This window comes from Micromys minutus, assembly GCF_963924665.1.
Source record: "Micromys minutus genome assembly, chromosome: 30".
NCBI classification, from domain to species: Eukaryota; Metazoa; Chordata; class Mammalia; order Rodentia; family Muridae; genus Micromys; species Micromys minutus.
In genome coordinates this window covers 14512051-14800408 of record NC_137965.1, presented here as the reverse complement: position 1 = coordinate 14800408, position 288358 = coordinate 14512051, and the positions used below count along the sequence as shown (strand labels likewise).

Sequence of the window (288358 nt, the reverse complement as noted above, 5' to 3'; positions counted from 1 at the left end):
AACTCAGAGCCATTGTTTAAAAAAACAAGTTTAAATTATAGTCTTTTCTTTTAACTAGGGAAAACAACTGCCATCCAAATTTAAGTTATATCCTTATGTTAATTTTTTGTTCTTTGTGTTTTACAGTCCACTTTTTACCCCCCTTCACACACACCCTATGACAGTTCCTAATCCCATTCCTTCTCCCTCGCTCCAAGAAGATGTCCCCATGCACTCACACCCATCCCAGCAGACTTCCCACTCCCTGGATCCTGAAGTCTCTTGAGGTTAGGTGCATCTTCTCTCACTGAGGCCAGGGCAGGCAATCCTCTGCTGTCTATGTGTCTCGGGGGCGGGGGTCTCATATCAGGTATATGCTGCCTGATTGGTGTCTCAGTGTCTGAGATCTCGAGGGTCCAGGTTAGTTGTGACTGCTGGTCTTCCTGTAGGGTTGCCCTCCTCCTCAGCTTCTTTCAGCTTTTCCCTAATTCAGCTACAGAGGTCCCTGGCTTTTGTACACTGGTTGGGTGTGTCTGCATCTGACTTGTTGGGCCTTTGGGGGGGGGGGGTTAGTCATGCTAGGCTCCTGTTTGCAAGCACACCATCAGTAACACTGTCAGTGTCAGACCTTGGGGCCTCCCCTTGAGCTGGATCCCCAATTTGGACTGTCACTGAACCTCCTTTCCCTCAGTCTCTTCTCCATTTTTGTCCCTGAAGTTCTTTCAGACAGGAACAATTCTGAGTCAGAGTTTTTGACTGAGGGATGGCAACCCCATCCCGCCACTTGATGCCCTGTCTTTTCTGCTGGAGGTGGGCTCTACAAGTTCCCTCTCCCTTCCGTAGGACATGTCATCTAAGGTCCCTCCCTTTGTGTCCTGAGAGTCTTTCACCTCCCAGGTCTTTGGTAAGCCTCCCCCTTCTTCCTGAGATTGCCTGTTTCAATTCTTTCTGCTGGCCTTCAGGGCTTCAGTCCTGTTCTTCCCCCCACCCCAGTACCTGGTCATGTTACTCTTCCCCCCACCCCGTCCCCTTTCCCACCTAGGTCTCTTCCTCCCTCTGCCCCCAAAATTTATGTTTTCTCAAGGTGGTGGTAGTGCACACCTTTAATTCCAGCCCTCTAGAGGCCTGGGCAGGTGGATCTCTGAGAGTTCAAAGCCAACCTGATCTGCACAGCAAGCTCCAGGACAGCCAGGGCTACACAAAGAGAAATACTGTCTTGGAAAACAAAGACCTAAGGAAAAAAGCTAACACAAAGATACTGTTTTTCTTTATATGATGTAAGATTATGCTCATTTTGTAACTTCATATCTTGTATTGGGGTGCATCAGGAAATATGCTTACATTCCATAAAAGGTCAATGGCTAATATATTCGAATATGTATAGCGCATCAAATTACTATACAGAAGGATATATGAGTGTTCTAAGCTTGAATACTTAATGACATGGTCTTGCCTGCAAATCAGGTTGTCCTAGATATAAACTGGTTGTGATGAACCCCCACTAGGGGAAGGCAAGCCCAGAAGCTCACAAACCTGCTGCTCTTATAAGGAATAGGTCACCTGACACAGAGGCACCCAGGAGGAGCACAATGTAAAGACAAAATGGAGACCAGACTGATCCTACCACAAGTTAAGAACTGTATTTTGATTTAGAAGCTCATCCTATTTGTATAAAGAGACCTTTGTTGCTTTGGTTTGGGTTTTCTGTGTTTGGTTTTTTTTCTGAGATGGGCTTTCTCTGTGTATCCCTGGCTGTCCTAGAACTTGTTCTGTAGACAAGGCTGGTCAAAAACTCAGAGATCCACCTGCCTCTGCCTCCCACGTGCTGGTCTCAAAGGTGTGCGCTACCATGCCCAGCTAGTAGGGAGAGGTCTTGTTTTGTTTTTCTACATATGGTTGTCTGGTGTTCCTAACATCATTTATTAAAGAAGTTACCTTCTCTTCGTAAAGAAAGAGGTTTCTTACCTTTGTGCGCCTTTGTCAAAACTCAGGTAGATGTAGGAGTTTCTTCTTGGCTCCTCTCCTCTGCTCCACTGTGCTATCTGTAATGATGACTCTGCAACATATTTTTAAATTGTAAACAATGATACCAACTGCCTTGTTCTTTCTGCCCAGGCCTGCTTTGGCCCGTCTGAGATATTTTGCACTTCCTTATAAACTTTACAGTTGATATTCACATTCTGTGGAAGAAAGTCACTGTGGTTCTGATGTGAATTGTGTTGAGTCTGTAGATTGAATTTCCTTCTATAGTCATTTCCACAATATTAATTCTGCTGATTTGTGAGCATTGAAGGTCTTCCCATTTTCTGTAGTCTTTCTTCCATCTCTTTATTGTTTGAGAAAGCTTCCACCTCAGTGGTTAAATTTATTCATAAGTCTTTTACATTTTCTAAAGGCTATCGTGAGAATGTTTCTTGTTGTTTTAGTGTCAGTCTGAACAAATTTGTTACTGGAATATAGAAAAACTCCTCATTTTTATGCATTGATTTTACTTCCAGCTACATTGCAGAAAGTGTCTATGAGATCTAAAGGAAGCTTCTGAGACTCTGAAGTACAAACTCATAGTATCTGCAGGTGGTATCAATTTTATTTCTCCCTTTCATCTTTAAATTGTTGTATTTTCTTGTCCCTTTCTTCAGCTAAAACTTCAAGTGCTACACAGAATAAAAGTGAGGAGTGTTAAACCACACTCTTATTCCTGACTTGAGATGAAATACGTTCAACTTTTCCCCTCACTTGATATGAGATTAGCTGTAGATTTTGCTCTATGTAGCTTTTATACACTAAGAATCCTTCCTTGTGTTTCTAGTGCCTGTGGGGCTTTTATCATGAAGATATATTGACGTTTACAAAGGACCTTTTCTACAGATAATGGAAGACCATATGACTTCTGTCGCTGATTCTATTCATATGCTGCATTAGACTTATTGATCTGCATATACTGCAGCCTTGGGAGCCTAAAAGGAAACCAACTTAATTGTGTGATGTATTCTTTCACAAGGTTGTCAAATTCAATTTGCAAGTCATTTATTGATAATTGTCAATAGTCATCACGAAAATGTGGATTCAAGGTTCTATTTCAATGTTGTGTTCCTAGCACTTTTGGTATCAGGTTCTCAGCAGCACCATAAAATGAATTTGAAAGCATTCCTTTGCTTTCTCGGTTAGGGAATATATGTTATTTTTAAGAGGCTTGATGGTTGCTGTAATGAAATACTCTTACCAAAATCAACTTAGGGGAAGGGGATATTTTAGATTTCAGTTCCAGGTTGCATTCCACCATTGCAGAAAAGAGAGACAAGAACCTAAGGCTGAGTCACATGACACCCATAATCAAGAGCAGAGACAAGCACATGTATGCATGATGCCTACATGCTTGTTTCTAGAGTTTCCTTATCCTATATAGTCCAGAACTACCTGCCTAGGGGATGGTGTCACCCAAAATGGGCTGGATTCTCCTCCATCAGTTAACAATCAAGACAATCCCTCACAGACAAATCTGAAAAAGATGATTACTCAGTTGAAACTCTTGACCCAGATGATTCTAAGTCATGGCATGTTAATATTTAAAACTGGCCAGTACAGTAGTGTTCAGCATTGCATTTGTCCATTCTGTGTTTTTTCTTTGTTGGGAGACTCTTCAGCCATGGTACTTGACATAGCTCTGTTCAAGCTATTTACATTCTTTTGAGGATACATCAATTTCCAAGAAAAAAAACATGCTTTGGTTGCTATTCATTAATATGGGGAACAAATGAAGAAATGGATAAAGATTGAGCTTAAACATGGAACAGGGCATAAATGATGCAAAATTTGAATAACTAGTGGCCTATGAAATTGAAGAGAGATTATGCATGTGTTAGATGACAGTAAGGGGTAGGGACATAAGTCATCTAGAAATATATATATATATATATATATATATATATATATATATGAAGATATATATATAAAGTATATATTTATTAAAATATTTTGGGGGCTGAGGGAGTTTCTCAGAGAGTAGAGTGCTTGATGTGCAAGTATGAGGATCCACATCCAAATTCTCTGCACCTATGTAAAACGCAGCATGGCTAAGCAAGTATGAACGCTCCATGCTGGAGCACAGAGGCAGGATTTTGCATGCTCCACTGGCCATGCAGTTTAACTAGGCTCTGGGTTCTCTGACCACTACCAGTGACACTTGTAAAAGTGTCACAAGTCTGAAAGGCAAGTGTACACTTATAACAAGGTCTCATCCAGTGACGATGATTGCCAATGACATGAAACAGCTTGATGAACTAGTGTGCCACCATGCCTCCTTAGGGAGCCCCCAGGAAAAAGTGCCTCTCTGGGTTCCTGTCAACAGGTTGGTTGATGTAAACTGAGCAGTAGCAAAAGTATCTCTATGTATGGGATGCCTAAGGTGGTGAATCCAAGACCACCTCCATCCCTACTAGCCATCCTTTTAGATCATTAAAAATAAACATGGAAGGACTTAGAAAGAGCCAGTTTCTATCCACCGCCTCATCTTTTTGCTTAGGCCACCAAGCTATCCAACCTTTGGACATCCCAACATGATGATGTCATTTCATCTACAAGTTCATGCTTGTGGAGCACTCATTCTAATCTAATTACCCCCAAAATACAAAAAATAAAATTTACATCACTCATCAAAAAACAAAAACAAAAGAACAACAACAAAAAAAAATATAAACCCCTGCAACACATGGCTGCAATTACAGATAATTTCACGATATTTTACGTTTCTGGTTTCATGGTGGACTAATTTATAGCTATATGCAGCTTCATGTGGCCAAGGTATTAAAGGCTGCACATGACAGAATTTCAATAAAGACAACATTTACCAAACTCCAGAAATTCCAAACTCCTACTTTACCTCATTCCTGCAATGCTACCATTGGCTACACTTTCAGCACATCTGTGTCTACTTTTGGTCTTTTGAAACATTGCGTTATTGGTGTGAAGATCATTTAACTATATATAAATACTGATGCTAAAATATCCATTTTTAAAAAGGATCATTGCTGACCTACACCTTAAAATTAGATTTCTCAGTCCTTCTTAGAAAGAGGAACAAAAATATTCATAGGAGGAAATATGGAGACAAAGTTTGGAGCAGAGACTGAAGGAAAGGCCATCCAGAGACTGCCCCACCTGGGGATCCATTCCATGTACAACCACCAAAACCAGACAATATTGCTGATGCCAAGAAGAACATACTGACAGGAGCCCAATATAGCTGTCTTCTGAGAGGCTCTTCTAGAGCATGACAAACACAGTGGCAGATGCTCACAGCCAACCATTGAACTGAGAACAAGGTCCATAATGGAGGAGTTAGAGAAAGGAATAAAGGAGCTAAGGGGGTTTGCAATCCCATAAGAACAACAATACCAACCAACCAGAGTTCTGCAACCCCATAAGAACAGCAATACCAACCAACCAGAGCTCCCAGAGACTAAACCACTATCCAAAGTGTACACATGGATGGAACAATGGCTCCAGCTGCACAGGTAGCAGAGGATGGCCTTTTTGGGCATCAATGGGAGGAGAAGCCCTTGGTCCTGCCAAGGCTCAATGCCCCAGTGTAAGGGAATGTCAGGGTGAGGAGGCAGGAGGGGTGAGTGAATGGGTGAACACCCTCATAGAAGCAGGGGGAAGGGGGATGGGTAGGGGGGATGGAGGGGAATTCTGGAAAAGGGATAACATTTGAAATGTAAATAAAGTATATCTAATAAAATCAGTAAAAAAAAAAACAAACAAATTAGATTTCTTTTTTTTTTTTTTAGGAGGAATTAGTAACTTTATTTTTTTGACTTAACTTCTGTGAAGTCGGCCTCCCAATATACCCAGGTCGTTCTTTCCTAGGTCTCTTGCCCTGTTTGCTCTTGACTGCATAAGCATTTGCTTGCTGACATACCTTACCTTACACTATTCTACTATCTTTCTGGATAAAAACCTAAGGTCATTTCCCCCCACTGGAGACAGGAGGTTTTATTGATGCTGATGGGGGTAGGGAAGGCCCCCAGGAGCACGGGGCCTGAGTCAGTCAGCAGGTGCATAAAGGCTAGGGCACATTTTTCCTCTCAGGATTCTGTGGCTCCTCCCTTGGGGGAGGGAGAGAACATCTTGGAGAGCCTACTCCACATCGGGCAGCGACAACTTTGTGAAAAGCTGGATGAACTGCCCAGTAACAGGAAATAGTAGTCAGGAGGAGAGAACTGAGTTGGCCTCGTAGGAAGGTCAGCCTGGCTTAGGTGAACTCATGGAATACTTGGTATTCCCAAGTAGAGTGGGGTGGGGCCCAAAATCCCTTCCTTGTGTACCTCCTTAAGGAATAAAAGCCATTCAGGGAGTTCCCAGGCAAGGGGTGCCACAATTAGTCCTTAATGCACAGCTGGGGGCAGACAAGGCGCCAAAGCACAATTGGTGCTGGGACAAGGGACAGCCTCCAAGCCGAGTACCAGGGTCACAAGAGGATGCAAACTGCCCACACTTTATCAGTGTTTGGTTGAGCACCGCCCAGATAGCCTCAGCAAACACCTCCTTGACACCATCTTGTTGCAGTGCTGAGGACTCAGGGTAGCACACAGCATGAATCTGATTGGCTAGTACCTGTTGTGACGTGATGGGCGCTTGACCCTGCTCCTTGAGGCACCTTGGGGTATCAGGCTGGGCTCTCCGGTTCTTCTTGGTGTCCACCAGGAGGATAGGCATGGCAGAGAAGTGGTGACCACCTCTAGGTGCGAAGGTCTATTATACCTTAGATCCCTTGACAGCTTCGATGAGATTCTTATCCCCTAAACGAGTCCATTTGTGCATTTGACCAAGTGAGTCTTTTGCTTGTTCTCTGAAGAGCATCGTTCTCCCCTCTTGAGTGCGTCATTGTCCTTCCTTCTCTAAGTAATAGTTAGTGGGATGGCTAGCAATTTGGGTATTTTCTTCTGCTGTATATTCCTTTGTCCAATCCCATTTCCCAGTCTCTTGCAGGCCCATAACTGGGATAGGCCCCTGCGTAGCCACTTCTCCAGCCAGTTGATCTCCCTGGATATTGCCCCAGCTCATCAGGGCATCCAAGAGATCCAAGATTTCTTTTCCCTCTGATGGGAGCGGTCCTCTCTCAATATATAGCCCTGTAGATGTGGACCGTGGCAAAGGCATACCTGCTATCCGTGTAGATGTTAAGTGTCTTGCCAGGCCCAAGTTCCAAGTCTTTGGTGAGGGCAATTAGCTCTACTTTCTGTGTGATGTACTGGGGAATAGAGGTTCAGCCCAGATGACATTTGTGCCATCTACCATGGCAGCACTGTCTCATCTCTGACCTCATGGAGAAAACTGCTTCTGTCTATAAACCAGGTAGCCTCTGCTCCCAACAGGGGTCAGTCGGAGAGGTCTTTCCTCCTACAGGTTGGCTTGCTATAATGTATCCTCCAAACCTCCAGTGGGCCCTTTTCAGCACGTCATTGAACAAGTACCAGGATACTTGAAACGTCCTGGAATTGACTCATCCCGTACATTGTGGAGTATTTTAAGTGCTAGGATCACGTATGTGATCCTGGTATGGGCAGTCATCACTGACTTTTGTTCTTTTTTCTATAAGGTATCTCGGAATGCTGGGATATTTTTGTCAAGCAACAATTTCACAATGTAATCAGAACTCACTCTGGACTTCTGGCTCCCTTGAATCTGCCTGCCTCTGAGTTGGGACTACAGGCGTGCATCGACATCACCTGCCCTGTGCCGCCATCTTTTTAGATCCCACAAATTAGATTTCTTTATTCTAGAAAAACATAAAGGCTGTGACATGTTTTGTGTTGTTTTATTAGGCATTTCCTGTGGCTATAACAGTTAGGGAGGTGAATGGGCATATATGTTCATCTTTCTGTGCTTTAGATAGATGATAAAGATAATAAATGGAAACAAACAGATCAATGATAGAGATGACTGATAGATATAGTAGACAGAAAGACAGATGGACAGATGGACAGGCAGACAGACAGAAAGCATATCTTAAGTCAAGTGACCTGTTCACACACATTCTTCCTCTGCCCACCCTTAGCCTTTCCATGTAGTTTTCAAGATTTATAATCTGACTCCTTACCAGGTTTAGAAAAACGTTCCTTCAAGCTTTGGCACTTCCATAATCCATTACTACATGAAAAGACACCTTCTTGCCCTCAAATAAATTTCTAGGACTAAAATGAGTGAACCAAAGGAAAAGAATATTTTAGAGAATTAAAGGCAAAATACAATATGCAAGTGGCTCCAAACTGAAAGAAGCCGTTCTTTTTCAATCCAGTACTTAAAAACATCTCGTTCCTCATTGCTGTGGCCCTTAACTTCAGTAAACTTCATATTCAACCTGCTCCTTCTCGTTTCTGTGTTTGTCTTGATCTTTGATTGTTTCTGCACTGATCAGTTCAATTATATTCAGTCTTTCTCAACAATTTGCTGAGTCATTAAACTCTATGACTTTCACAACTTCACAAATATCTGCCAGGTGTGTCACTCACTACTAATTCTACTATTCATTTCATTCACTTTAATCTTTACACTCTAAAACTGGAGAAAGGGAGGGTCATTCATAATGCTCACTTCACTTCCCAGGTGGCTCTGTGGCAAGCATGAAGAAGCCTGGTGACTACAGGAGCACGCAACTGGTTATTAAAATTTTATCTTACTGCTTGGTACACCTTGCCTTGGTTATTTCATAGTTTGATTCAAGTGTGTGTGTGTGTGTGTGTGTGTGTGTGTGTGTGTGTGTGCCATGTTACTGAAGTGTCCACAGAGGCCAGTAAAGGGCATCAGATCTCCTGTAGTTGACGTTATAGGCAGTTGTGAGGCACCAATGTAGATGCTAAAACCAAATCCGTGACCCTGTGCAACAGCAGCACACACTCTGAACCACAGCCATCTTCCCAGGCCCAAGGTAGATATCTTTTAATACTGTTCCATATAACGACTTTCTTCTCAAATGGGACGTGCAGATGTTTCCACAGCACGGATTGAACCTGTGTTTGGTCTGCTCCGCAATTCTTTGCTGTGCATGAATGTTGCTTCTTTTGTTTTCTTCAATACATGGAATTTCAAAAGTTTCCTTTTCTTTGGAAGACACACATTCTTACTCCACAAGTGCTAACCTTTAAAGGTATTGTTTGTTTGTTTGTTTTGTTTGGGATTTTTTTATTTTGGGGTTTTTGTTTTCGTTTTTGGCTTTTCTGATATACTTGATAATTTTGTTAAATATAAGCTGAGGTTTTACACAGGAGATGCTGTCATGGGATTCCACCATTATGTATTTAAATGTTTTCATTTTCATGTTTTGTACCGATAACTTGGTCTGTATTTTATTTTTATGCTCCTCTATCATGATTTGCTGACCATGATAACACATTTGATCCACATTTTTTGTCATCTCAGCCTAATGCTCTGTTTATGATTTCCCTTCACCTTTGTTAATTCACACCATTGAGAGACTTTTCAAAGGTGATAGCACGTGGGTAGCATCTAAGGCACCAGCTTCATCAATAATGTGCTTTTATATCCTTTCATAATCAAAGGACAAATTGGCTGCCTGTATTTTCAGATCACCTATGCCTCACAAAGCACAGTGCACATCTTTGTTTTTTAGGATTACATAAGATTCTTTAGTCAAGGTCTCCTTTCCCCTCCAGGCTAGTTGAAAGAAGTTGTTCATTTGATTATTTTTTTTCTTTCTGTTTCAGACTCAGAATATGTCACAGTGAGATCCTGGACCCGTTGCCCTTACACCTTTCAATTAGCACATGCAAAGAGCTTTCACTGGTTATGGTGATGACTGTAGTCGGATTTTATACTCAGCAATAAAATATGTCCTGATGGCTGACTTGCTCCCCATATTCTCGTTCTGATGCTGACCAATCCTGGGTGCGAAACTCTGCGGTTTCACTTTTAGACACCCTCCTATGCAGCTCATCTCAGAAAGCTTTCTTTAACACGTTCTTTGGTTTCATAACATTTGCCTGTGTTTCTTTAGGGTTTTCTGATTCTCACCGCTATTATTGTTTTTCCTTACATTCTATAAGGTTTTTGAAACACCCTCATGATAATGTCTTTTGTTTCTGTTCTCCTCTTTCTTTTGAATGATGCTCCACCCCCCTTTTCCTGGACCAGTGGCTTTCCACATGGGTTTCGTTTCTCTTTTTGTCCTTGAATAAAGCAGAATGTACGGGAATAAAACACTCCCTAGGTGGGTCCATTCAGTGGCTTTCCCATCATGCTGTTGGTCTTGTGAGTGATTCTCACACTAACCAAGGAGTGAATTATTGTGAAAAAATGACAGGTGCCCAGTGATAAGATGGTTAGTAATCTCAACTTGACAAAAACCTGAAATCAATCTGGGAAGAACGTGAGCATTCCTGTGGAGGATGGTCATGATCACATTAGTTGGATGGAGAAGACATATCTTAGTTGTGGGTGGGACCATTTCTGAGGCCAGAGGATTCTGGTGAGTGGTGAGTATAAAGTGAAGAAAGATGTTAGTAACAGTCATCACTCTGGTCCTAATGGGACAAATACGATTTGACTAGTTGCCTCAGGCTTCTACCACGTTGGCTTCCTGACCACGATGGAGTAAACCTTTGAACTGTGAGCATAACTAACCTTAGTTGCTTTTGTCAAGATATTATAGCACATCAACAGGAAAAGGAACTGTGACAAGTGGTAAATCTGTCTGGTTCAGTGTTGTGCCAGGCATCTCTCTGCTGTTCAATATCCCCGGGGTGAAGAACTCCATCCCCAGAACCCGTGGCTGCCAGAGCTCTTCCCCTATCGAATCTCTCCTTTACTGTACATCTGACACCGTGTTTTGTTCACTCTTACACCGCTATCTGAGTCTTCATATTTTTATATTATCTCGGGTGTTGAGAAATGGAAGTGTTCTGCTCCAAGCTGGATAATGGGTAGTTTAAAACTTACATTTAATTCCCAAGCTCTCCTATCTAATAACATTCTTGATGTGGAATAATTAACTCCTAACTGTTCTGGCTGCTTGTCGCATTATACTTTTTCTAGTCTATTGGTGTTGGCTAGATTGTAATCAACAAGAGTCATGTGTTGGAATTCAAATGTAGTTGGTATCTAGAGCCATAGTTTTAATTAAGTTAGGATGCTAAGCACAGAGTTTTGCTGTAGCACTTTACACCCCATGTATATAATTCTTGTTCTTATCTATTTCCCTTCCATTCTACCCTCCTCTGACCTCTTCTTCCCTACTCCTTTCTTCTTGTTACATGTATTTATTTTCTGGAGGCAGGGGACTACATGTGTGTCACAGTGGATGTATGGAGGTCTATGGTAATCAGTTCTCTCCTATCATGAGGAATTCAGGAATCGGTCTCCTAATGTAGACCTAGTGAAAGAACACTTCACCTGCTGATCTGTTTCCTGGACCTTCCCCCTTTAGTATGAGAGAATGTTGCACAGAGACCATGGTCACAGGAGTTGGAAACAAACTGTTAGACTCTGAGTCCTCATCTGAACCTTCCAGATAAACTTGAGTTGTCGTACCTACAGCTTCCTTATCTACAGAATGCCTGCATATGCCGAAGAATAAATAACGCATAAAACAATTTAATATGAGATTTATAGGCAGGAAGTGTTGAACATGTGATTTCCTGGTATTGTTGCTGCCAATAGGTCCAGGTATCTGGTTCCAAGGACAGTCTCTTTTTTTTCTTTAAAAGCTCAGCCAAAGCAAGCTTTCCTTCTCCATATTGTCCAAAGCAGCCATTAGCTGACCTAGACCTTTAGAGTCATCTTCAGGAAACTGGTGTTAATCTCTCTTTGCAAACTTTGAAAGCCACATAATTTGTAAATAAGTATTGAGGAGTATAGCACCTTTCAGTGGTAGCTTTCAAAAGCTAGCCAAAATTTCCCACTGTCTGATTAGTATACTTGCCTCTTTAACAACAATAGTTATATCTTTATTGATCCAATATTAACTTGCTCAACTATAATAGGCAATCAAAAATATTTCTCTCCTGTAGATCTCTAGACTTACTCTGATGTCCTCTCCCTCCACCTATATCTTAGGAAAGACTGGTGTCTATTCAATTGTTGCATTATATCTTAATCTCTCCATAAGTGGGAGGAAAAAGAAACAAATTTTGTATTTTCCCCCAAAAGATAGTCAGATTTCTCATAATGAACAAGATAAGCTGGACAAGTATTTGTGGAATCAATAAATGATGATTAAATAAATTAATGAAAAAGTTGGCTCTCGGGGAAAGATTTTTGAGTCCTTAATTCAAATATGCCTTGAGTGTAAAAACATGAAATGCCTAGGCAGTTTGTTCAACAATTCTATATTTCTTCTTTTTCTTAGATTGTTATTTTTAATTGTACCTATAGGGGATATGTATTTGCATTTGTGAATTCAGGTAGCCATGGAGACCAGAAGATGGTATTGTCTCCCATAGACCGGAAGTTACAAGTAGGTGCTAGGAAATGAATTTAAGTCCTCAGCAAGAACAAAAATACACTCAATCCCTGATATGCCTGTCCAGTATCTAATAATTCTATATTTATAAAAAACTATTTTTGTTTGCACTCAAGTCCTTTCTTAATTTTTGTCAGAAATCTTTGGTCCCGTTTTTATTTGAGTTCTTTTATTGCTAAGTCCTATCTCTTTCATCCTCGCCTTGTGAACTGAAATGGTATCCTTAATTTTGTTCTCCGTTCTTGAGTATATGACTCCCATGAGACATGCTGGAACTTCAAAATAATCAGACAGTCAGGAAATGAGTCAAAGTAGGTCTTAAACATTTCCAATGGAGAATTATTTCTTTCAGATTTTTCTCAATTATTTATTTCTTTCAGTGGAGATAAAAACCCATAATGCAAACAAAAGCAAATTTGACTTTGCATCATGGGAAATGCCACAATTCACTGTAGGGTCTACACAGATCATACTCTGTCTTCTAGAAAATGACCAGCAATTCATCTGACATAGAAACGGATGCCTCTATTATGTAAGATTAAGATGTAGCTCTATGTTCTTGGTGAATGACATTAAAAAGTAGCTTCATGCATATTTCACAGCATTATAAATATAGCAACTTAATTTCCTTTTTTCCCTCTTAGAAGAGAGTTTATAGGATCTTTCCAAAGAGATGTCAAAAAGTCATTGCTAATTTTTGTATGGAGTCTGATCAAGCCTGAGCGAGTCTAATCAAGAATAAAGATATCCCTCCCCCACCTTCCCTCTCTCTCTCTCTCTCTCTCTCTCTCTCTCTCTCTCTCTCTCTCTCCCTCCCTCCCTCCCTCTTTCCCTCCCTCCCTCCCTCAGTCAATCAGAGAAAGTGTTTGGTTTGCAGATTGCTAATATCACAGAACAGAATATGGATGACAGCAAAGGAGAGAGTCTGTCTATCCAGGAAGATGTCAGACAGATGATAGACACAGAGCAGCCAGTGAAAAAGGCAGAGAAATTAATGAGGTACAATTCAAAACATTGTTCAGAATCCATGCCTTACATGCATTTATGCCCCCATGCCCATGGCAACCTAGGAGTTTCTGTATCAACTCATGATGAACTGATCAAATAAAACTAATGAAATTGTTCCAGACATACGGAGAAAGGCCTTGCTCTTCCAGCTAGAGGCTTCGGGCAAATTCAGCTCATTTTTGTACATTTTCAAGTAAAAGTTAAGAGATGTCCCAGAGCTGTGATCCTGGGCAACTCAAATTTACAACCTTCATGACCTTCTAAAATGTTTCTGATGGCTGGCCTCCATTCAAAATTCATACTATAAGTACTATTCTCTAGTAATGACTATACCTTAGTAAATTATCCATATCAGAGTTCATTTTTATCAATTAAATGAACACGGTATGAGATGTATACCTCATCTCTTTGTTATTGTTATCTACATATGTCCACATAGCATCCCCATGTCCAAGGTTCAAAATTCCTTCTGCACTGAATGTTGTGCAATAGAAAGTCCTGTAGATCCTTCTGCTTTCTGCCAGCGCCATGAGCTGACCCTGACCCCTCTGGGAGAGAGCTGGTCCCCAGAAGTGCTGACACACCTGAGAACACAGGGAAGACCACCACTGCTGCTCTGAGGATCCTGCCCAGAGACCTCAGGACACAGGAACTGAGAAGCAATCTGTGTCAGGATCCTTCTGGCTTCCACCTGTGCCTGGAGCTGACCCGGTGCCAGAGCACTCTGTACCCAGACCTTTCTGGGAGAAAGCCAGTCTCACGGGAGCACTGACACACCTGTGAGCACAGGGAAGACCACCACTGCTGCTCTGAGGGACCCGCCCAGAGCTTTCAGAAAACAAGAATTGAGAAGCTAGACTCCAGAGAATCAAATAGCCATATTAAAAAATGGGGAACAGAGCTAAACAAAGAGTTCTCAACTGAGGAATACTGAATGGCTGAGAAGCACCTAAAGAAATGTTCAATATCTTTAGTCATCGGGGAAGTGTAAGTCAAAGCAGCCCTGAGATTTCAGCTCACACCAGTCAAAATGGCTAAGATCAAAAACTCAGGTGACAGCAGATGCTAGTGAGGATATGGAGAAAGAACATTCATCCATTGCAAGCTGGTACAACCACTTTGAAAATCAGTCTGGAGGTTCCTCAGAAAATTTGACATAGTACTAACTGAGGACCCAGCTATACCACTCCTAGGTATTCACCCTAAAGATGCTCCAACATACATCAAGGACAAATGCCCCACTATGATCATAACAGCCTTATTTATAAAAGCCAGAAGCTGAAAAGAACCCAGTTGTTCTTCAACAGAGGAATGGATACAGAATCTGTGGTACATATACACAATGTAGTACTACTCAGCTATTAAAAATGACTACATGAAATTCTTAGGCAGATGAATCCATCTAGAAAATATAATCCTGAGTGAGGTAACTCAATCACAAAAACTCACATATGGTATACACTCATTAATAAGTGGATGTTAGCCCAAAAACTAGAATACCCAAGATACAATTCACAGACCACATGAAGCTCAAGAAGAATTAGCAAAGTGTAAATGCTTCAGTCCTTCTTAGAAAAATACTCTCAGGAGGAAATATGGAGACAAAGTTTGGAGCAGAGACTGAAGCAAAGGCCATCTAGAGTCTGTCCCACCTGGGGATCCAACCCATAAACAGACACCAAACACAGACAATATTGCTCAGGCCAATAAGTGCATTCTGACAGGAGTCTGATACAGCTGTCTTCTGAGAGGCTCTGCCAGAGCATGACAAAAACAGAGGTGGGTGCTCACAGCCAACCACTGGACTGCGAATGGGGTCCTTAATGGAGGAGTTAGAGAAACAAGTGAAGGAGTTAAAGGGGTTTGTAACCCCATGAGAACAACAATACCAACCAACCAGAGCTCCCAGAGACTAAACCACTATCCAAAGAGTACACATGGATAGACCCATGGCTCTAGCTGCATATGTAGCAGAGGATGGCCTTGTTGGGCATCAATGGGAGGAGAAGCCCTTGGTCCTGCCAAGGCTTGATGCTCCAGTGTAGGGGAATGTCAGGGCCAGGAGGCAAGAGGTGGTAGGTGGCTGGGTAAACATCCTCATTGAAGCAGTGTGATGGGGTATGGAATAAGGGGGATGGAGAGGAATCTGAGAAATGGGATAACATTTAAAATGTAAATAAAATATATCCAATAAAACAAAACAAAAAAACATTCTAACAATAAAATCCTACAAATGAAGTCGTAAATAAATAGTCAAAAATCTCAAAAAAAAAAAAAATAGTCCTCCAGATGAACAAGGGGCCAAGATATGAAAATGGTAATAATCTCAGAATTTGACAAAGAGAGTGCTTCAAAATAAGGGCTCATCATTATCTTAATATTAGACAACCCTGCTTTATGACACTCAAAACAAATGTGCATCTTCTTCTTGAATTAGAAATGACCCATGTATCCCTGTAATCAGTATGTCATTGATAAAGTCATAGGTGGCCTTAGTAAGCATATGGTACTTTTAAAGGAGTTATTTCCATGAACTTATTATCATATAGTGCCTGGATGGTGGTGTAAGAATATCCTGGGCTATGTCCGAAGAGATGATTATGTGGTTAAGAGCACCGGATGCTCTTCCAAAGGATCTGAGTTTGATTTCTAGCACCCACATCAGACAGCTCACATCCACAGGTAAGTCCAGTTCCAGAGAGGTCCAGTGCAAGGCACCAACATCCATAACGGTGCACACACATATACTCAGACATAAACACGTAAAATAAATAAGCCTTTTTCAACAACATTGAGTGAGCCTATGTTGAATTCCTTCATGGACTTTCATAAAGGCCTTGAATAAGACACATAACTTAACCCATCCAAATGAGAACTGGTACTCAGATTGCCTATTTAGATAACAGATCATCACAGGCTAATGGAAACAAACAAACAAAAAAAAAGGAGTTTAATAGAAATCTGCTCATGCATGAGGCCTAGTGAGTCGGCTCAGAAATCTGGACTAGTAAGAGGCATCACAGATGCAGGGAGTAATTCCAAGTCTCCACCAGTGCTATTGATCTGGAGATATATAACTGGCCCTGCACTCTGCCTGCCTTGGGGCTTTCTGAAAATAAATATGGTAGCTAATATTTTTGTGATGCATACCTCAAACTGCTGCTTTAATTTCTCAGAGATAATAATTTCACCACTCCAAACACGGATATTTATTTTAATCAGCTAATGACTCCACTCAACTTGATCAGGCTAATGAGATAAAAACTATAATTGGCTTAGATTTCATGTATATATGCATATTATACATGTGTATATGTGTATGTATATATATATATATATATGTAGTTACATATGTATATATACACACACACATACACACACACACGTATGCACGTGCACACATGTTAGGAAACCCAGGAACAGTAATGTCAAGTCATGTTATGGAAACATTGCTGAGCATCAGGTTAGGTGCAAACCCACTGTTTACTAAGTAGTATGACTTCTGTAGCAATTAACACACCAACTACATCCATCAATCAAGTCATATAAAAATGCAAGCTATTCCTTGCAGCTTCAGGGAATAGATGTAGCTGACCATCAGATATTTCTAAATTATTTATATTTCAGAAATGCATTCCTACATTGTGAATAGCCAGAATGTCTCTTTTGAGCAAGAAGATGCATTGGAATCTAAAGATTCAAATTCTAGCGATAATTTGGAAACAGCGGGAAAATTTTTAAAAAGCCTTAGAGAATTCTTCCCATCCATTTTATATCACAGCATTCAGAAAGAAGTAATGTTCTTACAGCAAAATAGAGAATCCTGCCAGGAATTGTCATTTTCCAGGGAATCAGTTCCTCGTTCGGGCCAACCATGTAAACCATTTGAAGCAAAGCAGCGTGAATGCTAAGCACCATCTAAGCTTTCCATGCTGAGCATTGCCCTTAGCGAATTCACTTGAGCGTCAATAACTAATGTGTGAGATGATTTGTTTCAAGTACTCTCTCTCTCTCTCCTCTTTAACAGAACCACCAAACGATAAGTGAACTCTTCAAGCCTCCTACTTACTTCACACGTGTGCATTTTCAGACTGTTCGAAGTAACACTTTCCAACCATGGTATACAACAGGCTTCAACTGCCCCCAGGGGATGTGTGCAAAGAAGAACTGGATCAAGACTGTACATTAGGACAATGTTTTGCATAGATGGGGTTTGCTATCTTCCTCCCATCAGACATCTTTACATTCCTAGAGGGGAGTAAGGAAATGTTGATTTACTTAAGTCTGGCTTTTTTTGTTGTTGCCTCTCTTGCCTCTGAATCCCATTGTACTGACTGCTCTAGACTGTCTTCATCACTGGATTTTGCTATATAGCCAGAGGACCTTGTTTGTATCCAAAAAAAATATCAACATTTGAGTCACAAGGGCAATGATAGCAAATCATCAACAATCTACTTGTTTGTTTGGCTTCCTGTGCTCCCGGAGCTGGGGGATGAATGGCTTGGAAGAATCTAAACTCATTGGGATTTGGATACAGGTCTCCACACAGCATTCTGTTAAGAATAATGTCCGTTAATAAATGTTTTGGGAATTTGTGTAACAGGAAGGCCTTTCCTATGACTGAAGAAAGTGGAAGCCAGGAAAATTAAGCCAGGAGATAAAATTAAGGTCAAGAGAATAAACTGCTTTTAGGGACATTACTGCATGCCAAAATTAAGTTATTCTGCTAATGCATAAAGACAAGAAGAGATTTGATGGTTTAGAAATAGCTTTATTCCATTCGTTTGAATATCTTAGGTAAAATGTTTAATCTCTTTCAAAAGTTTCTCTTCATGTGAAAGAAAAACTGATGTAAATAACTCTTTTCTAATCCTGCACGTTTTTTTTAATACTCAGAGGGAGAGGAGATAGATCGATAATGAAGCAAGCTCTGTCCTGTGAGCCCTAAACCACTTAAACATTCAAACCAAAAAGCGCATGTGGACATGTGGGCCTATGCAAAAAGTCCTGCTTTATTAGAACCTCAAATTCTGATTGAATTACAGTGAGATACAGCTTTCTCAAGTGAGAAAGAAGTATTAATAATGTACCACAAAACAGCCTCTGGGCAGCAGCACACGTTAGCAAAGGCAAGTTCTCGTTCCATTCTCTGAAGCACTGGTGGACATTTTCACACATCTCGGCATCCTCCAGAGCATCACACCATCAGCTCCTCAAGAGATCATGGGCAGAGTCTCGCCGCTGCTGTCCTAGATGACTCGCTAGTGGGAAGCCTGCACGGATGTCATTATTAGTCATTGCTACACCTTTTCTTTTATCTTTAATAGTGAACTTCAGTGACACTACAGTGGGTTTTTTTAAGAGAAGGATCATAGGAGGACAATTGTACTAATAGTAACAGAACCATCCTCAGATCTTTGCATCTCATCAAAATCTCTGACTTCTACTCCAGGTTTACCAATATTGATCAGAAAGTCGACTACTGCATCTACAGTCACTTGCTCTATCTCCGTCCATTTGCTAGGGGTCTTCTTAGTTCTGCAGGGTCCTTTGTGCCTAGATATCTTCATCTTTACCTTGAGGACAGATGACTCCTCCTGAAAAAAATCCTCTGTTCTGAGGTAGGCATAGCTTCTCCCCACCAACACGTAGACAGTTTCCCACAAAGAAGTAGTACATGGGCCCAAACCATTCTGTGTAGTTCTTTGGCACATAAATATGACCTGAGTGACTCACAACCAAAGGAACTACATGGTGTCTACTGTGTTCATGTAGACCTTATACATCTGTACCCAAGCAAACATGGGGATTCCAGTTGTTTGGGGGATGGTTATGTTTTCCCCCAGTTTTTTTTTTCCCACACAAGAAGTCACCAATCTACACAAACAAGCTTATCAGAAAAACATAAAAATGTATGTGAGAGATGGAAGGTGGGAAGAAACGAGGGGCAACTAGACAAGAGGAAGACCCTTGAGACACGATGGATGAGTCCGTCTATGTATCACAGAAGGAAAGGGAAACATGGCCTGATAAGGTTCATTAGAAAGAAGTAAAGGAAGAAAATAAAGGTCCAGTGATAGACACAAAGTACAATCCAGCTCAAAGGGAGGCCCCAAAGCCTGACACTATTATTATTTTGTGAGCCATGCAATGGACCTTTCATGACGGCCATCCAAAAGACTCAACAACCAGCTGAAAGAGTCAGATGCAGATATTTGCACCCAACCAATAAAAAGAAGCTGATGACCCCTGTGGCTAAATTATGGAAAAGCTGGAAGAAGCTGAGGAGGAGGGTGACCCTGTAGAAGGACTCCCAGTCTCAATTTAACCTGGACCCCTGAGATCTCTCAGATACTGGATCACCAACCAGGCAGCATACATCAGGTGACATGAGTCCCTCAATACATGTGTATCAGAGGACTGCAGGGTGTGGGTTCAGTCAGAGAAGGTGCACCTAGCCCTCAGTAGACTGGAGGCCCCAGGGAGTTTATAGGTCTGGTGGGGAGGGTTGGGGTGAGATGGGGACATATGTGGAAAGGGGAGGGCAGAGAAAGGGTATGAGATGTGGAACAGTAAGAGAGTGAACCAGGAGGGGAATAAAACCTGGAGTGTAGAATAAATAAATAAATAAATTAAATAAATAAATAAATAAATAAAGTTTCCTTTCAAATCTATGCTTAATAAATGTCAGCCATTGAATGAACTAGCTGTATACATTTTCATCTTTCAACTAGGCCACCATGTTAAATTACTACAGTCCTACCAACATATATTTCTTGTTTTCACCTCAAATTATTATTCATCCATCTTAGGACTCAATAGTTTAAACACCAAGACCAAATATTTGCACCTGAGCTCAGAAGGCCAGCAACTGTCTTAATCTAGTCTAAGACCCTAGCGTCATCATGGATGCTAAGTTTCTTTCCTAGACCTGGATCACAGTCTGCATGGAGACCTTCCTACTTCACAAGAGGCCCACCATTGTGCACTATGTTTTTCACTTTTAAAGGAGTGAGTGTCCCGTTTGGTCATTAGAATTGAGAGATTGTAGCAAATCGGTTTACCTTTGTTTTTCAATCTGGACAGAGCTGAGTTTTACAAACACACAACAGCCAACCTGCCCAGAAGTAAAACAATGCACATGGAAAAACTATTCCAACCTCCCCAAAATTCTTGGTTAGTAGATGAATGGATGCTGTCAGTTCTTGGTAAATGGATAAGTATTGTCATGGCTCAGCGATACTCTGTGCTTCTGATCCGAAAACAGGGACAATGAGATGTGAAGCTATTCTTCTTGTGAAACCAGCTGCTCAGATAGGAATACTACTTGAAAAATGTCAAATATTATTTTATTATTGTGACTAAGTAACTTTCAGATGGCTGAACCAGGATGAAAGCTGACTTTCTTCCTTCCTTCCTTCCTTCCTTTCTTTTCTTTCCCCCTCTCTGCTGCTCTACAAAGAAATTCAACCTTTTCAAAAATCCAGAATGTCTTCTTTAATCTGTAACACAGATCATCTACTAAAAACATTAAATTATAACCCAAATATCTGCACATCAGAGACATAGCCTACAATAATGATAGTAAGCTTCAGAAGAAAGAGAAAGGAAGAAACATTAAAAGATTGGTGCTCTTTGCCATACAAGCGTTCTAGTATGAAGCTGTTTGATTCAAAGCTATGATCTAAACTCTGAGGCACAGGGCTAACACAGCCTTGAAGTCTATGCAAGAGCTACTGAAGGCAGATTAATGCAGTTTTCGAGCTTACTCAGTCCCAGAGAGTGTGTTTACACATTTTATATTCTGATTTAAACATGAACAGATACCAAGAAAAATGTCTTTGGTTTGGTAGCAACAGTTTCATTGATTTTAATTGATAGTAATAAGGTTAATAAAAGAATTTTATTTCAGTTTAAATGAAAATGGTTAATTGCCTTCCAAGTTGTTTGTTTGTTTGATTTTTGGATTTTTTTGGTCTTGGATTCTAGCATAAGCATCCATCCCAACAATGGATGACATGTTTATTACTCATGCTTCTTATATTCTAGCTTTATCATTTATAGAGAAGAATCAGGTTTTATGATCATTACTACATGAAGTCATTAAGTTATTCTCACAAAAAAAAAAAAAACCCAAAACCTTATGATAAGATGCAGTGCTATTTTTTTTTATTGATGATGCTTTGCCAGTCAAACCTGCAATTCTGTAAGAATACCATTGTGAGGCCACTACACAAGGGTGAACATGTAATGAGACCACGACCCTTTGCCTCAGAATATGGTACTTGTGACTCATTGTCAGGAAGCCATGGTCTTTCAGTTTCAATAATGGTAATGACTTTGTCCTGAGTCATCCACAGTTTTGTCCAGATGTTTCTATGACTCAGCACTTAATTTTTACCAAGAACATTCTAGCGAAACAAACATGTAGCATGAGATATTTAGATTAATTTATAAATGTTTATATAAACATAAGTTATCAAATGGTGATAGCTTCCAAATCATGAGCTATAAACGTATAGATTCACTCTACGAAATGACTAAGGCTCTTGATAGTTTTCAGCACTAATGACTAAAGGCTTCCTCTACAGGACTTTTAGCAGGCAAAGCAGGGACTACCAGTTACCAGAAGCCTAAAGAGACAGTTCTATTATAACAGTCACAGGGGTCATTCTACTGCTACTTCTAACTCATTTCCTGTCATAAATATTTTCTTCTCTTCATTCTATAAGACACAGAATAGAAGAATATGGCTGTATGCATAGCAATGCTATAGGTGGTCAGACTAGAGCATTCTGGTCACTCTTGGCTACATGGTGCCTTTCCGAGGCAGCTTGTTCAGAGCTTGGGTAATGGTGGTGAATATAATTCCTCCAAGTTCATAGTGTTATAATCGATAAAGCTAGAAGATAGTACACTGTTCTAATATTAGTTTAGAAATGATCATTCCTGGCTGCATTAACATTGTATGTCCCTCGAGCTTTTGTATGGAAGGCTGCTTCCAGGCAGGTGATGCTGCGTTCTCAAAGTAGTGGATGCTTTGGAGGCATGAACTAAAACCCTTAAATGTTAGGCAAAATAAACATTCCTTCTTTGAGTTGGTCCTCCCGGAATTTTGGTCACAAACACACAATAGCAGTTCATACAGAAAGTCATTAATACCTTTACAAATACAAACCTGAGGATCAAAATGTCGCCTGAGAACAAAGATAGCCTCTGGGCCTTTCACACGATGTTCAAAGAGTATAAACTAAGACAAATGCAATCACTTTGAAAGACTGGGGCTTAAAACAGACAGAATTTCCAGCACTGGGTGTTTACTGGAATCTCAATTATTGGGACATATAATTCTTGGGATTATTATAGTCCAAACAGTGATGCTCATTTGTAAAACAATAATAGTGGTGAAATTTCAGCCTTAGCCTGTCTACAGAGTTTGCAATTAACTGACAAGATTCATAGGAACTCCTGAAGGAAAAAGACAGGCCTGAAAACCTAGTCCATATAAAGAAAATGACTACATGCTGCCATGTTGCTTTTCAAGATGGCAGTTGGAATGTGTTTGTGTTTATTTGATGTTTATTAACATCTGGCCTTGAGAGTTGTAGAAGGAATCTTTATAAAATGTAGGGTTTCCCTCTTTCTGCTCCTACATTGCTTATATTTGATTGATAGAGATTATATAAAATATAAATCCTTGAGTTGCTTGGCATACCTCATGTTATAATAATAGTGGCTTTGAGGTTTCAGGTTTACCTGGTTATTGAACATAAGACCTTAGAACTAAGAAGCTTAATTCCCAAGAGAATCCTGAGTCCTGAGTTCAATTCCCAACAACCTCGTGATGGCTCACAACCATGGGATCTGATGCCGTCTTCTGCTGTGTCTCAAGACTGTTTACTTGAATAAATATAAGATTATTTTTTTTAAAAAATGGTAGCACAGACAAGACATGCCGGGGTTGGAAAATTTGAGTCACATGGAATAGAATAACCACAGCATGTTCGAGGTGGTGTCATGGTGGTCACTGTCAGGGCAATCCTGTCAGTCGGAATAGGGTGTGCTGTTAAGGGTTGCATTGAACTGCTGTTCAAAGTTTAATATGGCATAAAAATTTGAATAAGGCCAGCCAACTTATTCATAGTCACAGGAAATTTCAAATTACAGCTAAAATCATCTTAACAGTTTTCTGCGTTATAATTCTAGCAGAGTTATCTATTTAATTATCTGCTTTGATTATGCAGATAATTTGAAATTGCCCCAACCTCTGTTCTATTTAAAAACTTTTTTCCATTTTTTGAGATAATATAATTCCATCATTTCTTCCTTCCCACTCTCCTCCCCTCTATCCAAGCCCTACTGTATAGTCCTCCTTGGAATTCATAGCTTCTTTGGTTTCATCTTTTATTAATTGCTAAGAACTCCCCAGTGTTTTGCACATTTATGATTTTATTATTCTAACCTTCAGCTTTCAAGTTATGAGAACAGATCTCAAGGGATATCAGTTCTCACAATTTCTTCCATCCTCAGACTCCTTTGAAGGGAATGGAACATGTGAATGCTTTGGACATAAATTTAGAGATGCATTCAAGTTTCAGAAAGAAACCACTTCAACCACTCACATGGAAATTCATATAGAAACCACAAATACAGTTTTGAGGTGTTTGTCATAGGGCAGTATCACATGAAAAGGGGAATCGGATTTGCGGACATTCAACTTCATCTGGACCAGCACTGATTTTAATCTCTGCCTTTCTGTTCATGCTTTTATTGTGATAATATATAGCATATTTCCCATTTTAATCATTTTAAAATGCTTTACTGACTGGCAAAACCAAGAGCTTGGGAAGAGGAAAGTAAAGAAAGAGCTATCGTAATTAAAATGCAATCTCAAAAATAAACCAAACAAACCAAAAAACTTTGGTGTGGGGAGAGGGGAGGAGGCGGCATTTGCTCAAACCATAATAAGGTAGAGCTCAGATCCTCTGCTCTAAAAACTAGTAGTTAAAAAAAATAAAGACAATAACAATAAAAAAGAAATTTGTCCTTACATTCTCTTCACATTTAAATTTTATATCCCTTTATATCTTAATATTATAGCTGTACCTTGGCCCTTTAGTGTAGTTATTTTTGCTTTTCTCTGTTATAATCTTCATACTAAAAATCTATGAGTATTTTGTCTGTTTTACATTAAAGCCTTCTGAGTTTGTGTGTACTCCTTCTCCTAACACAAATTTGTACATTGCCATACTTTCTTCTCCCTAAAGGTTTTTGTTTTTTTGTTTTTTTTTTTTTTTTTGATTGTTTGATTGGTTGGTTGGTTTTGTTTTGTTTTGTTTTTTCAGAGCAAAGGACCAAACCCAGGACCAAACTTCAGACCTTGTTAAGGCAAGCACGCTACCACTGAGCTAAATCCCCAACCCCTGACTCACAGTTCTACGTTGTATTGGTTATACCATGTTACACAGTAGTCAATACCATCTCTTCCCAGAAATCTGTTGTCCCCAGCTTGCCTCCTTAAACATGACTTCATGTTCAAGACCTCACTGTTAGACTGAGGACCCACTCCTTTTAGACCCAACTGTGTTAAGAGCCAGCAATCTAGCCACACTTCCCTGAGCCTGATCTGTACCCTTCTGAGGTACAATAGAATGAGTTAACAAATACTTCTCCATCTGTGTGGCTACAAGCCAGCGTGGCCTGATACCCATGCCAAACTGGTCTTTCTTAGCTGGTATCTCCATGTCATTCATCCCTCATGGTGAGGTCCCTTCCTATCTTAGACCACTCATGCCATTGAGAAACTTCTAACCTTGAAGAATTCCCTTTGTTCTCAGACTCTTCCTTCCTAGGCTTGGGAAACCTCCTTGGTGGGATCTGGAATTTGGTTCCCACTGTAGTGGCTGGTGTTCGTGAAGATCCTGTCTACGTGACTTATATGTCCACACCTGTTTGTTAGAACTAGCTCACAAGTGTGCCGTAGTTCAAACTCCTGCTCCTTCCTCCCCACACCTGTCTTTCATATCCTGTTGTTTGTGTCTGTGTGACAGGATTTCTTAAGTTCGATCACAAGATCATTAACCATTTATCTGCCTCGTTACTTGGTGTTATATCAGAATTCTATCCCTTTCCATAGACAAATATCCGTTATCTGCAACCCCTCTTTTCTCATCCACTCACTCATCTTGCTTCTGTGTTTTAGATACAACACTAAGTACTGCTGCAGTGAACAATCTCAAACAAATACCAAGTTGAGTCCATCTTCTTCTCATAACTAATGACCACAAGTGCAATTACTGGTTCTGTTGTAACTCTGTGGTGAGCTCTGTGAGGCGTCCCCACATTTTGCACAGGAGTACCATGTCCCATCCTTCACAGGAGTCCCAATTTCTCTACATCCTCAGCACATGTGTGTGTTTTTTTTTTTTCTTCATCTGTTTCTTTGTCATAGCTTCCCCAGAACACACATAAGAAGGAGCCCCATGGTTTGATTTTTACCTCCCCGACCACAATACTAATCCCAGTCCATTTGTAAAGTCTATGTTCCATGAGGCATGTTTCTCAACATTCATTTTCCTATCAAATCAAGTGGATTCCTTTATATTCTTGCGTTAATATTTCAAATGTGTTTTTTTTTTCATTCTATTTTTAAAGTCTCTGTCTAGTTAAAACATGTTTCTCAGCGTTCATTTCTGGTATTTTATTAAGTAAAACGGAACACTCTATATCCCTGCATCAGTATCTTAAGTGTGCTTCACAGGCAAGACCAGCCTTGTTGACATTTCCCAGGGTATTCTAAAGCCACATCTTGACATAAACATATGGCTGTGACCTGTAATAGAGGGCAGGCATGTGCTGGCCACATAATAGACAATATCAGAGAACAGGTAATGTTAGGACCATGTCAAAGTTCCTTAGAAACTATTATTCACTTGTTTTAGAAATATATAACGTGTTTACACTTCTCTGAGAGATATTTTAGATGATTCTATTAAGACTTTCCTCTCATATTCACATTTTCACTAAAAGATATATTACTTCATCTTTAAAATGTAGGATTTTTTTTAAATTTTAAAGCAGCATAAGGATGTTCTATGGTCATTATTGATTGTCCATTTGACAACCTGGCAATCACCTAGGAGACAGTTGCTTGGCACAGCAGTGAGAGATTAGTTTATTTATTCGTTTTACATCCCAGTCACAGCCCCCACTCCAACTTCTCCTTGGCCCTCTCAGTTTCCTCCTCCTATAACCCCCCCCTTGGATGCCACCCCACCCTGGGACATCAAGTCACAGCTGAGCTGAGTTCATCCTCTCCCACTAAGGCCAAACCAAGCAGTCCAGCTAATGGAAAGGAATGTAATGGCAGGCAACAGAGTCAGAGACAGCCCCTACCCGACTTGTTATGTATCCCTCACGAAGACCAAGCTGCACATCTGCTACATATGTGAAGAGAGCCTAGGTCCTTCCCAAGCATGCCCTTTGGTCAGTGACTCAGTCTCTGTGAACCCCCATGGACCCAGGTTAGTTGGCTCTGTAGGTCTTCTTGTGGTGTCCTTGACCCCTCCGGCTCTCTCAATCCTATCCCCCCCCTTCCCCATGACTCTCCCACCCAAGATATGTCCTGCCTACAAGATGCACAGGGATAAAGATGAAGCAGTGATTGAGGGGAAAAGACAACTAATGACTGTCCCAACTTGAAACCCATCCTATGCAAGAGAGCCAGTCCCTGACACCATTAATGGTTCTCTACTATGCTCGCAGACAGGAGTCTAGCATAACTGTCTCCTGAGAAGCTTCATCCACAGTTGATGGAAACAGATACAGAGACCCTCAGCCAAACATCCGTGAGATTATCTTGATTGAATTAATTGAGTTTGGAAGACATATGGTGAAGAAGGGGGCTTTGTTTTAGGCTGGGGTTCATCTAAAGGGAGATGTAGGCTGAGCAGAGGCTTCCTGACTCTGGATGCAGTATGACTGATCCACTGCCTCAGGCTCCTGCATCCGTGACTTCCCCTCCATCCCTTAAGTTGCTTTTGTCAGAGGACTTTGTCACAGCAATGATGAAGCTAACCATATAGATGTTATCTGCCCATAAACCTGTAAGGCCCAAATAAAAGTATTTTTCTAGCAGCTGGAGCAATGGCTCAGCACTTAGGAACACCTGCTGCTCTTCTAGAAGACTGGATCCTACGTGACAGCTTACCAACCTCTGGAACTTCAGTTCTGGGGAATCTGATGACTTTCCCAGACTCTGAAGGCACCAGGAACACAGACACACTCACAAGCAAAACACCCACACAACTTTAAATAATAACTCAAAAATTATTTTTTGGCCTTTGTCAAAGATTATTTAAAACATATTTTTCTGTCTTCAAGCTTCTCTGTGGAGATTTTTTATTGTTATTTTTCTTATGCTCAAAGTATAAAAATTAGATGTTATTATGCATGGCAACATAAGAATTCATGATCATTCTTTAAACATAGGCACTATGACTTTTAATATATGATATGTAGATCACCAGGTGATTAATGTATAATTTACGCACCCAATAATTAAACTCTGTACTCAGAGTGGAGACATGTGGGTGACCTGTTTTTAATATAGTAGTAATATAAAACTCCCTGAAAAAATTTTGGTTTTTATAAATTACTTGCCATTAAAGTATACAGTCACTTGGCATTTAATAATGTGCGCATTTGTGTGCACCTAGAGAGTAAAATGGACTGCAGAGAACATACCTAAATCATTTGTGTGATCCAATGGCCTCACGGCATTGGTTTCTCATTTTGTGACAATGTCCCATTAAAATTTCTATAAATAAGGCCCAATGGCTATGCCCCTGGTTTTAAAGTCAACGCCATTAAGGCTGAGGACTGCCAGCTTATCACTGAGGATTTCCCCTTATCTGTTCCCAGCATCCACACACACTCAGTAGCACAGGCAAAGGGGTTGCTGGGAAACCTGACATGATCCTTATCAGGGATGGGAGGCAGAGACAGGTACCCTGTTTCCAGCTTTAAATAGATAAGAATCCTGCAAAATGTAGACACAGAGTCTGCTTTCCCAAGCATTCCTCCCAAACAGATTTGTGTAGTGCTGGGCTGGGGCAAGGGAGGACAATTCTGTAACAGTCCTAACTTTGGGAAACAGGGAGCAGAGATTCTTTATTCTTAAGAGAATGATAAAAAAAACATGGAAGCTCCTTACTAAGTTAAAACCATATAGTGCAGGAATATGTAAGAATACCCTTCTGTAGTTGTCAAGAATGATTACCAACATTTACTTCTGCTTTTATAAAATAGAAATAGATAGAACTTCACCCAAAGACAGAACATAGACAGAAATAAGTGGCCAAATACTCTGGACTAAACTACTCAACATGCATCTTATTTTTTTCTTTTTGGGCTTTTATTGGATGTTCTCTGCATTTACATTTTAAATGGTATCCCCTCTACTCCTAATACCATTCCCCCTCCCCCTCCACTTGTTTCCATGAAGGTGCTCCCTCTCCCAACCATCCTCTCCACCTCAGTGCTTTGGCATTCATTCCCCTGCACTGGGAAAATGCGCCTTCACTGGACCAAAGGCCTCTTCTCCCATTGATGGCAGACAATGCTGTCTTCTGCTACATATGCACCTGGGGCCATGGGTCCTCTCCATGAGTGCTCAATGGTTGGTGTTTTAGACCCTGAGAGTTGTGGAGGGTTTGGTTGGCTGATAATGTTCTTCCCATGAGGTTGCAAACCCTTTCAGCTCCTTCAGTTCTTTCTCTAGCACCTTCATTGGGGTCCCCATGTTCAGTCTGATGGTTAGCTGCAAGCATCCTCAGCTGTATCTGAATGACTCTGGCAAAGCCTCCAAGGAGGAATCCATATCTGGTTTCTGCCAGTAAGGAATTCTTAGCATCAGCAATAATGATGGGATTTGGTGGCTGCATATGGGGAGGATCCTCAGGTGAGGAAGTCTCTGAATAATCTTTACTTCAATCCATGCTCCTCTAATTAAACTTGTATTTCCTCCCATGAGTGTTTTTTTTTTTTTTTTTTTTTTTTTTTCTACCTTCTAAGAAGAACTGGGGCATCCACATTCTGGCCTTCCTTCTTCTTGAGCTTCATAAGGTCTGTGAATTGTTTCTTGGGTATTCAGAGCTTTGAGGTCTAGTATCCCCTTATCAGTGTGTGTATACCATATGTGTTTTTTGTTCCTGGGTTACCTCAGTCAGGATGATTGCTTCTAGTTCCATTCATTTGCCTAGGAACTTCATAAAGGCATTTTTTCTAATAGCTAAGTAGTATTTCATTGTGTAAATGTACCACAATTTCTGTATCCGTTCCTCTGTTGAAGGACATCTGGGTTCTTTCCAGCTTCTGGCTATTATAAATAAGGCTGCTATGAACATGATGGAGCATGTGCCCTTGTTAGATGCTGGAGCAAATTTTGGGTATATGCCCAGGAGTGAAATAGGTGGGTCTTCAAGTAGTACTATGGCCAATTTTCTGAGGAACCGCCAGACTTATTTAAAGAGTGGTTGTACCAGCTTGCAGTCCCACCAACAGTGGAGGAGTGTTCCTCTTTCTCCACATCCTCACCAGCATCTGCTGTCAACCTTAGTTTTTGATCTTAGCCATTCTGACTTGTGTGAGGTAGAATCTCAGGGCTGTTTTGACTTGCATTTCCTTGATAACAAGAATGTTGAGCATTTCTTTAGGTGCTTCTCGGCCATTCTGTATGCCTCAGTTGAGAATTCTTTGCTTAGCTCTGTTCCCACCCCCCTTTTAATAGGATTATTTGATTCTCTAGACTCTAACTTCTTGAGTTCTTTGTATATATTGGATACTACTAGCCTGCTATCAGATGTAAGACTAGTAAAGATCCTTTCCCAATCTGTTGGATGCCGTTTTGTCTTCTTCAGTGTCCTTAGCCTTAAAAAAACTTAGCAATTTTACGATGTCCTATTTGTTGATTCTTGATCTTGGGTCATAAGCCATTCGTGTTCTGTTCAGGAAAATTTCCCCTGTGCCTATGTGTTCTAAGCTTTTTCCCACTTTCTCTTTTAATAGTTTTAGTGTATCTGGTTTTATGTGGGGGGTCTTTGATTCACTTGCACATAGGCTTTGAAAAGGGGATAAGAATAGATAGATTTGCATTCTTCTACATGCTGACGGTCAGTTGAACCAGCACCATTTTTTGAAGATGTTTTCTCCATTGAATGTTTTTCCGCTCCTTTGTCAGATTAAGTGACCATAGGTATGTGGGTTCATATATGGGTCTTCAATTCCATTCTATTGATCAATCTGCTTATTTCTGTACCAATAATATTCATTCAGTTTTTAATCACAATTGATCTGTAATACAGCTTGAGGTTAGGGATGGTGACTCCCTCTGAAGCTCTTTTATTGTTGAGAATGGTTTTCACTACCATGGGTTTTTTGTTATTCCAAATTAATTTGCAAATTGCTCTTTCTAACTCTATGAAGAATTGAGTTGGAATTTTGATGGGGATTGCATTGAATTTGTAGATTGCTTTTACAAAATTGCCATTTTTACTATGTTGATCCTTCAATCCATGAGCATGGGAGATCTTTTCATGTTCTGAGATCTTCTTCAATTTCCTTCTTAAGAGACTAAGTTCTTGTTATACTGATCTTTTACTTGCTTGGATAGAGTCACTACAAGGTATTTTATATTGTTTCTGAGTATTGTGAAGGGTGTCATTTCCCTAATTTCTTTCTCAGCCTATTTATTCTTTGAGTAGAGGAAGGCTACTGATTTGTTTCAGTTAATTTTATATCCAGACACTTTGCTGAAGTTTTTTATCAGATATAGGAATTCTCTGATGGAATTTTTGGGGTGCTGTGAGGTGCTGAGAAGAAGGTATATCCTTTTGTTTCAGGATGAAATATTCTATAGGTGTCTGTTAAATCCATTTGGTTCATAATTTCTGTTAGTTTCATTGTGTCTCTGTTCAGTTTCTGTTTCCATGATATCTCCATTGATGAAAGTGGGGTACTGAAATCTCCCACTGTTATTGTGTGTGTTGCAATATATGCTTTGAGCTTTAGTACAGTTTCTTTTATGAATGTGGGTACCCTTGTATTTGGAGTGTAGAAGTTCAGTATTGACAGTTCATCTTGATAGACTTTTCCTTTGATGAATGTGAAGTATCCTTCCTTATCTTTTTGATAACTTTTAGTTGAAAATCTATTTTATTCGATATTAGAAGGGCTACTCCAGGTTGTTTCTTGAGACAATTTGCTTGGAAAGTTTTTTTTCCAGCTGTTTACTCTGAGATCATGTCTGCCTTTGTCACTGGGATGAGTTCCCTGTATACAGCAAAAAGCTGGATTCTGTTTACGTATCCAGTCTATGTCTTTTTATTGGGGAATTGAGTCCATTGATGTTAAGAGATATTAAGGAATAGTAGTTGTTGTTTCCTGATATTTTTGTTGTTAGAGGTAGAATTATGTTTGTGTGCTTTTTCTTTTGGGTTTGTTGCAAGGAGATTATTTTCTTGCTAGGGTGCGGTTTCCCTCCTTGTGTTGGATTTTTCCATCTATTATCCTTTGTAGGGCTTGATTTGTAGACTGATATTATGTAAATTTGCTTTTGTCCTGAAATATCTTGGTTTCTCTGTCTATGGTAATTGAGAGTTTTGTTGCATATAGTAAACTGGGCTGTCATTTGTGTTCTCTTAGGGTCTGTATGACATCTGTCCAGATCTTCTGGTTTTCATAGTCTGCTGAAAAATCTGGTATAACTCTGATTGGTCTGTCTTTATATGTTACTTGTCATTTTTCCCTGACTGCTTTTAGTATACTTTGTTTTGAATGTTTGTTCTTTTGACTATTATGTGATTGGAGGAATTTATCTTCTGGTCCAATCTACTTGAAGTTCTGTAGTTTTCATGTATGTTCATAGTCAACTCTTTCTTTAGGTTGGGCAAGTTTTCTTCTATGATTTTTGTTGAAAATATTTATTGGGCCTTTTAGTTCAGAGTCTTCACTCTCTTCTATACCTACTATCCTTTGGTTTGATCTTCTTATTGTATCCTGGATTTCCTGAATGTTTGGGGTTAGGAGCTTTTTTATTTTTGCATTTTTTTTCCTGACTGTTGTGTCAATGTTTTCTATGGTATCTTCTGTCCCTGAGATTCTCTCTTCCATCTTTTGTATTCTGTTGGTAATGCTTGTATCTATGACTCCTGATCTCTTTCCTAGGTTTCCTATCTCCAGGGTTGTCTCCTTTTGTGATTTCTTTACTGTTTCCATTTCCATTTTCAATTCCTTCACCTGTTTGTTTGTGTTTTCCTGTAGTTCTTTAAGTGATTTTTGTGTTTCCTCTAAAAAGGCTTCCACTTTTTTACATGTGTTCTCCTGTAATTCTTTAAGGGAGTTATTCATGCGCTTCTTGGGGACCTCCACCATCATCATGAAATATGATCTTAAGTCCAAATCTTGTTTTTCTGGTGTGCTGGGATATCCACTATTTGCTGTGGTAGGAAAACTGGGTTCTGATAATCCAGGATGTCTTGGTTTCCATTTCTTGGGTTTTTGCATTTGCCTCTTGCCATCTTGTTTGCTGTGATGCTAGGTGATCCTGTCGTCTCTGTCTGCAGTTTGTCTCTCCAGTGGGTCTGTGGGCCCGTGACCAAAGAATGGAGATTGCTCCTGGTTGTTCAGCAATCTGTGCACAGGCCTATAGTCCTATTGGTGGGTGAACAGGCTCTGGCTTTGGGATGGAACTGTCTATTCCCAGGCTGCACTAAGTTACCTGTGCCCAGAGAGTTCTTGGTGTCCTCTGCCCCATGGGCTCAGGAGGAAGAGCACTCCTCTGGCTCCTCTGGTTGCTCAGCAATCTGTGGGCTCCCTCATAATGCATCTTGAAAGTGTTGTAAATATCAGGATGTCATGACAGCGTGTATACTCTTATTCAAACAACAGTAAAACTAATAAATACAGAAAACAAAATTGACACTTAGAATGGCCTCTGACATTGGCTCCTGTAAGACATGTGTCACATGTAATTGTAAAGGACTTAACCTACAAAGTGGGATGAATGAACATACATTTGCCTTTTCATGATGTTTCCAGAATATACCATTTTATAGAGAGAGCTATATGGAGCTCCCCAACCCACCCACAGAGAAGGTCTAGTCACGCAGGGAGACCTATCTGCAACTTTTTTGTTTTAAAAATGAATTGCTCTTGATCTTTCTTCTCTTACTCTTCTCTTGCTCTTCTCTCGCCCTCTTGCTCTTATCCCCTTTGTCCCTCCTCTCCCTATCCCTTTCCCCCTCTCTCTTTCCATGTGCTCACGGCTGGCCACTACTTCTCTATTCCTCTTCTCCTCTTCTCCCTCTCTGTCTCTACTACTCCCTTAACTCCTCTCTCCACACCCTGAATAAACTCTATTCTATACACAAAGAAAGAAAAAGGAAAAAGTAAATAAATTGACCTGCAGTTCAACCCCAGGAAACAAAGTCAGGCAATGCACACCTGAGTCTTTCACTACTTTCTTGCCTCTAAGTTGCATTTCAGTGACCCCAGGGGTTCTGCTCTTAGCTAACTGTGGGGGTTCTAGAGGAATCTGAGATAACAAAGACAAACTCACAGATGCACACTAAAAGTCTATCAGAAAATAGTGAAATAAAGGCAGAGCCCACTATGAAATATGTGTGCAAAGATCTGTCAAAAACAAAGAATAGACTATTTAGCCATAGTACACTATGTAAATTTTCTTATTTAAAAAAATATATATCAAATCAAAAATCAAAGGTTTGAAGCATCTGCTTCATACACAGTCTGCCATCTCATCTTGTTAAATTACATGAATGCTGCTAACAGAACTATATTCACATGATTTGGTTGCTTTATGTTTGGAACAGGTATAGAAATGACTACAGTAAACATATCTTGTAACATGTGGAGGAATGACTACATACCTTTTACTATATCCTACTTTCTGTTATGTCTCAAATATATGGCTAGAAGGAACACTGAAAGATTGGTTTTCATCTCCCCTCTCTGCTTTCGGAGAAAAGAAAAGGAAAGCATCCCCAATTTACTATAGAAATAAAAACTTGGAAGAAACTTCTCACATGAACAGGAATATTGAAATACTTCCCAGGAATCTATTCCTTAGTAGACTCATGGAGAATACATTGGATTTATCTGTGTGATCAGTTTTCCCACACAGTGATTAAACATAGTTCCAAATTTCAAAAGCCTTTATTTACCAGCTATTTATGATAACATTGTCCAGGCTCTTATACCTCCTGTCAGCAATAAAAGCTTTCCAAATTCCACAGTGCCCAGTTAAACTACAGCTGACAGCTTTGCATCCAATAGGTTCAAGTCAGGATCCTAAACTGGGCTCAGTTCAGGCCAGGTATTGGTGTAATTTATGCTAAGCAGTTCATATAAGGTGTTAGATAAATTATGTGGTGAAACCACCCATCCCAAGTTATAAGTATAGAAAATCCACCAATCACGTGTTTACCTCACAGATTGGAAGCATAGTGAAAATTCATCTTTCCTCTTCCACAATACTTCAGCCCCAATTAAGATAACTTGGCCTGTGTGTGTGCTCTATGCCTAAAGCTCTAGCTTCTTCATAGCATGGGAACTTTGAAGTTACTGAATGTCTCACAGGGATGCTCTCAGCTCTGAGAAAAAAAAAAGCATTCCTTCATAGAGCTTCAGAATTGACTACCCATCACCTCTGCCATAACTACAGTGGTCAATCACATTTATAAACCAGTCCAGAGTCAAATGGAAAGTAATTACAATACTTGCCTAATGAAGACTCTGCTGCCATACTCAGCCATGAGAGTTGATGGACCAAAACTGTGTTTATATTATATATGCCTAGATCGCTCTAAAAAATCCCATGAGAACATTTAATTTTGAAACCAAATCAGAAGCTGTGGGGAAAGCTAGACTTTGTTCAGCAGGCATCCTTGTAGTTTGGAGAGGGAGCTCTTGCTGTGTCCTTATTTCACACAACTTCTAGATTATCAAGTGACCTGAGACAAATGTAACCAAGTAGAGATAATTTGATCTACCTTGGTAGACAGGTAGATCAAGCTTTGTAACCAAGTGGAAAGGGCATACTTTGAAGGCTTAGACAAGTCCTGAGTGCATTGTAGTGTGAGAAGACGCTTCACATGGTCAAGATTCCTCTGTGCATGCTTATCACCCCTCAAAGGACACTTGGGATCACTCAGAATTATTCTTGAGAAAGACTCTCTCCTCCCCCAAAAAAACAACTTCTTAGCTTATTGACTACATCTTGGTACTAGTACTAGTCAGAACAGACTTGTATGTGTAGAATGATCCTGAGCGAAAGTAGAAAAAGGAACTCCTCCTCCTGGGAGGACCTTGAATTGCCTATTCATTCCTGGATGTCTACAGTAAATATTTCTGTTAAGCTGCATAAGATTGCTGATACATGAGTAGAGACTGGTGTGTGTGTGGGGGGGGAGGTAAATCTGTAACTTTGGCCATAGTCTAGGTCCTTCCTAGTACATCAGGCCCAAGTGAAAATAATAATTCGGAAATCTAGTTAGGGAAGGTAATCAAAGCTGCAAACTTCTTACAAAAAAAAAAAAAAATGTCATGCCAGTCACTTGTAGGAAAGGTATTGTCTAAAAGCAAAAGAAGCACTGAATTAACTGGTAAGCCAAAAATGATTACGTTTCAAATATGACTATATGAGTTGCTATACAGATGAAAGCTATGTAGGCCCATATTTTTTAATTATACTACCGTAAATCTGTTACATATAATACTAACACACTGAGGCTCTGTGACTCTACCTGGAATTTCATTTATTGGAAGATAAATTGGAGATGACTATTGGCAAGAGAAATGATATAGTACCATTAAACCTGTGCACCAATTCATGCAATATAAATCCCAGCCCCCTTAGCTTGAGTTGAACATCCCAAAGCACCTTGGCTGAAATAGAATTCCCATATGACTCCAACCCTTGAAAACACTATCATTCTATATAAAACCAGTTGATATTCACGGTTGATTTATAAAATATAATAATAATAAATAAGAAATAAAACTTAACATTTTAATCTGGTGACAATTTTGCTTCAATAAATGTACAAGTGTTCATCCTGCAAAAACCAATTTGTAGTCATAATTGATTAAAAACTCTTGGCCAGAAGGAAATGAAACTTCCTTCACCTGATAACAGAGCTTACTAGTCACAGAAGCAAAATTAGTCATAGAACACATTAAAATATGGGTATATCTCTGCACTCTTTATAATATAATAAAAAAGAAAAGATTGTGATAAGGTATAAATATAAAATAAAACATAAAATCCATTATTGTCAAGCGATATTGTTAACCTGACCAAGTATTGGTCATTGAATGGTACTCGAAAGTTCTTCTAAACCAGATAAGGTTGAAAGAAGCACGTGCAGCTAGGAGAGACTGGCTAGGTCTGGAATCCTTCCTGGTAGACACAGAAGCCAGAAATTATTAAACTCGGTTATTCTACAGAGAAAGCCATCATGCCTTGCGAGTCCCAAAATAGCCCAACAAATCTCATTTCATTGTGTTCCTCATCTAACAACAGGAACAATGAAATGCTTTATAACACCTTAGGAAATTATTACATGGAAATCCTGAATAAAACCTTAATGACATTAAGACAAACAATGAGAATTCATGAGAAAAACAAGGTCATGGATCAGATAAAAACTGCAAAACAATACTTAAGTGTCAGAGATTAATTTTAGTTTCCATTAAAAGGACTAAGCAAGAAATGAAAACCTTTCAAACAAACCAATCGATATCTGTAAAAAAAAATGTAGAAAACAATATTTCATTTTTTTAAAGTGTAAATTAGAAAAGTAGAAGATCCAGGAGAGACTGTGAAATTCACAGGAAGGAAACTGGAGTAGGAAAGAAGAAAATCAACAGAAGAAACACGAAGCGAAAGTAGGAATTGAGAATTCTCTTTGGTGGACCAAATAGTAACTTCCAAAGATGTCTCCAACCTAATCCCTAAAACATGTGAAAATGTTGTCTTGCACAGGGACCTTCCGGATGTGAGTTCAAGAGGTGCTTCATGAGGGCACAATAGATGCAGAGGTCAAAGCTGTTGTAGTGAACTTTTATTTGATGGCTTATCTCTTTATCTGCTCCCACCCCGAGGTCTCACTTTGAGGACACTACTCTAGTATAGGGCTGAGCACACGGACTCCATCACTCAGTCCATAAGCTACGCTTTCCACACTATTCCTTTCCCAGGTGGTTCACTTCACCCAACCTGCTGTTTCTGTCCCAGGTGGATACGACCGCCCCTGTGTGTTCCTTTCTACTACCACCCAGCACAAACATTACTCCAAAGCCCAATAGCTTTTTGAGGTAGGTTTATATATTAAATTCTCAATCCACAAACCCTTCACACAATATGATTATATCTAATGGACAAAGATACAAAGTGTCCGTCTATATAAAAAGACCTATAGAATCCCTTAAAATATTCATATCTACCTAATGCATTAAGTCTACCTGGATCCAGCCTATCCTTCTCTAGCTCCATCTTGATTCCCCCCCACCTCTGCTCCTCTTCTGTTTTCCTACCTTTTTTTCCGCCTACCTCTCCACTGTCCAATCATGTATCACCGTAACATCAATCCACAAAAGCTATGAGCAAAACTATGGAATTTAGTCAGTCTCAAGATGCTGGAGGCAGGTCCAGGTAAAGGACGAAGGCCAGTGCGGATGTCTATCATATCCTAGCCACTCCCTGTATTCCTTTCTCCCTACTTCCTATCTGCCAGCAAGGAAAGAACAGTCTCTATATATTGCTGTCATCACAGTATTGGGGCAAAAGGACCACAGGGTAAACAATCTGAAACCATGATGCAAAACCAATATTTCTTACTTAAGCTGTTTGTAAGAAAGATGGCTCAGTGTCTAAGAGTACTGGCCTTCCAGAGGAGCCATTTGCTCGTAGCCATCTGGAATCCCAGTTCTAGAGGCTTTTCTGGCTTCTGCATCTATCTGGTATACAGGCAAATGAGTGGAGGCAAAACACATATACACATTTTTTAACGGAAAGACTACCCTAAAAGTTGTTCAAGCCTCTTATCACAATAATAAAGCTCAAGTCATACACATTAGACGCAAAATGGAACACTGTTTTAAAAGATTTTTGTTGCAGTAAATATTAAAAAATTAAAAATGACTTATCTCTTTATAGGCCTTGTGGTCTCACTCCGTGGGCCTGCTTCGAGCTGTACACACCTCTGTTGCTTGGTCTGAGATACCACCACCATCTCACTCTGGCCACATTCTCCCTTCCCAAGCAGTTTTACTCTACCTGTTAATGCCTCTGTCTCAGGATGTTTCTTTACCCCAAATCTCAACACAAACACCACTCTAATGACCAACAGCTTTTCATACAGGTTTATGTATTCAATTCTCAATCCATACACCCTCTACATAACAAGGTTACATCAAATAGACAAAGATACAAATTGTTCTTCTATATGAGATATTAGACCTATAAAATCCTTAAATGTTTATAGCTATTTAATGCCAATTAAGCCCACTTGGATCTAGTTCATCCTTCTGGATCTCCATCTTGGAATTTTCCACTCTCCTCATCCTCCCCCTCCTATCACCTCTGACCCCTTCTCTCTCCACCTCCCTTACCCCACCAGTCACTGGCTCTCCTTTATTTTACTAATTAAAATGTGAAGGTTCAAATGAAGTCACCTCATGAGTATGAGACTAGGCAGCCCTTCTTGGGGAAGTGGAATTAACATTAAAATATGAACAGCTTCATGACAACCTACAGATTTTAATGAGAGAAAAACTTGAGGTAAAATGCTACATTGAACCTGCAAGGAGGCCTCAAAGGGCCAGTATATTCATCTAGAAAGGTAATGCCTAATTTCCAATGGAGACCTCGGGATTATGAAAATGCCAGGATCTTGTAATTTCCGCCAATGAAAGGAAAAAAGAACAGAGAGAACCAGGGCAATAGAAAGGACACGTGGACTGTCTTGACAGATCTGGACGGACAGAGCTTCCAAAAGCTGTTGGCGCCCAGGTGATTCCATCAAGAGTCCCAAGTGTTGAATAAGGTACTGCCGGCGTTAGTGCTTGTCCTGTAGTGTTTTGGTTTGGTTTGGTTTTGATTCAGTCTTTTCTTGCCATCATTCCATTAGCCACTCCGTTATTTGTATTGCAAGTAATTTCTTTTTTGTATTAATAAGGCTAACAATTAAGAGATTACCTGGGGATTAGAATCTGTAACTTTTGAACAATGTTTGGACAGTGGAAATCTATGGTTAGGGATACTTAAAGATAAGCTAAATGCATTTTTCCTTATGTGGTGTAAAAAAAAGATTTTAAAAGGGTTTTTCTTCTTCTTCACTAACCAACTTTTGTCACTCTGTTGAAATTTAAATATAATATTATGGATGTATTTCTAGATCAACAAATCCATGTCATTGATGAGTGACCTCTCTTGATAAGTGAGGTATCTGAGTTATTGTATCTTGTAAAATTTAAAGCAGATACTATGACTCTCCCCAAATTTTCTTCCTTCCCAAGATTGATTCTCCTGTTCTAGGTCATTTACACATGGGTGAATTTTACTACAAGGCTCATTAGTGCTATGGTTTGAATTTGTGATTTCCCCCATGAGTTCTTGCTTTGAACATTTACTTCCCAGCTTGGGGTGTGGGACAGCTGAAAAAGACTGTATACTCTTTAAAAGGACAGTTGGGAAGGACTGTAGACCCTTTAAGAAGTAGGACTTGGGACAGTTGGGAAGAACTGTAGATCCTTTAGGAGGTGAGACTTGGGACAGCTGGGAAGGACTGTAGAACCTTTAGGAGGCAGGACTTGGCAGGAGTATGTAGGGCCTTGGAGATAGAATTATTTTCCTTCACTCCTGGTGCCTCCTTTCTTGCCTCTCTGCCAAGGTGTAAGGACATACCACTAAGGATGCAGCTGTTCTGCCTCTGTGCCTTCCCACCACGATGAACTGCATCCTGTGAGACCCGGGCTTGACACATAAGATAAGAATGGACACAATTTACAGATCATGCCATTACATCTTGCTAAATACTCTCTTGACTGTAGTGTTTGGTAGAGAGTGAGTCCTCGAATTTTTTTATTTAAAATAATGTCACCTAAAAAATATGCATTTTTTAAAACTTGCATTTCAGTCATTATGGCTGTCATTTTTTTTTTCACCTCTTAATACACCAAGTAGAGAGTTTAAGGGAGAGTAGCCTGGTAGAAGTGGCTTTCCTTACATTGTTCCCTATCTTAGAAAGAAAATATTTATTATTTCCCTATTAAATATACACTGTAAGTTGTTAAGAGGGTGACTTTTTTATTGAATGTATTTATTTATTCACTTTACATCTCAATACCAGCCCCTCTTCTCCTCACATAGATATTTCCCTCACTTCTTTCTCCCTTCTCCTTTGAATCTAGGTATCAACCCCTCCCACCTTCCCACACCCTACCCTCCCAGGTACATCAAGTCACTGCAAGGCCAAGATACAGCCTTTCCCACTGAGACAGGATAAGGCAGCCTAGTTAGGAGAAGGAGATCCATAGGCAGGCAACAGATTCAGGGACAGCCCCCATTCTTGTTGATGCAGGACCTGCATGAACACCAAACTGCTCCTCTGCTACATCTGTCCAGTGCCCTAGGTCCAGCCTGGGTATGCTCTTTGGTAGTTCAGTCTCTGGGAGCCCCTAAATGTCCAGGTTAGTTGACTGTGTTGATCTTCCTGTGGAGTCCCTGTCTTTAAGATAGTGTCTTTATCAGCTGATAGTGATCTTAATACTTTCTTCTTAAGGTGTTTATGGTGATAAATTTTTGTTGAATACATTTCCTAATCCTATTTCTATACCAGTAATGAGGATGCGTGAGAATCAGATTTCCAATGCTCACAGGGTATCCTGGGACAAACTTGGTTTTATGAAGCATGCCTTCGGAGTATTTATTAACTGGTTAAATTCCTTCCTTTCCAAGGAAGTTTTGTCTGAACTTAAATTATCAGTATTAGCCCATCATTTCTTTCTCTCTGTTTTTTTAATTTAAATGAGGATAGCTTTCAGGGCCTATAAGTAATGTCATTGTAACTTTGTAAAATGAGCTAACAAGTTTGGAATTAAGTCTTTTCTTAAATGTTTGTGAATTCTGATAATTATGTTTCTTTTCGTTTGTTATTTTTTCATTAAAGATTTGGCAGAATGTTAACAGTATTGATCACTTTTAAATGTGGTTTTGCTTTGATGGGTTTTTGTACTATTTTGTGTCTTGTAGATTTTTCTCTGAACTTTATTAGGCCTTTTACTTCTGAAATTTGGCACTTTTTATTCTTTCTAGCTTTTTCTTTAAATAAATTGGCTTATTTTTCTGACTTTTTTTGTATTATTTTTATTTTATAACTTCTTCCTCAAGCTGATGATTCGTCTGCATCAGAACTACTGAGTTTACAGAGGAAAGTAAGGAAGACAGCAGAGCGTGAAGAATGCTTGCAGCTGAGGACACTCCCAACATCTGGAGCCTTGTGTATAGGGGGCAGAGGTGAAAAGCACAGCTGGAGTGACGAGATTCAGACAAGATTATTGAAAAAAAAATCACAATATCTTTAAATGGAACAAGAAAAAAATATGTAGCAGGGAACTTACGGAGTCAAACACAAGTCACTCGACATAAAAATAGAAGAAATAAAGGATGCCAAATAGAAAATTTAAGAATTTCTGGTTGTGCGATGACTTCATGAAATTCTTAGGCAAATGGATAGAACTAGAAAATGTCCTGAATGAGGTGACCAATCACAAAAAATCACACATGGTATGCCCTCACTGATAAGTGGATATTATCCCAAAAGCTTGAAATATCCAAGATTTAATCCACAGATCACATGAAGCTCAAAAAAAGAAGACCAAAGTAAGGATGTTTAGTGCTTCTTAGAAGGGGGAACAAAAATATTCACAGGAGGAAATATGAAAACAAAGTTTGGAGCATAGAACGAAAGAAAGGCCATCCAGAGACTGCCCCACCATAGATAGGCACCAAACTCAGACAATATTGCTGAGGCTAAGAAGTGCATGCTGACAGGAGCCTGATATTGCTGTCTCCTGAGAGGCTCTGCCAGAGCCTGACAAATACAGAGGTAGATGCTTGCAGACAACCATTGTACTGAGAATTGGGTCCCTAATTGGAGGAGTTAGAGAAAGGACTGGAAGAGCTGAAGGGGTCTGCAGCCCCATAAGTACAACAATATCAACCAACCAGAGCTCCCAGAGACTAAACCACCATACAAAGACTACACATGGACAGACTCATGGCTCCAGCTGATATGTAGCAGAGTTTGGCCTTGTTGGGCATCAATGGGAGGAGAAGTTATTGGTCCTGCCAAGGCTTGGTGCTCCAGTGTATGTCAGGGAAATGTCAGGGCAGGGAGGCAGGAAGGAGTGGGTGGGTTGGTGGGTGGGGGAGCACCCTTATCGAAGCAGGGGGTGGGGAGTTAAGTAAGGGGTTTCTAGAGATGAAACAGAGAAAGGGGATAACATTTTAAATGTAAAATAAAAAATATCCGAAAAATGAATTTTGGTTTTGTTTCACATATATAAAATTAGATTGCTGGTACAGTTTGAACAGAAGGAGGAAGAATTTTTTTTTTAATGAATGGTACCAAAAGTCCCACTGTGGTGTGTTTGTTTTGGTAAACTGCAATCCAGAGATCTAACACATTTAACAAAATTCAATAACATAAATCCAAAAAACCACCTACATGACCACATGGTGATTCATCGGATATGACCCAAAAACCAAAGAGAATATAAGAAAGTAGCAAGAGGAACAAGGAAAACCTAACTCCACTCCATCCAGATAATAATAAGGAAAATGTCATTCTTGACTTCCTGGCTTGAGTTAAGTGTGTCTTAAGACAATAATAGGCTGTTAGGAGTGGAATTTTTTTAACATCAATTGTTTATTGCAGGGAGGATCATCTGAAAAATATGAAGATGAGATGGGATGCCTTCACATACATAAAATCGATAAGTTGCTGGAATGCTATGCTGTAAGAAATAGGTCCTAAAGTTCCAATGTTTCTTCCATTTCTCAGAATGGAAAAAAAAAATGTTGTTGGAAGATTGTCTGGAACAGTAGTAAATATGCCAATGAATAGGAAAGCCGGTGTCTCTTACTTTTCTGCTTTATTGAAAGGACATCTGGCTATTTAAATCTAAAAGAAAAGTCTGAATCATGGGGCTTATGACACATCTGATATAAATGGCTGCAAGTGAGGTGTAGGCCAAAAGGAAGCTATTCCAACTGTCTCCAAGTATAGATGAGGTCATAGGTAAGATCCATTTGCGATAAGCTGAAATCAATTGAGACTTTGCATTGCCATTCCTTAAAAATGCTCTGGGGGAAAATTAAAATATGTATAAGCTAAAAACCAACAGAGAAAAAAAAAAGCACCGGAGTAGAAAAGGCTAAATATCTTCCAGTATTTTTAAAAGTTGGAACAAAAATAGCAAAAATTATTAGAGTCGGAGCTCTTGTTTTGGAAACTTAAGGTCCAAAACAGTAATCTGCATGCTTGCTTTCTGGTGTTTTGACTTGCCTCTAATTCCATGGGTACTACTCAGGTGTTACAATGTGGAATGCCTCCCCTACGCCCACTCCTGGGTAATTCACTCAGTCTCCACCACAAACGAGTTGAAAGATGAGCTCTAAGAGGGGCCTTTAGGTTTTGAAAGCTTTGTCCTTGTGGGTGACAGGTTCCACTGTGAAGGGGGATCTCGGGAGAGGACTTGCTGCTTGTCTACCATGGGAACACATAACATTCCCTGTCTTCTGCCTCATAAAAGCATCAAAAGAATCCCAGACACTAGATGTGGTGACTACACCTTAATCCTAATACTCAGTGGTTGGGAGGCAGAAGCAGGTAAATTTCTGTGACTTAGAAGGCAGCCTGGTCTACTCAGTGACCTCCAGACAGTGCGGTCCTTGTGTTCCAGGACCCCTTACATGAAAGCCATGTTACAATATCATCACTCACTTAACCTCACCTCAATGTACAGCCATTGTATTATCTCCCGCCCTATCAGGGAAATGACTACTACCTGAGATTCTGGGGAAGAAAGCGGGACTGTGTTTACATAACTTTTATTACGGCAGGTTATTACGCTTATCCTATCGTTAGCCATTATTATAAAATTTCCTTGCCTGATTTAAAGATTAAGCTTTATTGTAGTTATGACTACATCATAAAAGAGCACAGCACACATCAGTTTCAGGATTCCTTGTGGTCTCGGGCCTCCACGGTGAGCCTTGCGATGTGCCGCTGGTGGCCAAAGGTGCACACTGTATTTGTCTTAAGCTAGTCGCAGAATCACGAAAATGCAAAGGAAGCCACCCTGGGACTGTAATGAAAGCACGGAAGAATAAAGACCCAGAGATGGTCACAAAATAGCAAGAGTGAGCAAGAGGTAAGGAAAAAAAGCATGAAGCGGCCTAAGAGCTACTCAAGAACAAAACTTTATTCGGAAACACAAGAAACACCTTCAGTTTCCTGACCAAATACAGCAGTACAGAAATGCCTGCTTGAGAACAGCAGTGAGGAGAGCAGAGGACCTTTCAGAGGACCTGAGCTCAGTTTGCAGCAGCTATGTTGGGTGGCTCTCAAGTATCAGTGTTTCCAGCTCTGATGCCCTCTTCTGGCACACACACACACACACACACACACACATACACACACAGAAATAATAAAAAATAATACTTTAAAATGTGTTCATTAGAATCAGGGGTTATTTACAAGATGATTTGTCCCTGCAATATTCTTCTAAGTCTTAAAGCTATATATATACATATATATATATATATATATATATATATATATATATATATATATATATATATATATATATATATATATATATATATATATGAAATTTTAATTAGGAGTTGAATAGACACATAAGTAATGTTCATACAATAGAATACTAAGAATCATGGAGAGGATAGATGGAGAAGAGCAGAATGGCTTGCTATAACTCTTTATCCTTTAAAACATCTAGACTGTGTGACCATCTGATGATTGTATGCCCAGCATGCACTGCAGATCTAGGATGGAACTTATCTATATATGAGCCAATTTTCTGGAGTCCCAACTAGAGTGACAGGCCACTTAGCAAGGAGATCCCAGTTCCAAGAGTTTATAGGGAAGAGCCTTGGTGGCAGGAACTGTTGTAAGAGAAGCTTCTAAAAGCTCTGTGGCAAAAACAGGTTTTCAAGTATCAGGGACCATTATGGCAAGAGACCTCACCCTGCCTTCTGAAGACCCCATGATTGTTCATGGTTCACCAGTACCTTTTCCCTGCTACTCCCATGCAAATGCCAGACTCTGGTCTCTGTCTCTAAGCACAAACAGCCAGAAAAGAGCTGTGGCCAAGACGGGTTTAGTAGAGATATTTGTCCTTTCCTTTATATCTCTCCTCTCTGCTTACCTCTAACCCAGTAGGAGCTGAATCTCAGCTAGGTGAGGAGGGGCCAGGGAGCAACAGATCTGTGTCTAGTCTTTATTCCAAGTTCCTTGAGCCAGACGCTTGCCCTGCAATTAGGAAAAACAGGCGTTTCAAAAAAAAATGATAAATTAGAATTATAAACTACACTAACATTTAATAACAGAAAGCGACGTGATAATTTTTGAAATATTCCAAAGTTATCATCAAGGAAAGAGGGGGAGGGGTGGTTTGACCCGAGATGTTTTCAAACTGTAATTGGAAAAAAGTAAAGGATGACAATTTAGATTCACAAAATAGTACATACTTATTTTGTGAGGCATGTATGGTCATATAATCCTATCTAAGCAAGGAAGGGAATGCTCATGTTCAAAGACCATAGAGAGCATAGCTCTCCATAACAAGTGCTTGAGCTCAGGTTTGCTCATCTAAAAAATGAAACATTCCTTCTAAAGTGCTGTGAGTTTGTTTAAACTTTAAAGAAAGATGATAAAGCGGGACCTTTTCACAGGGCTGATGGAGGAGCAAGACAAATAAACGCAGAGCATCCGCTCTGACCTGTGAACTTTAATGACTCAGGTTCCTGAAGCTCAAAGGGAGAAGCTGGAGAGATGGCTGGGTCAATAAAGTGATTACCGTGTGTGTGTGTGTGTGTGTGTGTGTGTGTGTGTGTGTGAGAGAGAGAGAGAGAGAGAGAGAGAGAGAGAGAGAGAGAGAGAGATCCCCAGCGCTCACATAAAAGCTGAGTGTAATGTCAGATACCTGTAGAAGATAGATTAAATCCTAATGGTTCGTTATCCAGCTAGCCTAGCCTACACAGTTAGCTACACAGCTCCATTCCAGTGAGAGATCCCCATCTCAAAACAACAATAACAACAACAAAATCAACCCCATCCCCAAAAACTCAAAAAACAAAAGACAATAACAATAAAAACCAAACAGGAAAAAGGTAGACAGCTCGTGAAGAATGGCACCTGAGGTTGTTTTCTGTCCTCCAAAAACATGCCCATATATGTCTACCCTTCACACATCCACAATTGGGTGTGTGTGGCACACTTGCACACGAGAGAGAGAGAGAGAGAGAGAGAGAGAGAGAGAGAGAGTGCACACCCACACACACAAGCACACACTGTCAAGGAGGAAGGAACATTGCTAACTGGGGGGTAGGGACCAACCCCCACTTCAACCTCAGGCTGTAAAACACACTATAACCTTCCTATAGCTGTAAATAGTGTTTGCTTTCTAAAAGTACAGTAAGCATTAGTTGCATTTGGCATGGTTCACTAAGGATGAGCATCTAGCCATACTCTAGGAGATTATATAGGACGCTTATTCTTTAGTCCTGAACAGGTAGGCGACCCCACACCTTTCAGCAAAAGATGGTGCATCGATGCAGGTTTAGATGAATGGGACCTCGAATGAGTGAATTTAGCTGCTCAGTAGTAAACACATGGGAACAATCATAAAGCTTGGGGGAAGAGTGGCAGGGGATGATACAGATTTGGGCCAGGATGGCGAGATATTGTCATCATAGAAGTCCCACCATAGGCAACAGATAGAAATTTTGATGGGCTGGCCATGTTTGTCTCAACAGATTTGCCACCATATAAAGCGGATGGCAGCAGACAGGTAGACAGTTGGCATCAAGGACTATGGAACCAGATGGCAAGTACAGGCAAACCACACACAGCAGGACCTCATTGCACTGAAGGACTTTAGGGAGAGAGGGGCACCCCTGCCCTAGACTACACAAGCAGACATCCAGAAGCACAAAGCCCAAGATCTACAGGGGATCTAGAGTCAGGATGAAAGGCAAGTGTGGCCCAACTTGCTAGGTTGACTCATGTCAAGGTGACAAGACAGTCACAGCCCACCTCTCCATATCCATTCACACCACCTACAACTCTTCCAGCTCATTATGCAAAAGGGACCCGGAGGGGGTTGTTAAATGCTGTGTGTGATCATTTATTGCCCTCAGCTGTAAGATTCAGCAAGCACTAGCCCAGAAAGGAAGACTCATGATTATCAAAGGAAAGCCTCGGTCATGACATTAAATCCAATGAAGTCTCCTTGGTCACTTGAATTCTTTCCTGTCTGATGGACTACCTGTAAATGCACACAGCATCTGATTCATATTGATTTTATTTTGTCATAGCACATAGGCAATACCTAAATTTACCTGGCTTCAAGATTATTTTTCTGTGATTATTTTTTCATTCCCTATAATGTCATGCAGATGCTGCCTAAGAGTGCTCAAGTGAGTAGGAGAGAGGATGAACGAGTGAATGAAACTTGAATAGGCAATCACTCCATATCCGGTAAATTCTACCACTATTCACACATAAAGATTTCGGCGAGACTCTGTATTTTCATATGCCACTCCAACATATTTCACACTGTGAGATGAGTCCACAGGAAAATCGGGACTCCAGGAAGTCTTTAACAAGACTTGTCTTGTATCGACATGAGTCTACATTCCTTGTTTGCATCTCAAGTGTATTTCAAAAACCAGCCACAGGAACCTTTCTCCATGTTGAACATCCTTAGCAAGCTTCTCACACACATGCACTCAAAGACTGGCTTTACAAACGTGCTCTACCATGAGTCAAAACTTAATAGATACTGTCCCCCTCAACCCCCCTCCAAAGAAAATCAAAACATTTTTTCCCTATCTTGACTTCCTTCCGGTCCTGGAGGGAGATCTGATAAGAGAGAAGGTCATTCCACAAACCCAGTAACTCAGGTGGGAACTTTTTCGAGTCTCCAGACACCCTTCATCATTAGCTTCTGTGAGTTGCTCATCTTTCAAGAATCTGACTGTACTAACTGAAAGTTACCAAAACTTATAAATGAGGTAAAGACATTTAAAACAGAAAAGATGCTTCATCACTGTGGGGGAAGCAAAGGTTTGGCTCAAGGGACAGTGTAGTGAACCAAACAGAACCAAGCAGAATGGGAAGGTGAAGATCCTATCAACTGAGTATTTTTTCTGAAGCTACTCCAGGTGTCTCTGTTGGAAACAAAAGGTCTTAAGAGCAATGTATGCTTAGGCCACATGGTGTTAATATTGATATCAGCTAAAATAAGGCTGAAATTGGACACCCAGGGAGTTGTAAGTCAGCACAAAATGGCTGTCAGTAGATATCCAAGTAGCCCCAAGTAACTAGTGATAGAAACTGCTCTATAACTATTTTTCGGCGGACACCTACTTTTATGTGCATTCTATAAAATCTTGATCTTGGGGTCCGAGGTACTAGAGCCTGCCTGTGTGTGTCATTCTGTAATTCTGTGTGTCTACCCGGCTCTCCATGAGTCCTGTATGTTGATCTGAGTGTTCCATCCTTTGATTCTTTCGGTCTCCAAATATACCTCTTAGCAAATATCTACTACTGTCTTGACATCATGAGCCATGTAGATCATCTTTCACAGGCTGGGCAGAGGAAACAGTGTACTCTACTTACGTATGTCAAGAAACGACAGACTTGGGTGAGAAGCAATTAGAATCCAAGAAGAACCATCGGTAAACACAAAACTCAGTCTTCTCTATTTGTGATCTCTTCAGTCATTCACTGATTCATCAGTAGATATTCACCAAGTTCATGTTATGTGCTTCATCTTCTTCTGGACCCCATAGATGGGATGGTGAAAGTAAAGTTTTGAAAGACTTCATTCTGGTATAGGGTTGGAGGGTAGATACTAAACATCTTATTTGGATACTGAAAAAACAATATTATCTTAATAAAATAAACCAAGGCAAGGGGCTCCTTCTAAATAGAAAAGAACTGCTTGCCTCATTGGGACAGTTTATAAGATACTTGTATCAGGCCATTAGAAGGAGCAGATGCCTCCATGGTGTTAAACAACCTGATATGTAAGGAACTGCACGCATGGGATTCCTAGGGAGGAAAAGCAATAGGACCGTCAGCTCTGCACAGCCAGAACACTCAGAGCTATGGTTCATAAGAGCAAGATCTTGGAAGATATTGAACAGAACCTTCAATGGGGGATGGATCCTGGACTGAATTTAAAACGCAAGGAAAACTACGGAAGGATTTTAAGCAAGCTTGATCTGTATGCTTCTGGAAGATCATTAAGCTGCTATTTGGAGTGCCTGGGGGAGAAAAACAAGGAATCCAAACAGGAGGCTTTGAGTTGTCCAGGTGAGAGATGATCGTGGGCGGGACAGAGGCTACATCATCGGAGAGGGAGCGTGGTGTGTACCAATTGCACGTATATTTTTAAGGTAGAGGAAATATGACTTGCTAATTAACTGGATGAGGATGAAAAGCAAGAAGGCGAAGCTAGGATGACTTCTACATTTTTGGATCGGATAACTGGGTTGAACAGTCCAAAGAGGAACAGGTTTGGAGGGGGTGGATTTCCTCTGCTCAGCTTGAGACGCCTGGTAAACGAGGTAATAATAGTAGCTACCTTGTGGGGTTGTCTCGAAGAGAAAATAGGAAACACATGAGAAGAATTTAGGCCAGTGTCAAGCAAGAAGTAACTGCTCAATAAAAATGAACAAGGAGAGCTGTTGAAGTAAAGGTGGCCATTCAAGAATTATTAATGGCTGTAATTCTTCACTTAACATGGATCAGCAAAAGCTCATTAGAGATTAAGAAGAAAGATTCAGGTATTCGAGGGAGATAGTTGCAAAGTCCAATAATATAGAACACCTGTCTTTTTTGATCCCTGCGTTGAAACCCTAACTCCCAAAGTAATTATAGTGAGGGATGTTGGCTTCGAAAGTGGGCAGAACGAGTGGATGGAGCTTGGTGTGTGGATGTAGTAGTCTTTATAAGTTCACACCAGAGGGCTGGAGAAATGGCTCAGCGGTTAAGAGCACTGGCTGCTCTTCCAGAGGTCCTGAGTTCAATTCCCAGCAACCACATGGTGGCTCACAACCATCTGTAATGGGATCTGATGCCATCTTCTGGCGTGTCTGAAGACAGCAACAATGTATTCACATACATAAAATCTTAAAGAAAATAAAAACTCACACCAGAGGCTGTCTTGCGTGCTTCTAGCATGTGAGGGGAAAGCAGATCTATGTGTGTGAACTCCAGAACTCCACCCCTCATAAAACACCGAATCGGACTGAATCCTGACCTTAGACCTTCCGGTATTATGACAAGTTAGTTTCTGTTGTCTAAGTCACCCGTTCTGTGGTATTTTGTTAGAGCGGCCGTAATGGACTAAGATAAACTAAGAAAAACTCTCATAGTCTTCCAACAACAACAAAAATGAATTACCCTTCAAATAAAGCTGCCAAGAATAAGTGAGCCAAGCACTCAGGTGCCACGGCAATGGTAAATCGCTAGAAATTTTTCCAAATCTCAATCTCCATTTCTGTATTTATTTCTCATTTCGGACCAGTAGTTTGTAGACAAACTCCAGGAAGTGCACTTTCAGGGTATTAGTATCCAAAGCAGAAGGTGTGGCTGAATAATAAAGACCCTGAGTTATATTAATTGAGGGGGGAGGGCACTCAGTGGGCGGGGAAACCAACAGTATTTGCATACACGAGGAGCCCTGGCAGGAGAGTCATACACAACCACAAGCAGTCAGTTCTAATTAGCTCTAAGGGAAAGAGCCTAATCATTCCGGCGGGAACTCGCTCCTCCTTCCCCACAGATGTGAAATCTAAAGAGAACGGTAGATATCCGCTTTCCTCGCTCCCCCTCAGAAACACTTCAGCCTAATCACAGGAGGTATAATCTAGAGTTTAGAATGCATTAAGTATCCGAGGCTCCTTCACCACCAAGCTGAGCTCTGCTGGCTGGCGAGCAGAAAGATTGGCAATTCCTGTGACTGCCAAGTGATCCTGTGAGGATGCTTTAGGCCCCAGGTTTCCAAACCAGGGTAAGAGTTCTTGACTCCCGCCCTGCTTAGGGTTTCTCTCACTGAAAACCAGTGGCCTAGAGAGTACACATACCTACGAGCGCCTGAAGGAATTCGTGGATATTTCTGGGTAAGCCGTCGATAAAGTAAAAAGACTCCAACTTAATTAACTTTACATTCTCTTGAATCCCCCCCCCCCCCCAGGCAAGAGGGTTGAGGTTAGCCTGAGGCTAAGGGAGCCTGTGTGCCTGACTTACAAGCATGGTCCCAGGACTAAGTGAATACCACCTGGGCTGTGGGTAAAAGTGAATTGGGGGGGGGAGGGGGATGGGAGGTGGTTCCTCCCCAGAAAGTGTGTCCTCTCTAAGAAGCCCCCCGACGCCCCCACCCCCACCGCAGAACCTCCCCCATTGATGTCACCAGAGCCGCCTGGGTACAGAGACATCGACACTGTGAGCTCGGTAGCTGGGCGGGCACGCCGGGAAGGGTTGCGACGGTGACTCACGCATCCGAGCGCCCGCGGGAGGGGAGGACGCCTCACCTCCGGCTGCCCGGGGCGAGGGGCTGCGCCTGTCTGAAGGACGCATGCGCTGCGAGCTTCTCCGCTCCCTCCCCGCCCACCCCAGCCTCCTCCCTCTCGGCTCTATCCTGGCCTCGCTCCCTCTCTCCGTCGCCGGGTGCTGAAGTTGGGCGGATGGCAAGGAGCCCGCTCCGCTAGAGGACGGAACAGCCCAGCCTCGAGCACACTCGGACCCGGACCTCGGGACACTCGCCCACATCCCAGGCCACCCGGTAAGGAGAAGAATCCCTTATACTCTGAATCCCGGAGAGGATAAGGAATAACATAAAAATATCTGCTTTGCACTGATGGGTGGGCTTGATTTTTTTTTCCTCTTCTTTTGCTCACCCACCCCCACCCCACGGCAAGGAAGGTGGCGAGAGGGAGGTAGGAAAGAGGGGGCGGAGGGGACGCCCGCCGCCCGTGCCTTGGCTGGGGAGGCAGTGGGGCGCGCGGGTCTCGGTGGGCAGCACCGCCCCGCGGCTCCGTGAAGTTGAATCCCTCGTGGTCCGCTTCAGGGCTCGGTCCACTCGCGTCCCCGGGCTCTGTAGAGAGACTGGACAGCTCTCCTGCCGGGTCACGGCTTCGGGTGTCGCTGCTCCCGGAGGGAGAAATCTCAACACCTTCGGGGACCTGGAGGTGAGAAAGCGCTGCGGTGGCGGATGGGGGAACGCTCGGGGTTTCGGGGTCCCCAGGCTTTTTTGTAGCTGTTTGGTTAGTAGAGAATGAGAATCGCTGGTGAGATTAATCGAGACGGTCTCGGCCGCGGACCACCTCGGAAGGTCTTATTTCTCCCCTTATCGTTTGGTGCCTTTAGGGGAAATGAGCGATTCAGGTGCAAGCAATGGCTTTACAAATACCTTGAGCAGCTGCTGTGCGTGTGTGGTGTGTGTGTGTGTGCGCGCGCGTGTATGTGCGTGTGTGTGTGTGTGTGTGTGTGTGTGTGTGTGTGTGTGTGGTGTGGTGTGTGCAGAAGGTGAGAGTCTCTTTTGTTCCTCCCCCACCCCCTTTAGTCCAGAGAAAGCGAGTTCTGGTGTGCACGGCACCCGCTCGGTTTTACAGCAACCAAGAGGGTGAGGACCGGGAACGCCTACCAACCCCCAGGCGCTGCCCCGCTTGGGTGTGCATCGCAGACTTCCTTGCTGTGTAAGCTGCCTCTCCTGATTAAGGATGGATTACAGCTTCTAGCTGTCTCCTCGCTAGCCTGCCTCCTCTCTTTTTTTCTCCGGCTGCCGCAGAGGCTGGGCGCAGACACTTCCCTGTTGTTTCCTCTTCTTCCTACCTCTGTGTCTTGGTGAAAAATGTCGGAGGACCTGAGGATGGCGGAAGGACAGAGCAGAGGGTGGGGAACCTGCTCCTGGTCAGAGGGAGGCTGCTTGCTGTGCATCTCAGGCAGTCCCCTGCCACTCACTCAAAAAAGATTGAGCAGGGGTCACCTGGTCTAAAAGACACCAACGCAAGACCACCCAGTGTCCTCTTTCTCCACTAAGGTCTTAGAATCCTCGCTCACTTGGGAGATGCTGGTCACCCAGGAACCCTGGCTCTGGCTCTGGCTCTGGGCATAGTGTTTCCAATACTCCCTACAGAGCCTTCAGTAAATCCATCCTTCTAAGTCTTGTGTGAAGAACTTTGCAAGCTTTTAGCTGTCACTTTCCCATCTCTTCGGGGGAGGAGGGTGTTACAGCTGGATTCTATCCCATCATGGGTTGGCTATCACAGATTAAGAGAACCCTTCGTTGATAAACACTTCTGAGACTGGATTCTATCTGCATTTCCGGCGCTCAGGCACACTGTTTTTCCAGAGTGTGGAACCTCTCTGAAACCCACTTAATTGACAAAATGAGAAATAAATTTTACTCCTACAGCGAAGACGGTGTTTCCTTCATAGGTTCCGAGCTGCTAGATGAAGTATGTATTGAAGAATTTGCAAACTACAAAGCCCTTAAGTTCCTCTTATGCATTTTGGAAGTCTCGTCGTTGTAAAAACAGTTACGTTCGCACAGAACGTGCATTATAACACCGATACCTAAACACAGGGTAATTAAAGTCATAATTCATCAAGTTTGACCTCTTAAGTTACTATTATGAAGCTGTGTCTTCTGTTAGCATGAACTAATCGAGTAATTAGCCCACTCATGACAACATAAATTTATTTACTGGTTTATAATTTTAAGGTCTGTATTGAGGGCTCATGGCTCAGGTTCATTGACAATTTTTGGAGCTAAGAAAACAAGTGTTTATAGTTACAGAAAAGGATTAATGTCCTATTTCGTTAAGTGAGAGGCCTCTCCTTGATGGTACCAACAGAACCCAGATCACCAGTAGGTAACCAGCCATCTTTCCCCCTTGAAATTGTCTCCGAAGGATAAAGAAATCCACTCGCTTTAAAACCAAGCAGTGTGAGGTGTTCTTTTTGCCCATCTCCAGTATGTTTTTGTTGCGATACCTCAAATTCTCCTTGGACTAGTTCCTACTTTGGGGTCTGTGCTCATTTCTACAGCAAATATTCCCTTCTTGGTTTAAGTTCAAAATGTTAATCACCTAAATCCATCTTCATTCCCAAGGACTTCTTACACTTCATAATTAATAAGCCTCATTAGAATTTCCTACCCCAGAGCTAGACCCTTTGAAAGCAAAAAGGTCTGTTCTTATTTATTTGGCCTTATTATACAGCTAAATACAGGCCCTAATTGGTGAGTATTCCACTGACTTGCCCAGTGAAGAGAGTCAGGAAGAACTGAGGTGTGAATTTTCTACTGTGAATATAGAGAGTCCCACATTAGAAGTTCATTTGCTGAACTGCAAGGACTTCCCTGGAGATGAGGTCACCCACAGAGAAGGGCAGAGCTAGGAGGGATGGGAAGCCATTTCTGCAGGAGATTCTGATACCCTAGTTCTGTCCATAGAGCAATGGAGATATTTCACTCTTCAGAAGAAAATGTGAGGACCAGTGACTATGTCTTCTGATAAGTATGGAGAGCTTAAAACAAATACACCACCTCCTCTGATGGAACATTTCCTGTAAGACTGATGGATACACTGTTCATACTTCCTGTATCCCCCTGGCCTCAAAATAATCCTCTATAGACACTTTAGTAACTTAAAAAAAAAAATCCACCTAGATTATTACACTTGTCACAGTGCCAGCACAGTGGGAATTTCTAAATGAACGTTGCAAAACTAACATGGCTCAGAAAAGTCTTCTGACCTGCTCAGTTGAAACTGTACAGTGGGCTCCAAATCCTGTTTCAAAACCCAAGGTGAGGGGATGGAGATGCAAGACATCTTTTGAAAGCGAAGGTACATGGATTCAGATCCCTAGCGCCCACATATGAACAAGGCATGTTCTGAATGCCTGTAACCTCAACACTAGGCTTCAAGGAGAGAACCAGGAAGATCCCAGGAACTTGCTGCCAGTCAACCTGGCAGAAACTGCTCACATCATGTTTAGTGAGAGACCCTCTCTCAAAAAGTTAAGGTACAAACAGAAAATGCTCTTGTGCACATGAGCATGTATAATATACACACATACAATGCACTTTACCAAGTACACTCACTGAAATTATGCCCATGGTCCTGTATCTTGGAGGAAGTTTTAGAATTGTGAACACATTTTTCTTTCTTTTTTTTTTTTCAAAGATTTATTTATTTTATGCACATGACTACACTGTAGCTGTCAGACACACCAGAAGAGGGCACCAGATCCCATTACAGATGGTTGTGAGCCACCACGTGGTTGGTGGGAATTGAACTCTGGACTCTGGAAGGGCAGTCAGTGCTCTTAACTGCTGAGCCATTTCTCCAGCCCCGAATGCATTCTCCTAATATATGATACTTAGAGTGTTGGCTTGCTTCTGGGTGATGATTTCATATTTATTTTACACACCCCCCCAGAGCACAGTATCTTATATGAAATGAGGACACATGTAGAATACAATAAACACAAATGTTTTTGTCAAGACCGATTTGCAATTTGGTTGATGTACTAATTCTGCCTTTTAGTGACCTCGCTATTAATCTGCCCTGCCTCAGTTTCCCTCAGTGCAAAGATCCTGGGCTAGCTTTAAGTACAGATGGAATACACTGTAGAGAAGATAATTTTTACTGCCAATTCATAATATGCATAGGGATAGCATCATCCGAATAATTAATGTGTATTGAACAGTGTCATTTTTGCTCGTTACAAAGCTCCTGTTACTTTGTTACCACGTCTATATTTCAGTGTGTTCTAGTGACTGCATTGTAACTCATTGTATACATGACTTAATTTATTAGCCATTGTTTCATTTGTGAACTTTTATGTTCTTTCTAATGTTTTCCTATTTGAACAAATGCATGCCTTTGTTCTTATTTTTATGTATGCCTTTTTCCCTTAGGTTTACTATACACACTACATAATTCTCATCAAGATATGGGGTTCTTCTCCAAAAAATTATTGCTAAGATGGTAGGTGAATTTAATATTTTTTTTAATTTTACTCATTTTACTAAGGAAGATAATTACTTTATGACATGCTTGTAACCATCTTTTGCAACTGTGACTTGTTTCTATCATTAACCCCCAGGTGTATGTAATTTTATTCAAATGCATTTTTGCCCCTTGAGTGATAATATTGCTCTTTTTTTTACAAAAAAAAAAAAAAAAAAAAAAAAAGGAAACCCAAACAAGGAAAGGAAAAGCTCAGTGGCAAAGACTATGAGTGACAAAGATTAGAGAAATTATCATGGTTAAATCTGAAGGAGCCTAGCCTGGTCATCTGGAAAGCCTGGCCCTCAGAGCTCAAGTCCTGGTGTCTGGCCTTGCTTTCAGCCTACGTGGTTGTCTTTAGAAGCCCCGTTCACTAAGCGGTTGTCTAGCGTCCACTTCATTCTGAATGGTTCGAAAGAGTTCCCTGGCTTTAGCAGCTTGGTCTACCAATCGATGATGTCATTGAGAGAACATTCCAGTTTTACTGGAATTAAAAAGAAGATAGAGACAATAGTGATCCTCGGAGGAGACTAAGTCAAATTTTCATCAAAATACAATCAAGTCAGCTTAGTGTTGCATCCTAGTCCCAAATTTTGGCTACATATAAAATTTCAATATCTCAAGAGGCAAATGTCTGACCTATTATCTAAATGATTTTTTTTTCTTATATCCAGAGAGTGTCTATTAGGTGTGGGGTTTTTTGGATTTTTTTTTTTAATGTAAGCTAACACCTTGACCAAAAGCAATCTAAGTAAGAGTGTTCCTTTGGCTTGTAGTTCCAGAAGGGTAGATGTGCAACTTCAGGAGCAAAGCCACTAAAACATTGTTGCAACTGCATGGTGGAATGAGTGAGTAGATTCCAGAGGTGAAGTGAATTACAAAGTGTCAAGGTTCTCTCCAGGGAAATACGTCTTCCTACAAAGCCCTCCTAGAGGTCTGACAGACTCCCAGCTAGAGACCAAGTGTTCATCTAGAGACCAAGTGCTCCAATACACAATCAGTAGGGAATAGGTCTCATTCAAACCACCATAGTGTGTCTCAGGAATCAATGGTAGGCTTGTTTTTATTTTTTTTAATCTATGAATGTTCATATATTTTTTAAAGTTTCATTTGAGTACACTGTAGGTGTCTTCATGCACAGCAGAAGAGGGTGTCAGATCTCAGTACAGATGGTTGTGAGCCACCATGTGGTTGCTGGGAATTGAACTCAAGATCTCTGAAAGAACAGTCAGTGTTCTTACTGCTGAGCCATCTCTCCAGCCCGAATGCTTGTATTAATATGTATGTGAGAGAGGGGAGATATTTAGAGAACATACCACAATATGTGTATAGAGGTCAAAGGTTAACTTTGAAGTCAATTTCGACATCCATCCTAACATGGTCTCCAAACTTGAACAGCTGAGGCACCTCACCTGAACAAAGTCATGGCCATCTGAGCTGGAAGTGTTGCCTTTTAAAGTTTTATGACTTTTCATGATTTTAGTTCTCAAAGTTTATTGCAGACCTTGGACAATCTATGGCGTTCTCTAGATACTAAATAAACTACCAAATGTAGAATTTTATAATTATAACGTATTTCTGCTTACCCAATGTTGTCAAACCACAGCAATTCAGGAGTGAGCCTGGACTTTCTAATGATGGGTGGGAAGTCTTCATTCGCAAAGTAATAGGATATAAGATTCTGTTTCCAATAGAACTAGATCTGTATTGTTACTTATGTAGATGTGCAGAGTTTTCATAAAAATTATACAAGTATCTAAAGTTGTAAGAAAAAAAAAGAATTTAAACCAAAAAAAGACACAAGTAACTTGAAATAGAAATTCTACCAAAAGTATTGACATCCAAAATTTCCTTGACTTTCTCTAAAATTTGCATGTGACATTTTCTTTTAAATCCCTTTATCAATAAATATAATTTTATTATAGACAATGAGTGTGGTTAACAAAGCAAATATTTACTTCCTTCTATTAGACCAAAGCTTTTTTTTTAATAGTGCTTTTGATTGGCCATTGAAATACACAGGTTGTAAGTCAAGAGCTGTGGCATCATCATAAAACAGCACCACCCAGGGGGACATTATGGCATCAGTGAAGGGGCAGGGTACGTGTTTATTCTTTGTCTGCACTTGGCTCTGGTCTTCTTAGCCACTGAATCTTCGCCTGAACCACACTTTATCAGATCATTCTGTCTTGACAAAAGAATGGGCTAGTTTTTTGATATATGATAAAAAGTCTTGCTAGGCATGATGGTGCACATGCCTTTAATCCCAGCATCGAGAAACAAAAAGAAAGGAACCTCTGTGAGGTTAAGGCCAGCCTGGTCTACATAGTGAGTACTAGGCCACCAGAGGTACATGGTGAGACCCTCCCTATTTAATTATTGAATCACATTTAGTCCAATATATATCTACTTCTTACCTCCATTTCCCCCAACTCGCCTTTTTTCCTTTTTTTAATTGAAAATACTTTTGTACAATATATCCCCATCTCCCTATCGCTTTAGAGAGAACCAACATGCAAAGAAATAAGAAATAGAATTTTTTAAAAGGGCATGAAACACACACACATGTCATGAAAACAAGAAACCAGACACTATAATATATATGTAAAAAACCAGTAAGATTGATATATGTGTGTGTATATATATATATGTGCATGTATGTATGTATACATATACACACATGTACATATATATGTACACACATATGTATATGTACATACATATATATGTGTATGTATACATACACATATGTACATATATATGTACACACATGTATATATACATACATATATGTATGTGTGTGTGTGTGTATGTATACATCATTGAGCCCATTCTATGTTTCTGTGTTGGCCATCTACTGCAGGCCATAGCAACCAGCTTATATTTTAATTAGGTTAGCCAAAACTAATGTCTGGCCTTTCACATTTCATTTAAATAACAGGTGTAGCCAGCACATGGGAAACTGTCCCCGACAGGGATCTGAAAAGCAGAGAACGTAACTTGTGTGCAGACCCCAGGATTTCGTTGCAGATAACTGGGAGTTTGACCTTAAGCTCTTTGAGCCCTCTTGTCACCACCATCAACAACACTGGAAGTAGCCATTTTCAAAAATGCTGAGAGGGCAAACTAGAGGATGTCAAATCCCTGATAGATTGTCAGTCAGTCTGCAAACATTACATATTGCACGACAGTTAAATAAGTAAAATACACAGGACACTGCAGACATGTTACACGTATATAAAAAAAAAATCTTACTATCTTAGAAGTTCTTACCTTAACCAGCAGATCCCTATCCATTCTGAAGCTTGTCTCCTTGTCAATGTCTCATTTTTAATTTCTCTGACTAGTTCCCCTAACCATAGTGAGATTTCAATGAGTGCTCTGTTAGGCTCCATGGTATGAGTTTTAGATGCAAAGATGAACTAAATATGACCCCCTTTGCCTAGGAAATTCACAGATTTCTTTAAATCTGGGACTCATATTTTAAGTTTCCAAGTGATCCCTCAAAATCACGTGGGAATAATAGGGGATGGATTTCCTTGGGCTTTGGGGGAGGGGTGACTTAAATTAGTTGCTGTCAAAATTTAGAAGCCACTACCTATAAAGGGCAAGGGGGCTGCTAAAAACAGACTCAAAGATAAGAGGAAAGGCAGGAAGTGGCTTTCCTGGTGCCTGGCCAGTCACTGAGCGATAACCACCACTAGGACTGAGCAGTGAAAGGTATCAGGCGTAAGCCTCTAGTGAGCTTACAAACAGGGACAATCAGTTCCTGCTGAGTCTTGTCCTATGCTCCTCTTCTACTTAAAAGTGACTGTCCATGGGTGATGTCCTCAAGGGCTAGTACCCTAGTATACCAGGAGCCTGTGGCCCATGTACTATGCAGGGTCTGTGTCTTCTATGCAGTGGGATGGTCTTCATTCTCTTGATGCTACTCCAGTTCCATCTTTAATAATCAACTGCCTTTAAAAATAAAAATGGAGCCGAGGCCCGAAAATCAGGATGCTTCCCTTTGAAATTAGTCAGCTTGTGTGTGTGTGTGTGTGTGTGTGTGTGTGTGTGTGTGTGTGTGTGTGTGTGTCAGTGTCTCACTTAGCGCAGGCTGACCTTGAACATACTAAGTAACAGGATAACCTTGACCTATTGATGATCCCTCCCCCATGTGCCTGCAGGGTAGAATTACAGGTATTTGCCATGATACTCAGCCAGAGAAAGGAACACTCTGATTTGAAGTTTGGACCTATTTCTTTCTGAAATCACTGCTCGGCGTGACTGTACCTCTCCATTTTACCTGTAACGTCTGAGTTGTGTCTAGCCAAGATTGGTAGGGCAAATGCAAAGGAAAAACCTGGTAGTCCTCATAAAGGCCCTAAGGCACGAATCAGTACATAGTAACTTGTATCGCTTATAAACTGGCACAGTTTATTGCAGGGACCCTCTGTGAATCGGTGCTTAAGACCGGAAGTTACGGGGCTGAAGACGATTGAGAGATGTAACATTCGCGCTTTCCTACCCACTGTTTCGTGAAGTTTGCCATTTGCCTCCTCTGACCCTTGACAGTATTGTTGGTCACAGTACCAAGCAGAGTACATCTGTGTGTGGGAAGGGTGTGCTTGTGGATGTGTTGTGTGCATTGTATATGACATGGAGGTGTGTGTGTGTTGTATGGATTCTGTGTGTGAGTTGTTCGTGTGTACGAGTGCATTGGGCGAGTGGTGTGTGTTGTTATGTCTTGAGTGTGAGTTGCTTATATGTGTGAGGTGTGTATGCGTGTATACATATGTCAACAGTATGTTCACCATTGGCGTGTGCATGTGAAAGCCAGAGGATTTCCTCCTCAATCAATGTCCTTACCATGTTCTCCAGTACCTTTTCCCCAAGCTGGACCTCATAGTTCTAAGGAGACTGGGTGGCCAGGGAACCCCAGGACCTGCTTGTTTCTGCCTTCCCAGCACTGGGGTTATGGGGATGCATTGCTAACCCCAGATTTGTCCCTTTTATATGGTACTGGGGATCAGAACTCAGATCCTCAAATGTGTACAGCAAGCATTGTACCCAGCGAACCATCTCCTCTGCCTCTTACCTCTTATGTAGAGGATCTCTAAATATAGAAACTGCAGAAGAAGGAACATAAATCCTTGTTAAATTTTTCTAACCTATCAGGAAAATATTGACGTTTACTGTTATTGTATATCGTTTGAGTATTTATTTATGGTTGCTATTGTGTATGTGAAAGTGGGGGGACCACTTTCTGGAGTGAAGTCTCCCCTTTGTCATGGACTTCAGAGCTTGAACCCAGATTATCAGGTTTATGAGGTACGTACTTATTTGGTCACCCACTCTGCCATCTTACAGACCCTAATTTGTGTTATTTGGGGGACTGTAAGATAAGGTTTTATCAGAATTTAAATGTATCAATGCTTCAGCCTATCTAAATGCAAATGTTTCCAGTCTATCGGGGCAAAAGAAAAGAACAAAAACTAAAATTGAACACAAAACGCCATTTTGTTATCCAGTGTCCGACTATAAACTGCCCATTTGTCCCATCTGTGTGAAGTTATAAGTAACTAGTGTTGGCGATTTTATTCCCTCTATGGCACTCAAGTGGCCCCAATTTTTACTGATAAAGAAGTTGTTTAGACGAAATTATCCTCAGTAAAGCCAGTGTCCAATGGTTTGCCTATATTCATAAAAAAAATGAGTGACTTAATTGAAAAGTATACTTACATAAGTATGTAATACAGAAAGCCATGAGATGGGAAATCCTTTATAGATTGGAATTAACTCCGAAGTGTAATACCTGGAGTAGATGATTCATGTGTCAGTACGTGAATGTACGTGTATCTTTATTCATGGATGAAAAGACAACCACTGTGACGCTTGTGTGATCATAGCTCAGAGTTTGGGGAACAAAAAGGTGTGTCCCTGGGAAATATATAGATGGTGCGGAGGAGGTAACAAAGACTCAAGTAGAAAGAAGCAAGGCTACACTCAGAAAACAGGACTCTGGGCTAAAGCTCACTGTATTTTAAAACACTGTTCCCTACGTTATTATATAACTGATACGTTATGTAACCGCTGCCGGTTTTGAGAAATCATGCAACTCAGTCTTAAGAAGGTAATTTTCCTCCATTAATTCAGTAATTTTCGTTGACTAAACATCTGAGTGAGGCAAAATAAAGATTGTCATGAGGTAGAATCCCATTAAATAAATGTCAGTTCCAGGAAGGGGAAAAACAAAATCATGAAGCACTTCTTGCCCTGAACAGTTACTGGATGGTTACTTGCCCATCAGGTTACTGGAAACAGTTGACGGGATTTTTATAAGTGATATCCAAAGTTCTGTCACATTTATTAAAATACCTTTGCCAAGTGTGTTTTTTTTTTTTCTCACATGCAACTGTTTGTGTATCTGACATGTGTAAGATCAGTCCTGGTTTTATGATGCAGACTTGCCCGTCTGTATATTTAGATAATAGCGATAAATTAATGTGCAAGCTAAGCTCTTTCTTTATTGAATAACAGGACCAGTCAGTGAATTAGTGTCCGGAGTCTTTATTGAAACTCTAGGACTGTGACAAGTGTGCATGGAGAAGCCTCTGCACTCATTACCCCTAGGATTATTTTAAAAAGAATGTGTAGTTACGGCGTGATAGGATTTCAGAAAGGGGTCACTCAAGGAAGCTGCTGATTGTAGCTAGAGTCAACTTTGGTACTTGGTGTACTAGCCTCTGACCACTTAGCCCCAAAAGAATTCCAGTTTGCTTAGATTTCAGGGGGGAAAAGAGAGGTCATATGCCTGAGAGTTGAACTCTCAGGATACAATCTTAAAAGCAGACGCCATGGAAAGAGAGAGAAGTCTAGCCTGAGTTTCCCAGGGTTTGCAACCCACCTTCCTTCACTTGTCTCTTTACCAGTTTCACCTCTGCTGTGTCCTTCCTCCTCATTCTTAATTAATGTGCTGTGTAATTGGATCCCTGGTCTACATCTGGGAATATGAAAATTAAATAATACATAGATGAGTCTCGAGGAGCCCGAGGAGTTGAAAAGACACATATGTGTCTTTTATTGTTGTAAAATAGCCTAAGAGAGAAATGAGATTCCATGTAAATTCAAGAACTGAGATCGTGTGAGAGAATTAAACCAGAATCTAAGGGTGGAGGGATTTCCATGGAGAGTCTGACTTTTTTTTTTAAGAGTCTCAATATCAAAATTACTCCAAATGTAACAATATCACGCTCTAAGAGTCCTATGCAATAATTCTGATAATGGGGCTGACAGCACAACACACCATATAAGCTTAAAATACTGTTTGCTTAGAGCATGTTCAAGGCAGGTGAGATTTCAGTCCTGAGCAAAAGCTCGTCTTTGCTATTCAGGTTTCAGATGAGACTTTTCAAAGAGAGAGGAGGGCGGGAAAGGGGGGAGGAAGGGAGAGACTAGAAAAACTTAGAAATATTTTGTGAATCAATATTCAAAAGCCTACGACACACAGGGAATTTCAGGATGGTGGAGGAAGTGGCCCTACACTGCCTGTGGCCCTTCCTGGGTAGGAAGTTTTGTTTCCTTGGTAAACAAGTCCTGTTTGTTGAAGGTGGGATCTTGGGTTGCAGGGAGGATTTGGGACGCACGCCAGCAGGCAGGTCTGTGTGCTGGGCAGGAGAAGGGCCATAACTTCCTGCAGGTGGGAGTCAGCAAGGCCTGATCCCCAGAGAGCAGGCACAGTGAGAAGACATTTGGAGCCATGGAGTTCTCCTCAACAGAGGCACAGAGGATGTAACGGGAGCCTTAAAGCTAATGTGGAGGATCTAAGCTATCTGGGGAAAAAAAGATATCATCTGTTCTTGCAAGGACAAAGGGATGAAGCACGAAGAATAATGTCTATCAGAATTCTTCCAGGTGATTAGCACACTGTAACCTCAGGAGTACTGAGCATGACCTTGACACCAGGTCGGAAGGAAATAATTTGTATGGGATGGGATTGGAGGAACTTGTGCTTTCTGAGACTGGCATAGAGTGGTTCCCCTGGCAGATGGATGTGTTTCGCCGCCTGGAGGAAAGCCATGGGAAATCATTAGACTCTATCAAAATCACCTCGATGTATAACGGAAGCAATAAAATTTCAGGATAGATTGGATCAGAGGTAATATATGCAGTGGCCTAGAATACAGTTGCCACTGGGCTGTCTTCATTTTTAATCATGACTCTTGGGATTAACAGTGAGGCCAGAGGGCACACAGCATTTAGAGATTTAGCTGTCCTACCGGGAGTACCTTTGCCATGAGCACAGCCTGCTAGTGAGGTGAGCTGCCTCGAAAGGGAATGTGGTGAGTGCATGAGCTGCCCATGCTTGAGATCTGGAGGCCCACACTTGCAGAGATGTAGTGGAGGAGATGTACGGAGTGGGAACGGAGTGAGAAAAAAATAAAAAGGAAAGTCAGCCGGATTGCCACTAGGGACAGTGGAAGAGAGGATTTATTGTAGGTACGTGGGAGAGCAGAGGCAGAGACGGACCTCTGGGACAGTCTAGAGAAGACATAACCAGACTGATTTGGGCCATGTAGAGAAGGGGAAGGGAGAGGTGAGAGAGGAGAACCCTGTGAGCAGTTGGAGTCCCAAGGGTACCAAAACCAGCATGTAACCAAAATGGTTAGATTATGTAAGGATGAGCAGCCCAGCCTCAAGGGGCAGTAGGAAGTGGGGCATGTCAACCAGGAGGACTCCATATCAGGCACCGAGGGACCCAAGGAGAACCTGGTGACTAGGTTCACTTTGATATGTTAAATAGGCCATTTGTCCTGGGTGTGAAACCTAACAGGAACCACACCAGTGACTTCTCTACTTCTGGGGTTCAAAGGACTCCCAGCAATGAAGAATTGGATCTTTCTAACACAAAGACTAGAGCTAAAGATAAGAAAATTTTAAATCCCTTACATATTCAGAGAGAGAAAGCTTACAATGGAAACCTGAGTCTTATCTGAGTTGAATGGAGGTGTGGAAAAAGGGGGGGACCACAAGAGGATGCATCCATACACAAATGTTTTATATACATACATTTGTGCATGATAAGGAGCAAAGAAAGGATGGATAAAGATGCTGGCATGTGCTCGGCCCAAGGAAGAAGAGAGGATTTTAACCAAATATGCATACATATATAGAGACATCCAAATAAATATCTCTGTAAATATTGTGAAAAGAGTTTAAAAGCGAGACAGTTTTGCCAGGAAGAGCAGGTAACTTATGCAGAATAATTTTCAATAGCATCAAAACCAAGGTGAACTGTCAGCTTTTTGCTATGAGGGTGCTACTTGCTCTGATGTTGAAATCCAGTGTCTTGAAAGATTTATACACTATCGTTTTGGAAATACTCAAGCAGCTTAAATTGAAACTTTTTTCATTTCGGAGCAATAAAAATGAAGCAGAGCCAAGATAATGAAGGATGCAGAAAGATTATCAGGGCAGTCGGGGAAGAGACCACAAAACTTAGATAAGACTGGTTATAAGAAGAGCCCTGGGTGTTAACTAAGGCTTCTGGGTAACTAGTTACATTGTGTATAGCTGACTGGTCAAGGAAAGAAGTTAGTTTACAAATGAAAGCCTTCTTTCCTGGCATTCAGATCTGTAAGAGTGTATATCATACGTTTTTAGACATGGACAGTGATCTGGGAAATAAAGTGCCTGAAATTCCACCTTTGCTAGAACTGCCGCTTCTCCTTGAAGCTTTTGGATGTCGTGAGGAGGATGAAGTCCTTCTTAGATTCCAGGATCACAGTAGCGACTCCCCTGGGCAAGGACTAGTTAGGCTTCCAGACACTCCGTGGTGATAAAGGGAGATAAATGAGCATTGGGGTAATTCCAGGGCTTCCTCTGGGGAAAGGAAGAGAAATCAGAATCTTGCAACCTTTCTATCTGAACTCAGACTCTGCCTGAGGCGATCTTTCACTTTCCTGTTTGTTTTCCTTCCCTAACACCAGCATTTCTGGTTTGTTTGTTTTCAGGGCATCTGCTGTCCTGTTGATTATGTGTTCTCAATCTCTCTCCGCCTATACCATAGAATGTAAACTAGTACCAGACACACAATAGGTGCTTTGTGTGCTGGGAGAATGGAGGCTTACGTGTAGGAGATAATTCGGCTGTGTGTTGATGTGATGAGGTAGAGGTGGGACTGGAACAGAGGGTCCCCGATGTGTCCTTGAGAGGAAGATGATGATGTAGTAGTTATGCTTCAGTTCTTTCACGAGAACACCGGGGAAGAGTTACTGTGTCTACACTCCTCAGAGAATGTTTATTAACGGGAATGGGAGAATCGTGAATATTAATTGGCAGTATTGATACAGGATAGGAGCTAAGTGAAAAGAGTATAAGAGCCTTCATTTGTAGCCATGCCACTTACTTTACTGCCTAAAAGTATATCATGTTACCCTTTTATGTACATGCATGGGCATGGAGTTAGATGGAAGTCAGAGATCAACTTCTAGTGTTATGGAGGAGGAGGAGGGGTGGGCAGCACCTTGTTCTCTTGAGATAACAACTCTCACTTGGCTTTGGGGGTCACTAAGTAGGTTAGGCTGGGTGACCAAGAAGCATCTGTAATGAACCTGTCTATACCTTTACAACACTAGGGTTACAAACAGGCACCACCATGCCATGTGTATAATGAACCTATCTATACCTTTACAACACTAGGGTTACAAACAGGCACCACCATGCCATGTGTATATCTGTGTGTGTGTGTGTGTGTGTGTGTGTGTGTACGTGTTGAACATACTTAGATCCTCATGGCTAAAGAACAAGCATTTTACTGGCTAAGATGTCTCCGCCAGATCTCTATTAAAGTTGTGAAAACTATCTTCCAAAACTTGCCTAAGAGGTAAGTTAAGTTGTTGACAAACAGAAGCAGCAATTGAGTGGGAAAAAGAAATGCCTTAGAATTAAAGTGGAAGAGGAATCAGGAGCAGACAATGCAGAGAGAGACCAGGAGGTGAGGCAGAAAACACTGCGCTTGCAGGAACTAGAAGAGAGGACCAACTAGTGGAGAAGGAGCGGATGGAGATGTAATGCAGAGCGCAGAAAACTTTCTAACATTTATCAGAGAGCTTAGAGAGCCCCGGACCGAGAGAAGCAAAATTTTCAATGGTGAAACATCAGAAAAAACAAAACAAAAAAGCATCAAGGGATGTCCTGGAACTTGAGGTTTAGCCATTCCTGAGAAACTGAGATATTTTATCTCAAAAATAAAACATATGCTAGGAGAGAGTATACGGTACTTACGGGGCTTGTTGGTGTTGCTCTGTTGGCTTAGACTTAGTACTAAGAAGCAATTCTGATGATCTTGGCACCACATGGGGCTTTGGCTCCAGACTCCATGGTGCAAGTTTGCAAAGTGGAGATAATGGGATGTCCCCAAGGCTGAGGACAGGCAAGCGACATCAGAATCACAGAACATGGTAAGTTCAGAAGCCACCTTGAAACCATCTAAACCTGCAGAAATGATGCGTTTGTCCTTCATCTTCCTGTCTCTAATAATTTAACTAATAGCCAGAAGAAAGATGCTATGGGGCAGATACTACAAACGGACGCTTGACTGGTAGCTTTATTGGAGGCGTCTGAGTCTCACCCCTTGCAGTCTTCAGATCAGGAAAAGGCAGAACATTACGAATAGAGTGTTGCTTATGTGCTGATCAAGTCTGGATCCTAATGTTAGCTGCATCAGTAAAGTCATTAAAACCAAGGTTGCTTGCTTTTTATAAAACGCCAAGACTGTCCTCATTAGGATCTGTTAAATTGCTCCACAAGAAGATCAGCAAGCTAATGAGCTTCACAATCCAAGAAAAAGTAAGCTGCTATTTCCGCAGGGAAACAATGTACTCTTCAAAATGGAAATGAAGTTAGCAGGCAAAAAAAAAAAAAAAAAAAAAAAAAAAAAGCACGCACTGGGTAAAGACTTTTGAAGTCAATTTTGAAATAAGGTAACTTTCCCTACATACTCATTCCCCTACACAGGGAGTTGGTAGGGAGACAGGATATCAAGAAGAAGATCCGATTTTTTTTTTTAAATATTGAAATTTTAAAAAACCACATTGGAACACAGGGACATGTCTTTCCAACATGAAGCAGAAGCTAAATTCACCTTCTGCCATAGCCTTAGTTCATTGTTGGTGCTCTGTTTCTTCTCCCTTTTAGAGACATAGACTTGAAGGAGAGGAAGGCACTTGGGAAAGAAAACATAAGGACAAGCGGTTCATGCTGGAATTTTGTGTACAATTCATCCTTATTGACTTTCTCTTGTAACAGATTCTCACTGAACACATATTATGTGTCAGACCTTGTTCTGGGAGATTCCAATTTGCTAAGAAACAAACAAAAAAAAAAAAAAAAAAAAGACAAAACAAAAATACTTGGCTCTAATCAAACTTCCATACTTCTATTTTGAATCTGTTCTGAGACCAGAATCTGCCGTCATTCATGCAACAGGGATACTGAACTGACATTTCAAGCTAAGGCATGAGATGGAATGAAGGGGAAGGAAAAGAACACTGGCTAGAGGGGGTTGGGATTTGATGACAGGGACCTAAAGATTGACATAGCTGGGTGTCCGTCTATTACAACCCAATAGAAGATCTTCCTCTCCCTTCCTCCTTCCCCCTTCCCCCCTCTCTCCCTCTTCCCATTCAAGAAGATCATGGCTGGTAGCATCTGACATTCTGGGCACAAGGGGGAGAAGTGAATTCATTTACTCTCAGACTAGAAAGCTGACTTCCCTCCAGGAATTCCCCAGGAATGAGCTTCGCGTTTTATCTCCATTGCCTAACTGTTCTTGCACTTGCCTGCCAAACCTGGTTCCAAGTGCTCTAGGCTTGGAGGAGCATTCCAGAAAATTTGCAGCATAATTAACTAAAACAGAAATTCTGTAATGCATCAGAAAATGAAAAGCATATTCAACAGAAGTAAGGAACGGAACCATATAATATATGCATTATACTCTTGTAATGCATCTCTAGGCAAGAGGCTACGGATTCAATTTTATATTGTCTGAACTTGCAGGCTGTGTAAAGCCCTGAGCCATGGTGGGACGGGATGAAGGAAGAGGCCGTTTAATGCATCAGGAACATGGTGTTTCAGGAACATGGTGTTTTCTTTTTTGGAGAATGGTTACATGTAGTTTTCAAAATCCTTTGTAACTGACATGCACTCAAGTTTCCAGCCACCAGGAAAGCTTGTTTTACTAAAATAATAATGATAATGGTAATAATTAATGCAATAATAATAATAATAATAATAATAATAATAATAATAATAATTCAGAGCAATCAGAACTCACTTTTACTTATTTTTCTTCCTTTCTGGTTCATAAGGTCATATATGGAAAAGCAGGATTGCTTTATTTTGAAAAGTAACACCAGGGCAAGACATGATGGGTTACTGGGCGCTGCTAGAGATTTGATTGTTGTCAAGGGAAATAGAGGGAACGGATCTGAACAGAGTTCAGGAAAATGTGTAGCAATAGCTAATGCGCTGGTTGGTCTTCTGTTTGTTTGGAAATGATTGGAGTGGAGAAGATTCCGCAAGCACTCCACCACTGCCTGACAGTTGTTAGAGGCTGAACAGAGCACGCGACAGCTTTCTTAGAGCCGAGACTTTAAAAGGCTGATCCTTCCAAAATGTCACATGTAATTTGGATAGAATTTAAACTTGATGATCGTAACACCTGTCATAACTAATAATAATAATAATAATAATAATAATAATAATAATAATAATAATAATATGGACTTTTAAAATGTTTTATTTACTCTTTCATAATTTCATGACATATTTTGTTCAAATTTATCCCTGTCTCATCTCCTCCTAAATTTACCCTGTATTTATGCATGTAGTGCATGTGTACATGCGTACTGTACTCAGAGGTCAGAAAAGCATTTCACATATTGTAACTGGAATTTTGGGTGCTTGTGATTCATCATTGTTGGTGCTGGGAACCAAACTTAGGTCCTCCAATAAGAGTGAGGCTTTTATTTGTTGAGTCATCTCTCCAGCCCTATGTAAGAATACTTTACCTATATATACCTATTTGGACAACCTCACGATACATATGACCATTATATACCATGTTCAATAACACTGTCTCTGAATGCAACTTGGTATAACCATAATCCTGTGCATACTCCTCCACAAATGGACACTCGGTAGAGAAGTTTATGATTTCATAGATAAGTTATAAGCTCACTGAGAAAGAGGACTAAGTCTTTTTTGTTGAGGTGGGGGTAGACTTTTCCTTACCATGTTCAACGTTTTTATTAGCTTGCTGAGAAGGTTCTAGCCACTCTCTAAAGCAGATCTTGCTTCATTACTCAATAACAAAACAGAAGAAACGACATCTATCTTCCAGGTCCAAAAGGCCAAATTGGACTGGTGACATAGACCTAGGTAGGATTTCAGGACAGATTTATTGATGCTGTGGTGGCTACATTTTATGAGGATGCTTGGTTTAGGATTCCCATTCAGCCCTGAGTAAATGCTAATCCTAACCTTGGTTTCTGAAGCCCTTAATGGTCAATCTTCAAACCCCTCACTCTTAGCCACAAGTACTCAGCATCTTTAACACTCCTCTTATCTGCCCCTCTACACCATCTCTCCTCTGTTCTCCAATAGGGCCAGGACATCTGCAGCTCATCCTCTTCCCCACACCTATGGTGTTCTTCTGTAGATACCTATGTGGCTCACTTTGTCTCCCTTTGTTCTTGCTCAAACATCACATTTTGAGGGCTACGTTCCTCTATTTAAAGTCTCTACCCCACCCCAGACACCCATGTGCTTTGTGTCCACTCAGATTAGAAGTTCTATGTGCTTTTGTTTTCTCTTGCTCACTACTGTATCCCAGGTACCAAAACAGTCACTCAATAAATATTTATTGACCAAATCAATGAATCCCTTAGACATGAATACCGGGGCCTTCTTATGTATCCAAATAAGACCATGCTCTTTGAATTATCTTTATGGCCATGATCCAATAGCAGATCTGATGGTTAATGTCTGACCTTAGGCAAACAGGTTCTGCATTCAGTGTCATTTATCCTGGGCTTCATCCCTAGCTCTGTGACTTTCTAGTTACATGACCTTGGTGAGTCATCTAGTCATTGTTACAGCAGTTTTCCCCAGTTTTGCAAAGCAGGACAAAGACACCTATTGAATGGCTCAGAGTCTGACAAACACATCAACAGCTCAGAGGCTCTGTACGCATGTTACTGGGGTGCTTTGATCTGCAAGCTGTGTGAAGCACTAGGCAGCCTAGCATCATGGAGTTGGGTGTCAGTGTAAAACAGATAAAAGATCTGAGACGTGTTCATCATATAGCCAACTTTATTTTGAGAAAGGCTCCTCCTTTATAAACCAAGGGACATTTAAACACAGAATCCATTATGATATCAAATGAGGTAAGAAACCATGACTCAACACTTTCTGTTTTGTTTTATTTTATTTTATTTTGAAACAGGGTTTCTTTGTGTCAGCCATGGTTATCGTAGAACTCTATAGACCAGGCTGGCCTCAACTCACGGAGCTCTACCTGCCTCTGCCTTCTGGGTGCTGGCCTTTTTAACTTACACATTTTTAAGTACCCTTTGCCATTTCAAAAGTATGCATTTGATCATTGGTGCTTTCTTTGGCTCTGTAGTATGTGGCATCTACTTTAGAGATGTGTGGAGCAGGGTAGTAATTACAGTTCAGAATCTTTTGGGTCAGACTGACAATGGCAAGACATTTGTCTTTATTTCTCTATTGGGAAAAATTGGCTTCTAATGGATAAAGTGGTGAATTCTGTCTTACAGCATTTAATAGCTCCAATCTTTGTAGTTTTTGTTTTTTTGTTTTTTTTTTTTTAACCACTGGTCTGTCTGGTTTTTAAAGAAAGGGTAAAGTTTGAAAGCGTCGGCAACAAAATGATTTGATGAATTAATTTCCTCTTAATTAAAAGGGACTTGGCCATTCTGACCCCACTACCTGTGTTTTTACTTCTCCTCTGCCTTATATCCTCCCTGGTTTGGGGGCTGGCTGTGGAGAAGAATAGAAGAATATCCTGGCAACCCAGCAATTGCACTTTAGCATAATATGGTTGCTAGGAGAAAAGGACAGCACAGCACATGGGCAGATGTGTGGCTCTGCTGTCCTGGAGGAGGGCAGTGGGTTGTAGCAGAAGGCATGAGCTCAGAGCAGCTGTCCTGCCTTCTGCCAAAGCTCCTGGACATCCAGCTATCTTATCAGACCCTCGGTCAATAGGTGTCAATATCTTACAGCCTCTTTTAAACAAACTACCAAGACAGAGGAATCAAAAAGACTGGTTACTAGAGTTCATAATGATAATGGGGATACGTCAGATTGGTAATTCCTTAAGCAAGCATTTATCACACAAAAGCTACTGGCCTTCTAATAAGAGGTCATTACTCAAAATTTGTCCTTCTGTGTCTTGAGACTGGTTATAAAGTTCCTGGTTTTCACTTCATAAAACTGGCAAAGAATAACCAGAGTGCCAGAGGGATATTTGGAAGGAAGTCTAAACACATTTACCCTGTTCTTTGCTCCACAAAATAGAGAAATTCTGAGATGGTTGTATCACATTTCCATAATGATTTCTAATAATACAATCTCATTGTTCCTTGTTTTAGTCATTCAGCGGTTGTGGCTGACAGTCTATGACATGTCAACCCCTGTGTATCAGGGAAGGGCCTAAAAATAAGTATTTTTAGGAAAACAAAAAAACAAGACACAGTTACAGTGAAAACAGACTGCTTCGTGTTTACATTGTGGTTTTACCCTATATCAAGAGGGCACACAAAGCTCTGGAGTTTGCAAATCCTAGCATTTGGAAGAAAATAATACTTTGGGAAAATGTTTTAGCAACTATTCACTTAGGCCAGCTGCCATGCGCATGAGCAATACGAACAGACCGTCTTCATCCATGACATCTGGGGTTTGATGTGGGCTCCAGGAGCATTCATGAAATGTGTTGGAAGCTTCTAATAAAGCCCGGGGTCTCTTTCCTATCTGTTTTTAGTATGTACTGGACATGTTCTGACCATGGATGTGACTGGAGTGTATGTCTCTTGCATCCCACATGCTCAGGGGTCATGCAGTTACAAGTCAAAAATCTCTAAGATTTGGCTCCTCTCAGTTCTTTTTTCTCTGAAAACCTGATTGGCCAGATTGGCGTATGGGAGGCTCTTCTAACTTAGGAGACCCATCTGTTTGCAATTACCTTTCCCTTTCATCTCAACATTAAGATAAGGATGTTACCTTTCCTATGACTGCACGTGTATGCAAGCTAACAATGGAAGCAGGGTCTGAAAAGATGTGGCCAAAACTCTGTGTAAAACTTAACATGTAAGCCCCAAGGATTAAAGATGGGAGAGAAGAAAAGTCCCAAAGAGTCTGATTTTAGTCTGCTCCTTTGCAGCCTGATCTCATCTCAGAATGGGGTGACACTGGGCCAGTCTAACTTTGTCTTTTTGTCTGTGTACATGTGCAGTTCTCTTGACATTCGTGAAATGTTAGTTCTGTCCACCTGAGTCCTACTGTGATGTGGAAAGGTTGAGGTTAAGGAAACAGAATAAAGTGTGACTCATTTTATATCCTCAGACTGTCCCATTAGCCCCTCTTCCAGTGTGACCTGGAGCTAGGCTCTTTTTGTTGTTGTTCTTTTTTAAAGATTTATTGTCACATTTTTTCAACACAACACAGTTGAGGAGGCTTTTAACCTCTAAGGTATTAAAAGCATTATATTAAAGACATTAATAAAAGTATACCCACTTAAGTTGTTAGAAAACTATTTGCAGACATGTTTTTGAAGGGGGAAATGGGCTACTAATTATTGAAAACATGTAATCAGCCGAACACTGACATTCCATTAGGTCTGTGCATGTTCTGAACTATCCCAGTAAGCTTTCAGAATTAAACGTAGACGTTTCTTGAGAAATAACCTTAACTTTTAAAGTGCTCACCCACCTGCTAAGGTACAGACACTCTCCTGGTCACAAGTGCCAGCCCTAAAAGAACTGAGGCTGCTGATGCACAGTAGGACAGCTAGTCAATCGAGCAAAAAAAAAAAAAAGTGTGAGGTTAACACACTGTACTGATAAAGTGCAAAAAAAAAAAAAAAACAGTTTACTAAAAATGTTAAGTCCTTTTTGACAATGAGAAAAATTCTACAGACACTGGAGAGAGACTTGTCCACTAACCTGGCGAGAGGAAATATCACATATGCCACTGTTAAACCTCTACTTAAGAGCAACATGGCTGACATGCCTTAAAATACATCCATGTACTTTTGAAAGAAGTTTGGAGCTTCAAAAAGTTTGGACCAGTCTACCTTATTGAGACCTTGTTTAAACTCCTCAACCATGACCATCCATGTTGAAACAGACACATTCTACATGGGGTTCTGTGGTGGGTATGCTGGTGTACATGGGGTTCTGTGGTGGGTATGCTGGTGTACATGGGGTTCTGTGGTGGGTATGCTGGTGTACATGGGGTTCTGTGGTGGGTATGCTGGTGTGATTACAGGCACATGATGGTAACTATCACTGGGGTTTACCCTTGGGTCCCACACAGGCAAATTAAGATTGTGTCCTTCAAGCTGTTTCAATAACACTGGACTTGGCCATTCCCATTTAGAAAATACCAAGAATGATTTATGTACAAGGGTGGATGCTATTGCATTTGGATAAAACTGGCAGGTTCTTGCAACTAGCATAGCCCAGGAAACACCACCGAGGAAACCTAAGATATTGGAATAGGTGTTGTGCCGTTTGGCCCACAGTTTGATGGCTCTCAGAGTTACCCTGAAGTTGTCAGTGTTTGCTACTAGGTGTAAAATCTCATCCATTACCCTGCAACCATTTAGGTTTCTTCCGGAAGGATCTGCGGTGCTAATCTTGCAAACAAAATATCAATCTCTATTCTGTCAAAGCAGAGTTTGATAACTGGAGCAAATGCTTCTTCAGTGGCTCTGAAGTCTTTCACTTTTGTAATTTCAATTTATCATAGCATGAGGTAAAGTCACTTCGATTAACGTGTCTTGGTGCAACAGACAACACACCAATATCAGCACTCTTAAGACTTATTAAGAAGCTACGTAATAAGGCTTATCACTTTCTATTACAGAAAAAAAAAAAGAGCAAAATGCCTTCAAATCTAAAGAAAGACACCCCTTTGGGTAACATGAGTGCTTGATAATGAATTTTCTATCTTCTTACCAAAGGCTACTGCAAATTCACAGGAAGTTGCCACTCATAGCAAATACAGGAAGCAGCTTAGGGTAAGCCTGCACCCTGTTCCATTTTAGGAAGTAACTATTCTTGACAATACATTTTGCCACACTCTGCATGGCTTCAGCAATTGGCCCGAAGGGGACCAGGAAGGAAGGAATAAAGGACAGGCACTCTACAGAAAAGTTGGGACCAGGTAGGTTGTGCCCATTCTCATGAAGAGCAGCCCAGAAACTCAGCACAGTTAGTTCATACATCTGAATTGAGGGCTAACAGTATACAGAACAAAGAAGCAAGTTTAGCTGAGCTTGGTAGGAGGTCTCTTTAGGGGAACACTCTCTGGCTGGTGTGACCATCCAGAGGCGGAGGAAGAGGAAGTTGTGGTTGATAAGCTTCTCCATACACTGTCAATATTAACATTCCAACCAGAGGAAGGTTTTCCCATCCTTCTGAGCCTCACCCAGGGCAAACAAGCTTTGCCACTCCAGTGAGTTTGTGCCCTGCCTTTGTATGCCCATATCAACAATACAGTTTACCCAGAACTTCAGCCATTCCTTATACATCCACTTGAGGCTTCTTCTGCTCCCAAAAACTTTTAAATTATTAGTATGCAGTATGGTCACTAACAGACTATGTAGTTGAATGGACTCCTATTTTGAAATGCAATGCAGGAGGTTTGAAAGGAGCTTCTGAACTGGACATGGTGGCCTATGGCTGGAATCTTAGCACTCAGGAGATCAGTGGCTCAAAGCCACCATTGGGTACATAGCAAATTCAAAGCCAGCTTAGACTATCCAGGGAAGCCTTTTATCAGTGAAAACCAAAGCACATTTAATTGTATTGCCTAGATTGTTGGGAATTTGCTTAAAATTTCTGAAACTTGGATTTTATTTATAAAGTAGAAAGACTATTCACCTGAAAGAGTCATAACCAATCAGTTGAGTTCAAGTAGAACTTGCAAAGACATCGAGTATCTGTTAGGATTCTATTGTGATTCTTTTCCTTTGGGTGTGCGAGCTCCAGTTCCAGTTCTAATATTGAAGATTATTCAAGTATTGAAATAATTATGTTAGAGTAGTATTATATATGTGATAAATATATTGTAATTGCCCCTTAGACAGATAGACACACACACACTCTTGCACACACTCACATCCACACAAAAATACACACAAATGTGCATGTGCACACATGTACACATACATGCACATACACATGCACGCATGAACACACATGCACACAAAATACACAGAAATAGGCATGTGCACACATACATGCACACACGCATGTACACAGTTCTTATTATATGCAAAGGTACTCATCACATACAAAGCCCTTTGGATACCAGCAGGAGGGGAACTTGATACAGGCAGAATGTGGGCTTCCTGTGAAGTGCATACAACATTTTTTCTTCCCTTTTTCTCCCTGAATAAATGCTAGCTGGTAGTCTGCCTCAGTAATTCTTATTTAAGCATGATAAAGTAGAAAAATTATTCAAACTGAACCAAAGTTATACTTTCTTAAACTTCATCTTGACGCGGGCCTGTTTAAAAGGGAGTCTAAATCTCTCCTGTTAAATCTTTAAACAAGAATTAGAGGTAGACAGTGCACGCAGATGTAAATTAAAAAGCAAATACTGAAAAAAGAAATCTAGCTGGCTGTAGGGATAATCTCCACTTGTGAGGTGGAGACAGAAGAATCTGGAATTCAAGATCACTCTGACTACATACAGAAATAAGGCCAGCCTGAGACACAAAGCACCCTGCCTCAAAACACGAAAAAAGAAGCTCGATTAATTAACTAATTTAACAGAGAGGGAGAAAGGGTCACCTTTCCCTAAACTCCATCTTTGCTGAAAGGAAAAGGCAAACCAGCAAAGCTCTGCTTCTGTTTAAAGTATGTTCGTGGTAACGGGGGATGGGGGTGTCAAACTGTACTTCTAATTGTCATGTGTATGTGTGTGCAATGGTGTGTTCACAATCATTCTGCAATCCTGTTTCACTAGCGTGATCACATCATATATCAGTCGAGTCAGGCTCACGAGCTGTGTGGTGGATATGGTAATTCCACGCAAGTCCTACTAAGTGCGGGTTCCTATGGATCCTGATGTGTTTGTTTCTAACTTTCTTTTGGTTCGAGACATCTCCTCAGACGTATTCTTCAAGTATGTGGTCCTAGATAGAAATGTCATGATTGATCATGTTGATTTCAAGCTGAAGTTTAATCTTTGAAGGGCATAGAAGTAGCATGTTTGTAATGGGGTGGAGAGGTTGGTTTCAAAGTCCCTTCCTTGGAAGGCCATCTAATACTGGGACTTGTTTTTATCTCTTCTTTCTTGAAGCTGAGTTGTCAACTGGGCATCAAGCAGGACTAGATCTTGTCGACTTTGAGTACTTGATGGTTTCTGCTACCTCTTAGTTTCATAACTCACTGGGGGAACCAAACAGGATCAAAGCTTGACTAAGGTCAGGGAAGCTGATCATCACATGGGGATAGAAGAACGAAACATCACTATATAGAAGATTACCATTTTCTATGAAAGCAGAGCACATCGCATGTTACAATGTTATAACATCCTGGGAGCAATAAATATATTTGATAGGTATCTGGTGTTAAGAATAGGTGTGTTAAATATGGAGATACAATGTTGGAAAGAATTTAGTGAAATGTATAGATGTAACATTTCCTGATATGTCATGGAAACCAATCATCATGAAATTAAATAAGTCAAAATATGTAAATGATTCCTTTTGATTTTATCTTCATAAATACTTGTTTTCTTTCTTTATAAAAAAAATCTATATGTTCTAAAGGCACAAATAGATTCCCAGCAGCCACATGGAGGCCCACAGCTGACTCTAACTCAGTTCCGGGGAATTGGATGCCCTTGTCATGTCTCTGTGTGTGCTAGGCATATGCCCGGCGCACAGACATTTAAGCCGGCAAAACACCCAAACATGTAAAATGAAACTTAAAAACAAAACATGGATAATTCTCCATGTATTAAAGAAAAAGTCACAAATAGTAACTGGCAAGTTCCCTGCTTTTTGCAGGCTTTTAAAAGAACAAATTAACCCAGGTGCCTGTTACATTACATTTCAAAATGCCTTCAGATGCAACCAAGTAAGACACTGAGTTAAAGAAGACACATCGGTGCCAGAGAGCAGTTCACCCTTCATCACTCACTGTGTGGTATTTAGAGGAGGCCCTGGTACAAAGACAGAAGAGGTGCACTCCATTTTGGCCATGTTTTTCAGATATGCTATCCATGACATTTCTGAAATCAATTGAAAAAAAAAAGTTCATTTATCTGAAGTAAATTAAAAAAAAAAAAAGTTCAGTTCCTCATCATGAATCATCCAATCTGCAGAAATGACCTTCTTAAGTCATCAAGCTTGACATATTAAAATTTTGTAATTAAAGGCATTTCTTATGAAAATGTTTCTAAACTTCAGAAGTCGGTGCAGACATCTGTTTATTTAGCAATGGCCATTCATATATCTGTGACATAGAAGAAATCAGAAAAATAGCTTCGGCTTGATACAGCTCCTGTTACATAAAAGAAGAAAGGGAAAATGACAGGCGTGTGTGTGTGTGTGTGTGTGTGTGTATGTGTGTACATTTCTTCGCACAAAGCTGTGGCTCCATGAAGACTATTATCTGTGTTTTCCCTTGCATTTCTTGCACACTAATCATTCTAATACAAAGAGTGCATCTAGCAAGCATTAGCTGGGTAGCTGGAACAGTATTACCTGGGTGGCTGTGACAGACCCTTATAAAGAACCAGTGTTCGAGAGACCTGTGGCTGTTACATTCAAATGTCAAGAACCAAAGCAGTTTGGGTTCTAGGTTTGGGGAGGAGTTCTTTTTTTGTTTGGGGGGGATTGTTTGTTTGTTTTGAGCTTGGTGTTTATGTGTAAAGATATGAATATTTATTTTAGATTCCAAAATGATCAAGTGTTTTCTTCTATGAGGACTTATACAGCTTTTAAAAGAGGGCAAATATGAGCAAAATGTATATAATTAGATTTTTTTTCCTGATCCAACAATAAAATTTGGGAAATGGTACTCTGATCCAGATTGAGATCTTTCCTCTTGAATAATTTGTTTCAGAGGATTGCCTGGAGTGGTTTTAGAAATGTAACTCTGTGGGAGGCCTCCCTTTTTCTGAATGTCTTCTGAGAAGAAAAGGAGAATCTGATAAAGAAGGGGAGGGGAGGTTAGAGGGAGGGATTGTAAGGAGAGGAAAGAGAAGAAGCTGTGATCGGGATAGAAAATAAATACATTAATTAATTAACTAATTAATTTAAAAGAAATTGAATTCTATATCTGTGGAGTGCACTGTGTGCAATATTCAGCTGAGCTACAGATTAAATTACTATATGGCTTTATCTCCCTAGAGTCATCATACCTAGCATTAAATTTCAAAGTCATTCTTTTAATTGCGACATTTCCCCGAACACAAAGTAAAAATATTTAACGTCGTAAGTAAGTACAACTTTATATTTGCAATGTCTTTCCTGCCTCTTAGCCACTGTGCATTCATCTGCTGGGTCTGTGTTTTCTTTTATAAACACACAGCATGGGGCAGCCAAAATCTACCTGGTGGACCCCACTTAACAGCTCTCTTCACCACCAGAGAATCTCATTATGGTTTCTCCCTGTTTTTCTGAGTATCTAAATCACGTGCTAACAGTAATAAATAAGAACTAAATTTTTACAAATGGCATCTGCTCATAAAATATAAGCCATTTAAATTTCTATTTTCTCCATGTTGCTTTTAAAATTATGACTAAGGAATTTCTGCACATCAATTTCTTAAGTTAAATTATTTTTATTAGATATTTTTTATTTACATTTCAAATGTTATTCCCTTTCCCAGTTTCCCCATCCTCTACTACATATGCAGCTAGAGCCATGGGTTCATCCATTTGTACTCTTTGGATAGTGGTTTAGTCCCTGGGAGCGCTGGTTGTTGGTTTTGTTGTTCTTATGGGGTTGCAAACCCTTCGACTCCTTCAATTCTTTCTCTAACTCCTTCATTAGGGACCCCATTCTCAGTTCAGGTAAGGCCATGACTTCTGTTCCAGGGAACCTTCCAGGAGCCTTTAGAACACAGGAATCAAGAAGCAGTCTGGGACAGGATCCTTACAGTTTCTGTCTGTGCCCTTACCTGACCCTGTGCCCCAGCTCTTACAGATTACGTTCTTATTACTCTCTTAAATTCTTCTGGATACACCTGACACTCTGCCTTGTTAATATTGTCATCTCTAGAGGTAAATGGTAGTTTATCTATGACGCATCTGTTAGCCCCCAAATTGTATTTATCTGCAAATCTACTGGCTATAAAATGATTTAATTTTTTTCTAATACTATTTATTTATTTAAGTACACTGTCGCTGTCTTCAGACACACCAGAAGAGGGCATCAGATCTCATGACAGATGGTTGTGAGCCACCATGTGGTTGCTGGGATTTGAACTCAGGACCTCTGGAAGAACAACAGCCAGTAACTCTTAACTGCTGAGCCATCTCTCCAGCCCAATTTAAAAAATGTTTAACAGAAGTGAAAATATTTGTAGAGCTTTCTTTAGTAATAAAACCTGATGTGAAATTTGCAGAAGACACAAAACTCTATGCTTACAGTAGCTGTCCATAACCAGGTAGGGAAGGGGGAAATGAGGGTTATCTTCTAGTAAGACGGTCACCCTTCCCAGAGCTGCTCAGTGCTCTGGGTGTTTTCAACATTTGATTTTCAAAACTCATAAGGAAAAATTTTGGGAAAGCAGGTGTGGAAAAGCAAAAAAATAATAATAATAAAACTTGCAAATCATTAATTCAGGGAAAGTACTTTTCTTCAAGTATTATATATGTGTGTGTGTATCTATATATCTATATATATATATATCTATATCTATATATCTATCTATATAGATATATAGATATATAGATATAGATATAGATATAGATATATCTATAGATGATGACACCCAGTGTGCACAATTGTCCTTAGAGAGTACACTTTCATTCATTGCACCTGATGGCTTTGGACCTCAGAGCAATTCATTATGGTATTGCCCTTGAATCATAGATAAAGAAATGAAGGCTTGGTAAATTGAAAGGTATACACAGTTGACCCATGATTTACTGTTTGGTCAGCGTAAAGCTGTGGTCCAGATTTGCTGGTTCTTTAGACTAAGCATCTTTCTATTAGATCTATTTGAGTCTCCAGAAAGCTGTAATCTAGAATCTACCATGTTTTTAATCCCGTCAACATTCGAAGCAAGAGCATGTTGAGCAGGTGCCATCCTGGGAACCCATTTCTTTCCATTGTCTACGTGAATTATGTGGCTGACCTTTAATTACCTTTCTCACATGGGTTCCAGGATCCTCACCACACATCTCTTTGTCTCTTGCCCATCTTTGGCTAGAGATGAAGAGTGCACAGAATTAAGTGTGAGTCTCTTGCCTGGTAGTTAAGGAACTCATAGGCTATAAAGTGAACTTTACTAGCAAAAGGGAGGTATGAATAAAACTGGTGCATGCTGCATTGACTTAGGAAAAGGCTGGCCATCCCTGGAACCATGGAGCTGTGCCTTGAGTACAGTGGATTTCAGAGCTAGAGAATGAATCAGGTAACTCCAGTAGCCTATAGCAGTTTGCTTGCCTGTGAAGAGAATGACATATGATGAAAATACCAACAGATATCTAACACTCAGATCTGGAACCAAAGACGACATTAGATGTGTTAATCTTTTAGTAACAGATCTAAGATTAATTACTGTTGACAATATTTCTTGAGTAACCTCTTAATGTTTTTTTGGATTCTTCAAGTTACTGGTAGACTTTGTCAGAGTGTCTGACATAGCACAGGGAGAGTAGAAATTCAGTACTCTGGGCCCAGAGTCCGTCCTGTGTCTCCTTTTGTGGGTCTTCAAGTGAAGGCAAGTCCTGACTGGAGACTGACTGAAAGCATGACTGAGCTGTGACACCTGTGACACTTGTCTCTTGAGGGACTCCCCAGGGATGCACAGATATTAAAGTATGGATTATATGGGTCAGCAGACACAATTTGCATAAGTCCCAGACATTCATTACCTATGTCAAATGTGTGATTTGTGAGCAGTGTCTTGACTCTGGTATTTCCTAGTCTCACTTGACTTGATAGTTTAAAGTCAGCAAGAACTGTTTTAATTGTCCTAAGGAAATGGTACCTTAGTCTTCACGGCTACAATAGACTCACACAATAGTGAGAACCAACTCTTGCAAGTTGCCCTTTGACCTCTACATATTACATACATACACACACACACACACACTACAATGTGTATTAAAAATGAGTACCCACAGCAAATGGGCACATAACCTAATAAAACTTTTACTGTTTATCTAGATTTGAAAAAATATTATTTCCATATTTTAAATAGAAAAAAAATACATAAGCAATATTTTGAAATTTTCTATTTTTATTTTTGTTTCCTTTATGAAAAATAATTTTTCACACAATATATCCTGATGATGGCTTCCTTTCCCTCTACTCCTCCCAGTTTCTCCCCTTTCCCCTCCCATCTAAATCTACCTCCTTTCCATCTCCCATTAGAAACCATCTTTTCTAAGGAATAATAATATATGTAATATAAAATAATGTAATATGATTTTAAAAAACCTAACACATTGAAACCAGCCACACAAGCAGAAGGAAAAACAATCCAAGAGAAAGCACAAGAAACAAGAGACCCATTTATTCATCAACTCAGGAATCCTTAGAATGAAAACAATAATATATTCCAGAGGAACCTGTAGATTAAAAAAAAAGAGAGAAGGAAAAATATAAATTAAATTAAAACGTTAAAAATAATAATATAAAATTAAAAGCAAAAGAAAAGACCTGATTTGATGTTGTAAGACAAGGAACTCCGAACAAGGTCCTTGAGGTTTTTTTTGTCTGTTGACCATCGACTCTTAGGCATGGAGTCAACCTTCGAGAGTGGTTTGTTTCCTCCGTAATACTCCCTTGGAGGAAACTTGATTTTTATTCTCAAGTGTTTATGGATTGGAGATTGCTTCTGGGTTAAGGATGTGTGCATGTGTTTATTTCCCCTTCCGGCTTTAGGTCCCCATCTACTGCAGGCCTTGTGCGTACTGCCTCAGTCCCTGTGAATCCATATGTGTTTGTCAATGGTGATTTAGAAGATCTTGTTTCTTTGGTGTCCTCTGTCCCCTCTGGCTCTTACACCATTTCCAACTCCTCTTACAGGGGATTCCCTGAGTCCCCGTGGAAGGAGTTTGGTTGAGACATCCACACAAAATGAGTGTTGCAAACTCTTGTTTGGCTGTGAGCGTCTGTATGTATTCACATCGGCTGCAGGTAGAAGCCTCTCTGATGATATTGAGCAAGGATGGGTGATGGACAGATTGATGATGGGTGGATATATATACATACATACATACACATATATATGGGCAGAGAGACAAACACTAAGACTTGTTCTTGCATGATGGGATGTTTTTCATCATTGTGAATATTTGTGATTTTAAAGTTTTTTCTTTATCTTTTTTTATATTTAATACTATTTTTTTCCTTTTTTTATTGGAACCTTTCTTCACTTATATTTCAAATGCCATCCCCTTCCCCGTTTCCCCTCCAGAATTCCCTATCCCATCCCCCCCCCCCGTCTCCTTGAGAATGCTCACCCATCCACCCATCCACCCATCCACCCATCCACTCCCTCCTACCTCCCAGCCCTAGCATTCACCTACACTGGCATCCAGCCTTCATAGGATCAAGGGCCTCTACTTCCATTGATGCCCAATAAATCCATCCTCTGCTACATATGATACTAGAGCTATGGATTCCTCCATGTGTGCTCTTTGGTTGGTTATTTAGTCCCTGGGAGCTCTGGGGGGTCTGGTTGGTTGATGTTGTTGCTCTTCCTGTGGGGTTGAAAACCCCCTCAACTCCTTCAGTTCTTTCCCTAAGTCCCGTTGGGGACCCTGTTCTCAGTCCAATGGTTGACTGTGAGCATCCGTCTCTGTTTTTGTCAGGCTCTGGCAGAGCCTCTCAGGAGACAGTTTTTTTCAGGTTCCTGCTAGCACACACTTCTTGTCATCTGCAATATTGTCTCGGTTTGGCGACTGTATATGGGGGGAGGGGATCCCCAGGTGGGGCAGTCTCTGGATGACCTTTCTTTCAGTCTCTGCTCCATACTTTAGCTTTTGTAACATACACACTTAAAAAATTTTTTTTGTTAGTGAGAGAAATGGACTTTATTCAAATTTCTAATGTAATGAACTATTTTATTCGACCAGATTACAAAACAGCATAATGTGGACAGCCATTGTCTGTTTCCTAATGAATGTTAAGGAATATTGGCTCTAGCATCTTTCCTAGTTTGAATAAGAACAAGCCATAATGAGAGGTCCTGGGTGAACATCAAGTAAGACTAGAAGGTGACATTTTTAGCATGTGTTCCTTTGCATAAGTGTGGAGAATATACCCATTGTACAGTGATGTTTTTAGTCAGTTTGTCAAGCTATGACATGACTAAAACTGGGCAAGCATTCTGTTCAGATCTACCTCTTCTGGGTTAAAAAGTGTTTCCTATTATCAAAATTTTCCTCAGATAATAAATTTTCATAGCTTGAATTTCAGTTTATATCCATAGATCTACATATACTTTATTATTTATAAGCTTATATAAATATATAATTACATATAAACTGTATATAAAAGTTTTTCATGGGGCTGGAAAGATTGCTCAATGGTTAAAATGTGTGTTGTTCAAACATGAGTACCAGATATAAGATCCCCAGCACACACACAACTCTAGCCTCAGAAAGTAGAAGAAATGGGACAACCCCCCCACAGTTCAGCTGGCTAGCAAAACTATCCATATTGGCCATCTTGGAGTTTCATTGAGGAAACTGTCCCTGATGTATAAGATGAAAAAGGAATGGAGATAATTTTTAACATCAATCTTGGGACTCCACATACATGTGTGCACACATGACATACCCAGACACACATTAGTGTGCCCATACACATGCAAACATGCATGCACACACATGCACACAATACACATAAAAATGAAATAGGTAGGTAGGTAGATAGATGATAGACAGACAGACAGACAGATAGATAGAATGATCTCAGAACCAAATTATGTTACCTAACATGAATGGAACCCATTAGTAGCTATGGCTTCCTTTACATGCCATAAGTATACTGTGCACCATGGTGATGGTGTTATCACATCTCCTACAGGTCTTACAAAACAAAGTATGTACTTTTTCTTCAGCATGACTATCTGTAGACTGGCTTATGGATGAGAAATGAGATCAGTGACCAGCAATGCTCTGTATCACCCTAAGGTCTGAAAGCAATTTCTCTCACGTGTAGTATTGGCCTTCAGATAGACTGTTAGCTGTTGACTACATATTTAAAACATGGTACCCAAATTTATCATTTGTTCTCCAAACCAACTCAGTGCTGAGTACAATGAGTCACCCCACCCTGACATCCTGTATTTTTTATATTGTCATTTCTCCTAACTAAGAAAAACACAGCAGGGTTATAATGGTTCATATGATGATGAAATCCCTAAAATTATTCTTTAAACAATTGTTTTAGCAGTAACCAGAGGAATAATTGAAGCCTATGCACTTGCACACCAAGTGTGAAGACCTGAGTTCAGATCACCAGAGCTCATAGAAATCCAGAAACAATAGTGAACATATCTGTAACCTCCATGCTCCTTAGCCATGATCAAATATTGAGACAGGAGACTTCCTGGAAGCTTGTGAGCCAGTCAGCTTGTTGTATGCCACAGGGAGCAGTAGACATGCTGGATCACACAAGATAGAACACAAGGGCCAGCACCTGAGGTTGTCCTGTGACTTCCACATGCATACCATGATAAGTTTATCCACATCCACATGGACACACACACACACACACACACACACACACACACACACACAAAGAGAGAGTTTCTGACTCTGTCTCCTCTCTGTATTTCTGTCTTTCTGTGTCCATGTAGTATGTATGTATGTACGTATCTGTCTGTCTGTCTGTCTGTCTATCTAGCTATCTATCTATCCATCTATCTGTCTACCTACCTACTTCTCTATCTCTCTCAGTCTATCCTATATAATCTATCTATCTATCTATCTATCTATCTATCTATCTATCTATCTATCTATCTATCTGTCTGTCTATTTATCTATCTATCTATTTATCTATCTATCTATCTATCTATCTGTCTGTCTATTTATCTATCTATCTATCTATCTATCTATCTATCTATCTATCTGTCTATGTATCTATTTATCTATCTATCTATCTATCTATCTATCTATCTATCTATCTATCTATCTATCTATCTATCCCACTCCTGAATAAGGGGCTATAGATGCTTAGTAAAGTGTTCACCAGAAAGCATGGTATCCTGAGTTTAATTCCCAGTACCATATAAAGAGCCAGCACAGCAGCATGCTTCTGTAATGCCAGGAATAACATCATCTTGCCAAGATGAGGATAGACTCCGTAGCCTCGATTAGTCAAGCAAGCCTAGTCTATTTTGTAATTCCCTACTTTGCCTTGTTAGAATTAGGTTTTTGCTGTTTATATTTAATGCATGGTATAGAAGTTCTGGTCATTCAGCTCCAAGGTTGAAAGCATAGACTAGCAATTGCTGATTCCCTTTTAATTTGTCTCTTTCGGGCCTCCTTCATTAATATGGATCAAAAGTTAATGGACTGTGTCCATTAAATTACTACTAATGACCTTATTTTCATAAAACAACCCACCATTATGCCAGTTTTTCCTTTTGTATGCTTTTCTATGGGAAATGAACCATCACTTACAAAATAAATAAAAACTAGAAAATGTTTCTTTCAGAGATCATAGACATTGCTCTGCCTTAGCGTTTTTCATAGAAGGAAAATTTTGAGTGTGTGATGCAAGTATAATTATTTTCATAAATCTGCTTCCTAAAATGTAGTAAAGAAAGGTTTCTTTAACCTCATTACACGATTCAGATTCATGTTTACTTTGAGATGTACATTTATGCAGGCGGAGACAGAAAGTAGAATTTGGGGAGAAGATTACAGAATGAAATAAAAAGAACCATGGAATCTTCCTTGAGTACCAGACTATAAACAAACAAAAAAAAAAAAAATGAAAGTCACAATTCAAGGAGAGAGAGGGAGGGAGAGAGGAAGAGAGGGAGGGAGAGGGAGGGAGAACAGTAAACCAATTGTTTGCAAAGATTTACAGTAGGTGGGAAACAACTCAAACTCTAAATAGCTACAATTGGAGAAAATAAATTATTACCTACAGCATTGATCATCTACTGGGACTGAATAGCCTTGGATGATGGCTTCTCTGGACCCATACTAGTAAATCTGAGAAATGGGTCTCAGATCTCTGTTAAGTAGCTTAGTAACAAACCAGAACAAACTCCAACCCCCACCAAAATTAGGCTCCAACCATCAATACTGGTGTAAAATTATTTAGATGTGTTAAAAAAAACCCATCAAAGTATGATTTGTATCCTAGAAAATATTGGTCTGTAAAATTGTTTTCAATATACATGTGTGTAATAAATTAATCTGGTGACTGTCCTTTTTACCCTTAATAACCACACAGAGAAACCAAGATTTATTTCAAACTGAACCTCAAAGGCTGGGTGGTTAAATATTAATCCTCTATGCTAATCTAGCTACTTCCAAGCCCATAATACTTGTTTATTATTACTGATCTGGCTTTTTGGGTTTCAGATGGTTTTTTTCTCATAGTGTCTTCTTGAAGCCTTTTCTCTTCATGACTGATCTGAAACAAACTCTGTATCTCTCTCTGTCTCTGTCTCTCTCCTTTTGTCTCTCTGCATCTCTCTGTCTCTGTGTCTCTCTATATCTGTGTCTCTCTCCCTTCCTCCTTCCCTCCCTGTCTCTCTTTCTCTGTCTCTCTTTGTCTCTCTATGTCTCTCTGTCTCTGTCTCTGTCTCTCTCTCTCTCTCTCTCATTACCCTGGTTGGTAGAAGTTTCAGCCACATTTTCTCTTTTGTCCAACCATTGGGTGATCAGCATTTATTGACAAAGCAAATAATAAATGGTTAAGAATTGTTTACACAAACTTGAGACAGAAGATTCTAGACCTAAGTATTGCAATGTCCAGATTGAAACAAGATACTAAGGCAGAGAGTTCAACAACTCGAATAAAGATTAGATGTATTAAGAGATGTTCTCTGTGAAATAAATAACTGCAAACAGCCTGAAGAAGTGGATTAATACTGGACACATAGTCTTCAGAATTAATATTGTTGGGTGAAAAGACAGTAGAGAGTTTATAAAAACTGCACAGAGATCTGCCTGCCTCTGCCTCCCAAGTGCTGGAACTAAAAGCATATTCCACCATGCCCAGTGGCACTGGGTTTGTACTTGTATTTATTTTGTAGGTTTTACTGGGTTTTTTTTGAACATGAGAAACAGGGCTCAAAAATAAAATGAATATGAGCAGTTCTATTCTAGTCTGAGAGCTAGGGTTCTGGTTGTTCCCATTGCTTCTGTGTGTGTGTGTGTGTGTGTGTGTGTGTGTGTGTGTGTGTTTATAACAGTCAGCCAGCATCCATGTGTGTGTATTTGTATGTCTGTGGTACATATTTTCCCTGTTCATTTTCTCACATATACATGCCCTCAAAGACAGGAATATACACTGAAGGACATGTGGCTTGCCCTTTGCCTGTCACTGTGTGTGCTATGAATTATTGCACACCAGCCCAGAGTGAGTTTCCTCATTTCCCTCTTCTTTTGGGGTGCACAGTTCCCCACTGTGTCAACGTGCAGTGCCCTCTGGGAATGTTTTTAGGCTCTGTTTACCATCCTTTCAAAAGACTAACCAGCTACTAATGAGCAAATGCACCAGGAGCCTGAGGACAACATTGCTTGTCACTCTCAGCATCACACACACACACACACACACACACACACACACACACACACAGAGTCATACATACATACATAAACAAACACACAGGTACATACAAACACACATACATACATGCACACACAGTCATACATACATAAACAGACACACACATACATATATATGTACACACATACATACATACATACATACACACATACACACATTTGTATAAATGTATAAGCAAAAAGACGCTCCCCCCCCACACACACATACTTCTTTTCTTTGAGACAGGATCTCACTATGCAGTAGCCCTGACTGCACTGTAATTCCCAATGTGAGCCAGGCTGGCCTTGAATTCAAAGAGATCCTGCCTGCTGCCATCTCCCGAGTGCTTGGCTTGAAGATGATCACTAGCATCTGGCCATGACAAACATTATTTTAACTGTCCCTTTATATCAGAGGCAATGTTTTTGGGTTATAGTGAGCATTCTAACTTTGTGGAGTTGCCAGGAGTACAGACTGACAGTTAAATAAATCCCCACACAGAAGGCAAAATGATTTGGCTAACACTACCCACAGAACATATACCAGAGTTTGTTCTACCAAACCTCATACTGATGGACATCTGGGCTACTTCCAGTCCTTCCTCTCAGTGAACACGTTGTGTGACTGAACTGAGCTGTTTCATGCTTATGGGGTTGAATGCTCACAGTATTCCCACCCCAGAGGTGGGATTGGCTGTATCAAAAACTCTATGCCCACCGCCTTATCCCCTGTGCAGGGATTGAACAGCTTTGCCATCTCCCCTACAGTTATGAAATACAGTCTTTCTACCAGCTTTCCTAAGAGTGTGTTGTCAGGATCTTGATTCTTACGTCTGGTGTTAAAAATAAGCTGCTTCGGTGAGCTCTCGTGAGCGCTTATTTTATATACAGGGTCAGTTTTCATTTCTTTTTTCTAAATTACATTTTATTTTAATGCAGGGCAGGTGCACATGCTGAGGTGGGTATGGGGTGGTTGGAAGACAACTTCCAGATGTTGCTTCTCTCTTTCCACTGGTAGAACCCAGGGAAACAATTTGGGTTGTGAAGCTTGGTAGCAAGCCCAATATTTACTGAACCATCTCACCAGTGTGACTCAATTTCCTTTTGCTTAATTACTTATTTATCTTTATGTATATGTGTGAGTGTTTTGCCCCCATAAATGTACTTGTACTACATGTACGTGCCTAGTGCCCACAGAAACCAAAAGAGCATCGGGACTGAAGGCATAGAAGGTTGTAAGCCACCATGTGTGTCCTGGAATTGAATCCCTGTCCTCTGGAAGAGCAGACATTGTGCCCAGAACACCCCACCCCCTTTTTGAGATAGTGACTTTCCATGTAGCCTTGGATTGTTTAGGACTTGCTATGTAGACCAGACTGGCCATTACAGAGTGATGCCTGTGTCTGCTCCCCAAGTGCTGGGCTAAAAGGTTTGGACCATCATGCCCCGCCTGGGGCACAGTTTTAAGTCACAATGAATTTTGTAAATAGTTACACTTTCCTTCTCATGTTACTTCAAAATATACCTTCTCGTACACATTTTTACTTTCAAAAATTCTCCCTCAGTCAACCTGTGACAAAAAAAATGGAATTTTGGCTAATAGTAAGTGAAATTATCTTTGAGTCATCTGTCTAAATTTATTTATGTAAGTAATGTGTGACACATGAAATTCTATGAACTCCTTTTTTTTTTCTTCCTTTTACACCTCATTTTGCAAATTTGGCCAGTTGAAAGAATTGGTCCAGTTTTGTTCTTTGTTCTGCTTAGCAACAGGGAAGGGCAGATTGATGATTTCATGTGGAACTACACTAAGTATGACATATGATAGTCTCTGTCTCTCTGTCTCTCTCCTCTCTCTTCTTGTCCTTTTCTGTCCTCCCCTTCCCTTTTCTCCCCTCCCCTCTTCTCCTCTCCTCTCTATTCTCTTTCCCTTTCTATCCTCTCCCCCTTCCCTCTCATCCTATTCTCCCCTCTCCCCTCTTTCTCCCAGGATCTCCCTGTCTGCCCCCCCATCTCTCTCCGTATGTATACAATATGTGATTGCACGCATGTTTCTGTGGGTGACCATGGGTGCACTCACACGGAGGTCAGTATACAATCTAGAGTGGCAGCCCTCACTTCCCACCTTGTTTAAAACAGGGCCTGACTTGTTGGCATGTGTGTACTAGAGGCTAGTAGGTCCACAGGCTTCCGGGGATTCTCCCATCTCACTTTGGAAATACTGGAATTGCAGGCACTATCATATCCAACCTTTTGTGAGTTTGGGAGATTCAAATTCAGGTCATCAAAATTTTGCAGCAAGTGTTTTGCCCACGGAGCCACCTCCTCAGCCCCACCAAACTTCTCTCCTTTAGATTAATTCAGAAGAGCCTCTCTTTCATTTTCCATCCTTGGGGGTCCCAGTCAGGTGGCAATCTACCCAACCACCCATCAGCCAATAAGCAGTCTTGCTTTGTTGTTAATTATGAATTGATGACCAATAAAAAAATGCATTCCCCAGTATTATCAAGCTTTTCGTGTTGAGAATAATGATTCCTCACAAAATCTATTGACTAAAGGGATGTGGAAGTTTCTAATAAACAGTGCCTTGCTTATAGTTTCTGCACACCTGGCATTGATGACAGCAATCTTCTTCCTGCCAATTAGAGGATGACAGGAAGGTATCTTTTCATCTGCTTCAGGGCTCCCTGTGTCTGGCGTTCGTCCTGTTTTAACAGGGTGACTTCCAGTGAAGAAGCTGTTGAAGACGGGGAGTCTTCTGAATGATGTATTTTATGTGTCTCATTAAGAACAAGGGAGGCAGAGCCAACTATATGCAGGCAATCCATTATTAAGGGACATAGACTGGTGTCGAATTGATTTTTGCCTGTCATCAAAACTCAAAAGCTGCCCTGGGATCCGCTTCACTGTGTCTGACTTTTGGCAGAGCTGATTATGGGTAAATGAACAAGCAGGCCAGGAGTAAACCGTTAGGAAATAAGCCACAGTTTGGGAAGTTTGGGAAATGTCACTCCTCTGAGAAGATGTAGCTTGGTTGACTGTAGAGGGTTTGTGTGATATTCGCAAAGCCCTGGGTTTTATCCATTCAGCCACATAAACCAAGCATTTGTGCCTGTAAATCCAACACTTGGGAAGTGAAGGCAAGAGACTCAGGAGTTCAGGGTCATCCTAGATACAAAATAAGTTTAAGACCAAGCCAGGCTGTATATAAGACAAGACCAAGCCTAATCTTAAAACGTTTTTTTTTTCTAATGCTGGGGGAAAAAAACAAAACAAAACAAAACAAAACTCTTGATTTACATTTCACGAGTGATATGTAACACAACCTATTGAACCTAATCAAGCCCCTTCCTAGCACACACCCTAGGGAAGATCTGGGATTTATTTTCCTCTTATTTTCGGTCCATGTATCACACTTGTTGAGTGCCCTGTTTTTGTTTCTGTTGCCGTGGTAAAATACTCTGAGGAAGGCAAGTTTTAAGGGAGAGAGCATTTGTTTGAATTATAATTCCAGACTCCAGGCTATCAGTGGTAAGTCAGGGTAGGGACTTTAAGCAGCTAGTCACATCCACAGTCAGAAGCAGAATGTGACCTTGGCTCAGCTCACCGTCTCTGCTTTTACACAGTCCAAGACAGGAAAATAGGCAACTGTGGCACCCACGGTGTGGTTAGCCTTCCCTCGTCCATTAATGTGATCAAGACAGCGAACCCCCCCCCGACGACACCCCACCAGATATGCTCAATGGCCATCGCAATGTACACAGTCTGGCTTTGAGCCTCTCACCCAGGTGATTCTATCTAGACTGGGTCAAGTTGACAACTAGAACTGACCATGAGAGTTGAGTGATGGTCAGGAACTTTCCATCACAAGTCCTTGAGTACGAAAGCATCCTCGTGACTCAATCTCCACATACTGGATCCACAGGAATATTCCCTTTCTGTTCCCCTCGGTCCAGGTAGCCTGGTCCGGAAGAGCTTCCTCAGTAGGCTGAGCCAGGAGTGAGTATAGTCAGTGGACCAAAGGCAGGTCACTGGGAAGACTGGAGTTTTATTGTCTGTAATGCTCAATCCCTGGGACAGGCCACTGTTCCCGATCCAAGGCCACTTTGAAATAGAGGCCTCTCTACCCCGGCCACTCTGACCCTCTCTCCTGTCACTCCTCATCTATCCTGTGCCTTGTGACTTTGAATGGTTGATTTTGGACCTATTAACCTAGTTCCTCTGTGGTACACCTTACCTTGGGGATTCCTGGATTATTTGCTACACCTATTTTTAAAACAAACTATTTTTAAAATTTGATGGTATCATCAATTACCTTGGGCAGTTTTGACTGCCAGAACCTGTGAGTTTTTCAGGGTAACTTGGTGGTTGCAAAGGCACCACAGTGCCATCTGAAGCTAAGGGAAGAAAAGCAGTGGGAACTCGGAGGGCTGTCTGGAATGAAGCAAGTCCTCTTACTTGTATCTTCTGGCTGGGTTGATGAGAGAGACCGAGAGAGAGGGTTTAGCAGAACAAGCCAGCAGCACAGGAATAGGTTATAATTTCCCCCTTGGTCCAGGGAGATGGCTTCAGTGGGAGAGTGTGTACCACTGAGTCCGACAACTTATGTTCAATGCCTGAAACATCGAGGAAGGAGAGAGTCAGTGCCTGTTTTCCATCTTCTGTCCACCTGGGCACTATGGACTGCATGTATGCCCCCACACCAGAAAAAAAAGAAAGGGGGGGAGAGAAAGAGAGAGAAAGAAAGAAAGAAAGAAAAAAAGAAAGAAAGAAAGAAAGAAAGAAAGAAAGAAAAAGAAAGGAAGGAAGGAAGGAAGGAAGAAAAAGAAAGGAAGGAAGGAAGGAAGGAAGGAAAAGAAAAATAGAGAAAGAACCTTTTTTTTAGGATAATTCTAGTGACTACATTTGCATTGTTCTCTGAAATACTGCAGAATCCCTATAGAGAAGCATTTGTGGAGAAAAGATGCTCCTTCATTGTGAACCCCTGTAGATGATTATTAACATGGAAAAGAACATGCTATCTTCAGGCCTGATGGAAGCTGTGTGAAAGAAACATCTGTGGGTCTTCACTGGGTTACAATCTTGGCAAATATATTTATTTTAAATTTCGATCAAACGCTTCATAACTCGTGTGAAATAGAAACCCAGCACTTCATGTTTATTTTTGAGATGGGCTTTTAACAGGTACATCATCAATGAACTTCCCAAATGAGTTACCCAGTTGGCTCCAAGCCATAGTTAGTGGTAAGGTACTGAAGCCTAGCCCACTGAAGAATCGGCAGCACAGAGGGCCACAGCCAACAAGCCTTTCAGGGCATCTGAAATGTGCCCGTTACCTAGAAAGACATTTGCAACAGGGATCCTATTTCTGTTATTTTTAAATTAATATGTGTGTTATTTTTAAACTCTATTTATTTATTTTTATATATGAGTACACTGTCACTGTCTTTAGACACACCAGAAGAGGGCATCAGATCCCATTACAGATGGTTGTGAGCCACCATGCATGTGGTTACTGGGAATTGAACTCGGGACCTTTGGGAGAGCAGGTAGTGCTCTTAACCACTGAGCCATCTCTCCAGCACTTTTGTTATGTTTTTGCCATAGTCACTTCTTCAGCCCTCTGTGAGTTTTCTTCTAGAAGTCGATCCACTCAGAAAGAAGGATCATAGATTCTGGAGACAGTTTTAATGCCAACCTTAGTATTAGCAGAAGCGCCAGTGTCTGGGTGACCTATCTGGTTTCCTGTTGATAAGATAGCAATGTGTGCTTCACGGGGTGGCTCTGGAGAGGACATAAGAATGCATGAAGAAAGTCCGAAGTTAGTGAGAGTGGTCTCTGCACCCCAGCTTTGTTTAGTTACTTGACCTGCTTTCTAGCCGCCTTGTGGCAATGCAACTGTGGCAGTTCATAAGGTCAACTCTTGCTGAGGCCTGTGCTGATTTTACGGTCTGCAGGTGAGCCTAACATTTTAATGGCTGTGAGTTCCATGGATTAAGCCCGGCATGATGCTATGGAATAAGCCATTGCAAGGAGCCTTCTTATCAGTGTGCGAACAGTTTATACATTTCCTATGCTTTACACATACTTCTGTCTCTCTGTGAGAAATCACCGACATTAATGGATCTTCCCGTGGTGGGTGGGCGCTGCCTTCAATGCTGCAGGTATAAATAATTTCAAGTGTTCTCCTCCTCCAATCACAGAGAAAGTACAATCAGAAAGTACGAACGCTTAAAGAAGAATTTGCATACGTTTGAAGCTCGCCAAGGGCCTTGTGCTGTGCAAATTACTGCTGAGTTTTATCTCATCCTTACAAGAATCCCACGGATTGGGTTAATAATAATAATCCCATTATTTTGATTTTTATAATTTGCTTGACCTAGGACTCGGCATGGTTTCCAAAACATCTAGCAGACAACGAGAGAGTATAACGGTGCTCAGTTAATGTGGTAGCTCTGGTTCACAGTCAGATGCTGAGACACAGCTACGCTCTGTTATCTGTTCTCACTGGCAAACGTTTGTTAATGATCTCCAACGGTGGTTCTCAGCCAATGGGCCATGACCCCTTTGGAGGGGGGTCAAGCCACCCTTGCACGGGGATCACACATCAGATATCCTGCCTATCAGATATCTACATTACAAATCTTAGCAGTAGCAAAATTACAGTTATGAAGTGGGAACCAAAATAGTTGTATGGTTGGGGTATGGGGGGGTCACCACAATGTGAGGAACTGTATTAAAGAGTCACAGCATTAGGAATGTAGAGGACCACTGCCCTACAACAACAACAGAAATATACTGCAATAATACAGATCTACATTAGAAACTTCACAGACATTTGGTGGAGGAAATTTATGCCTATTACGTATCATTTGAAAGCTAATCAGGGATTGAATTTTCATGTTTCTTTGCAATGTAGTATTAACTGTCGGGGTGGTCAGTGGAAGTTTTGTCACATGTCTGGTTGCTGGAAATACAAACAACCTCCATAACTCTGACCCTGCACAAGCAGCCCTGTGACAGTGACTCTCTAACCCCGACATTAGAGAAGTGTCAAGGTGTCTGGATGAGGTGTTCATGTCGGTAACTTGAGGAGTTAGTGATACCAAAGCATTTGCTACCCAACGGTTGTATAGGAATTGTTTGGTTTCACAACAGCCCTGGAGCATCTAGGGCGTTCACAGTAGCTGCTCTGCCTGAAAACGTCTCAAAGGCCCACTTCTCCTAGCTCTCCCGGTATTATGCTTTGTTGCAAGCCAGACCCACAGTGACCAATGCCCCCTTGCATGACCTCAGACCAGAGCTCTCCCATGGTCGCGTGAAACTAGAGAAGCCTCATAGTTCCTCACCACGCAGGAGAAGGAGTGGGGATGCTGTCAGGCCTCCGGGTGGACCCTTTCCTCGTTCACTGGGCAGCCCAGTCTCTGACAGCCACTGTCCTCTGCTCCTGGGATGAATGAAAATGTTTGGCAATGTGCGTGGAAAAAAAAACTCTGCTTGAATGAGTTCAGTCACTTGGGTACTTCCTCGAAGTCGGTGTGTTTATTTGACAAAATGTGATTGAACTGGTATGAACTTTAGAACCCGCCAGGGCCAGGATGCTGAAAAGGTGTCATTGCTAAAATCACAGTCTTCTAATTAAATCTACAGTAGGGTACATCCTGAAGGGAAAGATGCATAAATCCTTCAGGGCTAATTTTACTTAGAGTGTGGAACCCAGGCTTCTGAAAAGCCAACTCATTATTCGATCTTTTTACAGACCCTCTTTAGATCTCTGTTAGTTTAGATAGACACTATTTAGTTTTGCTAAGACTTGGTCCCATGGGTCCTTCCTATGCTGAATGTTTCTGAGAGCAAGCCAGAGCAGAGCTGGTCTTCAATATGCAAGGTGCTGTGGACAGGAGAGAGCATCAAAGGATGCTGTGTTGCCATGGAAGCACAGACCAGGTGACTCACATTCAGTTTACATCAAACAGGGCACCCAGAGGACCCAGCCAGTGTGCTCCGTTCTCCATGGATAGTTCCCCATAGTAATAATGTTCTGCCCTCCACATGTTAAGCATTGGTGTGCTTCGTCTCCATAGCAACCTCTCTGTTTGAATAACGACCATTAAGAACCCACACGAGATGTTACTGTTGGAGAAAATGGTTCTGCCACATGTCTTCATTTGCAGAGGTTTTCTTTTCCTCCTTAATTTTTGTTTTTATATCTGAAGTTCGCTTTCCTCTGCTCCTTTCAACCTAGCTCATATTCTTTATGGGGAGGGAAACAAAGAGCGCACCCGCTCTGACTGCCATTCGCTGAAATGCCCGTGTCATATGAGTGAGTGTTCCTTTGGTACTTTCCTAAGTAAGCATATTATGGCTCTATATTAGACACGGCTTTTTCTTTTTACAGTGGGGCCATGCTAATAGTCTCATTACCATCCAGTGTCTATAACTAAAGCAGCTCTTGCTGTATTTTCCCCATAATGTAATGCTGCTGTTCCAAAATAAAAACAAATCCTGAACGAGACCGGTAAAAATCAGAATGTGTGCTACGGTGTACATGTGCCAGCCTGCCTGCCTGTTTGCTCTCTGCACACACACACACACACACACACACACACAAACACACACACATACACAAACACACACACACACATACACAAACACACACACAAACACACACACACAAACACACACACACATACACACACAAACACATACACACACACATAAACACACACACACATACATACACAAACAAACACACACACACATATGTGTGTGTATATATGTATATATATCCATAGCTCCCAAACTGAGATCACAGGAGTGATACACCATGCCTGGCATTGTATGTGGGTCTTTGCAGTACAACACAGGTCTCCATGCTTGAATGACAAGCATTCTATCAACTGAGCAATTTTCCCAGCCGTAACAATCATACTTTTAAAAACTGTACTGTGGTGAGATCTGGTAGCACACACCTTTAATCCCGGTGCCCTGGAGGCAGGTAGATCTCTGTTAGTGGTCTACATAATGAGTTTCAGGCCAGCTCGGGCTGGTCAGTGAAGCCTTATCTCTAAAACCAAAATAAGCCAAGCAATCCAGAAATGCTATTTTATCTAGCTGGTCTTCCTGGTGTTCCTAAATGTCTCAGCAATGGGATCATCTTTGCCTTATCTGTGTAAATCTGACCTCTCTGAGGATGCCTGCCTGGCTAGAAAGAAACTTCTCTCTCTCTTGCTTTATTCCTTCAACATACAGTCCAACAACCAAGCTCACCAGCTCAGTGTAGTCACAGAGAAAGTAAGAGTGTCGAACAGCTGATGTTAAAACATACGTGCCCGAATGGACTCATCAGGTTGTGTATATGTAGGTGTGTGTATTTATAATTTACATATATTTATAGATATATTATTTACATATAATTATACCTATATATTAATGCAAATACAGATATATGGGACAGTAGCAATAAGAGAGAAGGCCTTGAATCTGAAGGGTGTGGGAAAGGGAGGAGCTGGAGGAAGGGAATGGAGTGAAATGATGTAATTATATTTTAATTTGAAAAAAAAAACTTGTATGTGAAAATTAAATACCAAATTATACTACCTTACAATATACAGATATTAACAGTCACTTAAAATCATTAAAAAATGTGGAATCATTTGGAGAGTTGTTTTCTCAGTCAGCTCCTTTTGCCTCTGAGAAAAGCATTGGGTGCAGGTGACAAAGTCTCAGCACTCAGTGGGACTGAGTGGGGCTCTTGATTCTTCTCTCATGGGCCACAGGAGCACTGAGTGACAATTCTGCTTCTTTCATGAATGCTGAGGACAAATCCAGGTCCTTCTGTAGAAACCCTTTACAAACCAAGCTGCCCCCACCCCGTGCTGATATTTTTAATACCTTCATGAAAATATTGGTTTGGGGGCCAGCAATTTAGCTCAGCAGGTGAAGTCATTTGCTGCCAAACCTGACAACTTGAATTCAATCCCTAGAAGCACATACTGGAAAGAACCAACTTCTTCAAGCTGTCATCTGACCTTCCCATGCACACTGTGTAGTGAGTGCACACAGACATGCACAGTAAATAAATAAAGAGAATTAAAAATATGTAAATAGATAGATAGAAAGAAAGACAGACAGATTGATTGATTTTGAAAACAACACTAAAATATAGACCCTCCTCATTTGGGTACAGCTATTTTATATTACATATTTTATATGTATAATATATTATATGATATTATACTAAATATTATGTTATATATGTGGTTATATTATAAATTATATTATGAAATATATATTGTATATGTACATATATGTATGTGTTTTATATAACATATTCTTTATATGTGATTATATAAGATTATAATGTACATGATTATATAAATATATATAATAAATATCTAATATATTGTGGTATATATGTCATGAAATAGGAAGTAGTATCTAGCATCTAACTTGGTCAGTTAGAAAGACATGCTGACCTAGCTAAAGACTGAGGATTTGCTTTTCTCCAAGGAGACTGGGGGCCATCACAACTAAAACTAAATATCTTTATGTGGTGAGCCGCTTCCCTTGTCTATTGCATTGCTAAAGAGAGGCTCACAGATTCTGCTTGTTTAGTAAGTATCTTTCGGGAGCCGGACACTGAGTCAGTAAGGGCATAATTGAGCAGAACACCCCCCATACATGGTAAGATGACCATGGTGATCAAGATACACATTGTTGGATAACGAGCTACTTGTGGGCACTGTGAGTCACTCGGGACTTGGTTCATCTGCATGCAATAAAAATTACAGCATGGAAGTTGCAAGGGGAAGAGCCAGCTCCTTAGTCTTACTTCTTCACTGAGTAAGCTTTTGTATAGATCCCTTGAGACAGGAAAATCCTAACCAATGCACGTAAAATGCCAATCACAGAGGAACTGAAATAAATGATCTTAAGAGAGAAGATACTGATGAAAATCTTTGCCATTTGTAGCCTGGATACACTAACATCCAGCTTGTTGGCACATGAGGAGAACTCACTTCTGTATTCCCTTGATAGAGCTGACACTTACTGGCTTCCTACTGTAAATGCAAGATTTGGCACAAGTCTTTAATGCATCCGGTTTTTTAAATCCCCACAGTGATGCTGATATGTTGTTAGTTTCTATCAGCCAGTAAGGAAACTGCCATGAAAGATGGTTAAATAACTACCCAAAGGTCTTCCCATAAATGATAGACACAAGGCTTAGACCAAAGCAATATGAACAGGGAGCTTATTCACACTCCACACTTCAGTGTGGCGCTGAACCTTGCTAGACCTAATGCATCCTCTGATACCCAGAGGCTCTTATGCTTCTAGTCCTGCCTCTAACAGCTCTGGGGACATAGGCAATGTTTACCCAGACTCACTTTTTAATATGGGTTCTGAGAATATGAACGTAAGTGTTTGTGCTTCTGTAGCAAGTTCTCTTACCTGCTGACCGTCTTTCTTGCCCAAGAACTAACTTTGATGTACTGAGTCAGTTCTTCCCCAAGTCTTCCTAATTTTCCAAGATATCATAACCTCCTAACCATTAAAGATTTAAGGCTTTCTCTTCCTTCTGAAATAAGGAAACCCAAAACTCATTGTTGTGATATTTATTTGTTTTTTTAGATTAATACACCCAGTTTTTAAAAGTTTTCAGATAAAATAAAAGTATTGCCTCACACATTCATACACACACATACACACACACACACACACACACACACAGAGAGAGAGAGAGAGAGAGAGAGAGAGAGAGAGAGAGAGAGAGAGAGAGAGAGAGAGATCTAAGACCCATAACTGAAGTTCACACTTACTCTTTATGGGGGATATTTGGGGGCAAGGTGAGGGACAAAGTCAAATTCAATGGGTTAGAGATCTGCATATGAGATCTTCAAGTCTCTGCCTCAGAGAAATATACCCTTAAGAAAGGAATAAATCTTCAGTACCTACTGGATCAACATGTATTGTACACCTACTATAGAGAGAGAACACTGTGTGATTCCAGGAAACACACACTCATAGGGACACCCATATTCACATACACAAATTCACACCCACACTTACACACTCAGATCCACACTCATACACGGTCACACACACTAACACATACACACTAACACATTCACAATACTCACATACATACTCATGAACACTCACAGAAACACACAGAAATTCACACACTCATATACATACACTCACATACACATACACTCACAGACATGTACACACTCACACCACACATACACACTCACACATATTGACACATTCACACATACTTACACACATATTCATACACTCAGATACACACATCTCTGTGTCTGTCTGTCTCTCTCTCTCTCTCTCTCTCTCTCTCACACACACACACACACACACACACACACACACACACACACAAGCATACACATCTTCCTCTCACAAGTTTTACAATCTTATTGGAAAAAAATAACTGAACAGAAAGTTGAGGAATACAATTTGCTGTTAATGATTGACAATGTGAACCACAGACCTTGCTATAAACAGGTTTTCTGCCTTCCTCTCAACCAGTGTGAGCATATAGCCCATGAGCCGAGAGAGAGTCTAATTGTCCCTGTGATTTTCAGAGTTAACCTCTTTCAAATATTGCTCAGCTGTGGCTCGAAGGTTCTAGAAGGCATGGCTCTAGACTCAGCCCCAGTTAAGCCAGTCTCAGCATCTTCTGGTGCTTGTGGCCCCCGCAGAGCAAATCCACATTCTCTCCTTGATGTCATCATTTCAAAATTTGGATTATGTTTTTTTGTCAAGTGCCATGATCCTCGACCTATGGGTCTCTTCCCCAGGGACAAAGTTCTATCTCCAAAAAAACCATTTATATCCCAATTCCTAACTGTAGTAAAATTACAACTAAGATGTAGCAATAACTCCCTCTCTCTTCTTCTCCTCTTCTCTCTTCTCTTTCTCCTTCTCCACCCCACCCCCATGGCGACTCCCCTGCCCTCGGTCCTCAAGGCCAGTGAACTCAATGGAGAGCAGCTTCCCAATTAACCTGCCTTTAATAAATAAAGATAATAAAAATAACAAAGAAGTGGCAACAAGAATAACTTTATAGTTGGAGGTCATCACAACATAAGGAAGTGTACTAAAAGGTGCAGCGTTAGGAAGGTTGAGGACCATTGCTCTAGAGTATGCTTGTCTTTCTTATAAAATTAGAATTCCAAAAAGAAAATTGTGTCTTCAAAATTCTCCTTTTAGTTTTCTGAACACATTTCAGTTGTTGTTGTTGTCGTCGTTTTGGTTTGGTTTGGTTTGGTTTTAGTTTTTTCTTTTTCTTTTGTTTTTTTTGTTTGTTGGTTTTGTTTTTTTTGTTTTTTGTTTTTTTTTTTTTTTTTTTTTTTTTTTTTTTTTTTTTTTTTTTTTTTTTTTTGTGGTGGTGACAAGAATTGGATGTAACATTTATTCATCCCAGAGCAAACAGACCTCAGCTTTTCTTAGAAAATATTCTTCTGGTAATGGAATGTCAGTTCCCATTAACTATTTTATTCAGAAAAACACGCAGGGTTGATAATAGTCCTGCAAATACCTACACATTGTCGTGTGCTGCTGTGAAGATGTGGGTTTTCCACCCTAGCTGTTTAAGCTGCTTTGGGACCCAAAATCATTTTCTTTAAAATTTATCCCTTTAAGATATTATCTTGTTTCATATTGCTCTATCTTCAACCTATAAAATGGTTTTGATCACTGCGTCTGATCCAAAGGAAACCCGAAAGAGGGGATAAATAGAGGAATGAAATTATGCAGAGCTGGAAACAAGATCAGACTTCCACTTGCCTCTCTCGAAAGACACATGTATTACATAACAGAATCAACCCTCGCTGGTCACTGTATCTAATGTCTGGGTATTCCTTATCAACTCCTTTGTGTGGCCTCTGAGGATGGAATGGTGATGCTGGAGCCATTGGTACCCATAGCATCTCAGCCTTCCCAGCATCTTATTATAAAGACTGAATGAAGCATTTCTGAATGTGGCTGGCGGGGGAGAAGCATTTGAGGCTGCAAACGGGACACTTCGCTAGCTCTGCTCTGGTCTCTCCAGATCCTGGGCTGTTCTAGGAGAGCTTAATGTGAATTCCGAGCTTGGGGCAGCTACCATGATACTTTTAAAGGGAGGGGGCAGCTTCCTCTGTTTTTTTTTTTTTTTAACCCCACCCCAAGACTCAAGGAGAAGGATGAAAAGAGGCAGCTTCCACATTCAGAAGTATTCTCGAGAATTATTCAACGCAACGCTCTCGTGCTTCATTTATGACATTAAATTTTGGTTTCCTTTAAAACTGAGATTGACGAGGGCTAGAAGATTAGATCTGTGTCCTGCTTCTGTGTGTGCTGATAAATCCCACCCTGTCCCCTCCAGCACCGGTGTCCTGAAGGACATGAGCACATCCTGCAAGTTAGCCACAATTGCAAGGGAGGTTGACTCTGTTTCTCAGTCCACTTATCTATCCAATTGCAGAATTATCCTAATTGCAGGGGCTGGAGCAGTTGGATCCAGTTGGATCACTCTATAGTTAAGAGAGCACTGAGTGCCCTTCCAGAGGATTGACCTGGTGGCTCGCAACCATCTGCAGTTCCAGTTCTGGGCATCGCCATCTGATGCCCTCTTCTGGTCTCTGCAGGCATCAAGAATACATGTGGTGCAGCCAAAAAATCCATATACTTAAGATAAACGCATTTTTATAATATCATAGTATTATGTTGATAAGCACTCCTCTGTGTTACTTCCAGAAGTGCCTGGCTTATGAATCCTCTTTTGGTTTTTGGTTTTGTTTTCTGTTTGGTTGGGGTTTTTCCCCCATTAATGTATTCATTTTACATCTCAATCAAAACTGACCCTTTCCTCTCAGTCCCCCCCATATACATACCTCCTTTCCCCATCTCCTCTGAGAAGTGCCCCCCCATACCATCCCACCTGACACATCTCTCTAATGTGCAGGACTAAGCACGTTCTCTCCCAGGGAGGCCAAGCAAGGCCGCCCAGTTAGGAGAACGGGATCCACAGACAGGCAATAGAGACAGCCCATCTCCAGTTGTTGGGGGCCCTGCATGAAGACCAACCTGCACATCTCCTGTCCTCTGAGGGGCTCCACACAGCTGCTGACTGAAGCAGATGCAGATAACCACAGTCACTAAATGGAGCTCAGGGAGTCTTGAGGAAGAATTTCGGGAAGGGTTGAGGGACCCAGAAGGGAAACAGACTCCACAAGAAGACCAACAGTGTCAACTAACCTAAACCCTTCGGGACTCCCAGAGACTGAACCACCATCCAAAGAACATACATGAGCTCACATAGGCCCCAGCACATGTGTAGCAGATATTCATTCATTTTAATGCCTTTTGAATCCTTTGTTAAGTTCTGAGAGCGGCATATTCTTATCTAATATTTTTTAATCAAACACACACACTGAATTTATAAAATAATTTAATGACAATTAATATTTAAAAGACATTTTTGATGCTGTTGTCTGAGAAAATAACTAGTCGGAGTATAAACCCTGTGTTTTTGTAGACATCTATAGTTTTCCATCAAATACTTCTATACATTTTAGATATAGTACTTTTTAAAAGTTTGCTGTCTTAATTATGTCTTTCAAATCATATTCTGATGGTTGGTCCTAATGTCTTAGAAATAAACAGGTTCTGCAAGATTCTTGAGCTGTCTTTGATAAAGCATCACGTCAATCTTTTGAAATTTCTCTCTAGAAAAATTTGAGGTGCTTCCTTTCCCCCCTCGTACTCACCCTTTCTACACACTTGAATCATCTGTCTGGGAAATGGATAATAAATGTTGGGTATAAAAGACCTCACGGCCCTTTCCTTGTTGCTAATAGAACTATGTATGAAAGTCATCAGCTTAACAAACATTTATGTCTTCTTCTTATGTGCCATACATTAGAGAAATTATGTGCCACAATTAAGAGAAAGGCAGAAAAAAAAAAAAAAACCTTTCTGTCCTCGGGGAATTTACTCTAGTTGGTAAAAGGATGTGTAAAACTTGCAGTGATCCACTGGTGATGTGCAATGAGAAACAGTACTAGGGGAAAATGACAGTCCATTACTGAAGCAGAGTGAGTTGTAACTGTAAAAGAAAACAGGGATGGGATGTTTCATGGAGAATGTGGCTTTAGAGTCAAGATATGCTAGTGTTGAGCCCCAAGGATGGAACCAGTGCAAACAAAGGCTTGAATACGCACTGGGCACCAGACACTGCTAAGGAGTATCAGGGAAGATTCTGTGATTGGCTCGTGTGATGAGAGAGCCCTGCTGCATTCACAGAAATTGCAGAGGCAAAAACCATTCATGAGCAGGAGAAGCTGCCTGGAGACTTTTGAGCAGGGTTAGACAGATGACTCTGTGGAGATGATTGGGCTCTGTTTAAACCAGATGCTGTGTTAAGGGTAGATGAGGAGGACAGGGAAGGAGCTGGGGGTGGAGCCACAGGAAGTGCAAAGGGTGGTGGTTAATGGGTCTCATACTTGCAAACCTACTGATGTGGAATTTGGATAGAATAGAGGGGTTGGGGGGGTGGAAAGTATTGGCTTATTGCAAATCAACCCATTGTTATCTCCTTGTACAAAGCTCTCAAGTCCAAGAGGATCAAAAACCTCCATATAAAACTAGGTACACCGAAACTAATAGAAGAGAAAGTGGGGAAGAGCTTAGAACACATAGGCACAGGGGGAAAGTTTCTAAACAGAACACCAATGGCTCATGCTCTAATATCAAGAATCGACAAGTGGGACCTCATAAAATTGCAAAGCTTCTGTAAGGCAAAGGACAGTGTCATTAAGAAAAAATGGCAACCAACAGATTGGGAAAAGATCTTTACCAACCTTACATCAGATAGAGGGCTAATATACATTATATATAATGAACTCAAGAAGTTAGACTCCAGAGAATCAAATAATCTTATTAAAAATGCAGTACAAAGCAAAACAAATATTCTCAACTGATGTTCAACATCCTTGGTCATCAGAAAAATGCAGATCAAAACAACCCTGAGATTCCACCTCACACCACCAGTCAGAATGGCTAAGATCAAAAACTCAGGTGACAGCAGATGCTGGTGAGGATGTGGAAAAAGAAGAACACTTCTCCATTGATGATGGGATTACAAGCTAGTACAACCATTCTGGAAGAAATAAAGTTTGGGGTAAAGATAATTGCCAGACTAGAACACATGTTATATTTGAGGTGTCACACTGAGAAAGCCATGTGGTAATGCCAAATAGTCTGTGTTGCAGATCCTAGATTCTGAAAGAGGAAAAACAGTTTCAATTGGGTACCATATTTTGAGGAATTTTTAAAAATAGAAACCTACTAGATTTACTTTTTAAGGAATCAATGACTCCAGTGGGGGAAAAAGAATAACAGAATAGTTTTAAGGATAGGTTGCTGTGACAATCCTCATGGTGTCCTGGAAGAGACACGTGATAGAGAAGGACAATGGGTAAGGGCTGTGACCAGGAAAGCAAGCAAGAACAGGACTTCTAAGAACCCTTGGTGTTTGTCTTCCTCACTGTGGGCTACTGTAACAAATGTCCATTGCCTGGGTGGTTTATAAACCAGGGAGGTGTGTTTATGGTGGTTTCATTGGCTGGGAATCTGAGTCTTGGGTCCAGCATGGCTAGGTCCTGCTGAACTGTTGACTTCTCCCGGTAGCCTCACATGGAAGAAGGCAGGAATGTGTCCTGGGGTTCCTTATATGAAGATAGCAATTTCACCCCCATCATCTTCACCTGCCTTACTCAATTACCTCCAAAAGCCTTACCATAGCAGTACAGATAGGAGTTCCATTTATGGAGTTGAGGATTAGTCCACTCTAATGCTGGATGTGACCAATAGGCCTGCTGTGTCTTAACTTATTCCGTTGCATTATTACAAAATACCTGGAGCTCAGCAATATATAAAGAAAAGCATGCTTTGAGCCTTGCTATTCTAGAGTCTAGGGAATTAGAAGTTAGGGCCCAACATCTGCTTAGTTTCTGATGCAGGCCACATGCTAATTCAAGACAGGGCAGAGAACAGATAGCAAGCAGGCATATGTGAAGGAGTGAACTCAGGGGAAAGCTGAGCCTGGAGAGATGGCTCAATGGTAAAGAGCACTGACTGCTCTTCCAAAGGTCCTGAGTTCAGTTCCCAGCAACCTCATGGTGACTTACAACCATCTGTAATGGGATCTGATGCCCTCTTCTGGTATGTCTGAAAATAGCTACAGTGTGCTCATATAAATAAAATAAATCTTAAAAAAAAAAACAAAAAACAAAAAAAAGCCAACCCCCCCCCCCAAAAAAAAGCTCTCTTGTGGCTTTCTCTTAGCTAGAGTCTCATTGGAAATTCATTAACACTTTCACAAGAATGAAACCACCATGAGACAATTACTTGTGGGGGTTTTCACTACTGCTACTTATCTCATTGAGGTGCTAAGCTTCAGTATGAGTTTCACTGAGATAACCTGACGTGCAATTCACCACAGCTTGGTAAACAAGGGAAAAATGACTCCTGGATTAAAAAAAAAATTTACTTGTGTAAATTGGGATGTCTATAAACTCAGTTTCAAGGAAAGGACAATGTCCCCCTTTTTTGATTGATGTAGTCTTAAATTTAATTCTGATTCTTTCTAAACAGAGAAACTTGGGGGCTTCTCACAGCTAGTCCTTGAGTCTGATGTTATATTTTCCCAGTTTCAATGTTTAACTGTCAGCATGTCTTGGCTCCTTCCCTCTAACTTTGTTGACTTCTGACTAGAGTTCAGCCAGAGAGTAACACACTGAGTGAATCTGTCAGAAATAATCCCCACTCCTGGAGTTGTGGTTAGCTGAATATAAAATTGCGGAGTGTCATACTCTCAGCATATGGAAAATACTTTTTTTCCTCCCTGTTACCATGTTTGTGAACAGCTTACTGTCGATCAAAATCATATTTCTGTGCTATTAACTCCTTAGCTTTGTAAATCTGTGTTTTACTATAATATGTGTTGAGTGTGGGCTTAGTTTTATTTTGTTCTTCCTGCTCAACATGCGCTGTGTTCTTTCACTTTGAATCTTTGTTTTGCTTTCTTCTGAGAAGTTCCTTGCCAGTTCCTCTTAAAATATCACTTCCACAACAATCCATTACTTCTTTCCCTAGGCTAAAAATATTTTTTTGAGTGTGTGTTGGGGCCTCTCTGTTTCCCCCCTACTTGTGCCCGTTTTCTAACACCTTAATCTTCTGCTTTTATCTTTTACTGAATTCTCTACATATGCCTTGTCACTATGACTTAATTCTTGTAGATTTTTTTAAAATATCGATTTAGATTTACTTTATTTCATATACATGAGTGTTTAGACTGCTTGTCAGGATGTGTACCATCTGTGTGCAGTTCCTGCAGTGGCCAGAAGAGGGCACCAGATATCTCCCAGAACTGGAGCCCTAGGCTGCTTGTGAGTCCCCTGCAGGTACTGAGAATTGATCTGAGGCCTCTCCAAGAGGTCCTAACCACTGAGTATGCTTTGGGTTTTCCATTTCTGATTCATTATGTCTACTGTTGTTCCCCTTCACTTGCTTTCAAGGCTTTTCACGCCTTAATATTTTCTGTCTTCCTTCAGCCAGTTGGGCTCTGAAGCAGCTGACATGAGAAAACGGCAGCAGTCCCAAAATGAAGGAACACAGGCTGTGTCTCAAGCGCCTGGAAACCAAAGGCCCAACAACACCTGCTGCTTCTGCTGGTGCTGCTGCTGCAGCTGCTCCTGGTAGGTCGCTACTCCATCCAATATGAGCTTGTGTGCCAAACCTCCATCCCACGGAAAGTTCTCGACCTATCCAATTTGCCCGCGGTGTATGTAGGAACGCTGTAGACCGTCAGTGATGTAAAATACACATCTTCCAAAGCAAGGTTAACTCCCTCAGAACCTCCATCTAAAATGGTAGTAAGTTAAAGGATAGAAAATTGCTTTGCATCCTGTTTTCTTCTGTGTTTGCTTCTCATGGCTATGGGTTTTTAAAAAAAGTAATAATATTATAATTATAGGATTATAATGTCATGATGGTTCAAGAGTTTAGAGTATTAGGGAAATGTGTATTACTATTGCACATAGTATTAAGTGTGGTGCGGATTTTGTTTGTTTTGATTTTTTCATCACATGCATCCTCGCAGGGACTGGTCATTCGATTGCATGGTTGGGGCACGGTGAGTCAGAGTGGAGGCTTAGCCCTCTTGCCAACAAAAGCATGGGGTGAAGAGGGAGGGAGGGACTCTGACCACCAACTTAAAAGGTCAAACACTGTGCTTGGAAGGAAGATCAAGGCAGCCAACTAAAATCTCCGGAGTTAGAGCCAGTGGGTCTGACTTTTGCTGCAGGTGAACACGGGCAGGCTGTGAGATGTCTGCTTGTTCTTGTGCTTCCTCAGTAACTCGTGAGGAAGAAGCTGGTCGTTAAGGTCCTGCCTTGTGCTAAGTCTCTGTGATGCTCTTTCCAGGCCCAGATTCCCACAGTATACTTCATGAGACAATCGGTTGATTCAAAATCGGAAGAGTCTCATGAGTACTGGGAATTTCCATCCAGCCCTAAGTTTGGGGGGGGGGTCTTTCAGGCCCCAATTTTATCAGAAGAAGTTCTAGCATAGCAGTGGCTACTGGGTTTCTCGGGGCTATTTCAGAATCTGACAAAAGACCCAAGTGGCTGAGTCATACTCTGCTTGGCTCCCACTGTTTTCCCGGATCCCTTGAGTTGGTCCTTTGATATGGTCCAGCCTTACTGTTGCCAGGGTAGAGAATAGAGAATTTCGTCGTATCGTGCTGTTGGTTTCCCTCGATGTAAAAGTTGCAGCTCAGAAACTTAAAGGCTCAGAAAAACCTCCAGATCTCAGAGAGGCTGAGAACGGTTATTTCTATAAGTATAAAGCTTGCTCTCTGAAGGAGGAGTCTCTGCTAGGGAGAGTCACACCTGGTTAATTCGAAATTTCAACTTGAGATGGACGAAGGGAAACTCTAGATGAGGTTGCGGGTCTCTGACATGGTGTGTATGTTTTCTTTCTCATGTGCAGTACAGAGATTGTTAAGTATGAGTCTTAACCAATGAAGGACTTGGTGAAACAGGATGGGATCTTAAGTCAGACTGCCAGAGACCATACTGTGTCCTTATCTGCTACTGACTGCGTGACCAATAGCAAATTAGTTCATCTTTCTGGTCCTCACAGTCCTTATCTGTCAAATAACTAATGTGAGCCCATACCTCATAAAGCTATCCAAATTAAATGGAATGCCACGTGCGGCGCGCTGAGGGGAGCCTATGACACGGGGTGGGAATTCGATGTGCTCTAGCTCCCCAGGCAATGGAAGCTGGCAAACGGGGATAATAAACTATGTTCAGAGAGTGTAGTGCAAAATTTAAAAACCAGCATGTGGGGCCAGCAAGATAGCTCGGCAGGCAGAGGGACTTGCCACGTAAGTCTGGTGACCTGAGCTTGATCCCGGGAACCAACATGGGGAAAAGAGCAAAGCAGGCCACGGAGAATTGACACTCCTGCCCCAGCACACTCGCACGCCTGCACACGCACACATGTGTACTCATGTCTTCGTACATGTGTGCATGCACACATACACATCATATACAACAATCAGGAAGGCTGACAAGCAACATGTAGATACAACATGGAAAATTTTCCTAGGAAATAAAACTAGCCTGAATTCTGTATAAACGTTGGAGAAACAGTTGCAGAGTGGGAAGTTGGTCTGCCTCATGTTCATTTTGCCCCTGAGATTAATTATTATCTTATTTACCTGGTAACCTTAGTATTTTCTCCCTTTTTTTAAAACTTATTTTTATGCGTATAGGTATTTTGCCTGCATGTATGTTTATGCATCATGTGCCTCACTAGTGCCCAGAAAGACCAGAAGATGGAGTCAGATCTCCAAGAACAGGGGTTACGGATGGTTGCGAGCTGTCCTGTGGGTGCTAGAAATCAAACCCAACTCATCTGGAAGAGCAGCCAGTGCTCTCCACCACCAGGTCACCTCTCCAGCTCCCCAGCTCTTTGCTACTTTCAGAACTAAAACACCATACGATAGTCTTGAGGATGAGTTTTGCTCTGTTCGATGTCGAATAAGCACAGACACTTGCTGTTTTAACAACAGGGATATATTCTGGAAATCATAACGAGGGCCATTTCTTCCTTTAGATAGCTCCATATGCTAGACCTAAACACACCTAGATGGTGCAGGCCATTGCCTCCTCCATGTGGCTCCTTGAGGACTCGGTAGGCAAGAGATGAATGCTGCCAGGTAGCTCCTGGTATTGTTTTTATGAGCGATATTATTTTTATTTTTATCTAATTATGTGAGTGTTTTGTCTGTGTGTGTCTGTGTACCATACGATTGCAGTACCTGCAGAAGCCATAAGAGGGCACCAGATCCCCTTAAACTAGAGTTATAGATGGTTATGTGGATGCTGGGAAATAAACGTGGATCCCTCCAAAGGACATCCAGTGCTCTTGACTGCTGAGCCACCTCTCTCCCCAGCCCCATGACATTATATGTATTAGTGTTTGACTATTATATAATTAATTATATTTATTAGTAGAGTATTAGTACTCTACTAATAAGAAGTACAATTTAGTAAATACAAAAATGATAACTACATAGTTATTCCTTAGGAAGTGCGCACTATAAATAGTTCCATGTGTTGTGTGTGCTCATGTGACCTACAGGACAGGTGGTTGTCTGCACCAACTATCATCAGAGATGAGTGGGTAATATGAAGTGATTATGAGGTACAATGGTTGTGATGTCACTAAGAAAGGGATCTTTAAGCTCCATTATAATCATGGACCATTGTTACCCATGGTCTTTCCTAACCAAGTAATTTATTATCTAACTATTCACCACGAGATTTGGTTCCATTGCCACATTGACATCTATGTGACCAAATGCATTAACTAATCAATCAAACACTTGAACTCATTCATAAGTATCAAATTGCCACAAAACACAGGCTAAGGATCAAGAGCAAAGTAGCTTTGAGAAGCTGCATCAGCCTTCGACACCTTTTGAGGGAACAATATTTTTTGGACACCCCCAGAGACATGATACTTTGCCTGTGTGCTCTGTTAGCTAGTCTGAAATCAGTGCCTGGTTGTTAAGAACTGCATTTGTCAGCAATGGATCATAACCGTGTAAGCCTAGGCCTTAAGATTATATTTACAAGCCATGTAAGACACATGGCAGGTAGCTTCCCTTTTCATGTAAAATTTTTGTCATTTACATTTGTTGTACATAGTGGCAGATGCCATGAAGACCTTTTTGTACAGATGCACCTTGTACCTTGACGATATTCACCCGTCACCGTCTCTTCTTCAGCTTTTTCTCAGCTCTTTTCACACCCATTATCATTTTCATCCCTCTGGATATAAGTGGTTCGGTTTTTCAGAGCGTGCGGAAATCCAATCTCCTTGCGTGATGGAGTTTAATTGTAAAATTTGTTTGCGTGGTTGCAGATGAAAATATTGTTTCTTTACACATAAAGTTTTTTTTTTTTAGAATTTTATTATCTTTGCACTTTGGATTTTGGAAGGAACATTGTAAGGGCTCTTTTTTTAGAGTGAGAACATTAAAAAGAAAAAAAGAAAAAAGAAAAAAGAAATGTTCTTCAAAATTCCCAGGCTGGGTCAAAGGGGCAGAACAGAAAGCACCATGAAAAAAAAAAAAAAAAAAAAGAAGTGATTTGGAGCCTGAAAAACATTAGGAATTAAAACCTGAAACAACTGTCACCATGGATGGGGACTGTTGTCAAGTAGCTTGTTCTGCTTCCTTTTAAGGAAATAGAGGGCTGAAAATATAAATGTCTATGCCTAGGAATAAGCGTTAGCACTTTACCGTGGCTTCACAATGCAGACTTTTGAAATAACGTAGCATTTCTTTCAAGTTTTCATGCCTCAGCACACTTTGCTGACGGCCTGTCTCTCGGTTTTTAACTCACCCCCTCCTTGTGAAACTGTCAGCATTGCACTGTAGAAATTGATGCAGGGTGGAAACCTGCTGGGTGTCACTACAGCTTCCTCCAAACCCGGAGCATGGCATACTTTGTAATGACCACGAAGAACTGTCTCCTTTTGAAAGAGCTGCCTTCTTCCTTAATGAAGTTTCTTTCTTTTGTGCCCTCTGGTCTCCTTTTCAAGAAGGAATGGCAAGAAAATGAAGTTTATATCCTTTAACATGGGCCACAAATGCCCTAAGTACAGTGAACAAAATCTGCAAATGAACTGAGCCTTTTCTGCAAGGAAAAAAAAAAAGTAGTGGCAGGAACTCAAGTAAAGGAGGGAACTGGAGGCAGGAGCTGAAACCAGAGACCATGGAGGGATGCTGCTTACTGGCTTGCTCCTCATGGTCTACTTACTCAACCTGCTTTCTTATAGAACCCAGGACCACCAGCCCAGGAGTGACACCTCTCACAGTGAGCTGGACCCTCCCACATCAGTCACCAATCAAAAAGCAAAAAAAAAAAAATTGTACTGCAGGCTTGCTAACAGGCCAATGTGATGGGGAGATTTTCTCAATCAAGGTATCCTGTCTCAAGATGACACTAGCTTGTACCAAATGACATAAGACAAGGTTAGGTCATGGCTTGGGGAATATGCGAGTGAGGGTCTCTTGACCAAAGCCCTCCTGAGCTCCCATTTTCAGTTTCCATTTTCCATTGAACTTCTCTTCCTGTAGTTTGTATAGTGCGAGAGTTAGTACATCTCCCTCCCTCCCTCCCTCCCTCCCTCCCTCCCTCCCTCCCTCCCTCCCTCCCTCTCTCTCTCTCTCTCTCTCTCTCTCTCTCTCTCCTTCCTGCCTGTACTGGAGGGAACACCCACCAGATGGCCCCCATCTATACAGAAGTTGTTTCGACTGGCATGCCTTCCCTGCCGCAATGAATTAATGTCCTCTGAGGCTGAGGGTCAAAATAAAGCTCTCCTCTTTACTTTCCTTCCGTCGGGTGTTTGGCTGTAGCAACAGGACCAGTAACTGACATACTTAGACAGAAACTTTGGTTTAAGCCAGGGTTGGTGGCGCATGCTTTTAATCCCAGCACTCGGGAGGCAGAAACAGGCGGACCTTAGAGTCTGAGTACAGCCTAAACTACAGAGTAAGTTCTAGGACAGCCAGGGCTACGCAGGGAAACCCTGTCTCGAAAAAGTCCAAAAGGCGAAACGAAACAAAAACATAAAAAAGAAACCTTTTGTTTGAAACAAAACTACCTTTACTAAAAAAAGGATGATGGTGATGATGATGATGGAGATAGGTTAGTTTCATAGGTCCAAAAACACACCTGCTGTAAAAGTGACATTAGATAGCAGACCTCTTAATATCCAGTGCATTGACTAGTCCCCCCTCAGCATGGTACTTACAAACTTGGTATTCCCCTTTGATGTGAGCCACTGGTAAACACGGTTTTTCCCAGCCTAATGCCCAATCTTGAATGCTACTTGGGGTGTTGCTCACTGGATTTGGCCAGTGGCACTAGATTCTTTGCAGAAAAGACTGGTCACAGAATAAATTTAGTAAATTAACTAGTCCTTTGAAACTAAACTCGTCTTTCATTTAGACGCATTCGTTCCCAGAATTCCCAGACCGTGGGATAAATCTCGCTAAGTAAATGTTGGGACCTTCATAAGCTTTTTGGTTGTCCCGCCCTCCTTTTCAAACAAGGACCGTAGCCTCTAATTCAAAACAGTGCAAAAAGAATGTCCTATTTTATCCTCGGATGCTGTCACGCTCGAGCTCCCTGCCAACAGAAACACTAAGATGCATGCTTCCAAAGCCAAAGGATATTTTTTGAAAAAGAAAACAAAAACCCAAGCCTGTGCCATGGTGAAGAAACCACTCCCTGGAAATACCGAGTTCACAATTTGCAAGCTGAATCTCCTCATCAGAGATAATAGTGAATAAGCAAAGTGTCTCCTGTGTACCCACTGCCCGCAGAAAGCTGACTCATCTTGCATGGAGTAAGCCACTCCTAAGCGTTGATTTGGTCTGCACAAAACATCTAAAGCACCCACAGCAGGATGATCATGAACATAGCTGAGATGTGGAATTTCATCCCACAAGATATAAGGAAATTTCCTGAATAGCTCCTATCAGTTATGTGAACTTTACACAAACAAGAGTCTGGTTACCATTTGCCTGAGAATTTCATGAAGTCATTATTTTTCATGGCTGAGTAGTATTCCATTATATAAATGTACCCCATTCTCTGTATCCATTTCTCTGTTGAAGGACATCTGGATTCTTTCCAGCTTCTGGCTATTATGACTAAGGCTGCTATGAATATAGTGGAGCAGGTGTCCTTGTTATATTTCAGAGCATCTTTTGGGTATCTATGCCCAGGAGTGGTATAGTTGAGTCCTCAGGTAGTACTATGTCCAATTTTCTGAGGAACCGCCAGACTGATTTTCATCCTGAGTGAGGTAACCCAGTCACAAAAGAACACACATGGTTTGCACTCCCTGATAAGTGAATATTAGCCCAAAACCTCAAATTACCCAAGATATAATTCACAGACCATATGAATATCAAGAAGAAGAGAAACCAAAATGTGGATGCTTCAGTCCTTCTTAGAAGGGGGAACAAAATACTCATAGAAGGAAATACAAAGACTGGAGCAGAGACTGAAAGAAAGGCTACCCAGAGACTGCCCCACCTGGGGATCCATCCCATATGCAGCCACCAAACCCAGTCACTATTGCTGATGCCAAGAGGTGCTTGCTGACAGGAGTCTGATACTGCTGTCTCCTGAGAGGCTCTGCCGGATCCTTATGGATACAAATTAAGATGCTTACAGCTAACCATCACACTGAGCATGGGGACCCAAATGGAGAAGTTAGAGAAAGAACTGAAGGAGCTGAAGGGGTTTGCAACCTCATGGGAAGAACAACAATATCAACTAACCAGACGCCCCTCCAGAGCTCCCAGGGAATAAACCACCAACCAAAGAGTACACATGGTGGGGGGGCATGGCTCCTATGTAGCAGAGGATGGCATTATCTGGCATTAATAGGAGGAGAAGCCCTTGGTCCTGTGAAAACTCATTTCTTAGTGTAGGAGAATGCCTGTACTCCCTTTTTTTTTAACAACTTTATTTTACAAAACAAAGATAAATGTACAGATTTTAAACATTTTTGCTTAAAATTATACATTTTTGTCAGTACTTTTTTTCCGATTTTAACATAGTTTTTACATAAAACTATATGAATATATTTTATAGTCAGTACTTGATTTTTTTCAAGGTTTGATAGTATGCCTTGAAAACTTAATAGTTACAAAGAGCATAAAGTACATGTAAAACAAAATGTAACATGGAAATAGTTAAAGTTTTCTTGTTTTGTAAATTTTTTTTTGTTTTGTTTTGTTTTCTTTATTTCTTGGACTTCATACAGTCTGTGAGTTGTTTCTGGAGGAGTGCAAGCCTCTGGGGTTAGCATCCCACTATCAGTGACTGCATATTATGTCTGTTCTTTTGTGACTGGGTTATCTCACTCAGGATGATATTCTCTAGATGCAGCCATTTTCTTAAGAGTTTGGTTAAGTCATTGTTTCTGGTGGCTGAGTAGTATTCCATTGTGTATATGTACCACAATTTTTGTATCCATTCATCTTCTGAAGGACATCTGGGTTTCTTCCAGCTTCTGGCTATTATAAATAGAGCCGCTATGAACATTGTGGTGCATATATCTTTGTTGTGTATTAAAGTGTCTCTGGGGTATATGCCCAGAAGTGGAATAGCTGGGTCTTCAGGTAGTACTATATCCAATTTTCTGAGGTATCGCCAGACAGATTTCCAGAGTGGTTGTATTAGCTTGCAACCCCACCAACAGTGGAGAAGTGTTCCTCTTTCTCTGCAGCCTCGCCAGCATCTGCTGTCATCTGAGTTTTGGATCTTGGCCAATCTGACTGGTGTGAGGTGGAATCTCAGGGTTGTTTTGATTTGCATTTCCCTGATGGCTAAGGATGTCGAGCACTTCCTCAGATGTTTCGCGGCCATTCAGTGTTCCTCAACTGAAAACGTTTTGTTTAGCTCTGTACCCCATTTTTTAATAGGGTTATTTGATTCTCTGGTGTCTAGCTTTTTGAGTTCCTTGTACACCTTGGATATTAGGCCTCTATCTGATGTGGTGTTGGTAAAGATCTTTTCCCATTCTGTTGGTTGCCGTTTTGTTTTCTTGACGATGTCCTTAGCCTTACAGAAACTTTGCAATCTCATTAAGTCCCATTTGTTAATCTTTGACCTTAGAGCTTGAGTCATTGGTGTTTTGTTCAGGAAATTTTCTCCTGTGCCCATGTGTTCTAAGGTTTTCCCTACTTTCTCATCTAATAGTTTCAGTGTATCTGGTTTAATGTGGAGATCTTTGATCCACTTACACTTGAGCTTTGTACAAGGAGATAAGAAAGGGTCTATTTTCATTCTTTTGCATGCTGAGTGCCAGTTGGACCAGCACCATTTGTTGAATAGGCTGTCCTTTTTCCATTGAATGTTTACTGCTCCTTTGTCAAAAATCAGGTGACCATATACATGAGGGCTCATTTCTGGATCTTCTATTCTATTCCATTGATCCACATGCCTATTTCTGTACCAGTACCATGCAGTTTTCAGCACAATTGCCTTGTAATATAGCTTGACATCAGGGATAGTGATTCCTGCAGATGTTTTTTTGTTGTTGAGGATGGATTTTGCTATTCTAGGTCTTTTGTTATTCCATATGAAATTGCACATTGATCTTTCCAATTTCATGAAGAACTGGGTTGGAATTCTGATGGGGATTGCGTTGAATCTGTAGATTGCTTTTGGTAGGATGGCCATTTTTAAGATGTTGATCTTTCCAATCCATGAGCATGGGAGATCTTTCCATTTTCTGAGATCCTCCTCAATTTCTTTCTTTAGAGGTTTGAAGTTCTTGTCAGCCTGTACTCCCTAATAGGCATTCACAGAGCATTGGCTCCTAGGTAATTCTTCGATGATGTCAAGTTCATAGTCAATATTAATTAGCACATACATATTTGTATTTATATAGGACATATGGATATCCGTGTCGTGGATGGCAGCATCTGTTGCTAAGTAGAAACCAAATACCCACCATTAATGGATTGTTTTTTAATAAAACCATAATATTATATATATATATTACATAAAATATGGAAGCTTTCCAATTATGCATTCTATAGATTGTAGTTGGTAGTACAATGGTAGCCCCATGTATTTCACCATGAGCAGAAGCTACCCTGTCACCCTTGAAGATGTGTACCACGTTTTTATGTGGGTGCTAGTACTTGATCGCAGGTGCTCAAGGTTTTACAGCAAGGTTGTGTGCAAGGGATTTACTGGCCATGGTAAGACTTACCCATTGTAGCTGCCAGTGTTCTCCTGAGTATGATGCTGGTTGATCTAACCTATACCATTCCTACATTCTTTGAAACTATAATTTTATTTCTTAGGTTCTTACGAACAACTAGAATCTTCTAGAAGGGTGTACCACACAGCCAGAAAAACCCTCCGAGCCTCAAGAATTCCATAGACTGCTCCCAAGTTTCTCTACAGCTTAACAATGTCATTGTGAATCAGGCATGTCCCCAAAACGTGTCCCCCACTTCCAGTCCACAGAAAACCACATACACACTAACTGGGAAGTCCCAGTCTAGGCATGAATGAGGAGTGAGTCAATGCCCCTACTATCAAGCTGTACGTCAGCTACTGCCAGTGCGGTAATGTTCCCACCCTGCTGATCATGGCAGGAACACCATCTAAACCACAAGCCCAGCTACAGTCTAATGGGTACATTTAAAGAGGAGGGCGATTACTCACACTCCATTTCCAAGGCAGCCTCTGTTCACTGAACCGGTGTTGATTTGTTCTGCTCAACCCAAGGTACTTGTTTTTCTACAGAAGCCTTCACTGACTTCCTTACAAATCACAAAGAAAAGGACAGTGGGTTGAGGGAGAAGCTCGGGACAGCTTTGTAACCACTCTGAGACAGAAGAGCCCAGTGGTTGGCTTTTATCTTGTGGTATCTTCTCTAGTTTTGTCCTGGTAATTTTCTTCATTCTGAGGAACAACAAAGATTTCCCCGTCCTGCAAAACAAGAAATGTCGATCCTCTAGCTGAATATCAGCTTAAATAGATCTAGGTTTTAACTATGTGGTTTCTTGATCAATAGGGTTAGAAATTCCAAAGCTGTTAAGCTTGTCAATGAACCTAAAATACCTGTTTTAGGGTTGGGAATAAGACTTAATATTATATCAAAAGGACATTTTTGAAACCTATATTTAAAAGCATGTGTATGCATGGGAATCAAGAACAAAGAGAGATTGAGTCAGGATAGAAAAAAAAAATTTGTTTTCCACGTATTAAAGGGAAGTAAATGGATTTTTGCATGTTTTGTTTTTGTTTTTCAAGACAGGGTCTCACTGTGTAACTTTGGCTGTCCTCAAACTCATAGAGATCCATCTGCCTCTCCTTCCAAGAGCTGGAATTAAAGGCATATGCTACTGTGCCTGGCACAAAGTAAATCTTTCTGCCCAAGCTAAGCTGAAAATGAAGTAATGTAGAAAATTTACTCTCATAATGGCTCTTTCAAAACACTGTAGATAAATGGATGAATGGGTGGGTGGATGGATGGGTGGGTGGATGGATGGATGGATGGATGGATGGGTGGGTGGATGCATGGATGGGTGGGTGGATGGATGGATGGATGGATAGATGGATGGATGGATGGATGGATGGATGGATGGATGGATGGATGGATGGATGAGTGGATGGATGGATGGATGGATGAGTGGATGAATGGATGGGTGGGTGGATGGATGGATGGATGGATGGATGGATGGATGGGTGGGTGAATGGATGGGTGGATGGATGGGTGGATGAGTGGATAAATGGATGGGTGGATGCATGGATGGGTAGGTGGATGGATGGGTGGGTGGGTGGATGGATGGGTGGATGGATGGATGGATGGATAGATGGGTGGATGGGTGGATGGGTGGATGGATGGGTGGATGGATGGATGGATGGATGATGGATGGATGGATGGATGGATGGATGGATGGATGATAGATAGATCTTTCTCTAAGTATATGTGACCATTTTCCATACTCATACTGGTGCTGTTAATAAGATTTTGCCAGCATTGATTTGTTTGGGGTTTTTTGTTTGTTTGTTTGTTTGTTTTATTCTTCTTGATGATGTTTGTTTTTGAGACAAGGTTTCTCTATGTGGCCCTGGCTGTCCTGGAACTCACTCTGAGACCAGGCTGGCCTTGAATTCAGATTTGTGCCTGTCTCTGCCTCCCAAGTTGAGTGCTGAAATTAAAGGTGTGCACAAACACACGGGGAAACTCCAGCATTTTTTAAGACTTTATTTTCCAAAATCAAGTGACTGGGGGCCAGAGAATATTCACTCTCAAAACCCAAAGAGGGAAATCACCCCAGGTTTGTACACAGCTCAGAATGAAAATCCACCCTCCCATTCCATCTTGGTTAACTGGATGACTATCATCTAACTACCTGAAAAGACAGAATAACCAAAATGTCTTACATGTAAGAAAATTTTATTTTTCCAAAGAAGGGTGATTACACTCAGAGTTTTCAGCCTTTCTACTGACTTAACTTTGTATTTCTAAGGTAACACAGCCATCTAGTGGAGAGAACGTAAGTAGCAGATTCTCTTGCTGTCGGGATTTAAAGATGAAACAAAAACAAGCTGAATGTGTTCTCATTTCATTTACCTAACATATGATTATAAAACCCAAGACTTTGTGATGTGGTGTCATGTGATTGGTTGATTCTCTTGAAACCTGGTCTACATAGCCCGGACTGACCTTGAACAAAGTTGCTTAGGTTAGGTTGACCTTCAACCTCTGATTTTCTAGCTTCCACCTCCCCAGTGTTGAGACTACACATGTGCTCCACCACACCTGGTCTGAGCAGACCTGGGAATTGAATGCCAAGCCTCGTGTATGCTAGGTACACATTCCCCCAGCTGAGCTACATCCTCAGTTCCAGCAGTATGTTGTTTTGTTTTCTTTAGCATTTCATTAAACACGCTAGACGTATACATTTTTGTTGCCTGACATTTCCATTCACAAAGTTCACAAGCCATTTGGTCCACTGATGCCATTCAAAACTAGGTCAGATTACAAAAATCTGGAAGTGGTGGTATCTGCCTCCTAGGTTTGAAACTGACTTATTCTGTGTCGGAAAGGTGTTCCTCCCATTGCTTTAGGATCATCCCCCTTTTGTGAATGACGAAAAAGATATAAAGCATCTCAGACAGCTTTTGTAGCAAGAGGTGGTGGTCATGCTGCAGAGCAAAGTTTGCACGAGGCCAGAAGATAGAGGAGGTCAGACCCAGCCTGCTGCAGTTGTGGGCACCACACAGGTCAACCTGAGTTTCTGTGTCTTTGCGAATGAATTGGTGTTGATTAGCTATTCAGTCCCTATTGCCCGAGGAGGAGGTACCTTTGTGGAGTCCGTTGAAGTAGATTAAGTCTGCACTTTACTGATTTCCTCACATGCGTGTTGCATAAGTGTATGTGATCATCTGCTATTCCCGCATCACCATGGCTACTGCAAAGGTTTCGGGCTGTTTACCATTCTCTTCCTGCATCGTTTCTAAACACTGTTTTCTTGCAACGACCGGCCATCTTCCAAGTAGACCGTGTACTATCTCTGATAATGAGTGAGAAAATCTGTCATTGGCTGCAGGTGTTTCTCCCCCATTACAGCCCACTGTGTCCTTTACAAACAGTCCACCATCCATAGCCAGAACCCACTGTTCTTAGTCTCTGAAATGGACGAAACTTGTTTCCCTCCTGTTCAAAGTCACTAGGCTCTGATGCATCTCCACACTTGCCCTGGTAAATCTAGCCTGAGTTGTTGAGGTTTCTCCTCCCTAAAGTATTTAGACTTCGATCAAGGTTCCCAGAATGAGCATTGTGGATATGTCTCATTGTCTTGGTGTCTTAGGTTGGAAGATAGAAATGCTCATTTAAAAATGTTACCTACCCACCTTTAGTGCCAACCCTCTGGAAGCAGAAGCAGTTCAAGACTACAGAGGGAGTTCCTGAGAAATCTTACAAAGGATTTTTTTGAGAAGTCTGGTCTAAGAAAGAAAGAAAGAAAGAGAGAAAGAGAGAAAGAGAAAGAGAGAAAGAGAGAAAGAGAAAGAGAGAAAGAAAGAAAGAGAGAGAAAGAGAGAGAGAAAGAGAGAGAAAAGAGAGAGAGAGAAAGAGAGAAAGAGAAAGAGATGGAGAAAGAGAGAGAAAAGAGAAAGAGAAAGAGAGAGAGAAAGAGAGAGAGAGAAAGAAAAAAGAAAGAAAGAAAAGAGAGAGAGAAAGAAAGAAAGAAAGAGAAAAGAAAAGTTACCTAGTTACCAAGATAGACGATGGAAAAACACAAAACAAGATCATACCTAGGGAAGGAGCAGTTGACTCTGGCTTACAAGATACAGTCTTCGTGGCAGGAGACTCAGGATATCAGGATCATGAAGCAGCTGGTCATATCACATCCATAGTCAAGAAACAGCAATGAATGTGTCTTAGTGTTCACCTCGATTTCCCCATTTTATACAGTCTACAGCTCCCTGCCCCAAAGGAGTCCCACCTACAATCAAGACAGGTCTCCCTCTCCCGACTAATTTAACCAATATAACCCCACAGGCAAGCCCAGGGAACCAGCTCCCTGCTGGCTCTAGGTCCTGTCAAATTAACAGTGAACTCTTAACTCTATGTTGGGCACCTTCAGTTCCGGCCTTTCAAACACACGGATCGATTGACAGGTTGAGAGGAATAGGAGTCATAATTTATAACCATCAAAGACAGCTCCAAGCCTCCAAGCCTAGGGATCCTTGGAACAGGGCCAAGAGAAAGTTACTGCGGTTGGGTCAGGATCGGGTCAGGCAGGCAGACCAGCAGCAATTCCTTGTTCATTTTCTCTACCTCGATCTCTAGATATTTTTATTTTTGGTGCCTCCTCCTCCTCTTTGCCCCCTCCTCTTCTTTTTCTCTTCTCTTCTCCCCTCCCCTCCCCTCCTCTCCCCTTCCCTCCTCTCCTCCCTTTCCTCTCAATCTCCCCCCTTCTCTGTGTGTGTCAGAGACACACATATGTGCATCCAGATTTCCACAATAGAGAACATACATGCACAAACACTAGAAGCCCGAGATTGATGTCACATGTTTAATTTTCCAACTTATTCTCTGAGACGGAACCTCCCAATCAAGCCCAGGAGCTCAGGCATTTGGCTGGATGTTCTAGCCAGCTGCCTCTGGGAATCCTTGTCCTATTTTCTGAGGCTACTGTTGTTAAAAGATGGGGTCCCAGGTTTTGGCACCAATGTTAGGAAAAGGATGAAGAGAGTTGGGGGTGGGGGGGGGGGGATATGGCCCATGGAGGTGCAGTGAGGCCTGAAGGCGAGGGAGATGCCTCTGGGTAATCCATGTTGGGAATCTCTTCCCCCTAAGGGACCAGCCACGTGACGATATAGTACAGAATAGAGTTTATTTGGGTCATGGGGGGAGTTAAGAGGATAGTAGAGGCAGAGAGAGAGAGAGAAGAGGCTGGCCATGAGTATGTGGAGAGGGAGGGGGAAAGATAAGGGGAAGAGGAGGGATAAGGGAGGTAAACAAGGAAGCAAGAGAGAGAGCAAGAGAGAGGAGGAGGAGGCAAGCAGCCCCTTTTATAGTGTCAAGTCACTGGGGTGGAGCATACCTGGCTATTGCCAGGTAACTGAGGGGTGGGGTATACCTGGCTGTTGCTAGGTAACTAAGGGGTGGGGCTTACAGAATCCCAACAGCTACCACTGCTTAAGTTCAAGGTTTTTATTGGAGGATAAGACTGTGCTCACTATTAAATTAAGGACGACACCCGTGGTGAACAGTTAAGAATTTCCTGAATGGCTGTCATAACTAGTTTTAGTCCAAATGTGTGCCCGTATTTTACCATCTGTAGAAATGAGAGACGTAAACACAATCCAATATTTTATACTAATCGCTCTAATATGGTAGCATTTGCAATGTTTGTAAACATCACAGGAACAGACATGGGAGCCAGGATTTATGCTCAGAATTGTATGAATCATGCTTGCGGACTCCAGATTTGTTGCTCTGCAGCGGAGGCGCAGAGGGAAGGGATTTCTAAGATAGGTTGCCTGAGATGAGCGGTAGCCCCGGTTTGGGGCGGTACATTCTCTGGGACGCTGGGTGGAAATGAGCGTCTTCCTACTGAAGTAAGATCTTTTGTAAAAGCCTCCAAAGGTGCATATTTGATTAAGGTCAGTAGCATATCTCATCCAAACACCCCTTCAAAGTCTAATATGGTAGCATTTGCAAAAATATTGCAAATGCTACCATATTAGAACAATTAGTATAAAATTAATACCTTCACTCAAAGCCACCAAGAGAAGCCGACAGCTCGTCGATGACACACGTGGTACCTAAATCACAGGTGTAGACCACTGTGGTTTCCTAGGCTACCTCAGATTCCAAGCACCGTCACAATACCTCCATCCTTAGACTAAATCAAGCCTGGCTCCTCCTGGGTCTCTCTCCTCCGGCTACGTGGCATTAAAGCTCTGCTTCTCTAGTCCTGCCTCTGGCATGGTGGCCTTTCTGGGCTCTCCTTGGAGTGTTGGCAGTGTTGGTGCCTCTTGGCAGCCAGCTAGATGTTGGTTCTGCTTTTTAGTCTTTGGATTGTGACCCTTACATTCCCCAGGGACTCTATACCAGCAAGCTTGCCGCTGCGTTCCAGAGTGGGAGGAGGAAACTATTCTACTTCATTATTAAGTTTGTTTTTTTTTCCTTTGAGGTCTATGGTGCTTCCAACGAAAGGGTCTTTCCCAACATAGATTAATCTTTTTTCTGCAGTGGGTATACTTTTCTCCAGTTAATTCTCCTGCCATGTTAAACTCAAAGGCAGCATCGCCAATAGAAACCTGAAGTCTTTGGGTTCTTTCTTCCCTAATAGTCTCTCCATCTTTACCTCCCGCAGCCTGACAGTTCCAGAATATGTTCATGAGACCCTGTCCCTCAGATTCTCTGGCTAGACTTTTCAGATTGAGGTGGACTCATCATGGGTACCTCCCCTAATCCAAAGGCTTCCTTTCGATCACGGTCATAATTAGTGGTATATGATAACTGTGCCTAACAGTCAGCTCTCGGTAGAAATGCAGGTTACAGAGTTCCAACTCCAGCCGTACCACATAAGCTGGCACCCTGTTTACAATCGACCTGCCAGACCACTCCGAACTTTACTTTCCTCATCTGTAAAATGGGGACAATAATGCCAATGCAAAGAGAAGGAAAGCCCTGGAAGATAGCTTCCACTGAATGAATGAACCAATGACAGGCATGTCACTGTGCCTTCTTCTGCTTCTGATGGATTCTCACGAGGCCCCGTCATCTTAGATTCAATACCAGTTTACTAACTGAGGAGCTTGAGTTTCTACTGAGGAAGGACCACTGAGTCCTCCTCCTACCTTCTTTCTTGACAGGCTTTTTCTCTCCCTGGGTGATGCAGATATAGGGCAGACTAGACCAGATTAAAGATGGATGAAGGCAGGGTTATTAGGAAGCAGGTCTCTCAGATGGAGGTCAGTGAAGTAAAGTAGGGAGTTTTATAGAGTGTAGACAAGGAGTAAGGATGTGCTAGCTAGGAGCTGGGATTGTGTCCATAACATGGGCAGGCACTCTTGGGTGAATTTCCTGAAATGTGGAAATGAGGAATGATGATGCGTTAGCCTGGAGTTTTTTTCAAGCCAACTGGATGAGAAGCTTTCTCTGTGCAGGTGGGGCTAGGGGAAGGAGATCAGACAGGGTTTCCCAGCTCGTGCAGGGCAAACAGAAATTCCAGCCTAAGATCTGAATATCTCTTCTGGTGACCCCATTATCTAGGACTCTGGTTTCTACCCCCAAGGCACCATTAAGATGAAGGATACGTTTCCTGCTATCCTGGGTTAGTAGAACACACGGGGCTTCCCTAGCTCCCAACATCTCACTCTGTGTCACGGTGCCTTCCCCTACTGTCTTCATTCCTGTTGCTGGGACAGAATACGCTGACAAATGCAACTTGAGGGAGAAAGGGCTTGCTTTTGCTCACAGTTCAAGATACAGTTCATTATAGTTGGGAAGTCAAGTCAGCGGGACCTTGATGAAACCATCTCACCACACCCAAAGTAAGAAAACAAGTGGGCTTAGGGGCGTGAATGCAAACATTTTTACATTGTCAAGGACCTATGGCTGAAGACCCACCCCACCCACAATCAAATTAGTTTCTTCACATCAATTATCATAATAAAGATCCCCCACTGGAGAGACGACGGCTCAGTGGTTAAAGCACTGACTGCTCTTCCAGAGGTCCTGAGTTCAAATCCCAGCAAGCACATGGTGGCTCACAACCATCTATAATGATATCTGATGCCCTCTTCAGGTGTGTCCGTAGACAACCACAGTGTACTTGTATATAAAAAAATAAATAAATGAATTTATTAAAAAATAAAAGATCCCCCCCCATGCTTGGCCAGAGTCCTGTCTCCCAGATGGTTCTAGATCCTGTATAGGTGACAGTGGGCAGCAAACCATGCAGATGCTTGGTCTCCAGAGACTGGAGGAAGGATGATAGGACAAAAATGTGGCTTAAAGGCAAGACTGGTACAACGGCATTTAAATCTGTGTTGACTTCTGATGTATTCCAGCTTCTTGGCTATTAATAGGGAAAAGGTAAATTAAAAGAACTAAGTAAAATTCAAAGTGATTCTTCACTTTTTTAAAAAGGTAACACAGTAACATGTCAAATCTCAAAGCATGTCCAACCCTGAGGCTATAAAGGCACAACTGTGTAAAATAATTTAAGTAATGTAATCACGGAGTCAGAGTGGATAGCCATGTCTGTGTGAGGATTCTGGTTCATTTCATGATTTTTAAAAGTTGGTATAGACTTACCAACCCTCATACTCTACCGCCATTTAGAAGTGTTATTTCTCCCTCTGTGTCTTTTGAATAATCCCACTTGGTTGGCAGTGAAGTCTCCTGAGATGCTTTCTTCTGCGAAAGCGATGCTTTTCTTTGGCTGTTTGCAATTCCCTTGACAAAGTATGTTACCTTTACAGCCTCACTGTCAGGAACGAGGAAAGAGGGGACTCTTCCGGGAGACCCCCGCACACCACCAAAATGGAGAGCATCCAGGTCCTGGAGGAATGGTGAGTGTCTCGGTGGGGAGAGCCATTTCTGTTTAAATGCCACATATGTCCACCCAGGGCCCACGCAGCATCTCCGTGTGGTCCCCCACAAATGGTTTTGTGAAATGAAAGGCAACTCAACCTGGATGGTCTTTTCTGTGGTTGCCATGACTTTTCCCTGGGTTTCCAAGCTGGTACATTGTCTAGACTGATCTTTCTCTGTTGATAAATAAGATTCTTCCATGAACAATGACAGAAGAGCCCCAATTTTACTTTTGTTGGCTGAAAATACTTCTCGTGTGACCAAGCCTGCTCAGTCAACAGGCTCTCCAGAGGCGGGAGCGAGGATTGAAAAGAAAGACACAATTAGACAATACTCCAGCACGACCCACATGAGCCCCAGCCAGTTCCGAGGCTGAACGGCAGGTTTAATTTCTCCTAGTGTGTTCTTATACCATTTTATTTACATCCAAGTAGTAATGATGTCAGCTCTGGGTTAAGGGAACAAGCCAGACAGTGAACACAAATAGTCAGGGACAAGCAGGGCCAGAAACAGAGATCACTGTGTCTAAGGGCTGGTGAGGATGACCAGAATTATCTGAGCCTACTTCCCTGTCCTAGGCCAAAGTCATACTCTTGCCAGAAGCCCACTTCTTTGTTCTAGTCTAAAATCAGATTCCTGCCTGAGCCTACTTCCCTGTCCTAGTCCAAAGTCAAATTCCTGCCAAGCGACCCCAGAAGCTCTCCACACTTGTGCGTTGATGTTTTTTGGGGGTAGGCAGGTCTGTGTACCAAGTCCATGTTCAGTGGCCAGGGAAGCCTGCATGGGTCTTGAATTCCTTGGAACTAAAGTTATGCTGCAGCTGTTCACAGCCGTCCGGGAACTGAGCCCAAGTGCTCTTAACTGTTGGGCTGCTCCTCCAGCCTCACTGGAAATATTTTTTTAATTTGTCTTCATTTTATAAGAGAAGAATCTGAAAACCACACACACACACACACACACACACACACACACACACACACACGACCCAAATACACACACATACACACGTGTGTGCCCATGCACGCATGTGTACATGTGCAAGTACCCATTCACATGTAAACATGCACACCCATGCACAGATACACACGCTCTAGATGACCAGAATCAGCCAGTAAAGACACCCAGATAGCCAGCTTCTGGTTTTGTAACCATCAGGACAGACTTCATCTAAGTCTTTCTAAAATGAGAAGTTGAAAAGCAATTTTTAGAGGATAAAACTTAATTATGAGTTGGTGGCTCACGTAATTATAAATGCCTCCTTTTTTCCTTTTTTAAAAAGAAATGTTAATATCTGAATCTGAGTTTCATTGTGATGTTACAAATTTGTACATCTAATTTTTTATTGTGAGATAGAAAGTGTGTGTGTGTGTGTGTGTATGTGTGTGTGCATGTGTGTGTATGCACATGTGTGTGGGAATGCTGTTCGTTGTGTGTGCAGTGGATCTTAGAGATGAACATCAAGTGTCCATCTCTGTCATTCTACCATTTTTTTAAAGCAGAGTCTCTCACTGAGCCTGAGACACAAGGTTTTTGCTAAACGTATGGGCTTGTGAATCTTTTGCATCTGCCTTCTCTGTTCCCCTTTCCCCCAAGCACTGGGGCATATCATCTTACCTGGGCTTTTACAGGGGTGCCAGAGATTCAAACTCAGGTTCTCGTGCATAGAAAGCACCTCACCCACTGAACTGTCTCCCCAACCCCGGGTTTAATATTGTAAATTAACAAAGAGGTTCAGACATCACAGAACAGCTGTAAATCTATTTGAAATCCTCAGTCAAGCATTAAGAAAAATAAAACACAGTGCCCCTCCTAATCAAATATATATTTGAGTCAAAAGCCAAGATTCTGCTAAAAGATGTGTGTTAAGAAAAATAAAAATCTCCAAGATCTGTGCACCTCCTTCATTGGTGTGAGGACAAATGAATCGGTGGTCTTGGCAATAAAGTGGTGATCTTTACTATGTGTGGTTGTCCAGAAAAATCCTTCCTGCTGTTCTAAAAGTCCTCTGCCTTTCAAGGAATGCTTGGAGCATTGGGGGATATTTGGTGCTAAGTGCACAGTGTATCTTTGTTTTAGGAGTGGCTGCTGGAGATGAAAAATAACCTCTTGGGATTCGACAATGCAAAAGAGGTAGAGAGAAAAGGGATTCACAGTATTCCCGCCCATTTACAAGAAATTGCTAAAAGAAACATCACCACTTGCAGGATTCATTTGGAGTGTCTGGCACCCCGTGGGCATGTGGTACATACGTCCTTACAGTTCTAACCCTCAGCTTTCTTATTTGCCTCTGACACACCCATGGGATCATTTGTCAAGGTTCAGGAATGGTGGTTTCTCAAATCATCAAGCCAGGCGGAAGAGCAAAACCCCGACCAGTAGAGGGCAGCACACGACTATAAATTTCAAACCATCAGCCGCTTCCTCTGCTGGCGTGTACAGTGTACAGGTGGATGCTGCTCCTAATGGCTTCATTCTGTCTCTGCAGCCAAAACCCGACTGCAGATGAAGTCTTGTCCTGGTCTCAAAATTTCGACAAGATGATGAAGGCTCCTGCAGGAAGAAACCTGTTCCGAGAGTTCCTCCGAACAGAATACAGCGAAGAGAACCTACTCTTCTGGCTAGCCTGTGAAGACTTAAAGAAAGAGCAGAACAAAAAGGTGGTTGAAGAGAAGGCCAGGATGATATATGAAGATTACATTTCTATACTGTCGCCGAAAGAGGTAAGGCTCCAGGGGCACTTCCCTTCAGAGTCCCCCTGGCCATGTTAAAGGACAGGTCTCGCCTCTGTGCTTTGGTCGTTTTTCTCTAACTAAATGGTGTGTAACGGGTACTTCCTTTCCATAATTAATTCCGTGAAGAAATAAGTCAATTGCTATGTTTTAAAGTGAGTGACGCATTGTAGAACAAGATGCGCAAACGATGTGCTTTGTGTGATGGTGTTGGGGCGGCGTGCGCGTGCACGCACGCGCGCGCGCGCACGCACATGCGCACATATGACTATTGATCCTTGTGCATTAAGAATCATGCTCAATTCACCTTCTACCTTATTCATGGGGACAAGGTCTTGCAATCAAACCTAGAGCCCTCCCAGCCTGCTTGCTCTGGGGATTTCCTGTCTCTTTGGTTGGTGCGTCAGTGTATGAAAGATCTCGGGGTCCAGGTCAGTTGAGACTTCTGCTCTTCCCATGGGGTCGCCTTCCTCCTCAGCTTCTTCCAGCTTTTCCCCAATTCAACCACAGGGGTCCCTGGCTATCTGCATCTGACTCAGCTGCTTCACAGAGGTCAGCCATGTTTAGGCTCCTGTCTGCAAGCACGCCATAACATCAGAAACAGGGTCAGGCCCAGGGGACTCCTCTAAAGCTGAGTCCCAATATGAGCCTGTCACTGGACCTCCTTTTCCTCAGGCTCTTCTCCATTTTTTTGTTCCCGCAGTTCCTTCAGATAGGAACAACTCTGAGTCAGAGTTTTTGACTGTGGGATGACAACCCATCCACTGTCCCTCGACTGGAGATGGGCTCTACAAGTTCCCTCTCCCTGTTGTTGGGCATTTCATCTAAGGTCCCTCCCTTTGAGTCCTGAGAGTCTCTTACCTCCCAGGTCTCTAGTACATTCTAGAGGGCCCCCCCCCACACACCTCCTACCTCTCAAGGCTGCCTGTTTCCATTCTTTCTGTTGGCTCTTAGAGCTTCAGTCCTCTCCCTCCAATACCTAATCTTGTTCCCCCATTCTATTCCCTGTCCTCTCTTCCACAAAAGTTCCCCCCCCATACATGATCTTATTTCCCCCTCCATTCTTTGTCCTCTCTCCCACCCAGCCCCACTCCGACCCCCTAACCCCCTCAAATATTGCTTTCTTCTCCCTCTCTTTCTGTCAGTTTCTGGAAATGGAATCCAAACTCTAGGCCCCATGCTTACAAAGTAATTGCTTTAACTGCTAAGCCATTCCCACACTGCACCCCCACCAAGCTCTGCTTAATCTGGACCTTTGGAAACCCAGCACGGGATTTTGTGGTTTACCCAACCATTGGTATAAATGCTAGTTTGAAAAAACGAGTCTCTGGGTAGCGACTCAAAACAAACAAGCAAACAAAATAAAACCCCAAGGCATCCACGTTGACTCAGGCTGGGATTTCCACCCGCATCCCTACCCCCATCCCCACTGAAAGTCTTCCTCTCTACCTTTCTTTACCACTAACTCTTAGTAGAGATGGAGAATAGAAATTATTTTACCTCCTGTACACTTTCTAAGAAGCGTTTTCCTCGGTTCTCTGTAGGAATTTGTAGCCATCCTATTAAATTTGCTCTTGGGGAGTGTTCCCATGAAGGGGTTAGAATAATGTGCTGACCCAGCTCCCTGGATCCTAGGTACCAGATGTACATACCAATCTCCAGAAAACATGGTGGCTTCAGGAAGGATTTCCCTTCTCCTCACTTCCCTGGCTTACCTCTTCTGTCTGTGATGCTCACTTGCATATTTTAATGTCTAGACCTGGTATTTTCTTCCCCCAGAGTTTAGTCTCTTGAGCATTACGCGACTGAAGAACAGGACTGTGGACATCAGTGTTTGGCGAAGCTCTCCTCCATGGAATTCCATCCTCTCTACCTCTGCTCCTTCTTTGAGACATGTAAAACACAGATTCTTTCCCACTCCCTACATTGTGAATGCGACCAGCTGTTTCACTTCTAATGAATACCTCCTAAGTCACCTCCATTTTTAATATTGAAATGCCTTCCAGTATTCCAGAACCCTCCAGCAGTATTTCCTCTGCAAACTGATAAACCTTCTGGCCAAGTTGTTTCTCTGTTGCTATGATAAAACACCAAGCAAAAGCAACCAGTGGGAGGAAAGGGTAAATATTTCATTTCCCAAAAAACCAATGAAAAGCCATTATTGTTGCACAGTACTGAGTGCTGGACTATCTACCCTTTACTTTGGTATTTTGTTAGTGTTAATTTAAATATATATATATATTTGTAGTTAGGTTTCGAGTCATGTAATTATCAAAGTGAATTAATTAGTCCTAAGATAACTTAACAAGACAATAATTTGCAAACATTTCGCTTGCACCTATGCCTGGAGGCCAGAAGAGGGCGCCAGATCTCATTATAGATGGTTATGAGCTACCATGGGGTTTCTGGGAATTAAACTCTGGAAGAGCAGCCACTGCTCTTAACCTCTTCAGCCCCACAAAATACGTTTCGTTTTGTTTTTAACTGGTTATTTCATTTATTTACATTTCAAATATTGTCTGCCTTCCAGGTTTCCTGTCTGCAAACCCCCTACCCCTATCCCATCCCCTGCTTCTTTGAAGGTGCTCCCCCACCCACCCACTCACTACTGCCTCACCCCATAGCATTCCCCTGCACAGGGGCATCGAGCCTCCATAGGACCAAGGGCTTCCCCTCCCATTGAGGGATAAGACACTCCCCTGCTACATATGCAGCTGGAGCCATGGGTCCCTCCATGTGTGCTCTTTGGTTGGTGGTTTAGTCCCTCAGAGCACTAGGGGGGAGGGGGCTCTGATTGGTTGATATTGTTGTTCTTCCTGTGGGGTTGCAAGCCCTTTCAGCTCCTTCAGTCTTTCTTCTAACTCCTCCATTGGGGTCCCTGAGCTCAGTCCCATAGTTGGCTGTGAGCATCCGTATCTGTATTGGTCAGGCTCTAGCAGAGCCTCTCAGGGGGCAGTTAAACCACGTTCCTGTCAACAAGAGCTTCTTGGCATCAGCAATAGTGTCTGGGTTCAGTGTCTGCAGATGGGATGGATCCCCAGGTAGGGCACTCTCTGGATGGCCTTTCCTTCAGTCTCTGCTCCACTCTTTGTCCCTGCATTTCCTTTTGACAGGAGCAATTCTGGGTTAATATTTTTGAGATGGGTGGGTGACCCCATCCCTCAATCAGAGGCTTTGCCTAACATCTGAATGTCTCTACATGTTCTCTCTCTCCTTTGTGGAGTGTTTCAGCTAAAGTCATCCCTGTTGGGTCCTGGCAACCTCTTGCTTTCCTGGCATCTGGGACTTTCTAGTGGCTACTCCCAGTTCCCCATCCCCCACTGCTACGCAACTCCTTTCAAATTCCTGACCCTCTGTACTTTTCTCCATCTCCTCCCATACATGATCCTGCCCTTTTTCCCTCCCTCTCCTCTCTCCCTCCCAGGACCCTCGCTCCCTCTACCTCCCACGATTGGTTTGTTCTCTCTTCTAAGAAGGACTGAAGCATCCATACTTTGGTCTTCCTTCTTCTTGAGCTTCCTGTGGTCTGTGAGTTGTATCATGGGTATTCTGAACTTTGCTCCTAATATCCGCTTATCAGTGAGTACATACCATGTGTGTTCTTTTGTGACTGGGTTACCTCACTCAGGATATTTTCTAGTTCCATCCATTTGCCTGTGAATTTCAGGAAGTCATTGTTTTTAATAGATGAGGAGTACTCCATTGTGTAAATGTACCATATTTTCTGTATCCATTCCTCTGTTGAAGAATATCAGGGTTGTTTCCAGCTTCTGGCTATTATAAATAAGGCTGCTATGAACATAAGGGAGTATGTGTCCTTGTTATATGTTGGAGCATCTTTGGGATATATGCCCAGAAGTGGTTTAGCTGGGTCCTCAGGTAGTACTATGTCCAATTTTCTGAGGAACAGCCAGACTGATCTCCAAAGTGGTTGTACTAGCTTGCAATCCCACTAGCAATGAAGGAGTGTTCGTCTTTCTCTACATCCTCGAAAGCATCTGCTGTCGCCTGAGTTTTTAATCATAGCTATTCTGACTAGTGTAAGGTGGAATCTCAGGATAGTTTTGATTTGCATTTCCTTGATGGCTAAGGATATTGAACATTTCTTTAGGTGTTTCTCATTCATTCGATACTCCTCAGTTGAGAATTCTTTGTTTAGCTCTGTCCCCCATTTTTAAATTTTTTAAGAGGGTTATTTGGTTCTCTAGAGTCTAACTTCTTAAGTTCTTTGTATATATTAGATATTAACCCTCTATCGAATGTAGAATTGGTAAAGATCTTTTACCAATCAGTAGGTTGCCATTTTGCTCTTTGCCTTTCAGAAGCTTTTAATTTTATGAGATCACATTTATCTATAGTTGATCTTAGAGGCTGGGCCATTGGTGTTCTATTCAGGAAATTTTTCCCTATGTTCAAGGCTTTTTCCTCCTTTCTCTTCTATTAAATTCAGAGTATCTGGTTTTATGTGGAGGTCTTCGATCCACTTGGACTTGAGCTTTGTACAAGGAGATAAGAATGGATCAATTTAAATTCTTCTTCATGCTAATTTACATTTCAACCAGCACCATTTGTTGAATTTGCTGTCTTTTTTCCACTGGATGGTTTGGGCTTCTTTGTCAAAGATCAAGTGACCATAGGAATAGGGGTTTAATTCTGGGTCTGATAGAATTCTCCACTAAAACTGTCTGGTCCTGGGATTTTGTTTGTTTGGAGGATTTTAATGACTACTTCTACTTCTTTAGGGGTTTTAGGACTGTTTAGATAGTTTATCTGATCCTAATTTAGCTTTGGTACCTGGTATCTGTCTAGAAAAACCATCCATTTCATTTAGATATTCCAGTTTTGTTGAGTATAGGCTTTTGTAATAGGGTCTGATGATTTTTTTTTTAATTTCCTCAGTTTCTGTTGTTATGTCTCCCCTTTCATTTCTGATTTGTTTTCTTAGTTTGGATACTGTCTCTGTGCCCTCTAGTTAGTTTGGCTAAGGGTTTTTTTTTTTTTTTTTTTTTTTTTTCTATCTTGCTCATTTTCTCAAAGAACCAGCTCCTCAATTTTTGGATTCTTTGTATAGCTCTCTTTGTTTCTACTTGGTTGATTTCAGCCCTGAGTTTATTTCCTGCCTTCTACTCCTCTTGGGTGTATTTACTTCTTTTTGTTCTAGAGCTTTCAGATGTGCTGTTAAGATGCAAGTGTATGCTCTCTTCAATTTCTTTATGGAGGCACTCAGAGCTATGAGTTTTCTTCTTAACACTACTTTCATTGTGTCCCATAAGTTTGGATATATTGTGCCTTTATTTTCATTAAATTCTAAGAAGTCTTGAATTTCTTTATTTTTGTAGAGATTTATTTATTTATTATATATAACTACACTGTAGCTGTCTTCAAACACACCAGTAGAGTGCATCAGATCTCATTACAGATGGTTGTGAGCCACTATGTGGTTGCTGGGATTTGAACTCAGGACCTCTGGAAGAGCAGTAGGTGCTCTCAACCACTGAGCCATCTCTCCAGCCCTCTTTCTTTATTTTTACCCCTGACCAAGTTATCATTTAGTAGAGAGTTGTTCTGTTTCCATGATTATTTCAATCTTCTTGTATCTGTTGAGGCCTGTTTTGTGACTGATTATATGGTCAGTTTTGAAGAAGGTACTATGAGGTGCTGAGAAGAAAGTATATTCTTTTGTTTTAGGGTGAAGGGTTCTATAGATGTCTGTTAAATCCATTTGGTTCATAATCTCTACTAGTTTCATTGTGTCTCTGTTTAGTTTCTGTTTCCATGATCTGTCCATTGATGTGAGTGGGGTGTTGACGTCTCTCACTATTATTGTGTGTGGTACAATATATGCTTCGAGCCTTATTCATGTTTATTTTACAATGTGGATGCCCTTGTATTTGGGATATAGATGTTTAGAATTGAGAGTTTATCTTGGTAGACCTTTCCTTTGACAAGTATGAAGTGTCCTTACCAATCTTTTGTGATAACCTTTGGTTGAAAGTCAATTTTATTCAGTAGTAGAATAGTCCGCCAGCTTGTTTCTTGGAAAATTTTTTTTCCAGCCTTTTACTCTGAGGTAATATCTGTTTTTGTCACTGAAGTGTGTGTTTCTGTATGCAGCAAAATGCTGGGGACTGTTTATGTAACAAGTCTGTTAGTTTGTGTCTTTTTATTGGGGAATTGAGTCCATTGGTGTTAAGAGATATTAAGGACCAATTATTGTTGCTTTCTGTTATTTTTTCTGTTAGAGGTGGAATTATGTTTGTATTGTTGTCTTCTTTTGGGTTTGATGTAAGAATATTAATTTCCTGCTTTTCCTTGGGAGTTTTTTCCCTTTTTGTGTTGGAGTTTTCCATCTATTATCCTTTGTAAAGCTGGATTTGTGGAAAGATATTATGTTAATTTGGTTTTGTCATGGGATATCTTTATGTCTCTATTTATGATAATTGAGAATTTTGCTGGGTATAGTAGCTTGGGCTGGCATTTGTGTTCTCTTAGAGTCTGTGTGATATCTGTCCAGGATCTTCTGGCTTTTAGAGTCTCTGTTGAGAAGTCTGGTGTAATTCTGGTAGGTCTGCCTTTTCCCTTAGTACTTTTAATATTCTTTTTTGTTTTGTGCATTTAGTGTTTTGACTATTATGTGACAGGAGGAATTTCTTTTCTGGTCCAATCTATTTGGCATTTTGTAGGCTTCTTGTATGTTTATGGACATCTCTTTCTTTAAGTTAGGAAAGTTTTCTTCTACAATTTTGTTGAAGATATTTACTGACTCTTTGAGTTGGGCATCTTCACTGTATTTATTCTATAACTATTATTCTTAGGTTTGGTCCTTTCATTGTGTTCTGAACTTCTTGGATGTTTTAGGTTAGGAGCTTTTTGCATTTTCTTTGACCTTTGTGTCAATGTTTTCTATGGTATCTTCTGCCCCTGAGAGTCTCTCTTCTATCTCTTGTATTCTGTTGGTCATTCTTGCATCTATGACTCCTGATCTTGTTCCTAGGTTTTCTATCTTCAGGGTTGTCTTCTTTTGTGATTTTTTAAAAAAAAAACTTTCTTTTTCCATTTTTAGATCTTAGATGATTTTGTTCAATTCCTGTTTGGTTGTGTTTTTCTGTATTTCTTTAAGTTATTTATGTGTTTCCTCCTTAAGGGCTTCTACCTGTTTACCTGTATTCTCCTGTATTTCTTTAAGGGTGTTATTTATGTCCTTCTTAAAGTCTTTCATCATCATCATCATGAGATGTGATTGTAAATCAAAATCTTGCTTTTCCGGGATGTTGGGGTATCCAGGGCTGGCTGTGGTGAGAGAACAGGGTTCTGATGATGCCAAGTAGCATTGTTTTCTGTTCCTTATGTTCTTGTGCTTGCCTCTCACCATCTGGTTATCTCTGGTGTTCGCTGGACTTGCTGACTCTGACGGGAGCTTGTCCCTCCTGTGAGCCTGTGAGCCTGGGTTTATCAGCACTCCTGGGGGGGTTAAGCTTTCTCTGGGCAGGATTGGGGTGTGTAAGGCTGTAACACAGGGTTAACCCCCACCCCATCCCACCCCACCCCCTGCGTGCAGTCAACACTTGGGGTAATTATCTTGTCTCCTGTATTTTATCCCTCTCCTCTTGCTGTGCTAGGGATGGAAGCCTCCTACATTTGTAGTGTTTGTTTTTGTTTTTTTTTTTTTCTGATGTGGTCTTTCAGGACAGGACAGAGCTTTCATTCTAAGGACGGGTTTAGTGCTATTTATTTGTCCCTACTTTCCTTTTTAACATGTCCCAAGGGAATGGTCCAGTAATAGAAAGATGAGTTGGGTTACTGAATTTCTATCCTATGCACTCTGAAAGTTCTAATGCATTGATAATTTTAGCAAACATTCTGAGTCCCCAAGATTCTGAAAGACCTCCGAAGGGAGACCCTCACTCAAATCTCAGGAGAGGCGCGCACCCAGCGAGGCACCGAGACCAGACTTGCTGCAATCGCATGAGGAAATTTATTGAAAGTGAAAGAGTGAGATCTTAGGCCAGCATGCTGGGGTCGAGACTCATACACCACGCAGGGGTAGAGGAGTTCGACCCCGGCCTGAACTTGTAACGGGCTTATAAAGGCAAAAATCACAAAGGAGGGGGAGGACGGGGGAATGAGGAAATTCAAAAGGGGAAGAATCATACATTTTTTATCAGTATACCCCCAGGCACACCTAGGGCGTTGGAACATTCCACAGAGGTCATCGGGACCTTCTGTGGTATTTGGGAACTCAAATCTCAAGAAAGTGGGATTTCCTGGGAGCGATTTCCTGCAGAGGAAATCCCTAGGGCAAGGAATCAGTGTCCTTTGACAACCTTTTACTCTTCAATTCCTTTATTAAATATTACGCATCGTGACCCTGGTTTTTGTTTCATATGTATAGAAATCTTTTACAGATGTCTCCTAGATGTGTCCACTCAGATAGGAAGGAAGCTACTGAGTACCACATGTCCTGTGTGCTGGTTTGGGTTGGAGAGCTTTTTTCTGCCTTCAGATCTGTACCCCATTGCCAGCAGAGCCAACCTAACAGCAGCAGGAAGTGGGGGTGGGGATTCACACTCTGATTCCCACCCCCAGTTGTTTAAGTCAGCCTTAGAAGCCAGAGGAGGAATCACTAAGTATTATTTAGCCTTTGAAAGGACCATCTCTGGTGCTATGGGTGTGAAACTTAATCTCCGAAGTCTCTCTGAAATGTCAGGATTACTTAACCAAGGTCTTTTGTTTGGAAAACCCGCATGAATGTATCTGCTTCTGTTCCTTTTAGGTCAGCCTTGATTCTCGGGTTAGAGAGGTGATCAACAAGAATCTGCTGGAGCCCAGCCCTCACATGTATGAAGAAGCCCAGCTTCAGATCTACACCCTAATGCACAGAGATTCGTTCCCAAGATTCTTGAACTCGCAGATCTATAAAGCTTTTGTCGAAAGCACTGCCAGCTCTACTTCCGAATCTTAATTTTCATTTGAAAGGCCAAAAAAAAAAAAAAATATATATATATATATATATATATATATATATATATATATATATATATATATATATATATATATATATATATCATTTCAGAGGGCTTGGATGGGAAATAAAAGTAATTAATTAAATAACATCAGAAATTGAGTTCCTGAAAAACTACAGGTTGGCTGCTGGGGAAGGACAACCGGGAAAGTCTTTTGTCTCCATTTTTATCAAGGTTATCCATGATTCTGTTTGGGGGGGAAAAAGCCTATATAAGACAATGAGTTGCCAAATTAAGTTTGTTTGACTCAACACTTGCTCTCCTTGCAAGTAAACTGTGTTCCTAGTCCTCTGAACAATCCCTAGTGCATCTCTAGAGGCCGCATGTGCAAAGTAAAACCGCTTCTTCTGCCCGTCACTTGTACAATTAAATCAGTAGCATACCTTGTATCCGTATTTAAGGACTTTTGTGCAATATGGTCTCTTAGAAACAATTGCCAACAAATTGGCTGTGGTTTGCATTTTTTAAAGCATAATCTGATTACACAAAGGCTATTTTAAACATGTAACCGTGATATTTAACCATGCTACATATTGTGTTTAGTACACGGACTCTGAAGCCAATTTTTCTGTACATGTTAAAAAAAAAATGTAGCTGTCGAGGATCTTATTGTGTGAGAGCCCTCTGGTTGTTCACTGCCCAAACTCTGGCATTTTTGTTACAGAAGAGTTTACTATATTAGAAAGAGAAGAAAGAAAGAAAGAGAGAGAGAGAGGGAGGGGGAGAGAGAGAGAGGGAGGGAGAGAGAAAGAGAGAAAGAGAGAGAGAGAGAGAGAGGGAGGGAGGGAGGGAGGGAGGGAGGGAGGGAGGAAGGAAAGAAAGAAGGAAGGAAGGAAGGAAGGAAGAGAGAAAAGAAAACAAAAATAATTAACAATGACAATGATAGAAAAAATTTTAAAAAGCACAAACCAGTCTTCAGATATCCTGTGTTGTTGAAAATCCCAAGAGTGATACTGTTTTTAAGTCTAAAAGAAAAAAAGAGTCTAGGTATATATCAAATGTCCAGTACTGTAATTAATTTATCATAGAATGGCTCTTCAGTTCTAAAAGAGTTGTGGAAGCCTGTGAATGTCAGCAAGTAAACAACAATAGTGGTAATCAGTTTGGGAATCTGAAGGAAGAGAGGTGTAAAGGGAGGCCTGCCTGTGGCACTGGGGAAGGCACCTTGAGGAATTGCATCTGGCTCAAGGAGTGTTCACCTTGAATGTATAATCCAGTGAAAAGCTTAAGTTTTTCTTAAGCAACATTTTACAAGGGATTATAAAGAAGAAAAAAACCTCCCTTGTCAGACCTTAACTGTCTGCACGTAGTCTCTCAAGAAAGACATTTTAACGTTGTTAAAAACAAACTATTAGCCCTCATCCACAATTAAAAGGCAGTACAGTGCTCAAACCTTTTAGCTGCCAATATTATTTTTTTTATAATTACCTTAACTCTTTACATGAAATAATCACCTGACCGTGGCGAGTATTTCTGACCTTCAAAACAGTATCGTCTTGTGCACAAAACCAAAATTACAATCAATGTCATATTTCTACCAAGGTCTAACCTTTCAATATCAAAATCCCCCGGAGACTATTTTTTTAATCTTAAACTCAATGAACATATGTTGAGAAACCTTAAAAAACTGAAAGATTTAAAAAGATTTATATCCACTGAGAATACTGACCTTATATTAAGGATGATATTAAAATTATAGGTTTTATTTGTCATTTTTAACTACCTCTCATTTTTTAATTTATTAAACATATTTTTTTAAAATGCGAGCTTGGAGTTTTCCTTTTCACTTTATTTTACTGCAAACATTGGTATCATGTTTCTTTTTCCATAAATTTAAAACATTTCAGGACTTTTTTTTAAGTGAATATGGTTTTCTAATTTATATAGAATTCAGGAGCTATGATTAAAAGGGCTATTAAATATTCCCTATGCAAATATTTTAACTGTTGCAGTGTTTGACAAGATGGGGTTTAAAAAAAAAAACAGTTTGCAGAGTGGAAAACAAAGTGTTGTGTTTACACTGGCGCTGCTGACTTACCCTACGCTCAGCACTTTTAAATACATTATTTGTGAAAACATAGTTAAAATGCAAGATAGAAGTTATTTATAATAGTCATCTTTTAACAAATGCCTGTGGACTTTTTTTTTCCTCTGAAAGTGTTGGTATGTTTAAGATGTGCTTTGCTCGTGACACTTAGATACTTACTATACGAATAGTTTCAGTAATCTGTTGAGAAAAAAGATAGCTAAGGAGATGTTTACCAAAAAAAAAAAAAAAAAAAAAAAAAGAAAAAAAAAAAAAGTCCTATTTTTTTTTCTAAAGAGTCAAGAAAACATAAAAGCATCATAGCTTCTATTGTGAAGTCCCATCGTCCTAAGTGACTTACTTCCTTTCTTGGTTTGTGTTTATTATACTAATACGATATGTACACATAAAGAGTATCCAATCATGCTCATTTCTGTATTTGAGGTAAAATGAATTGGTGCACATGACCAGGAGATATGTAATATATTACGATACCCTGCATGCATAATTGTTTTCGATGTAGAATTTGTTATATCCCTGTTGCTGTGGATGCCAGTGACTTGCTGTCACGGGGGATCTTTACAATATGCTCTGGACTATTAGGCGAGTTGTCTGCTTGACAGTGCATTTACTATTTTACCAAATGTACGAGGTAAGGGCCTTCGAAAAGTCCTTATCTCTAACATGGGCATTTGCCCTGTTCGGTTTCAAAGTTGCTGTGATTTGGAACCTGGTTATTAAGTTTCACTGAGGAGGTTCTGGAGTGGATTTGCACAATCAGTGTCGTTAGCCGTGCTGTGTGGGCAGCTCCGTGCTAAATTCATATTTCAGGGAGATGGCTTCTTATTTCACTTCAGAATGTTTCAAGTTTTGAAGAGTGTGTCTGCGGACTTATGACGATGCCAGTTTTTAAAGTATGCTGTGATTTCTTCTGTTTAAGTCACGGAGCTATAATAAACAAACAAATGCCCTCAACTGGTGTCTTCTGGCACGGTTTCAAGAGCACAATGCTTGCTTTATTCAAATTTGATTTAATTCCTAGATAGTAAATCACTCCCTGGGGAGATCCTAGCACTTTAAATGAAGCACTTTGCATTGATGGTTGCCATGGTAACTTTGTATAGTGTCAGAATCTGCTAATGCACACACAAGAGATTAATGCACATTCTATAGTGCCTATGTATAGGTACATCTATTGTGGAAAGGAGATTGTGTAGGTGATTATATAGAGGTGACTCAAAACCAGATGTCTTCATAGGTAGATCTTACACATAGACATGCTAGCACTGGAGGGGTGACTCTTCTCTTTCTGGCTTATTATGATGTCATCCTAAATTAGCACAGATGCTCTGACATAATGACAAGGCACATATGAATATAAAAAAAAAAAAAACCCAAGATTTTGATACCGAAGTTATAAACATAAAGGTCAAAATTATAAGATGGCCTTTAAAATGTTCTTACAATATTTATATATGACCAGTCCTAACAATGTGTCGCTGTGCCTAGAACATTTGTTAGTGTCCTTCAATGTCTCCTAGCATAGAGAATGTGCCATATTTATTTGGTAGCCAAGTGTCAAAGGACTAGAGAAATGGATAAAGGCTTACCTGTTGAAAACAAATACACATCTCTCCCCATTGTGCTAACTTAAAATAATACTTAAATCTTAATTTAAGTTTGTTCCTTTTATCTTTCTAGAAATGTTTTAATAGTCTCAGAAAAAGTTACATGTATTGTGGAAACTACACTTGCAACAAATAAAAAATTTCAGGTGCTTTGGTGAAGGTTTTTAAATGGAAGGAATGGAAAGAAAACATAGAAAAACAGGCTTTTAGAAAAACCATCAATTTGTTTTTAAACAGAAGATATAAGTAGAACCCGACATAACATGAATTTTTTTAAGAACTTCAGCTTTATATATTGACTTTTTTTGAAATAGGAAATACGATCAGAAGATTGGGTTACCTGTCTATGTAGATTGGCAGTTAATGACCAATCTCCAAAGTATCTATTTTTAAACCTCTTTGAGTACTCTTTTCTGTTTTTAAATTTCTGATCGACATAACATGCTGTCCTTTGAAAGGAACATACCATCTATAATAATGTTGGTAATTGTTAACTTGCCACAATTGCAAATATTTACCACTGAAACCTATCAAGCCTTCCTTCAGAACATATCTGTAAGATTATAATATTGTTGCAATATCAGAACACACACAGTACACGGAGGAACACTGGCTTTGATTTCTGTGTATGTTTAAAAAAAAACAAAACACTTTACACTTACAGAAATATCCCCAAGCAGCCATCAGGGACATGTTTTCTTTCCCACTGGTTGAAGAGAACATGCCAGAACATCATTCTATTGAAAACAGAGCGATAGAGTTTTGCCTTAGTTGGGTAAAATGGGGTTGGGGACTCATTTGATTCTCATGACAAAAGCTCCAAGTTGGGAAAAAGCAGTCATCTAAAGCACTCATGATGACAACCACAGGTAATATTTTAATGTCGTGCATGTGACCTGAAATTCAGTTCCCTCCTCATGTCTTACATCGGGTGTTTTCTGTTGCAACTTTTCTCATTGACTCGTACCCTTACCATAGCATCTCAGCTTTTAAAACAGCAATGTGTGTGTTTTAAACCGATGATTAAACAAACTGTCTAAGGTTTGGGCACATTTCCGTTTGAAATGGCAGAGCTGACCTCGAGTTGTATTTGTATCCAGAGATGGTAGGGAAAGTCATGTAGCCTCTCTGAACCTGTTTCTTCGTCTGAAGATGAAGAACAATTATTACAGGGTGTCCATAGGAACAATAATGTTACATATAATTTATCAAGAGTTCTTCAGCCCAGTAATAATCACATTTTTAGAAAGGTCTGTAGTCAGTGACATTTTAGAGCACTTTCTCCCCGTGCTTTCTTGAAATGTTTAGGTTAGCACACAGAGGGTCTCATCATGACATTCTCATACCCATGTATTATTATATCTTGTTCTTATTTGTTTCTCGCTGCCTTTCCCTGGGCCCTCTACTTTCTTTGCTTATTTTTTAAAATATACTTGAAATTTTTAAATATGCACAGGTGTGTGCACAAATACCCCCCACACACACGGACACATATACACACAGACACATGAACAAGCACACATACAGATACACACAGCACACACACTCCACACGCACATGCACAGACACACACAAACCACACACAGTGACACACAGACATACACACTCAAAGATGGAGACCTAGGAAATAAAATTGTCATCCCCACGGGTCGGAATAATATGGAATCAGGTTAGTTACCAATATGCCAAGTATGCCAGTGGGTGACAGAGCTAAAAGCAATTTCATAAAGCAGGACTGAAAAGTCATCCCTTCACTATTAGTGTGACTTTGTCGGTTCTTTCATGACATTCTGAATAGAAGCATTAATCTAAGTGGCTAAGTGTTCATTAACAGTTTCGCCAAACTTCAGAATATTTTTAGCTTTATGGAAAAATTACAAAGGCAGTACAAAGTGCCCTTGTGTGTTCTCTGTGTCTGGGAAGCAATTATTCCCAATTAATAACTAATGTTGACCCATCCAGACCACCGTCCTGACAAACTAAGGTTGAACCATCGAGCCTGTACAGGGCTCCATCATCCTGACCTGTTTCCTCTTGTCTTCTCTCTGCCCTTCCCATCCTAAAACCACTTCTTGTTGTTACCTCTCTTTGTATTCCCCTCAGCTGTGACTCTCTCTAAATGTTCTTGTGTTTTTCAGAATCTTGACACTTTTGAGTGGAAATGACACCCTATCGTGTAGAGTTTCACTCTGCAGGGTTTTGGTTTCTGGAAGGAATGTTATTCTGTTCTTTCTATCATAAAGATTCGATTTTTATTTTTATGTCTGAGTGTTTTGTCTGCATGTGTGTGTGTGTGTGTGTGTGTGTGTGTGTGAGTGAGAGAGACCACAAGTGTGCAACATCTAAGGCCAGAAGAGTCCACCACAATTGGAGCTACAGATGGTCTAAAGCCTCCATATGGGTTCTGGGAATTGAATTAGGGGCTTCAGTAAGAGCTGCAAGTGCTCTAAACCTTTGAGCCACCTGTCCAGCCCTGAATAGCCAACCTCATTACATGATATCTCAAAGGCACATGCCACCAGGGTAAGTACTCTTGCTTGGGGGCTCCTTGCTGTTGCTGTCACCCTGTCACCGGTTTAAAGCATTGCCTGTTGGAACAGTCTCTCTGCTGCCAAGTGATAAGGATGCAGGAAGGGCATATTAGAGGGAAATAAACCTTGCATTTACACTGAGCAAGTAAAACAACCAAAAAGCCAACTCTGGCCGACTCCTTAGCATGAATACTGGGCTCCATTAAAGGATTACTAACAGGTACCATAAAGACAGTGCAATTGACTTGGAAGTGAAATGAGTCCAAATCAGTGTTAGTTTGGATATCTACTTAATAAAAGGGCAACTGTTGCCTCTTCCCTGAACCACCCTGTGTACTCATCTAAATCCTGCACACGTGCTGGGTTTGAAGATTTTAGTCTCGTGAATTGTAGCCAGAGGGGTTATTTATTACTCGCGCTTAATGCCTTCCTATATACCATCCGCTGAGCAAACATATACAATGCTGAAGTGTGGAGGGCTTGATGTTGTTCTTTAAGCTTTAACCTGTTTGTCATAGTGTTTCTTGTGTGTGCTTCTTAAAGTTTGCAAACTAGTAAAAAGTATTTTAATGAACTCGATTCTGTGAAACTCACCATTTTGAACATGTACAATCTCTTCCTTCCACGCTCACTCGATTTAGGGTTCTATTTCCATATTTTGTATTTCACCAATATATTTATTAGGGGACCACAAAGTGTTTCTGAGTACATGAATACAAGAGTAGCCCTTCTTGGGTATTTTATAACACCAAAAACTTGTGGGTCCTCGTAGTTGAATAGAAAATCCTCATTCTTTTTCTTGAAGATGACGTTTTTCTGGTTTTTTTTTTATTCCATTGAACCAATCTTGTCATTGACCTATGTACAATAACAGACTTCCTGAACCTACTACAGTTTTTACCATGTACTGGATTTGAGCATGACAATACTGTAAAGAAAACTCAGAAGTCTCTAGGCATATCTGGGTTCTCAAAGGAAATCAAATAATAGGTGTTTTCATTTAACTATATTGTGGCAATTTATGGGTGTTATTGTAAAATGCACATGCATTACACTGATTTTCTTAACAAGTTTTGAATTAATAAAGAAATTCTCCCATGTATCCTTAGACAAGTTATTGTTTGCTTATTGGTATAATGCTGTCTGAGTATAATGCCTTGTGGGTGGAGTCTTCACAATGTTATGTAACATGAGATTACCTTTTTATAAGAAATAAAGTATATTCTTGAAGTGACTGATGTCTTAACAGTGCAGTGGAGGGATTTTTCACACTAAAATCAAAATACTTCACCATTCATTTCTATGGCAGGAAAAAATAACTTCAGAATGGAGTGTAGGGTTAGGAATAATGCTTTCTGGTAGAGATAGAAAACACAGGACAATAGTTTTCTCTACTCAGGTCAGCATCAAAACAAAAGGAGTGTCAAGCTCCGTCTTACAGCTAAACAGTTACATAGTGTCACCTGAGTGCACCCAGGGAAGGGACATTTGAGGTACTGGGATCGCTTGCTATTACTTGAAGAGCCGTTTCATGCTAGTCCCCTTGTATGTGATGCTAAGATTGCTTAGACATGATGCAAAATTCATTTTTATATAGAATCTTGTAATTAATAGTTTTGATTAGTGTTGACGGTAACAGTACCAGTTCTTTACCATTTGATTCTAAAAAGAGAATAGTTTGATCAGCAATGAACCACCATGGTCCAAAAACCAGCTAGTAAGCCGGTAGAATTTGCAAGTCGTCTAAGTAATCTAAGCTTCAATTCCTGCATCCCCAAGAGTGCCTTGTCTGTATTTATTCACGTCCTGTTATTTATTCTCCGGTTATTTATTTAGGTCTTTTGAAACTGCAAATGCATCAATTAGTAGTTAGGAGGATGGATGGTTACTAGAGGTAAGCCTTTGATTCCTCCCTCCCTCCTCCCCTCCCTCCCTCCTTCCCTCCCTCCCTCCTTCCCTCCCTCCCTCCCTCCCCCCTCTCACTTAATTGCAGGGCTGGAGACTGAGCCTTGAGCAAAACTAAGCAAGTACTCCCCGTGAGTTACAACTTCAGAGCAGAATAAAGGGAAGTTTTTAAATGCTTCGTCGTGTTGTAGTTTGTTGGTTTTAACTTGGATTTTTAGAAGGAGGGAGCAAGAGCAAGAGAGTGAGAGAGCAATGGAGAATTGGATTGAGTGGATCAGAATGTGAGTCAGAAAACGGAGAAAGCTAGTGGATGGTGTGGTTGGTGACACAGAAAAACAGATTTCATAGCATCACTGGGAGATTTAGTAGCTTATGCCTACTCTTGAAAGGAGCCTCACTATGCTAGATGACCACCCTAAAACTAACCTTTAGAGACTGTGACCTCTGTGCCTGCTGGTCGCTTGACTATCCTGGGAATCAAACTTTCACTTTCAGACTGCAGATACCTGCTGTTCACTTCCAGCCCTGCATGCTGAGGCACTGGCTTTGGGGAGCAGTCAAGCTCAGCCTAAGGTCGGAGTCAAAAGTTTAGGAATAGGCTTGCAGGCGGGGCCAAAGCCTCTGAGTTCAGGCTGTAGGCGGAGCCAGAAGGTGGAGCTCCACCCTTAGAGACGAGGTCGAGAAAGTGCTTCCTCAAGAAGCACGACCGAGGAGGCGGGCTTGAGACGGCAAAGCTCCTCCCTAGAGGCGGGGCTGAGGAGGTGGAGCCGCGGTTTTGGAACTTCCATTGGGAGCGGGGCCGAGGAGGCGGAGCTGAGGCCTTGGAGCTCTTTCCTAGAGGCCCGTCTGAGAAGGTGGAGTTCTGTCTCAGGGCGGGGCCGAGGCATCGGAGGCCGCCTCAAGATCCTGCCTCGGCAGCGGAGTTCACCCACTAGAAGCGCGATCCAGGCGTTGGAGGCCCCCTTCGTGGAGGCGGAGCTGAGGCGGTAAAGCTACGCCCCCCGGAGGCGGGGCTAAGGTCCCAGAACCCTCCCATTTGAAGGTGGAGCTTGAGGATCAGGAGCCCCTCCTCCAGAATGGGGCGGAGACTTCGGCGCTCGTGTTGGAGGCGGGGCAAACGTTTCATGACCGCTCCGCCCGCTTACCTTTTGACTTTTGGAACCCTTGACGGGTTCCCACGCCTTGCCGGAAGTTCTCGCAACACTTCCGGCAGAGCTTTTAAATTCCGGCTTTTGAGCCCTGGTTCCCATTCCTTCCAAGGGTCTTCTCCGTGAGGTTTCGGCTACAGTGGGCGGCCCGGCCAGGATGCGGAGCGGGTTTCTGAGCGGTGCCCGGCGCCTGTGGGCGCGCCGCGCCTTTAGCCGCGCGCCGCCGCCCTCCGAAGAGCTCCTCGCCCGCGGCGGGCCCCTGCGAGCCTTTCTGGAGCGCCGCGTGGGCTCGGAGGCCGGCGGTCCGGTTGCCGGTGGCCCCCAGCTGGCCGCGGCGGCCCGTCTGCTGAGCGAGAAGGAGCGGGAACTGCAGGACACCGAATCCTTATTGCACGGTAAGCCACCCACTCCAGTGGGTTCTGAAGCCATCTTCGTTCCAGACCTGTCACTAGGGTTCTGATAGTCATCCCTCGGGCTCTCTAGAGCTCTGCCGGTCAGGCCTCAGAAGTTACTGAGGTTCTCGGTTTCCTCCCCTCCCCTCCTGGCAGTTCAAATGTGCAGGGAAGATTTACTAGTTCCAGCAGAGGAACCGAAGCCCGCTGCAGTGTGAGGAACGATGCACTGTATAGTTAGAATCCCGAGACCAGGAAATTCGAGTTTCCCTTGAGATTCCATCGGAGGCCGGTGTCTGCGTTCCTGACGCCTCCAGAGTCCCAGTGAAACACACTTGGGAACTCGAGGCTTGATTCAGAGACCCTGTCTTGAAGAAGAAAGTGGGAAGAGGAATTGAGGTTGGTTAAAGTAAGGACTTTTAATTTCAATATAAAAAGTAGTGCTAAAAAGCAGAAAGTTGCATTAAAATGGATCGGTAAAGGCAAGAAAGAGGTGGTGTAAGAGAAGGGACTAGAAGGCAGAAGTGACCAACATGGATGAAGGTACCGCTTGAGAAGTACTGTATGGTGGAAGTGTGGAATAGATACGGGGGATGGTAACAGAAGAGAAGCATTGTGTTGGTTTGGGTTTCTGTTGCTGTGAACACCATGACCACAGCAACTCCTAGAATGGAAAACATTTCATTGGAGCTGGCTTACAGGTCAGAGGTTCAGTCCAGTATCGTCATGGTGAGAAGCATGGCAGCATGCATCAGACATGGTGCTGGAGAAGGAGCTGAGTTCTGCATCCTGATCTGCAAACAGCAGGAGGAGACTGTGTGTCACACTGGATATAGCTTGAGCATAGGAGACCTCAAAGTCCACTACCTCCAACAAGGCCACACCTCCCAAAAGTGCCACTCACTATGGGCCAAGCATTGACACGGTGATTCAGTGGGAGTCATTACTACTCAAACCACCACAAACATGAAACCAGAAAGATGAAGGATTAACATTGTTTCTACAGACCTCACATTTTGGGGAAAGAAGTGGCATTATCTAGGACAAGTTCACTGTTGACAATAAGTATGGAGAATGAGTCAGGAGGCAGCTGCTTACCATCCACAGGAGAGACAATGGTAGACTGGTACAGAGCAAGACACTAAGAAACAAGATTTGATGGATTAGATCATTTAAAAAAAATAGTAGGGCAGAATTATAATGGGCAGGGGCAGCTTCTGTTATCAGAATGAGTTCTATTTTTAGTTTAAGATGGGGATACAAAAGTTGAGTTTCCTTGAGGTAAGAAGAGCTTTGCGGTTGAGTGCATACTGAGGAAGTAAAGTAAACCTAGAAGGATTCTGGCACAGAGTTCTGTACTGGCCCAGGAGAGCTGCAGTGGAGGAGAAAGCGCTCTTGCCTGCATCAGAGGGGCCAGAGGAGGTACTACCAGACGGAACCTTGCAGAGTTCAGGAACGTAGAGTGCTGTACATCTGGGGCAGGGGGAGAAGAAAACCATAAGTTCCAGAAAGAACTGGCAGACCCGTGAGATTGGGAGTGAATTACATAAATGAACCTGTAAAAACCAGTTGCAAGAAACAGGAGTGTGCCAATATCTGATTTAGAAAGGCTACACTCACCTTTTTTGGTTTATACTGGAAGATGACTTTAAATTTGGAAATTTTACCAATGAAAATTTTAATTAAAAGTCTGATTACTGTAATCTGGAAATCTAAACATAAAATTCTAGTTGTTGAGTTAGCATTTTATTTCCCAGCGGTTGGGGTGGAGAACTGAGGTTGACAACAGCCATCACCTAAAGAATTGGAGAAAACAGAAGTGTCTGGGGGTGGTGCAGCCATTGAACCTCGAGTTATAAAATGTTGCTCCGAGGGGGGTCCTGTGTGCCTTGTCCCACCTCCCATTGACATAAGGTCTTAACAGATAAGCACACACACTTCAAATATGTGTACATTTGATGTTTCAGAGCAAAGACAGCATGTTATCCCCTTCTTTCATAGGCTGCCAATGTCCACAGAACAGAGAAACAGATGAGAAAGTATATCTTTAAGTCAAAAAGTGAAAACTCAAAATAACCATGAAACCAGAGATGAAAGGAATGTTTATATAAACGTTGGGCAGACTCCAGTGAATGTTTTCGGTTGGATACTTTTTCCTAAGGAAACATTCACTAAGACTGGCTTTTGACTCTAGGTTTCAACTTTGCTTAACCGTTCAAAACTTCTGTGCCCCTGCCTGGGCATCCTAACTAGTTAAATGCATCCATTTGGTCGTGTAAAACCTAACGTGGTAAACTAAGTCTATTTACTGGGGCAGGAGAAACAGCACAACATGAAGAACACTCTTCCCAAGGACCCAGGTTTTATGCCCAACATCCATGTAGCAGCTCACAGCTGTCTGTAACTGCAGTCATAGATGATCCAGCACCCGATTCTCACCTCTGTAGGCACAACATACATGTAATACACATACATGCATGCAAGCAAATACCCATATATATCAGATAAAACCAGTAAACATTTTTGAAATTTAATTTTATGCATATGAGTATTTTGCTTGCATGTATGCATGTGTACAACATGCATGCCTGGTGCTGTTGCCCGAAAGTCGGAGGGGGTCAGAACCCCTGCAAAGGGAATTACGTGGTTGTGAGCCAACATGGGAGTGCTGGCAACTGGACCTAGGTTCTCTGCAAGAGTATCAAGTGATCTTAATTCCTGAGTCATTCTCCGGCCCTTAATTGTCTGTCCATTAGAGTCTATTATTATGGAGTTTCTGGAGGTAAAAATGTAGAGAGCTTTAGTCTTAATTTTATACTAGAACTTTTTAAATTTAACTTTCATCATCAGGAAAAACATTTTTATAGCTACATACTTATAAACACTATTATATCTATTTTAATTAGTGGCAACTATGAAAAGAACAAGAAACATATTTTCCTTTTTTCCTTCATCTGTAGTAACTATAAACATACAAACTGAAAATCTATTAGCAATTTAACAGCAATTAAGAAAAATGTGGGGCTGGAGAGATGGCTCAGCGGTTAAGAGCACTGACTGCTCTTCCAGAGGTCCTGAGTTCAAATCCCAGCAACCACATGGTGGCTCACAACCATCTGTAATGGGATCTGATGCCCTCTTCTGCTGTGTCTTAAAACAGCTACATTATACTCATATAAATTTAAAAATGTAACTGCTGCTCTTTTTCGTAGATGAGAATGAAGATTTAAAGAAACTTGCAGCCAGTGAAATAGCTTTGTGTCAGAAAGAAATAACTGAGCTGAAGCATCAGGTATGTTGTGTGTGCATGAAGAAGAAAGCACGTACGCCATTGCTCTTTCCGTTACTACAAGCTTAGCAGAGAGTCCGGGAAAGGCGCCTTTTACTACTTACGTACAACTTTTTTGTTGCTCTTGGTTTTTCTTTGTATGTATTTGTCTGCAAGTGTGTCTGAACCACAACCATGCCTGGTACCTTTAGAGCACCCTGAGAATGGATTACAGGGTGGAGTAAGTTATCTGATGTGGGTGCAGGGGAATGAACCCAGGTCCTCTGGAAACTTGGCCATTGTTCTCATATTTCTGGTTGTGAGCCTAGCGTTTAAAGGCTGAGCCATCTCTCCAGCTCTTGGCCATTGTTCTTACTCTAGACTTTTTTCTTTTTTTTTTAAGCTCTTGTCTGTTTTTCTTGTATGTTTGCTCCATGAAGGAATTACCACCATTAAAGAGGATTTTTTTAAAAGATTTTATTTATTTATTATTTATGAGTACACTATAGCTGTTTTCAGGCACACCAGAAGAGGGCATCAGATCCCATTACAGATGTTTGTGAGCCACCATGTGGTTGCTGGGATTTGAACTCAGAACCTCTGGAAGAGCAGTCAGTGCTCTTAACGGCTGAGCCATCTCTCCAGCCCATTAAAGAGGATTTTAAAGCAGAAAAAGACATTCTTCTTATCATCCAAATTTCTCAGGCTACAAGAGTTACTTGTACAAGAGTACTGTACAAGTCTCACTGGTAAATTCCTGTATCAGCTCTTACCACAAAAGCAAAAAGCTATAGAAAACTCTGCTTTTGCTTTTTTTTCCCCCCACTGTGGATAGAATAGACAATGGGTGGGCAAGATTGTGGACTGACGACAAAGTGAACTTCCTGGGATGAGAACTGACCTTATCTTAGCACTGATAGCATGCCAGTCTTCAATTTCCAAAATTGATAGCTTCCTCTTCCACATCAGTGATCCTAACTAGCAAACGTAGGACAAGCACCTTTGTTCCTTCCGTATTGGGCCTTGTATTTCAGGACATGTGGTGTGATGTCCTGCTCCCAGACAGTTCATTCCTAGCTACCCGATCAAGGAGTTGACAGAGTTCAGCCCTTAGCACCACATAAGATCTGGTGTGGGGCTATACGCCCGTGTTCCCAGCCCTGAGGGGGTAGAAACCGGAGCCTGAAAACACAAAAGTAAGGATTCCCAGAAGAAATACAAACAGAACTATCAACAGTAGATGTATTTTATAACACTTACAATGTAACTGGAACATTAATACCTTACCGGAAATTATGCACTATACATTTTTAGTTAGCAAGATGTTCAAACTGTATCATAGAGCAATATTAAATTATTTGTTTAGAGAAACTTAGGTTCCATATATAAATTCGGTAATCCATAGCTTTGGATAATCGTCTTGAGTTGTTAATTACAGAAAGGTGCCGCACTGTCTTTTGTTTGCAGATCATCTCACTTCTGGTTCCTTCAGAAGAAATGGATGGGAGTGACCTGATCCTGGAGGTGACTGCGGGTGTGGGTGGTCAGGAAGCCATGCTTTTCACTTCTGAGATGTTTGACATGTACCAGCAGTATGCTGCATTTAAAAGATGGCATTTTGAAACACTGGAATATTTCCCAAGTGAACTAGGTCAGTGTCTTAGTTAGGTGTCTATCACTGTGAGAAAACACTGTGACCAAAAGCAGGCTGGGGAAGAAAGGGTTTGCTTCATCTTCCGGTTTGTGGTACCTTGAAGAGAAGTCAGGGCAGGAACTCCAGGCTGGAACCTGAAGGCAGGAAGTGGAACCCAGGCCTGGAGGAATGCTGCTCATTGGCTTCCTCCCTCTGCTGGCTTACCTGCTCTCTTATGCACCCTAAGACCATTTTCCCAGGGGTAGTATCACTCTCTGCCTCAGTCAAGTGGCCCTCCCACATCAGTCATCAATCAAGAAGTTGCTTCCAGACAGATCAGGATTGTGTAGTCATTTGTCAGTTGAAGTTGCTCCTTAGATGATTCTAACTAGCACTGTCAGTAGGTGAATTGATTAGTTTTCGTAGAGCATAGATTTACTTCTAGTATGTCCTGGGGACAGGGTTGGCAAGGTGATGACCAAACGCATTTGTAAGGACTAAGTAGTGATGTGCTCATTATTCACCTACTGATTTTAAATGAAACCACAAGTTTGACATTTCCCATAAGGTATGGTGGGACGCTGGTCCATGATAAACACTCCCAGCTTTGAGAAGTAGTTTTAAGATATTCTGGGCTGACATTTTAATCTTAGCACCCAGGGGGCTAAGTGAGACTAAATAATTACATAGTAACGTGCTGGAGAGACACTTGCCGCTCTTGCAGAGGACTTGAGACCAGTTCCCAGCACCACATAGTGGCTCCCAACTACCCATAAATCCATTTCCAATGGATCTGATGTTGTCTTCTGTTTCCATATGCACCTGGTACCCATGTGTTACACATACATACATACATGTGCACTGTTAAAACATTCAGACCTAAAATTAAATACACAGATTGTTTAAAAAGTAAACAATTAAGTATTAAAACAGGTATCAAACTTTAAAGTGTTTTAATGTGCTTGCAGTCTCTACTGACAGTTCTGTTGTAGCCTTTTTAACGTCATGAGACCATGGGTGGTGGTCAGTTGTTTCTGCATGGCAGGAATGATGAAAGTCATTTAATTCTGTTTTCAAGGTGGCCTTAGGCACGCGTCGGCCAGCATTGGAGGTCCAGAGGCCTACAGACACATGAAATTCGAAGGAGGCGTGCACCGAGTACAGAGAGTGCCAAAGACAGAGAAGCAAGGCCGCATCCACACCAGCACCATGACGGTGGCAGTCCTGCCCCAGCCTACTGAGGTAAAGCATAGTGACGGAGCTGGCACTGCCCTTTCCCAGCAACTGTGGACCTTACCGTTTGCTCTTCCTTCCATATTTCGAGTTACTCTTGAAAATTTAATTCAAGAAATGTAATTTTACAACAGACGGTAAGAATGAAAATGTTTTTAGATTGTAGATTTACTCTGGATGTTTTCTCCACCCATGAAAAGGACACTGTAAGCCTCCCTGGGGAGTCAGGCAATATAAACTGTTGGGTGTACGCTGGTCGTCCGCCTCACTTTGCATTGTAGGATGGGTTCTCCAGATCATTCAGCACGGATGCTACTTTATGGGACAGAGGTATTAGAAGGCCCTGCGTGTATACCTAGCCTCACAAAGCAAGACCTCAGTATCTAAGAAAACAACCTGTTGTATTGATTTCTCTCCCGCTAAAAGTGACTAATTCACTTAAAAGGTGAAGTATGAGTGATCTGAGGGTTTCCTTTACTAACGTTAAGAGAAAGTACTGTTTAGGTGCATGGTAAGGTTGATGGGTTAAATTTCTGTGGGAAGCCTGAGTGAGTACCTGTGAGAAGAAATGAGTAAGAGAAGACGTGCAGGAGGGTTGATGTCAGCCCTTGCTAGCTCCTGAGACACAGAGCATGCTCTAGCTTTTGTAGCAACTCTGAGACGGGTTATCTTACTGCAGGATGATTGACACGCCAGAGAGCAGTCTCTAGCTCATGGAACAGACATTTTAAACACGGTGCTTCTCATGGTTTCTCCTGGGACAGCGCATCACGCTGTTGGATTCCAGTGTTTGTGGAATGCATAACCTGGCTTCATGGTCTTGGCCTCCAAATTACGGTTATAATATTCTTAAAACAATATTGTAGTAACCTCTCCAACCCAAATAAGCTCATTCAATGAAAACACAACTCAGTTAATATGAATACAAGCTTCAGGCAGATCTACACTACTCTATTCCCCAGCTATGAGACCTCTTGAGGTTTCTCCAGGTCACAAGTTTCAGCTCCATCTTTCTTCCACCTCTCCCCACTCCCCAACCCTGTTGCCCCACCTTCTCTTCCCCTGCCCAATCACTGACTTTATTTTACAGATTAAAATGGGAAGAAGGTTCTAATGAAGTCACCTGAGTAGTGCCCTTCTTGGAGAAGTGGAATTAGCATCAAAATACAAATAGCCACAAGCAATCCACTACATTAAATCCCTTCCCAAAACAGTTTCATATTCACCCACTGCTATTATTTTTTGTTTCCTTTGCTAAAATCTTTAAATTCTACATTTTCATTTATTTTTTTTAAATCTCATGTATGTGTGTGCATCTTTGTGCATGTGAGCTACAAAGGCCAGAAGAGGGTCAGGCTGCCCTGGAGCTGAAGGTAAAGGAGGCTGGGAGTCACCTGCTGTGCTGACCTCACTTGCTCTTCACCATTGAAGCATCTGTCCAGCCCCCAAATTCCTGTTTTAACAGTACCTGGTGTTGTTGTGTGGCAGGAAGCTCCACTTTTGAGGATGAGGAAGTGTTAGTGCTGTTCTGCATTCATTTAAAAGAAAAGGCAAACCGTTTAAAATAATATTCTCCATCCGGTCTATTCTTAAACCTTTTAAATTTTATGTCAATTCTATGTATGGCATGTGTTTATAATGTGTAGGTCTTACCTGAAGATAATTGGTACGTGTAAATTGTTTCTTAAAGTTCCAACTTTTTTTTTTGTATGTATAGATTAAACTGGTGATTAATCCTAAAGATCTGAGAATTGATACGAAGAGAGCGAGTGGAGCTGGAGGCCAGCACGTAAACACCACAGACAGTGCGGTCCGGATCGTGCATCTTCCTACAGGTACGTAGTGTCTCAACATGAGGCTTTGAGTCAAGAGCAGTTTCCCCCACTACACTGAAACAGACCTCCAGATACCAAAGTACACCATTAAGGACTCTTAACTAACCCCTTGGTTCTGTAGCTGATGCCGCTTAGGACAATTACAAAGACAGGAAGAAGGAGGGGCTAAGCAAAGGACTCTCCACGTTAGTCGCTACGAAGAGAACAGAGTCCTGCCAATTGAGTTATGGCATATATACTTGTTAGATTTTGCTCTTTTCAGAAACCTCAGTGACAGAATTATCAAATTATTTATGAGAAAATGTAGCTGGAGGACTAAGACCCGAAGGCAGTGAAAGCACTGGTCTTCCTACAGTGAAGCATGATACGTGGACGGTTCTAGATACAATTTCAGAAGCATCTTTCCATCGAGACTCTAAGGTCCATTGGAATTTGAAACGAGATTGGGCAGAGTGACCACCTCACTAAGTAGACCTGTGTGTAAGTAGAGCACTGGAGTGGCTTATGGGTGACAAGGAACATTAGTTCATGCAGGACAGCTCTCCTGGACTGCCACAGACTGACGTCTTAGATAACCAGGAGTAATGAAGAAAATTGGGCATGTGGGAGTTTATCCTTTAAATACAGAAAACTGCTAAATACTGTGGTGATAAATGGGACGTCTAAGTAAAAACAGGTTAAAAAAGGAAATCTTCAACTATATTCTGTTTCCTCTAATAATAGGATTCGTAGCTTCCATACACGTTCGTTTCTGAGTCTTTAAAAAAATTATGATAGCTGAGGCTAGGAGAAGTCTGTATTAAAAATATTTAAAGTCTCAAGGTGTGGTGGTGCTCACATTTAATCCCAGCACTGGAGAGGCAGAGGCAGGTAGATCTCTGAGAGTTCAAGGCCAGCCTGGTCTATAAAGCAAGTTCCAGGATTGCCGGGGCAGTTACACAATAAAACTCTGTCTCAAAAATAAAAAACAAACAAACAAATATAGGTCTTCTGTTCAATTCTTGTTTTTATTGCCTCATAAAAAAAGAAAAAGGATGAGAAAGAAAAGGAATAGTCCTTGATAAGAATTTTGAATTAAAACTCTTTAATTTTCTTAACATTATTCAGGTATTATTTCTGAATGCCAGCAAGAGAGATCTCAGCTGAAGAACAGGGAGCTGGCTATGAAAAAGTTACGTGCAAGGTTGTACAGCATGCACCTAGAGGAAGAAACTACTAAAAGATACAACGCTCGGAAGATCCAGGTAAGATGGATTTTACAGATGGTGTAGTTTTTGTTATTACTGTTTTTGTACTTATTATAAGGGCAGTACCTATGTGCACTTTATCCTGTTTTCTGTAGTCAGAGGCATTTTTCTCAGATTTGTGAAAGTGTACCAAATCCCTCCTCAGGTTTTAAAACTTTGCACTTCTGGAAGTAAGAGTACTGGAAGATTAAGCCCATTGTTTGGTGTTTGATTTTATGTCATACACAGTCCTTCCAAGATTTCTTTAGTATGTGTACCCATCACCTTATCTCCACAACAGGATCACATTAATTCCCAGAGGTACCATATGCATAAAGGCATATATAAATATGCTGATTCTACTATTTAAATATCACCCACTTGCCAGACTGTGTCATTATGTAATCTCTGTACTGTACCCCCATGTTATTTGGGGAGTCAGGGGTTTATACTTGGTTCTTGCATTGCTGTATGTTTAAGTTGTCCTGGATCTAACTGCATCTTTTATACCCTCCCCCAATTTTTTTTTTTAAAGGTTGGAACTAAAGGAAGATCAGAGAAAATAAGAACATACAACTTTCCACAGAACAGAGTCACGGATCACAGAATAAACAAATCACTACATGACCTTGACAGCTTCATGCAAGGAGACTGTCTTCTGGACGACCTGATACAGTCACTGAAGGACTATTCGGATTACGAATCTCTAGTAGAAATGATTTCCAGAAAAGACTAAGCTTCTTTGTAAAGATATGTATTTTTTAATATAGACTAGGAAAATGCTAGTGCAAATCTATTGCGTGCAAATACTTAACCAGTATTCTCTTGAGGAATATAAGTAAAAGTTTCTTGGACAGTTCTCTATTAAAAAAATTAGACAAAGGAAGACAGTTATTTCTATGCAAAATATTTAATCAGAAATTCCAAATTTAAAGCAGATATGTTCATGTTAATATGAGAGAAGGAAACAGAAGCTGATAGTGGATTTAACAAGAAGCAATACAGTCAAGCACACTAGGACTGATAGGACTGAGTACAGCCTACACAGAATTCCTAGAGAAAGGAAGCACTTATGAGATGCTCCGTCCCAATAATGGAGTCAGGCGTGTTGTAAAGCCCTCTCAATGGTGGAAATGGTCCTCGGTTACCCTACAGCTGCTAGTTTTGGCCTTGCAAACAGAACCTCAAGCCCATGGGGCCTGGTAAGCCAAAAGCCTGCTGTCAAAGTGTGAGCTTTACTGAATAGTAAGCCTTGGTGGGTTCTATATCAGTTCCCCAGAGAAGCAGAACTAATAGGATGTGTCTACACAAATTCACTAAGGCTGGGCCACATAGAGTACCATGTGTCCAAGATCTACAGTGTGAAGCAGCTGGGTGGAGGCCAAGAAGAGTTGATGGTTCACTTTACTTGGTAGTTTGCTGCGGAAATCTCTTTTGGTTGGAGGAGGCTGGGTGTTCTCAGGCCTTTAGACCACTTGGGCAAAACATGTTAGCATGACTGATATTTCACTGATTTAAGTGTCAGCAAAACCTCTAAACCTTGAAGAGACCCAAAATAATGTGTTGCCAAATATTAGGGTTCTCTAGAGTCACAAAACTTATGGAATGAATCACTCTCCCCCCTGCCTCTACACACACACACATAATAAAGAGAGTTCATTGGAATAACTGAACATTCTACTGTTTAGCTAATCCAACAATGTGAATGGAAAGTCCAAGAATCTAGTAGTTGCTCAGTGCAACAAGGCTGGGTGCGTCGGCTGGTCTTTGGGTCTTTGGTATACTTGGGAATCTGAAGATGCTCCAATGCCAATGAAGGAATGGATGTGATAGCAAGGCCGGGACAAGCAGCAAAGAACAAAACCTTCCTTCATCCATTGTCCTTACATAGGCCTCCAGCAGAACATGTGGCCCCAGATTCGAGGTGTCTTCCCAACTCAAAATCTGGATCAAAGGCATGTTGTCTTCTTGCCTCAAGAACCAGATGACAGGTGTGACCATTTCTGTCAAGTTGACAACTGGTCATCACAGTCACAATAAAGGCTAGCCAAGTCTACAAAATTAACCATTATGGTGACCAACAACTAGAGGCTGTGCCATGGAAGAGGAGGAATGAAACTTATCTTGCTTACAGAGTTTCTCTACCACCTACTACATATAAGGTTCACACGCTACTAGCAAAGAATTGTGTAGACTTCAGTAGTTTGAATGTGTTCCCTCTAAAATCCAGATGATGGTAATGTGATCATATTACGTATATAGAAGCAAAACTAAGGCTCTAAGTCCCTTCTGAATGGGGCTGATGTCTGTAAACTGTCAAACACCCAGAATCACTGCCCAGTTCCAATACTGTTTTCATACATTCAGTGTCTGAAATAAGGAAACCTTGGCATTTTACTCTCACACATATCATGACACTTAGGTACAATTCCACTTACGTATATTTCAGTGTGTGACAAAATTCATGATAAATCCCAAATACTTCTTTCAATACCTAATAGTTGAGATTTCTCTTCTTTTTCTCTAGATGTGTTAGAGGTAGCTTCTTCAACCTAAGATCCAATTATGTACCTATTTGTGGGCTTACACTTAGTTATCGGACTCCTAATCCCCTTTGTCAAGGCTCTGCACTGGATTTTCATCTTTGAAAGTCAAACTAGACATTTTGGTACGTTGTGAGTTGTTCAGACATGATGGGACATTAACACTTAAGACTTGGTCAGTTTAAAGTCATTACATCTGGTCTATGCTGCTGCTGCTGCTGCTGCTGCTGTGTGTGTGTGTGTGTGTGTGTACTTCAAATACATCCCAGCTTGTAATTTGCAGTATACTTTATACTGAGTGTTTAGTGCCTCACTATTTGAAAGGAAGTAGTGCAAAACCATTAATGATAAGCAGGATTTTTAAGCTGCCTACAGTGCTTAACACATAAACCAGGTTATATGAACAGTAGTGTCCCTTATAATCTCAGCTTTGAAATGTGAATATTAATGTGCTTTTTGTCTGCCTAGGTGATTTTCATGCATGTTTGTGCACTCATTATGTGCCTACAGTACCCATGGAGGCCAGATTAGGGTGTATGATCCCCTGGGATCCTAGTTAGCAACAGTTGTGAGTTTCCCAGAGAGAACAGGGAATGGAACTCACATTCTCTGAAAAAGCAGCCATTGGTCTTAACTACTGGGCCATCTCTGCAGCACCTTATTTTGCCTTCGTTAGTTTTTTGTTTTGCTTTTATTTGGGTCCCACCACCCATAGACTGTTTTTCTGAAATAGTCTAGGAACTCACTTTGTAGAGCAAGCTGGCCTCTGCCTCCTGAGTGCTAGGATTAAAGGAGCTGTATTTTACATTTTTAAGAAGCTGGTGAATAGCTTTCAGTAACCCACACAACTCAAGACTGGCCATTCAACTATATTCAGAGCCTCCCATATTTTATTATTTCTGCTTTAGCCTTAACATTACAATTATATTAATTACAATTTACCAATCTCTCCTTGATCTGAAAGACAGTTATAAAGTTAAGATGGATTGTGAAGAATATTAAATGTTTGACCTCACTGGGCAGTGGTGTACTCCTTGGAGGGAGAGGCAGGCAGATCTCTGAGATTGAGGCCAGCCTGGTCCAATTAGTGAGATTCAGGAAAGACAAGATTACATAGACCCAGTCTTAAAAAAGACAAAACAAAATGTTGGATTTCATTAACAAGGAAAAAGTCTCCCTTATCCCAGGGAAGAGAAAGATGTGAGACCTGTAGATTACAAGTCAGAAAGAACCTTAGATCAAATTTTTAACTACCTGTGCATTAGGATATCGTAGCTGTCCAAAGGAACTGTCCAAAGCTTGTGTGATTATTTCAACAATATAAGTGTAAAATGTGTCAGGAGCCTTAGGGTGCAGCTCAGTGGCACCGTGTGTGCTTATATGAAGCACATATGTGCTTATTGGCGGTTTTCAGTTCAATCCTCAGGACTGCAAAAATAATTTAAAAATAAGATACTGACTCCCCTTCCCCCTGGCCCTTTCTGCTGGGACAGACTGCTAGCTAGTCTGCTCCCTGAAAGAGGCTATATCCTAAAGCATACCTGAGGATCCACTGCACCCAGAGCATTTGGGATGGAAATGGAAAAGAGCCTGAGGGAAAAAAGGTCCAGGGAAAAGCCCAAAAGGGGATCCAGCTCAAGGGGAGGCCCCAACGCCTGACACCATTGCTGAGGCTATGGAGTGCTCACCAAAAGGGACCTATTATAACTGCCCTCTGAAAGGCCCAATAAGCAGCTGAAAGTCAGATGCAGGTATTTGCACCCAATGAACAGAAGCTGCTGAATTTGGTTGAATTAGGGAAAAGCTGGAAGAAGCTGAGGAGGAGGCCAACCCTGTAAAAGGACCGGCAGTCTTGATTTACCGGACCCCCGAGATCTCTCACACACTGGATCACCAACCAGGCAGCGTACACCAGCTGATATGAGGCCCCCAACACATATGCAGCAGAGGAGTCTCCAGTCTGGGTTTGGTTAGAGAAAATGCACTTAACCCTCAAGAGACTGGCACCCCAGGGAGTTTAGAGGTATGGTGAGGTGGGTGTGATAGGGACATCCTGGAGACTGGGAGGGCAGGGAGGAGGTATGGGATGTGGAATTGTAGGAGGGGGGACCGGGAGGGGGAGAAAAGAAAAGAAGATATCTCTGAGTGTATTATCAGCCCAGGTAGGGTAACTGGCAGATTCCCATCTGGGAACCCACTAAGTAATCCCTAGTTGTTCAAATGTGATTTAGGAGTCAATAAAAAGTTAAGGTTGAGCAGTAAAATAATAGCAATAGAAGCCTAATAGAACCAGAATGTGTTGAGATCCTTGGAACGGTTTACACAACCATCTCACTATGACCCACACACTTTTTCCTACCTGCCTAAATCTAGAAACTCAAATTCTACTTACCTCTGCAGATAGGTGTCAAGGTCCAACCCAAAGGATACTTTACCCTCAAGACGGAAGTCATGACACTTTTTACCCATACCCCACAACACTTCTCCATGTGCTGAATGTGTCCTCCTAAATTGAAGATCTGAAAACTTAATCCCAATACAATGCGTAGGCTCTGGACCTCCACCTTCTAGGTGTTCAAAGCTTTTAGAACATTCCCAGTTTGGGTCTCTTTGCCCTTTATGTCTTACGTCCCCTGAGGCCCTACATCCAGAAGCCATTTCCAAGCCACCAAGCAGCTCTCAGCCCACACCAGTGCCTTTTTTCTTCACCTTCCTTAGTTCTAGAACTCAGGGAAGTTTCCACGATAGAAGTTACTCCGAAGCTGCTATAAGCAGTATAAAACAAACCAAAATAATACCTAAGCAGCAATATCCACTGCAACACAGTTCATGTCCTGGCTGACTTCTACCTCAAGTTCATACGCTTAATAAAGAAATGAAAAGGCAGAGTTACAGAACGGGGTGACATACAAAGTCTCATACTGATAATGGTCTAACTTGCATTTTTTTTCCCAAACCTTATGATTCTGGGGAGTGGTGAGTCTCAGCACTCAGGCACTTCGTGGTAATTTTACTATTTATTATTATTTTATCCATAAAGGAATATTCAGAGGATCTTGTATCTGTGAATGGAGAGTACAGGCAGTAGGCACAGGGCAGGCTGCATGTCTCTGTTATTTCCATATACCTCAGTGTCTTGTCTGCACTAAGTCTGCAAAAAGAATCTGAAGGGATGGAGGCAATTTTTTTCTGTACTCCATATTTCATCCAAGAGGAGAAAAAAAAACTTAAAAAAATAAAGGGGGCATCTAGTGAAATGCAAAATGGCCCTCTCTATCTCATGGAGGGAGAGATTTGCAAGTGCCCACTAGCTGGCAAGGAGCATCAGTTAAAAGACTAAGCTCAAATACCATTTAAAACCAAAGATGAATTAACCTGGCGAACTGACAAGGACCGTGACCAACGCCCAATTATGCAGCATCTTAATATCCTATCAGGGAAGGGAAAATGCTGAGGAGTACTTTCCGGCTGTAGTGAGAATCAAAGGTTACATCCCAGGTGCTCAGTTGTTTACCAAGCTTGCCTTCCCATCTCACATTTCCAACTCTGGAGAAGCAAATAAAAGATAAGAGGGCTCCCAGATCAATCAACAACCAAATTCCAGCAAATACTCAGATTCTTTGGCATAAGAGAAGGAGGTTTTGACCTCTTGGACTCCTCTAAGTCTTGCTGAAAGGAACTTAGTTCAGTTTGCCTTCAAGAATATGACCCACTACTCCAGGGGGATTCAAAAGTTTGTGCACTCTCTCGACTAGCTCTGAAACCACAGTGAGATCTTGGACTTTTAAGCACAATCGGTATAAAGTGAAAAGACCGCTAAGATTATTTAAGAATAGCACTCCTCAGCACCGGGATTAATTAAGAAGTGTCACTCCTCAGCACCGGGACAGGTTTCCACTGCCTCTAAAACCCAGATCCATTATCGTACACACAATACATCAATTGTCTGCATCTAGTGTTTCACACCAGGAAGTATATTTCGCCTGCATAAAGATCTCCCTGGTACAGCATTTTAAATTGTCTGTTTATTTTCGTTTTTCAAGACAGGGTTTCTGTGTAGCCCTCTCGTTTCCGGAAGTAGGTTTTTCTGGCTCCTGAGTGTGTGTGTGTGTGTGTGTGTGTGTGTATCACCACGCCCAATTACACAGCATCTAAATATCTATTCAGCAAATTGCAGTCTACAAATACCACAAGATCTAGTGTCTGACTTTTCGCGTCCCCCCCCCACCCCGCCCTGCTTAATAAGTTCTAGGCACTTTTAAAATATAGTTCTTTGCGAGGTCAATACAGTTCAGCTGATAGGTCAGTCTCGAACTTAACTGACCATTCAAGATTCTCAGCCTATGTCTCTATTAACCGTTCTTTTAATACGCGGTTTTATATCTTTCATTTACTGAAAAGTTTGATTGCCAAATTCCTCGTGTCTTTTCAGCCCTTTTTACTTACAGGCTCCGTTCTCGGGTACAAAACAGAAAAAGCTGCCAAGATTTTGATAAACAACACAATCCTTATCACTATTTTTATGCAACACTTTCAAACATGAAAATGCCAGAAAACTAGGAACAAACAAAAATAGTTTGGATTAAAAAAAAAAAAAAAAAAAACTGGATCCACCCAGCATTTGTATGACTTAAGTCTAATCTTGGCTCTGCCTTACTCAGGAGCTGCAGGGAACACCAGCAGAAAGCCACACTCTCTTGTGGAAAAGCAGGAGGGAAATAGCAAGTCCTTGGCATATCTTGGAGAGAGCATCCGGTAGCTTTACAGCGCGGTATTCAGAATAGAGTCCGGTGTATTGTCACCACTTAAGACACAAATTCAAGGTGTGCACTGACCAGTAGTATCATTATGGGTGTACCGCAGCTCACCATCAGATTTATTAATACTTTCGCTCCCCCACCCCCGCCACCTTGCTACAAAAATATCCAAGTAGCCAGGGCCCTCCACCTCAAAGAAACGGGGGTCAGACTAATTTAGGACTAATTAGGGGGAACGCGTGGGCTATCAAATTAACACTTGAAAGAATTCATGGTGGTGAAAAACCCAAAAGAATGCAATGGTCTGGACAAGGAATTAGGCCGCGCCCTCAGCCTCCGGGTGGCGCCAAGCCAAGGATCGCACGGGTCCTGCTGCGCGCCGTCCGGAGGGCAAAGGCGGTTCTCCGGCCATCACCTGTCCCACCCCGCAAGTCCACCCCGCCCGGAGGGAACCGCCAGACCCCCAGCGCGCAAGCGCCAACCCGCCAACACGGCACCCGGCGCCGCGCAGTACGCAAGCGCAGCAGCTCCAGGCAAGGGGCGGAGTCAATTTAGGAGGGAGAGTAGAGCGCGCCTAAATCCTAGAGAGGCGGGTCCGGAGCCAGGGGAAGGGCCTGTTTTCCGGAAGGTGTGGACTTAGAGTGGCGGGTTTGCAGCTCAGCAAACTTGCACGGAACAGACGATGGAGGAAGACCGGCCCCCTGTCTGTGCCCATCACAGACCTTCAGGCAGAAGTCGGAGCTGTCCCCAGGACTTGAAGACTCCCGGGAGGCCGGTTCGCGGGATAATGGGGGGGAGGGCTGCTTGGCGGGTTCACGCAGGCGCTCCGCCGCATTCGCAGGCCACGCCCACATGGGGTTTCTTGCCAGCTCCCTCAGCATCTTTTGGGGAGGCGAGGATCTGGTGTGTGGGAGGGGCCCGGGTTGGCTCCGCCCCCGAGCCTTCCTATTGGGCAAGCGAAGGCGTCCTCTCATGCTGCCTGCCTATTGGCACGCGCGTGCAGACGCCGCGCCCCATTGGTCTGTTCTGGCTTGGGCACCAAATTCAAAGATTTTAAAAGTACCAGCTGGCGCCTTTTAAGAGCTAAGTCTCGGCGCAGCGGCTGGCCACCACTTTCCTGTGGTCGCCGCGACCTCACCTGTCGGAGCCCGAGTTTTTCCGGCATGAGCCGGCGCGCCTGCAGTGATCTGCCCCGGCAGTCCTCCTGTCCCTGCCGTCTTGGCGCGCGGACGACCGTGGACGGTGAGTGTGAGGTGGGCATCGTGGGAAGCCTCACTCTTGTGGTCTCAGCCTCTGAGGCTGGGTGCATGCAGATCGCGGGGTTCCGGGCCTCGGGCGACCTCTCAGACCCGGGACGGAGGAAGGGAGGCTGGGAGCGCGGGGGCAAGGGTGGCTGGCTGGTGCTGGTGCAGAGTGGGACAGATGTGGTCCGCCTTGCACGGGGTCCTGCCATCCCACCTCAGAGACCCCCCGCACCGGGGACGTACTAGGTGGTGGCTTCTGCGCACCGGATTCCACCCCACCCTCTGTCTGGGCGCCAAATACCCCCTCCTCTCCCCTCCCCCACTCCTCTGCCCAAGCTGTGACAGGACTGCGGGGCTCTAGGCTGGCCAGATGGCCCCATCTCTAGCCCCTACACCCGTCACTTGAGACTTTTCAACCATCTCACATCCAAACTCAGTCTCCTAAACTTTTTGCCCTCAGAGTCCTGGCTGGAGAGCGCGGGAGATTGAGCTCCGCGCTTATCTCCCGCCTTCCCTCGTGCACCGCGCCCTCGGGGCACCTCCCACCATCGACCCCCTCAGCTTTTCTAGGGGCTCCTTTCCAGCTCCCGCCAAATGTAAAGACCCCCCCACCCCTGCCTGCATACCGTACCAAGTGGAAAAAGATTAATTTTTCCCCTTTTTTGGCCCCTTCTCAGTAAGTCTCAAGGCCTGGAGTCAGCAGGGTAGGGTTTTAAGAAGCGCCTTTTTTCCTCCAGAACCGTGAATTTGCTTATAGTGTTTAGCTGATGAAAGACTCGAAGAGGGCCTGTTTAATTTTCCTGTTTTGAAGAATTAATGGAAACTTGTTCCAAAGCTTGAGCGAGAGCAGAGAAAATCGGTTGCTTATTTCTTTTAACTTCTCTTGACATCTCAATGAGAAGCATCGGTTTTACCCTAGAAATTTCCGAAACCGAAGAAAAAGCACAGAATGTGTTGGTAAAGGATTACCTGAGTCTCCCTTTAAAAGTCGGAAATTTCATGGTTTTACGATGGGATTCTTTTGCTCAACTTTCCTCCTCAGGAAATACTTGCTGTACCCAAGCCCCCTTCCCCCACTTGGTTTGCAGCCTTGAAGAAACTTTAAAAAAATAATACTTGGTACATTTAAATGTTTTTCAGAGTAGGCTTAAAGGTTTTCTCTTGACTTGTGCTTTCAGTCACCTTTCCTCTTAAGAGGAGAAGGAATGGCGTTTGACCTTGGCCACATGGCTGGGTACTGAGACTGAAACCTAGTTAACATATGGAAGAGCTAAGACTTTAACACTTCAGTGCCAACTTTAACTACAGAATTTAATGTGGAGTGTAAAGCCTGTATAAGTTAAATGAAAGGTCAGGCTTGGTACTTTATAACATATCAAACTTTCTCCCCCATTCCATGATTGGCTCAGGGGTGCTAATGTGAGTTCTAAAACATTGAGCTATTTTTTCATTTTATCTGTAAGCCCCATTTTAAGGACAAACCTAACAGAATAAGCTGATCAAAAGGCTCAGCAGAGATATTTCATTTGAAGTTTAGCCTAATTTTGTACTTGTGTGAAATTTATCTTGATTTGCAATGTAAGAAATGCCAGCAAGTTTGCCTTATTGTGACTAGCCAAATATAAGACACAGATGCTTCTGATTAGATCGTTTAATACAGCTTTGTTTTCTTCCCCATTTTGTGGATGGGAAAACTGAGGCCAAATTTTTGTTATTGAGGGGATATTAGATGAATAAAATGGCAAGACTAGACGTGTGCCCCACGTTTGATTGGGGGGTGGCTGTGGGATTTGTTAATCTGCCTTTATGTCTGCTCAACAACATGAACAGAATATAAAATATTGTTTAGAGACACTTAGTTTGATCTTTGGAAGCCTCTTGATCTAATGTATAATATATATATTAGCTGTATATATTTTTCCAGATTTTTATCTTGAGACTTTTTTCAAGTTTATAAGAGAGTCCTGTAGTCTGAAAAAGTTTAAAACTGCTTAAAAAACGAGATGATGGCAGCATGTGACACGCAGTCCCAGGCTGGCACCGCTCATGAGAGCGAGTTAGAGCAGTTTGAGTCAAAGGCTGAGCATTGTAATTGGTGGGCGAAGAGCATTTCCCTGCACTACGTTTAGTGCCAGAGCTGCCCACCATGGTTTTCTTGCTCCTGCAAGTCCTCTGACTCCAAGAACTGAGGGAATACAGTCTCATCTCAGTCCAGAGGCACTGACCAAGGGGAGTCATAAAAGTGACAGCCAGGGCCAGAGGTAAATGTGCTTGCCACCCATGCCTAGTCATATAAAGATGGAGGAAAACCAACTTCGTAGCTGGTGGCCTCTGACCACTTTTGCATCAGGACTCCTGGCATACCCACACAGAAGGATAAGATGGGGGGAGAGGAGACTTAGTCCATTAGTTCAGAGGAAGCTTGTGGAAGGGATAGATGGGGTGTGGCATCTTCCAACAGCTTAGAAAGAACTAAACAGTGTCATGTATGGGTTTTGGTTAGTAGGGCCAATACTCACATGTATGTCATGGTAGTGGAAGGTACCCATTTCTGGTGCTGGGTACATAGGGCCTGTGATACTCTCTGTAAAGTCCCCAGCAAGAGGTTGGGGAACAAGTTAGCACAGAACTGATTTTTGTTCTGTTTCTTGTGTTCTTTTTGTAGGTTGTAAAGAAGAGAGCCCTGTTCTTTCTGTTACAATGAAGTGTTTCGGTGGCAGCCCTGATCTTTCGGCGCTTGAAGTGGCGAAGCCTGAGGCCCGTGGGAGAGAAGGTTCCTACAGTCACGTGTGCTTGGAACCTTCCTGTAAGGATTGCGTTGGAAACCACGAAAGGCTGTCTTTCGCCGAGTCACCAGTTGTGGGACATGATAACAAGGAAAATCAACGAGTACGAAACATACTGGATAGTTCCATTGAGGCAGAGGAGCTAGAGGCCAGTAGACCGTATGAGGACAGCGGCTACTCATCCTTCATACAAAGTGACCATGAGGATGGCATCCTTATCCTGGAGAATTTCAGAAACAGTCCCCAGGCCGGTGTGCTGCCATCGCAGAGCCCAGACCAGCATCCCAACAAAAACCTGCCCGTCCTGCATTTCGAAAGGATGGTTTGCTCAACACTGAAAAAGAACGGCAAGCGAAACCCTAAGGTGGATCGAGAAATGCTGAAGGAGGTCATCGCCAGCGGAAGCTTGAGACTGCAAAATATAATTGGCAAGAAAATGGGCCTGGAGCACTTAGATATCCTGGCTGAGCTCTCCCGGAGGGGATTTATACACCTGTTAGCTAATATTTTGACGAAGCTCAGCGGCATGGACTTAATAAAGTGAGTTTCGAGTGTCTTACACGCTGCGTGTATTAGCTAACAAAGGACCTGGTCACGCAGACCAACGCAGAGTGGCCTTAACAGTGCTGACGTTTTTTCTAATGTCTGGTTGACATTTGAAATGGAAGAAATCCGCATCCTCTCTTGTCACTTGGAATTTCATAGTCTTGCCATTAATATTGTATGCTGAATTATCTGACTAGCTGAAGTGAAATGGGTGGATGTGTTGGTTTCTGCATTCAGCATTGTAAAGTGTGCCATTTCAGTTGATGTAATGGATTTTTCTTGGTTACAAGTACCCTAGTGTCCTATCAAACAACTAAGGTGGGGGTGTACACACTGGATTGGTGGGAGCCTTTAAAAAACTTAAAAAGATGGGCTGGAGAGATGGCCCAGCAGTTAAGAGCACTGGCTGCTCTTTCAGAGGTCCTGAGTTCAATTCCCAGCAACCACATGGTGGCTCATGACCATCCTTAATGGGATCTGATGCCCTCTTCTGGTGTGTCTGAAGATAGCAACAGTGTACTCATTCATAAAATAAATCTTTAAAAAAAAGACTTAAAAGATTTTGGCCCTTTGGTAGTGTGGCTAAGCCCTAAGCTCTGTCATTTCAAAGTCAATCTACTCAGTCACAGTGTGTAGTTGGTTAGTGTAGCTTGTGACTATCTGTTGGACTTAGACCTTTGTCTCCTTTGTTTTCTAGTTTGTCTAAAGTGAGCAGAATTTGGAAGAAGATACTAGAAAGTGATAAAGGAGCATTCCAGCAATACAGCAAAGCCATGCAGAGAGTCATTGTAAGTCTTTCAACGTGCCGTTTTCTTAAGCTGCCATTGCTCATTTAGAGGTAGAGACAAATGCTTGTAAATTCCTTAAATTCATAAAGAAAGTCAGCTTCCCCAGGGAGAAAGGGTGTAGGGCTTGGCAGTGTGCGGGTCTTCTGTAGAACTCATTAGTAAGCCTAAGTTTAAGAAATTCTACTTTGTCTGACTTGCATCGGGAGGACTGATTTACAAACAAGAATTGTAAAATTGGTGACGTATTATCTTTGTCAGCTACAAGAAAAATAGTGAATTATCAGCATACTGAAAATGTATAACTTTGCTAATGCTGCGACCCTTTAGTAGACACTAAATTTATTTTTGCTACTTTATAACGGTAATTTTGCTGTTATGACTTGTGATGTTAATGTGCAGGATATCTGATTCAACCCCTGGGAAAGGGTTATGTGCCCCACCACAGTCTCAAGCAACGCTGTAGAGGAAGAGTTTAATTCATTATATATTGTAATATGTCCATAAGGCAGGGTGGTGGCAAGTGTCTGTAATCTTGGAATGCTAGAAGCTTGAAGCTGAAGGACAGCTTGCACCTCATCTTGGAACCTCAGAAACCTAAAATAAAGTGTTTGTTAACTGACTGCTGCCATCTGTTGGTGGTGGGAAAAATGACCACTTGTTCTGTGGACAGGACTTTAGTCTTAACCTTGGCTAGTTTTTTAAAAGCACCTTGAATTCCTAATAGGCTTCTGTGATTAACACTTCGAGTGAGTAGTTTTGGAGTGTTTCTGTGCATACTCTGTCCAATGGAGGGCTGGTATTACATTCCTGTGGGATCCTTTTATAAACCACGAATGTAACGAATACAGAAGAGTTTGAAATCTCTTGTTTCAATCAGGAGAGCAGTAAGTTGTCACTACATGCGTCAACCAGAGGATATGTGGTGGTCAGAACCGCACTAACTTCTGTTCAGAAGTCATCAACCTGGGCACCTCCCAAAAAAGAAATTCAAGTCAAGTCTTCCAGCCAGCGTGGGCAGAGGGGCTCTGCCTACAGTCGGCACAATGAGTTCCTGGAGGTAAGTGTGAGGAAAGTTTTAGGAACGAGAAACACATAATCAAAGAACGAAGTACGGTTTTACAGGACAGTTTGTCACTACATGGCATCTAGTGTCTGCTACTAAATTATGTGACATCATGATACCATTTGGGTTTATAGTAAACATTTTATAGTTGCTACTGTCAGAAGAACAGCTGGATAAAAAGTATACCTTTCAGAAGTATAAGATCTCCGAGTACTCTGAACCCATTGGGTGATAGATACTAGAATGTACTCTGAACCCATTGGGTGATAGATACTAGAATGTTTATATTGGAGGCACGGGTGCCCTTCCTAGTTTAGTAACAAATTCACTCAGGACACTAAAATACATGTATGATTTTTTTTTTTTTTTTTTTTTTACCTTCTAGGTGGCAAAGACATTGAAAAACAACGAAAGCCTCAAAGCCTGTGTTCGCTGTAATTTCCCTGCAAAATACGACCACTATTTAGAGCGAGCCGTCTGCAATCGAGAGAGCTGTCAGTTTGAGTATTGTACCAAGTGTCTATGTGCTTACCATAACAACAAAGACTGTTTGAACAGCAAGAACCTAAAAACCAGCTGTAAAGTGGGTCCTTTGCCTGGAACTAAAAAGAGCAAAAAGAACTTACAAAGATTGTGACCTTTTAGTTGATCAACTATAGATCTCAAGGGCTATTTTTAAAAATACATATATAAATTTCTTTTTAAAAATTTTAACTTAAGAAAGTAAAAAAAAAATATGTCTTGTGAATGGAGGACATACAGCCTCTTAAATAATTACAGCTTAATGTTTAAAAAAAAAAGTCCATCAAAAGCCAAGACTGACTTATTTTATGAAAAAGAAACTGGGTATCTATTTATAGTTAGATGCTAAGATAAAATTAATTGGACTTGGGCTGGAGAGATAGATGAGTCATCAGTTAAGAGCACCGACTGCTCTTCCAGTGGTCCTGAGTTCAAATCCCAGCAATCACATGGTGGCTTAGAACCATCTACAATGGAATCTGATGCTCTCTTCTGATATGTCTGAAGACAGCAACAGTGTATTCATATATAATAAATACATAGATCTTTCAAAAAATAGATTGGACTTTTTGGCAAGGGAAGGCTGGGGTTTTTGTTGTTGTTTTTGTTTTAAATGGAATCTTAAACAAAAGTGCGTTCAGTATTAGTGTCTGCGATATGCTTTACCAAATTTGTACCATGCTTCTATCAACTTTGAGTCTGTCAGTTTAAATGTCTGTCATTTTAAATGTTTGTCCATATGTGCTTTTTACTGTTAAGTATTCTTTGTAGAGTCCTGTTTATTTCTGAAGTCTGTTTTAATGTCTTTATATCTGTACATGTGTTTTTTACGAGCCAAAGAAAGTAAATAAAACATAATTTTGTTACAATGAAATTCTTGGAGGTTTACTGTTGCGTGCCATTTGTTTTTGTGAACGCATTAGCCCTGGGAATATGTGCATTGAGCTGTGCAGGGAATTGGGTGATCAGGTCCCAGAGAACTTGTCATATCCTTCCAGGAGCTTATCTCATAAGTCATACAGACTTGTAGATAAACATCTTACCTGATGCAGCAACTCCTTAAAACAATGAAAGGCCCCGAGTTAACCATCCAGCAGCAAAAGCATGAGGGCATTTTCTGTCTCCACAATATGTATTACCATAGGGAGCCTCAGGAACATTTAGTGCCAGTTCTGCTTGTTCACCAAGGACTGGGCTATTGTTTCATTTTACTTAAAAGTAAGATTGTTCTAGATAACCTGTAGGTGGTCTCTGTCAATCACCTCATGCTTGTGAGAAATCTTCAGTTGTAAAGAATAACTTCATTGCATATAGTTCGGTGAATGGTTACTTCATTTCAGGATTGTTTGGGTTTCTCAGGGAGCCTTGGCTGTCATGGAACTTGATCTGTAGACAAGACTGATCTCCAGTTTACAGAGATCCCACTGGGAAAGACATGTACCACCATTTGGGTCAGTTCGGTATTTGAAATCTGTCTTAAGGTTTAACTGTTGTGAGCAGAGACCATGACCAAGGCAACTCTTACAAGGGCAACATTTAATTGGGGCTGGCTTACAGGTTCACAGGTTCAGTACAGTATTGTTACGGGCATGGTGAGGCAGGACTGAGAGTTATATATCATCTTAAGGCTGCTACTGGAAGACTGGCTTCCAGGAAGCCACGAGTAGCCCACACCCGCAGAGACACACTCACTCTAACAAGGTCATTCCTACTCCAACAGAGCTGCACCTAATAGTGCCATTCCCTGGGCTGAATGTATACAAACCATCACTATCTGTCATTGCTTCCCTGGCTTTAGGGATTCCTGAGGAGCAAATTAATTAGTGAGATTGCCTGTGGTAAATATTCGATACCTTGAAGCTGTCAGTATTCTGTTCTATTAGCATTTTATATAAAATAGGCACAAACGAGTTTTTTAATGTTGTGTTTTGATAACTTTGATTTCCCGATGCATCCTGGAGTTAGTGATTCATTTTTCTCCTTAGATTTGGGGAATTTAGAGGGTTTCTTTGTATGGCCCTGGCTGTCCTAGAACTCAGTTCTGCCTGCCTCTGCTGAAATTAAAGCTGTGCACCACTGCTGGACCCTGAGGAATTCCCATTGTTTTGTCAAATAGGTGTTTGTGCCCTTAATCTGTACCTCAGTTTCTTCAACTTCACTGCTATCAGATTTGGTTTCGTAGTTGTATCCCAATCTTTTGAAAGGTCGATTACTTCTCCCCAGCCCTTATCTAAATGTAAATCCCTAGGTATGTGTTCCTGTTAACTCTTCCGCCTGCCTAGCCTAGCCTCACCTATTCTGGGTGGGGGTGGGGGTATCTTAGGGTTATTATTGCTGTTGATGAAACTCCATGACCAAAAACAATTTGAGAAGAGTTATTTCATTCATAGTTCATAACAGTTCATCATCAAAACAGGCAGGACAGGAACCTGGAGGCAGGAGGTAAAGCAGAGGCCATGGAGGGATGCTGCTTACTGGCTTGCTCCTCATTCTTCAGGTTTGCTCGGCCTGCATTCCCCACCCACCCACCCAGTAATCCCACCCCAAAGGTTTTGGTTTGAGACATTTTCTCTGTGGCCTTGACTGTTCTAGAACACATTAGATCAGGCTGGCCAACTCTTTGTTTCCCAGGGTACTGAGATTAAAGGCCTGGGGCACCTCACCACCACAGGGTTCTCAGCCTACTTTCTTACAGAACATGACTGTCATCACAAGGATGGAACACCCCACATCAGGCTGGGCCTTTCCCCATCAATCACTAAGAAAGCACCCTACGAGCTTTCCTACTGCCCACTTTATACAGGAATTTTCTCTGCTGGGGTTCCTCCTCTCAGGATTCTAGCTTGGGTCAAGTTGATGAAACAAGTCCTCACTCCAAAGAGGGGCCTTCCATTGATTTTCTTGTTTTTATCTGATTGTTAAGCATTCCTCCTAGATTTCTGGGGTTTGTTGCTGTAGTTTGTTTATTTCTTAAATCAGGATGTTTTCCCTCCACATATCTTGATTTAAAACTGACCATTGATCAGTTTTAAAACCTGGGGTTCTCTGTTCCATTCTCCAGCCTTTTCCATAGCTTTCCTGAGCTTTCAAAGGAGTCCTGCTGCAAGACCGACTCCTACTTTGTCTTTTGATTGGCAGACTTATTGTGACAGAGATCTCATGTAGTTTAGGGGAGGGGAGGTCTTATTAGACAGCAGCCTGCTGAGGGATTACTCTCCAGCAGTACCAGAAGAGAAATCAAGTAGCTGGAAATTGCAATAGAGACTTCTGGAGGTAGTGCCAGCACCTCCCTTTGCCCCAGGTATACACATTTATTCACAGTGCTAGGCACTTGGTTCTACATACCCTGGAAAGGTGCGTAGGCTACCCCCCTCATAACTGCAACCCATTACAGATGGTTGTGAGCCACCATGTGGTTGCTGGGGGGAACTGAACTCAGGACCTCTGGAAAAGCAGTCAGTGCTCTTAACCGCTGAGCCACCTCTCCAGCCCCCCCCCCCTTTTTTTTCTAGAGATAGTGTCTCCGCTTTGTTATCAAAACTTTGCTCAGTCATTTGGAGGGGGTGTCTAATCCAGAACATTTAGTTTTTGGAGAAAATGTCAATCCGTCTATGCTGTTGTGCTGATAAGTTCAGTTCAGTTCTGATTTTGTTGTTGTTAACTTGGAACAAGTTAGGATCACCTAGAAAGAGGGAAACCCTCCACTGAGAAAATGCCTCCACAAGATTGGTCAATAGGGAAACCCATGGAGCATCTTGGTTAATGATTGGTAAGGGAAAGCCCAGCCATCGCTAATGGTGCCGTCCCTGTTTGCCTGGCCCTGAGCCAGCTACTCAGCCAGTAAGAGCAAAAGACTACTTACTGCTTCATGGTGTACTTCAGTGCTTTCATCTACCTCCTGCCTGAACTCTTGCCCTGCCTTCCCTTCATGATGGACTAGAACTGTAAACCGGGAGCCGAAACAAACCCTTTCTTCCCCAAATTGCTTCTGGTTGACGTGTTTTATCAAAGGTTAGAAAGTAACTTTTTAAGGATGCATCATGATATTTGGCGCCCTTCACTCAAGAAATGTATGAAAGCTCCATTTATTTTAAATTCTTGTCAACACTCAGTACAGTCTGTAGTTTAGGCCACTGTACCGACAGGGCATTAGTAGCATTTTCTGGTAGCTTTCATTTATATCCTAATGATGGATGGATGCTGAGCATCTCCATCTAACTTGGTGTATTAGTCAAGGTTCTCTAGAGTCACAGAACTTATGAAATGTCTCTCTATATTAAGGGAGTTTAGGGCTGGACAGATGGCTCAGCCATTAAGAGAACTGACTGCTCTCCTAGAGGTCCTTAGTTCAATTCCCAGCAACCACATGGTGGCTCACAACCATCTGTAATGGGATACGATGCCCTCTTCTGGTGTGTCTAAAGACAACTACTCATAATCAATCAATCAATCAATCAATCAATCTTAAAAGGGGGAAGGGAGGGTAGAGAGATGGCTCAGAGGTTAAGAGCATGACTGCTCTTGCAGAGGTCCTGAGTTCAATTCCCAGCAACCACATGGTGGCTCACAGTCATCTGCAATGAGACCCAGTGCCCTCTTCTGGCATACAAGCATACATGCAGGCAGAAAGCTGTACAATGTATACATAATACACACATATTAAAAAGGGAGGGATTTATTGTAATGGCTTTTAGTCTGCAGTCCAACTAATTGGACAGCTGTGAGTGAAGTCCAAAAAAAATCTAGTCGCTCAATCCCACAAGGCTTTGTTCCAGCTGGTCTTCTGTATCAGCTGGAGTTCTGAAGTAGGTTCCAACAGATGTGCTGGCAAGTAAGTGCAAGCAGTTGAAGAAGAGTGAGCCTTCCCTCATGTCCTTATGTAGGTCAGCAGAAGGTATGACCCAGATTAAAGGTGTGTACCGCCACACCTGGAACTGGAGATTGCTTTGTCTCAGACTGGCCTTGGAATCAGAGATCTGTTTGCCTCAGTCTCAGGCATGTACTACCTTGCCTGGGACTAAGCTTTTCATGACCACTATGCCCCAAGATCTCCATGTCAAGATCTGGGTCAGAAGCCTGTGTCTTCCAGCCTCAACATCTGGATCACAGATGTGCCCTCCATTTCAGAATTGTAGTTCATTCCAGATGTAGTCAAGTTGACAACCAGGGTTAGCCATCACAATACAGTCTTTGTCAATTTGACACAAAGTATATCTCAAGTCCAAATGAAACAATAACCAGGTCATTAAAACATGTGTACCATGATATAATTATCCCCTGTACAACCGCAAATGCATTGTAAACCTAGAGTAGGTCAGTGTCCCTTGGGAACATTCTTTTAGTATCTTCAGAAAGAAATTGGAAAGCACAAATACCTATGCAAATGTGTTCTTAACAAAATAAAGCAGAAGCATTCTATTATAATCCTGGTTTCTGCAGCTGGTCACGTGGCCTTGGATATCTATAACTACCTTCCTCTACTACCCATTCTGTATTTTCTCCACCATCTACAAGCACCTCCGCAGGTCTGGCTCTTTTCCTGCAAGCGTAACCCATAACCTTCATTCCTGATGAGTCTCCACCCTTTGTCATTATTCCCCTTGGATTAGGATGTTGTAGTTTCCCAGGAACGTTAGTCACAGGATATGGTAGTACTAAGAGACGCCCTAAGGGATCTCCTACACCCCAGACATAATCCTTCTTACCTCCATTGTGGAGAGGCAATCGAATTTCTCCATGGTAATCTGGCTCTATCACCCCTCTTAACACTGTTATTCCCTTTCTTAGCCTGTTGGTTTAAAAGCCCCAAATGGCCAAGGGGAAGTCTGAGCTTCCAGTTCAACAGAATATTTGTTGTGGCTCCTGGTTAGGAGCACTCCCTCTTCTGGAACTAAAACTTCTAGGCTAGCAGAACTTAGAGTTGTAGGGACAGGAAGTAAAAACTTTCTTAGTGGGATACTAAGAGTGATAGTGGGTGGAACCGTTTCCTTTTCCACCCCTTGATTCCTGGACCCGTGGGTCTTGGCTATGGGAAAAACGGTAGTATATGTCGGATGATGATTCAAAGCATACACTGCCTTCTGAAGAACTCTGCCCCAGCCCTCCATGCTGCTGCCACCTAATTGTCATTGTCACTATGTTTTCAAAGAGCCATTCCATCTTTCTATCAGACCTTCAGTTTTAGAAGTTTTACATTAAAAAAAAAAAAAAACAAAACATTACATTTCTTTATTTGGGTGGATGGAAGCAGGTTTTAGGGCATAGATGTGCAGGTCAAAGGTCAGCTTGTGAAAGCTGATTCTCTCCTGATATCAGGTGGGGCTGAGGGATGGATCTCTGGTCATTAGGCTTGGCAGCAAGCACCTTTACAAGCTGAGCTATTTTTTTTTTAAAAAATATTTATTTATTATATATGAATACACTGTAACTGTCTTCAAACACACCAGTAGGGGGCATCAGATCTCATTAAAGATGGTTGTGAGCCACCATGTGGTTGTTGGGATTTGAACTCAGGACCTCTGGAAGAGCAGTTGGTACTCTTAACCACTGAGCCATCTTTCCAGCCCCAGCTCAGCTATCTTGCCACCCCAGCTGAACACTGTATAATTTTGTGCTTAGAGTCAATGATTAGGCTGCAGTTCTGAGACTAGTGGGAGGAATGTATTGAAATAGGTTCCCATTTGTCTCAGCACTGTTGACATGTGTCCTTTATCTCCTGAAATGGAGTCCTCTTGGACTCCTTTACACCACAGTGGCAGCTTTTTAATATTTTGTTTCTTTAGACCTTTTTTCTTTTATTAGATATTTTTAAATTTACGTTTCAAATGTTATCCCCTTTCATAGTTTCCCCTCCAGAAATCCCCTATCCCTGTTTCTATGAGCTCCTCACCCACACACTTCCTCCTGCCTCCCCACCCTGACATTCCCCTACACTGGGGCAGCAAGCCTTCACAGGACCAAGGGCCTCTTCTCCCATTGATGCCTAACAAGGCCATCCTCTGCTACATATGCAGCTGGAGCCATGAGTCTGTCCATGTGTGCTCTTTGGATGGTGGTTCAGTCCCTGGGAGCTCTGGGGTATCCAGTTGGTTGGTATTGTTCTTCCTATGAGGTTGCAACCCCCTTCAGCTCCTTCATTCTTTTCTCTAACTCCTCCATTGGGGACACCATTCTCAGTCCAACGGTTGGCTGTGAGCATCTGCCTCTGAATTTGTCAGGCTCTGGCAGAGCCTCTCAGGAGACAGCTATATTAGGCTTCTGTCAGCAAGCACTTCTTGGCATCACCAAATTGTCTGGATTGGTGTCTGCAGGTGAGCTAGGTCCCCAGGTAGGGCAGTCTCTCGATGGCCTTTCCTTCAGTCTCTGCTCCACACTTTGTCTCTGTATTTCCTCCTGTGAGTATTTTGTTCCCCCTTCTAAGAAGGACTGAAGAATCCACGCTCTGGTCTTCCTTCTTCTTGAGCTTCATGTGGTCTGTGAGTTGTATCCTGCGTATTCTGCACTTTTGGGCTAGTCTCCCCTATCAGTGAGTGCATGCCATGTAATTCGTGGTTTGCTGTTGTTGTTTGTTTGTTTTTGTGATTGGGTTACCTCACTCAGGATATCTTCTTTTTCTTTTTTTTTAAAATTTTTGTTTGTTTATTTTATGTATATGAATGATGAATACACTGTAGCTGTCTTCAGACACACCAGAAGAAGGCAACAGATCCCATGACAGATGGTTGAGAGCCACCACGTGGTTGCTGGGAATTGAACTCAGGACCTCTGCAAGAGCAGTCAGTGCTCTTAACCTCTGAGCCATCTCTCCAGCCCAGGATGATATTTTCTAGTTCCCAACTTTTTAATCTCTCTCGAACATTTTCCAAGTTCTATCACATATCACATCTCTAATAAATTTTATAATCTGTACACACTAGTTTTTATTGGGACTACAGGGTCCATATCAATATTCCAAGTACTCTTGTCTCAACAACAGTCCTGAGCATGGCAGTTTGTCTAGTATACATCACTCAACATGTCTCTTAGCAACACTTTCTTTTCATTACATAGGTCTAGTACATATATAACGTACTTATCCTTAAGTGTGTCCCAAAACTCCATATTATTATACTATTGTGTCAGTTCTCCTCTTGGATGCTGGGAAGGATGGATGAGTGTCCTGCTAAACCCCAGTGTGCCCATATGCATGGGTGTTTTCAACCACCGCGTTGCCCATTTCATAGAATCAAACACTGTCTTCACAGGTTAGCCCTGACCCCAACTTACAACACACCAATGGTCCGGTTGGAACTGCTTTTGGGTATCAGGAGTTGAAGATTTACAGGACTCTGCCTAGGAAGCTTGCCATGCCTTTAAAACACAACTCGAGGGTCCGCCGCAGACTAAATAGGTAATTTCTCTACTGCCCTGACTGTATGTATGGCCTTGTTCCCTCTTCTTTAAATTCCACTTCAACAGTTTCAACACCTCACCACGAGATGGCGCACTTTCGACACCATCCTTCTGAGTTGTTCATTCCAGCAAATTTAATGTTTTAAAAAAGGGATGGATGAATCGTATTTCTTTTCTATCCAAGTTATATTGCCAAATTAGACAATCAAGTACATATATATCGTTAAATTAGGATAATTATATTTTAAACAGCTTAACTTTTAGTCTCAGACATGATGGCTAAATCTCCCTTCTTCTGTTCAGTATTTGAAAGCTTTTCTCCCTTACAAAGTGTAACTCCATGCTAACCGGTATGGGAGCCAAGTACAGAGAGGACTCTTAAAATATAGCTCTTTGAATTCCAAGGAGATATCCATTATGAACGCATAATGTACACCAGATATCGGAGGCTTTGTACAAAGCAAAACAAAATCGGATGGACACTTTTCATCTTGGCTACCGATTGAAGCAACCATATATTAGATTTACTGGGTGACTGAGCACTACGAAGTTCACCTGAGTTCCAGAGAACTCTTTTTCTGGCACCACAGCTGATGTGGTAAGCTAGAGGACCCTAACATCCAGAGCTCAAGTTTGTGTTTTGTTCCTTTATTAGAAGAAATCATTTTATTCAGTAGATATGTCGGTGAGAGTACATCTACTAGAAAAATGAACAAAGGGATCTAAAAAGATCTTAAATCAACACGGAGGCTAAATATCCACCGTGTTTTGCTGATGTACTTCTGAGTTGCTTCCGTGTACAAGGTAAGTTTATCCTCGACAGAAGAGATGGAGTCAGAAGGTAGGTACACTGAGACATTTTGTTTTACTTTTACTTATATTTGTACATGTATGTGTACATGTACATGCATGTGTACATGTATGTGGGAGAGGAAAGGGATACCTTGGTGACCAGAAGAGGGTATAGGATCCCCTGGAGCTGGGGTTATAGGCAGCTGTAAGCCACCTGGCACAGGTGTTGGATTTGAAGTCTGGTCCTATCATGCAAGGGCACCAGGGACTCTCAGCCATTTCTCCCTCCTACGGTGAGATTTCGTTTGTCCAAAGCCCCTGTGACACTGGTGGCACCTGATTCCTCATCAGATGCTTGTGGCTTCGGCTTCTTTCTCACTACTTAGTCTTGTACAAGATCTTTTTTTAACATGAATAAGCTGTTCTCATAGCATATAGGAAAGGGAACACCGCCTACCCGATACTATTGGCACAATGGTTAAACGAGAAAACACAAGAGCAACACTACACACATGTGACACAAACAACAACCGTTCCAGTTTCTTATGGTCAAAATGTTAACTGTCATGAAATAACTATACCTTGTTATTTAATAGACTCGAAATGAAGGAATCCCCTCCACTCACTGTGATTTTTTTTTTACAGGCAAAATAATCTTGTGCTAAAATTTCCCTCATCCATATTACTGGACTACTGAAAACTAAAGAGCTTTAAAAAACAGATTTTAAAAAAAATCTGTTGCAGTATGGAGCTAATGAACGTTGAAATGCCTTCAAGGTGCCACCAGAGTTCTTTAAAGTTATTCCCTTTGTCCTTAGGTAGAGCATCTATTGAGCTCCTTCTGTATACAATGCGAGCTTGCTTGGGTAATGTCAAATGCAGAGCCTATGTCCGAGTTCCACCAGAGAACCCCAGCTTTCAAACCTGGTAACAGATAACAGACGGTTTAGGTGTTTAGCACTGCACTGGCTAATACTTTCTAAGCAAAAGTATTCGGTTGTACCCATGTCTGACTTCCTTGTTCTAGAGGGTAGATTAAACGTGCTCTGAGAGAGGAGGAGGAGACTGCAGGGCAAAAATAAAAGGAGAACATTGTTGGGTCAGGCTACTGCAGAGCTGATGTGCTAGATCCAAGATGGAGGCAAGCATGTCCTACCTCCCTCAGGTAGACCAACGCTTACACGATGTACAAGCAATATCTACGCCTTCCCTATATTCTGTTGGGACCCCGTTGGGAAGAGACAAGGGAACGTTTAGCCTAAGAGAGTGGCTGAAGGTGACGGTTTCTTACCACTCTAAGGAATAGCGGTAGTCTTTCGGAGAGCCCGCTGGCCTATGCAACATGGGGATGCTGGTGTGACTGAAGAGAGGGGGTAAGAGGAATGTATGGTCCTTCCCGCTCTTCTTAGCTGCTGGGGCACAGAAACGTATCTGTGTAGGGGCCGTCCGAGAAACCCCGTGCTATTACCGGTTGGCAGCCAGACTTACATTTGACACCCACTGGTGTTAGCCTAGCGTGGTGAGTGGAAAGGTGTTATCTTATTCCACACTGCTGGGGAGCTGACAGGAAGGGGTGCGGGGTGCCAGTAAGGCCAGTGGGGCATCATCCTAGGAACTTAACAGCCTCAAGGACTCCAGTGGGATAATGAAAAAGAACACCGCATTTCTTTTCAACAATCCATCCCTGAGAGGTAGTGGGCTGTAGATTCACAAGCACATCTTTTCAATACTAACGAAACCCGTTCAACCTCTGTTTATTGCTCCAAAGGTTTCCTCGTCTCCTTTGGTGCTTTGCCTGTGTGGCTAGAACGTGGGGGGGGGGGGGGTGGAGCCTGTGTTGTGTGAGGTACTTGGAAACTCACTCTATAGTCTTAAGTGTTGCTTTTAGACTTTTCCGTCCTTTTAAAACGTGTTCAAACTTTTGAAGAGCTGGTTGAGAATGTGGGGGCGACTTGTTTTCCCTTCCCGTTATAGCTAATGGTCTCTTAGTCGTCCTGTCTTTCTTTGGGTTTCCACCAGAGGGCAGAGCTAACTCACCTAATACACAGCTTGAAGCTCCTTCAGTGTTCGAGATGAAACTTTGGGGGCTTTCAGAATGGCTGGGATTTTATTCCTCTGAAGATTTGCTGTTGAGGGAGCCCAGACACAAGCTCTGGAGTTAGAGTTCAGCTCGGCTGTTCACCATGTCTATGGTTTTGAAGATCTCTAGGTTTTTTGGTTTTGGCCTTTGTCCTCATCCACCCCGCCCCCGTCCCTCTGAGCAACAGTGTTTTCATCCTTGTAAAAGGAAAACAGCAACCTTGCCTTTTGCAGCTGCTGTGAGTATGAAGTAAGTTTAGACACGTCAGCATCACGCTCTCGCAGCCGAGCCTGATATGTAGTGTGCGCTATGCGAGGGAGAGTCCCCGTGAAGTTTACCGAAAGGACCGGTCTGTATTACCTAGGGCCTACCGGGAATACAGCAAAGAGAGAAAAGGTACTGAATAAAGCTGACAGTTTTTCTTGATTTTTTTTTTTTTTTTTTTTTTTTTTTTTTTTTTTTTTTGGGCAGGGTCATATCTGTGTTTGAGCGTCTATTTCTATGTGTTATCCCCATCCACTTTGTCTTCCAACCTAAGAAGATAAATTTCCTTTGCTCACTGATTTATCTCAAGTGCTAGAACAATACCCAGCACACTGCAGGTTCTTAATTAGCTGTTCAAGAAACAGAAGTTGGGGGCTGGAGAGATGGCTCAGCCGTTAAGAGCGCTGGCTGCTCTTCCAGAGTTCCTGAGTTCAAATCCCAGCAACCACATGGTGGCTCACAACCATCTGTGATGAGATCCGTTGCCCTCTTCACGTGTGTCTGAAGACAGCGACAGTGTACTCGTACAAATAAAGTTAAATAAAAATTTAAAAAAAAGAAACAGAAGGTTACTAACTCATTGCTGAAGTTTGCATCTCAAGGCCTCCCACTTTGTCCCCAGCCCATAACACCATCAAGGGAAGGTGGGATGTTTAGTTGGAAGAGCTTAGTGGGAGGAGGTTAGGTCTTTGAAGTCGTGTCTTTGAAGGAGATATTGGGACTTCCTTTTTGCTTTGGAGCTGCCGTGAAGAGGCATGAACTCTGGATATTCTCTTCTGTGCCCAGAGTGATAGGGCTAAGTGACTGGGGACTCAACATCCATGAACAAAAAAATAAGCATATCTTCTTTAAAATGTATTCTCTTGGGTATTTTTCACAGTGATGGAGAAACTTATCACACACATCTACATTTACATGTAGGAACACAGGGAGTTGGTGAAACTCTTCCAGATCACACAAATAAATGGAGTGTATTGTGCCTTAAACCCAAAATCTGTTTAACCCCTAAACACCATCATTTTCTGTCATGGGCTTTGTTACTTTGAAAATAGACCCAGAAGCTCAATGAAAATGAACATCTGACTGAGTCTGATAACTGACCAGTCTGGCCGAGCCTTTGTACTGTTTAGGAGGAGGGAGGTGAGTTACTCTTTGCAGTAATACTTTTTGAGGCTTATTTCCACCAGCATTTAGGTGGGACAGAGGGGGAAAAATTAACTTTAGGCATTAGAATGCTCAGGTCTAATAAATATTCCTAACTCAGAATTTCACAACAGCATTTTCCAGCTATCTTCCATAACCAAATGGCATCTGTGAAATGTAGGGAAAAACTAAACACATTCAAAAGCTGCTTGGAAGCCAGACACGATGGTGTGTTGGGTATACATTTGTAATTTCAGCACCCGGGAAGCCGAGGCAGTAAAGTTACAAGTTCAAAGTCAGCCTAGGATAAACAGTAAATTTAAAGCTAGCCTGGGCTATCTAGAGAGACATCTCATGAAGGAAAAAGAGGAGGAGAAAGTGAGAAAAAAAATAAAATTAACATTTTTTGGGGGGGGGCAGGACGGCTGGCTCACCGCCATCTTACATTAGAGTTTGCTGAATACCTGTAAGATAGAGAATAGAAATTGGTAAATGTGGCTAAAAACCTTTAGTGCTCTAGTACACTGTGTCTTGTCTGCTGGTTAAGATCAGTATCTCATGGGAACTTGCTAGGAGTGCAGTCTCTCTTCATCCCTAAAGAATGGGAAAGGGGGGACATTTCAACACCATTCCTGGGTGATTTGATGCAGCCACAGGCAACCCCATTTAGCCAAAAGGGGCCCACTGCTCGTATGGTTGTCTTGGAAAGTGAAAACTGCAAATGTATTTTGGAGTTAGAGACTTGCACCTATGCCAGCATAGACCAAGTTCCTACAGTTTTTTTTTTTTTTTTTTCTGTTTTTTTGGGGGAGATTTCTTGTGCGGCTCGCTTGCATAAAAGGTCTGCCTTCCCTTTATTTATGGGCATCTGTCAAGGCTACTTTCTGCTCTACGTGTAAATCACCGAGACATGGTTTTTAAAAATTCTAAGCTGGAGGCAAATAGCCAGGCAGAAATCCATGGAAGTGCCTTCTGCAGGATAGATGTCTGGCTTGGGTTATAAAACTTCTCTGCCTATGAAAAGTTGGAGGAACTTGAGGTGCTGTTTATATATATGGTTCAGTCCCAGGGAGGGAGATACATGGTAAAAGCTTTGCTGCCTGCTGTATTTTCCATATATTATATATATATCATACATTTTATACAAATATCTATTTATTAGATATATGCATTCACTTATGTGCATCATTTAATAGTATTTTATCTGCAACTTCAGTGCTCGTAGTTTTTATGTCTGCATTTTATTATGCCTTTTTCAAAGTTTGTAGTGTGCACATATAACCTTCAAATGTATATGTGAGTGTGCCTATGTGAATATCTGAATGACTGAGTCCCCGTGAGAATGTATATGAGTGTGAGTGTATGCATGCATGTATGAGTGTGAATAGGTGTGTGTATATGATGTGTGACCATGTGTGACTATGTGTGAATGTGAGTGTCTGTCTGTCTCTCGTGTGAATGCAAACAGATCTCTGTAAATACTCTTTTTTTTTTAACCATTTGTTTTTGCAGTACTGGGGGTTGACCCAGGCTTTGTCCAGGTTAAACAAGCACTTAGCCACAGAGCTGCATCTCAGCCCTGTACGTTATCCTGTAAAGTCACAACACATAAAGCTAGCATCGGACTGTCTCAGCCACATGTCTAGCAATACCAAAAATATCACCAGGTTAGAAACAATAGGAGCAGCAAAGCAACTTCTCTCAGGGTTTAAAGGTTTTCTGTCATTCACTTTTGCTTATCTGTAACACTGAATTCTTCTGTTTGGAAACAAATTACTGTAGGACTGTAACTTATACCACTGACTTGAAAATAACTCAGCTAAAATATAAGCATCTCTCTCTCTCTCTCTCTCTCTCTCTCTCTCTCTCTCTTTCTCCCTCTTCCCCCTCCCTCTCTCTCTTCCCTCTTCCCTCAAGTCCTCTCAAGTCTCACTATGTAGACTTGACTAGACTAGAACTCTCTACATAGATCAGGTTGGCCTCAAACACAGAGAGATCTACTTGCCTCTCTCTGGAGTGCTATGATTAATGGTGTGCAGAATTATCCACTAAGAAGTAGGATCTTATTCAACCCAAGCTGGCTGTACTTGCATGCTTTATGCTCCAGGTGAGCATAACGTTGAGGTTTTTAGGCCTTCCGTTTTTATGTCTCATGTGCTGGGATTATGGGCATGCGACGCTCTGCCTGAGTTTTCATTGATCTCTTCAATTATCCTTGATGTGGTTAAAAAACCAAAATGGCAGAGTTTTATTACTTTATAATCTCTATGAACTCACACAGAGCTAGAGGTTGACACCTCTGCTGCCGCGTCCTTACCACAGCCGCATGAGCAGCAGCCTCAGATAGCTCGCTGTGACCTCAAGAACTCCCCTCCTTATGGAAAAAGGAAACCAAATGGCAGTCACTGCAGTGGGTTCACCTAAGTTAGTGATTTATACTTATTTTAGTACAGAGGGAGTTTTGTCATGCAGAGAAAAGATATGTGTGTGTGTGTGTGTACGTGTAAAAGTAGACCAAATCATGTCTATTTTTATGGATTCTCTATAAAGGCTGCATTCGGTCTCCCCTGGACTTAGTGATTCCCAGATCTGCTTGGAAATAAATTCAAAATGACAAATTTCTGGGGCTGGAGAGATGACTCAATGGTTAAGAACATTGGCTGATCTTCCAGAGGCCCTGAGTTCAATTCCCATCATCCATATGGTGGCTCACAACCATCTATAAGTGGGATCTGATGCCCTCTTCTGGCATTCAGGTATAGATGCAGATAGAGCACTCATATCTAAAATAAATAAACACATCTTAAAAAATAAAGAATTTTCTTAGTTACAGTAGATTAGATCATTTTTTTCTCAAAAGTAGTTGATGATGCATAATTTGCCTTACATTTTTAACATAACACACAGCAAGGATAGAGGTGGGTCAACAACTTAAATTCAATATTAGCAATATTATAAGAAAAAAATCACAGCAGGGGAGTTTAATATCTCTCTATAAAACATACATGCCCAAGTATGGTGTTACAAACAATGGGCTGGGCCTTCCCATATCAATCATTATTCAAGAACATGCCATACAGACATACCCATAGGCAGGAGCGAATGGAGGCAACCCCTCCTTTGAGATCCTTTCTTTCCAGATGTCTCTAGCTTGTATCAAATAAAGTATGAAAGTGTTGGAGTTTGGTCTGTTGCTATGTATTGTAATGCTAAACACTAGTCTTCAAGATCTGGTTGCTTCAGTACACCAAATGATACAATGTAACTTTGCTATTTAATTTAAATTATTGCTTGAATAAAGATGCTTGCAGCCTGTAGCTGGGCAGAGGAGAGGTAGGCAGAGCTTTGGTTCCTGGGACTGGATTGGCATTGGAAGCAGAGACCATGAGGAGGAGAGGAGAGAGAGGGGAGGTGAGAGGAAGATGCTATGGGGTAGGAATATTTTGAGAGAATGACCATGACAGACAGCCAGTTGGAGTATGATTGGTCAAGTGGAACAAGGCAAGTTATATCTCATGGCTTTTGACAGAGAGGTAGGCAAAATGACTTAGCGAGTTGATATCTGCCCAGCTCTAGTGCTATTAAACCTTAATATAAACTTAAAGGTTTTATATCTTTTATTTGAGAACTGAAGGATCAAACGTGGGCTATAAAACCCTCACTTTTTACTACAACAGGAAAGTTTGGATGTCTCAGAGGCAGCAGCATAGCCCTGGTGACAACTCACAAAAGCTGCATCCTTGGAGCTCCCTGCCTGAATGGCAGACAGGTTGGCTGGTTGGAGAGCCTCTTCTTCCTAGCAATTGTTATTCCTTACATCAACTTGAAAAGAAGCTTAGGAATCTTGCTAACGGAGTTCCCTGAGACTTGTGAGTTTTGTTTACTTCTTGAGCCTTCTAAGTTTACTTTCAGACTTATAGAACCCCTCTCCTCACTTTAGGAGAAAGTGTTTCCTTTTCTTAAGGATGATGCCCCTTTCTTTTGGGTAAGTGCATCAGTGGGATAAGGGAAGTTGAAATGGGATTCAAGATGCTCTACTACATAGAGTCTATGTGATAAGGAAGATGGGAATCTGAAATGTTGGAATCTGGAATTGGATGCTCAGTGAACCCATACCCAAGGAAATCAAGTATTTCAGGGTTCACCATAACTTCCTGGGAGGTACTATAAGCAAACTAATTTGTATCTGAGAGAAAGATCCTAAACTGTCATGTATCAAACAGATACCATAATCCCATTTAAATTAAAGTTAATTATAAGGCTCTATGTAAACTATAATTCTCCACATTCAACATCTCCCTCTATTTCTTTTTGTTGGTGATTCTGTAGAGAACAGTGATTAGTAGTGCTTGGGTTTGGAATTTAAGCTAAAGAATAGATAGAAAGATGCTTATATTTGGACTGTAGGCTACGAAAGCACTGTGAATTGAACAGAGAGGGGGTTTCTGTGTGCTATGTGCTAGCAGAAGTCTGTATTGAGTTAGGGAATGCAGGGATCAACTAAAGATGGTCTTTTCACTGAACTATTTTTTTTCCTAGCTCAGTACATTATACCTAGGGAGGAAGGCTTTTCCTAGAGAAGCCAGGATTACAAAGAGCTTGCATGATTATTTTAAGTGTGTTTTCTAGCACCTTCTTTACATTTCTCACCAATGGGAAGGAGGGTGACTCCTCAAGAACTTCACCGGTCTGTTCCTCACTGTTTGGAGATTTCCCATAATTCCTTCAGGCTACTTCTTCACCTAACCTGCAACATGTCATGGTTTGCCTCACGTTATTATCTCCCTAGTCTCCTTGTGACAGGCTTTCTGTCACACCAATTACACGTGCACAGATAGATAGCATTGACAGCAGACTCTGCCTTTTCTCAGTATCCTGTATACACATTGTTTGTGGGCTGATCCTCCAATATCTTAACCACATTGTATGATTTATTTAATTAAAAGCTTGATTCCTATGGATTCACTAATGAATACATTATTCAATCCAAGTCCCAAATATCTTTCCTTATAAGTTACCATTCTGGGTGTCAGGCATGAAACTTTAATTGAATTGAATTACCCCTGAGAGTAAAACTTTCCATATCTTTACCCAGAGAAGCAAAATGTTAATCCCTTCCTCCCCAGAATAGCTGCAGGAGGGTACTGTGAAGACCTTGTGTTATTGGGTGACTAGCTTTCATAGGACCAGAGAGTCTCAAGGCAGGATACAATCCTACATGGATTTTAGCCTCATTAATGTCCCTTCGTCCATTTGATAGACACACAGCTGTGTGCACATGAAGTACCTGTCATGAGAATTTTCTGCTTTTCTCTCAGAAGTTGAGATATTTTTGACAACTAGCATCGGAGTGGCCTCTGCATTTGCATAGCTAGGCATTTCTGTAGTGGGCTAAGTCATTGAACCAATTCTGTCCCTTTGCCTCTGCCCACCCCTTATACACCACCAAAAGTTTAAACTGGTCTAAGCCAGGTTCTCTCATTTTTACAAATATTTATCTGAGGATCCATGGGGACTAAGTTACTTAGGATCAAATCTATCTGACTTGCTCAGATGGGTAAAATCTTCCCAACAACTCCATCTATACAGTGCTCAGTCTTTTTTTATTAGATACTCTGTATTTACATTTGAGATGTTATCCCTTTACCCTGCCTGCTCTCATCCTCCCTCCTCTCCAGTTGCCTTCACAACAGTCTTTTTTTAAAGATTTATTTATTTATTTTCTATGAATACGCTGTATCTGTCTTCAGACAAATCTAGAAGAAGGCACTGGATCCCATTACAGATGGTTGTGAGCCACCATGTGGTTGCTGGGAATTGAACTCAGGGCCTCTAGAAGAGCAGTCAGTGCTCTTAACCACTGAGCCATCTCTCCAGCTCCCAGTGCTCAGTCTTAACTCTGGTTTTCCAATGCAAGATCTACCTGAAATAGCGTGACACAAAGCACTGCTGTGAAGTTAAGATGAAGCATATTGCCTTTTGAAAACGTATCTATTTAGCCCTATTACTACGTAGAATAAAATCATCTATCTTGTGGAATAAAGTCTGGATTAACAAGAAGGTATTTGGGGAATAGAAACCTACCTCTTAAATTATACCTCTAAAGCCTCTATGCCCATCTCCTTCATCTATGACTAAGACTGACCTTTACAGAGAATATTGGCTTCTTTGCTCTCTGCCCCCGGAGCTATTGACAACCATCTCAAATGACAGGAAGAAAAAGCACCAAGCCTGCTACGATGGGGAAGTGAGTCATAGGAAGAAGACAAAAAAAAACACACCTATTTCCAAACGGCCATTATATTTAGAATAATCTACCTTTCATCATAGAGAGTATGTGGACACAACTGTTATTAAAAAAGAAATCACATTCTTGAATGTACTATCAGAATTTTTCAAATGGTAGCATCTTAACAAGATTGTAAGAGAAGATTATATCAGAGATGAAATGATATTTTAAATGTGATTTAGCACGAATCAGTTAGTTGGCTTCCAGGCTGGGAACTTTCTGCATATTACACATAAATGTATGTCCACTTGGGGGAAGTAATTCATACTTATCACTGTTCCCCGTGGTTTTGTATTTTCTTCCAGGTTTATTTTAAGTTCTTATGATTAGTCTTTAAATTCACTTGAATGTAGTTAGAAAAGAACACGTCTGTCTTGTGACGTCATTGACTTGGGAGCTTTTTATAAAGCAAAGCTCTGCTAAGTAGAAATGATTGATGATGCTGAGATATTAATCATAGCATCCGATGTGACAGGCTTATTCAGGCAGAACACTGCAAGCCTGACTAAGATCTGTATATTTAACTCTGAATAATTTGGTCCTTAGTGCTCACCATAGCCGGAAAAAAGAAATTCTGGAAGTCTTCATAGTTGGATGTTTTCCTTGCTTATGATACCAACATGCATTAATTAAGCCGTTCTATTATCTCATGATTTCTGCACAATCAATAAAATAATAAAAACAAGAAAAATGTCAAGTAGTTTAGACTGACCAAATGCTATCCAAAGGTATTAAGTGTGACAAAACACCTAACTTACTTGTCAACATATTATTTTTCTCTCTGGATTTTGGAAATTCATTCATTTTCAAAGCATCTTTAATTAGTAGAGCACAGTATATGCTTCTATTTTAAGAATTTATTTTTGAATTCATAACATGAACTTATTATTTTATTTTATGGGTGTTTGGCCTGCATGTATGTCTGTGCACCATGTGTGTAGTGCTTGTAGAGGTGAGAAGAAGGCATTGGCTCTTCTGGAACTAGAGTTATGGATGATCGTTAGACTTCATGTGGGTGTTGAGAATTGAACCCTAATCATCTGGAAGAACAGCCAGTGTTCTCAACTCCTGAGACATCTCTCTACCCCAAAAGATTTCTTATGATCTTTACAATGGTTTTTAAAATTCACGAAGCAAGAGAAGTCTTTGATTTAAAGGCATTTGAGAGCACTAGAGAGGTGGAGTGAGGGTAATTACCATCTGGACACAGACTAGCCCTCTCTAGACGCACACCTTCTGAATTCAGAGAGCTCTGGAGTGGGTTGTCAGAATGGAGATTAAAAACAAGCAGCTTCAGTGACAACAGGTGTTGATCCTTCCTTCCTTCTTCCTTCAAGACATTATTTTATATATGTGGTGCTGAACTCTGTTAAGCAGGAGATTCATCCTTAAAGAAGGCAGATGCCGGCCTTTTGCTCAAGAAGTACAGAATGGAATGAAAGAAGAAATAATAAAAGTATAATCAATTTTATAAAACCCTTTTCCTTCGGCAAACCCAATTACAAGTACATACCAGATTCATTTACATTGTTGCAATTTTCCTCGTTGGTCTTAATGATATTCTGTTTGAGTCCATTTATATACATATACAGGTGAGCACAGGGACACAAAAAACACACTCACGTACACACATGTAAACACACACATGTACACACTGGTGGGCAGGAGTTCCAGGCAGGGCAGTAGTAACTGTAAGTCGGTGTACTGGCTGGTTTTGTGTCAACTTGACACAAGCTGGAGTTATCACAGAGAAAGGAGTCTCAGTTGAGGAAATCCCACCATGAGATCCAGCTGTAAGGCATTTTCTCAACTAGTGATCAAGGGGGGAGGGCCCAGCCCATTGTGGATGGTGCCATCCCAGGGCTGGTAGACCTGGGTTCTATAAGAAAGTAAGCTAGGTAAGCCAAAGGCAGCAAGCCAGTAAGTAACATCCCTCCATGGCCTCTGCATCAGCTCCTGCTTCCTGACCTGCTTGAGTTCCAGTCCTGACTTCCTCTGGTGATGAACAGCAATGTGGAAAGTGTAAGCTGAATAAACTCTTTCCTCCCCAACTTGCTTCTTGGTCATGATGTTTGGGCAGAAATAGCAATCCTGACTAAGACAAATTGGTACCAACACAGTGGGTTATTCCTGTGACAACCTGACCATGTTTTGGGGAAGACTGTGGAAAAACTTCAGAACTTTGAGCTATAAGAGCCATTGGGATATTAAAAGCTCTGCGGAATGATGTGTAGGAGCTTGGAAGATAATGTTGAGAACAGTGCAGAAGATGGAGGCCTGGCTTGTGAAATTTCAGAGGGAAGATTAAAGACTCTTGTCAGGGCTGTTGCTGTTTTGATTGATAAGATTCTGTGGTTTTGGTTAGCTGGGGCTGAAGAATCAGCTGTGATTAACAAGATACCAGAACTACTTAAGCAAAACCTTTGCATTACTGGGACTATTGATGCTGGTCAGCTGGAGCTAAGAAATTAGTGACGATTAAGAAGAGACCAGCATCACTGAGGTGAAGTCTTCTGAGAAGTGTGTTCTGAGAGCACAAAGAGGCTGTGCTCCAGAGATAGCCAAGATTGTACCTTGTGCTGTGGCTGGACTTGGTAATGTGTAAGAGTCACCCAGGTGGTACTGGTTTTGAAGAAATGAAGGGGTCATGGAGAGCAGCTGATGCCTGGCACTGTGAGAGGCCATTGGTGAAGGTGCATCCTCGGTGGCAATTAGTGCCCCAGGACTGACAGTGGTGTCTTGGAGATGCCAGTACCATGAGATGACCACCAAGAACAGCAGCTGCAGTGGAGAATAGACAGCTGGAGCCTAGAAGACAAGGTGTGTGCTACAAAGGGCAGAGCTGGAGAAGTGACCCAAGCCCTTGGAGGAGCCCAGAAATTCGTAAGTGGATTCCTAGACATTGGTTGGTTAGAGATTGACTTTGCTTTTGACTGTGACTGTGTCCTGATATTTTTCCCTCTTGAAGAAGTGGAGCCCACAGTTAAGAGACTTTGAATTGTAAAATTCCTGTCCTGGGGGCAAGCAAGAAGAACCTCGGTGCCCGCAGCTCTCAGGCCAGGTTCTCTTGTTAAGGCTTCAGGACCGAGTCTTCTTGACTGTGAGCTTTGGTTTGTGCTTCAGTGTTCAGAACCTGAGCCTGGTGCAGCTCCCCCCACCCCCAACCTCCCCGTTGCCCCTCCTCCTACACCAACCTCAGCACTTCTTTGCTCCCTCCCTGTGTGTCCCTTCAGCACCCCAGGGAATGATGGTGGTTCTGCCAGCGATTGCAGTGCAAATTGTCATCTGTCAGATGCTAGCTCCCGTCCTCAGGCCTCGCTGGAATCATTTATTTGATATTTTGGTTTGAGATCTGCCCTTATAGGTCAGCAGGTCAGTCGGAATAAAAGCACAGTGAATCCCAGCAATCCACAAAGGCTGCCTGATAATCGCATGTGTATGTCCTGTGGATTCACACATGTGTGCCTCTGTGTGAGCAAGATATTGACCATGAGAGCTTTTCTCAGTGGCTTGTCATCTTATATGTTGAGGCTGGTTTTTTTTTTTTTTTCTTTTTGTTTTGTTTTATTTGAATCCAGAGATCACCACTTTGGTTAGTTTAATTTTGGGATTCTCTTGTCTCTGCCTCCAGAGTGCTAGGATTATAGGCAGCTGGGTCATCATCCTCACTTGGGATGTAAGTAGCTTTTGATGGCTTTAAACCATTTTTCTTGTGCTTGCATGGCGAATACCTTACAAAGGATTTTGCCTGAAAAGTTACAAAGAAACTAGCTCCCCAGCTCCACAAACTCTTAAAACTATTTTTTTCTTAATTTCAAATAATTAAAGTTTTAGCCCTGGCCTAGAAAACAGCCCAGTGAGTAAAGGCCTTGCTATACAACCATGAAGATCTACATATAAACTGCCAACACCTACGTAAAAGCCAGGTGTTGGTTGGTGTGGATTTCAGGATCATTTTGGCCATCCAGAACTAACTGAAACAAGAGCTCTCAGCTCAAGAAGTCTCTGTTCCCTAAGATGGAGAGTTGTTGAGTCCAGCAGAGCCCTGGTGGGGACAAAGTGACAGTCCTTGGCAGAGAGTGTCAGAGGAAGACTCAGTTTTTGACCTCTAATCTCCACCCATGTTAATAAACTCTCCCTCCCTCCCACCCTCCCCCCTCTCTGTCTCTCTCTCTCCCCCTCCCTCCCTCCCTCCTTCCCCTGCACACACTTTACTGATGCACCGATACCTCTCCCACAAATTAACACTTATATAAAGCTATTTGAACACCTAAATTATTTGATTGAGAACATGATGGAAAATTGATTGTGTCAGGTGGAGGCTAACATACAAAGAAAATCTGCACACCTTTACTGTTATTAAGTTCTCACCGAATAAAGGATATTCAGGTACTTCTTCCACAGTGCTTCATGTTTCTAACACTGACTTCACCATGCTCATTTTGATGTAAAGGCATGAACGACCTTAGCACCACTGCATGCAGGAACGGAAACATGACTCTGCTTCCCCATAGAATCTCTCACTGTTTCTCAGAACCTTGGCTAAATCAAGTCTAATCGTGGAAACCTTGACAAGAGACACTGGTGCAATAGTGGTTTGTGCCTCCAGGGACTAAATTATACTTCCACAAGTACAGAGATGTCACCAGAACTGAGAGATCTCTTGTGACCTGATCTGACGAGATTGTTGAATGTAGCTTTGCTCAAGGCACACGTGTTCCGTGATTCATCTTGCCATGTTCATTTCTCTCCATCGCCCAGATGAGTCAAATTGTGTTTATCATCTTCTTGGAAATGCCTGTGATCACTCTGTGAGAAGCATTGACTGTTTTTTTTCCCCTATGGCTAGTTCCTCCTTAAATTCTCCACTGACTTAACAGCAGCCCTTCAGCATCATTGCTAAAGCCTCTGACAACTCTAGATCAATATTGTACGCTGGGTATTTGGGTATTAGAAAAAGACAACCACAGAGACCAGTGACCTGCTACAAGCTACCATGGGCAAGGTCACTTGGGAAAACCCTTACAGCAAGAGTCTATACAGTGGACCTGGAAGAAACCTTCCAAGAGAGAAGGTGAAAAGAGAAATTCTTGGGAGGAGTCATGGTTACTTTCCTTACCATCTTTATTATTTTTTATTTGTTTTTTTTTTTTTTTTTTTTTTTTTTTTTTTTTTTTTTTTTGTCAACCTGACAAAAATTAGGATGAAACTCAACTTAGAAAATATTTTTTTTAGAAGGCCTATGGATAAGTCTATAAAGTACTTTCTTGATTATTGGAGTGCCTAGCTCTGTGTGGGTAATACCACCCCTGGACAGGTTCAGAATTGTATAAGAAAGGAGGCTGAGCAAGCCATGAGAAGCAAGTCTGTAAGCAGCCCCCTCCTTCAGTTCGTCCTCTAATTTCTCTATTGGAGTCCAATGGCTGGCTGCATGCATCCACATCTGTATTGTCCTCTCAGAGGACAGCCATACCAGCATACCAGGCTCCTGTCAGGATATGTTTTTACTGCAGTAATATTGTAATATATATATATATATATGTGTGTGTGTGTGTGTGTGTGTGTGTGTGTGTGTGTGTGTGTGTGTGTATGTATGTATGTATGTATGAATGTATGCCGTGAACTCTCTCCACCAAATGGTTTGTGTGGGATTGTTCACTGAAGGCTGGACACAGGACTGTGAAATCTTCCATACCAGACTCTTACTCTGACTGAGCAGCCATAGAATGAATGTACCTTGCAAAGGAGACTTACTATATTGACTAACATTGAATGTGCTGGGTAGTTTAACAATAGCTAGATTCTGAAGTGGGGATTTCCAGTTTCATTGGAGACTCAGCTGTATCATGTGATGTTTTTCTGGGAGCTGTCTTATGAGAGGATGCTTGGCTGAGGATAGACATGTGGTGGTTTTTTGGGAAGCTGTCTGGTGAGAGGGCATCTGATGTTTTGCTGGAGTGGATGCTTGGAAGGTTGTGTGATGTTTGGAATGGGGTCTGATGCAGCAGACAGTGGATGATGCACTTGCATTGGTTTGCCTTGGTTTCTCACTGGCCATCACTTGTAGAGAGAAATGCACCGAAGACCATCTGGTAGTATTCTGGCTGTTTCTTGCCCCTCTGCAGAGTGCAATGGGCGAAACCTCTCAGTTTCTTCTGGATCAAGCCACTGCTAATGATTTGTGTTTGGTGTTTGTCCAGTAGACTTGACTAAGATTCCTGTTTGCTGTTCTCTAGAGGACTGGATTGCTGACAACAAAGATTGGAATCACCCCAAATAACTATTTCTAAACAGGTCCACAACCCCTGTTTCCTATTAGCCTTTCTTTCCCCCTACTTCTGGTGGGTGGTTGGCTAGAAGGGAGGCTGAAGCATTAAAGAACTCTAATTAAAGTAGGTTTTGAAAACTCTAAGCCTACAGGCTTTACTTTGGAAGAGTTCATCCCACAGGCTGGATGTCTCGGTGGTCGTAACTGATGGAGGGCCTGGAGTTTCCTAGAGAGTCAAAGGATTTCACTTCATCTGAGAAAGCCAAACTTCCCATTCCCTGTTGTGTAGACTTGACACCTTTGAAGGAGATGATTTAACTATACATAACCAGGTTTATTTCTTAGCTTCCTAATCTGTCCTATGGTTTAACTGATTGTCCTTATGTTCATATTATGCAGGTTTTCTAGCCATGAAGAGGCATTTGGAATATCAGGACACACAGGTGGCAGGATACAGTTACCATTTCTTTCATTGCCTGTTTTATGTCTAATTGCCTCCCCCGTGTGTGTGTGTGTGTGTGTGTGTGTGTGTGTGTGTGTGTGTGTGTGTGTGTGTGTCTGACTGTCCTGGAACTCTCTCTGAGACCAGGTTGACCTCTACTTCCCTAATGCTGGGATTAAAGATGTGTACCACTACTGACTGATTTAAGAGTACAGTCTGAACTGTTCCAAAATTGTTGGTAACTCTAGGTCAACAGTCTCACTTGAGGTTCTAGGCAGGCTCTCTCAGCTCAAAGTATTGGCAACAACATGTTGTGACTGAGAAACCTCAAGGTTTTATGCAGCCTTGCCCCTACAGCTTTGTAGGTCTCAGCGTACAGATGTTCTCTTGAGCTGTTTTTCACACTGGCCTGCAGCTGTCCCCTGAGCATAATGCAAGTGGCCATCAACGACTTTTAAGCTAATAATTAACCCCTGAGTTATTGTAATGACATTGGAAATCTCTTATTCGGAAAGTCTGAATGCTAATTGCATCTGAATGGCTTTAACTACTGTTGGCTCTAACACAGTTGCTATTTCTATAACAAATGGACACAGCACAGCTTTCTCTGCAAAACTTATTTTTTTTCCGAATTCCTTTCACAAAACTTACAATTTATTATAAGCACTACATTTTGGACTGTGTAAAACCTTCATTTATTCTAAATTGATTGCTCATTACTTCAGGTTCACTATAATATTCTTTAAGCTTTATGATGTGAATTCATACAGAACACAGTCACGATAAGTGCATATGAAAGATTCCTTTTATGTATTTATGTGTGTTTGTAGGTATAGACACGTGTGTGTGTGTGTGTGTGTGTGTGTGTGTTTATGCCTGAGGTTGATGATAGGTGTCTTCCTGGATCACTCTCCTCTTCCTTAGTTAAGGTAAAGTCAGTTTCTGAACCCAGCATTAGCAGATTCCAGCTAGTCCGGGTTGCAGAGGATGCCCTGCTTCTGTTCTTGAGTGCAGAGTAGAACGTGGCTTGTCATGTTCTGTCCTGTCCTTGCAGGGTGGAACGGGGGCAAAGTTGAGTGTATGGGATTATGGATAGCTATCACACACGCCTGGTTTTTCCTGTTGTTTCTGAGGAACTTTGGTTCTCAGGCTTGAAGGGCAAACGCTTTATTCATGAAGGCATTTTCTTAGTCCATGACTTTTTCTCTTAAGTGATAATTTTTGAGATTCAAAATTTTCACTCCTTAAAAATGTTGGTCTCATGTACAAAACAAAAACAAATCCAAAGAAACCTTGGAAGAAGCTGTTTTGAAAAGCATGTTCCACAATGTCCCCAGCACAGCCTTTGCAGTACACAGCCCTCAAAATACTAGTTATGTTTTCTAATGTTCTTCAAAAAAACAATAACTCATTTGATACGTGGGGGATTCTGGGGGTGAATGCTGAATAATTCATTCACCTGTTAGCAAGAGAATGCAGCCAAAGGACTGAAATTTTGAAATACAGTTTCCAGTAAACCTGAATCAAGTATAGTGAAGAATCTGCCATGAAATACCAGCGCGAGCTTGCAGTTTCAGAAGAGACCACGAGGAGCTATGTCAAAAATAATAGCTGTTAGGCTAGGCTGAAAGTGGAATTTAAGGGCTGTCCCCAAAGCTGTCACCTGTCTGTGGACCCCGTTCCCCTAACTGCATTGGCTTGTCTGGTCTCAGTAGGAGAGGATGTGCCTAGCTCTGCAGAGATCTGATATTCTGGGGGGGGGGGCACCAAATCGGGACTCCACCCTCTCAGAGGAAGAGGAAGGAATGGGGGACTGTATGAGGGTGGGAGGCAGGAGAGTGATTTGATCAGGATATAAAATGAATAAATTAATAGGGAAAAAGAAAACAGAATTAAAAAATGATAAGGTACAAGTATAGAAATAGGATTTCTATACAGAAAACACAATTTCCGTTTAAAACAATATCTGAAGCAATGCAACAACTCTAATGAACATATGAATTTAATTATCTTCTCAAATGTTGTTAAATAATAGTCTAATTATACAACCTATTTGGAGATAAGTTCAATTGTTCTGAGTTTCATTAAAGAACCTTTAGGCAAAGAGGGCACATTATAAAGTGTAACTTAGTCAAAAATAAGAGAGATGCATTATAATTAAAGTGTTAGATCAACTCAAGACAGAAAACCAGCTGGACAAACTCTAAACTCTGAATCTTCATGTCTAAAGTCAAACACCTCTCAGCGTTGATGACTTTAACACACTACTCTTTCTCTGGCTGTTTCCTCTTCCTGTTAGCAGGTTTCCTCAGCAGGTATTCTTTGGCTCTGGCATCTCTAACCTCTTGGGGTCGCCAATGCAACTTCAGCTTCCCATTTAAATCCTTGTTCCAGTGTCTGAGGTTCTCACATGATCTGGGCTCTTCTAATAGGCTTGGGTCACTTTTCCAGCTATGCCCTGTAGGCTAGGCTGTGGTTAACTCTATTCCGCTGCTGCTGTTCTTGGTAGTCATCCCATGGCACTGGAATCTGATATGCTGGGCTCTTCTGCTGCAGCTTGGCTTCACCAATAGGCTCTCATGGGCTTTCTTCATGGTGCTAAGCCTCAGCTTCTTTGCATGACCCCTTCCATCCTAGGCTGTCAACTACAATTGAGGCTGCATCTCCACCAATGGCCTTTCCTGGCTTCTCACAGTGCCAAGCTTCAGCTGTTCTCCATAACCCCCTTTTGCCTTCAAAACCACTTGGATGATTCTTACATATCAGCCAGTTCAGCTGCTAGCACAAGTTCTATTTCTGGAATCTATATATCTATATCTATGTCTATGTCTATGTCTCTGTCTCTGTCTCTGTCTCTGTCTGTCTGTCTGTCTGTCTGTCTATCTGTCTATCTATCTATTCATCTATATATATTGATATGTTCCTTTAAGAAATCCCAGTCAATACTGGCACTATGAGTGCTTTCTCAGAAAGAATTGTAAGGATGACTTTTCTTAATGGGCTTGGTGTCTTCTAGAGCTGGCTGTCTAATTTGATTGCTTTGAAAGTTGCTAAAGACTCTCCTGGTAGTATAGAGAATGTTGATAATCCATAACATGAACTGTTAAAAATGTACAGAATAAACACTGTTGGTATCCCTCTTTCGCCACCTGCGAGAGGCAGTGGTTTTAGCAACTTTATGTCATTTCTGTAAGCCGTATGACTATAATGATGATGGCTGATGTCTCCTGGCATCTTTGGACCAAGTGACAAAGGAAAAAAAATGAGGGTCAAGATGCCATTTACCAGCTTCAGGTGCATCTGCACAATTAAAAGAGGTCTATATATTTGCTGACAGTCTGCTCTCCTGCAGCTATAGGGCTAAAGCTGGGAAGAAGGATAAAGAAAAAAGAAACGAGGGAAGGAAGGAAGGAAGGGAGGAGGAAAGAAAGATGCTGCCACAAGTACTCTTGATGTGATTGACTTATAAGCATTACCATTTCCATGTTAAAGTGTTTATGAAATTCACACATAATGAAGGCACTTATTGGTGAAGAACAGAACTCTACAACTTGGCATGATCCAGATGTGCATAATGGCCTTGCTGAGACTAAAGATATTCAACTTCAAGATTCTGATAAAAATATTTTTGCTTGGGGCTGGAGAGATGGCTCAACGGTTAAGAGCACTGACTGCTCTTCCAAAGGTCCTGAGTTCAGTTCCCAGCAACCACATGGTGGCTCACAACCATCTGTAATGGGATCTGATGCCCTCTTCCAGTGTGTCTGAAGATAGCTACAGTGTACTCACATACATACAATAAATAAATTAATTAAAAAATATTTTTGCTTGATAAAGTGTTCTCCTCACCTTTAATGGATGCCCTATTCCCATACCCAGCTCCTGACAAATCCCAACCTTTCCCTGCTCTGGCCTTGCTCTTCCCCTCTCTGAGTCTTATTTTTCTTGGTAGCCCTACATACCTAGAGTAACCTAGCACCCAACACTGAGACAACAGCCTCATCCCTCTTTCTATCATGGCTGAGTGATATTTTGAGAAAATAACTATAAAACAAATGTGTGAATATATCATATGGTGGGAACTTTATAGTTCACAGAGTTTAATCAAAATGGAATTCATTTATATATTTGCAGAGAAAGTCTCTTGTGCAATATGTGGAAGCATCACCTGTCAATAAAAACACCTATGGCCAATGAGGATTAAAGGGTGGGACATCCAAAAGGGAGAAAGGGGATTTCTGGGGTAGATAGCAGGAGTCACCATGAATGCTAATGGAGACTGTGGCATGAACCTGAGGAGAGGTAACTAGCCACCCAGCAGGACTTAGACTAGAATAACCAAATCAAATTACCAGCTACTGGGAATAAAAAGGGAGTTAGTCCTAGGCTTTTGTTCATAATTAAGTCTCAGAATCATCATTTCAGGGAAACTGGGTGTGGATGGCAAAGCCCACCATTACATTGATTTATATGTGTATTTGTGTATTTTGTGCATGTGTGTAGTAGGTCAGATGTAATCATTCTTCAGACACCATTCACTGTTTTGTCTGTTTGGTTTTGATAATAGTCTTTTGCTGGCCTGAAACTCATCAATTAGAACTAGGCTAGACTGAGATTGCAAGCAAGTGCCACCATGCCCCATTTTTGGTGTGTATGTTGGGGAATTAAACACAGATCCTTGTGATTATATAGAAGTACTTTACCTGCCTAGCCATCTCCCCAGCTCCCTATATGAAACTTATCTTAAACTCAGCACTTCGAGAATGGATCATTTTTTTTTTGTGCATAAATATTTAAAAAGGGGGAAGACTTTTCTTTTTAATTATCCCTCTCTGCTCACACAGAGATGACTTCTCAGGAATCCTGGTCTTCTGTAGTCATGTGGGGCTGTTCTTTCTCTGTCTTATTACCAGTGACCATCTTTCCTATGATCACTCAGATTAGAGTTGGCTAGCCCTACTGTCAGACTCTAACTGTGTTGATTTCATCTCTTCCAGTAAGTGTTTGTGAGCAGTTCTTCCTTTCTTGTCTCTGCAGTGTTGGCCAGTTTGAAAGTCTAACATCAGACCATAATGAGTATAATCAATTGGAAGAAAGAAAAGGCACTTGAGAATGGTTATTTCTCCTCCACCTGATGTATAGGTTCTGGTGAAGTGTTCCTTCTGTTATTTTTAAGACTACTGAGCACTGAAATAGTTTCCTCATTTTGAACATGCCATGGAGAACGAATAAAGCCAGGTCAGGGTCAGCTTGTTCCTCAAAGACCTCCATTTTATTTCATTAATGTCAGCCAAAAGATACATTGTATAGCTATGTGACATTTGAAAGTCACTTTGAGAAAGCTCAGTACGTGGTGACCTAGAAATCTTTAGCCTTTTTTCCAGAGAGGTGTAATCACAGCAATGTAAATCCTCTTCTCCCTCGGTCAACACTTACTGGACCCACATAGGCCTTGTGTTATCCTCTGCCACTGCCTGCTCTTCCTTCTGTCATTGTAGCAGGCACCCCTTCAGCTGACTCCGTCTCTAGCATCATGTCTTAGAGATATTCTTCTGGGGCTAAATGTGTTGGCATGTCTTGTAGCTCTGTCTTTGTCAGCAGACAAAACAAAGATAGTTTATTGGAGGTATAGCTACTTATGTCTTCCGGAGTATAAACGATAAATATGATTTGATCAATGGCAATTGAACTATACTTTATATAATCCTCTTTGCTGAGATGTGTTAAACAACACATTGGTTACTCCCAAATTAACTAGTATAATTGTTCTAGGTACCAGTTTCCCAACTAGTGATATGTTTTACAGTTTTAATCTGCCTTAATTAGGGTTTCATTGCTATGACGAGACACCATGATCAAAACAACTCTGACCAAGGACAGCATTTCACTGGGGCTGGCTTACAGGTTCAGAGCTTTAGTCCATTATCACCATGGTAGGAAGCATGGCAGGCAGACATGATGCTGGAGGAGGGACCGAGAGCTCCATATCTTGATCTGAAAACAGCCAGGAGGAGGCTCTGTCTTCTATACCGTGCAGAGCTTGAGCACCATGAGCCCTCAAAGCCTTCCTTCAACAAGGCCACGCCCACTGCAACAAGGCCACGCCCACTGCAACAAGGCCACACCTCCTAACAGTGCTACTTCCCATGGACCAAGCATATCCAAACCACACATAACCCAACACAAAGACATTCTAATCCAATAAACCGATGGGACTTTTCCTGTTTTTAGCTCTTCTTTCTTTTTGTTTACCAATATTTTAAAGATATATATCATGAATATATACAGAAATATGTGTTTCTTAGTAGAAGGGGAAAGAATGTATATACCTTTTCTTTTCATAATTTTGTTATATTTGCATCTAGTACCAAATTGGAAACCTCTATATTGTTTGCAAGGTCCTGAGTATAACATACTGTGCTCTTGATATAAAATTAACACTCACTGAGTTCGTGTCTCTGCCTTCTTTCTGAATAGATTTATGTATCAATGTTACTTCTTCTTGGAGTAATTTGTCTAAAAGTGAACCAAGATTTAAATTCTACACTTTCCTGTTTTCCGTATTTTTATTTTGTGGCCACTGGCTGGTCTGCCCGCTGTCTGTCTATTGTGTATATCTGTCCCTGTTGTTTGTCCCTAATTGACCCAGAATAGCACTCTAAACTGCACAAAGATATAATTAGCCTATAACTGTATGTTGTTTCTTATATTTATAAGACATTTATTTTAAGATTTTTTTTAAACCAGTTGGCTGTTTCACAATGGATTACTAACACATACACACACACACACACACTCAAACTTTATTTTGGGTTGGGGTGTGGAAGAATCATAAATCCCTAAAGATTAAAGCTTTACATTTAACTTAGGCTGTAAAAGCTGATTAATGGGAAATCCAAACCAATTATGCCTAATTGTCATAAAGGCAGATTAAATTGAAACAGATGGAGCACATAGTAGGACAGCAGGTTAAATACATATTCTAAATTGACCTCAAGGATTATTATTAGCTTGGCTGTAGGTAGTGTAAAATTTGAGTATCTTCTGAGTCATCAAGAGGCATAAGAAAGATTTTTGGCACAGGTGTATAGCCTCTACCAATCTTGCACAAACAGGACACCTCATTTAATAAAGAAATATCTGAGAACAGACAATTTTTGTTTTTATTACTGTTAGTGGCAGGTTTAAGGGAGTCATTTGGGAAATGTTGTTGGAGAAGTGGGTCTTGTGGGAGTATCTGAACTAATGTAAGAAAATTGCTTTTGTTTTGCTATCCTATATCTGGCCAGAATGAAAAAAAAAATAAGTTGAAAATATTGAATTTTGTTTAGTATCTGGGATGAAATTTTTATAAAAATGTTTGTGAGAATAATATAATTTATTCCATGCACATATAGACAACTTAGAGTGCCAGGAACATAATGTTTTTCTTGACTTACAGTTTGGACATCAGCTTTTAAAAGGTCAGTGGAATACCTTGTACGGTGCTTAGGCCGACAGCACATAGGAGAGTTAGCAGTTGACAGTCATAGGAATACCAACATGATAACTATAAAATGTGTCCCAAGCAAGGGTCAGCCGAGGAACAGGAAAACAGGCAATAATGTAGTGGTTGAAATGTACTTTCTTGGGCTGGGAACATAGCTTTGTGGCTGCACAAAGCCCCGGGTTTGATCCTAAGCACTTCATAAATAAAGATGTGAATGTTGTCTTGGAGACTTACTTCTGAATAAGATCAATCTTTCAAGTTCTTTCTGAACTCTGGCTAGCTGGTTCAACTCAGCTGTTCTGACTTAAAATTCTCTCCAAGCTAACTGAATAAATCTGGCTTCTCTTGGCTTCTCATTGAATTGCTCTGCTCGTCCCCAAACTAACTCTGGCAATTTGTTCTAATCTTCTGGCTCCATCTTATTCTTTGGCTTCAACTGCCTCTGCGGACCTGCACTGCACTGCACGAATTCATGAATAAACTCAGCTCTGCTGCACTGACTTCCAACTGACTCACTTCTCCTCAACTACACTGTATGGCTCTTCAATAGATTTTCTCATAGAAGTTGGGCATATCCTAGCTCTGACTCATTCCTCATTCTGGCAAATCTTTCTCTGGTTTGTCACTTTGTCTGTCCCTCAATTAGATGTCATGGGGTGGAGGGGGGTTTAAAGGTATCTACTAAAGAGTTCCAGCCAGAGAAATTAAAGCTGTCTACTTAGGGCATGTCTGCATTCTAGCCAGGTTACAAAGACCTAGTAGGTCTTCGGATGTGATCAGAGCAGCCATGTTGCGGGATTACATTTTTTTTCTGCAAATAGTAGAAGCTCAAGACCATCATCAGCTACATAGTGATCTGAGGCCAGCATAAACCTGAGCTAGATGAGACCTCTAACTTAGAAATCAAACAGAGGGCCAGGAAAATTGGTTCTCTGGATAAAGGTGCTTTCTGCCAAATCTGATGAGCTGAATTTAATACTTGTAACTCACATGGTAGAAGGAGAGAATCAACTTTTCAAAAACTGTTTTCTGACCACTTAGGAATAGGTGACCAGGTGTAAGATTGTACACACACACACACACATACACACACACACACACATACACACACAAATAGATAAAATGTTGAAAACAAAACAAAATACTGTTACAACAGTCTCCATATTCCTATTTGATAAATGATTGAATAAGTTAAGTTTTCTAAATCTAATTTGTTTTCAAATGCCAACTTCATTAGCAATGAAAATCATCTAAAATGAGCCTGGTACATTTTGTATTATTTTAAAATATTGGGCATGTGCTGTGCCTGAGTTCACCGACATACCTGGGAATTGATGGGAAACACGCTATCACACACAAGGATTTAGGATTGCTTGTCTCATGTTTTGGGATACTGGCACACATCCTGACTTCACAATCCTATAAACTTAGTATAGTAGGGACTTGCTTAGGCACACGGCTGAAGCCTGGGGGTGAGAGACAGTGAGAATGATAAAGATTCCTTGAAATTAGCTGAGCTTCATCAAGTATCTTCGTCATTTCTACTGCTTGGAAGAGATACCATGAGCAAAGCAGCCTACAGAAGAAACCATTTACTTGGGGGCTTAGAGCTGCAGAGAATTAGTCCATCATCTTCATGGGGAGAAGCATGGTAGCTGACAGGCAGAGACACTGCGTGGTGTGGGCTTTTGTAACCTCAAGGTCTGCTCGCAGTGACGTACTTCCTTCAGCAAGGCCACACCTACTCTAAGAAGCCCATACCTCCTAAGCCCCTCCAAACAATTGCACTAACTGCAGACCAAGCATCCAGACCTATGAGCCTATGGGGTCCATTCTTACTCAAACCACTACTGCAGGTATGTTGGAGATGGACTTTGAGGGATGTACTTTACACACAGGGAAAAATATAAAATTTCTGAACAGGCTGTTAGAAATTTATCAATCATTTGGGAAAACTTTATTAATATTCTATTACTGATTAACAAATATCATCAGGCTGTAAAGATAAAAATGTATTCCCAAAATACAATTATTTTTCTTAGAAAAGAAATAAATTTCCCTAAAGCCAAGCTCTAACTAACCCTTGTATAATTCAAATTAAATGCTATTTATCATGCAAGTTCAGGCAATTCCTGTAGATTATTATTTTTTTTTTAGAAAACACATTATAATTATTGATAGTAATTTTGGGAAGTTAATCTTGAAGTGGACTTCCAGCGGTGAGTTTGATGAACCTCCGTTCAGAGTTAAGAAAGGTACAATAGATAAATGAAGTTTGTTTTTAATGCTGACAACATCAAATTAGTCAAGCTCTTGAGGTCCTTTAGTTTGGTTTCCGTTTTGGTTTTTGCTACGTCGAGCTTATGATAACATCAATGCTTATCACAGATAATGAGTCATAGAAAAGTTTCTTAGCTTGATAAGTGAAGTGTCTCAGCACATACTTTTCCGGATCACATGTGACCCAGGATGTATGTACTTGATCCTCTGGGGAATAACTGTCTCGATATCTTAGTCCAATGTCCCTACAATGGTGATTCATGCCGTTTCCAAATCGCAAAGGTCACTTAAGGTTGCATTTGTAGAAATGCGGGAAGGCTGCAGCTCACACAGTCACCGCAGGCAAAGTTTTGTCATCATGATATATTGCCAAAGGAACTCAACCCTTCAAACATGAGATTATATATTTCCTCAACTAATGCCTTCAAGGAGCTAAAGGACAGCAGTAGTTGGAAAAAGAAAATCTCATGTAATATTGATAATTAAAAGTGATAATGATTATAGTAAAAATGTCACGAGCTGTTCCTTGCAAGTTTTAAAATGTGTGTTTATTTATGTGTGTGTGAATGTGTGTGTGTGTGTTGTATTGTGTGTGGGCACATGTGTGCGATGGTCAGACAACAACTTGAAGAATTCTGTTATGTCACCTTTACATGGGTTCCAGAGATTCAGCTCAGCTTTACAGCCTCCAGCTAGAGCTACAAGCTCCATCTTGCCAGCTCCGAAAGAATCTTACTGTGCTTAGTCAGAGAACAAATCCTGTGATCACTCCTGTCTCCTTACTTCTCTCTTCCAAGTAAGTAGTAGCTGATGGTCCCACAAGCCTAGTGCTTGTTATCTGCACGTTCCCTTGGGACATTTTCAGTGACTTTAGCATCCTCAGATTTCCTGAGGAATCAGTCGTTCATTATGGCTCATCTGGTGCTCAATCATGGGAACACGTTATTCTAGCAAGCACATGAGAGTCTAGGATGTGTGTGCATGCACACAGAAAGTCAGTTAAAAACAGTTCATCACCTTTACCTTGCATTTAAAATTCTCAAATCATTTATTCTCACCCCTCCTCCTTTCTCCTTTCTTCTCCTCTTCTCTCCCTCCTCTCTCCTCCCCTCCCCACTTCCTCTGCCCTTCCTCCCTGCTCTTCCTCCTTCCTTCCCTCCTTCCCTCCCTTCCTCCCATTCTCCCCCTTCCCTCTCCCCTTCCCTTCTTCCTTTCCTCCCTCCCTTCCTCCCTCCCTCCCTCCTTTCCACCCTTCTTCCCTCTCCCTCCCTCCCTCTCTCCCTCCCTCTCTCCCTCCCTCTTTCTCTCTTTCTCTCTCTTCTTTTTGAGACATGGCTGTTTCTCTGTGTATCTCCAGCTGTCCTAGGTCTTGCTCCGTATTCCATGTTGGCCCAGGACTCAGACTCCACCTGCCCCTGCCTCCCAGGTGTTAGGATTAGCAGTGTGCCCCTCACACCCATGCCTTGCTTTGTTTGTTGGCTTACTGAACCTTTTCCGTCTTTAAAATACATCTCAGGATCAAATGGAGAAGGCTTGAACTGGAAGGACTGACACCCTCATCTTTCACCTCAGCACACATGTGCGGACACTTTACTTCCTGAGTATGTTTCTCTTTCATGTCCTCCTCTATTTAATCTTCATTCTTACATGCACAGTGCCTGATGGTCTTCTGGTTTGAGTATTGCCTAACTAGCTCTTAAAATGGCTATTTTATGCTTCTTCCTCTAGTCTGCTATAAAGCATTACCTATTATAACACACCATTTATACTTTTAGTATAACATTAGATTAATTCTGTATGTATGAGTGTTCTACCTGCCTGTATATATCATGCCATGGGCAATGCAGATGTCCATGAAGGACAGAAGAGAGCATTGGATCCCCTAGAAAAGGAGTTATAGGCAGTTGTGGTGCAGTGTGGGTACTGGGAACTGAACTTGGTTCCTCTGAATCGTCTCTCCAGCTCCAATTTACCCACATCTCTTATACTCCCCTCTTATCTCTTCCTTGTCCTGATCCCTGAGTCTTTTTACTTCTTAATCATGATCTTCTATGGCTTCCACAATCACTAAAATCTGAGGGCTGTAAACCATGGCTAATATGTATGGTAGAAGCAAATTTATACACAGATGCCCTGCCTATATTTCATATCAATATATCTGATATATGTGCAATGCTTCTGGAATGTACTCACTTTACAGGGCCCTGGGAAAAAGTGTTAACAAAATCCCTTTGAAAAGATTACCTATCACAATTAGTGTTTCCAGTTGTTTCTCTTTGTGTGCTCAGCACTTTCTCTCTTGTGTCAAGCGCGTTGTGTTTGACACTACGTTATTTTTCATAGCCTCTGATATTATTTCTATGAACCTTACGCTCATCCATGTGGCACACATAAATTTTTGGAAACCTCATTGCTCTTTCAGCCTCATTGAATCAATCATTTCACCTTTCTCTAGAGTCACACACACACACAAAAAAATCTCCAAAGATCAAGTAGAAACAAATAAATCATAATATAAGCTCAGGTTCCCAAGAACAGAAGCATAGAGAGAAAAAAAATACCAGAAATAGTGCTAAAGAGGCAGCTCAGTATTTAAGAATGTTTGCTGTTCTTGCACATAATTCTCGTACAAATTCCAGGTAGATCACAGATGCCTGTAACTACCCCACTGCCTTCTCAAAGTCACAGAGACTCCCCCAAGATGGCATCTATAAACTGATGAGACAAAAAACAAAACAAAACTATTTTTGTTAAGGTATGAGAAGGTGTAAGCCAATATATACCTCACAGCTATGCAGTCAAAGGGTCTATGTCTAAACTTCCGATCAACGGCTCACCTTCTGCGTCTATGTGGGGTCACGTTACTTGAAGAATCAGACTGTGGGCTTCCTTGCATTTCTTTCATAATGTAAACAACTTTTCTCATCACAAAGGCAAATCTACCAATGTTCTTGTTCAATGCACACAAGATGGTGTCGTACAACCTCACACCCGATTTCTTGTCAGTCACAGAATCTGACAAAGCAAAGGGAAGAGGAGAAGGATGCTTCCCGACATCGGAAGTTCCACGTCGTCTTTGTCATCCACCTCACTCCTGAGTTCTCACAGCACTCCAGCCCCAAGGGAGTGCAAGAGATGGAGATGACCAATGTTCTCCAGTGCTCCAGTGGCTGTGAGGTTTCTGACGGAAATATGCGATTTGGAGAGCGTCCTATGACTACAACAGCAAGCACAGATGGCCCAGGTTTCTTTTTAGGGCCAATTTTCTGAACCATGTCCATGACAGCTGGTTCATCCGAGATGTTCTTTACCAAAAGGAGAAGCAATCAGGTGACCTGGCTCCCACTCAATGGGACTGAACTCACGGAACTGGGTACAATTAGCATACATTTGCATACATTTGCAGGGTTTTAGATTCTGATCCCCTTCTACTGGATCTACAAATGGAAGCCGGGAGCTAGTAGCTCAGCTTTTCTCGCCTTTCCTTCTCTCTCTCTGTGCTACTCCACCAGGAGAGGCAAGTTAAAGAGAAAGATGAAAGGCATATTTTAGCTCAAGAGATGGCAAAATGTGGTACGGAACCACAGAACAAGCATATAAGTCACATGCGCGCTGCCAGCATTGCTTGGTTTAATTTATCAGAAAGAGTAGTGTTTAACTTTTGTGTTTAATATATCAGAAAGAGTGGTTAATGGCCACTCTGGAAAAGATAGTCTGAGGCAGAAAGTTCAGTGGTATCTGAAGATGGTAGTCCTTGAGGGAGGATACTGGACCCTTCCTCCATTCATGCCGTGACCCTAATTTCTCAGGTGATGAGGTTGGGAGGTGGCCCACAGAAGGTAAAATTGTGAGGATTGGAGTTTCAAAAGTGATGTTAGCGACCTTATTGAATAGGCACAAAGTAGCTCCTTGCTCCTTCGACAGTGTCAGAATGAGCGAAGAAGATGCCATCTCTGAACAAGGAAAGGGGCCTCCACAGGCACCAGACTTGCAGACATGTTGATCTTAGATTGTCACACCTTGAGAACATAAATTTTTTTTTATTCCTAATTAATCAAGTTTATGGCATGTTGTTATAGTACATAGAACAGATCAAATAAAGGCAAAAGAGATTGCTACTATTTTTGTTTTTGCTTTCGCATTGTTATAAATTATAAATTCCACAACCAAACAAAGCAGTAATCACACTGAGCTTTGCCGGAGAAAACGGGAAATGTTACCCACTGAGCCAGCTCCCCAGCCCTAGGAACCGTACTTCTCAAGACTGGACTCTGACTTTCCCTAGTTGCATGTCCCTTGCTCTTTGGATTTTCATAGCTCCCTGACTTTTTTTTTTTTTTTTTACCCCCTTTTCCCTTTTTTAAGGTATATCCATTTGTCTACTACCTAGAGCATATTCTGCTTCAGGGTGTCGGCTTTCCTGATGTTTGGAGTAGTAAAACACACACAGCACACTACTTGATCAAGATGTTCATCTGCTAGAAGACAGGAGTAGCCTCAGGAATAAAGGAAGGATGACATCATGCGGTTTGTCAGAGATACATTCTTTAAAAAAAATAATAAAAGTAATGATTTGAAAGTATTTCAATTCTTTCCTTGAAAAAGCAACAAAGTCTTTCCACAAAGAATAATTGGTTAAGAAGGGAGAGAGAAGGAATATTATGGAAATACTATTAAAATGTCAAAGCTGATTCTTCATATCTCACTGTGTTTTTGTAGGGATTTATAGGGATTCCTCATAGATTTAATTTGCAAATTGTTCAGTAGACATGATTTAGAGAACACTGAGACTTGACTTTTTCTGTTTTTTTTTCTTTTAACTGCTACAGATCACTGTTTTATTTTTTAATTTTGTATTTAACATATTTTTATTGCTTTTGATATGCATTGTTTTACAAATATTAGTAAATTTATAAGAGATTTCACACCCATATTTTTCTTTGTTTTGTTTGCTCCATCTACCCATACTCTCAACATTCTTCCCAAAGTGTCCTTTTCATTTTGACATGTCTGTTATTCATGAATGTTTAGTGAATGATTTTACTTTGTTCTTTAAAGTATAGCATTCTTCACAAACTTGAATAGGAAAGAAAAATAAAATGATCTGAATTCAAATTTGTGCTGCAACAAATGCCCTAGTCTCCAAAACGCCACAAATCTCTGTCAAAAAACAAAACAAAACAAAACAAAAAACAAACAAAAAACCCCACAAACCTAGATACCAACTAACTTCAGAAACATGTATTTAGAATGCTAGAGATATGTTTTCTAGAAGACATCTATGTTGGACACTGTTACCATATCACTGTGAAGAGAATTAGTTATGTTTCTCCCTTCCAAAATGCTCAGTGTTCTAGTTTCATTTCTATTGCTATGAGTAAAAAAAATGATGAAAATCAACTTTGGATCAGCCTCCTCCTCCTCTTCTTAAGATTTAGTTATTTATTTCATGCATGTGAGTACACTGTATCTGTCTTCAGACACACCAGAAGAGGGCATCAGATTCTCATTACAGATGGTTGTGAACCACCATGTGGTTGCTGAGAATTGAACTCAGGACCTCTGGAAGAGCAGCCAGTGCTCTTAGCCTCTGAGCCATCTCTCCAACCAAAGAGTTCCAGTCCTGACTTCCTTTGGTGATGAACAGTGATATGGAAGTGTAAGCTGAATAAACCGTTTCCTCCCCACCTTGCTTCTTGGCCATGATGCTTGAGCAGGAATAGAAACCCCCGACTAAGAGGGAGAAAGGGGCTGTTTCATCCCACAACTTCAAGTACATTGTTGTTGAGAAAATGAGGAAGAAACATGGAGCAATCCACTGCATTGATAGTCAAGAGCTCACAGTTCAACCAAGAGCAGAGCGAGAGAGTGGGGGGGGGGGCAGGAAGGAGAGGGAGGGGGAGAGGGAGGGAAGGAGAGGGAGAGTGTCCATGCATATATAAATAGAACTTAGCCCATCTTTTCTATTCATTTAGTCCAAGACCAAGGAACAAGGTGGCCCAAGTCTTCCCAACTCAGTTGATGTAGACAGTGCCTCAAAGATGTAACAATAGGCTAACCTGAACTAGATAGTATCTATCCATGGAGCTTCCCAGAGAGTCTAAATCATGCCAAGTTGGCATCTGAAACTATCATCCTCAGTAAACTGCATGGTTATATGAAATTTCACATTGCCACTTAGCCTATGGTACTGGTGGCACTGTGTTCTTGGTATCGCATGCCCATTTCCTCTTATCAAGGGAACAGACTAAAGGAAATGAGAATATCTTAAATTGTTCAGTTATGACTATTTCTCTTGTTAGCCAGAAAGACAAGAAAACTTTGTAGTGGCACCTGCATGAGTGTGAAACTCAAAGCTTATATGGTATCTATTTCCCTGTAAGGAAGGAAATGCCTGCTTGGTTCGGGAAGCTTGGACACATTTTCCAACTGGAGAACTGGGTGTGGAAGTCGATGTAACTTGGATGTAAAGTGCACCCGTGCACACTTAAGCTTTTCAAAGGAGAAGCTCAGCCAGTCTCCTTTCTAGGGCACCACCTTATGTTATTTCAGTCCCTCTCTGTTCTTGTTCAGGGTAGAATTAAGACAGAGAAACAATACTGGTTAATTAGAAGTGGTTTGGTATTAAGGCTTACCAATTAGATATCAAGGAACTAAAAATGTAGATAGATTGGATTACTGATAGCTGAGGCTTTCCAGCCCTTTACATTATTGCAACAAAATGCCTGAGGTCGGGTAACATCTAAAGAATAGAAAAATCACTTCCCCAGAGTTCTAGATCCAAGCTCTGGCAGATGTGACCATCTGATAAGACCAATTCTTTGTTTATAAGATAACATCTTGTTGCTTTATATACTGGGGGGGATATATATGTTTTTGTGTGGCAAGAGAACAAAGAATTCAATGTATGCATAACACTTTTCTTATAGGTCTATTAAGGTTGTTCTAAAGAGGAAGAGATTGTTATGTAGTAGAAGCCCCACTTTACAATAGCATATCATACTGGCCATTAAATGCATGCCTGAAATTTGGGTCATGGTGGGTACATTGAAACCATAGAATGGAGCTATTACTAGGAGAGAATAGGTTTATTTCTGAGGCTTTGTGTATAAAAGAAAATAATTCTGGCATTATCAAATTTAGAAGTTAATGGGGAGCTTTGCAGAGCCAGGACTCAGATATCTAAGGAAGAGGAATTCTTGGTGAGATCATGTCCATAAACTTGTGAAACCTGATTATCGTCACATGAATCAATGAAAACTCTTTGAATTTAAGATACATATGGAATAGTAGGGCAAGGTAATTACAATATGAATTATACTCTAATTAAAATGTATGATAGAAATGCACATTTCTATTATATATGTATATATATATATATATATATATTAGATTTATTTTACATAGCATTCAAATAAGACATTTTCCGATAATCTGGATTTTTCATCTTCTGGTGACAATCAAACTGTATGTTTGACTGTGGGGCTTTATTCTGAGGGATACCGCATCAGCTACACACTGAATTATGGCACTGAGCTTCTAAATCTGTTCAACCAGCACTTAAACCTTCAGCACTTAAACATCCCAGTTTGTGCCTCAGTGGGACTCATGAGCTACTCTGGGTTGGCTTCAGATGGCCCTGGAGACTATGGTAGACTCCCAGGGGGCTGGCAGAGGGGAGCTAAGATAGATGGGAGATTTCTCCAACCTTTGAGGAATTCTCAAACATACCAAAGCAGGTATCAAGAGTCATCAAATACAAAAAAAGATTAAACAATCTGAAACCTTTACTGAGTTTATGTTGTTCCATTTTATCTCACAAGCAAGAAATTCTTTGTCTCAAAGTTTAGGAGAGATAGATAGGTAAATAGATAGATAGATAGATAGATAGATAGATAGATAGATAGATAGATAGATAGAGGTCCAGCAATGATACAAATGGAGTGGCTTCTGGGTGAGAAATAACTCCCATTAGTCATAGCGCCTTTTAAGCACGCAGGTGACAGAGCAGCATTTATTTTGGCTGACCACAGAAGAATCGGTGAAGTAATTATGAAAATAATGACCATTAGCAATACTTCCTCTTGGTTTAGGAAAACAAACTTTTCCGGCACCATTTTATTGTAGGGAGTCAATTTATGTAAATGCCACACAAATATTCTGCATTTGGTCAAAAGAAATGTTCTACAAATATCCATGGGCAGGACCTCTCCCTATAATTAAGGTCTCCTTATGCAGCTCACCCTTTAATCCACTGAAATCGTCCTCTGTGTTAATTGCATAATGTCCAATTGTCACCAGAGTATGCAGATTGAACTCTTGGTATTTGAAGAAAGTTGGATCCTTAGTGGAGACCTTTCCTAAAATAAAGCACATTGCTGGGCACATAGTGTTAAAGATTTAGAAACAACCCTGCTCGACAAAAATGGTAAAGAAGGCCATCCAAACATCCAAGTGTGACGTTGGAGAAGAGAGGAGCAACAGACCTGTTCTAACCCCCTGCAAAGGTCAGGCATACATTTTCATCCCAAGAACACAGTGCATGATCAGTGGATGGGAAATTACTAAGAAGCACCCCAAGGAGTCAGAAGGATGCTGGCTGAACTATTGTTGAAAGTAGGCTGTCCTAAGTATTAAGATATTAATAATAGAGGGCTGAGGAGATGGGTCTTGGGTAAAGTGCTTGCCACCCAAGTGTGAGGACCTGAATTCAAAGCTTTGGAAGCCATGTAAAGGTGGTGGGAGAATACATCTATAACTCCAGTGCTCCCAAAAGCAAGATAGCAGGCAGGGATAAGAAAATTCCTGGAAGCTTGAGGGTCAACTTGCCTTGGCTATACAGCAGGAAACGATAAAACAGAGACCTTGCCTCAGACAAGATGAAGGCAAGACCAACCTTAATGGTTATCCTCTCACTGCTCCATGAGTACCATGATACCAAGCTATGCCTGCGGACACATGCATACACACCACACACATACACAGCTATGACACCATGCTATGCCTGTGTGCATACACATCATGCAAATCACACCATTAAAAGGTGGGCGGGGAGAGAGAAAAGGGAAGAGATTTTGCCATTGTTGATCTGGAAACAAGTAGCTGTTTGTGTGTTTATGACGAAACACTGTGAATGCTAAGCTGTTGATAGTTGGCTGCCTTGTTTCATCCAAAGCAAGAACTTATGCTATGGAAAAACAGAGACAAGACATAAAGTGGATGGCTTTTTGGGCTCAACTTTCTGGGCTCAAGCTAGTTGTCCCAGTGTTCTGCTGCTGAAGAGACACCTTGACCCCAGCCACTCTTCTAAAGGAAAGCATTTAATTGCGACTTGTTTACAGTTTCAGAGGCTTATTCCATTGTCAGGATGGCAGGAAGCATGACATGAAGTGTTGCATGTAGGTAGGCATGGTGCCAAAGAAGGAGCTAAGAGTTCTGGATCTGTAGGCAGAGAGAAAAGAAAGTCAATGGGCCTGTTCTTGACCTTTGAAAATCAGAGCTCACCTCCTGTGACACACTTCCTTCAACAAGGCCACGCCTTCTGATTCCTCTTAAGTAGTGTCACTCTCTGATGACCAGATATTTAAATATATAAGCCTATGAGAACCATTTCTATCTAAGTTACCACACTGGTAGTGCTGGACTTCCATGTATGGCCCGAACTATTTTGAGTTCCTTCCACTTATCAGTCACAACTTAAAGTTCTAACAGAGAGTTTTGTACTTGACAGTGGGTAATGCTATGAGTGAAAGGAAGGTGGGTAGCATCAGCTGAGGACAGATGTTGATGTGTGAAATGAGCTGATTACACTTTTGTTCCAGCCTTGGCTAAAAGTTTTAGGACTTAGGAGAAAAGCTATTGGAATATTGTAATGTGTTGTCAACTTCTTCAATCATTAATAAGGGGCTGCAAGAAAAATACAGTTGCCATCCTTATATAGGAAAAAGAATAGAAATTTATTATAAAAGTTTTTATTATATTTATTATAAAAAGTTCTTCTTGTTTGCTTGTAGGTGATCAAGTTACAACCAAGACTCTTCCCCACACCTCCTTCAAATGTGCTAAGAAGGTTCTTTAGAACAAGAGGAAAGTTAATGAACCAGGTACAGAGCCCAGAGTCCCAAATTCCAATTTTACCAGATCCCACCCACCCATTCATTACCCAAGGGGCATTAATTCTACCACAAATCTCCACCCGCTTGTAGGCAGCCCAAGTTCAGGGTTCATGGTAACTAAATCCTGTTAAGATTTTTAGATTTCAATTGATACCATGGCAAAGAAAGTCAAGGTGAAAAAAAAATACTGGTTGAGGCTTAAGGAGATGGAACAGGGTAAGTGACAAAGTGGGAGAAAACACAAAAGTTAAGTTAGATTTATGGACCTTGACTGGATATTTCTGGCTTCAGTTTCTAGGCAAGTCCAGGAATAGCTACATTAAAAAAAGGCAATGGAATAAAAATCAACACATATCTAGAAATAAAACTGCCCATTCTATTGCTATCAGCTGACCAGAAAATCAGGGAAGAGTCATAGGGGAGCACCTTTGTCTGCCTTTGCTGCCCTTCTTCCTGGTGCCCATGGTTCAACAATCCTCACTCCTGTTAGCCACAGTAGCCTTTGATATTTTTTTTAGGCAGGTCAGGCAGGCTCACAGTGTGGGGGTGACCCAAGCACCATCACATCTGGCTTTTACATGACTGCTGAGAATCCAAACTCAGATCCTCTTTCTTGTGTAGCAAACACTTTACACACGGAACCCTTGCATTACCTCCGCCTATGTAATAGTTTTGCCCAAAATGCCAAATATATGATGTCATACTCAAAACCATTGATGTAACAAAATTAATGAGTGGAAAAACTATTCTAGATTGAAGGAGTCTAAACGATAGATAGCAAAACTAAATGTTTTATTGGATTCAGAATCTAAATTGTGAAAAGAAAAAGTAAAGAAATCAGGATGCTTGGGAGAAATTTGAATAGGGTCTCTAAATTTAAATGATTAGTCAAAACCACAATATTGAGGTCCTGTCAGATAGTCAAGAGGCCGAGACTGAGGAATTTCTTGAGCCGAGGAAGTCAAGACTGACTCGAGTAAAATAGTAAGTAACTCAGAAATTGCTTTGAAGATTTATTTATTTTTATCTCACATGTTTAGGTGTTTTGTCTGCATGTATATTTGTGTATTGCATGCAGGCACCGTGTGCAGGGGCATTACGATCAGATCCCTTAGAACTAGGGTTATAGATGGTAGTTACATGCCATATAGGTGCAGAGGATTGAACTCATGACTTCTGGGAAAGTAGTCTTGACTACTGGGGAATCTTCAGCCCCTAAAGAATCATCTATTTTTTTTATTAACAAGTTAATGAGGACTACACAATTAATAAAAAAAGAGGCCATAGATTTGAAAGAGAAAAGAGAGGGTATATGAGAGTGTTTGGAAAAAGAAAGGGAAAGCAGAAATGATATACTAGAATCTCAAACAATGCAATTAAAAAGACATTGAATGTGTATAATTGTAAAATAATCAATATGGTGCTTTTAAAATACACAGGAATAGAAAAATAGCATTTTAGAGTAAAAGAACACAAATTTTGATGTTTTATTATTAGAGAAAATATACTTGAATTCAAATACAAAACACAATAGCTTAAAATATATGTGAAAATACAAGAGTCTTGGGAATCAACATTGTTTTGACGATAAAGAATAAACTTGGAAATTCTGCACTAAATCAATAGTTTAATAAACTGGAAATACGACATCAATGTGGTTTTGACTCAAAGGTAACAAGTAGATGGCAATAATATAGAGATCCAAGTCTAAAACTAGGTTCTCATAGAACATGAAGACAATTTTATCAAACTCGGCACTATAAAGCCATAGGAGAGCAAAGGTCTTGTCCACAAACAGGATTACAGAAGCGTATATCAAATACAAGAAAGCTGAGCATTCACCTCTACAGCACACCTTATATAAAACAGCATATTCTATATGTTTTATCTAATGCTTTCTGTATAGCCAGTCTATATACTTGCTGTAGATGTGGCTTCATTTCTATCTATGGTCATACCACCCTAAATGAACCCAAACTCATCAGGCTTAGGCCCCTTCCTGGGTTTCGTCCTATTTATTTTTATTTTCTTCAGTCCGCATGAGCTTGCTTTCATTTCTGACCATGAACATATTTCCTATGTTTAAACCTAAAATTTATAGTAAAGGCTATTCCAAACATCTCATTCTGTTTCTGATCTCCTTTCTCATCCCCCCCCTTGTCTTTTTTTAATGCATGATATTAATTTTGGCTATCTTCTTTCTTTTTTCTGAGTTCTTTTTCTGTGCAGAGAAGCAGCTGTGTACTATGACCTTTTTAAAAACAGAAACTGCAATTTATATATGCTTTTCCATCTTGACATTTTCATTTAGAAATGACCTTGGAAAAAATCTCTTCACATAAAGTCACCAGTAGAAGCATGTTTTGGGATGTGCGGTATTGTACGTTGTATAAGGAACGCACCGTCTATTATTTTCTTATGCTTATGCGTAATCGCGCTGACTTCTGTACTCTCCAGTTATATTGTGTCATAGTGGGAAACTTGGCTCATATGTTTTGGTAACATTGGAACTATGTATTTACTCCTATAAATGAGATCAATACAATGAAGGGTAAATGGATACATGGTTTCATGAATTGTTGCTAAGTTCTAGTTTATAAAGATTTCACAGATGTGGCTCTGTGGGTAAAAGTGCTTAAGGCCAGACAGTACACCTCTGATGACCTGAATTCAATTCTTGGGACCAGCATAAAAGTAGACAGAGAGATCCAGCTCCACAAAGTTGTCCTCTGAGATTCCAGTGTAGAACTAATACAGTTTCCTTGGCACAACCAGTTTATTCACTCAAATGGATAAGTACTTTATGGTGATTATTAAATTGTTTTATTGATTTTTGTACCAAATGCAGATGCGTTCCACTAGAACATCATTTACCTCTTGCTAAGGAAGTACTTCAGGGAAAGAAATGAGTTCTGAAAATCGTGGAGTGCCCTGGATGTCTGGATATTCTGGTACAGAATTTCAAGAAGTAAACACAGCATTGACTGTCACCAGGACCAGTGGTTCCATTTGATGCTTAAGCAATGTTTTGTAGGATGAGCTAGCTTCTTTTCTCAATAATTCTGACAATCTTTAGTAAGCTTTTAAAAAATAATCTAAGTCATTCAGAGAATTTTTCTTGCTGTGTTCTTTCTTTCCTTTTCTATTTCTTTCCTTTTCTTTCTTTCTTTCTCTTTCTTTCTTTCTTCCTTCCTTCCTTCCTTTCTTTCTTTCTTTTCTTCCTTCCTTCCTTCTTTCTTTCTTTCTTTTTTTTTTTTTTTTTTTTTGAGAAAAAGTGTAAAGGCCTGGAGAGATGCTTCAGATGGTAAAGTGTTGGCTGTACCAGTATGAGAGTAAGAGTTTCCTCTTCAGCACTCACCTAAAAGCCAAGAATGGGAGTATGTATTTGCCAGCCCAGTGCTGGGGGAGTGGAGACAGATGTCTGGGGCTTGCTGTCCAGCCAGTCTAATCTAATGAGCAAACCCAGATCCAGCGTGAGACATAGCCTGACGCCCATCAGCTCTCTCCTGTTGTCTTCTTCTAAATCCCAAACTAACACATTCAAGGAACCAGTAGTAGCCAAAATCATGATGAATTTTAAACGACTTTAGACTAAAATAGCATGCAATTTATACACCTCTGCATTTTCATTTTTTCCCCTCATTTTTACCATTACCCTCTTCCTTGAGAAATATCCCCAATATTTCTCTTGATGCAACAGCTTTCTCATTTTCTTAAGTTTTCCACAGACAAGGTAGAATTACAGGAGTATATCCCTCAAAATCCATGCATACAAGGTACTTTCATGAGTTCTTGCACTAAGGTTGATGTGCATATTCTTTTAGTGGGGCAAAAAAAGTAAACCTGATGTTGCTTTCAGAGTTTAATAGTCACTTCTAGAAGTTTCCCATGGATCACAAAGGAACAAAAGCCACTTACTAGCTTCCCTGCCACCATTTCGTATGGCCATTGAAGAAAAGTTGGCCCTGTAAATTTCACTTATGATCTTGCAACAAGAGAATTCAAGAAACTTCTCTCACTCGACTATCCTATGCTTTCAGAAACATTTCAACTATGCATATTTAAAAATATTAATTCATGTTAATTTACATGTAGAGACTATTCCGCCTGTTCCTGCAGAGACAGATTATGTCCTTGAACACCAGAAGAGGAATGTATTTCTTTCATAGAATCCTGTTGTGGCCTTGATGTAGAAAGACAGCTGGATGTTTGTGAATTTGTTTTGCAAATGATATTTATTAAACAGATTTTTGAAAGTTTAGGGTCTGGAGAGGTGAGGTGTTGAAAGTACTGGGGGCTCTTAGAGCAGATCCAGGTTCTGTACCCAGTACCCACATGGTGGTTCACAGCCATCTGTAACTTTAGTTTTAGAACATACAATGTCGAGATACAATGACTTCTTTTGGCCTCCGCAGGAACCAGTCATGCCCATACCACAGTGCACACACGTGCATGCATGGGAAAACACTCTTGATAGAAAACAAAACTCAAAAACAACTTTCAAAGTTTAGAAAGCGGAAGACTTTCAGAATAAGAGTTGACCTTCTGTGAGGACCAGACTCTAAACTCTAACCTGGTAGAGACATTGAAGATTGTCTTTTCAAAAATGGATTTCAACAAAAAGTTTCCACCTTTGACTTATGAGTCACAAACATGTATGCACTAGGCTGTGTTCTTGATGGTTTGTTTGCCCAGGAGGTGGGATGTATAGGCAGGCACAGTTGTAAGTACGGTTTGGTGACTTAGCACTGTCAGTCATAAGTGTCCTGCTGCATTTCTTTCTAGGAACTCTCACGGAGTTGCTTTATGTTTTAGAAGAAGACATCTATTTTGTAAGTTAACTATATTGAAGGTATGATAACCTAAGGAACGTATCTAGAACTGAGTGATTCTATGGCTTGTATTCTAGTACCTGGGCACATGTCCCTGGAATCAATTTTCCAAGAGGAAACCTCTCTGAACCACTAAACCTCTTATTGGCTTTTTTAAATGGCAGATTTACCATGAATGAGAGAGGGAGAAAGAGGAGGACTCATTCAGTTATTTACCTCTAAATGAAACTTTTAGGATGTAATATAACTTGGCAACAGCATCAATGTAGTAAAGGAAGTTAATATACTGTTAGGAGAGCCAGCTTATCCTTGGAGAATCAAGAGCTAGGTTTACCCCATATTCTGGTTGCTGTTTACCGAACCTCAATCCCACGAGCTATTACATTAAGTCCAATATTGCCTGTGGAGGAAACCTTCAGAGAGATCTGGCTTATCTCAAAAAACTTTATTGTCTCCAAGCTACTAATTTTATTTCAGTTGGCTTTTCTCTCTTACTTTTCCATGAGTTGACTTCAACAAACCTACAAATTAATAAGAAGTACTAATTGTTTCCTTTGCACAGTACAAATATATCTGAGAAACTATTTCCTAAAAGCCTTTCCTGCTGGTAATTCTTATTAATGCCCTCCTTCCCCCACATGTTAATTTTCTGTGCCAGATATCTCCATGAATTTTAGAAACATTCTCTGTCTGTCTGCCTGCCTGCCTGTCTGTCTGTAGAAGCTCTTTCCTTTCACCATTGCTAGTGTTAGATGGTACCCACAAACACTATTCTATCCAGATGGGAAGGCTATAATTCAAGTTGTAAGCTTTCTGTGCAATTTATGAATTAATTGCCACAAGTAACAAACAGGTACAAGTTAGAATGGAACAAGAAGAGAAGAAAGCCCATATACCTTCAAAAGGCCAAAGCCAGGGAAAGGCAGACTGATGATAAAAGCCACCCACAGGTACAGGTTGCCTGGCTGACTTGGTTCCTGATTATTTTTTAACACAGGTTAAATGGGTTGGCAACCCAGAAGTTTGGCTTTAAAAGGCTAAAGAGTAGTTGGGGACAATGGAAAATGAGATGAATTAAGGGTAGGGGGTAAGAAAGGTACTGACAGCAACACTCTCCAGGAACAGAAACAGGTAGAGACAAGATACCGGGGAGAGGACTCATTTGGAGAAGTGTTGTTGAGCTGAGTTCAGACCCCGACCATCTCGTGAGGATGTGGGTGTGGCCGTGTAATCTCAGCATTCCAGAGGAAGAAACAAGAGGATCATGGGAGCTTTCTGGTCAGTTAGTTCAACAGAATCTGGGAGTTCCAGGAGCTGGAAAGAGACACTGTTACAATAGAAGAATAAATAGGGTGAGGAATGATGAGGAAGATGGTCAGAGTTGACCTCTGGCTTTGAAAGGCACTACCTCCCCCCACTCTCACATTTTTTTTTTGTTTTAATTTTTATTGATTTAGGAAAATACAATGCTCTTGGGCAAAGGGTCAATTTGTAGAGATGGAGAATCAAAGAATAGAAAGGAAGATTCAGGCCAAGGGAAGACACATTTTGGAATCAAGAGAGCAAGTCCATAGTTTCCAAAACAGGAGGGAAGAAGGGTCATTTGATTAAAAAAAAGGAAACATCTGGTTTAAAGTGTGAGAAAACACATGATATGAGATAGACAGGTAGAGTCTACACGGTAAAGTTGCAGCTACTGAAGTGACTAGAATGCTTCGTATTCAAAATGAACAGAATTGCTAGTTAATTTTATTGGACTGAAGGGGCATCGGTATTTGTAAGAGTTTTTAGCCACAGATATGAGATGATAGCAATCTGGAAGCTAGAAAGATGATAACTATGAAATACAAACTTTATAGTAAAGAGAGCCCAACACTCCATGGGTGGGGCAGTTATTCAAACACAAAAGGAAGTGTGTGCTGCAAACCACCTCCCGTCGGATACGTCTACTACCCTGAAGTCGAGAACCATGAAGCTGAGACAGGAGGATTGGGCTTTGATTGGTTCATTGTCTCTGTGTGATAAACGATATTTCATGACGTTTATATAGAATGATTTTAGGAATAGAGACAGCTTTTCTGAGGGAGCCTCTGCCTGGTAGATTCACAGCGTTAATTCAACTCAGAAAATCAAGTTCCCCCAGAACATGGGAGTCTGCAGGCATACCCAATGACACATCTAAACTCAGCAGTTTTCCTCCCCAAATACAAATCCACATTTTGCCAATCTCATTATATATAATAGGAGCAAGGGTTATAGCTTTGACTCATCCTCTTTAGTAAGCAGCTGGTCCCTTTTACCAGCTGATATTTCATATTAAATTGTCCCCTAGATATTTCATCAAAATGTCCTACTGCGTACACCCTGCATTTACCTCATGTCCCTTTTGTGGCTCATTGTGCTGAGTCCCAGTTGAGAGCTATTGTCTGCCAAGGTACAATGGGGAGGGGGAGGTGTCTGGGTGGCAGCTGCATGTGCTTTTCTTTTCAATACACATTGCGTAATTTGTCAGCGATTATGTCCTGCTCCTCGTCTGTGCGTACATTCTCAGCACAGACTGGTGAGAGCAAATTAATTATCCCAATGACAGGACCGGACACTTCCTTCCCTATAATGCACACGGAAGCCCTTCCAAAGGGTTCTTCAGTCTAGCCATTGGGAATCAGCCACAAACAACATACAGGGCCCGAGTGTTTCTAAACTCCTTGTGTGTCCTAGAGATTTCTTCCCAGAGGTAACACTGGTTTTATCTTTAATTCTTAGAGGAATTCTGTCATCCTCGCTCATGGCCTCTGAATGTAGAAGCATCTCTGATATACAGTTCGTGGTGGAAAAGGAACTTATTTTGGAGATGAATGCTGAGCACTCTTGTTATCCCGTGTGGGAACATTTTGTACAAATCCAAAGTTTTAACTCAGAAACAGTAATCGTTTTACATTCCATTAAAAAAAAAAAAAAAAAAAAAAAAAAAACAAGAACCTTGTAAGTCACTGTCATAATCTAATTACGGTACCAGAGGAAAAATGTTTCTATAAAAATTAGTGTGGAGTTTGCCCCTGAGAGAGAGAAGACTTTGGTATTCAGCCTCTTGTTCTTGTGGTTATTAAACACACACACACACACACACACACACACACACACACACACACACACACACACACACACACACACGCTGAGGACCTTTTGCAAGTTATTTGCTGGTGCTGACTTGCAGTGAGCATTCACATCTAGGTGCAGTTTCCTACAAGCCATGTGCTGCTCCCTAACCTTGGGCCACCACATAATGGGAGTCACCCAAGTCACTCCATTTAAGCTTAGCTGCCTCTTTGCTAGGCTGGCTGTTACTTTCCTCAAGTTTTCTTGTATTGCAGAAAATTTTAATTCCAATCTGGGGTTTCTACCCCTGCCTTTGATCATTCAGTTTCCAGATAAAAGACACACAGCTTTTATTTCTTACAAGAAGCCTTAAACAGCACAAACGCTGGGCAGATATCTACCCTTTATGCTATTCGAATCTATTTTCTATTGATAACCCCAAGTTCTTACTTACCACAGTTCATCTTGGCTGCTCTTAATTCCTATTGGTCAGCCACCAGGGCAATGTTTTCTTGACTCCTAAGCTATGCTATCTTTCTCCCCTCTTTCCCTGTTCCATTCTCCCTCCCTCTGACGCCCAGTTTGGGAACCCCAAGCCCCACCTATTTCAATTCTGTGTAGCCATAGGCTGTAGGCATCTTTATTTACTAATCAGAAATAACTTGGGTCACATGGTGTCACTTAGGTTTAGTGCAGCCTCTCTTGTCTCTGTGGCAACCAGGTCTTAGGGTCCGCACTTAACACATAGCAAAAGACCAAACTTCAGCCTCCTTATCTATTTTATCATCTACTGTAATTTTTTAAGTCTCCTGGTTTTGATCTACAGGATCATGTTCTTAAACCACTAGGTTCCCAGCTTGTGCTATTTCTCTGGAAAGTTCTGAGAGCTTTGGGATTGTTGTCTAGCTAGCAGAACTGGGTCATTGGGAAAGTCCCGCAGGTTATATCTGAGGTGGTACCCTCTGCACCCGGTTCTCCGAGATGCGAATAAATGGCTGTCCAAATGCCCACCCTCTTAACCTCTCTAACCACCATATCATCTGTGCCAGAAACAACGAGCCAGAACAGCCCAGTTCTCCACAAGTTAGTCGTCCTGTTATTTGTTTTGTTACCGTGGCTGGAAATGAATGCATTATCTTGTCACCTCTCAGGTCTCTGTTCATTCCCACCCTTCCTCTACTTACCAGCAAGCAGTACTTTATGACCTTCAAGGTCATTTACAGTAGACCCCTCAGCTCTCTCCACTCCTCATAACTGTAACATACAGGACACAGTTTCTTGCCTTTCTCTTGCTTTCAGAGGAAGGAAATATTTCTTCAAGCAGAGAATGTTTTTTCCCCTGGTTCTCAAGCCACTGAGCATCCTAATCCATTTTCTAGCAGAACCAAACCTGCCCTTCATAAAGGCCACTACCTCCCATTAGCACCTTCTCACTAGGAGTTTCAATTTGCAGTACAACTGCATGTTTTCAACCGAAAGGCCTGACATCTGTAAGTAAAAGAAACCAATCAAAAAAGAAACATCAAAAACAGTTACATGTTAAGATAAAGCAAGATCTTCAAAAAAAAAAAAAAAAAAAAAAAAAAAAAAAAAAAATCCCCTGGCTCCCACAGTATTTCTGCAGAAGTGATTTATACAGACAAGGAGGAGTTCCTCCTATGTGTTGATAATAGATTCACTGTGTGGTTTCTTGGGATTTGTACACGCAGATGTATTAAAGGAGCTGCCCTGGTGATTGGTTCTTTAAAACTTACAGGCCAGTGGCCCACCCTGGTGTTTTCTGTAGGAACCCAGTACTCTGGTAGACTTAATAAAGGCCTAGTTCCTCAGACAGAAGAAGATGCTTAGGATTGGAAAAGGAACACCACAGAGAGGCTTTACCTACCTCCTAATATTTATGCATTAGGACCTCCAGGGGATGCTAAACAATGCACTAAGATGTGCTTGCCCCACTTAGATTGCCATGATTTGATTTCGGAGTCTCTGAGCAGCAACTCCAGGTTCATGTTTCTTCTCTCCTTCTATTTCATTACTCGCTGATAATTTTATTTCATGCAGCTTTGGAAGTCATTTCTTCAAGTGCTACATGGTTTCACAGTATGCTGTGCGTCTATCGTCTGGATCACTGAGGGACAGCACACTTTACAAACCTCCTGCTGTCTCTTTAGGAGTATTCTAACCTCGATTTTTCCAGGCAAAGCACGGATAGCGAGCTGCCATGTAATAGAGCTAGAGGAAGGCCTTATCAGGCATCAATGGGAAGAGAGGCCCTTGGTCCTGGGAAGGCTGGATGCCCCAGTGTAGGGGAATGCTGGGGCGAGGAGGCACGAGGGAGTGGGTGGGTGGGGGAGCACCCTCAGAGAGGCAGGGAGAGGGGGATGGGATAATAGGGAGTTTCCAGAGGGGAAACCAGGAAAGGGGATAACATTTGAAATGTAAATAAAGATATTTAATAAAGAAAAAATAGGATTGAAAGCAGGGGTAAAAGAATAAAACTAGACTTGGGAAATTTTGTTCTCAAATAATAAAGATCCCTTTTAATAAAACATATGAGACATAACTTTGCTGTTTAAAGGTGTTCACAGCGAAGTGGTTTGAGGGCTGGGATGTCACTTAGAGGTAGAGCACTTGCCTGGCATGTGTATGACATCACAGCCCTGGGTTCTGTCCCTAGCATGAAAAGACAAAAGAGAAAAAAAGGAGGGGGATGGTAACTAAATCCAAGAAAATTGAGCAGCATATTGAAAATAACACACACATTTAAAGACTTATTTGCTTCTTTCTTTCTTTCTTTTTTTACTTTTGTGTGTGTGTGTGCCTGAGTGTATATGCACTGTGTATATAGGCAGCCTCTGAAAACACAGGGTATCAGGTCTCCTGAAACTGGCCCTACAAGAGGCTGTGATGTGGATGCTGGGAACCGAACTCTGTAAAAGAACATGGGTGTTTTATTATTATTATTGTTGTTGTTGTTGTTGTTCTACTTTGCTAGAAGAGAACCCGATGTGAGTTCAGTGGATACTGTCTTGTCATAGGTTCGATTCTGAACTTTTTGGACTCCATTTTTCACTCTCCACTGCTTATTCACATAGGTGTGGCTTGGTTCAAGCAGAGAGAGAACAGTTAAGAGTGTAAACATTAACCTAGGCAATGGCTACATGGTCTTTAAAGTTTCAGTATTTATCTCTGGCTTTATTTATTTATTTATTTATTTTTAACAGAGGGGTAATGGCTGTTCATGGGTGACAGGGTACACAGTAATCACAGTGATGTGCTGCTATGTGCCCAGTGTGGGATAACTGAACCCGGCCAGTTAGCACATACTCCTCCAGCATGCATGACTCTGTTCTTTCTTACATCCCCAAATTTGTATCCTTAAACCACACCTTCCCAAGCCTCTGCCCTCCAGGAACTCCAGGTCTGTAATTGAGGATTATGCAGCTATTAGCCAGGGTATAATTAGCTCAGCAGAGTCAAGAACACAAGGCAAGAGCTAATGTGACAGAAACACAGAAAAACAACCCAGTTATACGAGTTTTAGACACTTGATTCTTTCTCCTGTCTGGCTGTTTGCTTCTCTGTGAAGGAGGTAAAATTTAAAAACCAAACGGGCTTCTGATGGGTCTTGAAGTTCAGACTCAGCAAAGGACTCCTCAGTGGGAAGAAGAGGGGCAGTTCAGAAAGAGCAGTTCCTGTTGGGGAAATTAAAACCCATGAGTACTTTTGGTGCGTACTAAATAGGTAAGACCGTGGAAAATATTGAATGGCAATACAAAGGTAAATCTACCACACAACCCTCTTATCTAGAACTACTTATCAGAAGGTCTTAGTTACCGAAGTCAAACTTCTAGTCCTTTCTTGGTGGTTGTTTGTATTCACTGGGTTTGTAAACATGTCAGGATCTCTAACTGAATTAGACTCTTGACATAAGAAAGTCTTCTACGTTTAAATGTCGGCTTAGCAAGGTCATATCCTGCATGCAAGGTTAGAGTAGCCATGATATAAAATAGAAGTCATGCCTGTCTCTTGTCATTTTTTAGTGGGGGGATTTCTGATTGGTTTGCTCCAAATATTGTTCCAGAATGTCTGCCAGTCTTGTGTCTACTCACTAGTTAGACGTACTTTCGCCCGGATCTATCACGCGGCATTTTCTTTCTCATCTGCATCTTGTTGTAGCTAAATTTCTTGTTTCTTCTGAAACATTTAAAAATCTCTCTTCCTAGGTATTTGGTGATTAAGCGCTCAACCTCCTATAGTGAAATAGAATCCTGGAGAAGTAAACTCAATTATGCAATTTAGAACTGGCCTCTGGGTTATGTGTGTCTCCAGTACGACTGTTTAAACTACTTGGCATTAAGATATTAAGGCACCCTGTCATTTTATAGCAATTTCCTGATAATTTTCAATTTCCAAGTTATTTGTACACAGGAAACTGCTGCTCAGCAAAGGTTGCACCAGCAAAGTCAGGAGCCTGTCGCCTGATTGCAGGCATCCTTTATTATGTTGGATTATCTACTCTGACCCTGGAACAGCTTTTTCAGCTCTTAAAGCAAACTATGGGAAGACCCTCACAGACATCCAAAGGACCAGACACCTATTTAAAAACCAATGTCAGGTTTCTTATCAAAATCTCAGTGCCAGTGACCTCACGGCATTGTTTGACTTTGAATTCTATGGACTAAACCTGTTTCTTTTCAGAATTGTATGAATGTCATCAGCCCAACAGAGGTACTTTGACTTAATGTTCCTTGGCATAGCAGAGAAAAAAATCAAGCCTTTTGTGGTGGAGGGGAAGTATAACGTGTACTCAGGAGCCTTCATGGTTACAACAGGCACTCCTGTGGGGGTATGAAAGGAGCAAGGAACTTATCAAGCCTTAGGACACCATGAGGTCTGCAGTTTTAGAGTCTCGTATGTATTGGTATTGTGTTGTTTTTCTAGATGACACAGTACAAGAAAAGTATGAAAATGGAGGAAGTGGAAGAGAGAAGAAGACAGAGAGACGGGATGGAGAACATGGGGGGTGGGCTGGGGGGATGCGGGGACACTGGAGGAGGAGTATTTCATCTTGAATATGAAAAGTTTTCCTAGGCTCCTGTGTAGGATACTTTGTCCCCAGCTATTTGGGGGACTAGTAGAACTGTAAGATGCAGAGGATGGTTGGAGAAATCAGCCATTGGAAGTGTGCCTCTAGGGATATAGATTGCTCCAGCCAATTTACTTCTTTGCTCTTTATCCCTGCAAACACTTCCCCCGACCTCTGCCATGTGCTTCTGCCACCTTGATATTTTTGCTTAATGGGCCCTCATCAAAGGTACCAGGCAACCGTATCTCTAATCTTCTAAAGCCACGGGACAAAATAATGCTCACCTTATTTCAAGTTTTCTTCTTGGGTATTTGTCACATTAATGAAAAGAGGATTAGCATCTTTGTCAATGCACTCCCCCCCCCCCCCCCCAGAGCTTCTAAGGTCATTTAAAAAATTATCCTGAATTGGGACCAGCAAGATAAAGATACTTGTCACTATGCCCGACTCTCTGAATTTGATTTCCAGGACTCATATAGTAGAGGAAGAACCAAACTGCCCTTTGACCTCTGTCTCCAAATAAGATGGAAGGCCACCTGGAAGAACAGACCTGAGGCTGATGTGGGACATACATGTGTACATGATGTGTGTGTGTGTGTGTGTGTGTGTGTGTGTTAGATAAATAAGTAAATAAACAAATAGAGCAAAATTGCACCAAATCTACATTTTACATGAAAATACTTCATGCTCAGAGGTTTAAAATGTTTACGATACGAAAGACCTTACCTCCAGAGCGTGGCTACTTTGGCTTCTTAGGGAATAATTTCTCTCTAGATCTGCATACTGTTTCTATCCTTCTGTAGTTACATGGCGGGTCTTCATATGTGTGCAATGAGTCATGGGCGAAAGAAAATAATACAAAGTGTGGCATTGTTCTTCATAGATATTAGAAATTTCTCAAAATGTTTCCAAAATAATTTCTTAGCAAACTTCTGGGTACTCTCCTTTTTGTTATTATTTTTAAAGATTTATTTATTTATTGGATATATTTTATTTACATTTCAAATGTTATCACCTTTCCAGGTTTCCCCTACAGAACCCCCTTATCTTATCCTCCCTCCCCCTGCTTCTATGAGGATGTTACCCTCCCACACACCCACCCCTTCTGGCCTCCCCACCCTGACATTCCCCTATACTGGGGCATCAAGCCTTGGCAGGACCAAAGGCTTCTCCTCCCATTGATGCCCAACAAGGCCATCCTCTGCTACATATGCAGCTAGAGCCATGGGTCCATCCATGTGTACTCTTTGGATAGTGGTTTAATCCCTGGGAGCTCTGGTTGGTTGATATTGTTGTTCTTTTGGGGTTGTAAACCCTTCAGCTCCTTCAATTTTCTCTCTAACTCCTTCATTAAGGACCCTGGTCTCAGTTCACTGGTTGGCTTTAAGCATCCGCCTGTAACTTGATTTAATAAAGATGTTAATTTTGGGGGAAAAAAAACACATTTACAACTGTTCTGATTTCCTTATTGTCCCTGTGGTCAAAAGTTGGTATTGTCTGACTTAAAGACCCATGTATCCTAGAACATTTCAGATACAAATCTTTAGAGATATTTCTGAATTGTAACAATTTAGTTACAATTACTGTGAACAATGTAGTCCCACTCACATTCTGACTTCACTGAGTTCCCGGTGTTCTGATATCCTCTGTATTTTGTTTCTCTGGTCGTATCTAGGGTTCTGTATTGTCATACATGTACAGGAATTCCAAGCAAAACCTTTTAGTTTGGTGTGTATATAACTATTATCCTACCTATAAGTAGCTAACAGTATTCCTATATGTAGACACTGAATTGAAGTCTACAGCTCTTAAGATATTTTGGCTGGACAATCATGTTCTTTTTTTTTCCCCTGATTGTATTATAATGCACTGTTTCAGTTAATGTCCAATGATGATACAGCTCTACCAACTATGTGTTTTCAGTGTGTCTGTCAGATGATAGCCTTTCTCTTCCTGGTGCTATTTATACACTGGAGCTCTCTACAATCTGGATAATGGCTTAAAATATTGTTTAGACATCTTCATTGGACATTGGAATTCCCTGTGCCTTAGAAGCTAGATATAAATACTTAATTATTCACATATGTACACTTAATAGGTGTTTGTATGTACTTCCTTTTGTGTTCAGGTGGCACATAATGTCTGGCTCATCTTTTCTTCCTTTTTTCTTTTCCTTTCCTCCCTTTCTACTCTCTAGCCTTCTCTGCCCTTTTTCCTTCCCTCCTCCTTCTCTTCCTCTGTCCCTGCTTTCCTCCCTCCCTTCATACCTCCCATTCCCCCTCTTTTTTCTTTCTTCCTCCCTCCCTTTCTGCTTCCATCCCTCTCTCTATCCATTTCTTTCTTCTCTTACTTTTTTCTTCCCTCCCTTCCTCCCCTTTCATTTTCTCCATCCTCTTTCTCTCTTTCCTTGTCTTCCCTCCTTCCCTCTGTCCCTTTCCTCCCTCTCTTCTTCCTGCTTTCTTTTTCTGTGTTACTATTTCTAGAGTAGGATATTCCTCTGCAGCCCAGGTTGACCTTCAGCTCCTGTAGTACCTCTTTTCTCTGCCTCCCAAGTTTTGGGATTACAAGTATGCCCCCACTTTCAGCAGTAGCTAGTATCTCTACCCCCTGTCCAGTGATGTGGAGATTGGCCTGTGAATTCCTGTGGGCTCAGTCCTGTCTGCCTGTTGCAACATCCTGGATGAATGCTTTCAGACAGAAGATCTCATCAGAAAAACACTACGAATTTAAAATTCCCGATGAATCTCTTAGAATTCTTTCCATCACATGGTGTTTTTATCAGCTGCCTCCCTCATTCACTTGGTACAGAAAAGAAGTTTGGAAGCCTTACCAAGTGCTTGCCAAGAGAGCAATGTAGGAAGTGCCAGGATAGAGACAAGTGTAGAGCTGGTAATGCTGGGGACAAAAGAGGAAAGTTGAGAAATTCATCTCTGACAGGTGTGGTCTGAGTAGACGGGTTGTCTGAGAGGATGAGGTGATCTAAGTGGATGAGGTGATTTGAGTGGACCTTGTGATCTGAGGGGGTGGGTGGTCTGAGGAGATGGGTTGTCTGAGGGAGTGAGGGTGGTCTGACGGGTGGGTGGTATGAGGGGTTGGGTTGTCTGAGAAAGTGAAGTAGTCTGAGGGGATGAAGTGGTCTGAGGGGTGGGTGGTATGAGGGGTTGGGTTGTCTGAGGGAGTGAGGGTGGTCTGAGGGGTGGGTGGTATGAGGGGTTGGGTTGTTTAAGAAAGTGAAGTGGTCTGAAGGAATGGGTGGTCTGAGGGGATGAAGTGGTCTGAGGGGGTGGGTGGTCTGAGGAGTGGGTGGCCTGAGAGGATGGGGTAATACGAGAGTAGGAAGTGGTCCTAGCTAAGTATAAAGTGTGGGAGAAATGAAGTGGAGAACAAGATGCTAAACCTTCACTTGGTATGCTTTTTTGGCACACTTTAAAAATTTCAACCTTTCAATATTTTAACATTCAGAAAAAAAATAAGTAAAAATGAGCAGGAACATGGAAAACAAACAGAATCAAAAGAAGAAGATGACACACTCAAGCAGGAAACAGACCTAACGCAATTAATTGACTGGATACAGTGATTCAGTTTTATTTTCAGGTCAAACAAGAACTACAATCAGACCTACAGTAGCTCATTTTTCATGAGAACAATAAGTTGGACATCCTGCACCATGTAATTTGTGTTCTGTGGTGGATTAAACACATAAGTGCAACAATTATAACAAGAGTCTGCATTCTTATTATCAGAGGGGGTAACAAGGTCAGTGGTCTCCATTCGAAGTATTTCATGCTAAGTGTTCAGATTTCATGCTTTTGCTACATACATAATGGATTGCCTTTGTGATAAGACTCAAAGATAAAACAACAAATGCATTTGTATATTACATATTCCCTATACCCATGTGGTGAAAATAGTTCCTGTGTAACCCAAGTGCAGCCGGTGTCTATTACGTGAAGGCAAATGAGGAATTCTTCATTTGTGGTATTATGTTGATCATGAAAATGTATCAGGGTTTGGGTCATTTGGGGTTCATATTTGCAAATAGAGCTAAGCGTCAGAGAGATGGCCAAAAAGGATCCCCAAGTATCCGTGCAAACTTTCTATGTATGTCAATGTTATAGCCCTAGCCACATTTCAGAAGGGCATTTCTCAGGGTTAGAGTGTATAAACAATGTTGAAAGATAAAGTTACAGCTTTTGTGACAAAGAAGTTTCCATGAGTGCCACCAGACATTGAGCTCTGCTAAGTCAGAGTTGTTTGGCTAGAATGACATCCCAGTGTGTGTGTGGTGTCTGTGTGTGTGTGTGTGTGTGTGTGTGTATGTGTGTGTTGTGTGTGTATGTGTCTGTGTGGTGTGTGTGTGTGTGCTGTGTGTTGTGTGTGTGTATGTGTGCTGTGTGATGTGTGTGTGTGTCTGTGTGCTATGTGCTGTGTGGTATGTGTGTCTGTGTGTGGTGTGTGTATGTGTGCTCTGGTGTGTGTGTTTATGTGTGGTGTGTGGTGTGTGTGTGTTTGTATGTGTGCTGTGTGTTTGTGTGTCTGTGTGTGGTGTGTGTGTATGTGTGCTGTGTGGTGTGTGTGTGTTTGTATGTGTGCTGTGTGATTGTGTGTCTGTGTGTGGTGTGTGTGTAGGTGTGCTGTGAGATGTGTGTGTGTGTATGTGTGTATGAGTGTGGTGTGTGATGTGTGTATGTGTGCTGTGTGTCTGTGTGTGTGTATGGTGTATGTGTGTGTGTGTCTAGTAGTCACCAGGTCCTTGGCATCATCTCTGGGGGGGGGACTTGAGTGCAAGAGAGAACTTGAAGTAAATAGCATTGCCTGCTAAGCAGAGGCATTTTTTTGTTTGGTATAATTTCATTTCTTAATTGTTTTCTTTCCTGTATTTTTTCAGATTAACGGGAGAATAGTGGTTGAATGAGGTCATTGTGGGCCGTACGAATTTGCAGAAACATCCCAACACGTCCCATTAGCATGCACAGTTAATAAATGCTGGTGAAAGGAACAGTGGGAGGAAGCAAGCATAACCACCCAAATGAAAGATAAATAGACAGATGACGGCACTCTTTATAGAGAAATGATGGCTAATACACACTCAAGGGAAAACATAAATAAATTTTGTGTGAGCACTACACCAGTGTCAGGCAAGAACTCTCTATGGAGGCCAAACTAGGCGACTCTACACTGATAAGAAGGAAAATGTATAGAATCCCAACGTAAGTCCATAAGATAGTTAGAAGATACACCGTGAAAGTAGACACGGGGAGGTGGAGGAGAGTGCCAGACACCTCTTAGCCAAGGGGTCATGAAGAAACAGTGACGTGAAGTCAGACACAAGGCACATGACTGTAATTCTGAGAAGATGTAGGATAAAGGAATGAACAACATAGATTGGAACAAATAATCATGGCTTTCAAATGGAAAGGTCACAAAAAACTAAAGAGCAGCTTCAAACCTAAAGAGACTGAGGAGAAAGACTCCTGCAGGAAGGGAGCAGACTACTTGGATGAGACTTAGCACAATGAACAATTTTTTTTGCCCTATTTAAAATAAAAATATCATTAAGTGGGAAATTGATGAGATTTGAATAAAGTCTGTGCATGAGATAATAACATACCAAAGTTCATTTCCTGATTCTGATCACAGGTCTGTGGTTAGACAAAGGATTATCTGCTTAAGAGAATTCAGGCTTTGGAATTTAACAGTAAAGGGTTGCACTTTACTGTAAACTGTCCAGGGCAAATTTCCACACATCTGTACATATACAAAACTCCTATAATATACATGCAAATGTTTACATATGTGATCTATGTAATGTAACCCATGTTATATTGCCTATACATATGTATATCTATTTATTTATCTATGAAAAGAGAGACTAAAGGAAACATGTTGATAGTTGGAGGGTTTAATTGATTTTAAAGAGGTTTTTTTTTTTTGTATAATTTTAGAGCTTTTTATTGTGTCAAATTCTTAATTTTCTTAGTTTATAAAATACGAATCCCAGAAAGTTTAATAAATTTTATATTTATTTCCTTGAGACAGCAAAGGTTCCAATTAAATAACTGGATTAAAAAATATATTTTAAAATGGGTTGGCATGGTCTAGTACTTTAATGTCTTCGAGCTAAAATATTTATAAATGTAATTCTAATGTACAGGACTTGTTTGCTCCATAGTGATGGCTTTATGTATCAAGCATAGGATGAATCTTGAAACTTTAATCATGAAACATTTCACATCAGGCATTAGAAGAATGAATAAATATTTGCTCAAAGAGAAATGTTTTATCTCAGGTTGATGACTTCCTGGCAGATCATACTACCTGAAACTGATATATATTTTTTTTACGTGTACTTAAAGTAAGTATTGAAATAATGTATTTCTTTTCAACAAAAGCAAAGTTATCTGGTAATTTCCAGAGTGTGTGAGAGAGGGTGTGATCGATTATAACCAGTGATCAGTTGTGACCAGTGATTGATTGTGACCAGTGTACACAATCACAGGTTGGTACCTCTATCTGTGAATGTAAAATCCAGTAAGCCCTGCATTCACGAACTCTTACAGTTCTTTATATTTCTATAAGTATTATATTTTATTAAAATAGTGTATGTGAGAAGTAAGTGGCCATAGTCCAAAATCAATTACGTGATTAATGAAAAAAACCTTCTAAAAATTACTGGTCCAAAAACGTGAGTGATTTGAAAGGTCGGTGACCGCCAGTTGCTCTTTCAGAGGATCTAGGTTCAATTCCCAGTACACATGGTGGGAGCTGACAATCATCTGTAACTCAGTTTTTGGGAATCTGACACTTCTGACATGTATAGGTGCTTTACACATACAGACACACACCTATACTCACACAATTAAAATGTTAAATCTTTTTGTTCATATTTATATAGGTGGATCTAGGCAGATGCCTTAGTGGTTAGAAGATCATATTATATTACTCTTGCATAGATCTTAAGTTCAGTTCCCAGTACCTACGTATGATACCTCATAAGTACTACAACTCTAGGGGATCTGGTCTCCACAGGCACATGCATGCACGTCTTAAAATACATATGTGCATACACACATACACACATAAGTAAAACAAATCTTTTAGTAAGAAGCTATCACTATTAATTGTATCATTTACAGATAAGATGATTTTCAGGGAGAAAACATTTTTAAGATAAATCTCTCCACATTTCTTAGAAGTTCTAGCTAATTGCAGTTAATGTGTTTTTAATTCTTATTGTTTTTCTTACTAATTATAAATGATCATATTTGATACAATGATTACAACTGAGTGTTGGTGCAAACAGGTGTTTAGCTTCCTTAAATCAATGGGATGTGACTGGTTGGAATTGGCTTTACTAGAGGCTGCCTATTAATGAACTAGATTTTGTATTTAAGAGTGAACATAACACTTTGGTTCCTGAGAAGCAAACAGGGCTTCTTTATCCAAGAAGCTGACTTTATTCTGCATGCTTATTGTAGAAGAGCTACAGAATACACTTGTTTCATTGGCAAAGTTCACTCTACTGAAACGAATACCCATTGGCACTACAGACCTGAGTGTGCATTTTCAATTTGAAAATATGGCCTCCCAGGAATGTAATAGGTTTACCTAGTGACAATTCAATCAGTGTGCTTGCTGAGTGTTTCAGATTAAAACTCCTTCAGATCCAATGAAGAGTGGATGCCGAGAATAAATATGTTTTGGCCATGGAAAAGTATAATATAATAAAGAAATAAACCATATTCACTTGAAATTCTATCTATCTATCTATCTATCTATCTATCTATCTATCTATCTATCTATCATCTATCTATCTATCTATCTATCTATCTATCTATCTATCTAATTTCTCTCTCATGCTCAAATTTTTGTTTATGTTTACATATGTTTTATGGTGAAAGTAGGCTACCAGCTGCTACCTTTCCAGAATTGTCCACTATGTATTAAACAGATAGATTTAAATCTTTGGGGGCATGTTCATTAAAGAGGTTTTTAATATGTTCCAAAGGATGTATTTTGTGTTTTAGGGCTAAATGTTGGAGTCATGATATCTAAGGCTGTTCAGCTTGCTACAGAAAACACAGACACCACAATGAATCAGGAATGTATTTGGGGCATATCTAATACAGTTTTCATAGCTTTTAATTTCCCCATAGAAGAACACATTTTCCTTTCAAAAGAAAAATGTGTAGATTTTCTTTTGAAGAGGAGAGGGGGAGGTTCACTGAGTCTTAATGCAGTAGCCTGAAGGTAATTTTCATCTTCCATAGTAAAGCTCAGAAAAATGGGAATTTTTGCCCCCTTGTGCCCCTTCCCTTCCTTCACCATCACCTTTCCCTTCCCTACCCTTTTCCTTTCCTTTCTATTCCTTTTCTATTACAACATCTGATTTTAGTAACATAGTTTTTTTTTCTGTTCTCAAGATGTAAGCTATGTTTATTATTACAGTCTGGATTGATCAAAGAAAATACGGGCACAAACAAGGAATTAGAACAAGGTTTAAACATCAAACAAACAAACAAAAAGACAAAAAACCAAAACCCCTGATAAGTAGCACTTCTAGGGCTACACAAAGTAAACACTTCAAACCATGCAGCTGGAGCACACTTCTTGGTGGAAGGATTTTAAGTTGTGTGTGAGACTCATTAGCTGAGACTCAAGTGCACACACCAAGACTGACTGCTATGGTGCAAGCTGGCATCATCTCTGACCTGAACAAACTCAATCTCAAGGGATACAGGGTTATTCTGCAGAATGCAACTTTTTCAAGTAGAAAATGCCTGGGAGAACTATGACTCCACAAGGAGAGGATGAGAGATAGATATAGTGTCATAAAACACATCCTCTCATCTTAGCAGGCAGTCAAAAGAGAAGGTAGAAAGGAGAGAGCTGCATTTGAAGAGGTCAAGACTATGAACATTGTCCATATGTTCCATGGGTCACCCAGGATCTTCTCTTCTCCCAGGAGAACTGTCTCTGATAGCCGTAGAAGTCCAGTTCTACAGATGCATTGAACTATTTAGCACTTTTTATGTCCACAGCAGAAAAACTTGTTGGTCAATGTTGATTCCAAGACCTGCAGGGTATATTCTCCTGGTAGACCACTTGACTAGTAAGTTAAGGCTCTGGATTTAATTTCTAGTACTGCAACAAGCAAACAGACAAACAATCTCAGTTGACTTGGTGTGTTGTTCTACTCAGCTTTCTTTGGAGGATATTCCAACCCTTTCTGAGCTTTTGCTTGAGAGGGTCATGAGAAATTTAGTTGAGGTGATAACATGTCCATATCAGGACTACAAAACTAGATTTATCTGGAGCTGTAAGCAGTGTAGTGACAAACTCCCAGGCAAAATATGTCCGGTAGCATAACAATGGCATGTCTGTTTGTGGGAGTAACCAACCATTCTTGGTTTGGATTGGAGGTCCAGCTCACAGGATAGAATCCATTCCTGGTACTGTTAACTCAATCCCAAAACAAAACCAACCAAACCAAACCAACAACAAAAATCCAAAAACATGGCTGAGTACATTATAACCTCAAGTATGTCACTGTGCATGGACTGGTAGACTTTTGGAATTTAAGATCTTTTCCTACTCCCAGTTTGCTACTCCTCTTTCATGCTTATGGTTCAAGATATGAGCACTCTCCAACCAGTTCCTGAAGTTAAGCCTGCTACCTACTGACATATTCTTACTATAGCTGACTCATATGCCTCTGGAAATGTAAGCCACATAAAGCCTTCATTCTTTAGGACACCATGGTCATGGAATCTTATCAGAGCAATAGAGAGTAGCTAGACAACCTAACATTGTGCCAAACTGTCTTCTAAAAAACATATCTATTCCCACAGATACATGCTACTCTCAGTTTTCATCAGAGAATCGTCTCTGTATAGTAAAGTGAGGTGAACGTGCAACTTATGGATGCTCAAGTTGCTGAGAATGAGTAACAGTTAAATCCTCACTCATCAACAGGACATTTATAGCCATTGCTCAGGCCCAGGAAATTTCTTGGAAGAGGGAAAAGACAATCTGTGATTGTCTGTACTGGGCTTGCACAGGGTTGGACATGTCAGCACTCAATTATGGACTGGGGAGGGGCTCCTGGTGCTACCCCTCCCTGCCAAACCCCTGGCTATTAATGGATTCTGGAGGAGAGACGGTCACTTTCTTGTTATTTCACCCATATTTTAGAGGATGTTGTCCCACTTTTAAGGCACTAGTTGTTCAGTATCACAGTGTACAAAAATGCAGTGCCAGGCATGGTGGCACATGCTCTGAATGCCAGCATTCAGAGGCAGAATACCTGTGAGTTTAAAGCCACCCTCATGTATATAGTCAGTTTTAGGCCAGCCAGAGCTCTACTGCAAGATCCTGTCTCCCAGAAAAAAAATTCCACCAGTGCTGATAGGTTCTTGTTGATTGATTGTGTTTCCAGCTGGACAAACGTGTTAGTGACTAACATCTTCTGTTTATTGGCTTACCTATGACAGTAGTAGAGATGCAATGAATTCCTACCTCATGGCGCTGTTTTGAGGATCAGTGAATCATAATGTATAACACACAGTGGCCTACTACAAGGCAAGTGCCCAGCCAAGCAAATGAGACTTATTACCCACATTAGTATGTATGGGTCTTTTTCGTGTGGATGCCCATATGTCTTCTTTTGTCTAAATGAATTGGATCATTCTGAATTTAAGACAGAATTCAATCATCATGTAAGATTTTATAGATGGCTGGAAAAATCGTCACAACTTATCAGAAAAAAAAATACCTTGCCTTTTCTTTCTGAATTCAGGACCAGGAATTTTGAGGTGGAACAATTTTGAAGTATTGGGGAATAAAAGCAGTATACATGTAGAGTTTAGAGGTTTCTTTTTGTTACTACGCATTTCTAGGACAGAAGAGCTGGGAACCGCTGATTATGCAGCAATGAAAATATGTGATTATAAGGATCAGGACTAGGGATCATGATTCTAGAGTTTGGCTAAATGTCTGACTAGAGGAAGACATGGTTCCTGAAATTTAGAGGTTGAACAAGACAAGCTTTGCTTTAGGAAATGCCTGGGCAAGGTGAAACGCAAACATGGAATGGTGGTCAGCAAAGTTCTACTCAGTTGTGTAAATTTAAGCCTGGAGCAAGCTTAAAATTATACAGTGTATTACTAGAGAGAGCAGAGTGTGAGAGCCAAGGGTAAGGAGCAGAGCTGTGACATCCTGTCTTCTGGACATGGGATGAATGTTGGAAACATGAGCTCATAGTAACTGTCATTACAGACACAAGACCAGCAAAAGATCGAAGTGGTCACTTCCAGCACGGTTGAAAGAGATGCTTCCTGGATATGCCTCCAGATGTTGGCAGTGGGTGGCTTCTGTGGGAGGGGCAGTCTATTTATTTGGGGATATAGCTCATGCCCCAGGAAATGCCCTCCTACTTATTCATATATGGTCATCACTAATTGAACTGAAGGGAGTCATTGTAATAAAAAAATGGCAAAAGAGACAAGCACAGATAATCTGGGGGCCAGCATGGAACTGACCAAGCCCTCTGCACACGTGTCCCAGTTTTGTAGCTTGGTCTTCTTGTAGGACTCCTAAGAGTGGGAGCACAAGCTGTCTCTGACTCTTTCCCCTGCTTAAGGGACCCCTTTACTCCTCTGTGCTGCCTCTTCTAGCCTCTTTATGAAGGAAGAGGCTTAGACCTACTGCTACTTGGTATGCTGGGGTTGATTGCTATCTGTGGGAGGCCTGCCCTTTTCTGAAGAGGAATGGAGGAAGAGTGGATGGTGGGGGATGCTGGGAGATGAGGAACTTGGAGGAGAGAATGAAAGTAAATCTGTGGTCAGGATATAGAAGGAATATATGCATATACACATATACACATACTCATATACATATAAATGGTTTTTTTCAAAGAAAAAAAGGATTATAAAAAGGAGCCGTTGTATTTGTATAACATTCGAATAAACTTATGTTAGGCAAAGCTTTCCTTATTTTGTCCCACGTTCTCTGAGATGTTCTTTCTGACTTCAAATGTTTGGTGGTTTACGCCTGGCGTTATTTTACTACTTACTACTATAAACAGCATGTGAGAGTTTTCAAGGCACCAGCAACCACAGGAAATGTTTGGAATGCTCTTCAACTGGGACATTCTCCACCGGGAGCTAACCTAAACTTGGATGTTATTACCTCATGTTTATAATCCCAGAATCCGAGGCAGGAGGATTTACCATGAGTCCCAGGCCACCTGGTCCTGTCAGGTGTGATCTTATTTAACCAAATCAAGACCCCAAAAATGGAGGAGAAAAGAGGAAGGAAGGAAGGAAGGAAGGAAGGAAGGAGAAAAGCATAAAGATAAGAGAAAATGAAAGCAAACTGTGCTGCAAGCTGAGCCCTCATCTAGACATCAGAGCTGCAAACAAGAGCTTCTCTGGCCAGTCTTACCAATGTGGACACCCCCCCCCCCACTTCTCCAGCAGCTGTTCTGACAGATCTTCCCTGGTTTCCTTGGTTTCAACTCCTTATCTAGACCAGCTCGGTCTGATCTTCCATCTGGTTTCCTAGAGACTGTGCTCTCTTCTCGTGAGCCTAGACGTCCTTTCTTTATCTGAAGCCAGACTTATCTGTAAGAATTTACTCTACCTCATTGACTGTTTATATGGCTCCCCACCTCCAAGCAGAGCCATTTACAACCACTTGCTTTTAGTCTCAGCTCTGGGAGGACAGAGGGAGGTGAAACTGAGTTTGAGACCAGCCTGGTCTACAGAGTGAGTTCCAGGACAGTCAGGGTCACACAGGGAAACCATGCCTCAAAACCAACCAACAACCAACCAACCAACCAACCAACCAACCAATGAAAACAAAACATAGCAGAAGGACAATAAAACCCAACCAGTATTTCCCACCATCATGTGCACCCCCACCTGCACACTCACCACACACAATTGAAAACTAGCTTAAAACCACATCACCCATGTATTCCTCATTTCCGCCTGAATTAAACAGCACTGTAAACTAGGAAATGAGATATGAAATAAGATCAAGGTGCTCCATGTTCAGAAATAAATATTTGAGTCTTTTGAGAATATTTCAAACTGACGTCAAAGTTTTTTTTTTTTTTTTTAATTTTTGTAATACAGTTGTGTTGAAGAGAGGTCATAATATGAAGACTAAAACACTTGAGGATACTTAGGTATTCTCTTAAATATGTTAGCATGAGAAGATAAAATTTAGTCTTCAAACTTTAGCAGAGCAGTTAAGGTACTGTGTGCCAGCAGATAATCAAACTAAGGCCCACTAATTAAATTGTGCCTCAGCAGACAACAGTGCAGCCACCGAGGCCTGGCATAGTCCAGGATTGTCACAAATTGCTGCTACTTATGCAGATGCACAGCAGCGGCTTTTCATCTGAACTTTCTCCAAGGCAGAGAGGTGTTTGTGTGTGCACACATGCTAACAGGTGCTTGCTAGCTCTTCCTAAGCAATTTTAAATGATTGTTTGGGCATGCTTAGCCAGCTTTGGATTCTTTCCCCTGTTAACACTATCAAGTGTGCCAAAACTTGTGAGGTTGCCTCCTATCCCCACAGAAATCAGGAACATGCATAAATGTTGTAGGATACATTTCGTTTCTCCTCCACAGACTAATATCTGAGTGCTAACTCTCAGAAGATATCTATGCCTTAAGCCATTTCCAAGCAACCATTTTTCCTATAAGTAAATTTATTTAATATAAAAAATGTTATTTTGAGAGGTCTCTTCCAAACACGACAGTTGTACAAAGATACAGGAGCCTGTAACTGTCACAGTGAACAGAGGAAAAAACCCAGTGAGATCAAAGTTGGCCAAAGTGTTAAATGGCCTCATTCTTGACCTTTTTATATGATTCTTGTCTTTTAATTTAAATGCTTATTCAACAGTCTACCAGGTGTATAAACGAATTCAAACTCTTAGGTAGATAATCTAAGGAAATATTTCCTGAGAATTGGGGTTCAAACTTAAACTTGTTTTTAACTGTTGGTGAAAAGGGTGGTGGTGGTCACTTTCCTTTTGTTCTTTTATATCCTTCTAGATCTCATGGCCAAATGCTTAAAGATGATTACAAAGTTCACAGTTGACTAATTAGTGACCAAATCCCCCTGGCAGACTAAAGTCCACAAGAACAGGAAATATAATGGGTTTTCATCCCGTATGATCGGCTTAGCATTTGGCACAGCACCAGACATTGCAGAAAAACCAGTTACTGAGTGGATGGATGTTAAGGCTTCTGTGGCTCAGTTTATCCGTATGAACTCCATAATCCTCAGCTGTTAGGTTTCCACCATTTCCCGTGTCCAACCCATCAGAAGTTTGCTTAGCAACTAGTTGGAAAGGGAAGAAATGTGTGTATGCAAGGAAGGTGGATAAAGAAGCAGCCAAGCATTCTCACAAACTTCTAAAATCAAAGAACAAGAAAGTAGGGGTTTCTGATGTAGCTTCCCGATAAAGGACAGTAACCCAGCATGAGGGAGCCGCAAATTCAATCTCCATGCAGGTCTAAAAGGAAGAAAAAGAAACAGAAAGGAAGAAAATTATGTCAATAATGACAGCATACAAGATGGATAGATATGAGCAATGTACAAAAGCACCAGGATATATGAGGGCATAGGTAGATTCAGATCAAAATGAAAAACAGAAGGAGGCAAAGAAAAGAAATATCATATATGGGATAATGTGAAGACGATGATTTTTTTTTGTATTTGGAGTTGGCATGATGAAAGCTTCATCTCATTCCACTAACGCTGTGTAATTAAACAAAGTAAATGTTACAAGCCAGATCTTGGTGACTGGACTCATCATAGTTATTAAATCCTACTTACCGGTTTCTGGAAATTCAGATAGCAAAATATCACATCCCAAATAATCTTGGGCAGGTCCGATGACAATGCAGTACTCCCAGGAAGAAAACATGGCTATCCCTGTCCTGCTGTGTGAAGGCAGCCTGTGACAATAGAGATGGCTTGCCCCTTTCAGAGATAAAGGGAGAGCTTCAAATTCTTTAATTCCAAAGAGCAGCTATAGTGTGACAGTTGAGAATAGTAACAACCCTCTGAAAGGACCATAAGGAAAATTCCAATTGCCTCAATGATTAAAAGTAAGACTTGAAGTCAAGAAATTCAAAGCCTGTTTACAAAGCCCATGCCCTTCACATTTATTTAAGGACACATGTGATCACAGGCACACAATCGGACAGTCCCGGCAGCCACAGGGCACAAAGCTTTTCATTAAGACCACTGAAGTCAGAAAGGAGAAACCTGAGTGGCAATAACAGCCAATTAAATGCACGCACAATAATAAAAATGTCTTGTTAGTAGGAAGAGGTAGGGATGGAGGCTCCTACTGATCTTCAAGTAATTTTTAAGGAAAGTCAACAAAGTATCAAGGGCCAGGTACAGGGCCGTCTGTATGCCCTATCAGTTTGGCAGATGACAAAAAAAAATTTTTTTGATTAAATATTAAAACACAAAGCATATGTTCTTAGTAAACTTGGATGGGTTGTCTATCATCAGATTTAAGTAAGACTAACTATACCATATAAAATACTTCATGACCGCGGAATGGGCAAAGGTTGTTTGGAGGAGAACCCCAATGGCTGGGAAGCCTAACAGTATAGATAAATGAGATTACCTCTAACCAAAAAGGCTTCTCCACAGCCAGCATAAGAACCGGCAGAGTAAAAAGAGGCCATCTGGTGATTGGAAGAAGACATCTGCACATCTGTTAAGGTGGTCTGAGAATCTAGAATTCAGGGGTCTATACAACATACTAGCAACCGTCTGTCCATCTCATCGGTCCATTTCTTGACTGGAATACTTGGGAGGCTTGAGGGTTTACATTTTGTAGTTCTCTGTGTATTTTGCATATCGACCCCCTAGGTAAAGTGTGACTGGCAGGGACATTACTCCTATTTTATAGCCTTTCTGCCTCTATGGCCTTTGGAAGAGTATTTAGAGAACATAAATATACGATATGAAAATGTAATTATACCATCAGCTAATAAAAAAAAAACATTTCAGGTGATTTTTTGTGAAACCAGTACAGCTGAATTAGTGCAAAAACCTTTTAAAACAACACAAGGTGAGTCTGGGGAGATGAATCAGTGGTTAAGCATTTGTTATGAAGACCAGAGTTCACATCTTCAGACTCCCTATGAAGCCAGGGCTGGAAGTGTTCCTCTGCAATCCTTATGTTCCCACAGCAAGGCAGGAAGCAGTAACAGGAGAATTCTCAGAAGTTCACGGGCCAACTAGCCTCAAGTGCTCCACAATAAATACCCAGAGATTTTAAATTCTCTTACCCAGGACAGATTGACTAACATCCAGAAAACAACCGACAAACAATGCTGATAAGACTGTGGGCAAAGAGTAGCCCTTTTCTCATAGCGAATGGGGGTACAAATTCATGTAGTCACTTTAGAAATCAGTGTAACCATTTACCTGAAAGCTAAATTAAAGTGGACTATACCATTCCTGGGCATATACCCAACAGACTCTGTGCCTACTGTATAGATACTTGTTTACCCACATTCACTGATTCTATTCACAATAGTTAAGAAATATAATCAGTCTAGATGTCCATCAACGGATGACTGGCTAAGGCAGATGTACTGAGACACAATGAAATTTTATTTAACCATAAAGAAAAATGAAATCATGACATGTTCAGAAAAACAATTACAACTGGGGAGTATTGTGTATCACAGACTCAGAAAGACAAACACTCTTTTTCTCTCTCACTGTGAGACTTAGATTTTAATTGTGTGTGTGTGTGTGTGTGTATTGGGGTAGGAGAATGACACTATATAAGCAGGTATCAGGTGGTTAGAGTTATCCATTGTCACTAAACTGTTTGAAAGAAATTGGAATAGTAATAAGATTGTCCCATGGCTAAAATGGGTCTCAATATTGTCTCTACCACTAGTTAACTGTGCAACTTTGTGCATATGTTTTATTCACTTTGTGCTTCAGTTTTCTCATCTGTAAAATTGAAAACAGCAAGAGAGTAAAAATCTCTACACATACAGGGTGACTTAATTAGCATAGCAGCTCACCCTTAAGTTTCTAGTGAGAAAAGCATAGGCAAGCTAAGTTTATGGAACCTAAGCAGAGTCATCTCCCTAGGAAAAGGTGGAGCCAAGATTTTTTTAGAATCTATACTCCCTTTTTTTTAAACAACTTTATTTTATAAAACAAAGATAAATGTACAGATTTTAAGCATTTTTTGCATAAAATTATACAATATATTTTTGTCAGTACTTTTTTTCAGATTTTAAAATAATTTTTACATAAAACTATATGAATATATTTTTTAGTCAGTACTTGATTTTTTTAAAGGTTTGATAGTATGCATTGAAAACTTAATAGTTACAATGAGCATAAAGTACATGTAAAACAAAATGTAACATGGAAATAGTCAAAGTTTTCTTGTTGTGGAAAGATTTTTTTTTGTTTTGTTTTCTTTTTTTCTTGAACTTCACACAGTTTGTGAGTTGTTTCTAGGGCAGTCCGAGCCTCTGGGGTTAGCATCCCACTATCAGTGACTGCATATTATGTCTGTTCTTTTCTGACTGGGTTATCTCACTCAGGATGATATTCTCTAGATGCAACCATTTTCTTAAGAATTTGGTTAAGTCATTGTTTCTGATGGCTGAGTAGTATTCCATTGTGTAAATGTACCACAATCTTTGTATCCATTCACTTACTGAAGGGCATCTGGGTTCTTTCCAGCTTCTGGCTATTATAAATAGAGCTGCTGTGAACATTGTGGTGCATGTATCTTTGTTGTATATTGGAGTGTCTCTGGGGTATATGCCCAAAAGTGAAATAGCTGGATCTTCAGGTAGTACTATGTCCAATTTTCTGAGGAATTGCCAGACTCATTTCCAGAGTGGTTGTATCAGTTTACAACCCCACTAACAGTGGAGAAATGTTCCTCTTTCTCCACAACCTCGCCAGTATCTGCTGTCATCTGAGTTTTGGATCTTGGCCAATCTGACTGGTGTGAGGTGGAATCTCAGGGTTGTTTTGATTTGCATTTCTCTGATGGCTAAGGATGTCAAGCACTTCCTTAGATGTTTCTCAGCCATTCCATATTCCTCAATTGAGAACGTTTTGTTTAGCTTTGTACCCCATTTTTAAAATTTTGATTCTCTGGTGTCTAGCTTTTTGAGTTCTTTGTATACCTTGGATATTAGGCCTCTATCTGATGTGGAGTTGGTAAAGATATTTTTCCCATTCTGTTGGCTGCCGCAACAGTTACTTTTAAGAGTGCAGCTGGATACAGTCTTGCTGATGCTCCTCTGTTCTTACCTCAGGCTCTGATCTCATTCTCTGTTGGGGAGACAGTGTCTGTACCCAAGGGACTAATTCAGTACCTGCAAATGTCACACACAGGCCTTTCTCTTTACTTTGAAACCTTCACATAAACTATATTTGGTTAGTGTTTTTCCAAATATAAGAAATTATGTAAAATATCTCTATGTGACATACAGGTTATATGGATTTATCAAATAGATTATTTTTTAATGTAAAGATATAATTCTCTGTCTGCTTTTGGTAATCATACAGTAGCCAATATGTTTCTCTGTGGCTTATTTATCTTGCTAGGACTAGACATATATACTATCTTAGAATCAAATTATGACTTATTTATAAGCATTTAATTATGTTGTATTACAATCAATGATGTCGGGATGATTAGTTTGAAAATATTTTACAAATAGTTTTTTAAACTTTATGAGTAAATGAAGCAAAAGGATATAACTGTGTGTGTATGCACATGCACGCACAGACATGTCGTGCCAAATGTATGAAGTCCAAAGGATACATTCTCATGTTATTGTTTAAATTCTACTGTATTGAGACCGGGACTTTTATTTCTGTGTACTAAAAGGCTAGCTGGCTCACGAACCCCTGGGGATTCTCCTGGCTCTGCTTCCTGCTTTGCTGTAGGAATACAGAGATTACAGAGGAACACTTACCTGGCTTCTTAAGAAGTATAAAGATTAAAACTCTGGTCTTCATGTCTGAATAGCAAGTGCTTAACCACTGATTCATCTCTCCAGCCTCATTTCACGCTCTCATAAAGAGCTTCTAAAGTTTTTTCTTCCCATTAATTGTCCGCATTGATTCCACTGTTTTCGTAAAACCATCCCAAAATGTCTTTTTATTAGCTAATGATATAATTATGTTTTCATATCATATATTTACATTCTCTAAATACTCTTCCAAGAGCCATAAATGTATTAAAAGCCAAAGTTACAGCAAACTAGTTTTACAGGTATTAATTTGTTTCACTTGGGATTCTAGCATCCTATGACAGCCTGGATTAAATCTGCCTTTGAGCTAGGCATGGCACCATGTCCTGTGATTCATCATCTATGAGGCTGAGGCAGGAGTTCAAAGCTTGGTTGAGCTATATATAAAGACTTTATTCTATTTCAAAAAGCAAATTGTGAATGCCCCAATCTACCATGCAATGGGGGAGGGGAAGGCTTATGTTCACTATTTGAGTAAAGGAAATAACATGTAGAATATAGAATGAACTACACAAATGACTGTGGTGGTTGGGATAGGTTTGGCCCCATAGACCCATGTGTTTGAATGCTTGGTCCAAGGGGAACAGCATTATTAGAAGGTGTGACCTTGTTGGAGTAGGTGTGGCCTTTTGGAGGAAACTGTGTCACTATGGGGACAGGCTTTGAGGTCTCATATTTTCAAGCTATACCTAGTATGGCTCCCAGTCTCCTGCTGCCTCTAGCTTGAGGTCTAGAACTTTCAGTTCTTTCTTCAGTCCCATGCCTGCCTGCATGTTACTATGTCCCCTGCCATGTCGATAATAAACTAAACCTTTGAAACTGTATGCCCACCGGAATTATATAATTTTCTTTAAGTACTAGCATTTTTTCCTGCCTACTTATTCTTCTTCATTGTAGATCTGATAATAACTAATCACAGTTAACCAGATGTCAGAGTCAGTGTTAGGTTGTCTTAAAACTTCCTCTACCAAAGGGATTAGTCTACTCCCTTTAAATTTAGCCCCAGGCAAGTTCATAGGACAACAGTAGAAATCAGCCACATCCTTTTCCCAAAATATCATAAGAATGTTCTCTAGCCCAGTGCTAATATTGTTCCTCTTACTCTAAGTCACCCATGACAGACATGAATGAAATCCAGTTCTAAGCAGTGAAAGATCATGCTTGTATGACCTGAGAACTTCTCCCTCCTCCCTGTGTGATGCTGAAGAGCTTCAGACTTTCTCAGTTTTACCTCCATTGTACTCTATGGCATTGGTCCCTCAGTTCTAATCTTGCTGGATTTTCTTTGGAGGGAAATTCAAATGGAATTTAAACCAAGTGAGGAAGAAAATAACATCACCTTACTTACAACATAGTATATTACATATATAATATATTGTATATATTACATATGCTTCATTGATCATGCAGTTGTTTTATGTCATTCAGATGAAAATTTCAAATTTAATTCCCATTAGAAATGGAATAAATAATATCCTGTGTAGACCATTCTTGAGGCATGGAAGCTGGGTGATGCATCTAAGCTCACAGAGCATCGCTGGGCACAGAAAGTGAAATGAGAAGTGGAAACTTCCTACTAAGTGTCCATCATGATTGGACCAAAGCTCTTTACTCTGAGATCTGGCAGAAGTGGAGCCATTGAGAAAACTTGATTAGATACAAGAAGACACACATCAAAATCCAGAGCTCACACTTTGGCTGTGAAACAAACATTCCAAGATTCTCTTCCAAGTGTTCTTTCCTCATTTTCCCTGACTATTTTCCAAAGTGAAACCACATTTTCTTATCACAGTAAGTGCCTACCTTTATCCTTCACACTAGCCCCTAATAGCTTAGCTGTCAAACAATGGTTGGGTTACAGTGAGTCAGAGTGATGTTTGTCCCTTAAGCCACTGAGTCATTCCAAAAGCCCACTTCTTAAGGAGCATTAGAGTCACGGAAGCCCAGATTGGAAGGGACTGAGGACATCATCTGATCTGAACTTTCCCTGAGGCATAACTCAGTCCTGATGACCATACACTCCATCACAGAACTGCCTCTCAGGCCTTACTGCACTGCCCTCTTTTCTTTCAGCACAGGTTGCTATTAAGTTCCTAAAAGATTCATTGCTTCCTGGAAGTGGTGAATAAGCTATTCAGAGGCACAGGATCTGAATTAAAGTTTGCACATGCCAGTAATGCAAGTATACCTTAGTGTTCTTCATTCCCAATATAGAAATGATCAGGAAAGTAGACAAGATCATTCTCTACCGTGACAGAAGTTCAGTGGATAATATTTAAAAACCATCATTACATACTAAATAATGTAAAATTATTTCCCCTGCCCTATCCTGGTAAACTATTCAAAAATGTCAATGATGTTGCTGTTTTCCTTATACCCTGATAGGTCATTTAATCCTTCTCAAGATCTTTCAATCTCCCCAATAAGCTTCTGCCTATAGGAGATCTTGTGAGAATCTCTGTGTCCTCTGGCTCAAGGTTGGCTGGGTTCTTTGTATAATTCACATACATGTTCATCATTTTAGGAATCAAGAAAGCTAAATTATTTTGTCTATACTTGCTTGACATTTTCTGGATGTAATGTCAAATGAATTCCCTCATACTTCCCTTAAAAAAAATCCCACATAAGAATTTAAAACTCTACTGGCTGGCTTCTGTCTCCTTGGCTTTTCCTGTTTGTCGTCACTATCAAACCTGGTCATCTTTGGAAGACACAGGAGCAGGTACATATCCAGGTAATTAACCTCCACTGGAGTGTTGCTCTTCTAGAAGTTTCAGCAGCATTTCTGCTGCATTATTGCACCATGAATAAACTCTCAGGTCCTTCAACCTCACAGCAGAGAATCCAATGTATTACTTGCCATCTGCTCTTCTATTCTCCCTGTTTGATGTCAGCTGCTATACCCAAACCTATTATTTCTTTAACCAGTAATTATGAATGTTTATGTGGTCAGCACTTCTCTGTGGAGCTTTAAGTCTATATAGCTAATGTCTAGCATGTCTATAATTATTTCTAACCTAGTAGCATACTGTAGATTAAATTTTATTAAGTACTTGGATATATATATACACATATAATATCTATATAATAGATGAATATCGATATTGAATATTTAAGGCTCTGGGTCAAATTATAGTGTAATGCTTTTGCCCCCTTCTCAAGAGGCAAAATCATTCATGTGAGTCATGTCAGAGAGAGCACCTCAGAGATAGCATCTAGGACAATTTGGTCTTCATTGCTTGGCCTCTTAAAAATAATTTTAAATTATCTCAGAGAAGAAACATCCCAGATGATTGGTAAGAGCTGGCTGCTGGCTGGGCATGATGCTAAGCAGACATGTCAGCAAAGAGGCTGAGTATCCATCGTCTCTGACGCAAAGTGGTCAGTAGTGCAATCAGATCCTATCTGTTTTCACAATTTCTTCTTGTTCCTTAATTGTAACAATATATCACTTGCTAAGTAACTGTGTCTAAAAGTGAATTCCATAGCTTCACATGCAGACTTTTTCAAACTGAACTTACTTTTTAAAAATTAGATTCACATTAAAAAAAATACCCATGCTCAACTTTTAACTTCAACCTAAGCTACACAATAATTTCCATGTAAGTGTTAATTAAAAACAAGGGAAATGTGTTTCTGGAGAAGGGTTGGGGTACCTCTGTTTGGTCTACAGCTTGGCCTTCTGAGACGAGTTGCAATTTAGAAAAGGAGGCTAAAGAGTTAATTGGCAGAAATTTGATGATTGATTCCATCATAAACAATGTGAGAGATATTAAAAATAAGACCTTACTGATGAGCTAAACTCGATTAAAGTCTGTGTTGTTCCCACAGAAACTATTAACCAAATTATAATGGTTGAGAGCACCCCAGAGAACTGGTTGAATTTCTTGCTAAAACTAGAGTAAAATAGCCCGCCTCTAAATGATGCTGTTTTAAATAAACTGATTGGTCGGTTATAGCCAAGCAATCGAAGCACTTCCTCTAGACACATATGGCCAGATTGAGAGCTTTGCTTGTATCCAAGTGAGACTTGCTGAACTGAAAGCTATTCAAGAGCCTGACGATGCTTATGACTACTTTCAGATGGCCCGAGAAAACCGCAAGAAGTTGGCTTTTGTGCATGTATCTTTTGCACAGTTTGAACTTTCCCAAGGCAATCCTGAAAGAAGTGAACAGCTTCTTCATAAAGCTGCTGAGAGTGGGGTGGTGCCACTGCAGATGCTGGAGATTGCCATCCATGACTTACACCTCCAGAAAAAGCAGCTGCTTTCAGAGGAGGACAAACGGAGATTTTCAGCATCTACAGTACCAACTGGCCAAAAATCATTCTCCCGTTCACTTGGAAATGTATGGAATAGGAACATCAGCTGTGATTCCAGGACACAAGCTGCTGCAGCTAGGATTTTATATGGAGAGCACGTGCCTCCGCAAGATGCAGAAGTAAGTCATCAAAATCTCTTAAAGCAAACTAACAAAGCTAAATGGTCACGCCCTTTTGGAGGAGTCCCAGTTAATCTTCTAAATAACCCAGGTTACTATGTAAAGACTGATGGTTCAGCTGTGCCACAATTTACAAAAAGAAAGGTATCTGGATCAGAATACTGAGATCCAATTATGTCTGGATCCAAATCAAGTGAAAATGATTCCTAGGAATTGAGAGGTTTAAAGCCCATTCAAGCTATGCATTTGAAAGACTCTCTGGGGTCCAATGAAAAGAGCTCTGAACTTATGTCTGATTTAGTAACCTTGACAAGTAAAATATTTTCAAGTCTAACAAAAATTGAAGAAGCTAATGTGCAGAAAGAACCAGAGATTCCAGGAAAAAGGCACAAGTAGTCTGTCAGAAAGCCGGAGTGTGTGATGCAGAACGCTGCTGCCTTTGCACATCAGTGGCACGTTCCAGATGTAACTCCAAAGGCTGATAAGGAGAAGTGTACCACTGTTGAACAACTTACCTTTTCTGTTTCAAAGTATTCACTACCATCAGTTCCTAAATGGATCAACCCCGTGTCTGTTTGTGAGACACCTAGTAGCAGTTCCTTGGATGATTACATGAAATGCTTTAAGACTTCAGTTGTAAAGAATGACTTTCCACCTGCCTGCCCACCATCAACACCTTACAGCCAGCTTGCCCGCCTCCAGCAGCAACAGCAGCAGCAAGGGCTCAGCGTTCCTCTTCCAAACTTACAGATTTCAGGATCCTCATCAATGAATGAATGCATTTCAGTTAATGGAAGAATTTATTCCATATTCAAACAGATAGGCAGTGGAGGTTCAAGTAAGGTGTTTCAGGTATTGAATGAGAAGGAACAGATCAACACTGTCAAATACGTGAACCTAGAAGATGCAGATACTATTGACAGATACTGAAATGAGAAAGCTTATTTGAACAAACTACAGCAAGCCAGTGGTAAGATCATCTAACTCTATGATTAGAAAATCACGGAGCAGTACATGTATGTGGTAATGGTAAACATTGATCTGAACAATCCATGGGAACACAAGAGCTACTGGAAGAACATGTTGGAGGCAGTACGCATGCTCTACCAGAGTGATGGGAAGCCTGCTAACTTTCTAATAGTTGATGGAATGCTAAGTAAGGCTAAGTGATTTTGGGTTTGCAAACCAAATGCAGCCAGATACAACAAGCACTGTTAAAGATTCTCAGGTTGGCACAATTAACCGAATGGCCCCAGAAACAATCAGAGACATGTCTTCTTCAAGAGAAAATGGGAAAATCAAAGCCAAGATAAGTCTCAGAAGTGATGTTTGGTCCTTGGGGTGCATTTGGTACTATATGACTTATGGGAAAACACCATTTTAGCGTATCATTAATCAAGTCTCTAAACTACATGCCATAATTGACCCTAGTTATGAAACTGAATTTTCTGAGATTTCAGAAAAAGATCTTCGAGATGTGATAAAGTACTGTTTAAGAAGGAACCCTAGAGAGAGGATATCTATCCCTGAGCTCCTTGCACATCCACATATCCCAGTTCAGCCCCATCCAGGCAGCCAAATGCCTAGGGAAACCACTGTTGAGATGAAATATTGTTAGGTCGACTTGTTGGTCTGAATTCTCCTAACTCCATCTTGAAAGCTCAAAAACTCTGAATGTTATAATCGTGGTGAAATGAAACATTCTTCATTATCCAAGACTTGACAAAAGAGAGAACGAAAGAGATGTACAGCTATGCACAAACCAAAAAACACGAAATTGATTTCTCTGCTATACTCTTGAACCTCCGAGGACATCTATCAAGTGGAAACAACCTCACCTGGATTTTATCAGTTAAGAAAAAACAAAACCTGTCAGTTGATTATCCTCCAAAGAGAGCTGTAAAGTTAACCCTCAAGGCACTGTATATATTAAATTATAGAGTTGTGTTTTTGCCTCATGCTTTTCTGTAAATATAATCTCTCTGGAAACATTTCACATTTGAAGCAATAGATGATAGCTGGTATGTTGAAGATATCTGTAAATAAAGTTTTACCACAGTTTAAAAAAGAAGAAAAGTCACAACACACGCTAATATTGATTATTTACAATACAACATAAGAATTGGGGTATAATATATAAATTCTTCAAAGAAAAGAGAGAGCAATACCTTAAAAATCAGCTGGATTTAAAGTGATAAAATAAGGATACAGAATTGACTATTGGATAATGTTCAGAAAGGTATCTAGACACATAAAAATGAAGAATATCAATTTAAACATATTTAAGTCAATAGACAGCATATCTAATAGACATTTAATGCCAGGAGCTATGGCTTTTAGACACCTATCTCATACCGTGTTTATAAAATGACACAAAGAGGCTAACACTACACAAAGAACCGCATCAATAAAAGAGAATCTCATTGCCAAAGCCATGCTAGAGAAATAGAAGAGAAAAGCAGACTATTAACTGTTTTTCATATCCAGCATCTTACATGCTTTAGGGTCTGTACATAATAAGAGACACTTCCTGTTGTGGTAAATTTACCACAAGAGGCTTATATTCTCTTAACATGAGAATTTGAGTTCATTTCTTGACATGGCAGATTATTAGAGGCCCAAGAATAAGATTATACAGGTTTTTTAGTTTATCCATTTGTTTTATATTGTTTTAAATTTCAAAATGGGCGTGATGTTGAGTTTTGTGGTAATATTATTTCTCAGGGAAAGAATACAAGATACAAGATGTTCTAGTTGCTGACAAAGGGACATTCTACTTTGGGAGAAAGATTTTATCTCTGTGTTTTTCAAAAGGGTGCCTACACTCTACATGCCTTCCAGAGTTATATGGATCAGATTTGATAGAGGAAGACTGCCTTACTATATTCAAGAGGATCAAACAAAAATATATCTTGATACTAAAATGTTTTCTTTATCTCTATCTCTATCTATCTATAGTCTATCTATTCATCTATCCATCCATCCATCTATCCATTCATCCGTCCATCCATCTGTCTTTTTATCTATCTGTCTATCTATCTATCTATCTATCTATCTATCTATCTATCTGTCTGTCTGTCTGTCTGTCTGTCTGTCTGTCTGTCTGTCTGTCTGTCTATCTATCTATCTATAAATATTACAGAATGTGCAGCTATGGTGAGGCTTGTCATCAGAATGCAGAACTGGCCAGCTTAGATTCCTGATCTCAGAGCAAACATCGATTTGACCTTCCTTCTTGAAGTCTGGTCCGCTTCCTCATTCCCCTCCCCACTTCTAGATTCTCCACACCCTGATATTCAGCTTGAAGAAGCTATGAAGAGTTGTCACCCTGATTCCATGGGAGGGTGAAGGTACTTATTCTAAAGTTGTTTTTATGAGAAATTTAGAAATGGTCATAATTTAACAGTGAGAAATTAACCAGATTGATTTGTAAAGCCATAATCTTCATTTGGCAACTAAGTTAAAGTCATATCTTACACTGGTAGAAATCTTTATAATTGATGCAAAGTTGAAGTTATAATTTTACAGTGGTATAGAATTTGATACAGATTGAAGGTTTTTATCGGTATAATTTTTATTGATTTAAAATTGAGATTACTATTATTGCTTTCATATCATATTATACCTATACATTTGGAAATGCAAGGCTTAGACCAAGTCCGATAACTATTATTATATACTGTTTTTAGTTGATTAAATAATACTAGTTAAGGGCCAGATAGCAAACTCATGACTTTAAGTCAATTAAAAGAGTGTTTTGAGATAATTCAATTAAAAATGTCTAAGAGTAGTCAAGGCATAACAATTCAGAAATGCTTTTTATAGTTAGATGGTTTTCAAAAATGTCAGAAATCCCTAAGTTATGACATATGATGTTATTTATTTTTTGTTGAGACATATCTGCTCCTCACAGTTTCTCTTTGGTGGATTTAATGAAAAAAGTTGAACAGCTCTACCTCCAGGTGAGGTACACTTTGTGGCTAGGCAGCCACTGGGCAGAAACTGCCTATTTCATCTACAGACTAATACATCCAGAAAGGGCCACAATATGCAGAATAGTTAACTGATAATATTTGAAGAATATTTTTCCAATTATGGGTTAGAAAGCAAATAAGTGCATTATTTATTCTAGTCCTGTATGATCAAAATCACTAGGATGTGACCTTATGGCTTTAAAATCATTTTAAGCAAAGTTTTGTTTATGACAACTTCTAAAGCCCTATGTATGGCCTTCCCAGCCCAGCCTGGATTTGTGACTTCGTATTTGTTTGCTTGAAACAGTGTCTCATAGCTTAGGCTGGCCTGGGACTCACTATGGGTATAACCTACCCTAAATCTTACAATACCCTACTGTCTGTTTCTCAAGTGCTGGAGTTATAGGTGTGTGCCAACATGTCCAGATTACTGGGTAGTTTCAATTGTGACTTTTCCCAAGTACAAATTGGAACTTGTTTTTGTCTGCTTTGTATACTTGGGTAAGGCCAGCTAGGTGTGATAATGCTGTTAAGGAATCATTCTCTGGTAGGTTTTCATCATGCAGAATTGGAAGGCTGTCAGCCTTTAAATAGCTCCTCCTTCCCATTTCTCCAAGCCCTGAGCAAACACTATTTTACTTTTTTTTTTTTTTTTTTTTTTTTACTACTTTAGGGATCACACACCAGTTGAATAACACATTTTTTTATTCTGATTTTTGTCAGCATATTTCACATAATCTCAAGTTTCCTTCACATGCTACAATTCCCTTATTTTTAATGGTAAAAGAGGATCCATTGCATGTGTATGACACACATGATCTACCCAGGCATCCAAAGGCATTGTGGTTGTTTCCATGGCAACGTCTATTGTGGCTATCCCGTTCTTTATTTTCCTTGGTTATTTTCGGATGATGAAAAACTGCCATGAACATCTGTGTACAATACATGTCTTCTAATATAATACCTGCACCATCGTTGAGGGTCAATCATACCTCTCTTGATTCTTCAGGAAACGATAAGTTTCTAAATAAAGCTAAAGGGTTAGTCTCTGTCTTATAAAGGGCGGAATTAATAATAATGGGGATGATTAAAACAACTCCACACAAACACATTCTTATTATAGTCCACAGCTGTGCTTCAGTATTTTCTATCAGACTGGTCCTTACCAACATCTGCTTTTTATCTGTGAGACCCCTAAACCTTAATTTATGTTTTTAAACTATCACGCTTCTATGTACTACTCTGTGATTACACCCACTCCAATGACCAGCCTTCCACCTCCATTCCATTTCTACCAGTCCCTTCCTTCTGTCTAGTTAATCCCCTCTGCCCCGTGTGTCTCTTCTTTCATTTTTCATTCCATGCAGGAAGCCACAGTTTCTGTGTGTCCATGATGCAATGGCCAGCCTGTATCCAGAGATGGTACCCTGTCACACTCCACCTGATATGGACGACAGTGGTACCAATAGACTTCTTAGGTAACAAAGTAAACTGTGGAACTAGACTGAAGAATTTGGAATGTGGGGAGTCTTTAGAACATCATATTACTGATGAGAATAGTAACTTTTGACTCTCCTCAAACACATTTACAAAACCTTGTTAATGCCCCAATTACCACGCATGTTCTATGCACTGTATTTAAATTTTGTTCCTAGTGATATATATTTTTATTATTATCTGGGCCAGTTAAAACAAGATGATCAAGATGGACTCGCAAGCCATCCAAATTTCAGGATGATTTTCTGTGCTCTGTGCCTCAGTAACAATTTGTGATTGAATTTCCTCTCATTGAGCTGAATAATAAAATTGACCAACAAACTCATGATGATTCTTTTGCCTAAATTCTGTTCTGCTGTTGCTTTGCAATCATTTCTGGCATATTAAGGGAGAACTGGCTGATGCCATATAAAACCTCTACAAATGGACTGGAGCCCCATCGCTATGAGAAAGCGAAGGCCAAGTCAGTCAATATTCCCTCTGTTTTATTGGATCTGGAAGCAGGAAGAGCTATTTCTGTCCCTGGGTTGATCTGTGGGTTGGGTTGGTAAGCCACATCTTTGCATGAACTGTTGACCAAGATTTAGGCAGGCTCTGGAGGCCACCCAACCCTCTTCAGAGCACACTGTGGGTGCTGGCCCCAATCTAGCCAGTGGACCAGTGGAAAGGTCACTTTGCTAAGAAGCCAAAAGCAAACTGTGATTTCTGCAGCTCCTGGGTCTTAGCAGGGCCCTGGGGAAGGAGCCCTCACACAAACAAGCTCCTGCTTAATATCTAGCGTGTTTGATTCCCAGCAAAGTTAAGCTTACTTCTCGGCAAGCCCTGGTCTGAAGATGTACACACCTTAGTTCTAAACACCAGTATGTGTTCTTGACCATGCTATTTTGGTACATTCTCGGCGGTGAGACTGATGGTCCCATTTGGGCCTTGAGTCAGAAAGGATAGGTCTCCACTTTGTCCTGAAGGAACTCACAACCTGAAGAATGCAGCAATAACAACTTTAAGAAGTTTGTAGCAACCCTTTTCCCTTTTGTCTATTCAAACATCTGTGTATGCACATAGGTTGCTCTGGTCTCAGTGAGTCCAAGGGTGTTTTGCACTTCTAACTGATGGATGATCTTGTTTTAGCTATGGTCAGACAGTGCATCTGAAACTTAGAAATGTGTACCTGTGTGTCATTGACAATGTATAATAATATCAGAAGATATAGGAAAGGACTCTGGGCATTCACTGTTACCCTGTAAGGCCAAGTTAGTGATGAGGAACACCGCTTCATATTAATGGAAAGTCAAAAAATTTTGTAGTCATTTGCCTTTAAGGAAATACTTAACTCCTTATAATACTGACTGCATGGATGAGCCATTTATAAGCACATAGTGATAATTGACAATGATTTTCAGGTTTAGTCACATTAATGTATAAGGAGTTGGACTCCCACCTGGATATTATTCATTGAGAAACAACGTCTCTATTGAGCCCTGATGCTGATACTTCACCGAATGGCAGAGAGTGTAAAATGTATGTGATGATTTTGATTGTTTCATTGAGGCTTTTCTTATCAATAGCCATTGCTTCCAGGTGAACATGAGTTTACCTTTTCACTCACATAACTGAACGGACTAATAGCATCTACACAACATTGCTTTGATTGTAAATTAGTCATACTATAAAATTCTAACATATTTCCTAGTGATTAACAAGTTAGCAGTTTTGTCCCAATTTATTAAATAATGTTCAACTATAGAACAATTCTCACTTTTATTTAATGTTTAAAATCATGATATGTAACGTTTAAAAAAATAAGATTACTAAAGTTGGGCAAGGTGGTGGATACCTTAATCTCAGAACTCAGGAGGACAGAGAACTATGAGTTCAAAGCCATCATGGGATACGGGTGGTGAAGGTTCTGTCTCAAATGCTTATGTAAGTGGATGTGTTCATTTGTGTGTGCATGTGTGTGTGTGCCTGTGTATGTGTGTATGTGGCTATGTGTGTGTTTATCATAGTAGTGTGTGTATATGTGTATGTGGTCATGTGTGTGTTTATCATAGTAGCATGTGTATGTGGTTATGTGTGTGTTTATCATAGTAACATGTGTATGTTGTTATGTGTGTGTTTATCATAGTAGCATGTGTATGTGGTTATGTGTGTGTTTATCATAGTAATGTGTATGTGGTTATGTGTGTGTTTATCATAGTAGCGTGTGTATGTGTGTGTATGTGGTCATGTGTGTGTTTATCATAGTACCATGTGTATGTGGTTATGTGTGTGTTTATCATAGTACCATGTATATGTGGTTATGTGTGTGTTTATCATAGTAGCATGTGTATGTATGTATGTGGTTATGTGTGTGTTTATCATAGTACCATGTGTATGTGGTTATGTGTGTGTTTATCATAGTAACATGTGTATGTGGTTATGTGTGTGTTTATCATAGTAGCATGGGTATGTGGTCATGTGTGTGTTTATCATAGTAGCGTGTGTATGTGGTTATGTGTGTGTTTATCATAGTAGCGTGTGTATGTGGTCATGTGTGTGTTTATCATAGTAGCGTGTGTATGTGGTCATGTGTGTGTTTATCATAGTAGCGTGTGTGTGTGTGTGTATGTGGTCATGTGTGTGTTTATCATAGTAGCGTGTGTATGTGTGTGTATGTGGTCATGTGTGTGTTTACCATAGTAGCGTGTGTATGTGTGTGTATGTGGTCATGTGTGTGTTTATCATAGTAGCATGTGTATTATGTGGTCATGTGTGTGTTTATCATAGTAGCGTGTGTATGTGTGTGTATGTGGTCATGTGTGTGTTTATCATAGTAGTGTGTGTATATGTGTATGTGGTCATGTGTGTGTTTATCATAGTAGCCTCATTCAGCCAGTCATTGGTCTCACATACTACTTACAATTTTATCCTCACTCTCAGGTATATTCTTAGGCCAGCTCTGTTCTCAGACCTGAGATCTGAAAGTGAGAATGTCCACCCTCTTCCCCACTTACTTCATCCTTTTAGCCTTTACTACCTATGTTCATTTCACATTTACTCATGCTGGTGTGACCTCCTCTCCCCTCGACACCGTCTCTTCCAAAGTCTCCTCGTTTTCTCTTCACATGCTTGTAACTACTCATCTCTATCCCAATAACCTCCACCCACATGTATAAAGGCATGGGTAGAATTCCTTTACATGGATAAGTACAGTCACAGGGGAGAGATTTTTGCAGTAAAAAAGCCAGACCGTGACAATTATTCCATTAGCAGTCAATTATAAGCTTACACTGAAGGGCAACTTCTGCTGCAGAGCCTATAATTTTTAGTGCACAGTTAAATACAACACAAAGGGGTAAACACATCCCTAGCATCATACACTGAATGGAGAGAGTCTGAGAGACATAAAGAGATCTAAGGGATCTATATGTGCCTTGTACCAATCCAACAAATGAAGCTGACTTGTAAGTAGGCATATCTCAGAGCAGGGAACTCAAGTGAATGGACCCATAACCCTGTAGAGAGGAGAAAAGTGAAGGCAAAAGGAACAACATTATGGAACTGGGGCGAGTGACCAAGGAAGAGAAGCATAAGGACCTCCATTGTGTACTTGAGAATGAGAGAGGCTACCTTATGAAAAGGGATGTGTCTTGCAGCAGACTTGCGATTACTCAGGTGAAAGGGATGGACCGGAGAAATGTTCTCTTAATGATTCCGGAGAGAAAGCTGGTAGGGGAAGGCAGATACCTCTAATGTGTCCTTCCCTCTTTTTGTTTTTCTTTAAAAATGTACACCTGCTATTCAGGAGCCAGACAGCCTACTGTTTCAGTTGACCACACCAAACATGTAATAGGCAGATAAGTAATGGAGTATGTTTTCTACTCATGTGGAGATGTGCTGTAGTGGGAAGTTCTAATCTTAGTAATTGTGGATATGATTATACAGTTCTGGGGCCTCATCTCTAATCTATTCTGCAAGACAGGAATTCTGTTACCCTGTCCAGAAAGAGTGTCTGTTATTATTAACATAAATGTGGTATGTAATATGTTTGCAGTAATATATTGTATATGTGTGTGTGTGTGTGTGTGTGTGTGTGTGTGTGTATAAAAATTAATAGCAGACAAGACAGACCCTTTCTAATTAGCATGGATCAATTCATTTTAATTGTTATAGGAATATTTAAAAGCTAAATACTTGAAATATGCCACCCCAAGACCTACAAATATAAATATAGTCAGCGTATCTAGGAACATAAGAAATCAATTTATCACAGTAATAACTAGACAGCAGGAAAATCAATGCTCTTCACCAATGCATGGTGGCTGAAACTGACAAATGCTACAGACTGGTTAGGGGACAGCCACATTCATACAATATGTACACTAATTTATGATGGAAGAAGGATTGTAGCCAGGCCTCATAAAAAATACACCCAGAGGAAGTGAAAAATCACCTCTGTGTTATTTATTTTCTCCTTCCTTTTGCTCCCCATCCTCTTTTTCTACAATTTCTATTTAACAGACATTTTTATTCTTTTTTTTTTTTTTTTTTTGCAACCAGCGCTTTAACTTCTGATTTAAGCCCAGTGTTTGAGGTCATTTGCTTGATTTTTGACAGAGCCTTTTATTAAATTTTACTTATTCATTGAACCTATTGTGTATGGGGGGTGCTGGGGTTGAAGCAGGGTCTTCCATACTGTTCTACCACTGGACTGTATCCTCAGCTCTACAGGGTGTTTGACTTTGTCCTACGCTGTTTTTAAAGTCTGGTAACCCTCTCCTCTCTGCATATGGTTTCTACTGCATACTTATATGCTTTCCTAATTACCACTGAGGTCTTTTCTTCTGCACTCTGGTATCTCTTTCTCATCTCTACTCATTAAAAAACAGCTTTGATCTGTCCTTCATCTGATTTTCCCCCAAGGCTGGGACTTCCTTGGCTGTTCTGTCCCATTTCAGACTTTATGGTGGAACCTTCTGCCCCAAACTTAGGTCTGTTTGGGAAATAATCAAGAAAGGGGAGGAAATAAAAAGGTGGAGTAGCTGGGAGCCTGCCTGGAATCCCATCTTCCCCCTACTCTGTATACTATGGTGTTTTTCTCCTTTGCGTTCAGTTTTACAGGTTCTATGAAGGCTCCATGCCCCAGTGTAGGGTAATGCCAGGGCGGGGAGGTGTGAGGGAGTGGGTGGGTGGGTGGGTAGGGGAGCACCCTCAGAGTAGCAGGAGGAAAGAGAATGGGACATGGGGTTTCCAGAGTGGAAACTGGGAAAGGGGATAACATTTGAAATGTAAATAAAGAAAATATACAATCAAAGAAAAAAAAAAAACACCAAGCAGATGAAGAATGGCATTCATACAGTATCTCTGTACACTCTTGGTTTTTGCTGAGCCTCCTCCCACTTTCCTTAGTCTTTGGGGATTACTTCTGTGACCTTGTACCTCAATTTCTTGGAGACCACTGTGAACTCAACTTTGAAGAATGTGCCAGTCAGACATATCTCCATGGAGATCTATGTGTGCACTGTGGTTGCACAGGAAGAGGATTCACAGGGACACTGAGACCTCGATGCCTCCCTTGCTGGTCAAAGCCTTGTCACAAGGATACAACATGTGAAGACTCTGCTGACAGATATATTTGTCACTACTGGCCTGCATACACAGGTGCCTGGTGTGAGACAGACATAAATGAATGCAGGAGGAATGGGCCCAGCTGTCCTCAGAGGATCAAGAGGGTCACATTGATGGCCTGTCCTCATCCTTCAACTACTGTGGAGTTTCAGGCTACTCCCAGCAGCTGACTGAAGTAGATGCAGAGACCCACAGGCAAACATTAGATTAAGCTTGGGAAGTCTTGTAGAGTTGGGGGGAGTTTGAGGAACCTAGAGGGGATAGGGACCCCCCACAAGAAAACCAACAGAGTTAACTAACCTGGACCCTTATAGGCTCCCAGAGACTGAACCACCAACCAAAGACCATTCAATGGCTAGACCTTGTGCCCCACCCCCATGTAGGACATGTGCAGCTTCTCAGAACTCCCCCTTCCTAGAGGGGAAAGGGAGGAGGGATAGAGGGAGAGGCCATGTCAGCGGGGGACTGGGAGGAGAGGAGGGCTTTGGTCAAGATATGAAGTGTATAAATAAATTAATTAATGAAAAACAAATGAACAAAAACCAAAGGGTTAGACCCTGGGAGATAAGGAATAGCTTGTAGATTATTTAGATCGGTCAGATAAAGCTTTGTGTGGCTGAACCATCATAGTAAACTTTACATCTTGCCCTTGACTTTATATTTTTCAGAGAAAAATCTCCATCTCATTTAGGTAGCTGTTAATTTAGGATTCACAAATGTGATCTCACCTCAAGCACCATACAAAATTAACTCCAAACCTATAGGTAAAAATGTAAAAGAAGGTACCACCAGGTCTTTCAAAGAATCAGAACAAGAATACACATTTGCAATGATAACCAAAGGTCTTTATTCCTGTCTTTAATTTCATACAATCACATTGGAAAAATAGTTGTGTCTACAAATGTACTTTCAGCAAAGGAAGCCAATAAGACAAAATATTGTGAGTGATTACGGAAAGAGTATTTACTACTGGAAATCAAGTACTCCATTTAGCTTCTAGTTTACACATTCATAGCATAAGCAGAAATGAGAAGCTCCAGGTTGGAAGTTGGGCTTTTCCTAGCTCAAGCATCTCTGAAGAAGCCTTTGGGGATTGCAAATCCTAGTCAGAGAGATGAATTCATGAGAGATGGAGTCCTTATCACTGGAGAAATACAATTCTGAAAATCCTTTTCTCAAGTATCTCTTTTAGCCGTATTTTTGTTATTCCTTTAGATATCTTACTTTATGTAACACAGCAGCCTATCTGCTTAGCATTCAGATTTGTTCACTCTGATTATCTGTTCTGCTCTGTTGAATAGTTAACTATATGCTATAAATAAACACATCAATTTCCCTCGATTGCTACCCTTGCAGAAAGCTTCAGATAATTGCAATTAATCTAGTATCTAACTATCATTAAATATATTTTTCTTTGAAAGAATATATAGCATATGAAATTATAAGCCTTTCACGAGCTAAAGATGGATTTTAGAGTGCTCAAACAATATTTACAATGTAAACATCACAGTCATTACATAAAGGAAACCACAATATTCACAACACATTTTATTTGGTTTTGCTATGGAAGTTTTTTTCTTGAATTAGATATGTAGAACTCATAATGTAATCACTTGGTTGTTTTCCTTCAAGAATTCTAGAGAAAAAGAATTCAGAAACAATTATTAAATTTGTATTATATTAGTTTCATTCATTTACTAAACATCAAATTTTCCTTGACCTTTATCAACAGCCTCTGATTATATTGTGTCTGGCTGAGTCAAGAGAGAACTTTCCAGAACACTGACTGTAACAAAGGAACAGGAGGGTAAAGAGGCTCTCTACTTAATCATTAATTAAGAAACATTTGTGCCTTTCAAAAGTGGACCACATCTAGGAGGGCCTGAAGGATTTCTCCGAAGGCTCCCTTCCATAGTAAAAATGGGCTTCAATGAATGACCTTACAATATAATCTACCTTTATATTTGGTGTCTGCCATATTCTTTATCTGACAGAAATAGTCAGCTTACAAAGCAATATTATTTATTTCTTTTGGTGTTGGGCATGTAGTCCAGGGCCTTTTTGTAGGCGAGACAGGTGTTCTACCACTGAGATGCCTAGCTGTTATTTTTGAGCCAAGAAATGTCTACACATGATAATATTTTTATGGCAAGCTTCTCACCCCATGCTTCCTTCATAGATAAAGAGATAGTTAATCTAACTGATGGAACAAAATACCCTTGTAGATGAGTTCTAAAAACTTCTTTGCTCCCGATAGCTCTCTTTAAATCTTAGATGACCACATCAGAAATTAGAGTGGCCCACACAAAGGGCTAATTGTTTTCCTTTCTTAGCCTACTGGAATTGTGCCTACTTTCAGGTATTAGAAACTAAGTTCTGCTGGGGCTACCCATGCCCACCTATTTTATCTTTTCTTGGTTATTTCCATGCTAAGTGGTTGTATCAGAAATCCTGCTCTCCATAGCCCACTGGAGAGACATGTACTGATTTTGACACAGCTATATAACACCTTTCCCTCTAGCTAAGTATTGTGTATTCTGATAAAATAATGAAGTTATGAATGCTTACACAGCTTATGAAAGGTCAAACTTTGACTTTTGTCCCATAAAGTTTGCTATGTGGGAAGAAATATAATTAAACCCAGAATAGCTTGACATATCATAGTGTGCTTCTGTGATATTTCTTCACATTAAACCGCAGATCTAACAGGCAACCTTGGGACTACATCTTAAGCTCATAAAAGCAGCATGACTTGAGTTTCAAAACTAAGACACTTTCCCCTCAGGGATGTGGATCAGGATCCTCTGTGTTTGAATTTCACGTGGAAGAAGGGTAAATAGACAAGAAGTACCCTGCAGAGGCCAAACTCTTTATGGTGAACTATAGCTCTGTCAAGATGAGAACTGTGCATGTAGCACTTTAAGGTGTTCACTGCAGTGGGCTCTGCCTCAGGTAGAGGTGTTATGTGGGTTAGATAATATCTCTGGGTAGGAGGAGTTTTAGCCCTAAGATGTGTTTGCTCACTGACTTGCTCCTGTGTCTATTCTTCATGGTAGCTGTGTGGACACAGTGAGGCAGGCACACTCACCTCTGATCTTCAGCTCTGCCCAGAGGAACATTCTCATTATTTCTCTAGCTCTTCAAGGAAGTCTGGAGAATCTCCCTCGCTGCTACCGACCAAAAGGAAAATGCATGTGTTAAAAATTCCAGCTGAGGCATGTTCCGGAAACAGTTATAACGCCATGACTGGGTGATTGTTGGTGTTCTGTAAGATACACTGGGGAATCAATGATGATCTCTGTAGCTAGTGGTTGCCCATGAATTGTTCCAAGACCAAAGATCAGCCTTATGGAGTTAGTGAGCAAGGAGGATACCCTTGTCTGGTTTCAGTTAAATAGAACTTGCTTAATACTCACCATGCACACAAAGACAGCTAAAGTAAGAAGAGAGAACACTGGATTTCCTATTGCTGTGTCCAGCATTTATATACTTATACAGACATATGCTTTTAGAACTAGACCACACAGATACATCATGGATAACTGTAGTAAGATAGGGTCCATGGATATAAATACGGTAGGGTTACCTTGCATGACAAAATCGCTAACTGAACTTTAAATATTTTAAAAGGGAAAACTTGGTTAAATCATTCCCTGACTTAAACTAACCATTGTTTTAAACTCTGATGACATGGTACATTCAAATGAAGGGACCTTTAAAGAGCAGAGTTTCCAGGTCAGCATCCCCAGAAACACTGTTTTCTAATGGCTTTGGGTTGGCATTTGTGTATCAGTATTTTAAACCTGTGCCAGGGAAGCCCAAACTGAGAATGAGTAAGAAGTTCACCCAAAGCAGACAAAAACCCAGAAGGTGATGGAGAAATAGAGAGGTCTCCATAAAGAGGTCAACATTTGAAGGCTATCTATACATTTCCGAGATGATGAGTTATTTTTCCCCTACCTCCTCTTCCCATTCAGAATGGAGTTCAAGTATTTCTTCACAGCCATTTGCTTTCTAAGGCGAGTGTAGTTATCTGTGAAGACTGCATCAGAGTGTCGTTTGATTGGCACAGGGTCTTCCGAGATGCTACTGCTAAAGAAAGCAAGAACAAAAATGACACTAAAAACCATTGAGTAGGAGACAAATCTGTACCTTTTCCATTTGAGTTTAGTTCAGTGTGACTAGTTTGTAAATGTTTACTACTTGCTTAGGAAAAAAATATATGTTGAGTCAATAAATACCAAAAACTCTATCTCATCCTGGGTGGGTCCGATGTGTTTTACTCAACAACATGCATTATTTTTTTTTCTTAAATAAGTGAACAGTATCAGTGAGTTGTGAGGTTGAGCAAGGGAAATAAAATTCTAGGGAAAAAAAGCCCTAGCAATGGAATATTTGTCTAAAACAAACAAACAAACAAATAGCAAGTACTCTTTACCTGATTCGTTTGCCAATGAGTGACTCAAGATATTTTTTGGCAGAAATCTGACCCAGAAGTCTGCTGTAGTCACTGGTGAAAACTCCATCGGCATGCCTGGCATTTCTAAAGTAAGGGAGCAAGACAATGATTTTTCTGATAAAGTCTCCTTTTAGAGTTATCCTAGCTTTTGAATGACAAAGAAATCTGCTCTCCAAGGCTTGAGCCTAAAGGAAGCTCCCTAATACCATAGCAAAAGGAAACTCCAGTCACTTGGTGCATGGCATAAAATGCATGTCTCTAGCCCAGCATCTTGAAAGAAAGATGGCCATTTTATAAATGTACTTTATTTCTGTTCCATGGTAGGATATTTAAAATGAATTTCTCTAATAAATATTGAACTAAAATTCATTTATAGTTTCTATGTATCTGTGTAGTTTGTAATGGTACCTTAAATAAAAATATATGCAATGAAAAAAATGTGTTGATTTGGTACAACTCATCAGTATTGTGTGTCTTTTGTTACTCTTTCCATCAAAATAATGGGGGAACAAATCTATTGCAATTGAGATCTTAGGTCTACTGGTGAACTTCGTATGTACATGAGAAACCTTTGTGTTCTTGGTCTTCAGTGTGACGTCTGTGGTCTGTTCTTCAACACTACGCTAGGCAAGAAGTTTCAGGAGTTGGCAGCACTGTTGGATCCCTTGACTCTAAAGGAGAGATCTTTCCTTTGTATCTGTTCCTTCGTGGAATTCCAACTGCTTCAGTTTGACCTGGGATTTGTCTGATGTGAGCCACTGAGATGATGCTCAGAGGATGTAGATACATAATGCACTTACTCTACATTGTTACGACCTTTCTACATGGACATCTGAAACAGTTGCTAGAGATATTAACCAGACTGAGAAGTGTCATTAAAAAGCTATCCCTTTAAAAGATAAAACTGGAATATTTTGTCTTTTCAGATAGGTGTCCTAAGTAAGATAAACAAGAGTGAACCTACCTGGACACATCATAATAGGGTGTGTCATTTTCCGCTAAGACATTCTGCAAGATGTCAGAGTCTGCTTTCAAAGAGACTTGATCAGGGTCACCTGCTCCTTCAAACTGCACCCTGTCATCCAACCTATTAATGTAAAAGAAAACCTTGTTAGAAATACAATACAGATCTTTTCTCAAATGTGGTATTTATGGTCTGGCAAATACTTGAAACAGGAGAGCAAACTATTGGAACATATCCGTCTGCAAGATCAAGATAGGATAATTTGACTTGATGGCTTCCATGTTTAATGAGGTCATAAGTAGTAATTTTGTGTGAGCTCACAAAAGTGATGTCATCCAACCTGTCTACTTAATTCAATTCTAGTGAGGCTGTAATCAAAGCACGGTGTCCTGGTGTATTCACTATGCCCATTTGTGAAGCACCATTAGGAGGTAGAACAATTTATTCAAGGTGCAAACATACAGAAGGCAAATATTAAACACAAAACCTGGTACTTATTCATGGAAGTGGTGATCTTTAGTATCCATTGTCCAAATACAGGACAGAAGCAGTGTGCTCCCTGCTTGTCTCTTCCTAGTTCCCTAACACGTGTCACAGAACTTCCGATCAGCATGATCTATCTCTCTTTATTGATCAACCCAACAGTTACACACATTTGGTAATGGTTATTCTAATATGGTAAATGTAAGGAGTCTCCCTAACTCCTCATATCGTGTGTAAAGAATTTTGGTTATGACATATGGGATATAACCTACTTGTGGATGCATGTGTATGTTTAATGTCAGTGTTCTATTTAAAGTTTGTGTGTGTATGTGTGTGTCTGTGTGTGTGTGCATGTGCGTGTGTGTGTGTGTGTGTGTGTGTGCATGTGCGTGTGTGTGTGTGTGTGTGTGTGTGTGTAGAAAACTTTCAACAAATTTCTGCTCTAGGGTACTATGATATCTCTGGGAGATGATGGTGAAAGTGGCCATCTGTGGACTTGAGGTTGAGCAGTCAGTGTGAATTCCAACATTCCTGTGACTTGTTCATCCTCTGAAATACAGCCATTGGGACTCTAGTAGTCAGAGCATGATGAGGTTAGAGTGTTATACAGCATCAGAGATAACATTAGTTCAGGAAGATTGCTCACTATACTGAGCATAAGAAAAGGCAAATCCCAAAGACATGATGATTCACCTTAGTGACCCTGTGGATTAGAAAGCTGAGGTGTGAACTGGTGATTAACATAAGTCTATCTTATTTTAGGTTAAGTTGAGCTATTGTGTGATTTATGCATGTGAAGCATAAACTTTATTGTATCAAATAGTAAAACTAGGAATGTTTCAGTTCTAATAGAGAATACTATTAGGATTGTATATATACTTCCTCATAATCCTTACTATTGGCAGGGTGATTCTTCATAGACCAATTGCTAGTCAACAGAACTCCATGTGTGGATATATCATTAACAAAGTGTTAATATTACAATCACTTCTATTAAATATAAATTTAAATGAAGTTGGCAAGTAAACAGCTATTTTTTTTTCTACCAGAAACAGAACTGACCTGAGATGAAAATACATAGTTTAGAAATGGATGCACAAAACTGGCCACAGATGTTGTCTTTTATGTACTGGAGGTGAATTCCAGAGCCCAGAGTAAGCTTTTTTATTTTGGTTGGAAATAAATTTGCTCAACACTACAACCAAAGTATTGAAATAACTAATACATAACTTAAAATATAGCACTCTCAAAATAACATGTGGGAAATCTCATTTATATGCAGAGGGAATACCTGCCTACTTATGTGACTTAAAAGCACACTTTCCCAGAACGAAACTCACCTCACTGCAGAAGGTGGTCCAAAGAGAGGCCAAGCCAGTGACTGCGAGAACAGCACACCAAAGAGTGTCAGGAGTGCCAGGAACTGAGGCTTGTTTCTGGATTCCATCTCAGTGCCTCTGAAAAGAGAGAGGATGCTGGTTCTCCCAGCCACACTTGGCAACATTAGGGAGGATCTAGCAATACTGCCAAGGGCTGTTGCAGAGTTGAGAAATGGTCATTTCATCTTCAGGAATGAGTCAAACTTACTGGCATAAGACTAGTTTGTAAAATAATGTTAGCTTTATAGCACTCGTTTGGAAATGGGATATATCTTCAGGGTGAAGGCATTTGAACACGGGCTCAGCTCTCTTTTGTCCTTGCCTCTGCAGGTACGCAGTTGACATCTATCCAAGGCCATACTTCTCTTGTGCTGGAGGCAGCTAATGTTAGACTCAGTGTTTTTGACAACAGAGTTGTCATAGCTTAATGTCTTTTCTGTTGAAGGAAACAGCTTCAAGGAATTTGTTGGGTTCCCTCCCCCCCTTTAAGCTATAATATCTGATTGATGTAAAACTGGGATGTTACCCACTTCATTTTTCTTCTAGCTAATAGCTTTCATGTTCATATTTACATGTATGAACATAAAGTATAGATTTCTATCATTAAGGAAAAATATTGCATACATATTACATTTAAATTCTTATTTTCTCTGTATTCACGGTAGATACCACTGATAACTTATTTCTTTAAGCCAAGGCCCAAGCAAATTAGTTCAAGGATAAAAGTGAATGCCCTCGGAACTTGGCATTGGTACAAGATCCCAGGAAATCAATTTATATGCATTGATGTGTAGAACCCATGCATCTTGCATTCGATCCATCCACATGCTATATTTCTAAACACTTTCTAGCTAACATACAGGTGTTCATGGGTTCTGTCTCTTGTTACCTATAAAAGGCTCAGCACTTAAAAATTAAGTGATAAAGAGAGTGAGTGGTTTCTAGGTTTGATCTGTCTAGAAACAGAAAGAAAATCTCTTTAAACACAGGTTGAAAACCCCAGAAACTAATGCAGCAAGCCGAACGCTTTGCTCAAAACTCTACACACAAGCAAACTCGTCTCACTTCAATTTTAAAAGGCAATATTTAATGAAAGGTTAAAGCAGGACTAAGAATCCTCTAAGCAGATGGGTTCATAAGCGAGAAATCGAGGCATCTTCGTTCAGTGGCTTGTCATGAGGTTATTTGGCTATTGCAAAAGACGAACACTGTAAAATTCTTTTTAGGAGAGAAAAATTGAAAAACCCCCTATTCAAAAATTCCAAAGGCTAAGAGGAAATGAAGAAGGGGAAGATTTTACTTACCTTTGGCTGTTTCCTTTAGGCAGGGCTCTTTTCTGTGTATGGGAGCTGTCTAGGGTGCTGAAGTTCTGCTTCGGAGAAGGCTCCACCAAGTCTGCCTCCGGTCCTGAGGAAAGGTTGGTTGTAGCCGGCTAGGGCTCTGCTCTCCAACCTGACCAGCATCTCAAAGTCCCTCATTTTATAGGGCTTGTGCTCAGGGCTGAGCAATCAGAAGGCTCCCCGAAAGACGTCACAGTAGGTGATCCCATGGGACGAACAGGTCTTGAAGTTCTTATTAAATTGTCATCAAGCCTGATTTATATACATTTATAGCAAACAAGTTCGAGAGAGAGGAAATGTATTTTTTTAAAAAAAAAAAACAAAAAGTACTGAGCTGGATGTGCAATTCTTTAATCTTGACTTAGTTGTGACGAACTAGAAGATGATTATAATGTTATAGACAGTGCCTTTAGAAAATAAGGACTTTCTTCAGGAACAAATGCCGAAAACATGTGTTTGCTGTACATAGAGTATAATTTCCCATTTCCACAAAGTTGTAAATTCCGTTAATGCTTTTAAAAATCCTTATGCTGCCTAGGCAAATCCCAATTAAAGTTTTCTTGAAACCTATTTTAATTTTAAAAGCAACCATAAATGACTTTGCATCTTTTTGTTATTTTATGTCTTTGATGTTGAGGCTAATTCTCAGTGGGGGGGTGGGTCCCATTAAGTGTATAAGATGCTATAGAATGCATGCTATTGCGTATGCCACAGCACTACTGTTCTTCCATACTTTGTTTAAAATATTGTAATTCCCACTCCTTTTCCTCACACACTATATATCAAATGTTCCAGAAATAAACAATGATCTGACTGTATACTCCGGGGACTGAAGCTCCCTTTCTCTTCAAAGGAGTTATCCTCATTTTATGTCTCTGCGTCATGTTGAATCACATTGCCCTCAAAACTCACCCTACTTCAGAATTTGAACATCCCCTGACTCAATCGCTTTACATAAAGGTGATTTCAAAGGATCAGGTAGAAGACCTTTGTACATTACTGTGATGAATGCTTAATTTCTTCTTGTTGATTTTACCCTCAAGGTAGCCTGACATACATTCAATTAGGAATTAATGCCAAAATGCAGCTACCCTGAGAGTGTCACAGAAAGCAAAGACACTTTCTTTTAAAAGTCCTAGTGGTGTGTGTGTGTGTGTGTCTGTGTATGTGTGTGTGTCTGTGTGTGTGTGTGTCTGTGTGTGTGTGTGTGTGTGTGTGCGCGCGAGCGCTATTATGTATATCCTTGGGGAAATGTAGCTCTTAACTCTCTCTACTTTTTTTCTTCTCTAAAATTTTACTATCTCCCTGTTGCACTGAGGGCAGGCCAATGCAGTGAGAGTTATCTTGCTAGGACTTAATCATATTCTCTAATGCAGTTACAAGAAAAATTAAACGAATTAAGTTTCAAAATGTCTGGAATTTTGTTGTCCAGCTGACAGGTCTGACTTAAGCCAGAGTTCCTGTGGCTTAATTCCAGGAAACCTTTTTTTATTTTTTTTAAACAATTGTTACAAACTAGAGGTTAAAATGGCTTTCACATGGATTTTCTTTTCTTTTCTTTTTTTAATCCTGAGATCATTGTCACCAAATCCTCTGTGAACAATTTCATTTAAAAGTGGCACCGGTAAATAAATAGATTAGGGATCACAGAGGACTCCATCTTGGGCAAGAAGCAGAAAAAATCATATCAAGGCTTCTCATCAGTTGGTCTAAGGAAGCATTCAGCATTTGTAAAGAGTAACCGTGACATGTTTCTGCAATAATAAAAATAGCTTCTCCCATTGTCACAGGAAAACAAAATCATAAAGAGATAAAAAAAATCAATTTTTACCTATTGAGGAAAATAGACTAAATCAGAGAGTTCTTGCTACAAATTTCAACAGGATATAAACTCATAGACTCACAGCACCATCTGCAGTTCAAAGTTACAACAGGCAGATTAAAAAAGAAAGAAAGAAATGTTTCTGTTTGGTTTTGTTTAAAGCAATGGGAAGAAAGCCTGAGATCCACCGACCAGCTGATGTAGATTCTTTTTTCTTATGTTAACCATAAGGAAAATGACTATATTGAATTTGTGGTGAATAATCTATTATTGTAACACCCAGTAAATAGACCTAAATTTACTGTTTAACTTTGCCTCTTCCTTACCCTCGAATGCCTTCATTTTCCCACAGTCTTGTCAAATGCTTTGCCTATGCAAGCAAAGTCTTCTCATCACAGCATAGGAAATCTCGCCTATCTGTACAAAAAAGGCTGTATATTCCTGCATATTCCTGTATATTCCTGCATATTCCTGTATATTCCTGCATATTCCTGTATATTCCTGCATATTCCTGTATATTTCTGCATATTCCTGTATATTCCTGCATATTTCTGCATATTCCTGTATATTCCTGCATATTCCTGTATATTCCTGCATATTCATGTATATTCCTGTATATTCCTGCATATTCCTGTATATTTCTGCATATTCCTGTATATTCCTGCATATTCCTGTATATTTCTGCATATTCCTGTATATTCCTGCATATTCCTGCATATTCCTGCATATTCCTGTATATTCCTGTTACAAATCAATAAGCTGATGCCTGCAGTAGTTTTTGCATTGCTCCCATGTTTTGGTGATGTGACTGGATTCCAGTTTCCTGAGGGTATGTCTTTCCATGAAGAGCTGGGCCCTATCCAGAAATTGTCACCAACCCTGGGTGCCAACATGCCAGATAAGCAGATAGCTTGAAAAGAGATCAACATCTCCTTTCCCCACTTCTTACCAAAAGAACCAAAAGCAATGTCAGAAAACCGTTGCTCTGTAAACTAAAGGGAGGTCATGTGGAAATGATTCTGAGGCTAAGGCAGAAACCCATGTTCACCCTCATTTCTTTCCTGCAAAGGGCTACGTGAGCACCATGGTCACCAGGGGGGAATGGATCCCTCTCTGTGGTCCTATGCCTGTGTCTGTGACACCCCTGTCTATATAATTCACCTGAACTCAGCCTGAGCTGGAAGACCTTATTAAATCCTTGTCATCCCAAGAAGCCAGAAGAGTGAAGCCTACATCTAGGACCAAGTAGACTCCCCCCGATGCCTTTTGTATCTCTCAAGTGGAACATTCATATCTTTAGAAGATCAAAACCATAAATATATTTGGGACGCATAAAAATTAGATACACCATAAGTATCCCTCCTCCTATTTTGTTGATTGGAGTATAGAAATGCTTGTCACATACATCCACACTGTGGCTTCTTTTGAACTACAAAAAATAGTCTTCAGATTCTGATTTTCTTCTGATCTTTCATTAAATCAAACTTGTTGGGACTGGAGAGTCAACTCAGCAGTTCAAAATGCTGGCTTCTTCACCACAGCGTCTAGGTTTAGTTCCCAGCACCCACATAGCAAGAATATATTTGTAATTGCTTTTTCCTTTTTATTGCATCACTGTGATGTTTTGACACATACGCGTGCTAATGTTTCAACATGTGTATGCACTGTGTAAGCTTCAAGTCAGGGTAAGCCTATCATCTTAAATATTTATTATTAATTCATGGTGAAGATATTCAGAGCAATTTCTTTCTGATATTGTCTGCCCATCATTTGCCACAGCATGGATACAACTGTAGGTTATTAAATGACACAGGCAGGGTACAGGAAGACAAAAGGCACATAACTTCTAAGAGATGATGTCATGGAAGTTAATTAGGACTATTACCAGAAGCTGAGGGCTCAGGAGGAGGGGAGAAAAGGTTGACCACTGGGTATTAAGATACAGATTGGAGGGTCCAGATTTAGAGACATGTCCCAGAAGGTACAATGGGTTCCCAGCCCATCTGCTATTTGGCATCTCTTCCATCTAATGCGCTTTTCCACCACAAGCCCCAGAACCCACAGCATCGTGAGCCAAAAATAAACCTTCCCTTTGTGTAAATTGATTACTTCAAATGTTTGAAGTTTCAGTAACTAACTAAAAGATTTTGAGTAACCAATCCTTTTTGCTTTTAGGCCTTTTAACTTTGACAATTGGAATTTCTTTTCAGAATTCTTATATTCTTGTCATGCGAGTGATTTGGTGAGAATGGTGTTACAGTACCAGTTAATTTCCTCTTTAAGTTGTGCGATTGGAATTAATTTAGTGTTCGGACATTCCTTAATGAATGCTGTGGCTCATTTTAATTGTCAATTTGATCCACTCAGAAAGTAGTTGGGGCTTTACTGGACTTGAGTGGAGCACAGCTTTTGGTATATTTGTGAGCGTGTTTTGAGGGAGGTTTTACTGAGGAGGGAAAACCCACCTTGAATGTGGGCAATACCATCTCATGGCAAAAGATAAATAAATTAAGCACCAGCGCTCATCTCTCCTGCTTACTGGCTGCAGATGAAATGTGCTCAACCGTCTCATGATTAGGCTACTATGCTTTCCCTATGATGATGGATGGTGAGTCGGAATAAACATTACGTTGATTACTGTTGGGTTTTTGGTCACAGAGATGAGAAAATTAGCCAATTTAATTAATCATAAGCAACTGGAAACAGTGATTTCAGGGAAATGACTACAAACAACATTTCCCCCGACTCTAAAACATCGTCAACCATCTTCCTCAGTGATGCATGAACTCCTCCAAAGATTGTGTGTTTCAGAATCCCCTTGCTTCAAAATTACAAGAGAATTTCTGTGCTATGAATTCTGTGAATCACTGGTATATTGTTAAAGTTGTTTAATAGAAACTCTTCTGAAAATAGATTTGAGGAGAGAGGAAGTCATAGAGATGCCGCAGCTTCATGGAGCTGTAACATGTGAGAGTTTAAAGAGAGAATAATAGTTCAAATGCACGTAACAATATTTCTTATAATAAAAAAATTTCTTATAATAAAAAGCAAACTTGGTTGCCTTTCCAGTCGTTGGTCCTGTATGTCCTGCCATCCCATGCCTACATCCTGAGTAGTCAGTCTTTCACCCAGTGCTCTCCTAGGTTTACTGATGGAGGAAGTGGCAAGCAGGGATGTCTAGTGGCCGGCTTGATATTTCTGCCATCCACTGCTAAGGCACATCATTGCACCCGCACAGAAGAACTTGTAGGGGCGGCACCTCTTTGCTCTGGGGCTGGTGGGAATTGAGGGTCAGGATGAGGACCAGAAGTAGACACCTACCCCGTTGGCTAAGCTTGAGATTGAACAGTAGAGGGCGGCCTGGCTTCATTCTGTATCTCAATTGCATAAGAGACAGCAAGGCAAGAAGAAACAGTCATGGACAGGAAAGGGAGAGAAGGCAAACCGTCAAGCCACAGAACTTTGAATCTAAAAATGATTGCATTGGCCTACTTGAATAAGAGGACCAATAAGACAGCACTTTGCATGGGAACGGAAATCTGAACAAATGCCTTCATTCTTCTATGCGAGCTGTAAATATATATCCTGCTACTTGGCAGTGGTGAGGAAGAGCTTCCAGGACTCTGTGTCACACTGGGTATCAAACCCAGCATCAAAAGAACAGAAACCTGGTCACAGAGCTGCAGCCTGGGGTAGGTTTCCCTTGCCATTGACAGTCGTGTGTTCTAGTTTATCTTCGGCACTTCTAGCCAAGCTCGAGTACTGAAACCAGTGTCACCCTCAGACGAATCTTAGAAGCTTTCTGTGCAGAAGCAAGGAGAAAGAAAGGCCATTTTCAATCCCAGGAAGCTGTCAAAATGATGAGCAATGGGTTTTTGGAAGCTTGAAGTTGAAACATAAATAAATGAGAATCTCATTCCATCCCCCGATGTCACCCAAGTTCCTTTAGGAGAGAAGGCTGCATTCACTGCTGACACATGTCCAGAGGAAAGGTCAGTGTGCTCTTGGAAGCCCCACACAAGATTATGACTGGGGAACTTGCCAGGCACGGAACAACTCTAGGCAAGGAGGCCCAAGGCAAACACAGCCGCATATGTCCCCAGCTCCTGTCACTTGTCCCTCAGGAAAGATGCTCTGAACTTTTAGGAAGCACACACTGTAGCTACTTGATCAGCTCATCCTGTCTTATTTTCCATTCTAATATCCTGTATCTGAATCGTTTCTTGACAATTCTTGGTCTAGGAGACCAATGTCCTCATTATAACTTATAAAACCGGCTTTTAGATTAGTGGAAAAATAAATTAAGATGCAGTGTAGTCTCAGATTAATAGGAGTCAGGAAGGGGAGGCGCAGACTGCACCAGCTTGAGCTCAAATTGCAAATTACAAGATAGTCCCAACACAACAGACTATGTTGAACCTATGGTTTCCTTTCACAGTTTTCTAGACTGCTGGAAAGTTGCTCAGCAATCACCACATATGCTAATGGCAGAATGTATGGATAATGCAGAATGTATGGATATGGTAAAACACTGTCTAGATTCTTCTACTGTCTTTAGCTCAAGTATCTATGCTTGGCCTATTGGTAGCTTGTTTTGGCATTGTTTAACTTACCTAGGGAGTAAGAATCAACTTGTTCAAGGCAGGTGGGGCAATAGAAGGTATGACTCATAACCAACTTGGCTCAGCTTGGAACATCTCTGGAAACTCAGCATGGTTCCAGGATTCCCTATGGCATCAGCCGAGGCTTTAATAAAAAGCTTTTGTGGTTCTGTTTCTCCTCTACGCAACCTGGCTTTCTTTGCAACCTGAAGGGTTTGTGTACTCATTCCTGTCCTGGTTAGCTTTCATTGTCAGCTTGGCATAGCTTAGAGTGATCCGAGAAGGAAGCTTTGAATGAGGAATCGAGTTGCTCTTAGACCATGTGCAGAGCTCTCTGTGGGGGGGGGGGGGAGGCGGGTATCTTGGTGGTTACTGATGGTCTTGATTGATGTAGGAGAGCCTGGTTCACAGTAGACAGCATCCTTTCCCCTGGAAAATAGTCTGAGTAAAAACAGCAGTTGAGTAGATGCTGACCTGTAAGTCAGGTAGCAAGTGGCATCCATGTTTCTTGCTGTAACTCTTTGCTATGAAACAGTTCATTGATCAGAGATGGGATAAAGCAAGTTTCCTGACTTGGTGTTCCTCAGTGACCGACCATGACATGGAACTGTAAGATGAAATAAACCCCTTCCTACTTTAAGCTGATTTTGACCATGTTATTTGTCACGGTGACAGATGAAACCAGAACAACCTTCCTCCCAGAAAATTGCCTGCATTGGATCTTCCCTTAGAACCTCTGGCATCCTGGCATAAACTGTTGCCAGTTCCTTACCCTGTACCCCCACTGTGATGGTTAATCCCCCTGGTACCTTGACTACAGGTCCTTTGGAACTACCTAGGAAACAGCACTGTGTTGATGTTTCCTGACAGATTTAACTGAGACTTACCCTGTGTATGGCTAGCACCATCCTGTTGAGTGGGTTCCTTAACTGGGTAAGAAAGGGGGAGAGATCAAAACACTCAGCCTGGGCACTCCTCTCTGCTTCCTGACACACGTACGATGTAACAAGGCACCTCCTGCTCAGGCTGCTGGGCTTTCTCAGATATGGTGGATATTCTCAAACTGTGAGCTCAAACATACCCATCCTCCCTTCAGTTGCTTTTGTCAGGAATTTAGCCACAGCAGTGAGAAAAGTCACTAACATTCTGCCCTCGCCACCATTGCTCACAAGTAGAACACCATAAAGAAACACAAAAACTGTTAAGTTAGGAATCTCAGTGGTGTCTCGGTTTCATTCTGCTTTTCAGGAGCAAGGAGTCGGAAAGAGGGAACCACATCTTGCAGGCAAGATGTGGGCTCAGGCCCTCTGTCCACGAGAGATGAGTGACTGCAGGTGCTAGTCCACAGTGAAGATTGATGGACACACATGAGGAACACCACTGACTGCTGATTTGAGGCAGACACAGGTGGTGAAGAAAGTCCCCATTATTTAAGTCAGATAACCAGATTTCCCCTTCACCATCTGGCACGGAGAAAACTCTGTCTATTTTTGTACAAAGGCGAACTATAATGGACAAAATTATTAGGATGTGCAAAGGGTTTTACAATAGTAAGCTAGGTACTCTTGCAGTCTTATAAACAAGGAAGACAATTCATGATTGAAAACATGAAGGCAAATTTTGTTCAGGAATTATAGCACATCTGGTGGACAACAATTTAACCAATGAGAACTATGAACTATTTCTAAATGAACCTATTTAGGTTCATTTAAAAATATCATATATATATACACATATACATATTCATATGCAAGATTACTTGAAATTTATCCTATGTTTGACTCAGAAATTTCATTTCCAAAAATTTAGACTGATTAGTTTATGAGCCTAATTAATTGCAAATCTAAATAATTGTGAAGCAAATTTAATTTCCTACATAAAGTCATGACTTTGTAGCAGAATATGGAAATTGTCTAAGCCTTGGAGTTAGCTTAGATTAAGAAGGTCACCTGGCACTTGTTCCAGGGAGCAGGTGGCTTAACTTCAGATTGTCACCTCTCCCTCTCTGCTTCAAGTCCAACCTTCCTGACTTCTATTGAGGCCTTCCCGTCCTTTCTGCTCCAGTCCCTGGTGGATCACACAGATCTTCCCCTCCATGCATATCCCACACCCATCCATTGCTCTGTCATTGAAACTGAAAATCTCCTACATGGCAAAGAGACAAATCATCATCCAGACAAAGTGGCAGCCTACAGAATGGGAAAGGTGGTTTACCAGCTCCATATCTGATCGAAGGCTAATATATAAAACTTATAAAGAACGCAAAAAGGTAGACGTCAAGAAAACAAATAAGCCAATTTAAAATTATGTTCATTTCTAAACAGAGAATTTCTCCAAAGAGGAAATGCAAGTGACAGAAAAATCTCAAAGACGTGCTTAACGTCATTAGCCACCAGGAAGCTGCAAATCAAACCCACTTCGAGATTTCATCTTACAACTGTCAGAATGGCTAAAATCAATAAAACAAATGGCAGCTCGTGCTGGCAGGGGTGTGGAGTAAGGGGAATGCTCATCCATCGCTAGTGGCGATGAAAACTTATACAGGCGCTATGGGAACCCTGTGGCAATTCCTCGGAAAAATGTCAATTGCTATACCTCAAGATCCAGCTGTACCACTCTTTGGCATATACCCAAAGGATACTTCATCTTACCACAGATACACTTGTTCAACCATGTATATTGCTGTTCTATTGATAGTAGCCCTGAAGACAATGTAGCTGTCCCTCAGCCGGAAGAATGGATAGGTAATATGGTACATTTACACAATGGAGTATTTGTTGAAAGAAATGAAATTACAAAACTTGTAGATAAATGGCTAGAATTAGGAAAAAAACCCCATCATCCTGAGTTGGGTAACCCAGACCCAGAAAGACAAATAAGGCATATGTTTACTTATGTAGAGAATATATATAGCTGTTGAATGATTACCAAATTACAACATATAGAAGCACAGAGGTTAGGTATAGAGTATGAAAATAGGGAGGACAGATACATCTCCTTAAGAAATAGAAATCAAATACATAATTGTGAATGGCTGGGACAGCAGCTAGAATAGGAGCATCATATGTGGTGGAGAGGGGAGAGGGGAAGCAGAGAGAAAATATGCAGAGAGGCAGCTAAAATTAAGATCCATTTGAGGAGTGGTTTGGAAGCCTGATACAGTAAATATTTCCTAAAACTATGTGTAGATGAAAGCAATCTAAATGAACTGGCCAAATAATGGGAGAAACAGCCTCATCTTTTTCTTTTTCTTTTTCTTTCTTTTTTTTTTTTTTTTTTTTGCTAATTATTTTTCTTTTCTTTTTTTCTCTCATTTTTAATTGGATATTCTATGCATTTACCTTTCAGATATTATCCCCTTCCTCTAATCCCATCCCCTTCTCCTCCCATTGCCTCCATGAAGGTGCCTCTCCTAACCATGCTCTCCCACCTCAGCACCTTGGAATTTCTCTACACTCGGAGAACCAGCCTTCGCTGGACCTACTGCCTCTCTCCTCCCACTGATGTCAGAGAATGCTATCCACTGCTGCATATGCACCCGGGGCCATGGATTTCTCCGTGTGAACTCACTGGTTGGTGACAAAGCCTCATCTTCCCATCTCTTGTCACTAAATGAAAGGTCTAGTATTGGGATTGGGTAACATCTCGTTAAACTGTGGCCAAAGGATCCCACGGGAACTCATAAAACCCAGGTCGTAGTCAAGACTGTAGGTTGCTCTTCACAAACGGACAGCAAGGTCTCATTGCTAAAGACACAATGCATTGAACATGGATGGAGAAGTCAGACTGGTGTCTCCCTAGAGCCTTCTCCCCTACCACCTAGTGTCTTTGGTACAGAAAGGTATTCTGCCAGCTACTGAGAGAGAAGTATAAGTACCAACCCTTTCATTTACAATGGTACACTGCCTGCAAGCTATGCTAAGGCGAGGTGGCACAAAGCTTGCTTGAAGTAGCCGACCAACATGTGATCTGACTCAAGACCCACTCCATGAGAAGGAGCCTATATCCGACGCCACTTGAGTGGCCAAGATCCTGAGACTAGATAGACTTAGGGACCTAGGGTAAAAAACCAAACACCATGTTTCTTCAAAACTAAAAGTAAAAAGTTGCAATGAAACGATTCCTAGTGGCGTTCTGCCGTGCTCATGGATCAGTGTCTTGCTCACCAATCACCGGAGAAACTGATGACAAATACAGGGACACCCACAGTGAGACGTTAAGCAGAGTCAGAGGCCTTGGAACACTCAGTGCTAAATGATGTGTCTCCGTCAAATCCCTGTCCTCAGCGATCAGAAAGCCCTGCTGAAGAGTCATCAGAAAGTGCGCAAGACTGGGAGGGGAAGGAGGCACCAAGGAAACAAGACCCTGAAAATCAACAGGATCAACGCACACACGAACTGGCCCACATCGAGGGAGCAAGCACATGACCTTTATGGGCCGGCACCAGGTCCTCTGTTTATCAAGGTTTCCACTTTAGTGTTTCATTCCTGAGTGTGAGAACGAGTGGGTGTGTGCTTTCCTGTGCTTTCTCTTGGTCTCTTCTTCCTTCTGTTCGATCTGTCCAATTCCAATGTGTTAGTTTTTGCTTATTCTAGTTAATTCTGTTTTATTTTATCATTATCCCTTAGAAGTCTGGTTTTTAATGAGAAAGAGAAAAGGGGTGGATCCGGAGGGAGGGGGTGTGGGGAGAAAAATGGGAGGAGTAGAAGGAGGGGAAACTAAAATCGGGACGTATTTTGTGAGAAAAAATTATTTTTCATAGAAGCACAAAAAAAAAAAAAAAAAAAAAAGCATCACACTTATTCTGGCCTCTGGCCTCCACTACAGTATCTACAATCAGAAAAGAACTATTTTACTTACACTTAGTAAAGTAAATTATGATATAGAAATGGAGATTTCTCAATCACCTCTTTTTAAGAAGCTAATCATCCCCTTTAGGTTTTTTTTTTATTGTAGATTGAGATATATCACAAGAATGAACACAAAACCTTGCAGGAACGTACATAAATATCATAATAAAAATTATATGTGGGTACTGGTCCTTATTCCTTAGTGTGCTGTCCTATGAATTACAGTACCTGTTTTAAGGATTTAAAAAAATCATTTTATGTGTGTGAATGCTGTGCCTACATGTATGTAAATACACCACATGGATGAAATACCCAGAGAAGCCAGAATAGAAAGTAAGATCCCCCCCCAGTGAGTTATGGCTGCTTGTGAGCCACCACGTGAGTGAGTGCTGGGAATGGAGCCCCCACCTGTATTGGCATGTCAACTGGTGTCGTCATTGTGCGAGTCTTTAGGTGACCATCTTGCTGAAATTTCAAGGGAGCACCTCCTGTCCGATGAGGAAGGAATTACTGTGCATCAGGTTTCCTACTCCCTCACTCTTAAAAGCCCTGGGCCAGAATTTTCTAAATTCCACCACTTCAACTCAGGTCAATGTCTGGCTACATAAGGTGACAAACATACAAAATCGAGGTCATTGTCTTGTGAAACCAAAGCAAGGAAAATGTCCCCAAATTATTTTAACTGCAAGTATTTGCTTTTATTCTTAGAACCATCTAGAGGACCAGGAACATATAAATGACTCAATATACAGTAAAAATGTATTATAATTATAATAATTATATACTATAATTATAAATAAGTGTAATACAGTTATTCAACAACAAAAATAGTCACCGACTGAATAGTAAATGAAACAAAACAGACACATATCAGCTACACAGCTGGTCCAGGGTTGGTTGTAGAGAATTGCATACTTGTTCAGCTTCCCATAATATGAAAATGGATGGTTTGGTGAGCAGGTAGCTTATCTCCATAAAGAGTTCTAGTAAAGAAAAGCAAATTTTTTTGATGTTGTTCTTAAAATTTTATTTTCTGTCCCTACAGTCATTCCTATTAAAATGTGTTGATGGCAAAAGGCAAGAGCACATCTATAAACCATGGAGTTACAAACAGTGTAACGCACCGTTCTAAAATTTTATGTAGAAATATGGGTTTTTAAAATGCCAATAGCATATAACCCTCACTTTCGTTCAATCTAAACATGATTCTCTGGGGTGGAGAGTTGGCTCAGCAGAAGAGAGCACTGGCTGCTGTTTCAGAGAAGCCGAGTTTAATTCCTAACACCCACATGGTTTTTCAGAACTGCCTGTTGCTGTAGCGCCCCCTCTGGCCACCACAGGTACTGCATTCCTCTGATGCTCAGGCAGGCATAGACATTAAGAAAAATACAGAAATCATTTGCTCTGGGAGAATTTAATAATTCACAACAACTAAATCGCAGTGTCCTGTGTAACAGAGTAACTTTCGAATGATGTATGCATTTCAAAGTAACACAGATAAAACGCATTATTTCAAAGAAGTGAGGCTGTTTTATTCCTTTCTGTTTATTGTCTGTTTGACTTTTGTTTCATGTTATGGTTACTTTTATTATAAGAGCTTCCATTACCAACTTACCTAAGATTGTCTGAACCAACCGCAAGTAAAGAAGTGTGTGTGTGTGTGTGTGTGTGTGTGTGTGTGTGTGTGTGTGTGTGTGATAGTTTGAAAATGCTTGGCCCAAGGAGTGGCACTATTAGGAAGTGTAGCCTTGTTAGAGGAAATGTGTCATTGTGAGTTTAGGCTTTAAAACTCTTATCCTAACTGCCTGGAAGACAGTCTTCCGTTTGCCTTTGGAACAAGATGTAGAACTCTCAGCTCCTCCTGCACCATGTCTGCCTGGACGTCCTGCCTTGATGATAATGGACTGAACCTCTGAACCTATAACCTAATGAAATGTTGTCCTTTATAAGAGTTGCCTTGGTCATGGTGTCTGTTCACTAAGAGTGTTTGCATGTGTGTATCTCCATCCAATTCCGGTGATATGTGGAGGACAGAAGGTGATGTCAGAAGCCTATTTTGTTGTTCACTTTCCCATATAATTTGTGTGTCTGTCTGAAGCTCAAGACTGGCTT

At 41.0% G+C, this 288358-nt stretch overlaps 4 protein-coding genes and 1 pseudogene across 8 annotated transcripts; 4 read left to right on the top strand and 1 right to left on the bottom strand.

The window, feature by feature from the left end:
• Positions 1–56811: 56811 nt before the first annotated feature.
• On the top strand, positions 56812–140055 carry RGS17 (regulator of G protein signaling 17; the record flags this gene model as incomplete). Its single annotated transcript, XM_080941660.1, has 5 exons — positions 56812–56861; positions 109731–109874; positions 128253–128342; positions 130850–131084; positions 139867–140055. Exons 1-5 carry the CDS (start codon positions 56827–56829, stop codon positions 140053–140055), a joined length of 693 nt encoding a protein of 230 aa, XP_080797786.1. The 5' UTR covers positions 56812–56826.
• Positions 140056–149477: 9422 nt separating this feature from the next.
• Positions 149478–160596, top strand: MTRF1L (mitochondrial translation release factor 1 like). The gene is made up of 7 exons (XM_080941657.1): positions 149478–149749; positions 152959–153038; positions 154482–154665; positions 155726–155889; positions 157598–157715; positions 158823–158959; positions 159477–160596. Exons 1-7 carry the CDS (start codon positions 149512–149514, stop codon positions 159675–159677), a joined length of 1122 nt encoding a protein of 373 aa, XP_080797783.1. The 5' UTR covers positions 149478–149511; the 3' UTR covers positions 159678–160596.
• Positions 160597–167404: 6808 nt separating this feature from the next.
• On the top strand, positions 167405–173305 carry FBXO5 (F-box protein 5; the record flags this gene model as incomplete). Its single annotated transcript, XM_080941958.1, has 5 exons — positions 167405–167483; positions 170151–170811; positions 171515–171605; positions 172483–172662; positions 173054–173305. The coding sequence occupies 5 exons, from the start codon at positions 167405–167407 to the stop codon at positions 173303–173305; spliced, it is 1263 nt and encodes a 420-aa protein (XP_080798084.1).
• An 8955-nt stretch (positions 173306–182260) lies between these two features.
• Positions 182261–256944, top strand: LOC308439811 (dual specificity protein kinase TTK-like; annotated as a pseudogene). The gene is made up of 4 exons: positions 182261–182266; positions 184738–184849; positions 254504–256498; positions 256670–256944. The product of its transcript is annotated as a dual specificity protein kinase TTK-like (transcript).
• A 12528-nt stretch (positions 256945–269472) lies between these two features.
• On the bottom strand, positions 269473–273701 carry VIP (vasoactive intestinal peptide; the record flags this gene model as incomplete). 4 transcript variants are annotated; one of them, XM_080941872.1, is made up of 5 exons in its annotated part: positions 269473–269518; positions 270309–270440; positions 270787–270891; positions 271772–271894; positions 273595–273701. In XM_080941872.1, the coding sequence occupies 5 exons, from the start codon at positions 273699–273701 to the stop codon at positions 269473–269475; spliced, it is 513 nt and encodes a 170-aa protein (XP_080797998.1). The 4 variants fall into 4 exon arrangements, with proteins under 4 accessions (XP_080797998.1, XP_080797999.1, XP_080798000.1 ...); XM_080941873.1 differs by having other exon boundaries at positions 269473–269515; XM_080941874.1 differs by having other exon boundaries at positions 270309–270437.
• Between the last annotated feature and the right edge of the window lie 14657 nt (positions 273702–288358).

Coding starts and splice junctions, on each gene's coding strand:
- MTRF1L (XM_080941657.1), top strand. CDS start 149,512: ATGCGGAGCGGGTTTCTGAGCGGTGCCCGGCGCCTGTGGGCGCGCCGC. Junction 149,750..152,958: donor CACCGAATCCTTATTGCACG/GTAAGCCACCCA, acceptor TCTTTTTCGTAG/ATGAGAATGAAGATTTAAAG. Junction 157,716..158,822: donor GATCGTGCATCTTCCTACAG/GTACGTAGTGTC, acceptor AACATTATTCAG/GTATTATTTCTGAATGCCAG.